Source organism: Artibeus jamaicensis, unplaced genomic scaffold (genome assembly GCF_021234435.1).
Source record: "Artibeus jamaicensis isolate MK-2021 breed Jamaican fruit bat unplaced genomic scaffold, CSHL_Jam_final scaffold_286, whole genome shotgun sequence".
Taxonomy (NCBI): Eukaryota; Metazoa; Chordata; class Mammalia; order Chiroptera; family Phyllostomidae; genus Artibeus; species Artibeus jamaicensis.
Window position 1 is genome coordinate 5240899 of NW_026522034.1, and position 277302 is coordinate 5518200.

Below are 277302 nucleotides of genomic sequence, written 5' to 3' on the forward strand. Positions count from 1 at the left end.
TCTCTCGTGCTTGACTTAATCTCGTGTTGTTTTGTAAATTTGGTGTGGCCTAACTGTACAGTGTTTATAAAGTTTATAGTAGTGTACAGTAATGTCTTAGGCCTTCAGTCACTTACTGTTCTCTCACTGACTCTCCAAGCAACTTCCAGTGCCGCGACATCCATTCATGGTAAGTGCCCTTTATAGTGTATCCTTTCTTATTTTTGAAAACATTGTTCATTCATTCATTCATTCATTCATTCTTAGAGAGTGGAGAAGGAGAAAGAGAGGGAAACATCAGTGTGTGAGATACATCCATCGGTTGCCTCTCGCAAGCCCCCAACCAGGGACCAGGCCTGCAACCCAGGCATGTGCCCTGACTGGGAATCAAACCGGTGACCTTTTCGTTCACAGTGTAAGAAATGTGCTTACCCCGTCCACAAACAAAGGATTCAGAGGCTTGGAGTACAGCGAAAGCGAGCCATTTATTTACGTAATCTTGCGAGAACAAGTGTCCTGACAGCAGGCACACGTGGGTGGTGCAAAGCAGATGGTCTTATCCCTAATGTAATTGGCCCCTCCCCATTTCTCCATTGGCTGAATACTCTGGATTTACAATCTGGCGCGATTTCCTTTAATTCTAATTGGTTCTCTTTGCGGTTTTGAATTTAGTTATCTTCCGGGAAGATTCCACCAGACCTCAGGATTGAGTCACTTTAACTTGGAGTTTCTCACAACAGGCCACTGCTCAATCCACTGAGCCACACCAGCCAGGGCCCCTTTTTTATTTTTTATATCATATTTTTACTGCACCTTTCCTGTATTTAGATATGCTTAGATATACAAATACCATTGTGTTATAATTACCTACAGCATTCAGTAGAATAACATACTGAACAGGCTTGTAACCTAAGAGCAATAAGCTGTATCAGTGATTTTCAACCAGTGTGCCACATGGAGTTTTAAGACATGCAGTACCTGACTGTTTAGTCAGGGGGCATTGACCTCTTTTCCCTTAGATTGATTGCCAAATTAAAAAACAACAACAATCAATACGATAGCTGTCCTGTGTGCTGAATCAAAATCATACCTATTTTTTCATAAGGTTGGCAGAAAAAAAATTTGGGGGGTACACCACAGAATTTTAGTAATTAGTTTAAGTGAGCCATAAGATGAAACATGTTAAAAATCACTACACTGTACCACATAGCACAGGTGTGTGGTAGGCTGTACCATTCAGGTTTGTGTTAAGTATGTGCTTTCATATTCACACAATGACAAATTCATATAATGATGCATTTCTCAGAACAATCCTCCTCATTAAAGGGTGCATAACTGTATTTCAATTCTTCCTCCTGGGAGTCCCCAGCCCCCAAACCCAGAGCATTCTCACCTTAGGTAAATAACCTCCTTGTTTCTTGGTTGTCATATCCACCTGAGGTACTCACCTCATCAGCCTTCCATTCTTGTTTGTGCCAGAGTCTGCAAACCTGCTGCTGGCGGGCTGCATTTCAGCACAGTCTCCTTTTGATTGGGAGTATTTTTAATGTGGATGAAAAGGGGGTTCTAGGAAAAGTAACCTCATGGGGTGATCTGATCATAAACTGCTACCTGGGCAGGTCATGAAGGGTAGTCACACATCAGGCACAAAATGCTTTTAGTGAAAGGTTTGGCTTTGCCTTAAGCAAGCCCTGTGCATTGTTTCTGTGCATTGTTTCTGGGCACATACATCAACACACCTTTGAAACGCCACTGTTCAGGAGAGAGCACATAATCTTGTTAACTGTACTGTAATTCAATCCCCGCCTTGCTTTCTCCCACCTTTATGTAATCTTCCTACTGCCCTCAATTCCAAATGCATAAAAAAGAAACTGCCAACTCTCATTCTGAGAATTTTCTCAGTCTGTCGAGATGTTGCTTCTAGTTGTATTCTGTTTAGCTCAAGTAATTTTTATAAAAATTTTCTACAAGTTTGGGCATTCTTACAATGGACAAAAGTCACATTTCACAAGAAAGCCAGAAACCCAGCCTCAGGATAAATGAAGAACCAATAATGGGCCTTTCTCCAAGGCAGTATGGAGGAATGGGCAGTCCTTCAAGGCAGTATAATAGACCTAAAAACTATATAGGCATTTCTTCACCTTTTTGCCAGTCCTCACTTCCCAGCATACTTCACACATTATACATTACTTATCTGGCCTCTGGTGTGGTGAATTACACGCTAGGTCTTTCCACTGGATGATCGTGAATATGTGTGAGCTTTGGCATCAAACATGAGTTCTGAATTTGACTACTGCATGACGTGAGCCAGTCATTTTGTGAGCATGATTCGTTTCAGCAACTATGTGATGGATGAAACATAACAGGATCCCTCTACCTGAAGGACCAACCTTCGAGAGTAGCAACATTAAATAGTAATGTAAGCAAAGTTTATGAAGAAACAGTTCACGAAGAAATACAAGTGGTTGTTAAACATATGAAAATATAACTTTGCAAAGAAGAAAACATGCAAATTAGCGTTTCCAAGGAATACTTTCGACCTCAAATACTGACAAAGAACAAAAATTTTCACTGGCACAGTTCTGAGGAAACACCCATTCTTCATCCGTGGTTAGTGAAAATGTGAGTCGGTACACCCTCCACTGGGTGCAGTTTGGCAGTAACTACTGAAAATAAAAACACACATAAACTTTAACTCAATTAGTGCAATTCTAGGAATTTATTCTACAGGTATAAATGTGGGAAATGACTTTACAAAGTTATTCAGTGCAGCATTGTTTGTAATAACCAACACTTAAAAACAACCTAAGTACTCAATAATTGAGGTTAAATAATGATCATAAGCCCATAGTATATGGTACATGAAAAAGAAAAAGGCAACTATTTACATATTGATACAGAAGAATTGTCAATACATAACAACAGATAAAAATAAAGAGCAGAAAAATGTATGCAGTATCTGTGTTAACCAAACAGAAGGAAAAATAAAGAGGAATATTATGTACATAATTGCTTGTATACTTAGAAAATATCTCTGGAAGGATATTCAAAGCCAAACGTGGTTACTTGTAAGGAGAGCGGGGCAATAGAGGGACAGGGAAGGAAGAGACTTTGTACTTTGTGTGCAGCCTGAACTTTGTACTATATGGATGTACCATACGGAACAACATAAATATATACTTACAATTGTGGTGAGTGCTAGGGAGAAATAATAGAATAATGGGAGCATATAATAGGGAGATCCAATCTAGGCTTGTTTGGACAGGGAAATTTCCCTCGGTGCTTAAAATGAGATGCTTAAAATGACACTTAAAGAAGAAAGCATTAGCTTGGGGAACAGGGATGAGGAAGTGAGCAGGATGGGGAAGAATTCTAAGGCAAAGGAAGAGCTTGTGAAAGGTACTGAGGATAGAAAATCTGACCAATTTGCAGCACAGAAATACCAGTGTAGCTGGAAAGAAGTTATCGAGGAAAGTGCTGGTTGCAATAGGCGGAGAGGTAGGGGGACTGGTCGTGCACATCCACAGAGGCCACGTGAGCAATTTTCTTCTAAGGACATTGGGAAGGGACTAAGTGTTTCAAGCAAGGAATAACATGTTCAGAATAAACACTGAAGGAGTTAGTGTTAGATAAGGAGAGAATGAGCTGGGGTGGGGACAAGAATCGACCATCTAGGGGAAACTTAAAGGTACTGCAAACAAATGAGCTGAGCAAGCAGTTCCTTGGACTAAAGTGATGGGAAAAGAAAAAGTGAATGGATTCTCGAAAAATTTAGGAGGCAAAATAAGCCTCCTATGGTGAAGCTTTGGATATGGGAGAATGAGGTTAAGGGAGATAGATATCACAAAAAATTACTAGATTTCTAACTTTAAAAACAGTTAAATGAATAGTACAGTCAATGACTGAAATGGGGAGCCCTAGGGAAGAAGGTGTTGTTTGTTGGTGGGAAAGCTTATGAGCATGCTTCCCAATATATAAAATCTCCCTGAAAGAAGTCCTGTGAGGAGTAAATGACATTATTTACACCTGCGTTATTAAATAAAAGCTATTGCTATTATTATTAATCATGTTTGAAAATCTCTCCTTTGACCCCAGATTTCAAGGGCCTTTTTCATAAGAAAGTATGCTGGTTTCTCAAACTACAATAGGTAATTAGAAAAATCCCCTCAAAAAAAAACATAACATCTTCACAGAAAAATCCCAGAATCACATAGACAATGTTTCTTGTGTGACACCATGAGTCTTCATTTCCCTTTGAAATCCTTGCTTATCAGGATCATTCAAGTCATACAGCTGGGTAAGGCATTCCAAATAATAGGGTATTTATCTTTCCCCCCCATGGTAGGAGCTGAGAAAACATGAGAAAAATTAGGCACTAGTAACTTTTTAACACCCTCAACATATATAAAGAAGTTTTCATTGAGATTCTACAATTTTAAATATTTTTCAATGTCATTCCTACTGTGCTCATGTCTACAGCCAGCTCTGTTCTGATCAACCTGCCAGGCAACTCTCCAGCCCCGTCCGCCTCTTTGTGGTGACCAGCCCCTCCCCACCCCCAAAGCCCAAACCACCAACTCCTCGGGAAACAGCTTAAAAATAATATGAAGCTTTAGGGGCCTTCATGAAACACGTAAAACACGCCCATTTCCAATACTATAGCTATAGTCAACAGTGAATGTGGGCAAACACATATCTACTGCATTGTTTGTGAGAAAAGAAAAAAACTGGAAACAACCCAAATGTTCATCACCAGGGATTGTTTAAATAAACCAAATTGACTTCCAAATTGACTCAGGACTTCCATCCTGTAGTCCATTTTGTAGTCTTTAAAAAACTTTTTAAATTTTTATATGTTTTTTGAGGGGGAGGATGGAGGAAGAGAGAGAGAGAGAGAGAGAGAGAGAGAAACATTAACTACCATCTCACACATCCATGCATTTATGCATGTGCCCTGACCGGGGGTCGAACCTACAACCTTATGTTGGGACAATGCTCCAACTGAGCAACCTAGCCAGGGCTAAAAAAGGCTTTCTTTTCAAGGTGATGAAGGTTGTATGAGAAAAGTAAAGTATAGAAAATATAATATCCTTATATCTGTGTTAAAAAAATTAAGAGGAAGACACAAATAAGCAAAATCTCTAAAAAATTAAAAACACAAAAAATTAGAAGGAACATAGTCACGTTTTACAAATAAAATTTTGAGAAGAAATTGCAGGAAACTGGTAATGATGTTTGTCACTATAAAGTAGAAAGAATAAGGTGACTTACTTTTCACAGGTTAATATACTATCAAATTTAACTTTGTATTATCCTTGTATTTGTAATTTAAAAAACTAATAAAATACATAAATGAAATGATTTTTAAACTCTCATTCTGAGAATTCATTTCTGATCTGGATATAGAAAAGAACACTCACAAACAAAGGAAAGGACAGATTAGCTAGAAAACAAAAAATATTTTTAACTCGTTAGAAAGCTGAGGTCATAAGGAAATCTGATGGAACCATCTCCAGAAGTGCTAAGTAGCCCTTCATAGGATAAAAGATACTGACGGCTGTTCCAAGTTCTAGCTGAAAGAGGAATCCAATATAGGGGAATAAAGAGAAATCAGTTGAAATTTAACAAAATTTTAACAGTCTTATCGAGGCTGGCATGACATTATAATCTAGAGGACCCTAATTCACAGAAAAGCCAGTACCTACCCACCAATCTTACCTTTAGGATTGTAATCAAATAAATGCAGTGAGGTAATAAATCAAAAGTGGAAGGAGGATGGGTCATAGAAGAAGAGTTGAGACAGATCACCCCTGCCTGTGAGGTGAGTAGAACCTCTCTGAAGGGCAAGATACTCGTTCAAAATCAGGGGTCAAGGCAGGATGCTGAGTAATCCATCAGAAGTACTCTTGAAGGCTACGAATGGAGCAGGAGGGTGGAGAGACCCATCCCCCAGGCACTGTGGGCATTCATCCTCAAAAGACTAAGGGTAGGGCACACATGAGAACTGCGATACCTCCGCACTCCTCCACACCACTCACAAAAAGACAACCGCTCCCCACAAAAACAAGACAAAACAAACCTTGGGAGCTAGGTTGTAAAGTAGAGAGAGATCTCCCACATTTCCCAAAGCTGATGGCTTGGCTAAGAAGCAAAGTCATTACTCGGACATCAAGCCAATGCCCCAAACCCAGGCCCTAGTGAAGAGAAAATTCTGATTCTGCCTTCAAAATATCTGAAGCTAGTGGTTAACTGAACCACACTAAAGCTGCAGTAGGGCCCGCATACAGGTCCAATATACATACAGCACATTGACTGAGCCACTACTCAAGTATCTGAAAGAAAAATGGGCATGCCCCATTTTAAAGGTAATATTTACATCAGCCAGTCTCTCCTGCTTTTTTAAAATATAAAATGTCCAGTATACAATCAGATATACAAGACACGTGCAAAAGCAAGAAAATGAGATCCATGGTCACAGAGGAAGGGTTCAATAGAAGCAGAACTTGAGATTCCCCAGATAGTGATTGAATTTTCAGTCAGGATTGTTAAAATAACTTTGCTAAAAAATCTTGTGGAAAATGTGGACAACATGCAGAAAGAAATGGGACATCTTAGCAGAAGCATAGTAACTATACAAACATAATGAAATGTCAGAATGAAAAATACAATATCAGAAATAAATAATTCATTAGATGGATTTAACAGAAACGCATCAGGGAACTTGAGCACAGCTAAATGGCAAGTATCCAAATTGAAAATAAAAAGAGAAAAGAATGGGAGAAAATTATCTGAGATCTGTAGGATAATATCAAATGACCTAATATATGTGCGGTTAAAGTCCCAAAAGGAGAGGGGACAGAGTATGGAACAAAGAAATACTTGAAGAGATAATGACCAGGAAACACCCAATATTAATGAAAGACATCAACATAGATCCCAAAGGTTCAGTAAACTCCACACAAATTAAAACATACCTACACATATCATAGCCAATCAGCTGGAGACCAAAGGTAAATCAACTGCATTACAGACAAGTAAACCAATAAAAATAATGAATTCCTTTTTCACCAGAAACAAACAAGACCTGAGAACAAATAAATGGCTTCTTTAAAGCACTAGAAGAAATAAAAGGTCAACATAAACTTCTATACCCAACTAAAATACACCTCAAAAATAAAAGTAAAATACATTCTCTGACAGGGTACAGCTAAAAATTTTACCTCTGAAAAAACTGCAATAGAAGAAATGCTAAAAGAATTTCTTTGGAGTTGAATTTATACCAGATGAAACCTTAGATTTGCTGAAAAAATATGAAGAACAATAATAATGAAGTATTGTGGGGAACAGAATAGAGAGTCTGGAAATAACTACACACACATATGATCCATTGATTTTCAACCAAGCCGCTAGTCAGTCTACTGGACGAAGGAAACTTTTTAAACAAATGTTGCTGAAACAACTGGATATTCATGTTCAAATAAAATAAACCTCATTCTGTACACAAAAATTAATTTGAGATGTATCATATACCTAAAACTCTAAACCATATATATCAAACCTAAAAGCACTGAGATAAATCATAGGCCATCTATGACCCATAGTCATAAAATTTCAATCCACAACATTTCTAGAAGAAAATATGTCCTTTGTGACCTTGGGGTCGTAAAACCATAAAAGAAAAAATTGATAAGGTGGATTTTATCAAAATAAAAATTCCTGTTTATCCAAAAATCCTCATGAAAAAAGCAAATGGAGAAAATAAAGTGAACAGAGGTCCTGGCTAGGTAGCTCGTTGGCCAGAGTGGTGTCCCAGTCTGCGGGGGTTGCCCATCAACCTCCCAGTCCCTGGCTGGGTTGCATGCAGGGGCCAGCCAATAGACGTGTGGATGAGTGGAACAATAAACCGATGTTTCTAAAAATCTATTTTAAATAATTTTCAAAAGTAAACTACAGTCTAACAAAAAAGAAATCACAGTATGTATATTTGTCAAAGGACTCATATCCAGAAGTCACAGAATAACCACAATAAAAAAGACAATCCAATTTTTCAATGGGAAAAGATGTGAAAGACACTTCAGGAAAGGAATACAAACATAAAATAAGCATATGAAAAGTACTCGACATCACTAATCATCAGGGAAATGTAATTAAAATCACAGTGTTTATTTAACCTACCAAAATGACTAATATAAAAGGCACGGACAACAGCAGCAAATGCTGACAAGAACATGGAAAAACTGGAACTCTCATACCTCATTGGTGAGAGTACGAAATGGTAAACCACTTCAGAGAACGGAAAGGCAGTTGCTTAGAAAGTTAAATGCACACTTACCCTATTGACCCTATGACTCAGTAATTTTCTGCTCTTAGGTAACCAAGAGAAATGAAAATATGTCTCCACAAAACAAGAACAAAAAAATCTTGTAAGAATTTTATAGCAGTCTTAAGTCACAATCGCCCCAAACTGGAAGAAACCTAAAAGTCTATCCATAGGGGAATGTCTAGGCAAATTGTAGTATATTTATAAAATGATCTGCTACTCAGCAATTAAGAATTTACCAATACATAAAGAGTGGATGTCTTTAAAGCATTATATGAAAGAAGCCAGACATGAAGGACTACTTATTATATGATTCCATTTATGTGAAGTCCAAAAGCAGACAAAATAGATCTTTAATAATAAAAATCAGGAAATGATCATTGGAGTAGGGAAGGGAGCAGGAATAATTTGAAACATGCACGAGAACTTGGTTTGTGATGATACTGTTTTACATCTTCTTTTGGGCAGTTATCAACAGTGTGTATACAATTATCAAAACATCTTGATTTCTATAATCAACTTTAAAATGAGCGGAGCGCTTCTATTTCAGGAGCATCTTTCCCCAAGCCTATACTGATCTTTTCTCAGTGGGACCTTTGGGCTCTAATCTTGTCAGGGTTAGGACCTCGACTGTGGAACTTATCTTAAAAAGCACACAATTCCCGCTGAACACACAATTCAGTGTCCCGCTGAAACAGTTTAGAAATCTGTGAAGCAACTTTATTTCCATTGCTTAGTGAGCAACATGTTTGACCATGTGTAAGGCACTGACTTGTACTAATGTTGAACTTAACATGAAAAAACAAAACTTACTTCATTGCAAACTAGTCAAAATAATGGAGTATATATTCATTCTTCACAGGTATGTAGCACACTGTAACTTTTCATTCTCTGGTACTTACTGCTATGACCTTTATAATACTCCAAACCAGTCAGAGGATTTTGAGATACAAAAATCATTTCTTATGCATGCAGGCATCTTTTCCAAAGAGAAGGGTGGGGGAGGGTCTTACCTCCTTTGTTAGCAAACACTTTAGTATTTGCCCTAGTTATGCAGAAATGGACCACAACTCAGGATCATACGGTAGGAATTTATTAAGCAAACAATTTTGTTCATACCAGGAGGACCAGCAATTAGGTTATAAATGAGAGCAGGTGCAAGAACTTACAATTTTAGAGCATTCCATTAGAATGTCTACTGCCCAAATAGGCCCACAAGCGGTGCTCCATAATGCTGGTTATCATTTTATGCTGCACTCCCTCTGAGAAAATGATGTGACCTGCAGAGGTGGGAATGCACAGAGGGAGTCTCCTTCCAAGAGGAAGCTGGGAAATTCAATCCTGCTGTGTATGTTTGTTCGCTCCTCAGGAATCCCAGCTTGGCCAGTTGATTCCAGAGAGCCAGCTTCTCACTGCACAAGCCTGATTCCCAATGACAAGAAACAGCCATTTAATGTGCACAGAAGTGGCTTTGGGACACTGCTTTGTTATTATGCATACAGAAACCAATTTTAGCCATGAAAAGAAAATCTAAAATCTGTACAAGCAAGTTTTCAGAACTTCCTGGAGAACTAATATAGAGAATAATTTTCCATTTCTATAACCATCTTCCAAATTCCCACCATGAGTGCTCCATGGCAAAAGGCAGGCAGCTTGAAAAGTGAAGACCAAACTTTTACACAGATGTAGTCAGTGAGGAGGGATGCACAGGTGCCAAATAAAAGAACAAGTCAGGAACTGTTACTTTGTGCATAACATGAAGTCAAGTCATTAGGTCAAAATAGGCAGGACTGACCTTCTGAAGAGGCTTGGAAATGTGGGACTTGCTTAACTCTCATTAAAATGCTAGGGTAGCTCTCAAATGTGAAGGAGAAAAGGCATAAGTTGGGTCCTTCTTAGTACACCATGAGGTCAACAAGAGACCTGTTTTGAACAGCTAAGAGCCAAAAATAAAAATTGGTCATTGAGTTCTAAGGCAATCTAAGGCTTAGGTCCCTCTAAGAATCTCTGTAACTTTAGCAGGTACTGTTGGAAAGGCTGTTTCAAAATCAGCACAGTGCCAGGAAAAGAATATAGCCTCATGGTCAAAATGTGCCTCCAGCTCTGCCTGACATTAACTAGCTGGGTGACCTTGGTCAATCCATGGGTCTTGATGTAGAACCAGGGTTGTTAAGGGCTTCCAGACAAACCAAAGGGTCCTCTTCATTGCTGTACCTCCAGTGTCTAGAACAGTGCCTGGCACTTGTGAGTGTTGACTGAAGGAACCTAGGTTTGAATCTTCATTCTGTCACTTACAAAAGGAGGACCTCAGGAACTTTTATGAAATGAAGATGGTAACTGCCTCATGAGATTGCTTTAAAAAGATGGACATGAAGCATTAAGACTAAGTTAGCTCATAATTATTATATAGTATTCCTTACATTTATCTCCTTTCAGGACATTTCAGTTTTGTTGAAGACACCTTTTGTGGTGTGCAGCCAGCAAACCGTGGTGTCCACAAGATCTGACTACCAACCCACAGGCGTAAGCCCCCAAGAGCCACATTTCTACCAATGGGCTGGTCCCATGACTCTGTTTGGTTCTGTCTACATGTGTCTGGAACAGTTAACATGTAACACCTAGAGTTATGGGGTAGCTACAGGAAGAGCAAAGCTGTTAGGACGATGTGGATGTACTGATAGGAAACAATACCAAAGCAGGAGTTGAAAATGGCTTTCTAGTTCCTGGATCCAATCTCATTCTGCCTTTGAGAGTCTGTGAGAGCATTCTGTATCCTTATTTTTTGCTCGTTAGTACTGTATGCTTATTATTTATAAGGCTTTGTTTTCCTATTTTCTCTGATCCTCACAATATTCCTATAAAAGATGATATAGCATAAGAATGAACACAAGAAATCATACAAGCATGACCCTGCCATATATTTTCCTGTTAACTTTTGAGTTAATGAACCTGTTTTCTCATAAATTAGGGGAGAAACGCCTTTGTTTTAGGCCTGCTTAGAAGACACAGATAATTAAAGTAGGGCATCTAACAAAAAGTACTCAACAAATTATAGCTCCTATTACTACCCCATTTTACAAAGGAAAACTGTGGCTGAGAAATATTGATATCCTTTCCACTACACCACACTGGGAACAGAAACAGGAACATTCATTGTCTTAACACAGAAGATCATTGAAAGAAACAGTGGTAAACTTGTGACTTGTTAATGCTCTGAACTTTGATTAAGTGGAATTGTGCACTGACTTGATGCAAATACTTAATGACAGCTTTGCTCATAACCTTTCAAGTACCTTGGCTCAGACTACACTAAGTTACTTTCCCAGATCTCTCTCCCCCCTTGGGCAGAAAATATATTACCACTTCATGTGTACATTCTATCCTGCTTGTCAGTTTTACATTTCTTCTGGTTTTTGTGAATAATTTTCTCCAAGGTGGACCATGTATTGGGCATGTCACACTAGCTCCTTAGGAGGCACCATTCCACAAAGCCCACGCAGCAGGGGCCTACGATGTGACCTTTCCTGAGCTTGTGAATTTGTCATTGTCTTATTATCCCTTATGTCCTAGAAATGTGCACCTGTAACTCTTTGGAACTACAGAAGTGTCTAGGTCAATGGCCTCAACCGTGTCTGCAGGTCTCAAACTGCATTGTACAATCATCAGGGATGCAGGCGGGGATAGGGCTGTAAAAAATTAACGCCCGGGACACAAGCCAAAGCAAGTAAGTCATAATCCCTATGGGGTGGGACTCAGGCATTAGTTTGTTTTCTCTTGAAGCCTCTCAGTGATTCTAATGTGTGTCAGATGGACAGTGGCACAAAACTGCAAGCCAAGACTGATTGCTAGCATTTCAAACTTGAAAAAATTCACCCAAGTGTTATTTCACAGGCTCCTCTCAGGGCCCACTTGGCTGAGGATAGTCTATCAAAATATTTACCTGGCTCTTGTAGACATCTGGGTTTGAGACTTCTGAATTCCTGTGGTAATGAAGTTATGCTTTTGATATCGTTATAGCTGCTAGATATCACTGCTTGGTTAATTTATTTACTAATTGGCCCCCACTCTAAAAATGACTCTAAAATGCATCTCTATGGTTTAATCATATTCTGAAAACTGCTTTTCAAAAAAATCTATTATTTTTCCCCAGCCTAAATGCTATTAACTACTAGAAAGACCAACAGCTGTCTTGAAAATTGGATTTAATTACACAAAAAAGCAGTAACGTGAAGCTCAGTTGCCTCACTGTTTACTCCTACAGTAGGAACAGTTGCATTATGTCCAGTTGAGCACTCCCAAATTAGCTATTTCATCTTGGGTGATTAAGTGGAAAAATAAATTCCCTAAAATAAATCAGAAACACACAAACTTTATCCCCAAGGACCTGAAAAAAAAAAAAACAAAAAACCTGAAGGGCCCATACTTTTTCCTGTGGCTGAAGGAGCCAAGATTTCCCCAAAATGCTCACTACTTCTGTTCTTAAAGTCCCACAGGAGAAATGCTGAGAACAAATGGATTTCAGCTGTTCTGTGTTTCACTAGTTACAAAATAATCCTGTAACAAGTTGCAAACGATTATTCAAAATTCTTTACATTGGATATTTATTTGAACAAATAACTAGACCAACAACTGCAAATTTCTTGGCCACTATTTATCAAATCAATCGATGCTGAACAATTTCCTCTCAACTATCACATGTGACAGTTTTCTAATGAGCATTCTTCCAATTGGCAAAATGGGAAGGGCTATATTCATCTTGCATGCCTAGTTTCTTTTGACTAGGCAAAACAGAGCCACATCAGTTGCAAACTCTGAACCAAATTAAAGATCAGAGATAGTATATAGCATTCCTCTAACATTAGCAGCAATAGGCATATGTATACATATATGTAGTCTTTGATGTAGTTTAATAGTACAACACCATAGCAAAGAACCACCTTCCCTGGTACTGAATGCTAGGCCATTCTGAGACCAGATTACGAAAATATGATACAAAGAGGTAGTACAATGTTGATTGAATCCCAGACAGAATAAATTGTGAAATCTTGGGCAAGTTACTTAACCTCATTAAGCCTTATTTTCTTCTTTTGTAAAAAAGAGCAATTCCTATCCCACTTGCTTAAGCTGGTAATATAAGATAAAGTGCTTTGAAGATAAAAGTGATAAGTGAACTCATAATTATAGATCCAAATAAGACCAAATTAAGTTGTCCTAAAATCTGGACTTGGCTAGAATATCATAACAAAAATCTCCAACCCGAGACCTTGTTTAAGAAAATTCTCTCCATTCCCTTTAGGAGGTATCAGCTTATAAGAGTGAATAAATCTAAGTAATCAGAATTTAAGTTGAGAATGACTTAAAATATTTTATCTTTAAAAAATTGACAAAGATCTACTAAGCATCTAATATGTATCACTGTTGCAACACGAACAGCAAATTAAATTCAATGGTCAAGTCAGAGAAATTGGAAAGCTTTCAGAAAATGCTCTGAAGGCTACATTGACCAAGTTAATGATTAACTGTTGGGGATGGTCTCATTCACGGTTCCCCGCAAAGAAACTGAACCAAATCTTAACATCTTATATTAAGTAGGAACAGTGAATAAGGCACATAATACAGGTGATTGTTAGGTCACCAGTTATGTTTTTTTAACTATAAAAATAAACATAGGTAACTAATGGAATAACAAAATAAAAGTTTATTTTATTAGAATTAGGAATGTTCTTTCCCTCTGGGCAACCTGAACAGTCCAGTTACAATGAAAATCTAAGAACAGTTATTTCCACAGCACAGGGCGCTCTATGCACAAAATTACAGGGTTAGGAGCATTTAATAAATTTACCAATCTGATTGTCTCACCAACCCACCCCCTCCCACCCCCAAGTGCTCTATACCCAGGATTTGCAACTAAAAGAATTTGTTACATCAAGTTCTTTTCTGTCTTGTACTAAATTTCAGTTCCTAATTACGGCTGAATCACATTGTACACTGCAGATTCAACCATTTCAAATCAAGTCAGTCAGTTTTGGATCTGTTATATATGTGTTTATGTATACACATGTGTATTTAATTATTTATTTAAACACACATAAAACACATACAATCTGGGTCGCAGCAAATTACACAGAATTTAGTCTGATAATATTATATGCTACTCAGTTTACCACTGTGGTTTGTGTCCTGAGCTTTGGATCAAAATTTTACTATAAATCATTTAAAGTCCATCTACTGCTCAATGAATTGTTCAAATGAAGCATGCACTTTTCAAAAGACAATGTAACTGCCCTCAAGAAGACAGGGAGACCCTGGTGCTTACCACGAATAGAGCCCTCTTGATAGACTTAGGTAAGTGAAATGGGGAAGCTGTCATTCAATATGGCTTGCCTGTATCTCAGCTGGGGGTCACTGAAGCTACTAACAATGAAAGCATTGAGCTCAGGGAATACTGTCAAATATGGAGATAGTTGTTAAAAGATTGGAATTAAAAACGGTCAGTTCACCTTGATTCACACAAGTTAGGGAACGCACCCACAACTGCAATACCCTCAGATAATATGCTGAGGCAAACTAGAAAGCATCTCTAAAAAGCACTGCTCCTCCACGGGTAGGGGCTGATACTCTGAAGCGCACACACTGTATTTGGATACTTGTTACAGGGGAGTGCGTAATGACACAAACCTAGATACTGCAGTTAACTGGTTAAAATTTTCTTAAAAACACCACACATACACAAAACATTCTGATTAAGGGAGCCACATATATCTTGATAGCAACTCTGGCTGCTTTTCAAAGTTACCAGGGAAAGGAACTTATTCAAGCTTTCTTCAAAAAAAAAAAAAAAATCCTTAGTTTGATAAATGCCTTTTAAGATTGATACAGTCATTTAAAATAAAGTTAAATGGATGTCAGGGGAGAGGAGGACATGGAAGAAGCAGACGTTGAGTTCTGATCTGCACCTGAGGTGACAAGGGGGAAAGGATTAAAGGTACAGGTGAAGTTGATCCTAAAGCGACAAGAGGTTTAAGGAAGCAGCATAATATACTCAGGAAACATTCACTAATTTTTGATGGGGAAAAGAACAGTTGCAAGTACATCTCATGTAACAACCTTTTCTAAAAGGAAAAGTGGGTTGATTCAGGAAAGCCTAACTTAGGCAAAAGGCCAGAGGAAAGTGAACCTACTTCCCAATGGAGTAATACGATGTACACTGCAAGAGCAGGCAAAGCCGCCTCAGAACAGGTAAACCCTCCCTAGGCGCAAGACAGTAAAAGGAAGACAAAGAGGTCCTCAACCCAAACTGGTATTTAATAGTAAGACCTCTTAATCTGGTTGCCGATTCACCCTGCACTCCTGTATAAAACTGACAGATTGAGGGATGCTGACCTGTTGAAAAATACCACAGCCAGAATGGCCTAAACAGGTATATAATTAATAAAACCACCACCATCCTTTACTTTTAACATAGCTCTTAGTAGAAATTTCATAAAAATGGACATCACAGCTAAAATGCATCATTAATTTTCCTATCTGTTGACAATGAAAAGAAGCAAAGTCAGTGATTTCTGTGCACTAGATGGGAATATCATGTTCTAGGGATGTCTGTCTTCAAACTGAACCCACAGCAACACACAAGCAATTTTAATATCTGCCATATTAAATTCACAATCTGAAACTAAGTGAATGGTTATTTATTTATATTTATATTTAAAGCAAAAACATTCTATTTGATACCCTAATGTAAAGAAAGGGTGAGAGAAGAGCCATAACCAAAATCTTAAAAGGCTCAAAGCAGCAATTAAAGGAAAAAAAACGAAATGTTTCCTCTGGATGGATAGGGAGCACAGGAAAGCCTTCACCTGTGCATGACATGTGCACACAAAGGCTTGAGTAAGATACATGAGGCCATGAAGGGGAATGAAGCGGGGACTAGGTTACTCTTGCACTGTGGCAACTAAGCTCCCTGTTGCAATCCTTAACCAGGCCATAGTGTTGTTGGGGCTTGAACTCCCTTGCCCTGATCAAGCACTGGGCATGAGGCCCATGGCCAGCAACAGACATGTAAAAACCAGAGGGCAAAGTAATCTCAGGAAAGGGAAATCAAAGAGTTCTTATGTCTTCCAGAGGTACTAAACCAACAGTTTTTTTTTTAATCCCAACCTTCAACCGTGGAAAGTTAAAGAAAACGGAAAGAAAATGCACAGCAAATAGACATAATGTTGAAGATTTTTAAAGAATAAATATTTTCTGTAATTAAACATTATGCAAACACGTGCCACGCTTGCTTTGTCCATGCATATGCGCTATATACAATTTTGAAAAATACTGTGTTGTCCTCTTGTTTTAAAAGTCATATACAAAGTTTTTTTTTTTTTTTTTGTTTAATTCTTGCTGCCTACCCACTTCCCGCCCCAAGAATTTTCTTTACAAGGAACTAAACATCATTCACTCATGACCTTGGGGTGTGAGAGAGAGACTCAATCTCTGCGTGTGGGTGTATGCGTGAGTAGAGGAAGGGGAAGAGGTCCTTTACCAAAGTACAACGAAATGGCTGGTTTGGGCATGAAAAGCAGTGTCAAAGACCTGTTTTAGATTTTAACTGTACTACACTCAGGAAAAAGAAAAGAAAAGAAGTCAGCTTTGAGAATGAAGCTACGTTACAAGTTAAAGTTGGAGGGCTTTTAGTGTGTCTGTCACACTTTGGCGGCCTAGAATACTGTTGTACAATGGTTTATCTACCTTTTTTTTTATTACAATATAATTTACTTAAACTTTCTGTTAACAAAACAGAATTCTGGTACTACAGACCAGCAGTATCAGAATGGGCTTAGTGCCTCCTTGTTTGTGTTTGTTTTAATTGCATGAGCACTCTAGATGGTAAAATTTTCAGAGTTCATTTTATGCAGGGTCATTTTCAGTCCTCAATGTACTCCCACAGATCTTTTTCATAGCCTTCATGAACATGCTGTAACAAAACCCTTCGTCGACTCTCACAGTATCTGTAATCAAAGAAAAAAAAGAAAATGTCAGCCTCCAATTAAAAAAAAATCATTTACTTATTTTTAGGGCACCCCTACATTAAGATTTGGAACTAAGCACCTGTTTTTAATAACACATTTGCAAATAACACATTTGCAGGTCTACTATTTCTAATTTTTTTAAAATATTTTATTTATTTTTCAAGAGAGAGGAAGGGAAGGAGAAAGAGTGGGAGAGAAATATCAATGTATGGTTGCCTCTCATGCGTCCCCTGCTGGGAAGTGGCCTGCAACCCAGGCATGTGCCCTGACTGGGAATGGAACTGCGATACTCTGGTTCACAGGCCCGCGCTCAATCCACTGAGCTACGTCAGCCAGGGCTACTATTTCTAATTTTAAAAAGGTGTTCTTTAAAAGCCATGATTCCCAGGTTTGGGCAATTTTAGAGTAATAAAATGTTAGAAATTCCTAAAGGCCTTAGAAATTACTTGATTCAATCCTGTCATTATTGTACCATAAGTAAACAGTTTCAGGAAAAAATAATTCCCAGGGTTATTTATTCACATTCATAAAATCTTTGTTAACTGTGAAATTACCATAAACACAATGTAGCTGGCTAAGGGATGTAAAAATATTACTCAGGACTAACTCTCCAAGATTTCCAAATTCCCAAAGGTTTCTACCACTATTAAAAAGATTAGTATTAGTATTTCCCAGGAAACAACTTTGGAGGAAAGATCTCCATGCTGAGAAAGCAAACATTTTGCATTCTTAGCTTAAGAAGTAGCGTATCTTGCTGGTGTATCATCTCTCCACACCATGCCCCTTTCCTTTCTTGGAGAATGAATAAAAACTTTATTCTCTACACTTCTCTTTGTGATTCTTTCACATCTCACGTCACCAACCACCCTAACATTTTGGTGACCTGTAAGGGGACATTTTCTATTTCTCCCTCTCCTCCAGCCTCCTGAGACTTGAGACTAGGGGGGAGCAGTGGGGAGCAGAAGCTCAACCTGAGCTAACCCCCAACCCTGTCTCTGTGAGGTTCAGAGAGAGGATTCTAATCATTCTCCATCTCTCCAGACTCTGCAGACAGCCTCCTCCTCATCCATCTTCACGGCCAGTGAATGATGTAAGAAAACTTGTTTTCTCCCTAGGACAATTTGTAAATTATACCCTCATAAGCAATACTGAAACATTTACATTTTTTTCCCTACCGAATCCCTCCAGAATTACTGAAAAGCAAGAACAGAACCACTCCCTAGAGCCAAAGGCACAATATAACACTGGAACAAACTGCAGCCTCATGATACAATGACCCCAACAGCCAGTTCCCTACTCCTTTTTAATCCAATTATAATCCAATAAAAACTCCAAGTTCCCACCCCTCAATGTTGGAGTATCTCTCCACACCACGCCCCTCACCTTTCTTGGAGAGTGAATAAAAACTTTTTTTTCTACCAAAGAAAAAAAGTAGTAGTAGTATATCTTGAAATACCATCTATCTTTAGGGTAAAGTAAATCTCTCCTGGGGGGGAAGGGGGAGACCTAGTAAAAACTCTACAATAAGCCTGAGTAGTTCACTCGTCAATAGCCATGACTGCAGGACCCCCTGGCTGTGTCCAGCATGCTAATCTCAGCCAGCATCCTAACAGCCACCTGCCCTTTTTAGGCTTTTGCAGGGCAACAGGTAAACAGCTAAGGTTGAAAGGAAGAAGCTGGCGGGATACATAGCAGATTTCCTCTGCTATGTTTAAATAGCAGTATCCTATCTGCAAATTGTAGCCCAAAGGACAGAAGTAATCTATGAGAAGCATAGCAGCAGCTCAGTTACTGGATATACTAAACCCAAGTTTCACTATTACCTGACTTCACCACTAAGGCATACCAGACTACAATGGCAGAATCTTTTGCTCAAAAATTATTTAAAAAAAAAAAAAAAAAAAAACAACTCACCTGTACTTATCTTGTACTTTCTGCTTTATATCCTGTAGAGAATCTTGGGAAATATCTCGTTCAAGGTAGCCCGAAAGTACCTCTGTGGCATTCTCTAGATCTGCTTGGTTATTCTGCAAGAGGAGGAAGATACATAGTAAATTTTGGCTTCAAAAGAAAGCTGAAAGATAAAACATCTTAGCTGCTTCCTTGCCTAGACTGCTTTCAACAGATTCCATAATTTCCACAGGTTGTTTTCACTATATCTGTAAAGCTATTGTTTTTGCCTCTAACCACTTGTTCTCTTTTCAAGGACAATTTGTTAAATGTTAAAAAAACTGAAGATTCACTGATTACCTCTGAAAGAATATCAAGGACAATTTGAAAGGACTTAAAATTAAAAGTCTTTAGGAATCTTTTAGTTCTGAGAACTGCTATTTGCTAAAACTAAAAGGGAAACTTGAGAAATAAACTGAAATCCATTTTTTCTTACATCAGGATGCACCTACTTCTTAAAAGAGAACACTGGATGGGAGATTAAAATTTTATCTTTTACTACTAAGGGCTAGTTCTGTACGTTTACCCATCTAAATTCCCACATGCTGGTCAGTATTACTGTCTAGTCATCTGTTGACGTTAATGTTTCATGCCTCAATTTTAAATGAACATATCTACTTGAAAACCTTTACTGCTTAATGCCCACTTTAGCCATTACATAACCACCATATTAACTTCTAACATCTTATGTCAGTTTACCTTAAAAAAGGCTTTTATTAAGATTATTAAGAACTGTAATGTGCCAGGTGCTATATGTATGAGCAATATACATGGACTGGCTCACTCAAACTTCATAATGTCCGAGAAAAGTATTATCTCCATTTTAAAACAGATATAGAAGAGGTTAAGTAATTTGCTCCAAGTCAACAGAGCTAACAAGTGATGAAATCAAGATACAAATTCAGGGCTGCCTGCAGAGAACCTGCACACTCAATCACTAGCTGTCTAATACGTATCAATTTGAATGTAGTTTAGGACAAGAAATTTAAATTTATTTTCCCAATAAATACTGTATTTCCAATCCACATTTTCTGAGCAGATAGGAACCTTTAAAACAATGTATCTTCTCTATGAAAGACCAAGAACTCCTATGGCACAAGGTGGGCCTTTTCCCACTCAGTACTATTCCTACCTCAAAGATAATGGACTGGTTATTCTTTTTGAGGTAGAAAGCGAAGACATAAGTGTACATGAGTGTGGCACGACACTGGCAGAGGACATCAACTGCTTTCTTCAGGAACTGCACCTCAATCCAGGACATGTTGTGCTGTTGCATCTCCTCCATTTTCTGCTTCACCTGAGCATACAGTTTGTGCTCAAAGCGCAGACTTTGCATGTGGTTCATGTAACGGTTACAGTAGAACAGGTACCTCTGCAGGGCTGCCCTAGATCGCTGTCCATTAAGAAAAATTAAGGTTACATAATTATGACAAATGTATTATATATATGAACAAAGCTGATACCATGTTTGCTGATGAAACGGTACAGGAATTTGGCTAAAATCATGAATAAACAGATATCTACTGCTAGCTTTATTATTTAACACTGCTTTGAATGTCCCATAGCTATACTTTCCAAAATGGCAGCCACTATAATCATGTGGCTATTTAAAATAAAAAATTCTGACTTCCAGCCAAGATGGAGGCATAGGTAGACACACTGTGCCTCCTCGAACAACCAAAATAAGGACCATAATTCAGAAACAGGCGCCCGCTCGTCCGCAGGGCACCGCGCTGCCCGCGCTCCCGCTAGCTGGCACTCAGGCCGGCGTCCCTGCGCCACCCGGACCGGATCCGGGGCAAAGGAGCAGGGCGCCGGCAGGGGGCGCCTCACCCCGGCGCCTCCAGAGCGTCCCGGGCCCGCCTCCTGGACGCCCCCGCTCGATAGAAGCCTCTCCCCATCCCGCCCCTCCTTCCCTGCCCCACCCCAACCCCAGGATGAGCGGCCCGACGGCGCTGTGAGACTCCGGCTGAGTGTCCGCCAGCACCTGGGCGTTGAAACCCAAGAGGTGCTATGTTGCTTCAAGTGCCCCTTGGCCCTTGATCATGAAAATTCATCCACGTGGGATTACAAGGGTTTAAAGTAAGAATCTGCTACTTTTGGACTTCCGCCAAGATGGAGAAGTAGGTGGAGGGTCCACCTCGCCTCTGTGCACAACCAAATCTAAGAACAACTATTTTTAACAGCAGTCACAACCAAGCCACACGGAAAATCGACAATACGGAGTCCAAAGGACAACTAGATACTCGGCTGGACCGGTACGAGGAGCGAGGCCAGAAGCAGAGCAGGTTAGCAAGAAAAAATTCCCGGGGCGTGGGGCGCGCAGGCAACCGAGGGCTGATCGCCAGCGAGCTGGCTGCCGGAGCGCACAGGGAATAGGCGCGGTGGGTCGCTCAGTCGCGCGCATTTACGTGCGGAGAAACCAGTGAGAAGGGAAACCCGTGCGGTGCAGCAGGCTCGCAAAATTAGGATCGGATAAGCAAGCCCGAGGCGTTTGAGTGACTGGATGCGCTGGGCTAGCGGAGAGGAACGCCATTGCTCCCTCTCTGACCCCGCCCCCACACACAGCGTCACAAACCAGCGACCTGGGTCGCCCCGTCCTGGTAAACAACTAAGGCTTCGCTCCGCTCACTAAACAGCACGAATAAACCAAAAATGGCTCTAGAACAACTCAGAGCCCCAGAACCGATAGACCTAAGTGATGAAGAAATAGCCAGTCTTTCAGATGCACAGTTCAAAACACTGGTTATAAAGATCCTTACAGAACTGGTGGATTTTAGTCACAAATTAGAGAAACATATGGAAGCTAAATTAATTGAAATGAATGCTGATACAAAAGATACCAATAGTGATGGAAAGAAAATTGGGACTCAAATCAAGGGAGAGGACCAGACAGAAGAAAAAGATGATCAAGCAGAAAGGAATGAAGAAATAAGAATTCAGAAAAATGAGGAGAGGCTTGGGAAACTCCAGGACATCTTTAAACGTTCCAACATCCGAATTATAGGGGTACCAGAAGGGGGAAAGGCACAACCACCAGTTGAAACATTATTTGAACAAATAATAAAGGAGAATTTCCCCAAGATGGCAAAGGAAATAGACTTCCGAGAGATCCAGGAAGCTCGGAGAGTCCCGAGGAAGTTGGACCCGGGAAGGAACACACCAAGGCACATCATAATTACATTAGCCAAGATTAAAATGAAGGAGAGAATCCTAGAAGCAGCAAGAGCTAAGGGGACAGTCACCTACAAAGGAGTTCCCATCAGACTGTCAGCTGATTTCTCAAAGAGACCTTACAGGCAAGAAGGGGCTGGAAAGAGGTATTCCAAGTCATGAAAACCAAAGATCTACAACCAAGATTGCTCTACCCAGCAAAACTTTCATTTAGAATGGAAGGTCAGATAAAGTGCTTCTCAGATAAGACCAAATTCAAGGAGTTCATCATCACCAAGCCCTTATTATATGAAATGTTAAAGGGACTTACCTAAGAAAAAGAAGATAAAAAAGATGAACAGTGAAAGGACAGCAAACTCACAGTTATTAAGAACCACACCTAAAACAAAAGCAAACTAAGAGGATAGCTAGATCAGGAGCAGAACCATAGAAATGAAGACCACAGGGAGGGTTAGCAACAGGGGAGTGGGAGGAGGGGAAGGGGGGAGAAGGTACAGAAAATAAGTAGTATAGACAGTAGATAGAAAATAGATAGGGGGGAGGGGTAAGAATAGTAGGGGGAAATACAGAATCTAAAGAATTTGAGACACATGTTCATGAACTAAAGGGGGAAATGGTGGGGGAGGGTTATGCAGGGTGGAGGGGAAGGGAGGGGGGAATAGAGCAAATGTAATGGCATAATCAATTAAAAAAAAAAAAAACAGAAACAAAGTAACAACCAAAACTGAAAGAAAATTAAACTCCATGGAAGTCCAACAACCAAGGAGTTAAAATAGACACATTCATCCAGACCAGTAGGCCCGGCACAGTCTGGCAGTTGAGCAGAGAGGGGTCTCCGCACAGGAAGTGGTGACACCAGGCACGCAAGGAGGTACCGAGCAGACCCTGGGCACACAGGTGGCAGCTGGCAGACGCTGGCAGACCCTAGGCATGGGGTGGCAATGGGTAGACCCAGCAAGGCAGCAATGGAGAAGTGGGGCACCATGTGCAAGGTGGCTGGCTGACCGTGCAGCAGTCCCACATTCGCACATAGATAACTGGGGAGAGAGACAGAACGCACAACCCAGGGTCCTAGCGCCTGGAAATAAAGCCTCGAAACACCAATTGGAAACACTTGTGGGGGTTGAGGCACAGGGAGAGACTCCCAACCTCACAGAAAAGTTCACTGGAGAAACCCACAGGGTCCTAGAATGCACACAAGTCCACACACAAGGGAATCAGCATCAGAAAGGCCCAATTTGCTTGGGGGAAGGGGCGGAAGAGACTGAGATGCAACAGAGAGCGGAGCAAAGCACCATTTGTTTTCCCTCTCTGACCCCGCCCCCACATACAGCATCACAAACCAGCGACTTGGGTTGCCCCACCCTGGTGAACAACAAAGGCTCTGCCCCTCATACTTAAGGGGTGTGAACAGATCAAAGCATTATGGCTCAAGCAGAAAAAAAGCTCAAAGCCCCAGAGCCAATACTTCTAAGCAACAAAGAGATAGCCAACCTATCAGATGCACAGTTCAAAACACTGGTGATCAGGATGCTCACAGAACTGTTTGATTTTAGTCACAAATCAGATGAACAAATGAAGGCTAAACTAAGTGAAATGAAGGGAAATGCACAGGGAACCAATAGTGATGGAAAGGAAACTGGGACTCAAATCAATGGAGTGGACCAGAAGGAAGAAACAACCAAACAGAAAAGGATGAAGAAACAAGAATTCAAAAAAATTAGGAGAGGCTTAGGAACCTCCAGGACATCTTGAAATGTTACAACATCCGAATTATAGGGGTACCAGAAGGGGAAGAGGAACAGCAACAAGTGGAAAACTTATTTGAACAAATAGTGAAGGAGAACTTCCCCACTTTGGCAAAGAAAATACACTTCCAGGAAGCTCAGAGAGTCCCAAAGAAGATGAACCCAAGAAGGAACACACCAAGGCACATCATAATTATATTACCCAAGATTAAAGTGAAGGAGAGAATCCTTGAAGCAGCAAGAGATAAGGGGACAGTTACCTACAAAGGAGTTCCCATCAGACTGTCAGCTGATTTCTCAAAAGAGACCTTCCAGGCAAGAAGGGGCTGGAAAGAAGTATTCCAAGTCATGAAAGGCAAGGACCTACATCCAAGATTGCTCTATCTAGTAAAGCTTTCATTTAGAATGGAAGGGCACATAAAGTGCTTCTCAGATAATGTCAAGTTCAAGGAGTTCATCATCACTAAGCCCTTATTTTATGAAATCTTAAAGGGACTTATCTAAGAAAAAGAAGATAAAAAACTTGTATACTAAAATGACAGTAAACTCACAATTACTAACAACCACACCCAAAATAAAAACAAACTAAGGAAACAACTAGAACAGAAACAGAACCACAGAAATGGAGATCACATGGAGGGTTAGCAACAGGGAAGTGGGAAAAGGAAGGGGGGAGGTAAGGTACAGAGAATAAGTAGCATAGATGGCAGGTAGAAAATAGACAGGGAGAGGGCAAGAATAGTATGGGCAATGTAAAAACTAAAGAACTTAAGACACATGGACATGAACTAAAGGAGGGGAATGAAGGAGGGGAATGAAGGAGGGGAATGGGACAACTGTAATAACAATCAATAAAATATATTAAAAAATACAAAAAAAAAAAAAAAAAAGGAAACCTGCTTTTTGTCTTGGTGGAGCACACTTTCAGTTTCCACCCGAGGCTCTGCCTCCTGGGTTTGCAAACTGTTCAGCGGAATAAAGTCTCTTAGTTGAATAACAAATAAATAAATAAAATAAAATAGAAAATTCAGTTACTCAGTACTCAATAACTGTATGTAGTCAGCAGGTACCAAACTGGATGGTGGTAATAAAGCACATTCCATCATTACAGAAAGTTCTATTGGATATCACTGTTCTACAGTATGCAATAAAGTATTAAATAGGTAAGAAGCACCAGTATTTTGAAGCAGAAAATAGAAACGCAACCCAGGTATCATGTAACTCCTGATATACTGTGGAACCATTTCACCAGCTAAGAGTTTTGTGGCCCTTCCATATCCTTCCCACCTCAACCTCCCACCAAATGAGTCTCAACTTAGGTATCTAGAATTAACTATCAGTTTCAGGAAATATCCCAGGAAATACTGGGATATAACAGCCTATTAAATGACACCAGAAGCTGCGATTAGCAAAATGTAAAATATAGAAAATCTTATATGACAAAATAATTTAGTTTCCTCAATAAATAAACGGCAAGGAGAGAAAAAAAGAAAGGAAGAAAAGGAAGGACTTAAAGATTAGAGGAGACTCAAGAGATATCAATCAAACCCATTTTGTGGACTTGGGTGAATCCTGATTTAAAGCAATTATTTAAAAAAAATTTGAGTAAGTAGGTTGAACACTAGAGAGTCGATGACATTAAGAAAGTACTGACTTCAAAAAATATATATAATAAAATAATGTGTTACAATATATAATAAATACATACACAAACACAATGTTGGTACTGCAGTTATATTTAAGAAAATTCAAGATACATGAAGCATTACCAAAGAAATATTATATTATGATATCTGGTCTAGATTCGTTTTACATTATTTATCACACTGAAAAATAATTTACATAGATCTTTCCTATTATACTGTAAATCTCCAGGGGAGCCAGACTTTTTAAAAGTAATCTTGTTATGTTTACTTAATATATGGAAAATGACTAATAAATGCTTGTTAAATGCCGCCACTATGAAAGGGTTTCTTTCCATACACGTTTTTCTTTTACTATCACCTTTTCTTCTTCTCATGTCTTAAAGCCAACATACAGCACAAACACTACTAGGCCCTGTGGTTGGTCTCTCGGTTAGAAATACTAACTCTGAACCACAGAAATAGCCGATCATATGATCCAGTATCATACAACATTGGAACATCTTTAAAAACCTAGACAAGCCATGTTACTTCGAGAGTCAGGTAGATATCAAAACCAATGCTTATACACTGGAAAATTATGCCAATTATATCTACTTACTATTAAACATATTAATATTATATATTAATCTAAAAATTACTACAATCATATTATATATACATATACATATACATATACATGAGGAAAATAATCTGCTTGGAATTTTATTCTGTCCCCAAAGCACTAATATTTTCAAGCCTATCATATTCCCAAGATGAAATAGAAAACCTAAATTACCATATTAAAATGTATAATATTAGAGGACTTTATTTGATATGACCAACAATTTGAAACAGCTTCTTATTAAAAGCCTCTAAAAGTCAGTATGAAAGAAAACCCCATACCATCACTGCCATATGACTAACTTAAATCAAAAACCAGATTCTGGATTGAGAAATGCAATCAGTGACCAAAAAAACACTCCGGAAAACAAACAACCTGTCTGCTTAGAACAGGGGTAGGTGAACTCTAGCCTGCAAGCTAAATCCAGCTGCTGCCTGTTTTTGTAAAGTCAAGTCTGTGTTCCCAACATAATTTAAGTTTTTTACACAAAGAACTCTATATTCTCTAAGTTTTTCCTATACTATTCTTATTGAAACTTGAGAATAATAAGTGGCTTAAGTAATGAACTCTGTGTCCTTAACTTTTGCTTTCCTGAATCACAATACAATTACTGAAAGGTAATAAACTATTCATATACTTGCAAAAGAAAACAAAAAGCCAGCCACACATAGCAGTCTACCAAGAACAATTTTATTTTAGGAAACAACATCTGTCAAATTAATCTGAACTTGAGTTTCACTGGTTTTATAGTTCTCTTGGTTTGATTGTATAGTTGTATAAAAGCATAAGGTTTATAGCTGGTTTATGTTTGAACATATTTAAATAAATTATAATGAATATAATCTAAATCAACACTGGAATTTGTGGGGCTTTTTTCCCTTTAAAGGGACTACAAATATTGTTAAAGTCTTGAAACACCCCTCATCATTTATAAATACAAAATATAATTTCCCAATCTTAAAAAAAAAGACAGAGAACTTTCACTTCTAACAACGACATTGTAGGTTATGTACATTCTTCTGTATTTATGGTATTTTTAATTAATAAATTTCAAGGGGATGTTTAAAAAGTGAAACAAGAAGAAACAGATCATGATTTGGATTACATCTGGCAAAGAAAACCATTTGGAAATATTTTTGGGACAACTGGCAAATTTCAATATGGAATGGATAACATATAAGGAATTTCAAGAGTCTACAAAAATGATAGAAATCACTGGCTGAAAGGCACTCAAAATGTTGAATCTAAATCTAGTACTTGAATCCCTTCTGTAATAGTGGTTGTGTTCCCCATCCGGTGATAGGAAATTTCCTACCCCCCTCGAGTAGCCTATAATCAAGCGTTTAAGAGGTTCTTGATGAACAATGAGGTTAAAAATAATAATACAGAATTTAAAATAAGTGAGACTGAATAAAAATAGCAGTGGAGTTACTTAATAATTACTGTTCTCTAGTCTCCTTGCTGAGAAGAGAAAATCTTGACATAACTTCTGAAACCTGGAACTGTGTTATATGTCTAGATTAGTTAAAATAAAACAAATAAACCTATAAATAGGAATATTCCTGATACGCATTTCAGAAGAGATTCTCTTGTTAAATGTACAGATACCCAGTATTTACTAGAGTATATTTCCACAAATCTTTCAAAATTGAAAACTCCTGCTAACTTATTCCCTAATAAACACACAAAGCATATCCTGTTCAACTGTTACCCCAAAATAAATGCACTCACCTCCTGTGCATCTCTTGCCGCCTTTGCATCATCCTCATTATAGCGGTTACAGTTGTACCTTAAAGTAAAGTAAGAGGATTCCATAAAGCCATAAATCAGTGAAAAGAGAACCAATCATAGAATGTTAGCCTGGATTTAGAGATAATCTAGAACCAATATTCTGCTTTGTACAGATAAAATGAAGTTAAAATAAGCAGGGTTCTATCAGTATAATGATAGTTTACCATACTGAAAGGCACTCAGTGTTGTTAAACCTAATCCACACCTAGTGCTCGCATCCTCTCTGTAAGAGAGTATCAGTCCTCTATTCAGCAATAGGGAATTTCCCACTTTCTAACTTAGTCCATTCCAAATCAGTTCACCTATACTCATTAGAAAACACTGTCATTCTAGAACTTCCATTTACTGACTATAGTTTGAACTTCTAATTCAACTTTTGAAGAAAGAGATCATCTGATGTCCTAGGTTGACTGTTATTTAAGGTCAACTATTCCCAATTTTCCCACAGTTACTCACCTTCTTATCTTTTCTTTTATAAACCAATGAATCAATGATTGATGGACTATTATATAATATTGGGTTTGCCAAAAAGTCCATTTAGTGTTTTCCATAAAATGAAAGACATATTTCTCATTTTCACCAATAACTATATTGATTTGGATATTGTGAGTATGTCAGCTATCTCCCGTGTGGTATATTGTTGGTGTCAATTAATGTCTTGATTTGATCACTATCAACTTCAACTGATCTACCCTACTACAGAGCATTGTCCGGCAAGAAATCTCTAGTATGCAGCTTCGCAAACTACTTTCTACATGTTCAATTAGTCACAGCACCCTCTCCACACACTGAACAAGTTTTTTTTTGCGTTTCAGTTGTGTTTTCACCTTTTTTGAAATAATAAAGCATAATAAGCCAAAAATGTTGCTTATTTTCTTCCATCTTCAATACCAAAATGGCTACACAAAAATTTACCAATTTTGTTAAGTTTTTAAAAAATGTACACTGATCTGACAGCTGTTACAACATAGTCTAACAAAACTGTTTTAAATGAAGTTAAAGACAAACTAAGTGCTACTAGAGCCATCTTATAAAAAAACCCAACAAACTTTTTGGTCAACCCAACAGATGCTATGCTACGTGCTCTACACACTACTTTAGTTTACAAGAGTCACTCAAAACTGAGCGATATACTAAGTGAGGAGCTGGGAGAAACCTGCCCGGAGAAGTCAGTTCAGAGTGGAGATGAATGAGACTGGCACTTCCCGTCCTCACTCTCTACTTCTTCTTTTATGGTAGCCTAATTATGGAAGCAGCTGGTATTTACTGAGTACTTACTATACATACTCACTTACTGACTTCTTTAAGTATACTATCACATTTAATCTCCTCAACCATCTTATGAAATGTGTATTATTATTATCCTCATTGAGCAGATGAAGAACTAGGTTTCGAGGTTAAAAAACTAGGGTTTCAGAGCTGGGGATTAAACTCATGCTTATCTCCCAAATGAAGTCCCTGCTCTTACTTAACCAGTGAGCACACTGTTCACAAGCTGATGTCTCCAGAATCTCTTAACAGTGATCTTTGTAAAACTAACAAGGAATTTCAAATTTAAATCCTGTTAAACTGGACCATTGTTTCAGCTTGTCAAGTTCTTTAGGATTTTAATGATCTACATAGTCAGTATTTCTCTTTGATATTACTTACAATGTATGTAAGATTCTTATATTAGGTCAAGAACAGCATCAATAAAACTGACCAGAAAAGCAGTATACAGTGTTTATGGGGTGGGACAGGGAATAAAAGATAAAGACAAAGCCTTTAAGCAAACCAATAAAGCATCCAATACTGTTAGTAAGACACAAATTCATTATCTGTATGTACTCCAATAAATTATTCAATTAATCGAAAATATACCTCCCCCCTCTGTATTCACAACCTAGGTCATAAATGTCTTAGTCCACATTGAAATACCTTGCTGAGATCTGTAAAACATTCCCTAATCCATCTTCCTAACATCATCACTGGACTCTAGGATTTCATATAAGAGAAAAATTAAGCTATGTGGATCATATATAGTTTGTGGAATCACAAAATTTAGAAATATATTTTGTCTGTTTCCAGTCGTTGATGCCTCTTTACTTTCAAAAAATTACTCAGAAATAATCAACAATGACTTACTAATCTCATCTTCAAGCTTTTAAAAAAACCCAGACTACAATTCTTCCAGGTCAGGAGATTAATTTAATTTCCCCCAAACTTGGGTTATAATCCTCTTTTACCAAGTTACTCTACTCAGTTTAACCCAAAGATGACCCCTCCTTGTCCTCTACTGGTCAAATATTAACAACTCTTCTTATCTGATAATTCTTAAAATATTTCCTTTTGATTTTTTTTTTTTAGATATTTATAAGCCTCAAATCATTCTGGCCTTTACTCTGCTAACATTTAAATCAAGACTTTTAAAGAAGAAAAGCAAATAGGACTCATCTGTACTTCTAATTCAGGTGACTGATAGTGTTACTTGGAATGCTATTTTGAAGATTCTGGGGCATTTTCAGATTTAAATAAGAAGCAGATTCAAGTCACAGGCAACATTTCTGACATCCCTGATCTAGGCCACTGTTCATTCTTTTGTATCTACCATTTGTTTTGTATCCTTTTCAGTTTTCAATATAGCTCCTTTAAGATTTAAGTTGTGATCACAGATTACCTTACACACAAAAATCTAACTCTTCTGCATTCCCTCCCCCCTTCACGTGGCTTGTTTAAATATAGTAGAGTGAATTTAGTTTCTGGGAACACTCTAATACTGCAGTTTGCCTTCGTAAAATCTAGAGGATCTGTCCAGCTAAAACCCAAAACACCCTTTCTTGGATCTGACAGTGGCAAAATCACTTTCTTTACTTCCAACTAGTTTTTACCTGTCTCAGAATTAATTTTAGACAAGTAATCCCTCATATTATTCCTCTAGCTAATGAAACTAATGAAAGTTCCAACAAAACAAAAAGGGAAGACTAGCCACTTTTTAAGTTCAGATCTTCCTTATCTTGTTTTGAACCTGCAATTTACTAACCTCCTACCCACTCTCTACAAAGCAGCCACAATTATGGGACAATGTATATAAAGTATAAACAAAAACAACCTTCTTGTCATCTAAGTAACAGATCTAATCATGTCACTCACTTAAAATCCTTCTGATAATGTCCAAACTACTGTAGGTCTCAGTCTATGTTCTCTGTTTCTATTCCCCACAACTTAGGAGGGCCCACAAACTCAAAGGCCAATAGGGCACAGGCAAGTAACTCAAATCAGTAAAACAGGCCATTTGCAGATAATAACACACAGAAATATTATCACCTTTACTAAGAGATGTGCTAGCTCTGATTTTCCTCAAAATTCAAGGCATCATCAGTCTAATTTGCATTTTCCCTAATGGATAAGAAATACGCATTGAGCACAGGTATATATTTTACTAAATGGGATTAGTACCATCATGACATATGCAAATGCCATTAAGTTTCAGTCTTTGGGGGAACATAACTAGAAAGGAAAGGTTAGTAATCAATTCCAGGTGATTGCTGCCAAGAAAAAATGCAGGTCTGTTCCTATGTTTCAAAGGGAAACTAAAAATCTGGACTGCACTGGGTAATTTTCCAATTATCAAAATTTGGGACAAATTTTTGTCAAATGATGGAGAGGGTAAGTAAAACACAACTGCATGCTGGGTTTTGTCTACTGCCTAGAGAGACATATTAGACAATGCAACTCTTCTCTGAATAAGTCATATACATTCACATCATTCTACCTTTGTTCATGCTGCTCCTTTTGCCCTGTATGTTTTTCCCAACACTTTTTCAACCAGTGAACTCTTAGTCCTCGTCTGTGAAATATTCCCAAGTAATCCCTCTCTATCGATATCTTGCATATATACATCTAACACTAATCACACAGTACTTATTTAGCAAGCTCCCAAGATAAAAGGTGATTTCCATGAGACAGAAACCTTACTCAAAATATGCGGCACATTATCACATACTTTTGTGAACATATTCTTCCCTTCATTTCCATTTCCCCAACCTACCAGGCAGATCCATGTGGTTCCCAAGGGCCAAGACACACCCAGCAAAACTCTGCTTTACAGTTCTGGTTACGACAGACCATGTGATTACAACCGCCATCCTTCTCAATTGTGACATGGCATTTGGGACATTCCTATGAAGAGAAACTATAAAGTTGGTGTCAATGCTACACTAGATTGTATTACTACCACTGAGGAGAAGCCAATTCTCGATTTGGTTTATTTTAAAATACCACATTCACTGTCATTAATACATATAAAGCACTTAGAACAGTGTCAAGTTCTTAATAAGTACTACCAAAAATGAGCCACTGTCATTACTACTGGCTTTTGAAATGTACAATTTAAGGATTTTTTTTTTTAGTAGGGCTGGGGGACAAGAATACTTTTAAGTACTTTTAGCCATGCATATAGTAATAATACTTTACTCATGAAGGTAAAATATCTTGTTCATGTAAATATAATAATTGAAGTCATCTAAAAATGATTAATGGTTACTTCCTATATTTCACACTGTTCTCAGTGTTTTAGATGCATTAATTTATAATCTTTATAGTACACCTATTCCTATTTCCACTTTTCAGATGAATAAACTAAGGGAGAGGAAATTTAGAAAAATTAGTCCACAGTCACAAAGGTAGCAAAGGGTAGAGTAGGGATTCAAATCCAAGCAATTTGGCCTCAAGATTCAGGAAAGTGAGACTGGTAAATTCTTTTTGTGGATTCTGAGTTTCCCAAATTCCTTCTGCCAAATTCCTTCTTCCTTTTTATTTACATATTTTTATTTATAGAATTTAGAGGGAGAGACAAAGGAAGATGGGGTGGGAAGAGCGAGAAACATCAATTTGTTGTTCCACTTATTTATGCTATTCATTGGTTGATTCTTGTATGCGCACCATAACTGAGGGTGGGCCACCTTGGTGTGTCCAATGCAAGTGCACTGTCCCGATACACTGTATCAGGACAACGCTCTAACCAACTAAGTTACCTGACCAGGCCTAAATACCTTTGTTTTAAATTCTTCTCATTGTGGTTCATGTGCACCTGTGCTACAGAGAACAGGATTCCCCACTCTCCCATCTGTATCATTTTCTTGGTTACTAGTGAGGCAAAGTTACTACACTGCAGGCCAATTGTTTTTCTCTTTTGAAAAACCTCAAAAAAATCAAACTTACTCATTATTTTTAATAAAATGATGAGATAGAAAGCTTGTTTTTGCTGTATCTGTGTTTGATGTCTGTAACCACCACAAGGGAGAAGTAGTACCCATTATATTATTTGCACAAATAAGCCTACACTACAATGCCCATAAACCACAGTAATTTTAAATAGGTCAATATGGTGATTTTTAAAAGTTATCTATCTATCTATCTATCTATCTATCTATCTATCTATCTATCTATCTATCTATCTATCTATCGAAGGGAAGGAGAGAGGGAGAGAAATATCAGTGTATGGTTGCCTCTCATGTGTCCCCTGCTGGGAACTGGCCTGCAACCCAGGCACGTACCCTGGCTGGGAATCGAACTGTGATCTTTTGGTTTGTAGGCCTGTGCTCAATCCACTGAGCTACACAAGCCAGGGCCTAATATGGTGATTTTAATTATACATTTTAAATCAAAATTTTTTTAAGTGACATGCATAAGAAATTTTACCTTTTCTCAAAGAAGTGAGTTCCAGACCTAAAATATCTGTTTTACTCTACACTTCTTGATAATTAACCGAATAGTATTAAGCTCTCAATAAGTTAGGATACCATCAATAATCTGCAAATCGGTTTAAGGAACTAATAACAATAATGAACAAAAAGTTTCTGAAACCACTCAAGAGAAAAAGTCTTCAGTCTCACCTTAAAACTAACAAATAGACAACTTTTTTATTAAAAATTGCCATTTTCCTCAATAATCTACTTTCTAGACAAAGTCAAACATTTTAAGATTGTATTCCCTATTTTAAACATCTTTGAGGTTTAGAGTAGCTGTGATTTCTCTAGATGCATAAAGAGAATGAGAGTTTAATCAAACTACTTTGTGAAAACAGAGCTGCCCTATTCTAAATACTAGTTTTACAAAACATATTTAAGATTCTGGTGGAGAAATCTTCAATTTTCAAAAAAGGCCAGGCTAGGAATTTTTCTCAAACAAAAGTAAACATACTTCCTGACATTACAGCAAGGTTTTTATGAGTGACATGACTATGTTTATCATATCATGATGGATTTAGAGAGCACAAAAATATTTCAACCATATATTCCTCAAAACTGTGGGCATTGTACTATGTGGTAAGACTCACTGTTTCCCTGCTAATGCTTTCTGAAAAACAGAAATAAATACGTATTTTTTAATTTTGAGGGGTAGAGGAGGGTACTGACAGTGTAAAATCGTGTGTTAGTCTTCATCATTCAAGAACTCCACATTCTTTCTGTCTTGTGATTGAGTGATGGAACAGCACAAAGCTATAACTAACACTGGTCAAACAATTCTATTATTTAAAAAGAATAAATAAAGCATCATCTTCACACATGAAGAACTAAAAACGAATGGCCCAATAGTAACCCTATCATTCATCACCCAAGTCACTTCTTATTTGGATGGGATAGAAGATTGAATTGAATAAAAAACTGGATATTTGTACAATTATCTATTAAGAAACTGAGTGATATATACTGGGATTCTAACGCTTGTCATTACTCAGTGATAGACAAGGGTGTTTAAGACTGCTTTCATCAGGAGAATTTTATCTAATGTTAAAGAAGTGGTTCAGGACTGTAAAGAAACTGAATTTTAAAACTCATATTTTAAGTAATGCCATTCAAAAATACAACAAAAACCAAAGTATACCCATATTACCCCCAAACTTCTATTTCTCAGAACCAAATCTCTTAACAAATCATATTATATAAGTTTAGCATGCTAAAGACGTTACATGATAAAAAAAAATTACTCATTTACTCTGATTGATTGAATGGTGCCCTAAAATCTCTTAAAAGTTAAATGCAGAAATGCTAATTAGCCCAATAAAACCAAGCTAGGTGGAGCAAACCAACACTTGTATACTAAAGGCAGCCAAGGACAATACAGGCATTATAGCAAACATCAGGGTAGAAAAATTATCAGCCTTGTCTTCTAGAGAAAAGTAATGCTTTCCAATAAAAGAAAATTTCTTAAGTACAGCAACGTGCATATTACAGTATACTACTCTGTAAAACAAACTCAAATGCTAAACTAAAGAGAAATTATTAATAGGCGATCATTCTAGATAAAAATGAAAGCACACCTTACTTAACCAGGTAAATTTACTACTTTTGCTAATGTTGATGTATCTGTCCTTATCAGCTCTCATTACCACAGTTTATCAAAGAAAAACACCAACCTTTGTGTTGGCTGCAATCCAATTAGAGGTTTCACTGTCATCGTCACACTTTTTAATCCATTTCTTCAACCACTGTTTGGGAAAAAAAAACCCACAACTGTTAGGGTATAACAAAAGATTTAAGAAATAAGAAAAGCAAATTACTTCAATATGTAAATTCACTCAAGCTTAAATAGAAAAGCCAAACGACAAGATTATCACTAGATTTACTTCCTTTCAAATCAAGGAAATCCTGCAGGCCCCCTGTCCAGTACATACAAAAATCAACCAAAGGAGGACTTTCTCTGGCTGAAGTGAGTGGAGAATCTACCACCTGACTAGAATTCCAGCTCCAAGCTATGTCATTGTCCTTAGACCATTACAAAGCCTACTGAGCAAGGTGCCTTAACCGTGATGATCCTGATAGTATCAGGAGCTGACTTATTCCTAAGGAATGTTCTCTAAATACTGGCAATGATCATCTGAAATAAAAAAGATAAAATAAAATCTTTTATCTACTAAAGGAAAAGTAACAAAATTGTGGGCTGTAATTTTCAGTCACCAAGTCTTAGAAGTGCTCTTCATTATTCAAAAATGAAAATGTCAGACAAACTTACCTTACATTTAACTGGATCATGCCAATTTTCTCCACAGTTGAAGCTGTTAAGTGACATAAGAGTGAAAAAGAATTCAGTCCTGCCTACTATGAAGTATGCAAACAAACATTTATAGTTCCTCAGTGTTATCACCAGTGTCTAGTGGCTGGTAAATACAAAGACAGAAACCATGTCTATTTTATTCTACAGTGAATTATTTAGAATTTAGTATTATGATCAGTGTGCAATGGGTGTGTGTATGTGTGTGTGTGAATGAAAAATGACTATAAGCATGAAGATATGCTTAGATGACAATTTCATAACAAATGATTATCTAAACAGTTATAAAACTAGTTAGATCTGTATTTTTTCTGATAGTTTTAAGATTGTTCCTTAATATAACCACTCTCTAATTAAAGCATAGCTGAAACCATTAGCTGAAGCATTGCTTGTCACTAATTTGAACTTAAATTTCAATCATGCTTCATTAGAATATATTAAATATTTAATTTACACTCTAAATAAAGAGTAAAAGTCTAACTTTGTAGGGTCCTATATGATTCAGTACTAATGTGCAGTCAGCAATGCATGGGAAACAAAACAGGCCACGTCTTTGCATGATCCAAATGAATCTCAGTCTAGTAGAGATAAACTATATCGAACAAGGTCTGCAACAAAAGTGTGACTAAATATTTTCTAAGAACATAGTAATTGCTAATGCCTTTCTGTTTTCTAGGCAAATGGTATATTTATTTGTGAAAAACGTATAAATTAAGGATAAACACAAATTTCATGAAAAAGTAACCAAGGAATGGCTAATAAATTAGCTAATCAAGTAATCTAGGAATGCCAAAAATCCTTTACAAATGAGAGTAACAAAGTGCTATTAATTTAAATAAATTCAGGATAATGGTTACTTCTGAAAAAGATGGTAAAGAATGGGATGGAGAAGGAAACCAAGGGGTTTCAATCATGTCTGTCATGTTTTATTGCTTAATAAAAACTAACACCTGGCTGGTATAGCTCAGTGGATTGAGCACGGGCCTGCGAACCAAAAGATCACAGTTTGATTCCCAGTCAGGGCACGTGCCTGGGTTGCAGGCCAGTTCCTAGCAGGGGCTAGTTCTCAGTAGGGGACACATGACAGGCAACCATACATTGATATTTCTCTTCCTCTCTCTTTCCCTTCCCTTCTAAAGATAAATAAATAAAAATAATTTTAAAAACTAACAAAATGCTGATTTTGATTAAGCTGGGTTGCAGCTGAGTAAGCACTCATTTCTGTTATTCCTATACTTCGGTTTGTATTCAAAATATTTCATAGTAAAAATATATTTGAAAATAGATATGGGATCAGAATTCACTCCCTAACTACCTGGTAAATTTTGAAACAATAATGTATATTTAATAATTACCAAAACAGTATATATTTTACACATATTTAATGTCTGTGGGTTTACCTGCTTTTTTTGAAAATATTTAACATTAATGATGTATAATCCTAATTGACATGTAAGTCTAATATTAATGATGTGTAAGGCTTGACTGGCTTCTTGTTCCTAACAGATCCACAAAGGAATGGAAGATCATTTTAGCTCCCTAATATGTGATATTACTGGGAATTCCCTGGTAAGTTGCATTTAGAATTCAGAGGCTGAAGAATATGTAACAGAACTCCAAGAACTCATGTTATCAAGAAAGCTGGGGCCAGAGAGCCAAATCTAAATCAACCATATACTGTCTTTCCAAATTTACCTGTACAATTTTTTCCTAGAAGGAGGATTAAATTTGTCAGAGCAAAGGAAATTTTTAAGAACTCTAACTGTGCATTTTATTCCTAAGAGATAACTAACTTGAAAACAGAGCAAGAGCCATAAAGGAACCAAACAGAATTTGACAAAATGAGCAATCAGAGGAATTAAGATCTGTAAGTTTGCTCCCAATTAAGCTGTACTGCAGCACACGAGAAAATGTGATTATAACTGCACTTTTTCCCATAAAAAATATGTTACTTCAAGGTTAAAAAAAAAACAGGAAAGTTATTTTAGACGTGACTTTTAAATCTACTTCTTACTTAAAAGAAATACAGTTTTAATCATTATTTACCTGAGGTAAAATTTTTTTCTATTTTACTACTAAGAATAAATTTAAAAGCTGTGTGCATGATTCCAATGTAAGAAATTACTTGCTTACCAAAACTGGCGCCCACATTTGCAGCGAACAGGTTTAGCATCAGGATATTGTACTTTAACGACATGGTGGCAGTCTGGGGCAGGACACCACTTTAATAGTCGATTGCACTGAAACACAAGTTAGTAAATAAAAAACGACAGTAAATTGAATCACAATGCAAGATTTCCTAGCGCACCAAGTAATTATTTGTACTACTTCCCTAGTATAAGGGGCACAGGGGGATCAGTGACATAAGCATATAAAAACCTGCCACCAATACTTACTCTTCTACAGCAATGCTTATGGGTGCACTGCTTTGCTAAGATTATATAGGTCCCTTGAAAGGCTGGTTTTATAAAACACAAAGTCTGTCCAGAACGTATCCAGCCATGTACTATGAAAAAGAGATGTTCATTGAAAATATGAGAATCATTGTACACAAGACAATGACACATGAGTCTCCTTCCAAGTAGGCAGCTTGGGACCTCACACAGTTCTCCCAGTCACCGTCAGCTGCCCTGTTGTATTTTCCTGAATCTCATCAATGGTCTGAAATCTCTTTCCTTTCAAAGGTGGTTTTAGTTTAGGGAAAAGCCAGAAGCCACAGGGCACCAAATATGGGCTGGAGGGGGGCTGAGTCACCTGGATGATTTGATGCTTCGCCAAAAACTCTACATGAGACGGGATGCCATTAGTGGGCACATTTTTTGTGATGAAGCTGCCAATCACCAGTTGCTCACAGCTGCGGCCTCCTGAACCATCCTAATAGTTTTTGAGGAGGACTGTTCAAGCATAATGAAAAATTTGTAGAACAGATTCCTTATTCTACTCTCTCAGTCATTTTGAATGTGATGGCCACACGGTACACATGCTCACCCAATGGGGTCTACCACCCCCACTGACTAGTACAGTGAAGTCATCATTGTTCACTCATGCACATTCCAATCCACTCTCAACTGCCAGGTTTCATCGATGTTGTGCAAACCATTCTCATTATATTAACAATGGCTGGGCTTGTTCTGGACAGACCTAATACACGAAGTATCACTGAGAAATTTGAAATAGGACTTTTGTAACATTGCTATAAAATAAAACATGGCAAAACACTCTGCACCAGAAGTTTACTGACCATTAAAAAAAAAAAAAGAATATTCCTAAAATGCTATTCTCTACAAGATCTGACTGATAATCTAATCACCAACAGAAATAAAAATTACTAGAAAATAGTTTAACTCTAGAAAGAGTTAAAATACCTAGTTACACTGATGCTCCTAAACAGTGGCTGGCAAACTTCTTCCATGAAGAGCCAGGAAGTAAAGACTTTTGGCTTTGTGAGCCATAGTGGCTTCTCTAGTAACTACTCAACTCTGCCACTGTAGCACAAAAGTGATAGAGAACAAATGAGTACATTTAAGTATATCATTATTTTAGAAAAACAGGCATGCTATACTTGACAGACCTCTGTTCTAATAAAAGAAGGACATTCAATAAAAAACACATAACCAAAGCATTCTTTACTAACAAAGCTTACTGGTAATGGAAGCTAAAACAAGAAGAGATATATAGCAGAGTTGGAGTACCAAACATGATTAAACATGACATCAATAATACTTAGCTAAAATTTTCTTCTACAGATCAAGAGGTATAAAGGAAGAACACTATAAAAATAATTTTACTATCAAAGCTCAAGATGTAGCCCCGGCTGGTGTGGCTCAGTTAGAGCATAATTCCATATACCAAAAGGATGCGGGTTCAATTCCCAGTGAGGGCAGCACATGGGAAGACTGGCATCTCTCTCTGTGTCTCTGGCTCCCCACCCCACACCTCCTTCCCTCTCTGAAAACAATGAAAAGATGTCTTCAGGTGAAGATAAAACAAAAACAAAAACATACCCTCAAGATTTATAAAGAGACACCTAACTTACTGGTTTGTCACATTCCTTTGAGAAAAAAGGTGTTTTGGTGTGCTTCATAAATAAAGTCCATAACCCATGTGATGACAAAGGTGTCTCTTACTGTCCAGAGTATTTATGTAAAAAACTAATGTTTATTAATAAACATAATTTCTTTTATTTAAAAAGAAAAAGTTAAGAGAAATCACTTACCTCTACGAAGCTATTTGTTATTAAATGCTGATATTTTAATTTAACTTTTGAATCTGTGATTAGGCGCCTGAAAAGAAGAATAAAAATAGTTTATTAGGAAGTTTCAGCCCAAAGTATTTTCCATATTTATAAAATAAAACTTCAATGCAATGGCTATAAAACTGCCTTAAATTGAAAATACTAAAATGCACATAGACTATAAAAAAATGTTAACAGTAGTAATCCAAACAGTAATTCCAAAGTTACTGTAGTTTCACTTTGGGAGATGCTTCCACATTTCTTATATTCTAAATATTCTATTTTTTCCCAGATTGTATTATAATCTTGCGATTTACCAAGAACTGCCAAATTTAGGACTCTTCCAGAATTCTTTTGATCCTTGACATCTTGCCTTGAAACTATAATTCTCTGCCATCGTCTCTCAGGCTCCCTCCCAAAAATCAGTGTGTGAAATGTGAAATAAGAGATATTGACAGAAATGGTAAAAAATGAATCTAGGCTTTATTATAAATAGTTTTAAGGTCCTTCTTCAGATTTTTTTTTTGTTAATTTACCACAAATATTTACTGGCTGCAACCTGGCTTCTCTTGTCCACCTAGAAAACTCTATAATTCACAACAATTTCTAGAAAACACAGGAACCTATGAAAGTGAAGAACACTGAAGCTTAAGTTTCATTAGTTTTAATGGTAAAAACTATTGTGTGTGTTATAAGGAAATGTGTTATAAGCAGAAAAAGATGAAGCACTAACAAAGCCATTAAGAACTGTAAATCAAACAAGTATATAGCTCAACCTCATTAAAACCTTTTAAATGGACAAATGTTTGTAAAATACTGCGTCATCTAATTTCCAAGCTTGTTATCCCCCTGCTCTGCCACCCTGTCCTGTGCCAGTTTCAGTGTACACCTGTCACGTCTGTGTTTTTTCAAAACAGTAAGCACCATCCTTCCTCAGAGGAAATCTGCTAGGAAAGGAAATGGAAGAATATGATGATGGGAGGACCACCTAGATTTGAATACTGGCTTCAAAATTTACTAGCAATGAACTGAGGGTAAGTTCTTTGACCTCTACATTTTTCAGTTCACTAATCTGTCATACAGATAGCAAAAATAGACTTGTGAGACTAGAACAGTGCCTGGCAAATAGTAAGCACTCAATAAGTATTAAATGCTGCTATTTTTTTTTCTTCAAGGAGGCCTTTTCTGGCAATTCCTTATCCCCACTGTAGATATAGAACCACCCTCAGTTCTCATGGCACCTTATACAACTCTCCTTTATAGGGTTTGTCATAATTTTCATTAGATTGTTACTGTACAATAATGTGTTTAATATTGCCCTTCCTGCTCCCCTGTCCCCAACTAAACAGTGAGTTCCATGAAAAGATCCCTTGTGTCCTGGCACAGTGCTGGACCTGTAGAAAGCGTTCAATAAATATTTTTAAGTGACTAAACGTTCACATTTCACAGATGTTGAAACTGAGGTCCAAATACATTTGGTGATCCTCAAAAAGTTAAACACAGAATCACCCTACGATCTAGCAAGTCCATTTCTAGTACATATATCCAAGAGAATTTTAAAAGGGTGGTCAATGAAAAGCTTGCACACAGATGTTCATATAATAATATGAATGTTTCCACAAAAAGTGAAAATAACCCAAATATCCAAGAACTGATGAGTGGAAAAAATATGAAATATCCCTATAATGAAATATTATTTAGCCATAAAAAGAAATAAAGCATTGATACATGCTACAACATGAACCCTGAAAACATATTGATAGGTGATAGAAGCCAGAAACAAAAAATCACATTAAATACCTCATTTAAATACAATGCCAAGAATAAACAAATCTGTACAGACAGAAAATAGGTAAGTGGTTGTAAGGGCCTTGGGGAGGAGGGACTGGGGAAGGACTAATGGATATGGAATTTCTTTCTTTCCTTCTTTCTTTTTAAAGATTGTATTTATGGAACTTCTTTTGGGGATGGCAAAAATGTTCTGCAATTACACAGTGGTGATGGCTGCATGTTATGAATGTACTAAAAGCTGCTGAACTGTATACTTTAAACAGTTAAATGTGAACTATACATTAATTTTTAAAAAGTTAAGGAAAGAATTCCTCGGCGTGGCTGGCTGGGGCCAGGCTAGCTTGGGTGCCAGAAGCTGGCAGTGGCGGGCATCTGCTGAGCAACAGGAGCCTAAAGAAAGAGGAAGCAGCAGCAGCAGCAGCGGAGAGAACGCGGGGAAAAGGCCAGGAGTAAGGAAGGGTCTCCAAAGCCCGCGTCCTTCTACGGAGCGCTGGGTGGGCATGACCGGTGGGCAAGGTTTCAATGTAGCCGCCAAGATGGAGACGTAGATGGAGGATCCACCTCGCCTCTGTGCACAACCAAATCTAAGAACAACTATTTTTAACAGCAGTCACAACCAAGCCACACGGAAAATCGACAATACGGAGTCCAAAGGACAACTAGATACTCGGCTGGACCAGTACGAGGAGCGAGGCCAGCAGCGGAGCAGGTTAGCAAGAAAAAATTCCCGGGGCGGTGCGCGGGGCGCGCAGGCAACCGAGGGCACTGATCGCCAGCCAGCTGGCTGCCGGAGCGCACAGGCAAGAGGCGCGGCGATCGGTCGGTCGGTCGCGCGCATTTACGTGGGGAGAAGCCAGTGAGAAGGGAAGCCAGCGCGGGGCAGCAGGCTCGCGCAATTCCGATCGGATAAACCCCAGGCGTGCGGAGTGACTGGAAACGCTGGGCTAGCGGAGAGGAACGCCATTGCTCCCTCTCTGACCCCGCCCCCACACACAGCGTCACAAACCAGCGACCTGGGTCCCCCCGTCCTGGTAAACAACTAAGGCTTCACTCCGCTCACTTAACAGCGCGAACAGACCAAAAATGGCTCTAGGACAACTCAGAGCCCCAGAACCGATAGACCTAAGTGATGAAGAAATAGCCAGTCTTTCAGATGCACAGTTCAAAACACTGGTTATAAGGATCCTTACAGAACTGGTTGACTTTAGCCACAAATTAGAGAAACATATGGAAGCTAAATTAATTGAAATGAATGGGGATACAAAAGATTCCAATAGTAATGGAAAGAAAATTGGGACTCAAATCAAGGGAGAGAACCAGAAGGAAGAAAAAAATGGTCAAACAGAAAGGAATGAAGAAATAAGAATTCAGAAAAATGAGGAGAAGATTAGGAACCTCCAGGACATCTTTAAACGTTCCAACATCCGAATTATAGGGGTACCAGAAGGGGGAAAGGCACAACCACCAGTTGAAAAATTATTTGAACAAATAATAAAGGAGAATTTCCCCAAGATGGCAAAGGAAATAGACTTCCGAGAAATCCAGGAAGCTCAGAGAGTCCCAAAGAAGTTGGACTCAAGAAGGAACACACCAAGGCACATCATAATTACATTAGCCAAGATTAAAATGAAGGAGAGAATCTTAGAAGCAGCAAGAGCTAAGGGGACAGTCACCTACAAAGGAGTTCCCATCAGACTGTCAGCTGATTTCTCAAAAGAGACCTTACAGGCAAGAAGGGGCTGGAAAGAGGTATTCCAAGTCATGAAAACCAAAGATCTACAACCAAGATTGCTCTACCCAGCAAAACTTTCATTTAGAATGGAAGGACAGATAAAGTGCTTCTCAGATAAGACCAAATTCAAGGAGTTCATCATCACCAAGCCCTTATTATAGGAAATGTTAAAGGGACTTACCTAAGAAAAAGAAGATAAAAAAAGATGAACAGTGAAAGGACAGCAAACTCACAGTTATTAAGAACCACACCTAAAACAAAAGCAAACTAAGAGGATAGCTAGATCAGGAGCAGAACCATAGAAATGAAGATCTCAGGGAGGGTTAGCAATAGGGGAGTGGGAGGAGGGGAAGGGGGGGAGAAGGTACAGAAAATAAGTAGCATAGACAGTAGATAGAAAATACATAGGGGGAGGGTAAGAATAGTAGGGGGAAATACAGAATCTAAAGAAATTGAGACACATGTTCATGAACTAAAGGGGGAAATGGTGGGGGAGGGGTATGCAGGGTGGAGGGGAAGGGAGGGGGGAATAGAGCAAATGTAATGGCATAATCAATAAAAAAATAAAAATTAAAAAAAAAAATAAAATAAAAAATAAAAAAATAAAAAGTTAAGGAAAGAACCAGACTCACGGTCAAATGCTTTGATTTCCAAACAGGTCTTATACTTCTATTACTCATTAACACTTTTCTGATGTGATGAGCCCTAATGATTTCTTACAGCTGACTCTAGCCTAGGCATCTGTCTAAGCCTTGCTTTGCCCATCAGGACTGGTGAGAATAAGTCAGCTATAGGTCTATGGCCAAGGTTATTCTGTGGCCATTCAAAAAAGGGCAAATGTCACCCTGGCCATGTTAATAAGCTAATTCTCGACAAAGACCTGTTGCCATCACTATGTTGAAAGTAGTTATTGTACCAACTCTCAGAGGGAAGGCAGCTCTTTATAAAGATGGACAAAATAACTTCTACTGAATGTCTACTATATATTGAGTTCAGGGTCACATGCATTTAACCAACCTTGTATTTAGAGATAATTCTCCATGTTTACAACTGAGATAACTGGAGAGCTAGAATTTGAAACCAAGTGATTTTTTAAAAAAAGGATTTTTAAATTTTTATTGAATGTATTGGGGTGACATTGGTTAATAAAATTATACAGGTTTCAAGCATACAATACTATAATACACCATCTGTATGTTGTATTCCGTATTCACTACCCCAAGTCAAGTGTCAAGGATTTACTTCTTAGAATGCGAGGTACTAAACCATGTTTTCTCTGCTCGTGTGGCACCTTGAATAAATCAACATTATGCTTTAATTTAGGAGTAATAATAAAATATCTCTATTTTATAAGTTTTCCCTCAACATACCAATTGTAATCAAGCATAAAGAAGGAAATAAAAATCACCTGTAACTCTTATCACCCAAGAGGAATAACAATACTCAACATTTTTATGAATCTGGACTTTTCTCTCTTTTTTGTAAATGTATGGTATTTAAACCTTTGCTCAAATTTCTGATCATTAAAAATGAATACAGCCTCTTGCCTCATTGCATCTGAGAGAGCAAGATGAGTCACCAGCAGCTCTACTGGAGCCATCTGAGAAAATTCAGCCAGGGTTCTTGCTACATCTACTGAAACCGGTAAGGTGTAATCTGGAAATACAGCCTCAATGTGTGCTGCCAGTTATTTCCAACAGTACACCAAGGATACAAGCTTCATTAAGTTCAACTAAGTAAACTTCCTTGAATGAGTCATTCAAGACATCTACCTTGCCACAGAAATAATGCTAGGTCTTTGTACATTAAAAAAACAAACTGTAATTAAATTTACTACCATCTGAATTCATCTAATCATAATAAAGGTCAAAATGATCTCACAGTCATGTCTTTCTCTGATACCCCATTACCTAACTCTGACTCTACCTACCATCATCATCTCTAACCATGACTCATAACAGTCTCAGTCTTCCTGCTTCATTACCCATGGTATCCTTTTAACACCAGCCACCAGAGAAACTCTCTCTGACCAAGTTACTCCTCTGCTCAAAATCCTCTCATGGCTCTATCTTGGAATAAAAGCCAAAAACCTAAAAAGGCCTATAAGGCCCTACACTACTTCATGTATCCTTCCCATACCCTCATCTGCCTCCCTTCAATCTATAAGTTTACATTTACAGTTTGAAAACATTTTTAAAGTTTAAACTAGTAATTATCGGTAATTTACTGTCTACTATGTATCTCATTAACCACTAAAACTGAATAATTTCATTTTTCACTTCAATAACACTAGAAAATTATTTCAATATACACCTGAGCTCTGATGCCTTAAGCATGTATTTTAAGACAGTATTCTACAGCTTCTGTGCTAAATTTCCTACCTAGAATACTAAAGTAGTGCTTTTCTCTTTCAACGCAGAGAGAGGATTGGGCATTCAATTTACTCCACTATGAGACTCAGAACTCTAAAGTCATGTTGTTGAAGCATTCTCCACAAAATCTCAATGGACTGCCTTAAAAATACAACCTTGAAGGAAGCAAAAATTTCTTAAGTAGCAATACTCATAAATGGAGAAAACTGATAAATTAGATGCCATTTTTAAAAAGATTTCATTTATTTTAGACAGAGGGGAAGGGAGAGAGAAAGAGAAGGAGAGAAACATTAATGTGTGGTTGCCTCCTGTGTACCCCCTACCAGGGACCTGGCCCGCAACCCAGGCAGGTACCCTGACACAGAATTGAACCACTGACCCTTTGGTTCACAGGCTTGCACTCAATCCACTGAGCCATACCAGCCAGGCAATTAGATGCCATTTAAATGAAAACTTTTATATATCAAAAAACTTTGAGAAAAGGGAAGCCACACATTGGGAAAAACGGTTGTGATACATATACCTAACAAAAGACTCATTATCAGAATATTTAAAGAATTCTTACAAAGTACAAAGTTCACAAAATTTTAAGAATGGGCAAATGTCCTGAATGCTCATTCTTAAAAAGGAATGCACTTCATAAAAAAGAATACTCAAAATGCTAATGGAAAGGTGTTTGACATAATTATCCATCAGGGAACTGCAAACTAAAACCACAATGAGATATTCCTACACATTCATCAGAATGGCTAAAATAAAAAAGAAAGTGATACAGGAGTGAACAAGGACTAGAGAAAGCAGTCACACATAACTAGAAGTGAAGGCACAATTACTTTGGAAAGCCATGTGGCTGTATCTAATAAATCTAAAAATCTTACTTATATGAGTATACACATAAAAGAAATCAGTGCATATCTATCTAAAGACACATATAGGAATATTCTTTGTAGCTTTTGCACAGTAGCCAAAAACAAATTTTAAAACTTCAAATGTCTATTATCAGGAAAATGAAATAGCTATAGTAACAACCACAAAATATAAACCTATAAATATACAGAGATATTTGGCAACATGCACATATCTCACTCAAGGCATTAATTAACTAACTGAAGCAGATACTCATTAAAAAAAAGAGTACATGCTACATGATTCCATTTAAATGAGATTCAAGAACCAGCAAAACTAACTGACAGTGACAGAGGTCAGGATAGGTAGCAGATAGTTAGGTAGATTTTTTTAATACTGAAAGTTTAATCTGGGTGGTTAGTAAAACATACATGCAAAGTAAAAAATCAATAAATAGGAAATTAAGCCTATTATAATTAAATAAAAATGTTGTTTCTCTATTGTAAAAGATGAGTTGCTCTACTACACTGTGATTAACACACATATTGAAGTTTAGGTTTGTTTCTTGCCTCAGATGGTTGGTACAGACCACAGGACTTCACTAAAGGTCTAAGCCAGGAGTGTCAAACTCATTTTCATGGGGGGGGGGGCGCCACATCAGGCTTGAGTTTGCCTTCAAAGGGCTGAAATAATTTTAGTATAAATGTAACTACTCCTTAACTGTTAAGGAGTTGAAATTACATTCAGCCCTTTGAAGGCAACTGTGAGGTGATGGGACCCCTGGTGAAACATTTTCATGAGTTTGATACCCCTGATCTAGAAAGCTTCACAACCCTATTCATGATTTTTAAGATACCAACAGAATGTTAAGATACCAACAAATAAACATCTGACTTGGATGTTTGGAATACCCTTCTTGGAGCAGCACAGACTTAACCTCTTTTTAGATACATTCAACTAGTTGATTTTATGAAATATTTAGTTATACTATGAAAGTACTAGCCTATTCTGTGAATAGGTCTATTGACAAAACATAAAAGAAACTTCTTTTTCTTTTGAAAAATAATATATTGAGTTGGCAAAAAAGTCCATTTATTATCTGTTACTAAGGAATAAAAAGGCAAATCCACTGACACACTAATCTTAAGGTTTTAAGTCTAAGAAGCACTGAGAGTGAACGAAGACTTTCAGTGGTATTTCCAAGGTTAGAGCCACACATCCTAAATGAAAATAAACAACGAATTCAGTCAACATAAATAGTGTACCTGGGGTTACATAGCTTATAGCCTAAGAGGGAATACAGACAAGAATATGGGAAATCAAAGAAATATACGGTAAGGAAAATATGGGGGAGCTAAGGAGCACATAGTATGTCTGCCCAAACCAAAATGAAAATCTAAATTTAGGCCTGAAGAATGACTACGAAGATGAGTAGGTTAAGATAACTTAAAACAGAGAGTATTGCATGTAAGAAAGTCAGGAGACAGTAGAGAAAAAGTAAACAAATTCAAACAACACCAAATACAAATGAAATGCAAAGTACTTTCAATCAACCATGTTCTACATGGCTAGAAGAGAGAACATGAGAAAATGTGAGGCAAAAGATGAAGCTGCACAGGTGAGTAATATAAAACCATGGAAGTCATTTCTGGGAGGTGATTCAAGTGGGTATAAGGAAATCAATTAGAGGTCACTTGAAGATTCCCACATAAAACATGATATGACCTGAATCAAATTAATGGCAGAAGGAACAAGAAATGATGGGTTTAAGGGTAATTAGGATGTGGAATTAACAGAATTTGGTGCAAGAATGACTGGGAAATGCAAGAAACGATGAAATCAGGGATATCATCAAGGTTTCCTATTTAGGCAAGTCTCAAAACCCAGTGGTTCCGTGGAGAGTAGTATCTCAGTGATTTGTGTGTTATCTCACAAAGCAAAAGGCACCAGTTCAATTTCCAGTCACATGCCTGGGTTGCAGGCCAGGTCCCCAGATTGGGGTATGTGAAAGGCAAATGATCAAAGTTTCTCTTGCGTTGATGTTTTTCTCTCCCTCTTTTCCTAAAAATAAATAAAATCTTAAACAAAAAAAACTATAAAAAACAAAAAACAAAACAATGGTGCCATTCTGAGACCGAAAAGCAAGAAAAATGATTTTGGTGGTGGTGGAAGTAATAGGAGGATTAGTCAAATAAAGCCGGAGGAATAAACAAAGATGCCTGAATGGCAGAGAGATATTTGGATCCCAAGCTCAAGAGAGGTGATCTAAACATATAAATATGTGAATTTCCAGGGTATGCTTAGGAATTGTGTATACAATGAGAAGAAACAGTGGGCTGAACAGAACCCCGAAGAACAGTATTTTAGGAAGAGGTAGAAAAAGGTGATTTTGCAAAGATCTTCTCCAATAGACTAGACCTGGAGTTGGCCTACAGTGGTGGGTTTACAGGTAGGTGGCTGGGATGAAGACGATTTTATTGGAAATGAGTAGATTATAGAAATTAAAGGCTATGACAGTGATTCTCCAACTTAAGTATGCATCAGAAACACACAGGACAGAGTACTGGGCTCCATCCCAGATTTTCTGATTCAGTTAAGTTTGGAGTTAGGCCTGAAAAATGTAGATTCTTTCTTCTTCTTTTTTTTTTTAATGAGGTCAGTGGGTGGGGGCAGGGTAGAGAGAGAGAAGTATAGTCAATGGAGAATAACACACAAGAGAGATACAGATGCAATCCGGAAATAACTTGTGCCTCCTATTCCCTGCTTGCAGGAACAGGTGGACACCAAGGAAAGAGGGCAGGGTTGCCTTAAAAGGAGAAAGAACGAACACCTGGGGAAACTTCAGATGAACAAGGCCCAGAATCATGAAGGGGACCCATGATTCGGGTACTGGCCTGCTCACCAAGCACTCCTGTTTGCAGGATTCTTGGTCTCCTGGGTGTGACACAAATTGAGTGAGAGAAGGAGAAGAATCCCCTGGATCATTGGCAGGTCAGTGTGAGGGTTCATCTGTCCAGGTCCCTTGGGGTGGAGGTGGGAGTGTGGATAACACCAAAGCTCATCTTAGGGTCCCACAGCAGCCTTACCCCAGAGAATGTGCATTCTTAACAAGTTCCTAGGCGATGCTGATGCTGTTGGTCACAGAACTCTACTTTGAGAACTAGCAGGCCCTTGTACTACAAAGTGATGTAGATTAGAAAATCTCCTCAGACTTCAGAAATCCCACCTCCTTTGAGGTACTGAGCAAAAATTAATTTGGTTGAATCAACTAATCAATATTTAACATGCAGAATCTATCATAAATACTTACATAACTGTGTTGTCATCCACTAAGATATCACAACCATGAGCAGGACACGAAATAGTCTGAAAAAGATTGAAATTTAAACTGTCTTCATTCAACAAATATTTACTGAATGCTTACCATTGCCAGGCACTTTGCTAGGTTATGAGATACCTCAACATTTACAGGATCTTAATTGTCCCCTTTCTATTAAAGGAAATGTATGTGCATGAATGTGTTTTATCACCATAAAGTAACAACTACTGACCTAAATTGATTTTTCAATATAAAACTTGAAAAGCAAAAGATCTGACAAAATTGCTCAACAAGTTTAGCCTGATATACACAAATGTTAATGTCCACTGAGAAAAAAAGTATCTGAACTGGACTCTTTAACTGGAATGTCAAATTATAAATAGGAAAAAAGCCTCAATTTTCTTTTAGTTGTTTAAATCTAGAAAAAAGTTCTCACTCAATTCATAATGCAGAATGCTTCACCTGTTTACATTTGTACAAGAGTCAAAACACTGTAGGAAATGCAACAAAAATTAAAATTTGAAAAATGGCATCTTTACCTGTCCCATGCCTTCCTCCATTATCTTGGTAGTTAAATATTCACTCCAACACTGCATACAAAACTTATGTCCACATTCAAGGCCAGTGAAATACTGCAACAAAAATAATATATTGACTTTTAAAAGATATTATCAGAAAAATCACTGTATTACATAGTGACTTAAAATATTAGGTCACATTTCTCACAGTGGCTGAAATGTCTGATTTGACAAGACTAGACAGGCTCCTAAATGAACTTCTATGTGCTAAGTCTAAACAAGCATATACACTGAACACAAAACAATGAGAAATGTATCTATAGTACATATTTATAAATTAAATTTTTTGAAAGACAGGTAAGTTTGTATTCAATATAATATGCCATGCATCAATAAACATGTGAAAAGATGCTCAATATCCTTAGCAACTAGCGAAATGAAAAGCAAAACCACAATGAGGCACCTGTTCATACCTACTGGGACAGGTACAATAAAAAAGACAGATAATAACAAGTGTTAATAAGCATGTGGAGAAATTGGAACCCTCATACACTGTGGTGGGAATGTAAAATGGTGCAGGAACTTTGGAAAACACTTGTGCAGTTTCTCAAATTGAACACAGAGTTACCACACGACCGAGCATTTCCACTCCTAAATCATAACCAAGAGAAACATGTCCATACAAAAACCTAAACACAAATGTTCATAGCAACAAAATATGGAACATCTATATAATGGAATGCTATTCAGTCATAAAAAGAAATAAAGTACTGATGAATACTATATAACACAAATAGACCTTGAAAATATTACAGTAAGTCAGAGAGGCCAGGCACAAAGACCACATATTGTTTGATCTCATTTATATGAAGGGTACAGAATGAGTAAATTCATAGAAAAAAAAAAGATTAGTGGTTGCCTAGGACTGAGAGGTGGGGAGAAAAAGGGAAGTGACTATAAAAGAATACATGTTTTTTTCTGGGGGTTATGAAATGTTCTAAAATTAACTGTGGCAATGGCTACACAACAGTGACTATACTTTAAATAGGGAAATTGTATGATGTGTGAATTATCTCAATAAAGCTGTTATAAAAAAACATGCCACCCTCACCACTGTGGCTTGGTTGCAGCATCATCCCCTACACTGTAAAGTTGTGGGTTCAATCCCAGCTGCAGGCCTATAGAAGCAACCAACTGATGTTTCTTCCCCATCCCACCTTCCTCTCCCTCTAAAATTAATGAAAAAATGTCCTCAGGTGAGGACAAAAATAAGCAAATAAAATACCAAATAAATATACAACAATAAATAATGCAGCTGCGTGACATGCAGCTAACTTAGAAAATAAATAAAATATTATAGAAACCAAAGGGTTTATTCAGATAAGCTAAGAAAAATAATAACATTTGGTCTAATATTATGATTTTAAATATTATTATTTGAAGGATGGCTAAATAAAGCACACTATATTTTGTAATGGGATATGAAACAAGTACTTTAGTACTAGGGTCTAGAGGACAATATTTTTAAAAGATAATTAATGGTCACCATATTTTAAGAATATTGTATGATATTTACTACTAAATCATTTAAAAATAAGTAATACAGGCTCATGGTTAAAAAAATTATTTAAGAGTATAAGTTTATTTTGAAAAATAAGTCTCCCTTATCCCATTCTTGTCCTCCTTCTCTACCCAGAAGTAATCACTATTTCCAATACTTTACATCATCTTCCAGAGATGTTCTAATGCCTACAGGTATACACAGTAAAGTACCACACTCTATTCCACATCTTAGTTTTTTTTTTAATTATTATTTAATAGATCTAATGGAGAGTTAAACTATTTTCTGCCTACTACACTAATGCATTGGTAAATATATACATCTTTTAAATCATATGACTCTATGTTAGCACAAATTTGTACAAATAAAATAAAAGGTATACACTTACAATTTGATAGATTATTACCAGGCTTCATTCAAAGAGGTTGTAGCAATTTTTAAGACAACTTGTAGCAATGTTTAAGACAACTTGGTTTCTCCCGCACATCAACAAAGTATACTAGTGCCTCCTTAATCTTTGCCAATGGAACAGATAAAAATGAATCAACTTCATTAAACTTTAATTTAGTTATGATAAAGTTTAAACATTTGAAAAGAGATTTAAAGTTATTTTTTTCTGTGCCCTCTCTTTAGCTATTTTGTCCATTTTTCTATGAGGTTTTTCTTAATGATTTGGTGGGGATTTTTACTGATTGAGAAAACTGACCATTTATAAGCATGGAAAAGTTGTTTTCTTCCAGTTTCAATTCTGAATATTCATATTTTCTTGCCATGCAAAAACTCTTTATTTTGTAGCAAAATGTATTTGTTTTAAAATTTATGGCTTCTAAATTAATTAACTGTGATATCAGGAGTCAAGTAGAAATCTAAGTTTCCACCCTAGATATCTATTGAATTATTCCTATACACCACTCACTGAATAATCCATGTGATCTGAAATGTCTTCTCTATAATACACTAAATTCTTTCTATTAAATAATGCATATTTAACTCTGTACTTTCCACTGCACTATCTACTCTTGCATTTGGTAAGGCTAATTTTCCCCCATCCCCATCAATCTCTCTTCCTTTCCAATATTTTACTATTATTACATCTTTCCAAATTTTCAAGTCATCCTTTTATTTCCCATAGTATTTAGTTTTCTTCATATGGAGTTTTCACATTTCTTGCCATGTTTATTTCTAGCTTTTATTCTTTCTGTGGCTCTTATAAGTGGTATTTTTTATTCCATTCCATTTTTTAACCCTTTGTCCAATTTATTTGTTGACAATCTCCATCACACATTTTCTAATTAGCTATTATTTGAACTATGATTATGAAATTTTCTGATGTTGCTTATATTAGATGCAAATAATCAGAATATGAAATTCTGTATTATACAGCACATCAACTACATAAAAAATGCCTGGAAGCAACTGTGGAAGAAAATGTACACAAGTCCTGAGACTGGTTTTATAGACTGAAGGAAATGAAAAGTATTTAACATGTTTAAAATACAGTGCTATTCAGACTGACAATGATCTAACTCATTCAAAAACCAAGTGAAGGCAGTTCTTTTGGTCATTTGTTTTCGTGCTGCCACAGTGTCCTGGCTGATGCTCCCCCAAGAAAATAAACAAAAGTCCCCCCCTGCCCTCCACCCCTCAAAAAGAGGCAAACACCAGGTTCTTATTAGATCATGCTCCAAAGTCATCTTCTGGTTTCTAGCCATGATGATAGCAAGGTTACGTTGGTGAATTTGAAATCACTGATGATCACGGAGCTGGGAAAACTGCTGTGAACCTCATGGGCAGGCTCAACAAGTGTCTAGTGATCAGCTCCTGATTTGATGTGTAACTCGAAGATTTAGAAAAACAGCAGAACAAACTGCTCCCATCTAGTCAGTGTGGTTTCATTGTACTGAGAACCTCAGCAGACATCATGGATCATGAAGAAGCGAGAAAAAAACACACAGGAGAGAAAATTCTGGGATTCTTTTTCTAGAGATGTAATACGTGCATGTAAATAAAATACTTCAATGGATAAAAAAAACAAGTGAAGGTATATACTTGGGAAATCAATGTTCTCATCTATACAAAAAAGATCTGGGAAATAAAAGAATATATTCTTATTACTCTCCATCAGTGAAGGAGATCTAGCACTAACTTGTTAGCAGATCAGATGAAAAGTATTTGATTTTCAAGACTATAATGAGAAAGGGTATTCTGTAAAGGACAAAATAAGTAGGGTAATATTATTAACAAATTTAAAATGTTTTATTCACAATTTTAAAACATACACATTCTCATGTGCTTTATTCTCTTTTTCAAATAAGAATTCTTAAGACTTTGTGAGATTAAAGGTCACAGTGTTTACTAAGTGATAACTACAAAGTGATAACTACAGGCAGTATTTCTACCTTTGGGACTTCATACCAGGGCCCATATAAGATCAAAAGATACAAAGAAAGCTTTTTATTCTTTAAAGACATCGTTCCAAAACTTTTCTAGTTACATAGGTAAGACTAAGATAAATATGAAAAATAAATCACATACACACATCTAAAGGTAAAACAAAAGCTAAATTGTGGTATAAAGATATATTCATTGTGCTCAAGAGTTATATCATTATCATGGGTATATCTGAGTATCCTCCTGTCTGTCTCATTACTCTTTCCCTCCTAACCCTTTGACACACTAGTCCCTTACTAATTTATCCTTACTTACGTAATTCCCTGGGCCTTTCTGTAACTCTGGGGATCAATAATTTTTTTTTTAAATTTTATTTAGTTACTTTTCAAGTACATTTTTTTTCTCTTCCCCCCCCCCGCCCGGTCTCCCCCCTCCCTCCCATTCCCCCCCCCCAGTCCTCATCTCTGTGTCTTTCATACTTGTTCCTCAAAATCCCTCCCCCTTTTTCCCCTTAAGTTCCCTTCCCTCTCCCCTCTGGTCGCTGCCCACTTGTTCTCTATGTCAGCGTCTTTGTTTTTATTCTGTTTGCTTGTTTGTTTTATTCTTTAGCTTCCTGTCAAAGGTGAGATCATATGGTATTTGTCCTTCAATGCCTGGCCTATTTAGGGGATCAATAATTTTTTTAAATCAACCTTATCTCTGTTTATTTCTTAAATAAATATTTCCAAGAATACAGTAAAAATATATGAATATATGAAATATTGCCTACCACAAAAATGAATGGTCCTGAAGAAAAAGAACTAAAGAACAATACACACTCTTAAAGGTTTCATTTATCTCCATCATTTCATACACAGCAACTAATATCAAACCACCTTAAGAACATTAAGAATTATTTTCCTAAAGTTGAGGCCGTTTTCTTTCTGAAAACAGAGCAAATAATCGGAATATTAGTTCCTTCTTCTATAAAATGGAATGAGTTCAAAGGAAGATAGGGTTGGACTTAGATCACATGTTTTCAGTGTACTCAGGAGAAAAAGAACCAGAAGTGCTCAGGTGGGGGGGGTGGAGGGTAGGTTACCCTCACAATCTTCAACTTTGCCTTTATCTAACAAATCTTATTTTTAGAAAAAGAATGAGATACTGTAATCCAAGTTATCTATTGAATATATTTTCTAGTAGAATGAGGGATTAGTACAGCTAGATTTTACTGAATTGATTTATTATAAAGTTGCCATGCAGGGTGGGGGAGTTGGGGTGGGAAGAGAGAATCCATCAACTTCATAGGTGCTCCACAGTCTCAGGTAATTGTTTTGACTACCCAAGAGAGTTACCTCCAAAGTGTTATATATAAATCAAGCTATCAGAAGCATTTAGTTTTGTCACATGTTTTTATGTGATGAAGTCACATAAAATTGCTTTCTAGACAGATAAATGGGAAGACATACATTAATAAAATGCAAGTATTGGTGTTTGAACACAGTAGTGGAAATGGAAACATGAAGAGCTATACAAGAAAAGAAATTGCCCACCCAATTAATAAAGCTTGGAAGAAGAATCTCAGGTGACATTTCATTCTAAAATTGAAGAGGTTAAAATTATCCTTCTATAGTAGTCTAAAAACTATGAGAAAAGAAGCCCTAGTTTTACCATGATTATTATATTTTTATAATGCTAGCAGCTTCCATAACTCTTTAACTTACTTTCCAACCATGTTGCTATTGGCTTTCTTGTCCTGCCACTTAATAGCCAAACTTTCTTTAAAAGAATAACTTGCTATATTTACCACCTCTACTTCCTTTCCAACCTTCAAGTCAATGACCCTTCAGTCAATGCGGTATGGTTTTACATCTTACCACATTACTAAAAATAACTTCCCAAACTCATCAGTAAGTTTCATGTTAATTTCAAATTTACTTTTTAGTTATTTCACTGAAGCGTTTAGCACTGTTTACTATTCTTGGAAGTATATTCTCTTCCTGGCTTCTGTATTGCTTGCTGCCTTTTCCTAACTACCAGAGGCATTGGTGGTATAGTGATGAACGTGACTGCCTTCCTAACTACCACAACTTCAGAGCTTAGTTCAAATGTCATCCCTTTGTGAAGTCTTCTGTGATCCAAAATGAGATCAGGGGGCTCTCTCCAACTTGTTCCCACAGTAGCATGCCTTATTAAAGCGCTTATCATTCTTTCTAATATAGCGTTTTACTTATCTGCCCAACTAAACTTTATATCATCTGAAACAGGCATAACTGTATCCTCCACTGCGTTTATACACTAGAATAGATCGGTAGGTAGGTAGGTAGGAAGGAAGGCAGGCTGAGTTCTCAGTTATCGGTTACAAGTGGAGGTGAAATTTACATTGCAAATCTCCAGCCATGATTTTCAGTTGTAATTGTCTGACAGTGTTAGACAATACCAAAGGCACCAAGAAAGTTAAAATGGATATTTATAAGCACATACCTTCAATACTCACATTCCATTAAAGATTTAAACTAAGGAGAAACTGGCTATAATAGAGTAAAAGGACAAATGCCAAGGAGTAAGGAAACTTTGTATAACCTGGGACAAATTATTTGAGTGTGTTACTCCACAGACACTTTTAAACTTTAAACAGTATATAAATGTCAACTGGCAAAGAGAATCTGTTAAAGAAGGATGATAAAATGGTCAAAACATAAATTTAATATATTTTTAATAGTAGTGCTAAGTGCTTTTAATATTCAAGGTAGGGTTGTGATTTAAGAAAAGGGAATACATATTCCTTAAAGGGAAAAGAATATCTTATTCAACTCATTTGAAAGATAAAACTGAACCTCAATGAGACTAAACAACTTTCTACTCAAAGTCAAATACCTACTGTCAGAACTATGGTCAAAATTTTGAACTTGGAAATTCAATTCAGCACTTTATCAACGAAATTATTTTAACACATGAGTTCTCAATTTTCTAAAAGTTCTCAATTAATTTTCTTTTAAAACCTCTTTTCTAAACATTTGTAAAGAAAACAAAACAAAACACTGGTTCCCTACAAATGAGCCTCCTCATAAACATATAAAACTCTATACAATATTAGAAATGCTTCTCTATTAAAGCAGAGAATATAAACAAAATAGTTATAATTATTGTAGAATTAAGTGATTTTTTAGATATCTTCAAAAACCTTAACAGGTAAATTCCAAGTAACTAAATATATCTTTGCCACAATCCTATTTTCCCAAGGTTATTAATAAAGTACAACCTTCATAGGAAGATTATGTTTATTTAAGCTTAAAACTACTATATGCTCTAAAGTCAATCATCTAAATTCAACAGATTTTAAGCATATTTTTACTTAGGAGAAACATCAATTACTTAGTCCTAATATGGCTCCAACTCTGTCACCCCTTGCTTTATTTAAGAGCCTCCATTAGAATGGATCTGCATAAGTGAAAATCTTTTGTTATGAAAGCTCCTTAGTGAAATAGCATTAGAGACATTTTATATGTGTTCTGGATATATATTTTATTTTATTTACTTTGTTTATTTTTTTACTGACTGATTTGAGAGAGAGTGAGAGAGGCAGTGAAGGAGGGAAAGAGGGAGGGAGAAGGAGAGCGAGAAACATCTATTCGTTATTTCATTTATTTATGCATTCATTGGTTGATTCTTGTATGTGCTCTGAGGATCAAACCTGCAACCTTGGGCATATCTGGTCTGGAAGATGCTCTAACCGACTGAGCTACTCGACCAAGGCTGGATATATATTTTTTTAAAAATTTAGTTTTAAATCTGTTTTAATTTGGATGAAAAATAATTCTTACTGCCTATCTATTACACAATTCTTCCATGGTAGTAAAATAAATTCAGAAAAGATTCAGATGTACAATGATAACTTAAATAAATTGCTGCTTTAAAAAACAAAGGGAGAGATGGGGGCTAAAACTCCTATTCTTCCTCTTTCTTTCCTCATCCCTAATGTATTAATAGGTTACTGCTTGATACAATCCCAGACTCCCATATCCTTCTTTGTTTAAGTTATAAAAGCTGATTTACCCTCTGAAATACAGTCAGTGCTAGCCTTAAACTACCAGATACTCACCGAGTTAGGGTAGTTCAAGTAGCAGATCTGACAAGGCATATCCTGTGCTGATGACCTTGTATTCATCTGGCGTGTTCGAGACTTTTTACTTGGATTAATTACATGACACTCAGCAAAGAGCTTCTCCAGGTTTCCATCAAAGTACCTGCATTATTTAAACAGAAAGGATGAGAGCCCAGCAATAGCACACTGTTAGAGCTCTCCAAAAACCTGATTTTCTACAGGGAAAACCAATGAACTAAATTAAAGTAAACCAAGATTATAATCTTTTCTGCTCAGAGGAAATGAGCTATGTGGCTACTGTAGCAAATGGAGGAATGTAAGTATGAAAGCAGATTGAGTTTTTGTTGCTATTTGGTATTTCTTTGCATTTATCCTGGGAAGTTAAGCTATTAGTATTTTAACAATACTACAACTAAAACTTAAGCATGAATGTTGTACTATCTTTAGTGATACCTTACAAGAAGTAATGCTATTTTATTTTAAAAGGCTAGGATATATTTTTTACAAATCATTTTATTAATAATCTTAATTATACCAACTTAAATATATTTGCAAGTAAAACACCAAGCACAGCTTCCCCAACAAATTTAAAAAATGAAATTTTTTACAGGACTGTCATTTTATAAAAGACTTGCTTTCTAAATACTTATTGAAATGCTTTTTAACCTACTAGAAAAGGGGAGAAAATAAGTATATCTTAAAATGTTTCTCTATCAAATAATCTATATATCAGCTTTTCATAAAACACATATCTAAATGTACAGAGGTAGTTCACTATTTAAGATATCAAGAAGCATGACACGCCAAGTACTACCTACAGTTTCAAGTAAACTACAGCTGACTGGACAGAAGATAGTGATAAATACTTAGCACAATATGTCCCATTAAATCAGCCAGGACGTGGTCTCTGTTCTCCTTAGTATTTTAATATTCTAAAGGGAATGCAACAGGATAAAAAACAACCACCACCACCTTTCAATCTGTAAATGAATATAACCAACAAAACTATTAACATGGAATCTGGTCATATTTTTTAACTTGTAAAAATTAGGTTTCAATAACTACAATGTTTCTTACAAACAGAAAGTTCTGAGGTTTAAAAAAAAAATCAATGCTCAAGAGATTTCCAATACTTTTAATAAAGATCTTGTTCAGGGTTTGTGTCAAAACACTTACTATGTCTCCAGAAAAGAAATCATTCAAATGGGAACACTCCTAAGACTAATACATATATATTTTTTTTAATTTTATTTATTTATCTTTAGAGGGGAAGGGAAGGAGAGAGGGAGAAAAATATCAATGTATGGTTGTCTCTCATGCATCCCCTGCTGGGAACTGGCCTGTAACCCAGGCATGTGCCCTGAATGGGAAGTGAACTGCAATCCTTGGGTTCCGCAGGCCGGCTCAATCCACTGAGCTACACCAGCCAGGGTTCTAATACATATCTTTTTATAAATACATACTTTGACTACAGTATGTTTCAATAAAATGATCAAGTTATCAATCAAGATGTCAACATTATAAAAGGGGCACTCATATATAGTTAAAGTTGTTTCTGATGATTCAACTAATCAAAGTATACAGAGCAGCACTGACTGGTGTGGCATAGTCCTGCAAAGCGAAAGATCACTAATTCAATTCCCAGTCCGGGCACATGTCTGAGTTGCAGGTTCAATCCCTGGTTAGGGAAAGGCAACCAATTGATGTCCCTCACACCCATGTTTCTCTTCCTCTCTTTCTCCCTCCCTTCCCCTCTCTCTAAAAACAAATAATCTTAAAAAAAAAAAAAAAGGAACAGAATGTCAATGCTTTCCTACAAATTTCATCTCTGAGAAAGCCTAAGATGCTTCATTTTATTTAAATAGATAGCATATGAAGCTAACACTAAATATAAATATGTAAACAAATTAAACACCTTAAAGAAAAATACTCATGCTCACAAGTCAAGACAAACTTCTGTCATGTCAAAACTTGACTATACAAAATCAGTGGCTCTTAATAATTTAGTAAAAATTCTAGACAGCAATCCATGCATACATAGCAAAATAGACACGTGCCCAGAATTTTGTAAAAAACAATGCTGTCTTCTAGATTTATAACTTACTTTCTTTACTAAACAATATTAATGGGCATCTTTGTTAATGAACACTGGTCCACATTGTTTTTCATTGTTGCATAATATTTTATGGTAATATACTACGTACTTTAATTCCATGTACTATAATTTACTTAAACATTATACTGAGGGACATTCAGCTGTTCCACATATAAACAACCCAAGATTAGAATCTTGGCCCATCTAATGGGGGAAAACACATATAGACTTAACTTGCATTTCTTTATTAGTGAGGCTGAACATACTTTTTTTGGTGAAGATCATACTAGTATTTTAGGAGTTCAGTATGTAAAATAGGAAGAGTAACCCTTTGTCTTATAGTTTGCTTTCATCCCTGTCTACTAGACAGTTTCTAACCTGTCTACTTTTTTAAAGGTGCTTAATTGGCACATAACTTTTATATAGATAAATTATCTTGTGACCCATTATGATTTCTGAGTTTTATATCAAGCTTTAAAAGATTTCTAAACCCAAAGATTATAAAATTTTATCCATGGTTTAGGCCTTTCCTTTGTTTCTATTAAAACTACTGGTTCATATGGAAATTTCTTTTGTGTAGTAAGGAGCAAAGCAAGGATTATATTTCATTTTAATCTAAACAGCTAACAATTTTACTCAAACGTGTTTCTTCTACCTGTAGTTCTCAGCTTAAACTTCACATAAATCTTCTTTGACAGTGCTTCCTAACCCCCCAACCCCCAATTAGGTAAGGTTCCCTAGTGTTACATTTTCTTGGTACTTTGTACTTCTGCCAACGCATTACTAACTCTGCGGTCACTATTTATTCTAAGCTTTCTCTGCTAGAATGTAAACCTCATAGGAGCTATTTTATTATTGTTATAGTCATAGGTCTAGGAGAATATTATATAAGCATTCAATTTCTTTTTAGAAAGTAATAAGAGTAACTTCTTAAAGATATGATAGCAATAAATCTGAATTCCTTTGTTTTAGACATATTTCTTAAAGACAGTATACATTGGAGTTTACAACTTTTTGATCCATTCTAGAAGCTACCAAAGAATTTTCTAATACTGTCCTGATAAACAGAATGGGGAGTTTGAAATCCACTCATATTACTAGGCATAGCAGGCCTACAAATCTTTTTTATTAGAGTAAGTACCATTTTTACAAGAAATATAACATTTAAAAATTTTTTTGTTTTGCTTTTATTTTTACTACATGATCTGTCCATCAATGACTCTGTAATAGTTATATGGAAGATAATGAAACCTAATGTATTTTTATGAAACATAATACAATCAATACTTAAACCTATTTCTTGGTTTGTCAACTTTAAATAATACACTGATTGTCCTTGTAGTAAATGACCATACAGTTAACCCTAGAGTTTTGAATGAAAACTACCTGGACCTTTTCCCAGTTGATTATAATTTTATATAATTTTTTCACTAATTACATTACTGATTATCTTAATTAGACACAATTCGAACGTTTAAATGTACTGAAACACTCACTTTGCCCAACCCCCTACCCCCACCACCATGTCCTCCCATCAATATTCTCTGTGTTCACAGCATCCATTTTCTTGTGGTACCTGCTGTTACTGAAGTTTGCGGTCAAAATAATTTCCATCTATAATTCAAATCCTTTTTCAACTGGCACATATATAGGTTTCTTTCTTCATTCTTGAAGTTTTTAGTAGTTTCATAGGGCCTATCTTAGCATTTAGCTTTCTCTTTTGAAATGCCATTCAGATCTTAATTGCTTCAAGATCCTTTAGTTATTAAGACTGTATCCTGTTTGACTTATACCCAACGAAGTCTTTGTTAATTTGTCCTATGCGTCTCCCATCTGCTAATTCTTTGTCCTTTTCCTGTCTTACATGTCTGTTTTTCGTATTATCTGTTCTATTTCTTGATGGTGCCAATGTGGTTTTAGGTTCTGTGAGATTATTTCTTGTTCCTTCAATCTTTTTTTTTTAAGTTCTGTGAACTTAAAAAAAGTGAACTTTCTTTTTGACAGTCCTGTGTTATCAGTTCATCTTTAATCCCTCATCTCTACTGTCTCTGTTTAATTTCCTTAAGAGAACAAGAAGCACCCCCTCCTCAATTATGATAGTGTTATTAAGGACTACTACTACGCTCAAGAACACGAGTGGATTCTTAACTTTCCATACATTGTTTACCTTGTCACTATTTGAAGTTCTTTCAGTTTGCTGGCTTTTATGTATAACCTTGCTTCTGAAAAACAGGCCAAAATGAAGAGACTGGACTGATTCAGTGTGAAACACTACAGTTTAAGTATCTTGTCTAAAGAGCTAACACACTTTTTTCTCTGCTTCACTGACTTTGGTATACAGCAGCAAAACATATACTGGGACATTGCTTCCCTCATTTCCTGCAACCCTTGCCCATTCTTCTGAGAAAACCATATTGATGAAAATAAAAAATAACACTTTTTTCCTTCAATCCAGTTATTAATCAGTGGGGCATGGGCACCATTAGAATTTCCTCACCCTAGTTCTCAGATGGCCTACATATCACAGCAGAGATTATAAATACTCTTTTCTAAGATTCTTTCTGTTCAGTTAGCATGTTTACAGAGATATAGTTAAACAAACTAGCACTTAATCAGCGAACTCTGAAGATTATCTAGAACTTAACTTTTCATTTTTTGACTGCTAGACAGATATATACCAAATAATATACATTAAATTTCAAGGCATGAACAGTTAGTTACAGTCTAGAAACTATGTTTGTGGGGAGGGAAAAGTGGTTGAAATGATACATCACTGGCTAGTATTTCTTTTTTTTTTTTAATTCTGAATGATTGTAGAATCCCTGTTTGCATGGAAATCAAAAGTTACTTTTGCCATGAGGAAAAAAAATTTTTTTAGAGGGAGTACAGGGAGGGAGAGAGAGAAACATCAATTGGTTGTCTCTCACACAAGCCCCAAATGGGGACTGGGCCACAACCCCAGGCATGTGCCCTGATTGCCAATGGAATCAGTGACCTTTGCTTTGTAGTAGTAGAATGCCCAACCAACTGAGCCACATTGTTCAGGGCAGGAATTTATCTTAAAGGCACTAGGCCTTCATCCTTCATAGAAAGACCACTGTTGAAGTACTTATTTTCACAACAGAATCATAAAGCAAAAATGTTAAGCTAATTTAAAGTTATATGGTGGGCTTTTCTCCGGGGTATTCTTCAGAATCAGAGTTCAATTCTCCTTATAGGTCTTTAACACTCCCATTATATATTTATAACAAGTCAATAGTCTATTGCTCTAAGTCTGACAGGGAGCAAAACCACACATATAAATAAAAAAATTTAAGAATACCTTACATACTATAGATAGATAGATATCACAGTGTATAAACATGCAGATATACATACTTTTACTTCTAAATGACCGAATAATTTTTATTTCAGTATTTTCATGTGGCACTTTATGGGTACCAGACTTCAATTTCAAAAGATAACAAAACAGTAACAATTATTCTATACCTTAATTATCCTTTTGACAAAGCACTAAAAGATAAAAGAGGTCTGTGACACCAACATCTATTCCGGGAACTGCCATTTCAAATATCCTTTGGCCCCATTAACCTGCTTCTAATGATGTATTTTTTTCCACTTTTGGAAAAGATATTATTTAAGGGAAATGTCAGAGGAGCAAAGGAACAGATTAAGTGATTTAAACCATATGACTGAATGAATGAGAGTTTCCATCATATCGATTAGAACAAAATAACAGATATGGTTTGAAAACGACCATCTGAAAATATAGCAAAAAATAGAACGGTGGAAAGACACACAAGGATTTTCCCCAGTCTTTACATATAAACATTAGTTTCACAGTTTAATCCTCATTTTATAGAAAGAAATTAGTAGACATAGTATATAGATGGCAGTATAAGCAAGTTATTAAGAAATAGTAAGCAGCTCTTTCTGTTGTGGAGAAAGACTGAAACTCAGGGTTTGAAACACTATTTTTCACTTATAATCCTTGTAAAACTGTTAGACTCTAAAAAATAAATAAATAAATAAATGCATTACTCTGATAAAAATTTAACAAGGGCTCCTGAAGTAGAATGTAAATTTTCATAAAAATTACAAGATTCACTAAATCCTTTGTCATTTTTTAAAGCAATTCTTTCAAAAGAAGGACTAAAACTATTATTTAGGATGATCAGCACACACATAAACTACAGAATTCCACAGAACTAAAAATAAGGACTTAGGAATGGAAAATATTTTTTCTTATTTTTCCCCTAAGAAAGATTGTTGGCCTTCCTTAAAAAAAATTTAATGAGAACTTATACAAGGCTACTAAAACTTGCTTTTAAAAGTTTTGGGTTTTTCTCAAAATGGACCAAAGACTTAAAACTCCTGGAAGAAAGTATAGGTAGTAAAACTTCTGACATTTCTCTTAACAGTATTTTTTTTGATATCTCCTCCAGCAATGAGAACAAAAGAATAAATTAATGGCACTACATTAAATTAAAAAGATGCTAAACAGCAAAGGAAACCATCAACAACAACAAAAAAAAGATGACCAACTGACGGGAGATGGTATTTGCCAATGATATATTTGGTAAAGGTTAATATCCAAAATTTATTAAAAACTCACACGTACAACACCCCCACACACAAATAATCAAATTAAAAAATGGGCAGAGAACAATTCTCCAAAGAAGACATACGGATGGCAAATAAACAGATGAAAAGTTGCTCAAAGTAACTAATTACCAGAGAAATGCAAATTAATACAATGACATACCATCTCACACCTATCAAAATGGCTATCATCAGTAAATCCATAAACAAGTATCAGAGGATGTGGAGAAAAGGAAAGCCTTGTGCACTGTTGGTGAGAATGCAGACTGGTGCAGCCACCGTGAAGAACAGTATGGAGGGTCCTCAGAAAATTAAAAATGGAACAGCCTTTTGATTCAGTGATTCTACTTCTGGGTATACAATATAGCTGAAGAAACGTAAAACACTAACTTAAATGAGTATATATGCCCCTAAGTTCAGTGTAAGTTTACTTACAATAGCCAAGATATGGAAGCAACCAAAGTGCCCATCAATGGACCAGTGAATAAAAAAGCTGTGGTATGTCTACAGAATGAATTATTACTCGGTCATAAAAAAGAATAAAATCTTACTATTTGCTCCAGCATGAATGGACCTAGACGGTATTAAGCTAAGTAAAGTAAGTCAGTCAGAGAAAGACAAATACCATATAATTTCACTTATATGCAGAACCTAAAGAACAATATAAACAAACAAAAATGAAACAGACTCATAGATATAGAAAACAAGACTGACTGTTGCCAGAGAGGAGCTGGTTGGTGGACTGGGTGAAAAAGGTAAAGGGATTGATAAGTACAGACTGCTAATTACAAAATAGACATGGGGATGTTTTAGTATAGGGAATATAGTCAATAATGTTGTAGTAACTATGTATGGTTCCAGGTGGGTACTTCAAATACTGAGGGAATAACTTTTGTAAAGTATGTGACTGTCTAACCACTATGGTGTACACCTGAAACTAACAGTAAATATAAACTTTAATTGAAAAATAAAAAAGTTAAATTTGACTTTTACAGAGATGAAAATAGTGAAATATCAATAATTTATTGTGGTTCATCATGGTTCAACCAAAAATAAATTAACACTCATCTTTTGACTGCAGGCCTGCAAACTAAAGGGTTGCTGGTTCAATTCCTAGTCAGGGCACATGCCTGGGTTGAGGGCCAGGTCCCCAGTAAGGGGCACGTGAGAGGCAACCACACACTGATGTTTCTCTCCCTCTTTTTCTCTTCCCTTCTCTCTAAAAAGAAATAAAACCTTTAAAAAAAATCCCCTGAGCTTCTAAAGCAAGAGACTTAGACAAAGAAGTTATTAAATAATAGTACTTTCAAGTTGCAGTACAAAAATCTTACAGCATAATTTAAGAAACCTTCTGCCATTTGTTCCTTCATTCTTTATCCTTTTTCGTTCTGAGCCATGATGAAGGCGAATGTATAAAGAAACTAACCACAGTGAAACAGAAGTATGATGATAACTCCTTCTAGGTCTAAATTAATAGAATTATACCATCTCCCATCTCCCATGCCCATTTAGTACAGAAAATTTTAAAAAACAGTCATCCCTCACTATCTGTGTGTTGGGGGGGGGGGGGGGGGATTGAGTCCAGGACCTTCCATGGATATCAAAATCCCCAGACACTCGAGTCCCTCATATAAAATGGTGTATTTGCACACAACCTACACACATCCTCTTGTATACTTTAAATCCTTTATAATACCTAATACAATGTAAATGCAATTGAAAGAGTTGTTATACTGTATTGTTTAGTGGGTAATGACAAGAAAAATAGTCACTACATATGTAGCCATCTTAGGTCTAACTACACAGCACACATAAGCAACATAACATGTTTCTTCTAAATATTTTCAACCCACATATGGTTGAATCATGGATACAAAGCTCACGAACCCATAGGGCCAGCGGTACACATACTGTTCTTTCGTCTCTCTCGAGAACAGTATATTGAACTCCCATACACTTATCTACAATCCAGCTTTTACCGTGATCAACATTTTGCTAATCAAAAGGTTGTTTTGAAGAGTAAGATTTTACTTCATATGAACTTTCAATGTAAACCTAAAACTATGCTAGACATTTTAAGAAAAAGGTAATGACTATTTCCTTCATAACAAAGAAGAAACTCCGTACTAGAGTCTCCAGAAGACACAAACACTGGTTCCATAAGTGTTTCAGCCACACTTACAGACAAATGTGTTAGGTAGCTGCCCATGTTCTATGGCTTGATTATGATTACCTCATTTTACTGAATTCTAACCTGAAGTCCCTGGAACTTCAACAAGTGTATAGTGTCTAAAACTTGTAACCTATTTACAACTGTTTATCCTCCTGCCCCCCAGAGAAACTCCAAAGCTTTTACTTCCGCCAGAGACTATAACCCCCAAAATAACAAGAACAAATATTATTTTTTACTTCAAAGAAAATTAAGAGAGTGGCTTCTATACCCTCTAAGTATGCGCATGCAAAGGAAGTCTACACCTTCTGCTCTGCTCAGTGGTATTTTTCCCACAGATGAGTAGCACACTTAGTAAATAAAATGATACAAACTACTTGTTTGTTGGATTCACCTAACAGTGGATGTGACCCAAAGAGAAAAATAGTTTCTTCAAGTTCATGAGTGGAAGCATCCTTTTATTCTTCTAATAATGATGTTTCAATATATTTAATGGATTTCCTCACATTGCAAAGGCTCAGAGCCTTAAAGTATATTTAATCTAGCTATGCTAAAATTAAGAATAAGCAATCAAAATATAAGGCAGTTTATAATTAAAACCCATCTTTACATAGTTCCCTCACAAAGTAATGGAATATGTGGAAAACATGCTAATTAGTGGCAATATTAATTGCTTTCAAGGAAAGAGAGGGATAACTACTTGCAATATGATATGCTAAGCATGCAGCACATGGGAGGAAAATGCTAGGGAAATAATAGAAAATGCAACTAACTTCAGTAAGTCAAAATGACAACAGCAAATGTGATAAGAATTCAGAGACTAAAGAGATCCAGAGGGTGTCACACAAGCTGAGTCACACAAGCTGAATATGAGGTACAGAATTGTACATAATGTCTGTGAGCACAACCCCAGAATGAAATATTATTATACTCTTTGAATCTGAGGAAGAGATACTACTCTTGAAGAGACTGGGGGATGAACAGCCAAGGGCATCCCAAAAGAGTGTAAAAGAATATGTTACAGACATACAAAAATGGAGTAAAAGTATGTAAGGATTTCAAAAGTTAGATAGTATACTTCTGATATGGTAGATTACTTCTACCAATATTTACTACCAAAGGTAGTAAATATTGACAAAGGTAGTAAATATTGATAAAATGAATTGACATGATCAAAGTTAAGTTTAGGAGAGATGTGATACTAGAGCCTAGCAAACAGCAAAGAAACTGTCTTGGCAAAATGTTATGATCTACTTGCAAGATACCAAAGTTACTACTAATCCTACATGTCAAAACATAAGCTGAACCTTACATTTTAAGGTTGTTCCTTTTCCTGTGTCTGTGTAGTCTGAAATTATTTTTATTGTGAAATAACACAATCCTAGAAAAGTTCATAAACATAAATGAGCAGCTTATATATTATTATTAAGCAAACACATGTGTATAATCATAATCCAGGGCAAGAACACTGCTAGTATATCCTTTTACAGTAAGAAGTTACTCTTTCCCCAAGAGATAATCACCACCATATTTTTATTTACAGTTTCACCACCTAAATATGCATCCTTAAGCAATAAAGCTTAGTTTTGCTTTTTTATGAATTTCATACTAGAGAACCATATATTATGGTTTTTAATCTTTTAGTATGATGGTTTTTAAGATTCACCTATGTTACCACTTATAGCTCTAGTTAATGTGTTTTTTGGGGGGGTGCTGAATAGATATTACATAAATATACCATAATTATCTATCTGTAGATATTTTGGTTATTAGTAGGTTGGAGTTATTATGAATAATGCTGCTGTGAACACACTTATGGTATATGACTCTTTCGAGTTAGATAAGCCTATTTCTTTCTGTTGGGTACATAGGCATGTAAATGTTGAGACAGAAAAAAAGATTTTTATATTTCTTTCTAACATCATGTATTTAAAAACCTACAGACTCCTTTGAATTTTCTATGTATACAATTCATAACATCAGAGAATATTTACTGATTAGCATCTCCCTTGTAACACCTGTACTTTATTTTTCCTTTTTGGCATACTAATGACTAAGATCAACTTTGCTATAATGTTGAACAGAAGTGAATATGTTCATGTCCTGAGCTCCATATAAAAGGGAAATCTTCAACATTTCAGCATAAGCTGTAATATCTCCTACAGATATTTTTCAGATTAGATTACAAAGTTCTGTTTTGTGCCTCCTTTGTTAATGGTTTCTTTTTAAAATCATGAATGGCCACTGATTTTTAGTAACTTACTTTCCTATGAATCTACTGAAATGTTTTTTCATTAATTTGTTTAAGTGATGAACAATACTGAACTGTTTCAGGTTAAATCAACTGAACATTCTGGTGATAAGTCTAAGTTGGCCACGCTGGGTTATTATCCTTTCTTTGCATCACTGAATTCAACCTGCCAGTATTTTAGGTTTTTCTTCATTTGTATCTATGTAATTTTTATTTGGGTTTTGGTATCCAGGTTATAATAAGCTTCACACAAGTGGGGGATACTCTTTTACTATTTTCTAAAAGAATATTAGGATTAGAGACTATAAGGCTGGGGTTATTATCTCATTAAATGTTGGTAGAACTTTCCAATAAACTAATCTGGGCATTTAACACTTTTTTTTAGGTGTATTTTATTGATTATGCTATTACAGTTGTCCCATTTTTTCTCCCCTTTATTGTCCTCTATACTGCACACCCCCTCCCACTGGCATCCCCCATTTTAGTTCATGTCCAGGGACAGTACACTTAAGTTCTTTGGCTTCTCCATTTCCCACACTATTCTTAACCTACTGCTGCCTATTTTGTACCTACTATTTATGCTCCTTATTCCCTGTACCTTTTCTCCCATTCCCCACCCAGCACCACCTCACCCACTGATAATCCTTCATGTGATCTCCATTTCTGTGGTCTGTTCCTATTACAGTTGTTTGCTTAGTTTTGGGCTTTTTTTTTTTTTTTTTTTTTTTTTTAGGTTTAGCTGCTGATAGTTGAGTTGACTGTCCTTTTACTGTCCATAGTTCTGATCATCTTCTTTTTCTTAGATAAGTCCCTTTATAACATTTCATGTAATAAGGACTTGGTGATGATGAACTCCTTTAATTTGACCTTACCTGGGTAGCACTTTATCTGCCCTTCCATTCTAAATGATAGCTTTGCTGTACAGAGTAATCTAGGTTGTAGGTCCTTGCCTTTCATGACTTTGAATACTTCTTTCCAGCCTCTTCTTGACTGCAAGATTTCTTTTGAGAAATCAGCTGATAGTCTGATGGGAACTCCTTTGTAGATAACTGTCTCCTTTTCTCTAGATGCTTCTCCTTATTTATAATCCTAGGTAATGTAATTATGATGTGTCTCTCCTTGGGTCCAACTTCTTTGGGACTCACTGAGTTTCCTGGACTTGCTCGAAGTCTTTTTCCTTTGCCAGATTGGGAAAATTCTCCTTTATTATGTTTTCAATTTCTTGCTCTTCCTTTTCTCCTTCTGCCCACTCCCAACCCATGATTTGGATGTTCAAACATTTAAAGTTGTCCTAAAGTTGAGGAGGTTCCTAAGCTTCTCCTCACTTTTATGAATTCTTGTTTCTTTATTCTGTTCTGGTTGATTTTTTATTTCTTCCTTCTGCTCCAAATCATTGATGTGAGTCCTGGTTTCCTTCCCTTTACTGTTGGTTCCCTTTATATTTTGCTTTATTTCACTTTGCATAGCCTTCACTTTTTACTCAATTTGGTGACCATACTCAAGCATTTCTATGAGCACCTGATTATCAGTGTTTTGAACTGTGCATCTGATAGGTTGTCTATCTCTTCATCACTTAGTTCTATTTTTTTGGAGTTCATTATGACCACATTTATCTCGTAGTGTTTCTTATGTATCAAGGGGCAGAGCCTTAGGTATTCACCAGGGTGGGGCAGCCCACGTCACTGATTTGTGATGCTGTGAGATCTGAGAGGAAACAGTGCCACTTACTTGGCTCTTGGCTGGCTTTCAGTCACTTCTCCTACTATCCACAAGCAAACTGGGCCTTTCTGGTGCTGATTCCCAGGTGGGTGGGTTTAGTACATTCTATTACCCTCTGGGTCTCTCCAACGAACTCTCCTGTGGTGCTGGGGGTTTCTCCCACTGCCACAACCTCCATACATTATTACAGCTACAGGTCTTGAGGCTTTATTTCCCATGCTGGAGCCCTGGGTTGCATGGTATCACTCTCCTGTTGTGCTGGTTTATCCGCACACAAATGTGGGATTGCCCAGTCCACCAGCCTCTACCCTCGCTGTGTGTCCTCTCTGCCAGGCTGCCCATCTTCGCCCCTACTACCAGTCTGGATGAATGTTTCTTCTTTAACTTCTTGGTTGTCAGATTTCCACACAGTTAGATTTTCTGGCAATCTGGTTATTTATTGTTTTTAAACTTGTTGTCCTTCTTTTGATTGTTCAAGGAGGAAAAAAGTGTATCTATGCCTCCATCTTGACTGGAAGTCAACTTTTTTTTAAATAGGAAAATTTCACCTTATAGTTACAGGCCCATACAGATTTTTCTATTTCTATATCAATTTTCATAAATTGCAAGTTTCTAAGAATTTATCTATTTCATTTAAAACTTCAAATTTTGACAGTTATCCACAATACCTCCTAAGTTTTTAAAAAATATCTGCAGGATTCAAAATGACCCACCCCATCCCTGATCCTAGTTATTTGTGCTTTCCTTCTACTCTCACCCATACGTCAATGTTATCAGTATAAAAATTTTTTTTGGCTTCTTGATGGCCCCCTCTACTGTATACTTATTTTTTAAATTTTATTAAACTCTGCTCTACTATCTCTTCTTGTATTTTCTCGGCATTTATTTTGTAGCTCTTTTTCTATCTTGACACATCTACCTCATTACTTGAGACTCTAAGGTGAACTCTTAGTTCATTACTTTCCATATATATTCATTTAAGGTTATAAACTCTCTTATTAAGCACAACTTATTCTGCCCTTAACATTCGCCCTGCTCTCCCAATAACACCCCAATACTTGCTTAAATAATTCCGAACACTTGAAACATCAATTAACACTGTTAGCATGTACCATAAAGCCATTTATATTAATTAAAAGATAGCACTGTTTGTGAATGCATTTCCACAAACACAGTACTCTAGCTTTGTGTTTATTTTCCCTCAACCTATTGAGGTACAATCTATACTATAGAGGTATACTATACTCTATAGTATAGAGTATGAGAGGCAATCTATACTATATGAGGTACTAACTATAAGGTGAAATTTTGCTATTTAAAAAAAAGTTGACTTCCAGTCAAGATGGAGGCATAGATACACTTTTTTCCTCCTTGAACAATCAAAAGAAGGACAACAAGTTTAAAAACAATAAATAACCAGATTGCCAGAAAATCTAACTGTGTGGAAATCTGACAACCAAGAAGTTAAAGAAGAAACATTCATCCAGCTATCACGTCCACTGTTGCTGTTGAGGAATCAGCCATTCTCTATTTTTTTAATATACATTATTATATATACGCATATACTTTCACTCTGAAAGTAATCTCTTGTATCCTACTGACTTTAAGGTTTTCTCTATATCTTTATTTTTGCTCGTTTTTATACTTTTACTATGATTAGAAATGTAGAGTTCTTGTGGAAAATTTTCTTCCTAAGTTAAAATTTCAATCTTGTTGGACTACCGAGTTGTCACTACTTGAAAGATGCATTCAGACTTCATACATGTCAAAATGTGAAAAACCACAGCTTAAGATCAACAAAATCATATTTATTATAATGCAAGGGTACTGTTTGGCTTCTTGAATTTGTGGTACATTTGTCTTTTATCAATCTGGAAAATTATCAGCCATTATATTCTTCAAATGTTGCCTCTGCCTCATTCTCTCCTAAGATGCAATGAAATCTTCTTGTTGGGTCCTCTTTATTTTTTAACTTCTGTGTATTTTCTACCTTTTAGTATACGTACTTAATTCGGAATGGCGTTTGCTCTTCTAATATACTAAACCTCTCTTAGCTGTCCAATATGCTGTAAAACTAATTCACCGATTGTGCTTATTTTGTTAAGTTATAAAAATTGTTCCCCTCCCCAAATCTATATAACAGCTCATACTTTCTAGTTTCCCGCTGATGGCATATCCATTTTAGACTATGTCTGGTAATTCTAATAGCCAGACTCTCAAGTTATTATGTTTTAATTAGAAACTAATTTGAGGCCTTAATGTTCTGTAGAAAAGATATGCATTTGCTTCCGTTAAGTGCCTAGATACATTAAAGTGTGTGACCATCTTAATCCAAGTTCAAGGCTTGAGGTTTTCTGGGCCACCTATCTTCAGTCTTTAGAAGAGCTAACTGGTTTACCTAATTCTCATTCTTGGTGGGCACAAGATTCCAACTTTTCTTCTCACTAACCAAAAGGTCTACCCCCCCCTCAAAAAAAAATCACCAGTTAGTCTCTTCTGGATAAGCATATACTTCCAGGGCAAAGCAGAGTAGAATGCCTGGCTCATTACTTTAGATTTCCAGATTCTCTCAGGCCTTAATCCCCTAATTCCTGTTTTACTAATTCTTTCATGTCTTGATTGTTAAAAACATGTTTCAATATTCCATCTGTTTAGTGCATGGAATGGTCCAAATTATGAGAAGCTTCCCCAGAGTCTCCTGTATTTTCTCTTTGTTAAATTTCTAACTTCGCATCTCTCCCATCTACACTCTGCCCTTAATTAGTTATCATCATCCTAAATCAGGCCAACATTTTTTTAAAACCTGGATTATTAAGATACTTTTTCAATTAGTCTTCCTGCTTCCACTCAGCTCATATTGTTACTAGACTTTCCTCCTCCAATCATTATTGTTCTTACATCATATTTCTCCACAAAGCAACCTTCAATGGCTTTCCACTTAACAAGAACCAAGTCCAAATTCATATGCTTAGAATTCAAGGTCTTCCATACTTCCATTCAAGGTCTTCCAACAACTATACTGTAGAAGAATAAGTGATGAGTGCCATCACAAAAGCCAACTTTATGTCAATCAAATTTACGTGCACATCTAAGAAGTTAATCTGTGAAACAATATATTACTACCGTGGTAAGAAAAGCTCCATACTAGCAAAACAACACACAAGTACTAACTCCAGAACCTATTCATTAAATGGGTATTAATGCTTCAGAATTAAAAATGAAAGCTGTTTGCAAACATAGTCTGGGAAAGATTGAAATCAAGCTTCAACATTCTTTGATTACACCTGTCTATTAAAAGTAGTGAGTCACTGACCAACTATATTTCTCTGTACCTCTAACATGCTGGTTAAGTCATTAACATCACCTTATATATTATCAACTGAGTTTTAAAAATTTATTGAAATAGGCCCATACAAAAAGAAATCTGACTTGTAATAGAGAAGACACTGACTTTTTACTTGTTCCCAACATGAACAGCCAAAATGGGGGGGGGGGGGGGAGGGGTGGGGGTCGAGTTTATCTCTAACTCTTGCCAAGCCAAAATCTAATTTATAATCATGTTATGTGATTTCAATAAAAGTTCTATTATAGAAAAGATAACATAGAAATGGCTGAACATAATAAAAGTGGTGAAACTGCAAATCAAATAGTACATAATAAGATGCAAAGGAGTGAGTATAACTTTGAGAAATAAGAGAAGCCATATTAGAAGTAATCTTAAATTGGGGTTTGAAGAATAATTAGGAAAAAGAACCTTAATAAAGAAGGTATGACAGGCATAGGCCAATGATAGTACAATTCCAAAGGTACTTCCTACATCAATAGAAAAGAAGCCCTGTATCAATCAGACAAAGGAAACATTTCCAAAGTTGAGGTGACACAAAAATGAATCTGGTGATCACCTTAAAGTTTTCTACTACTAAAGTGTAATATGGGAACAGAAATAAAGATATAAAGATAAAATGATAGAAAGGCAGCCCTGGCCAGTGTGACTCAGTGGATTGAGCACCAGCCTGTGAACCAAAGGGTTGCCAGTTAGATTCCCAGTCAGGGCACACGTTTCAGTTGTAGGCCAGGTTGCCAGTGAGAGGCAACCACACATTGATGTTCTCTCCCTCTTTCTCCTCACTTCCCGTCTGCCTAAAAGCAAATAAATAAAATCTTCACCCCCCCAAAAAATGCTAGAAAGACAGAGTTAGATTTTTTTGAGTCTTATAAAAAAAGGGAAGAGAAGAAGGGACAACTCACTTTCCCTGTTGGAAGGATTCATGCCTAGCAGCAGCAGCGGGGTGACCAACAATTTATGAAAAGCATAGTACTTAAAGAAGGTTCAGTGAGGAATCACTCTACCCAAGTGGTAAGGAGGTATTCAATTTTCAGAGGCTGAAATAGAATTATTAGTCCTGGTGTCATGTGCATAATGGCAGCAGCAACAGTGCTTCCACTAAAATAGTTTGACACTGTGATTTTGGCATTTTGCTAGCTGCACAGTATACACGGCGGATTCTCCAGTTTAAAGTCCTTTTCACTCAACCCTATAAAATTAGTCTACAACTAAAAATCCTCCCATCCAAGTACTAACCAGGCCTGACCTGGTTTGCTTAGCTTCCGAGATCAGATGAGATTGGGCGTGTTCAGGGTGGTATGGCCATAGACTACAAATACTGACTGATATACCAGGAAAGAAAAGGGTTCAAGATATGACAGGTGAAATAATCATATTTCATCTGTCTGGTGTTAAACAGCACTGGCTGGTGTGGCTCAGTGGATTCAGTGCCGGCCTGAGAACCAAAGGGTCATCAGTTCAATTCCCAGTCAGGGCACATGCATCAGTTGCAAGCCAGATCCCCAGGAGGGAGCGTGAAAGAGGCAAACCACACATTAATATTTCTTTCCCTTTCTTTCTCCCTCCCTTCCTCTCTCTCTAAAAGTAAATAAATAAAATTTTATTTAAAAAAATAATAGAAACATCCCACAAAAATTATGATAGGATCAAAACTCAAATGTAAAGGTTGGCCATAAAATGTGGACCAGATATAGTCATTGCTGCAGTTCTAATTTTCTGATTTGTTCTGTTTTGCTTAATCTGAAGGAGCATGGGAAGAATCTAATAAGTGGAGAAAATTCTACTTAATTTGTAAACCTGAAGAGAAATTAATCTACAGAGTAAAAAAAGCGTAAGGCTGGGTAAGAATGAAAACAGCAAAAGCGTGGCAAGCTGCTTATAAGACATGAGACCAAAAAGTTCAAATGGTCCCTTCTCCACCAGTCCCTCATCTCCCTACCTCCCCCCAAATTTATTTTTAAAAACAACAAATCAATTATATTTAGGATCACAATGACCATGTAAACTGTGTGGACTAGAAGTTTGGGGGCACATAAAAGAGATTATTGGCAGGAATTTATTTACCCCTCTATTATCCTCACCGGACCAGGAACAACTCCCTCCAGGGGAGGGCCAATGGCTCCCTAGTGTGTAAATTAAAATACCATATATTGATATGCCTGACATATGGAAATTAACAAAAAAAAAGTAGAGGGGACAAAATCTAAAATACTTCACAATTCTGATGAGATAAGATTTATATTTTAAGTACATCAAAATAAATAGAAGCGATACTTGAATACATCCTGTATTACCAAGTTGGAAGAAGACTTTTTTTCTTTGCATGCTACGTAACAGAACTTATTGACCAAACTGTCTACTTTTTGTTGTGACTCCTAGTACTTAAGAATTTACAAATTTCTATACTTCATTTTATTTTTATACATTATCCTTCATTTCTATACTCAAGAATTGGGATATGTACAGTGTCGCTGAAACTTAAGCCTCCTTTCTTCTTTAAAAAAAAATCCTCACCCAAGGACATATTGATTGATTTTAGGGGGTAGAGAGGGGACATGGACCAGGTGCCTCCCATACACATGTCAAACGGGGATGGAACCTGAAACATAGACATGCACCCTGACTGTGATCAAACCTGCAGCCTTTTGCTTCATGGCACTATATTCCAATCAACTGAGCCACCGGCCAGGGCAAGCAAGCCCCCTTTTATTCCATGTTTCTTTTCATTTGCCAAGGGTATTTAATGGGGGCTGGGGAAGGATCAACAGGGAGGGCATGTGCATTGGTATTTTCCCATAGTTCTCACTTTAATAGTTTACTGGTTGACTGACTCCCTCAGGTACCCTACGTAGATGATTATACTATCCATATAAAATTTCTCCTCCTTTTTTATTTTAATGGGCATGCCTCTAATGTTTCAACATTAAGTATAATTTTGCTGTGGATTATAGTTGATACATTTACTCGGTTGAGAAATTTCCTTCTTGGCTTACTAAAAAATTTTTTTTTTCTAAATCATGGATAATGCAGAATATATTAAATGCATTACTGACACTTACTTTGATTGATTACCTTTTGGTCTCTCATGAATTAATGTGTTAAAGTAGTAAATGCTCTAGGTAAGTTTTACCCCCAATGGTGACCTCTTCTTCCATTCTTAGGAGAAATCCTACTAGGTTTTCAATTCAATTAAATATTGGGAAGGAAAAAGTGTGTTTAGTTTTTTTCCTGTAAAATAAGACACATTTTTTTCCTATTTGCCAATAAGTTTATTGATCTGGATATTTCAGAATGTTGGCTTTCTCTCATTGTCGGCTTCTAGTGGGTAGAGGCCCGGGGGGCTGCTATACATCTTCCAATGCATAACACAGCCTGACAGGAAAGAATTGTTTGGTCAAAATGTCAACAATACCAAGAAATATCGCAAACCACTTTTGAGAAGGTCGACCAGTGACACCACCAATTCTTTTTTGCATTTCAGTTACATTTTTAACTTTCATAACATAATAAAGCATAATACGCTGAAAATATTGCGTATCTCCTATCTTCAATATTAAAAGAGCTGAAAATTTACCAATTTAAGTTTTCTCACTGCATGCTGACATCTGTCATAATACAACCTAAGAAAATGATTTTTAAAATTTTATTTTATTGGTTATGCTATTACAGTAGTCCCAATTTTTCTCCCTTTGCTCCTGTCTACTCACCAATCCCCCACTTCCTCAGGCAATCCCCCCACTACTGTTCATGTCCGTGGGTCATACATATAGGTTCCTTAGCTACTCCACTTCCTATACTGTACTATACCTCCACATGGCTATTCTGAAACTACCAGTGTGTACTTGTTACTTCTTTCACCTCTTCACCCCACCCCCCTACACCCTCTCCCATGTGACAACCATCAAAACACTCTGTATCCATGATTTTGTCTCTGTTCTTGTTTGTTTTCTTTGTTTTTTAGATGCAATTACTGATGTGTATTTTTGCCATTCTATTGTTCATAGTTTTTTTTTTTAAAGATTTTATTCATTTATCTTTAGAGGGGAAAGAAAGGAAAAAGGGAGAGAAATATCAACGTATGGTTGCCTCTCACGTGTCCCACCGCTGGGAACTGGCCTACAACCCAGGCATGTGCCCTGACTGGGAATCGAACTGCGATCCCTTAGTTCGCAGGCCCATGTGTTGTTCATAGTTTTGATGTTCTATTTTTTAAATAATGAAGTCCCTTTAGAATTTCATATAATAATATTTGGTGATGATGAACTCTTTAGCTTTTTCTTGTCTGGGAAACTTTTTATCTGCCCTTTGACTCTAGCTGGGTAGGACAATCTTGGCTGTAGGTCCCTGCTTTTCATGACTTTAAATATTTCTTGCCAATTCCTTCTCGCTGGCACAGTTTCTTTGGAGAAATCAGCTGACAGTCTTATGAGAACTCCTATAAGTAACTAACTGCTTTTCTCTTGCTGCTTTTAAGATTCTTGCTTTATCATTAACCTTTGACATTTTAATCATTACGAATCTTGGAGTGGGCCTATTTCCATCCATATTGTTTGGGACTCTGTGCTTCCTATATTTGCATGTCTGTTTCTTCACCAAATTAGGGAAGTTCATAATTTTTTTAAGAAGATTTTTAATTTCTTGCTCTTTCTCTTCTCCTTCTGGTACCCTATGATGCAAATGCTGAATTGCTTAAAGTTGTCCCAGAAGCTCCTTACAATTTCCTCTTTTTTGGATTCATTTTCCTTCTTCTTGCTCTGATTTGGTTTTTTTGTTCCCTTGTATTACAAATCATTGATATGATTCTCATCTTTATCCACTATACTACGATTTCCCTGTAAATTGTTCTTTATTTCAATTACTGTATCCTCCATTTCTGACTGGATCTTTTCTATGCTGTTGAAGTCCTCACTAAGTTCTTCGAGCATCCTATAACCACTGTTTTGAACTCTACATCAAATAGATTGCTTATCACCATTTGTTTAGCTCTTTTTTAGGAGTTTTGATCTATTCTCTTATTTGGGCCCATTTTTCTTTGTCTTCTCATTTTTGAATCCTCTCTGTGTTTGTTTCTGTGTATGAGGTAGACCTGCTATGGCTCCCCATCTTGGTAATGTGACCTAATGTAGTAGGTGTCCTGCAGGGTCCAGTGGCACAGCCTCCCCTTATCACCTATGCCGAGTACTCGAGGTGTACACCCTTCTCTTGTAGTTGAGGCTTGACTGCTGTTGGCAGGTCAATGGGAGGAATTTACCCAGGCCAGTTAGCTGGAAGTGTGACCACTGACCACAAACCTCCACCTGCCATGGAGGATCAGCTGTGCAGGGATAATGTGTTAGTGCTCCAACACAGTCTGTAGTTGTTCACTGGGTGCACAGGGTCTGCATTTTCCTGGGTGGTGCAGGCCAAGGGCAGCCCTGACCTGTGTTTTCCCAGGGCCAACCTGCTTGAGCTATAAAGCAATCTGAGATGGTTGCTATGTATGCTGGGCTTTAGACTGCCAAACAAAACCAAGCTGTGAATCCACGCTGGCTGCTGCTCATGCTGGGCCCAAGTCCAATTAGCAAGTCCATGCGTGGGTTCTTTAGAAGAACTGCTTGGGATTCCAGAAGTTTCTTCCATTGACCCAATCCCTGCTGGTTTTTGCAGTCAGAAGTAATGGCAGCGTATCCTCCTGTCATTGGAAACCACGGCTGAGAGGCCTGGTGTAGGGCTCAGACTCTTCACTTCCGAGATATCCCTCCTGAATTTTTAGCTACCACACGTGGATGTGGAACTAGCCTTTTCTACATCTCCACACATCGTACCAGTCTGGATGGATATGGTTTCTTTAATTCTGTGGTTGTCACACTTGCATTCAACTTGAATTCTGATGGTTCTGAGTGATGGTTGTTTTACATTTTCATTGTAATTTTTATATGGTTGTGTGAGGAGGTGAGCCATGTTTACCTGTGCTACCACCTGTATCAAAATTCCCCCAAACAAAATTGTTTTGAATTAAGTTAAAGTCAATTAAGGAGCACCAGCCAAGATGGAGGTGTAGGTAGAAACCCTTCCCTTCCTTGCACAACCCCCCAAAAGGACAACAACCAATCTGAAATCAATAAACTCTAAGTGCCAGAAAATCAGACTTCGTGGAACTCCTACAACCAAGAAAGTAAAGAAAAAGTCAAGCAGAACCACCAGACCAGTAAAAACCCATGGTGGGCAGCAGACTGCAGGGGAGTGGCCAGCTGAAGGTGAAACTGACACTCAAAGTTGACTGTGGACTGCTGCAGTGGGAGAAACTCCCAGTCTCACACTCTCATCGAAAAGTGGGCTAGAGCTGAGCAGGCGAGCTGCTGTGTTTCCTCTCTGGCCCCTCCCCCACAGGCAGCACCACAGCACAGCAGAGAGGGTTGGTTGCACTTCCCTGGAGAATACCTAAGGCCCTTCCCCCTTGCAACTTAACAGGTACACCAAGACAAAGAACTATGGCCCAAGTGAAAGAAAGAACAGAGCAAAACTTCAGAAAGAGAACTAAGCAGTGAGGAGATAGCCAACCTAGCTGATGGAGAATTTAAAGCCCTGGTAATCAAAATGCTCACAGAACTGATTGAACTAGGTCAAAAAATGGGAAAAAAAAAACCAAAAAACAAAACAAATGAAAGATACCTAAAGTGAAATAAAGCAAAATATTCAGGGAACCAATAGTGACAGGAAGGAAACCAGGACTAACACCAACGATTTGGAACAAAAGAGAAAAGTAATCATCCAACAATGACAGAATGAAGAAACAAGAAATCAAGTGAAGAGAGACTTACAAACATCTGGAACAGCCTAAAACATTCCAATATGCAAAGTATAGGGATGCCAGAAAGAGAAGAACAGCAGCAAGAAACTGAAAACTTGTTTGAACAAATAAAGAAAACTTCCCCAATCTGGTGAAGGAAACAGACTTCCAGGAAGTCCAGGTAGCCCAGAGAGTCCCAAAGAAGTTGGACCCAAAGAGGAACACACTAAGGCACATCATCATTAAGTTAGCCGAGATTAAAGATAAAGAGAGAATCTTAAAAGATGCAAGAGGAAAGGGGACAGTTACCCTCAAAGGAGTTCCCATAAGGCTATCACGGCTGATTTCTCCAAAGAAACCCCAAGAAGGGGCTGGAAAGAAGTATTTGAAGTCATGAAAGAAAGGCAAGGACTTCAAAGTGATGAAAAGCAAAGACCTACAACTAAGATTACTCTATGGAACAAAGCTTTCATTCAGAAGGAAGAGCAGATAAAGTGCTTCCCAGATAAGGTCAAGTTAAAGGAGTTAATCATCACCAAGTCCTTATTATATGAAACATTAAAGGGACTTATTTAAGAAAAAGATAAAAAATACAAAGAGTAAAATGACAACAAACTCACAACTATTAACAAATGTACCTAAAAGAAAAGAAAAACTACAAAAACAAAACGAAGCAAACAACCAGAAAAGGAATAGAATCAGAGAAATGGACATCGCATAGAGGGACAGTGGGGAGGGGGAAGGGAGGAGTAGGGTGGGAAAGGTAGAGGGAAGAAGAAGCATAATTACTAGGCATAAATTAGATGGGGAGAGATAGAAATGGTTATAGGAAACAGAGAACGCAAAGAACTTTTATGTGTAACTCATGGACATGAACTAAGGCAGGGAATGCTGGAGGGGTGCGGGGTGCAGGTCAGATGGGGGATAAAGAAGGAAAAATTTGGAAAACAGTAATAGCATAATCAATAAAAAATATTTTAAAAAAGTTAAAGTCAAATAAGCATTACTAGAGACATTGTACATTAAACACTAAGTGAACTTTTTGGCTAACACAATATTATTTTATGAATTCAATAGCCAAATTCATAACAACAATAATTTTCTTATGCTTTAATCTTTGTCAAATCTTGTAAACAAAGCTATTTAATTCACTAACATATATATTGTTATTTCTTTTTTTTAAATTAATTTATTTCTTTTAAATTGACTATGCTGTTACAGTTGTTCTATTCCCCCCTTCCTTCCCCTCCACCCTACCCCCCCATCCCCACCATTACCCCCCTTTAGTTTATGACCATGTGTCTCAGGTCCTTTAGATTCTGTATTTCCCATGCTATTCTTGCCCCCCCCCCATCTATTTTCTATCTACTGTCTATGCTACTTATTTTCTGTACCTTCTCCCCCCATCTCCTCCTCCCACTCCCCTGTTGCTAACGCTCCTTGAGATCTTCATTTCTATGTTTCCACTCCTGATCTAGCTGTCCTTTTAGTTTGCTTTCGTTTTAGGTGTGGTTGTTAATAACTGTGAGTTTGTTGTCCTTTCACTGTTCATGTTTCTTTAACTTCTTTTTCTTAGATAAGTCCCTTTAACATTTCATATAATAAGGGCTTGGTGATGATGAACTCCTTGAATTTGATCTTATCTGAGAAGCACCTTATCTGTCCTTCCATTCTACATGAAAGTTTTGCTGGATAGAGCAATCTTGGTTGTAGGTCTTTGGATTTCATGACTTGGAATACCTCATTCCAGCCCCTTCTTGCCTGTAAGGTCTCTTTTGAGAAATCTGCTGACAGTCTGATGGGGACTCCTTTGTAGGTGACTGTCCCCTTAGCTCTTGCTGCTTCTAGGATTCTCTCCTTCATTTTAATTTTGGCTAATGTAATGATGATGTGCCTTGGTGTGTTCCTTCTTGGGTCCAACTTTTTTGGTACTCTCTGAGCTTTCTGGATTTCCTGGAAGTCTATTTCCTTTGCCAGATTGGGGAAATTTTCCTTTATTATTTGTTCAAATAAGTTTTCCACTGGTGGCTGTGCCTTTCCCCCTTCTGGTACCCCTATAATTCGGATGTTGGAGCGTTTAAAGATGTCCTGGAGGTTCCTAAGACTCTCCTCATTTCTTTGAATTCTTGCTTCCTGACTCTTTTCTGTTTGGCCATTATTTGCTTTCTTCTGGTCCACTCCATTGATTTGAGTCCCAGTTTCCTTTTCATTGCTATTGGTTTCCTGTGCAATTCCATTCATTTCAATTAGTTTCGCCTTCATATGTTTCTCTAATTTGTGGCTATAATCAACCAGTTCTGTGAGGATCCTGATGAGCAGTGTTTTAAACTGTGCGTCTGAGAGTTTTACTATTTCTTCATTGCTTAGATCTATGGGCTCAGGGACTTTGAGAATTTGCGACATTTTTGGTCTGTTCTGGCCCTTTAAGTGTGAGAAGAGGCGCCTTGGACTCCCAGGTCGCTGGGTTGTGACACTGTATGTGGGGGCGTGGTCAGAGCGGGGAAATGGCGGCGCCCTCCACTGCTGCCTGTCGCGGGGACACCAGGCCCCGGTCCAACTGCCCACTCCCTCGCCTGTCCGCTCGCGCACAAACAGGCGACCACAGTCAACACGCAGCACCGCTTCCCCGCTGTCTCCTCTGCAGTCGCTCACCTGGTGGCCTGCTCGGTCACTCACTAGGTCCAACCCTGCGTCTGGATTCGCGTGTCTGGATTCCGCACCTGAGTCCGCCCAACCGAGTCCTCCTGTGCAACCCCTCACCAGCCACTGGTCTCGCACCCTACCGGTCAGGCTGAAGAATTTGTTGTTAACGGACTTCCGAAAAGTTCAATTTTCCGTGTTCTGGTTGCGTTTTCTGTTGCTAATATTTAGTTGTCCCTAAACTTGGTTGTATGAGAAGGCACGGCACATCCACCTATACCTCCATCTTGGCGGAAGTAGATATTGTTATTTCTATATTCTGAAATAACTTTCAATACAACTGGCAGTCCCTTGAAGGTTTATTAGACAGAACCTGCCCGTAAAATCACCTAGTAATTTTGGGGGAAGACAGTTATGTACTTTTTAGTGTATTTACTACATTTTTCCATGGTTATTTTCTACTTCTTGGGGGAGCAGGGGTGGAGGGTTTAGATAAATTAATTTTTAAAAAGATTTTACATATTCATTATTTTAAAAGCTTTTACTTATTTTTAGACAGCAGGGAAAGAAAGGAGGAAGAAGGAAAGAAACATCAATGTGCAGTTGCCTTCTGCGTGTCCCACACTGGGGACCTGGCCCCCAACCCAGGCATGTGCCCTGACTGGAAATTGAACCAGTGACCCTTTGGTCCACAGGCTGGGGCTCAATCCACTGAGCCATACCAGCCAGAGCTATTAATTTATTTTTAGAGAGAGAGGGAGGGAGGCAGAAAGGGCAAGAGAGAAACATCAGTGCGTGAGAGACATATCTATTGATTCCCTCCGGCACACCCCCAACTGGGGATCTGGCCCAAAACAAAGGTAGGTGCCTCAACTGTGAACCGAACCAACGATCTTTTGGTTTGCAGGCGGGCACTCAATCCACTAAGCCACACCAGCCAGGGTAGTAATTTACAACTTCAAGCTTTGAAGTATATTGGTAAAAGTGATACACAGTATTCATTTACAACTTTGAAGTATTTTTCCCACCCATAGTTACGCATTATCCCCAATATTGTTTATTTGTGCTTTTTTCCCATCTCATTTGCCAACAGTTTACTTCCTGTTTTTCAAAATAAAATTAACCTTTTTAAAGAACAGTTTTAAGTTCACAGTAAAATAGCAGAAAGTAGAGGGTTCCCATATACCCCTGGCTTTCACATGCACACAACCTTCTCCATAGCCACATCATCCAATAGGGTGGTTCATCTGATTCAATCAATGAACCTATCTTGATACATCATTCCCACCTAAAGGCCATCATTTACATTAGGGTTCACTTTTGGTACTGTACATTGTATGGCATTAGACAAATGCATTGTGACACTTTTCTACCATAACAATTTTATACAGGATATTTTCACTGACTGAGCCACACAAACCAGGGCTGTATATTTTCTTTGGTGAGACATCTATTCAGATATTTCACCATTTTAAGAATTGAACTACTTTCCTATTATTGAGTTTTATGATTTCTGTACATATTCATCAAATGTCTTGTTCAAGTATTTTATCCCAGTCTCTGTAACTTATTTTCTCATTCCCTTGTTAATTCCTTTTTAATATCTATTTTAAAGAGCTATCTTTTGGTTTTATTTAGTTATGTTCTCAGTTCCATTAATATTGCTTTATCACAAGTACCTACCTACATTGCTCCATTTGGGTTTATTTTGCATTTTTGTAACTTCCTGTTTCAAAGGCTTAGTTTGTTTCCTACTTTTTTTTATAAGGACACTAACACTAAATTTCCCTGTACTTCTTAGCCACATTCCTATTGTAGGCACTCTCATTATTTAGCTCTAATTATTTCAGTAATTTCATTTTTGGTTTATAAAAATTTTGGAAATGTGAAAATACAACTCATATAAACTTTTCTTAAAATTTAGTACAGCCTAGGATTTGACCAATTTGAAAATAATACCAGTACATAATTTAAATTTTCTGTTTGTTTATTCATAAACAGTCTAAAAGAAGACAGTGTAAGAACAGTTGTATGCCAAGAGGGATAAGAGAGGGCTAGCACCCAGAAAACAAGGGTAAAGTTATTAAAATAAAGTTGGATACTGTAGAAATGAAAAATTTAAGAAGGCTAAATAGCCAAATGGATGCGGGAAAAAAAGCAAGTTAGTAATAAAAATAATTCAGCCAAAGTTTTAAAATTTCATCTGTAAAATGGTGCATTTGTATCAGAATAAAATTTTGGATAAGTTAAAAAAAGTGAGTAAATTAAAGGTAAACCACAGTAGAAAAACAAAGGTGACAAGTGAAAAGAAGTAATCTGAAAAAAAAAGAACAAGTGACATCAGAGGGATGGCAGCATGAGAGATCCCTTTGGTGTCTTCCTATTGATCTTTCAACAATCTGGACAGCTGTAATTCAACAAAGGATTCCCTGCTCAATACACAAACACATTTGAGAGATCTGTATACATTGAAACATCCACAGGTGACCATGTTTTAGCGAACTAGGGAGGCGAGTAGTAAGTAGAGCTCAAAGGAGTCAGGTCACAACCCTGCAGCCTGGAGCAGAGTAATCCAGTTGTAGATGGCACTCCCTTTGGCTGGAGGGAGTAAATAGATTTACAGAGCATTCTTACAGGAGTAGGTAGTAAGAACTGCGGCTGAGCACAGTGATCTAGGCTGGGATGAAACACAGAGTTATGGCCATGGCTGTCTGCTAATCAAGCATTCCAGACACAAAAATAAAGCTATAGAGCCTGGCCACCTTCTCTTAACCTCCCAGACCTCACCTCCTCTCACCTTTCTGTCAGGTCACAGAACACATTACCTGCAAACCTGAGAACTCGTACTACAGAAACCAGGGAAAGGTTGCCACTGCTGGAAGTGCAGAGCAACAAAAAAGATGGGTGGGTTCCTACAGCTCATTCCACCTCCACATAACAGCATTTGGCTGCAGATGATAGCATCAGGATGTCACAAATTTGGAGCACCACTGCTCTCCTCATTTCTCAGCAGGGTTGGTCCCCTGAAATACAAGCAACCAGTTCATAAGAGAAGTGCCCATCTCCCCAGGGAACACAGTCCATTTTCCACCACCCCATGGAGAGCTAAAAAGCCAGAGAACTATAAGAGAGCTAAAAACACTTGTGATTCAGCACCACCTCCTGGAAAACAGCAGAAAGACTTCTTATTAATCTACTAGAGAAGTGCCACTCATACATAAATGCCCATACAAAATAGCAATCCATGAAATACCATGAATTTAACTACAGTAATAAGGCAGTTTAGAAGGAAATGAAAAATCTCCAGAAATAAACTTAAAGACATAGAAATATATAATGGAATTGAAAGAATTAAACACTGTAGTTCTGGAAAAAAAAAAATGCATGAAAACACACATAGGCAGTTTAATGAACCCAGAAACCAAAATCAACAAACAAAACAAGTGCTTTACCAAAAAGATTAAAACTTTAAAAAAGAAACAAATAAAAATTTGGGAGACAAAGAACTGAATAAAAGAGATCAAGAATGAAGGCCTGACCAGATGGAGGAAAGATTTAGTGGTATTGAATACAGAAATCTAGAAATGACTGAGGGAAGAGAGACTTGAGCATTAAAAAAAGAAAGAAAGGAAAGAAGGACAGGACAGGACAGGACAGGACAGGACAGGACAGGACAGGAAAGGAAAGGAAAGGAAAGGAAAGGAAAGGAAAGGAAAGGAAAGGAAAGGAAAGGAAAGGAAAGGAAAGGAAAGGAAAGGAAAGGAAAGGAATTCCGTGAGAACTGACTCCATCAGAAAGAGAAATATAAGAATAATAGGCATGCCAGAAGAAGAAAATGACCGAGAGGGAATGGAGAGCTTGTTCAAACAAATAGTTGACTAGAACTTCCCAACCCTATGCAAAGAGCTAAATCCTCAAATCCAATAAGCAAACGGAACACCTAATCATGTCTGAAAAGGCTTTCTCCAAGGCACATTGCAGTACAACTGTTAAAAAATAAATGAAAAAGAAAGATTCTCAAGGCATCAAGTTAAAAGAAAGTAACCTATGATGGCAAGAACATTACGTTATTGTTAAGGCTTCTCAGCAGAAACTCTTATAAACTAGGAGACAAAGGAACCAAATATTCAAACTACTGAAGAGGGAAATTACCAGCCAAGAATAATATAGCCAGCAAAGCTATCCTTGTGACATGAAGGAGAAATAAAGGTTTTCCCAGGCATACATAAGCTGAGAAAACTTATCACTAGAAGATCTTCACTTCAGTAACTACTCAAGACCTTCACTTCAGTAACTACTCAAGGGGAGTAATTTTACCTAAAACAAAGAACAAATGGTCACAAAATATGAATAAAATCACCAACAGATTTATAGCATAAATAGGGATAATTTGTTACAATAAAAACATGAAAGAACAGGTAAAAGTTTGAATTTGCAAAGGAGGATGGAGATCAGATGCAGTCAAAAGAAAAAGAACTACTGTTTATATATAAAACTTTGCTTTTTATAAACCTAATGGTAACCACACACACACCCCAAAACTAAGACACGTAACTCAAAAAAAAAAAAAAAAAAAAGAGGAAGAAAGTATGGAGTATCACTGAACAAAAATAACAGAAAGAAGACTAAAGGAAAAGAAGACTAAAGGAAGGCTACCAGAAAACAAAAGATAAAATGACTAGAGAAAATCCACATACCATATTTTGCTTTGTATAATACATACATTTTGCCCAAATTTTTAAGGTAAAATTAAGGATGCACATTATACACAAGTAGTGCAAAAATTTAGGTGTGTAATATACACAGCAAAATACAGTGCATCAATAATTACCCTAAATGTAAATGGACTAAATAGCAGATTGGATCAAAAATACTCGCTCATAGGCTGCCTTCAGGAGACATGTGTAGTTACAAAGACATAATTAATTTACAAAACTCCACTACATTTGTATGTACTAAGATGAAATTTCAGAACAAAACAAAACAAAACACAATTCCTCAATTCCTTTCGCAACTGTAACCAAAAGAATAAAATACCTAGGAATAAACTTAACACAGGATGTGAAGGATCTATTGACTGAAAACTACAAAGCATTATTAAAAGAGAGTGAAAAAGACACAATAAAATAGGGAAATCCATGTTCATGAACTGGAAGAATCAAAGTAATTAAATTATCCATATTAGCAAAAGCAATATGCAGATTTAATGCAATTCCCATCAAAATCCCAGTGATATTTTTGTAAAGCACCAGAGCAAAAAATGATCAGATTTGTGTGGAATCACAAAATACCTCAGCCAAAGCAATCCTAAAAACAAAACAAAACAAAAAACAAACAAACAAAAGAACAAACAACAGGACTAGAGGTTTCTAACTAACAGACTTCAAATTATACTACAAAATGATGATAATCAAAACAGCATGGTATTGGCAGAAAAACAGACACATAGTCCAACAGAACAGAATTGAGAGCCCAGAAATAAAATCACATGTATACAGGCAAATAATTTTTGACAAAGGAGCCAATAACAGACTGGAGAAAAGAAAGCTTCTTCAATAAATGGTACTGGAAGAACTGCAAATCCACATGTGACACAATGAAATTAACTACAGTTTGTCCTTATGTACAAAAATTAATTCAAAATGCATCAAAGACCTAAATATTAGAGGAGAAACAATAAATAACATAGAAGAAAACAAAGGTACTGAAGTTATAGACCTTGGTCTTTGAGAAAATTTTATGAATCTGACCCCAAGGGCAAAGGAAATAAAACAAAAATAAATGAAGGGAAGGGACTACATCAAACTAAAAACCTTCAGGTTAGCAAAAGAAACCACCAGCAAAACAAAAAGTCAACCACTGACTGGGAGAACATATTTGCAAACAGCTATGACAAGGCATTAATATCCAAACTATACACAACTCAACACACCAAACAAACAAACAAAAATCTAGTTAACAAACTGGCAGAGGCTAAAAGCTCTACATTCAAATACCATTACAGTGAAGATTGACTTGGAAACAAATTTGGGGGCTAGAAAGTGGAAGCTACACTAATCTGCTCCTAGGACCAATCTGGAATTATAACTAAATTGAAGAGAAATCACACTAACTGAACACTAGCTGGAGAGAAGAAGCCTTATAAGCAAGGACAGACAGTGGAAACCATATCACCACCACAAGACTGGTAGGTAGTATGGAGGAGGCGTGAGAGGGCTGCCTGGGCTCCCACAGGCAGAAGCTGAAGCAGCAGCCTGTGGGTAACCCCTGAGAAGTGTGGGATCCTAAGCCCAAGCTGGCCTCCCCACTTACAGCACCAGAGCCAGAAAGGAATACAGTTAATGTCCAACTGTGAACAGCAGCAGGGTTTCTGTCTGCCAGGGAGAAACAGCTGGAGAAACAGAGAGCCCCTTCAAGGGCCAATGCATAAAATTGAGTTTACAGTCACTTACCCTGGGCACCATCAGAGGGAGGGCAGAGTGAACTAGATGCTTGAGGAAAGTCTGGGGCTGGTGGCTCTAGGGAGAGAACAGAAGGGAACAGCTGCCAGTATCCCAGTCCTGAGTCATTCCCCATAATGCAGAAGCCATCTTTCTCAGGCAAAGCATTCCTCTCCATGCCGACATCAGCCTGAGGGGAACTAATAACCTCACCTGCAACAATTACTCTGCAGCACACTGTAGTGCTTAAACCAGGCTGTTGATTACTGTTTGAGGAGATATCAGAGATTAATCTTACAACTAAGGTAGAAAATACAAAGACACCACCAAAATGGGAAACAAAGACACAAATCCCAAATGAAAGAACAAGAGAATTCTCCTTAAGAACTAGATGAAATGGAGACAAGCAATTTATCAGACAGAATTTAGAGTAATGAGGATAAGGATATACACGAGTACGAAAAAAAGAGAGAAACCATAAAAAAAGGATCAGTCAGAAATAAAGAATCCAATACTTGAAATAAGTAATATACTGGAAGAAATAAAGAGTAGGTTAGATGAAGCAGAGGATCAAATCAGTAATTTGGAAGACAAGGTAGGAAAAAAAACACCCAAGCAGAACAGCAAAAAGAAAAAAATAATTTTTAACAACGAGAAGAGCTTAAGAAATGTTTTGGACAACATGATGAATACCAATACCTACATCATGGGAATACCAGAAGGAGATGTCAGTAAGCCACTTCTTCTTGTTGAATGGGTCAACAATGACATCAAGAACCTATGTGAAAAAACAATCACCAAAAACTTCCCTAATCTGGTGAAGGAAAAAGACGCGCAAGTCCAGGAAGCTCAGAGAGTCCCAATCAAGTTGGACCCAAAGAGGCCTACACCCGGACAAGTCATAATTAAAATGACAAGGCTTAAAGACAAAGAGAGAAAAGCTGGTAGTTATATACAAGGGAGCACAATTAGACTGTCATCTGACTGCTCAATGAAAACACAACAGAGGCTAGAATGCAGTGACATGAAATATTCAAGGACCTATAACCAAAGCTATTTTACCCAGCAAGGCTATCATTTAAAATTGAAGGAGAAATAAGGAGCTTCCCAGACGGAAGCAAGAAGGAAGGAGGAGGAGAAAAAGAAGGAGAAGGACAAGAAAAAGAACATGGGGGAAGAGGAGAAAAAGAAAAAGGAGAAGGAAGAGGAAAGAAGGAAGGAAGGAAGGAGAAAAAACCCAAAGGAAAACAGTCTAACAATAAAAACGGCATTACATTAATATCTATCAACAATCACCTTAAATGTAAATGGCTTAAATGTTCCAACCAAAACACAGAGAGTACTTGAATGAATAAGCAAATAAGATCCATATATATGATGCCTCCATGAGACTCATCTCTCATCTAAAGATACACATAGACTAAAAGTAAATGGATGGAAAAGTTATTTCATGCAAACAAAAAGGAAAAAAGCTGGGGCAGCGATACTTATATCAAACAAAATAGACTAAAACCAAAACTATAAGAGAATAAGTAAGGTACTACATTAGATTAAGCAAACAGTCAAACAAGAGGATATAACCTCAGTAAACATTTATGCATCCAACACAGGAGCACCTAAATATATGAAGCAAATCTTGATGGACATAAAGGCAGAGATGGAAACACAGTTATAGTAAGGGACTTTAACATCCAACTGACTTCAATGCATAGATCTTCCAGCCAGAAAATCAACAAGGAAACAGTGGCCTCAAACACATTCGATCAAGAGCATTCCATTCCAAAGCAGCAGCATATGTATACTTTTCAAGTGCACATTGAACATTTTCTGGGATAGACCACATGGCAGGACACAAAACAAGTCTCAATAAATTTAATAAGAGTGAAATCCTATCAAGTATCTCCTCTGACTACAATGCTATGAAACTAGAAATTAATCACAAGAACACTGGAAAACGTGCTAAGACAGGGAAACTAAACAATGTGATATTAAACAAAGAATGGGTTAACAACAAGATCAAGGAAGAAATCAAAAGATACCTTGAAAATGAGGATACAACAATCCAAAATCTGTGGGACAATGGGAAACCATTCAAAATAGAAAAATTCATAAGCATTAAAGACCTATAAACAATCTAACATCACACTTATAAGAACCTGAAAAAGAACAACAAAGCCCAAAGTGAGTACAAGGAAGGAAATAATAAAGATCAAAGCAGAAATAAACAAACTAGAGTCTAAAAAGAATTATACAAAAGTTCAATGAATCCAAGAGCTGGTTTTTCGAAAAGATAAACAACATGCACGAAACGTTAACCATATACAACAAGTTAAAAAGAGAAAGGACCCAAATGATTAAAATAAAAAAAAACAAGAGGAAAAACAACAACAAACACCAAAGTATAAGAGTTGTAAGAAAATATTATCAACAACTATATGCCAACAAACTGGACAACCTGGATAAAATGGATGAACTCCCAGAAACATACAACTTTCCAAAACTAAATCAGGAAGAATCAGAGAATCTGAAGAGACAGATCACACGTAGTGAAAGTGAAGCAGTAATGGAAAAAACTGCCAACAAACAAAAGGACCAGACAGCTTCACAGATGAATTTTACCAAACATTCTGAGAAGAACTAACTAACACCTTTCCTCAAACTATTTCATAAAATTCAAGACAAGGGAAGACTCTCAAACACATTTTAGGAGAGTGGCACTATCCTAATTCGAAAACCAGTTAAAGACACTATAAAAACAGAAAATTATAGGCCAATTTCCCTGATGAACATAGATGCTAAAATCCTCCACAAAATATTAGCAAACTAAATATACCATTGTATCAAAAAGATCACATATCATGATCAAGTGAGATTTATTCTGGGAACACAAGGTTGGTACAACATTTGCAAATCAATAAATGGGATTCACCATATAAACAAAATGAAGGATATAAACCACACAATCATATCAAGAGATGCAGAAAAAGTTTTTGATAAAATCCAGCACTGACTTATAAGAAAAACTCTCAGGTGGGAATAAAGGGAACATACCTAAACACAATAAAAGCCACATATGACAAATCCAGTGCCAGGATCGTACTTAATGAGTGAAAACTGCAAGTGTTCCCCTTAAGATCAGAACAAGAAAGGGATGTAATGTTCACTTTTACCTCTCCTATTCAACATAGTACTGGAAGTTCTAGCCACAGCATTCAGACAAAAAGAAGAAATAAAAGGCATCCAAATTTGAAAGGAAGAAGTAAAACTGTCATTAATTACATATGACATGACATTGTACATAAAGTACCCCAAAGATTCCACCAAGAAACTACTAGAACTGTTAAATGAATTCTGCAAAGAAACATGACACAAAATATTCAGAAATCAGTTGCATTTTTATATGCCAATAATGAACCAATAGAAAAGGAAATTAAGAAAACACTCCCATTCACAATAGCTTAAAAAAAAAACAAGGAAAAAAACTAATCAATGATATAAAAGATCTGTACTCAGAAAATCATAAAACACCAAAAAAAGAAACAAGAAGATACAAATAAGTGGAAGCACATACTGTATTCATGGATAGGACAAATTAACATCATTAAAATATCCATATTACCCAAAGCAATCTCTAGATTCAGTGCAATTCCTATCAAGATTCCAAGGATGTGTTTGCAGACTCAGACAAATATTTGAAAAATTTATAAGGAACTACAAAAGGCCCCGCATGGCAACAGTATTCCTGAGAGAGAAGAACAAAGCTGAAGGAATCATGTTGCCTAATATCAAACTATACTATAAGGCCATAGTAATCAAAACAGCATGGTACTGGAATAAAAACACATATAGATCAACGGAAAAGAATAGAGGACCCAGAAACAAATCCACATCTTTACAGTCAATACTGGACAGAGGAAGAAAGCACATATGATGGTCAAAAGATAGTTTATTCAATAAATGGTGTTGGGAAAACTGGACAGGTATATGTAAAAAATGAAACTAGACCACCTTCTTACACCACACACAAGCTCAAAATGGATGAGAAAGTTAAATGTTAGACCCCAAACCATAAAAACTGTACAAGAAAATAGGCAGCAAAATATCAGACGTATCTCATAGCAATATTTTATTAGGTATAGCTCCCCAGGCAAGGGAAACAAATGAAAAAATAAAGAAATGGTACTTCATCAAAGTAAAAAGTTTTTCTACAGCAAAGGAAATCATCAACGAAATAAAAACAAAACCCACAGATTGGGAAACTGTATTTGCCAATACATCTGATAAGAGGTTAATATCCAAAATTTATAAAGTACTTACAAAACTCAACACCAAAAAACCAAACAGCCAAATTTAAAAAATGGGCAAAGGACATGAATAGACATTTCTCATTAGGGGAAGTGTCCAGGCATGTGGATCTGCCTTTTAACCCAGTGATCCCACTTCTGGGAATATATCCAAAGGAACCCCAAACACTTAGTTTGAAAGAACATAAGCGCCCCTACATTCCTTGCAGCATTACTTAAAATTGCCAAAATATGAAAACAGTCTTAAGCATTTCTCAGTAGATGAGTGTATAAAACTATGGGGCATTTACATAATGTAATACTCGGCCGAAAAAAAGAAGAAAATTCTACCCTTTGCATCAGCATAGATGAACCTGGAGAATATTATACTAAGTGAAATCAGCTGGTCAGAGAAAGACAAATACTATCTGATTTCCCTCATGTGTGGAATCTAATGAATAAACTGAACTAACAAGGAAAGTGGGGACAGACTCACACATGTAGAGGAGGATGACAGCTGGTGAGGGGATGTGTAGCAGTAAGGAGAGGTAAGGAAAGGGAGGGTTGAGTAAAAAGGAGAAAGGACTCATGCACAAGGACAACAGTGTGGTAATTGCTGGGGGAAGGCGAGTATGAGGGGACTAAATGGTAATGGGAAAAAATACAATAAAGATTAAATTAAAACAAACAAACAAACAAACAAAAAAACATTGGCAAAGGACCTGAACAGACACTTCCCCCAAGAATACATATAAATGGCAAAAAAATATGTGAAAAATGCTCAACTCCACTGGCTATTGTAGAAATGCAATTCAAAACTACACTGAGATACCACCTCACACCTGTCCAGAATGGTTATCAACAACAAGACAGGTAATAACAAGTGTTGGAGAGGTTGTCAAGAAAAAGAACCTTCACTGGTGGAAATGTAAACTGCTACAGCTATTATAGAAATCAGTATGGTAGTTCCTCAAAAAATGATGAATAGAGTTACTATATGACACAGCAATCCCTCTTCTAGGTATGTACCCCAAAACTTGAAAACATTTGCAAAAGATATACCCTTATTTTCATTGCAGCATTATTCACAGTGGCAAGCATGGAGACAACCAAATTTCCCTTTGATAGATGACTAGATAAAGAAGATGTGGCATATATATACAATGGACTATTATTCCACCATAAGAAAAGATAAAGTACTGTCATGTGTGGTAACTTGGATGGAACTTCAGAATATTATGCTAAACAAAATAAGTCAATCTGAAAAAGCTAACCACCATATGGTTTCACTCCTATGTGGGGTTTAAAACTGAAACTCATAGACACGTGGACAGGGACAAAGCCGGGAGGGAAGAGAATTGTAAAGGGTAAAGGTGGCCAAATCCATGGCAATGGAAGATGATTCGACTTTGGGTGGTGGGCCAATGCAACATACAGATCATGTTTCATAGGCATGTATACTTTAAACCTATATAATATTATTAACCAATATAACGCAATAAATTTGCTTCAAAAATAAAAAGCCATTAGAAGACTTAGAAAAGAGATCTAGAAGTTTCAACATGTGAATAATGGTAATTTCTGAAAGCATTAAGAGAACGGAGAGAAAGTACAGTAATACTGAAGAAATAACAGCTAAGAATTTTGCCAAACCAAAAACATGGGTCCACAGATTTAAAGGGCCCAAAGGTGATGTCTTCAAAACTCATCCCCACTAACTAAAATTATTAAGGGTTTCTCATAGCACATGCATAATTATCACATACAAAATTTGATTTAAATCACTAAAAATATACTCTAGAGGATAAAAGGTTAATTTGGAGAGAAAAGAGTGAGATTCAAGAAACACATCAGAAAAAAGTAAAAACATATTGAATAAAAATGTTTAATATCAAATGAAAAATTCAAGTACCTATTTACCAAGATCAGAGGAGAAAAAACAATAGGACAGAGAAGTATTCCTTGCACAATGTTTTTCTTGTGCAAGGCACAGATATAAATACTGAATTATACCTTGTTGCAAATTATAATTTTAAGTATACACATACAAATCTTAAGGGTGGCCACTAAAAACACGAAAATAAAATATATAACTTTAAAATTATTGGGTGGAAAAGAAAGAGAAAATTACCAAGAGAGGAAGAAATTTTGATGAAGGCAATAAAATAACCAAAGAAATGATATGGTAAATATAAAGCACAACTTACAATGTCAGTAGTTCAACCTAAGCATATTAGTAATCATAAAATTTGGCAGTGATGATATAACATAGGACATAATGTGAAACTCATTAAATGAGATAAAAACAGTGCATATTGATTTTTAAAACAGTACATAAAAGATTTATAGATAACCAATAACATAGGTTTAGAATATATATGACAAAAATTCAAATTAACAAGGAGAAACTGAAAAGTTCACACACTCAGAAGTTTCCCAGAAGCAACCTACTTTTTAATTTATACTTACCACACTTAATCACAAAATTTATTTGAAATGTCTTTAAAGAAATATTGGGTTGGCCAAAAAGTCCATTTAGTGTTTTCTGTAAAATAAAAGACACATTTTTCATTTTCACCAATAACTTTATTGATTTGGATATTTTGAGTATGTTGGCTGTCTCCCACATGGTATAATGTTGATTGTTCTCACTTAGTGTCTAGATTTAATTGCTATCAACTTCAACTGGTCTGCCCGACCTGGAGTATCATCCAGCAAGAAATCTCCCCCATTGAGGATTCGTAAACCACTTTTGACACGTTCAGTCACAACACCTGCTCCATACCCTGCACAAATCTTTTTTTAAATTTCAGCTGCGTTTACACCCTCCTTGAAATAACAAAGCATAATACACTAAAAATTGTCTTCCATCTTCAATATTAAAATGGCTAACCAAAAATTCACCAATTTTGAGAAATTTTTTTTAAATGCAGGCTTATATGACAGCTGTCACAATAAAATCTAACGGAATTGTTTTGAATTAAGTTAAAGACAATTGAACCATCTTATGGAAAAAAACAAATGAGCTTTTTGGCCAACCCAATGCATTAATAAGAAACAAATTGTAAATACATCTAAGTTCACTAGAAAGGTATCAGATATAAACAATGAAAATTCCTTTTCATAACAGAGGTACCATAAAATAAATGTTACCAATTTAAGAAATATTACTGGCTTCAAAAAAGGTGAGATCCATGAAGGAAAGGAACAAACAAATCACACTCGTCAAGGAGCATTTTGTACTTCATGAAATCATGGGAAAGATGTATAGTATGTGATTGAGGACATAAGCTTTGGAGTCCAACACACCTGGATGAGTGATACCTCATTTGTTACAAAACTGAGGTAAATGTATTAAGTTCTAAGTCTTAGTTTCCACATCAATTAAATGGGTATAATTGTTTCTAGCACCCTAAATCTATCAAGATGATAAAATAAAATAATACCTGGCACAGAGGGCTCAAAATTGATAGGTAGTGTCACTATTAAATTATATTGGGGTGCAAGGTGTGAGAAATGGGGTAATATTCTTGGTATTATCTAATTAATATGTGTTTTACAAGTGCTTTTAAAATCAAATGGGAAATGTTTTTCATTTATTTTCCACAATTTGGGTTCTCAGTTCTCAAAAACTAGCTGCATTTTTTTTATTAAAATAAGGATTGCTTATTTTATACTGAGAGAGTAAGGCTGGGAGAATACATGTTGTTACCCTACATCACCTTAACAAGTGCTCCAAATTTCCAATCTATTGAAGAGAAAAAGATTAAAAATGCCATCATTATTGTCATTCTCCGGTCCCAGTAATTTCTTCCCTTTTTGAACTAGAAACATTTTCTAAAGAAAATACTTTAAAAATCTCCAATGGAATATAATCTTGCAGTGAAACCACAGAAGCAGCTCACATAGCTATATCCTGGTGTCCCGAGTACCCTAAGCAACTCCTTTATTTTCTAGCTTTTACTGAATAAACAAATGTCTTTAACATAGCTAAAAAGGTTTACAGACAAAAAAATTTTAAGTAATTAAAAAGATCTTACTCATATGGTCCAAAGCTATAAAGCATTTTTGAAAATGTACTTTTAGTTCCCAGTACTCAAAAGGATATATATGTAGAAGACACTTAGGCAGAAACCCCGATCTCACCTCCAAAATGAAATAAGAACATTGAGCCAGAGTTCCCTTAATACGAAATTTATTGCAATATTTACAGATGGGGAATGTAAGAAATTAAAGCAAAACTACTGCACATTGGTTTCTTCACATACAGGTATAAAAACCAACTCCTTACTTGCTGCTTGTAAATTCTGTTCAACAGGCTTTTCGTGTTACTTTTAAATACAAGCTGACATGATATTTTCTTACCTTTCCATTAGCTTCTCTTTATCCCAATTGAAGTGGCTAAGGAGTATTCTTGTGATAGTTGCTGGATTCTAAAAAAAAAGGGGGAAAAAGTCACTTTAAGGTAACAGCACTTCATTGACATTTAGTGAATTTTTAGGTTGAATTTGCAATATCCCACCCAAATCTTCTTTCCTCTAAGACATTTCTTTCTCCCTCTAAAAAAATACAAAATTTTAATTATAATAAGATCAAGACTATTTAAAAATACTAAGCCACATCAATAAGGCAAGTCTTTATAGGATTCTAACACAAAAATTCAAAATAAGCCAAAAAGGCATTAAATGAAAAATTACTGTGCTAAATGAAGCAATAATTTAAATGAACCTTTTTATCATTTTAATATCTGCCAATCAGCACACTATTAATCAATAAAATTTCTAACACCTTATGTATTGACTAGTTCAAATAATCCCAAAACATTTTCAAGTCAGAAGGTCCTTCAAAGACACTTAGTGAAAAATGACAAAAAAAATCTGTTCCACATAATAACCTATTGAATATAATTTTAAATTTGTTTCTCATTTCTAGAAGGCAAATGCCATGAAATAAACACTTACTGCCCTATCATTCAATGCTGTCACAAATGTTTCCATTTCCCATAAATTAGTGATGTTAGTATCTGGGTACCGAATTTTAACTTAAAATGCAACGGCTCCCTCCTAAAAGATGAGATAAGCCCGACTGGTTCAAAGATACTAGAGCTAGTTGCAATATCAGACTCTGCTTATTTGTATTTCACATATAATTTTATTACATCAAATAGCATTTCAAAACAGATCTTTGTACATAAAACTACTTTTATTTCACCATAGTCAGGCTACAGTATTATAGTTAACTACTGAATTAGTTAAAAAGTAGTCCTCTATAAAAATGATGTCATAAAAGATCTCTCCCTCTTCTTCTCAACAATACCATCTATACAGGAAAATACATGCATATTCATACCTCACAAAAACCAAAGATGCAGACATGGTAACACTCATCCACCCACCACTTCAGGCACATTTTACATTTATAGTCCATCTAAGTACTCCTTACTTCTAGGACCCAGACTTCCCGAAGAATCCTCCTTTAGCCCTGGTTGGCTGGTTCAGTTGATTGGATTGTAATCCTTTACACCAAAAGGTTGTGGGTTTGATTCCTGGTCAGGGAATATGCCTCGTTTGTGCATTTGATTCCCACTCAGGGTGTGTATGGGAGGCAACCAATCCATGTCTATCTGTCTGTCTGTCAGTCTCTCTCTTTCCCCCACCCTCTCAAAATCAATAAACATAACCTCAGGGGAGGATTTGAAAAAAAATCCTCCTTTAACACAGCATGCCAGATGGACATCACCAATCTGTAAGAGTTCTTTAATATGTGAAAAGATGTATTAACTGATCCTCAATTATGTGTTCATTTGTATAGACTATATAGACATTGTCATGCACCCAACTTTTTCTTAGAAATGTGATCCGACAGTTTATTTTTAAAAAGAAAACCTCTCAAGAGTTTGGTAACAGATTTCCACAACAGGATTGGCCTACTATTTAAATAAAGTTACTTTAGATTCATTCATATGTAAAATAAGGGCAATAATCCTATCAATTGGCAGAACTAAGTCCAGTAGTATTCACTGGAATTGTGTGACTAATTTTATGGCATCCAATACATTATATTCTGTGCTACTAGACAGAGTGACTGGGGGAAAAATGTTTCGGGAATTAAGTCTCAACTTACAAAGAGAAATATGGGAAGAGGAAGGCAAATGCCTTCTCTGACTTTATGTTGCTGGTGCCTTTCTTGTTTGAGTTCCAGTCATCAAAAATTGATCCCATCCACGTGGAAATTATTATGGAAAGTTCTATTAAAACAGATTCCTAGGATCCACCCCCATATATTTATTTATTAGGTTTGAAGCAGGGCCTCTCCAGTACCAAAGGAATTCATAAAATCAGATCAGTGTTCTTTTTTCCTATTTTTAGCTCATCCTTAAAAAATACGTTTGCTTAATAATGTACATACTATATTGGAGGTACATGCTCAAAAGTTTTCCCAACAGAATGTTACTGAAAAAAATTTTCTAAACCACAGTGGCATGAAAATGACAAAATATATTCTGTCAGGGCTCTAAGTTATGGAGCAGGGAATATTTTGCAATACTAACCAAATATATTTGGGTCACTATTCCAGTGCAGCTGGTCATTTATGTGCATTACATATATGAAAAGATTATGGGAGAATAATGTTTATTGTGCATCTACTATATGCTAGGCCCTGCACAAGCTACTTTATGTTGGAGCCCAAGAGGCCTGTGAGGGGTCGAGGATAGGGTCTAGTACTGCGCAATAAACTTGCCTTATGCCAGCAGAGCATCTGGTCCTCTCCTTTATTTCAGTCCCTCGCTCAGCCTCACGACCACCCTTGCCGCAGCGGGCTGCGGCAACTTTATACACCTCATTTAATTCTCAAAATACTCAGTAAGGTATACTGACCTTCCATTTTAAAATATGAGAAAATTATGACTAGGTTTCAAAACGTTATAAAAATCTCCCAATGTCATTCAACTAATTAAGTGAAATAGTTGTGAAATCTAGCCTAGGGCACTCTGGATCTAATATTCCCTTTAATTATTCCATGTAGTAGAACCTAAAGGAATATTAAATATCTCATTTAACCACTAGTCAAATGTTAAAAATCCTTTACATCCTCCACCAAAGGGTAATTCAGGGCAGGATGAAAAGGAAATGGCAGAATGCTAAGAGGCACAAGGAAACTTCTGAGAGACTGAAAATGTTCTATTTTTTGAATGTGATGATTGATTAGATTAGGAAAAACATTTATCAAAATGCAAACTATACACTTAAAATGCATACATTCGGTCATATAAAAATTATACATCAATAATGTTGACTTATTTAAAAAACTAAACAACTTGACTTCTGATGCTGGCCAAGTGTCTCTCTCGTCCACTGATAGTAACTAAAACTCTAGACAAAATACAACTAACAAAGTACTCTGAAAATTAAATAACAGCAAGCAGATTAGGGAGAGAACTGAAGAACAACCAATAAGGTGGCAATGAGTATCCTGGGGTTTTTTTCTTCTCCTTTATTTCCTGGCTTTGATCCAAGGGTTGGTTAAACAGGGAAAATGTAGTAGGTATGACTGGCAAAAACTAAGAGCAATGTATCTTTTTGGCCAGAGGACTAAGGCAAAAAGTTCCTGGAGGAGAGTTGTTTGGTTTTTTTCCTTTCTCTTCTCTGGTCTCTCTCTGCCAGCCCCAGCCATGAAACTACACTGCTGCAGAGTGACCACTGAAAACCACAAGAGAAAAAACACTGCTCACAATAATCAGGAAGAGCATACCTGTTGTGAAAAGAAGAATGTGAAGAAGTCCCCTATTCTTTTTTTCCTTGCCTCTTCACCTAAAGATATGACCATAGGCAGGAAACTAAAACAGAGAGAACTCCATACTTCTGGTTCTAAGAATGAAGAAAAGGACCTCTTGGAGCCAGAGAGTGCAGGGAAATCACTGAGAGAGAGAAAGAGAGCTGGAGAAGTAGAGACCTAATTCTGCATGTGAACCTAGTTCTGGGCTCACTTATAAACTGTGCATGAGTCAAACACAGCCAAAGAAGTACAAGAGAGGCTTTCAGTTACAGAACTGTAATATAAATCACTGCCCATGTCCTAGACAGCCTAAATGGGAATGGAAGGGGCAAAATCAACATAGCAAAGTCTTTGAAAACTGAACAGATAAAGGAACCACTGCCTCTGTAAAGTGAGAAATAACATGAACTTAGAACCTCACAGGGTTGGCTTGTTTACTAAAACAATAAAAAGTCCTCACCATTCTCAAAAGGATTTTAACAGGACGGAGAATCTTACAACACAATATTCAAAATGTCCAAGACAGAATCCAAAATTATCAGACACAGCAAGAACTAAAACTCCAACCAATTCTCAAGGGAGAAGACAATAAATGTTGACCCCTAGATGACCCAGATGTTAGAATTATCAAAGGTTTTAAAAGCAATTATTAAAAACATGATCGATTAGGTAAGAGTGAAAACCTTAAAAATAAATTTTAAAATTTCTTAGGGAAGAAAAAATATATAAAAAACAGAAATTTTAGAACTAAAAATCATATAAGTTCACTGGATGGGCTCAACAGCAAAAAGGAGTCTACAGAAATTATCCAACCCTAACAACAGAAATTATTTATTCAAAGAACAGTTTCTCAGGGTCTTGCCAGCAGAGAATTCTGCTGCAAGTGCAAGTACAGTTCAGGAATGAAGACAAAGATATTCCCAGACAAAAGAGAACTAGGAGAGCTCACTGCCAGCAGACCTGCTCTAAGGAAATACTAAAAGAAGTTCTTTAGGTAGAAAAGAAAGGATACCAGAGGGAAACTTGGATCTTCAGGACAGGAAAAACAACAGCAGAAGAGTTAAACAGGTAAATATTATATACTATTCCTCTGAAGTTCTTGAAAACATACATAAAACTGCTGACACCAAAAATTATAACATGTCATGGTGGGGAAGGGGTTAAATGTGTATAGCTGTAACACATATGACACATACAAAGGGACTGAGAGAAAAATCATCTATATAGTTGTAAGTATAGAAATGCTAAACAGTAACTTGGAGTGGCAAAATATTAACTTTAAGTAGAATATGAAGTATTTTATTATAATTCCTAGAGCAATCACTAAAAAGACCAAAAGATACAGCTTAAAAAGCCAATATGTGAAGTGAACTATTTAAAATATTTCAATCCAAAAGAAGGAAAGGAGAAACAGAAATAATTAGAAGTTCTAAATCCAGCTACATCAATAATTAAACTAAAATGTAAATAGTAAAAAAATTTTAAAAGACGTACTGATATAAATATTGAATTATATTGTACACCTGAAATTTGTCAATTACACCTCATGTAAAAAAAAAAAAAGGAAATACTGCTGAATAAAATACAGAGACAGTTTAGTGTTTTTCAAAATGGCAAAACTATGTTGCCCACAACAAACCATTTTACGATGTAATAATATGTAGATTTAAAAAGTCAATTCAGGCCCTGGCTGGTGTAGCTCAGTGGATTGAGCTCGGGCCTGTGAATCAGACAATCGCGGTTGGATTCCCAGTCAGGGCACATGGCTGGGCTGCAGGCCAGTTCCCTGCAGGCCAGTTCCCAGCAGGGGATGTGCAAAGGGCAACCATACATTGATATTTCTTTCCCTTTCTCCTTCCCTTCCTCTCTAAAGATAAATAAATAAATTTAAACTTAAAAAAATAATAAATAAATAAAAGGTCAATTCACCAAGAAAATATAATCTTAAATGTATGCACCAACAAAAAAGCCTAATAAACAAACCAGTAACTGACAGAAATGGAAGAAAAATAGACAAACCCATAATTATGCTTGGAGATTTCAACACTACTTCTTAGTAATCCAATGATCAAGCAGACAGACTATTTGAAAATTAAATCATCTTCTAATAACCCAAGAAGATCAAGGAGGAAGTCTTGAAGGGAATTACAAAACATCTTGAACTGCGGAAAATAATACAACATATCAAAATTTGGGGAATGTAGCTATTATTGTTTGGGGGGGGAATTTATTGCATTAAATGGTTATGTTTTAAAAAGTTACAAATGCTTTTTCAAAGGGGCAAGCAAAAACTGCAACAAGCAGAAGAAAAAAAAAGAGAAGTCAATGAAACTGGAAACAGAAAAACAAGAGAAAAACCAAAAGCCAGTGCTGAAATCAATAGAACTCTAGCAAAGAGTAATCAAGATAAAAAAGAAAAACACAAATGGCCAATATCATAAATTAAAGGAAAAAGTTATCAGTACAGATCCTATAGACATTGAAAGGATAAGCCCTGTATGGCTCAGTGAATTGAGCGCTGGCCTGTGGGCCAGCAAATCAAAAGGTAGCTGGTTTAATTGCTGGTCTTCTGCACACGTGAACACTGCACATGCCTGAGTTGCAGGCCAGGTTCCTGACTGAGGGCCTGTGAGAGGCAACCAATAGATGTATCTCTGGTACACTGCACATGGATGTTTCCCTGACTCTCTTTGTCCTTCCCTTCCCCTCTCTAAAACAAATAAACAAACAAACAAACAAATAAATAATAAAAGAACACTACAAACAACTTTTTGTTCATTAATTCACAACTTAGATAAAACAGACCAATTTCCTTAAGAGATACTATTAAAATTCCTTGAAGAGGAAACAGACAACACAAATATTTCTATATCTGTATAACAAACCAAATGTGTAGTTAAATCTTTTCACAAAGAAAACTCAAGACTCAAATGGTATCAGTCATGGTAAAGTCATTTAATGAACCAAAATATCAATTCTACAAAAATCTCCATGGGGGAGGGGATATAGAAGGGAACACTTCCCAATTACTATTTTCAAACCTGCATCAACCCTCATCAACCCTGCATCAGTGGACTGAGCGCCAGCCTACAAATCGAAAGGTCACTGGCTCAATTCCCAATCAGGGCAAAAGATCTGAAACAAGACAGGGATGTCCACTTTCACTCCTCCTGTTCGACAGAGTAAAAGAAGTCCTTGCCACAGTAATCAGACAAAAAAGGAACAAAGGGCATTCAAATTTGAAAGGAAGAAGTAAACCTATATTTGCAGATCACATGACATTATACATAAAGAACCTCAAAGATTCCACCAAGAAACTACTAGAACTGATAAATGAATTCAGTAAAGTAGCAGAACATAAAATTAATATTCAGAAATCAGTTGCATTTTTATATGCCAATAATGCACTAACAGAAAGGGAAATCAAGAAAATAATCCTATTCATGATAGCTTCAAAAAGAGCAAAATAACTAGGAACAAAACAAATCAATGATGTAAAAGACCAGTACTCAGAAAATTATAAGACACTGAAGAAAGAAACTGAACAAGATACAAATAAGTGGAAGCACATACTATGTTCAAGGTTAGGATGAATTAACATCATTAAAATGTTCCCACTACTGAAAGCAATTTATAGATTCCAATGATGTATTTCACAGAACTAGAACAAACATTTCGAAAATTTATATGGAACCACAAAAAGCCCTGCAAGCAACAGAGATCCTGAAAGAGAAGAACAAAGTTGGAAGAATCATGCTACCTAATATCAAACTATACTATAATGTTATAGTAATCAAAATGACCTAATACTGGCATAAAAAAACAGACACACAGATCAGTGGAATAGCATAGAGAGCCCGGAAACAAACCAACACCTTTATAAGTAATATTGGACAGAGAAAACTGACACATACAATGGGCTAAGGATAGTTTATTCCATAAACAATGTTAGGAAAATAGGACAGATACGTGCATAAAAATGAAACTACACCACCTTCTTACACCACACACAACAAAAGATTCAAAATGGATCAGAGACTTCACAGCAGAAGACACAGACAGCAAAATATCGAACAGTGCTTGTAGAAATTTTTTATAGGATGTATCTCCCCAGGCAAAAGAAAAAATAAACAAATGGGACTTCATCAAACTAAAAGGCTTTTGTACAGCAAAGGATATCCTTGACAAAAGAAGCAAACAACCCACAGAAAGGGAGAACATATGCACCCATACACCTGATAAGTGATTAATATCCAAAATTTATAAAGTACTTACAAAACTCAACATCAATAACACAAAAAAACCCAACTAAAAAACAGGCAAAGGATATGAATAGGGTCTTCTCTGAAGAGGACATACAGAAGACCAACAGACTTATGAAAAGATGTTCAGTGTCACTAATCATCAGAAATGCAAATTAAAACCACAATGAGATACCACCTTAATGGTCAGAATGGCCATCATCAATAAGTCCACGAACAGCAGGTGCAGGCAAGGAGGTGGAGAAAGGGGAACCCTTTTGCACTGTTGGTGGGAATGCAGATTGGTACAGCCACTGTGGAAAGCAGTATGGAGTTACTTCCAAAAATTAAAAATGGACCTGCCTTTTGGCCCAGCGATCCCACTTCTGGGACTATATCTGAAAGAACCCAAAACACTAATTCAGAAGAACACAAAAATCCCTATGTTCACTTCAGTGTTATTTACAATCACCAAGATATGGAAGCAGCCCACATATCCATTGTAGATAAGTAAATAAAACAACTCTGGGGCATTTACGCAATGGAATTCTACTCTGCTGCAAAAAAAAGAAAATTTTACCCTTTGCAACAGTATGGAAGAACCTGGAGAACATTATACTAAATAAAGTAAGAAAAAGACAAATACCATATGATTTCACTTATATGTGGAATCTAATGAACAAACTGAACAAGCAAAATAGAGATAGACTCACAGATGGAGAACAGATGACAGCTAGTTAAGGGTCATGGGAGGTTAGGGGATGGAGGTAATGAGCAAAAAAGACCTGGCTGATGTGCTTCAGTGCACTGAGTGCTGGCATGTGAGTGAAGGGGTCGCTGATTAGATTTCCAGTCAGGGCACATGCTGGGGTTGCAGGCCAGGTTCCAGGCAGGGGGCACAAAAGAGGCAACCACACACTGATGTTTCTCTCCTTCTCTTTCTCCCTTCCTTCTCCTCTCTAAAAATAAATAATATATATATATTTTTTTAAAGTAAAAATGGTATAGGAAACAGAGGACTCAAAGAACTTATATGTACCACCCATGGACATGAACTAAGGGGGGGGGATGCTGGAGGGCTGGGGGGGCAGGGTGTAGGGGGAATAAGGGGGGAAAGTTGGGAAAACTGTAATAGCATTATCAATAAAAAGTTCTTAAAAAAAAAAAAAAAGAAAAAGGGCTCATGGACATAAGACAACATGGTGGTGATTCCTGGGGGGAGGTTTGTATAAAGGGAACTAAATGGTAATGGAAAAAATATAGTAAAAAATTATAGATTTTTTAAAAAGTGTGCCTGAATATGCCAAATGTCCCAGCTGAGACAATTGGCATATTAACGCCCTATCCTTTGATCAAGTAGTTCTTAACTTTGATAGCATGTTAAAATCATCTGCAGAAACTTTTAAAAAACGTCTGCAGGGTATACTCCAAGTCGTATCAGAATACAGGAGAGAGGGATTTTTTTAAAACTCCAATTAACATAAAGAGAAAAGCCTCCAAAGCCTAGCTTTTTATTCATATCAGAATTTGACCTGAAATAGAATTAAATAAGTTACAGACTCCATCTAAAAAGTGTTTAACGATTTTCCTGCATAAGAATGGACTCGACTTCTGGCCAAGATGGAAGCATAGGTAGACATACTGTGCCTCCTCACACAACCAAAAGAACCACCAGAAATGACAGAAAACTGAACTGTATGGAAGTCTGACAACCAAGGAGTAAAAGAGACACATTCATCCAGACCGGTAGGAGGGGTGGAGTTGGGCAGCCAGGGCAGAGAGGACTCTAGGCAAGGCAGCAGCTGGTGGACGCAGTAAGGCAGTAGATTGTGGAATGGGGAGTGCATGGCTGCAGCTGGCCCGCAAGGCAGCCACTGGTGGACCGGGTGCCCCACATTTGTGTGCAGATAAACCAGGCAAAAAAATGGGGGAGCAGGACAGATGGCACAACCCAGAGTCCTAGTGCTGGGAACTAAAGTCCTAAACCTGTGGCTGAAAACACCTGTGAGGGTTGAAGCAGCAACAGGAGAAACTCCCAGCCTCACAGGAGAGTCTGTTGGAGAGACCCACAGGGTCCTAGAATGTACAAAAACCCACCCACACGGGAATCAGAACCAGAAGGACCCACATTGCTTGTGGGAAGCAGGGGAAGTGACTGAAATCCGGCAGAGAGCAGAGCAAGCACCATTGTTCCCTCTCGGACCCCCACCCCACAAAGAGCATCACAACCAACTAACTGACTAGGTTGCCCTTTCCTAGTGAACACCTAAGGCTCTGCCCGTCACTGCATAACATGTGCGCTGAGACCCGCCCCCCCCAAAAAGGCCCAAATAAAAGAACAGATCAAAGCTCCAGAAAAAATACAACTAAGCTACAGAGATAGCCAGCCTATCAGATGCACAGTACAAAACACTGGTAATCAGGATGATCACAGAATTGGTTGAATTTGGTCGCAAATTGGATGAAAAAATGAAGGTTATGCTAAGTGAAATGCCCTATTTCTATAAATACTTAAATTCATACAAATGGCTAAAAAATAAAAAATATTTATTCTCCTTAAAAACCGAAAATATCCAGGGATAAAGGTGTAGGGAAGTGGCCCATAACATGTAAGATAGTTGGTATCTTTGATAAAAATGTTTGTGAGAAACCTGGCAGAACTAATTAAAATTTAAAATGCACATGACTTAAACCCAGAGATTCTACTTCTAAGAATCTACCCAACAAAAATATGCAAGTCTAGGTTGGTAAGAATAAGAAATTGTACACACAAATTACATGGAAATACAATTAAGCAAAATCATACATTATCCCAGGACTAGACTGCCTATAAATTATGCTATACTCATAGCTTAGTACAATATAGGCACATCACTTTATTGAGCTTTACAGATACAGCATTTGTTACAAAATTGAAGGTTTGTAGCAAGCCTGTGTCGAGCCAGTCAATTGGTGCCATTTTCCCAATAGTGTTCATTCACTTTGTGTCTCTATGTCACATTTTGGTAATTCTTAACAATATTTCAAACTTTTAAATTATAACAATTTGTTCAGGTGAACTGTGACCAGTGATCTTTGAAATAACTACTGTAATTAAGATGAAAGAACTGTTCCCAAATAAGATGGTAAAGTTTAATAAATGTGTGTGTTCTGACTGCTCCACCAATAGGCCTTTTTCCCCTCTGCCCCTCCTTCCCAGGTTTTCTTCCTCTCCCTACCACTGGATACTCAACAATTTTAAAATTAGGCCACCCCTGGTCAGGTGGCTCAGTTGGTTGGAGTGTCATCCTGAGTACAAAATGTTGCAGGTTGGATGCCCAGTTGGGCTGCATGTGGGAGGCAACCAATCCAAGTTTCTCTCTCACATTATTTTTTTCCTCTCTCCCTCTCTTTACAAAAAGCAATTAAAAAACAAAACATATCCTCGAGAGAGGATTAAAGAAAACAAAAACCAAACAATCTCCTATACAACTGCATCAAAAAATTTAAAAAATAAAAATTAGGCCAATTAATAACTCTGCAATTACCTCTAAAGTATTCAAGTGAAAGAGTCACTGGTCTTTCATTTAAATCAAAGCTAGAAATAATAAAGTTTAGTGAGGAAGACATGTCAAAATCCGAGACAGGCCAAATCTAGGACTTGTGCTAAACAGCCAAGTTACAAAAGCAAAAGTTCTTAAAAAAAATTAAAAGTGCTACTAAAGTTTTAGTGATCTAGATAGATGCTACAGCATTCCCTTAAGCCAAAGCTGTATCCAGAAAAGGCCGTAACTCGCATCAATTCTATGAAGGCTGAGAGAGGTGAGGACTTTGCAGAAAAAAAGTTGGAAACAGCAGACACTGTTCGTGAAGTTTAAGAAAAACAAAACCACCTCCATAACATAAAGTGCTATGTGAAGTAAAAAGTGATGTACAAGCTGCAGCAAGTTATCCAGAAAACCTAGCTCAGAAAATTAATGATGGTGGCTAACAGATTTTCAATGTAAACAGAACAGCCTTATATTAGAAGATTCTATCTACAGTTTCCTAGCTATAAAGGAGAGGTCAATGCCTCGCTTCAAGGCTTCAGAGGATAGGTTGACTCTTGTTAGGGACTAATGCAGCTCATGAAGTCAGTGTTCATTCACCATTCCAAAAAATCTTAGGGCCCTTCATTGTACTAAATCTACTCTACCTGTGCTCTATAAATGGAATAACAAAGTTGGATAAGAGCATAATATGGTTTATTGAATATTTTAAGCGCACTATGGAGACCTACTGCTCAGAAAATAAAGATTCCTTTCGAAATATTACTGCTTGATGACAGTGCACCTGGTCACTCAAGAGCTCTGATGGAGATGTACAATGAGATTTATGTTATTGTTTTCATGCTTGCTAACACATCTACTCTGAAGCCATGGATAAAGAAGTAATTTTGACTTTCACGTCTTATTATTTGTAAGTAATACATTTTGTAAGGCTATAGCTGTCATAGACAGTGACTGCTCGGTAAATCTAGCAAAGTAAATTAAAAGCCTTCTAGAAATGGCTGGCTGGTGTGGCTCAATGGACTGAGCGCCGAATTGCAAAGCAAAGGGTCACCAGTTCAATTCCCAGCCAGGGCACATACCTGGGTTGCAGGACAGTTCCCCTTCAGGGGGGTGTGTGAGAGGCAACCACACAATAGTGTTTCTCTTCCTCTCTTTTGCTTTCCCTTCCCCTTTCTCTAAAAATAAATAAGTAAAATCTTTTTTAAAAAGTCCTTCTGGAAAGGATTCACCATGCTAAGAACATTCACGTTTCACAGAAAAAGGTCAAAATATCAACATTAGCAATAGTTTGGAAGAAGATAATTCCAGCCCTCATAAATGACTTTGAGGAGTTCAAGACTTCAGTGGATGAAGTACCACATTTTAGGACTATAAGATGTACCCATGTTTTAGAGGAGGAAAATAGGAAGAAAAAAATTTTTGAAGTAAAACATGTGGTAAAATATTTAATAACCTGTGACCCCGCTCTACCACCCCCCGCCAAAATGAGCCAGGTAAGCTACTTTCAGACTGTAAGACACATCCCCTTTCCTCCCAAATTTGGGGTGTACATCTTATAGTCCGAAAAATACAGTAACTATAGATGTGGTAGAAATAGCAAGAAAATGAAAACTACAAATGGAGCCTGAAGATATGACTGAATTGCTGCAATTTTATGATAAAACTAACGGATAAGAAGTTGCTCAGCCACCCAACTTCAACAACTACCACCCTGACCAGACAGCAGCCATCAACACTGAGGCAAGAACCACCACCAGCAAAGATTATAACTCAATCAGGGCTTAGATAGTGACTAGCATTTTTTAGCAACAAATACTTTTTAATTTCTTATTGTTATTTTTCCATTACCATTTATCTTCCTTATACCCTTTTCTACAGTCACCAAACAACACTGTTTTCCACAACTAAGTCCTTTTTTCTTTTTGCTAGATCCCCCTACCCACTAACTACGCCCTATAATAATAGCTGCCGATTTACTATGAGTCTGTCTCTGTTTTGCTTGTAAGTTCAGCTTGTTCATTAGATTCCACATATGAGTGAAAACATATGGTATTTGTTTTTCTCTGATTGGCTTATTTCACTTAGCATAGTGTTTTTCCAGGTCCATGCCTACTGCTGTAAAGGATAAAATTTTCTGTTCTTTTTTTATGGGCAACTAGTATTCCATTGTATAAATGTCCCATAGTTGTTTTACCCACTCATCTACAAAGAGACACTTTGGCTGCTTTCAAACAATCCAATTAAAAAATGGGCAAAAGATATAAATAAGACACTTCTCTGAAGAGGACATATAGATGGCTAACAGACATACGAAAACATGCTCAATGTCACTAATCATCAGAGAAATGAACATTAAAACCACAATGAGATAACTACCTCACACAGATCAGCATGGCTATCATCAATAAATTTTTAAAAACCACAAAAACAAAAAAGTAAGTGCTAGCGAGGATGTGGAGAAAGGGGAACCTTTTGTACTGTTGGTGGGAATGCAGACTGGTACAGCCACTGTGGAAAGCAGTGTGGCAATACCTCAAAAAATTAAAAATGGGCCTACCTTTGGACCCAGTGATTCACCTCTGGGAATATATCTGAAGAAACTCAAAACACTGATTCAAAATAACATAAGTACCCCTATGTTCATTGCAGTGTTATTTACAAAGTATTTTTATTTTTATTTTTTGCGGCAACATATTTTTTTAAGTAAGGTATGTACTTTGTGTTTTTTTTTTAGACACATGCTATTACATACTTAATGGACTACAGCACAGTATGAAAGGTAACTGAAAAATAGCAGGATTCGTTTATAAAAAATTTTACATTCTTACATGTTTAAACTTCGGTCACATTCAAAGTACTCTTCATCTGATGCAATATACCTATCGAGATATTTTTTCCTAGTGCTCAAAACAATTTTCAAGCTCACTGACTTTGATGCCTTTTAGTGTTTTACTGTTTTTTGTTTCATCTCTTCCACATTGGCAAAATGCTTCCCTTTGAAGACTTTATTCATCCAGGGAAACCAAAAAACAGTCGCTTAGGGAGAGATCTGGTGATTAGGTGTTTTACCCCTTAGGGGTCATGCCATTTTTGGTCAAAAACTGCTGAATACTCAGCTCACAGTGTGGACAGGTACACTCAAATCACCAATTGCAAAATGAGAAAATGTGTTGGAAGAGTCTTCAAAAAAAAAATCACTTAAGCGAAATGCAGCCTCTCACAACAATGCCAGCTGGTACACTGATACAGATGGGTTCCAAGAAAACTCACCTAGCAAGGGAAGCCTAAATCTTGCACTACAAGGAACCCAGAAGATAATTAAAGATTTTTTTGGAGGGGGGTTCCACTGCATATAAATATAACTTTTATATGCTCCAGAAAAACAAAAATTCATTTGACTTGCTTTATTGCAATATTCACTGTGGTGGTCTATAACAGAAGAGTATCTGAGGTGCCCTATGTTATGCAGTAATTAAAAAATGAAGAAGAAAATTGATCTATATGCACTACCATGGAAATATATACATGATACGACTTAGTTAAGAAAAAAAAAAAGCAACCTATCAAGCAGTGTACAGTATTCCACTTATGTGTCAAATATTTTTAGAAGTAAAATATCTATGATATATAGAATGTGCAAAAAAAATTTTTAGAAGGATGTAGAACTTGTTGAGAATTATCCCTAGGGACTGGATTGGGTGTAGGATAAAAACACATTTCTTTTTTTCTATATAATATATGAATAAAAATTTAAAACATTACTTCTATAATAATTTACTATAAACAGTATAGGCCTTACTAATCAAAGTATGGTCCATAAAATCACAATCGAGTGAATTTGTTACAAATGAAAAATCCTAGGTCCCTGCACAAATCCTTCTGCCATCAAGTTCCAGAGGTGATCTGTATCCACATTCAAGTTTGAGTGAGAAGCACAGGCTACATGAAATGGCATTCTGAATTAGTTACACTACCTGTAAAGTGTTTCATTTCCAAATTCTCAGATTTTTAAAAAACTATATTTTGATTATGCTATTACAGTTGTCCCAACTTTTCTACCTTTGCCCACCTCCACCCAGTCCTCCTACTCCCTCAGGCAATCCCCACACCACTGTCCATGACTCTCATGTATGTAAGTGTTCCTTAGCTACACTATTTCCTGTGCTGTACTTTAGACCCCCATGACTATTCTGTAACTATGTATTTGTACTTCTTCTCTTTTTTAAATTTTATTTACTTATTTTTAGAGAAAGGGGAAGGGAGAGAGAAAGAGAGGGAAGAAAACATCAATGTACGGTTGTCTCTTGTACCCCTCACCCCCTGCCCCCACCACCAGGGGACCTGGCCTGCAACCCAGGCATGTGCCCTGACTGGGAATCAAACTGACAACCCTTTGGTTCACAGGCCAGCACTCAGTCCATTGAGCCACACCAGCCGGGCCCCCTATTTGTACTTCTTAATCCCTTCACCTTCTTCGCCCATCCCCTAACCCCACCTCCCATTAAAACATTCTCTATAATTCTGTTTCTGTTCTGCTTATTTGTTTCATTTTTTAGATTAAATTGTTGATAGAGGTGTAGTTTTACTGCCATTTTATTGTTCATTTTTTTTCCTGTCTTCTTAAAAAAGGCCCTTTAACATTTCATATAATGGTTTGGTGGTCATGAACTCCTTTAGTTTTTTCTTGTCAAGGAAGCTCTTTACCTTTCCTTTAATTCTAAATGAGAGCTTTGCTGGGTACAGTAATGTTAGCTATATGGCTTGCTCTTCATCACTTTGAATATTTCTTGCCAATCCTGTTTGGCCTGCAAAGTTTCCTTTGAGAAGTCAGCTCTCAGTCTTAAGGGGGCACCCTTGTAGGCAACTAACTGCTTTCCAGTTGCTCTTTTAAGAGTCTCTCTCTGTCTTTAACCTTCAGCATTTTAATTATGCTGTGTCTTGGTGTGGACCTCTCTGACCTATTGTTTGGGACTCTCTGAGCTTCCTGGACTTGTACGTCTTTTTTCCTTCACCAAATTAGGGAATTTTTCTTTCACTATTTCATCAAATAACTTTTCAATTCTTTGCTATTTCTTCTCTTCTCTTTCTGGCACCCCTATGGTTCAAATGTTGATGTTTGAAATTGTCCCAGATTCTCTATACACCATCCTCATTGCTTTTATTCTTCTTTTTTCTTGCTGTTCTGATCAAATGTTTTTTTCTTCCTTATGTTCCAGATCATTGATTCGATTCTTGGTTTCATCCACTCACAGTTGATTCCATTTACGTTTTTCTTTATTTCACTTACTGTAACCTTCATTTCTGCCTGGGTCTTTTTTTATGTGTTGAAGTACCCAATGAGTTTCTTGAAGATTTTAATAACCTATGTTTTCAACTCTGTAGCTGGTAAGATTGTTTATCTCCATTTCACATAGTTCTTTTTCTAGAGTTTTGTTCTGTTCTTTCATTTGGGCCATGTTTCTTTGTCTCGTTTTGATACCCTCTCTGTGCTTATTTCTATGAATTGGGTAGAGCTTCTTTGTCTCCCTCTCTTAGTAGTATGCCCTAATGTTAAAAGTGCACCCGTAAGTTGGATGGAAAGGAGCCTTAAGCAATCACCAGGGTGGAATAACCATAGAACCAGGGTGATGAAGTCTTAGATATGGTGCTACTGCTCTAGGCTTTGTGTGTGGGTAGACTCAGAAAAGGAACAATCATCACTGTATGGCCTCTAAAGTTTTATCCAGGAAGCTGTCCCTAGCACTCACCCTGATGTCAGACATTTCACTTTCTTCCTATATGCAACTGATGCACTTCCAGCTGCTGCCCAGTGGTGGTGCTCCAAAGGAGTGAGTCTGAGTAAGTTTTATATCCGTTGAGGGCCCTTTAAGAAGAGATGCCTGAGAAGTTGCAGTTTCTCTAACCACCCCAACCCCACTGGTTTTTACAGACAGAAGTTATGGGGGCTTATCTTCTTGGCACTGGAACCCTGGGCTGGATTGGATGGTCTGGTGTGGTGCTGGAATCCCTCACTCCTGAGATATCCCTCCCAATGTCTATCCACCAAATGTGGGTTTGGGGCTGGCCCATTCTGCATCTCCATGTCTCCATCCTTTCTAACCATCAGAATGAATGTGACTTCTTTAATTCCTTGGTTGCTGGCCTTCCATACAGCTCAATCTCCTGATGGTTCTGGGTGATAGTTGTCTTGTAGTCTAGTTGCAATTTTTGCTGTGGTTTGGCTAGGACGTGAGTCGTGTTTACCAGCTCCTCCATCACCTGATCTTTAAATCCTTTATTGTGCCCGCAAAAAGAACCAAGCCTCCCAAAACATTTCTGTGCAGTGACTCGGATTGTACCCTTTGTCTCCAGCCATTTGGAACAGAGAGAGTACAACCCCACCAGCAATGCTGCCTTTCTCACCTTCAGGGTAAAAGAGATGAAGGAGGGGTATTCAAACATGCTAGGCCTGTGTTTGGAGGCTGAAAATAAAGATAAAATCTAAAATGAGTGCTCAGGTTTCACACAAGATTCAAACACCTAAGAGGCATTTCCGTTCTCTGGTCCAAGTTCTTGGGTGTCCCTATATGACTGGGGGCCTTGCATGGGTGTCTGGGGTCAATCCCTAAAACATGCAGGGTCCTCATAGGGGTGTAATGTAAATCCAGCTTGCCTGGGGACATGTAAAATAAGGGGTTGTCACCCTGCACTCTGATCCACCCTGGCTGTCTATATCAGCTAGACATGGAGAACATGGGAATGACCAAAGGGGTAACAGCCTTTAGGAGCCCCACTCACAAGCAGTACACTTGGACCCACTACACAAATTCTTCAGTCTTTTCTGCCTCTAAACATGCCCAAGAGAGAAATCAGTTTAAATCAGGTTTAGTTCTTAAGAGGAGAAGGCAAGTATTTAACCTTCTTCAGAGATTTCCAGCCTTTCAAGCTTCTTTCTTTTAACTATGCCATTTTGTTTAAATCTACCACACTCGTAACACTTTGACCTTCCTTTTCTGGATACTCTATTTACATCTCTACCACCCCTGTGTCTATCCCACTACAAAGTAATTGCTGTGTTTGTTTTTATGCTGGGTGCTCTTTTTGATCACTATTGCCTAGCAGAGGATAATGCTAATACCAGCAGACCGGGAGGTGGAGGAACAAAGGGCTTGCATGAGCCCATTAGCCCTCTATAATTTCCTACCCCTGGCCAAGCCTTTTTTGGGCACCCCAAGCAGCACTGGAACTACCAAGACTTTTTTCAACCCCCCAAAATACAGAAAATGGGTGGGATAGGCTTGCCACTGTCTTGTGAGTTAGGGGAGTCTTGCTACTTACTACCAAGCCTCCCAGGGCAACTCCCCTCAGCCCAGCACTCAGTGTTTCTGGGATGCCAGAACTAGCAGAGCACTGGACTCCCTAATCTTACAATGTTTTTCCCTATTCTAGATGGGGAATTAAGAGCCCATTCCCACTGGCACCCCCCTGAGATACATCCTTTGTAATTGGTCATAGTTTGATCCTCAAAATTTAAACAAAAGATGACTGATCTTTTGTAACATAGCCTGGTCCCAATACCAACTAGGGGACAGGGAGGTTTGGCTCCTTAATGAGACCCTAAACTATAACATAATCCTACAACTCAGCCTCTTTTGTAAACATCTTGGAAAATGGTCAGCGATTCCTTATGCATAAGCATTTCTGTTTGAGGGGCTGTGGAGATTTATGTTAAAAAGTATAGAAGCAGCCCTACTAATGGAGTGCTTACTGATCCCCAAATGCTCACTGAACCAATCCCAGTCCCAGAGGCTCCAGAGAAGGCACTTTTGCTGCCTTCTTCACTATCCCCGTACCTGGAATCACCAGCACAACCTATGGCCCCTGCTTCTCCTGACTAAAACTGCTCTAACAACTGAGCTCTTGCCCCAAAAGAAATGGCAGGAGAATTCAGCCCCCAAGTAATACAACAAACCCTTCTTCCTTGTTGAGCTCAAGCAAATCAAAATTGACTGTGGGAACTATTTGGACAACCCAGACAAACACACAGATACTTTCCAGCACCTTACTTTAGCATATGAACTACTTTTGAAAGATGTGACGGTAATTCTGGGACAAATTATGTCAAACATTGAGCAGGAAAAGTAATTAAAGAGGGCAGAAAATCTGCTGACAATTTACATCAGTCTGACAACAAATACCCTACAGGAGAAACAGCAGTCCCACCCATGGACCCTGAGTGAGATTACTATGAGTAGCAATTCCCAAAAGTGGGAAAAGAACCGCTTCTTACTCTGTATTAAGGCAGGACTCAAGGCAGACTGCCAAAAGGTCATTAATTGTTCTAAGGTGTCTGCCATTAGCCAAGGCCTGGATGAAAATCCTATTACTACCTCCCTGCATAAGCTGAGGGAAGCTCTCATTAAAAATACTAATGTAGATCTAGTCTTACAAGGGACAAGTAATATTAAAGTATAAATTTTTAACCCAATTTATGCTTCTGAGATTAGGAGAAAGGTTACGAGAGCTTCTCAAAGAACCTGGGATGAAATGCTGACCACAATGCAGTCTTTTACAAGTGCGACCAGGAAAGGGAGGCGAGGGCTCAGAAGGAGAAATGGAAGGAGACTAGCATGACCAAGTTTTTGTGGCACTTGTGGGACATTAACAGTCACATCCTGTAGGCCCTGCATAGTTTGCTCCAAAAGACACTATTTGTCACATGTGCTGAAAGGCAGGCCACTGGGCAAAGGAGTATCCTAACAAACCTCCTCAAATACCCTGCTACAAAATGCAGGACTGCAGGCCATTGGGCAACCCTCTGTCCTTTCAGCCAAAGGGCCCCTGGGCTTGAGGCTGTGAATGCCTTGCAGATGGGAACTCAGGACTGAAGCTACCCTCTCCGCAGTCAGCCCCACCTCAAGAAGTCACCATTACCCGACTGGAGCCTAAAGGATGCATGGATGTGCCAGGTAGGACAATAACCTTTTTACTCGATAATGGGGCCACCTCCTCTGTCCTTATAGCCGTCTCCAGACCCCTTTTCTCCCAGACTTACACTGTCCTGGGTTTAGCAGGAAAGCCAACACTAAGAATTTCACTTTTCCTTGGGCTGTCTCTGGGATGGATATTATTTCATTCATTCTTTTTTTTGCTCAACTCCTCTCCTTGGCAAGGATCTTCTCCAATTGTTAGGAACCAAAATAGTTCCTGTCCTAATACCACCCCTCCAAATGTTAGTTATGCAAACTGAAGACCATCTGAAATACTCTCATCCCTACATTAGAGTCAAAATAACCCAGCTGTCTGGGACACCAGCGTTTCTGGCTGGGCTAAAAACACTACCCCAGTTCTCATTAGTCTTAAAGATCCCTCAAAATCTCCCCACCAGAAGAAGTACCCCCCACAAGGCCTGAGGCAAGGGCTGGGCTTCAGCCTATAATTTCTAGGTTCCTTTTTCATGGGCTTCTTAAACCCACTAGTTTCCCCCTGTAACACCCTTGTATTAGCAGTCAGGAAAAAGGGTAACTCCTATAGATAGACTTGTCCAAGATTTAAGCTTATTAATGAAGCAATAATTCCTCTACACCCTGTTACCCCCCATCCATATACCCGTTTGGGAACAATTCCTGTGGATTCTACATAATTTACTGTGTTAGATCTAAAGGATGTGTTCTTTTGCATCCCACTGCACATAGAGTCCTAATTTCCTTTTCTCTTTGAATGGACATTCTCTGAAGGGCGATCTCAACAACTAACTTGGATTGTCCTACCACAGGGATTCAGAGACAGCCTCCATCTATTAGGTCAGGCCCTGGCTAAGGACTTTACTTACAGCTAAAAGATGGGGCACTGCTTCAGTATGTAGATGATTTACTTAACTGGTCCCCTAATCAGAAACTGTCTTCCATACTATTCAGATATTAAATTTCTTGGTTGCATGGGGGCATAAGGTTTCCTAGTCTAAGCCTCAGCTAGTCAAACAAGAACTACATTATTGGGCTTGGTCCTTACTGCTGGGAAACAGGGCCTTTCCCCAGGCAGAGTCCAGGCTATCACTCAGCTCCCAGAAACCAGCACCTGAAAACAACTGAGGGTCTTTCTTGACCTAAATGGGTAGAGCTAGAGCAGAATCTGGATATCTAATCATGGCCTCACTACACAAGTCCTTCAAGATAGCCTCAAAAACTGGGAAGACTGCCCCCTTTAAAACAGGGGCAAAATCAACAAAAAGCTTTCCATTAACTTAAGACTCTAGTCACTCAGGCCCCACACAGCCTTAGGACTCTCCTCAACCTGGCCTACATATAAGAGGCTAGACATCACAGCCAGCAGGTGGCCATCCAGTTTTTAAGCTAAAAGGCTTCTTTTATTTTTTTTATATATTTTATTATGTCATTACAGTTGTCCCATTTCCCCCCTCATTCCTTCAACCGTACACCCTCCCTCCCCACCTCCCCCCTTTAGTTTATGTCCATATGTTACAACTTCTTTACATTTCCCACGCTATTCTTGTCCTCCACCCTATTTTCTACCTACCATCTATGCTACTTTGTACCTTCTCCCCCTTCTCCTCCTCCTCCTCCCACTCCCCTGTTGCTAACCCTCCTTGTGATCTCCATTTCTGTGGTTCTGCTCCTGATCTAGGTGTCTGCTTAGTTTGCTTTTGTTTTAGGTGTGGTTCTTAATAACTGTAAGTTTGCTGTCTTTTTACTGTTCATATTGTTCATATTTTTTTCTTTTTCTTAGATAAGTCCCTTTTATATTTCATATAATAAGGGCTGGGTGACGATGAACTCCTTGAACTTGACCTTATCTGAGAAGCGTTTTATCTGCCCTTCCATTCTAAATGAAAGCTTTGCTGGATAGAGCAATCTTGGATGTAGGTTCTTGCTTTTCATGACTTGAAATATTTCTTTCCAGACCCTTCTTGCCTGGAAGGTCTCTTTTGAGAAATCAGTCTGATGGGAACTCCTTTGTAGGTGACTGTCCCCTTACCTCTTGCTGCTTCTAGGATTCTCTCCTTCATTTTAATCTTGGCTAATGTAATGATGATGTGCCCTGGTATGGTCCTCCTTGGGTCCAACTTCTTTGGGACTCTATGAGCTTCCTGGATTTCCTGAAAGTCTATTTACTTTGCCAGATTAGGGAAGTTCTCCTTTATTATTTGTTCAAATCAGTTTTCCACTTGTTGCTCTTCCTCTTCCCCTTCTGGTACCCTATAATTTGGATATTGGAATGTTTAAGAATTCCTGGAGGTTCCTAAGCCTCTCTTCATTTTTTTTGAATTCTTATTTCTCCATTCTTTCCTGGTTGAATGTTTCTTTCTTCCTTCTGGTCCACTCTATCGATTTTAGTCCCAGTTTTGTTTCCATCACTATTGGTTTCCTATGCATTTTGCTTCATTTCACTTAGTGTAGCCTTCATTTGTTCCTCTAATTTGCGACTAAAATCAACCAATTCTGTGAGCATCCTGATCATCAGTGTCTTGAACTGTACATCTGATAGGTTGGTTCTCTTGGTTGCTTAGAAGTATTGGCTCTGGGACTTTGAGCTGTTCTGCTTGAGCCATAATGTTTTGATCAGGTCACACATGCTACATATGAGGGGCAAAGCCTTAGATGTTCACTAGTGTGGGGCAACCCAGTTGCTGGGTTGTGACGCTGTATGTGGGGGCAGGGTGAGAGAGGGAACAATGGGGCTTGCTCTGCTTTCTGCCAGATTTCAGTCACTTTCCCCATTCCCCACCAGCAAATTGGGCCCCTTCTGGTGCTGATTCCCGGGTGGGTGGGCTTGTGTACGTTCTAGGACCCTGTGGGCCTCTCCAACGAATTCTCCCATGAGGCTGGGAGCCTCTCCTGGCACCTCAACCCCCACAAGTGTTTTCAATTGGTGCTTTTAGGCTTTATTTCTAGGCACTGGGGGCCCTGGGTTGCACACTCAGTCTCACTGCTCGTTCCTTTACCTGGTTTATTTGTGTGTGAATGTGTGACCGCAGTCAGCCAGCCGCCTTGCGCCCTCACTGGCTCTGCCCATTGCCACCCCACACCTGGGATCTGCTAACCGCAGCCTGCGTGCCTAGGTCCTTCCCACCGCTTTTTCCTGCCACTCCGCCCCTCTTACTGGTCTGGATGAATGGTTTGTTGTTGCCGCATACAGTTCAATTTTCTATCTGTTTTGGTTGTGTTTTTGTTTCTAAATCTTTGTTGTCCTTAAACTTGGTTGTGTGAGAAGATATACAGTGTTTCCACCTACGCCTCCACCTTGGCCAGAAGTTTAAAAAGGTTTCTTTTAAAAGAAGCCTTTAAACTGACTCTTGGGGCTCCAATGGAGGCATATACTAGTCATTGTATATGCATCCTACAGCATTCCTACAACTTTTCTGATAACCAACTGGTTTTCTGATAACCAACTTTCACTCTACCAGATCCTACTTTTAGAAAACCATGATGTTACTATTTCTGTGGGACCTTATATCCCGCCACCCTCCTTCCAATTTAGTGAGGAACTTGTGATTCATTCCATTCCTGCTCTGAATTTCTATGCATCTCCTCTAACCCTCACCCTAATCTCTCTGACCGGCCTAGAAACAATCCAGATGTTATTTGGTTCTTCACAGATGGCAGCTGTTTTGTCCTAGAGGGAAAGGGAAAGGCAGGGTACGCAGTAGTTTTGCTCCACCAGACGGAATAGGGATGAGCACTACCTACCAATTCCTTGGCTCCATTACTAGAATCAATGGCTCTTAATCCATGCACTTACACTAACAGAGGGGGGGAAAAGGCAAATATTTTTACAGATTCTAAATATGCTTTTCTAGTCCTACATGCTCACAGAGCAATCTGGAAGAAAAGGGGCTTCTTCACCACCAGAAACAGCCTTATCAAATACAGGCCCCAAATCTTAAGACCTCCTCAAGGCTCTTCAGAGGTCTCAGCAAATAGCAGTCATTCATTATAAGAGACATCAAAAGGGGATTCTAAGGTTGCCAAGGTTAACCACCCAGAAAACAATGCTGCCAGACAAGCAGCCCTTTAGGATATACAAACTCCCAATAGCCCAGTTACTGCAGGAGCTCTCGTCCTTGAGGCATCCCTACCCACTCCATCCTTTACTCCTTTCAGGATGGCTTAGCAGAACAATTTCAATTCTCCCGCAAAATATGCAATGAAAAATCATAATCCTTCCACAAAACTGACTCACTTGGGAAGCAAATCTATAACTGCCCTTATTAAACAGGGTATTTCAGGGAAAGGGGCCATCCAAGACCAAGGACACCAAGGACACCATCGATCAAGTAGTGTCCTCCTGTCCCACCTGCCTTCTTAATAACCCCAGGAAGCAATTAATCTATCACCAGCTCAGCCTCCCCAATGTAAGGGATCCTACCCAGGGGTCGCTACCCAGGGGTCGAAATGGATTTCACCCAAATGCCCCCTAGACAAAGACACAAATACCTATTAGTCTTTGTAGACACCTTTACCAGATAAGGTGGACAGATACCCTTTCCAACCTGAAATCAGAGGGCCCAACCCTGGCTGGTATAGCTCAGTGGACTGAGCGTGGGCTGCGAACCAACGTGTCATGGGTATGATTTCCAGGCAGGGCAATGTGAGAGGCAACCACAAACTGATGTTTCTCTCCCTCCCTGTCCCCCTCTCTAAAAATAAATAAATAAAATCTCAAAACAAACAAACCAACCCACAAAGGGCCCGGGAAGTAGCTAAAAAGCTTCTACATGAAATTATTCCTAGATTTGGGGTTACCCTGTTCACTTCAGAGTGGTAAAAGGGTAGTCTTTATTTCCACCACAGGCCAAACAATCTCCAAGGCCCTGGGAATACACTATAAACTTTTCTGTCTTAACTGGAAAGAAGCCTTGCTAATTGCTTTGCTCCAGACCAGGGTGGTCCCCAAAGCCTGCTTGACAGTCAGTTCCTTTGAGCCACTGTATGGCCAACCTTTTCTATATTCAAAACTCCTGTGAGACATTTCTTCTTGTTAGGTACTTCCTCCCTAGCAGCCTATGAAAAAACAGAGGCTGTTTCAGGTCATCCTTAGGGAATTTGGCCTACACCAAAAAAACAGAGTCAGGATGCAAATGTCCCTCTCTAGCCCCCAGGGGCGCATGTTTTAATAAAAGTTGGAATAATGGTTCCCCTAGTTCTCATCTACAAACCTTGTGGAACGGACCCCTCTCTGTTCTCATGTCTTCTCCAACAGCCATCAAGGTCCCTGGCATCTCCAGCTGGACAAGCCACTTTAGAGTCATCCATGGAAGAAATTAACTAAACTTTCAGAATTTTCAGAACTTTAAAAACAGCAGCACAATGCAACCTACTCCTTCCTGTGAAATGGTGAAGGACCTCAAATTCCTTTTTTGGAGAAATACTTGAGTCTGGTAAATAGCCTACCACTTACACCTTTTAGAATACACTAGGTCTCTGCCTGAAAACTGCCTATGAATTAACCAATCACACTGCCCAATTTTCAAAATTAAATTTTTGTTGGCTTTGACTTTCTACCCATAGTTGGCACCATGTTCAGCCATTAGCTCCAGAACAGTGGGGAAATGTGTCTGTGACCCTAGATAAAAAGACTCTACATTCCAGCCCATAGGGTACCATACCTACTCAAAACTTTGCTGAACTGTTGCCTAAGACTTCCTCCACTAGCATTCAACACTCCCTTAGAGGGCCTCTATTCCCTCACGTAATAATAAACCATCTTCAGCTCAGCTATCCCCCTTCTGCATTATTAGTAACACTCCAAGCGGCACATCTGTAGGAAGGCTTGCTAATAGCCACTGCCACCAGAATTTTCTAACCCCAAATCATTACTTGTGGAAGTTTCCTCACTGCAATACCCTGTATTTCTGGAGAAATTCCTAATCTGGAGGACAAAACAAATTTCATACATACCTGTTTTCAAAGGCCAACTATTCCTACCCGGCCTCTAAACAAAAGCTTACCAAAAACAGCTTACTTTCAAGGTCCTATCAAGTTAATGAATTCCTCCCACAAGAAAGGGAATACAGTATCACTCTGTACTGCAGCTCTCAAGTTGCCATACATTTTGGACTAAAGAGGTGCTTTATCTTAACTGAATTAAAGAAGATCCCACAATCACACAACAGACCCTCTGCTGCAGCCTCACTATTGGTACAAGGTACTAAATACCCAAAAACTAAACAACTAGTCTATGGAAAGATATCTCTCAGTAGAAAGTCAGCCACTTAAACTTACAGATACTGCTTTGGTGGCAGAAATAGACAGGACTCTACTGGATTTGTGGATCCCAGGTATAGTGGACCCTCCCCCCCTCTGCAATGGAAAGGAATCTGTATATTCTTCCTGACATCTCCATAGCAGGGAAAAATGCCACCCTCCCATTCCCAACAAGGACATCTTTTCACAAGGACCAGTTCTCTTGTTCCTCTAATATCACTCATTGTTATTCTCTCTGCCATGGCAACAGCAGTAGTGGGTGCTTCTTTAGGAATCCACCAATGCCTATCACACAAAACAGCTGAATCATTATCTAGAAAGGGGAAAATACTTGCAATGGTCCAAGAACAACTGGGCTCATTAGCTGGTGTTGCCCTCCAAAACTGAAGGACAGCAGACCTCATTACATGCCTACACCTTAAGAAAGTTTTGCTTTTATGTTAACAAATCACTACAAGCCCAGCAAAATATCTGAAGCATCCTTGAATCCACGTCTAGCATCAAAACTTCAACCTCTGCCCTGGCTGGTATGGCTCATTGGATTGGGTGTCAGCCTGCTAACAAGAAGTTGCTGGTTTGATTCCTAGCCAGGGCACATGCTGATGTTGTGGGCCAGATCCCCAAAAAGAGGTGTCTAAGAGACAACCATACATTGATGTTTCTCTCCCTCTCTTTCTCTCTCCCTTCCCCTCTAAAAACAAATAAATAAAATAAAATCTTACAAAACACAACAAAAAACTTCAGCCTCTTTCTGGAATTCAAATTCACAGTTCATGTCTTTACTTCTTTCCTTTGCAGCCCCATTACCAGTTCTATTAGCATAATTATTACTATTACACCAATGATAATCAACTATTAGACCAATGATAATCAACTAACTAAATTTATCTGTTCTAGAATAGAGGCTATAAAGCTACAAATGATCATCATGAACAACTATGTCTCCAGGAACCCCAGCCTCCAGGCCCCTATCATGGGCCGATGGATGGACACTTTCCTCCGCCTCCTCCTCCAACAGATGGAACCCAAAGAAGTCTGAATGTCCCTTTACAGGAGGAAGTAGCCACAGCAGTAGTTGCTCCAAAGTCCCCAGAGATTTGGGTTCCTAATGCTTGAGGAGGCAAAATGTTAGGTAGAAGTCAGAAAATGTAGGACAAGGAGGGGGGATGTGAGAGGGTCCATAGTGCTTAGAGTAAAATCTCATAGATAACTGATTAAGTGCCTCCTGCCACATATGTTTTTAAAACAGAGGACAAGAGGTGGTCTGGAGCAAGACAAGGATTGAGTTAACAGACCTCCAGCCATACCTATGCTTAGAAGTATGAACCACATTTTCTCGCCAAATTGACATCTAACTCCCTTACTCTACCTTGCAAATTATGTGTGTGAGTCCTCAGGACAAACAGACCAAGCACCTATGCTGCCACTCTTACCCTCCTCAGCTAGGCCTGTTCTCTCCCCTGAGAACACATTACTAATAAACTCTGCCTGTGTGCTCACCAGCTTCTTGATCTTTAATTCTTTACTGCATCAGTGAGAAGAGCCAAAGCCTCCCACAACATATCATTTCTAACTGGTTCCTTTTTTATGGTTTCTATGTCCTTTTTTAATGCTGTTAAAGTTTTCACTTAGGTTCACTGAGCATCCTTATAACCACAGTTTGAACTCTGCATCTAATAGCTTGCTTATCTCCATTTTGTTTAGTTCTTTTTCTGGAGTTTTTCCCACTTGGCCCATGTTTCTTCTGTCTCCTCATTTTGGCAGCCTCTCTGTGTTTGTCTCTGTGTATTAGGTAGAGCTGCTTTGACTCCATGTCTTGGTAGTGTGGTCTAACATAGTAGGTGTCCTGTAAGGTCCAGTGGCACAGCCTCCCCTATCACCCAAGCTGGGAACTCAAGGTGTGCCAACTGTGTGAGCTGTGGACACCCTCCTGTTGTAGTTAAGCCTCGAATGATGTTCAGACATCTAAGCTCAGCCACCACCTGTGTTCTGTCTGGGGTCAATCAGCATAAACTATAAAGTGATCTGCAGGTGGCTGCTACTTGTACTGGGCTTGGAGGTGAACCAAGCTGTGAACCAAGACCAGCTGCTGCTATTGCCAGGCCTGGAGCCACTTAACAATAGGCAAATGGCACACTGAGGCCAGATACTGCTTGTTTGAGAGAATTTAGGAAAATCTAGCATGAGCCAAGAAAAGCCATTTGTATGGAAAAGCCACTGGAAACAACTTGGATGGGTGTGAGTGCTGGGTGGGGTAGGGCCCCAGGGGATTACCAGAGTAGGGCAAACAATGTGAACCCGGATGATGGAGTCCCAGATATGACGCCAACCCGCCGGCTTTATAGGGAAAGGGCTCAGAAAAGGAACAGTGGCCTCTACCAGCACTTTTGTCTGGGAGAAAGTGCCTTCCAGCTCTCACCCTGATGATGGACAATTAAGTTCTTTCCCATATATCTCTGCTGACTTTCAATCTGCTGCCCCTGTGGTGCTGGAGCTTAGAGAAAGTGAGTCTAAGTAAGTCTGTGCATGGGGCCTTTAAGAGGATCTGCAAGAGAATCCAGCAGTTTTTATCTTCCACAGCCTCAATTACTGCTGGTTTTTACAGCCATAAGTTATAGTGACTTCTCTTCCTGGCACTGGATCCCTGGGCTGGGAAGATCTGTTGTGGGGCTGGGGTCCTTAGCTTCTTAGATATTCCTCCCTACCCCAACTTTTATCTACCACACATGGGTGTGAGACCAGCCTGTTCTGTGCCTACCAGTCTTCATGTGGTTTCTTCTTTAACTCCATAGTTGTAGCACTTCCATCAGCTCTATTTCTGATGGTTGTTCTATAGCTTAGTTGTAATTCTGATGTGGTTGTGTGAGATGTGAGCCATGTTTATGCTGCCATCTTGATTGCAACTCTCCTCAAATTTAATACTTCATGTCCTTTTAAGAAATTATATGTAACTCAGGTATAACTTTTATTCCCTCTAAAAGTATATAAATATGTCGAGAGCTTTATACTAATGGTTACTAAAGGCTGCAATATAATTAATGCTTGGTCAATGACATACAGTAGAACAAATTCTTAATGCAGCTAAAGTTCATACAGTACCATGTGCAAAATGGAAGAGTAGTATCTTGTCACCAAAAGATGCTCTTGACTTTGATCAAGATTTGGTACAGGTGATAGAAACCACTACCTAGATAAAAAGTCATAATTAATGAAAGGAATTAGGTGCTTAACTGTTAGAAGGACTGAGGAGTAGGACTATACAGCTATGTCTACAAGAAATGACACCACAATACTATGAGACCAAATTATAAGGAGCTCTCCCCACTTAAGTCACCAATGGAAGCAGTAAATTCAAGAAGAAGAAAAAAAAAAAAAAAACAGAATATAACTGTGATCTAAGGATAAAAAAGCTGGAATCAGGAAGTCACTACTGCCACTGCCGTGAAGCTGGGTGATGTACACAACAGAAAACTCTAGCTGCTGCGTTTGCCTTTATCTGTCTCCCCTTGATAAAACAGAAAGATGAAGAATGGACAGACAATGCAATGCTACAAGTCTGCTACTGCAGGAAAATCTTACATCTTCACAACCCAGTAAAAAGCGGTAAGGGCAGAAAAGGGAAGAAAGAAATATCTCCTTTCAAACCACACACACATGCCAGCTACTATTTAACATCCAAAACTCTTAAATGCAAATAGTTTGAGAAGTTATATTTTTCACTTTCTAGCCCATCAGTACAGAGAGGTGCTTAAGTGGGCTGAGGAAGATAATCACAGAAATTCCATATAGTTTAAAAGCCATATGCCTTCCAGTTTTGAATATTTACTCCTAAGCTACCCTTAGGAGAACAAAGGTAAAAAAGAAAGAAAAAGCACTGAGGGTAATGTTCTTGAGAGATGTTCCCACTGAAGATCCTTCCTGGAAGATTCAGCAAAAATTTCACACTTATACTCACTATACTTGAAGATTATTTAAAACATGTATTAACTATGATGTACCAAAACTTGTTAAAGAATACACCTGGCTTCACTGTTCTTCACTTGCCCTTGTACATGTATTTTCTGAAGGAAATTACTTCTATGTCATCTCAGACTTGGAGTGTCAAAGACTTCACCTCTAGCAAATATCAAGTGTTTAACAGAATCTAATAAAATAAATTAAATGTTTCCATAAATGGAAAGGATGCTATCACTGTGCACAATCATTTGATTTAGCCAAGTGCAAACCAATGGGGGCAGGTGATAGAAGGGACATATTTATATAAACGGTAGAAACAATAAGTAAGGTAAAACCTCTATTTTACATCAGAAAAACAAAGTCAAGACTTTAAACAGCACTACATGCTTTAGTATCTACTAGATCAAAAGCCAAGCTATCTCCAACAAATATAACCCTCGTTTTAAATCATTTACCATTACACAAGGCCCTGGTTCAGGCAAAATTCTCTCCTGTCTATTCCTTGAAGGGGGGAGGGGCAATCCTATAGATAAAAAGGTAAGAAATAAAAGGGTAAGGGCAAGGACCAACTTCAGTTCCAATGTACCTTGGCATAATGGAGCTAAACTACAAATGAAGAGTCTACTAATAAATATATAGGATCATCTCATGCCATTTGTAGTAGTTCAGAACTACGACAGGTAATTACGGTTATTTATCTGTCTCAGATAGCTATTCACTTTCTCACCTCTTGAGTTCCAATTGTCAAGCCCAAAGTATTAGCATTCTATACAGATACAATGGCACATGCTAAAAAATTCCACCAATCACACAACATTTGGGTGGCTTCAATGTATTGCCATTTCACTTAACCACCAGCTACCTCCAACCACCTACAGATGGCATACAAAAATCAGTTCTCTAAAGTGAACTGCATACCATTAAGAAGTCTTATATGTAGTGAACTACCTCTTCCTCTGAAGGCACTTAGGAAAAAAAAAGATATATATACATTCTCAACTACTTCTTAATAATAAATTTTAGCAACAATTAAACTAAGTAGCACTCTTTCAAACTGTTTCTTTTTAACTAATACCTGTACCTTCCCATCATAGCAAATCAAAATGCCTATCAGTGTGTGGTAGGATTTCTGATTAGCAATTCACTGACTATTATCTCCATGGATGTTTATACAGTACACAAAATTTTGAATCTCGGACAGTGAGATTATTTGAAAAGCATAGCGCTTATTTAAAAAGACTGTCAAGGTTTTAAGTAAATTTGCATCTTACTAGCTATTTTTCTAAGAAAAACCCTATAAGAAAACTATTGTAAATTATTTAAAGCTCAAAATTTATTCATAAATCCAAATTATCTTGAAACAGACACAAATATACTCCTGTACCAATTAAAGAAAGTTTTACAACCAAGCTGTAACAGGCTGTGTACATCTCCAGTACATTCACTTGTCAATTATTCTTAAAATACACAGCTCAGTGATTAAGAGTCATGAAAAAGGAACATGTGACATACACAACTGGAATCTACCTTCATGAAAGCTTTTAATGAAGTCCTGGGCTAAGAACACTTCTACATATATTTGACGAGGGAACTGAACCACTGTTTTAATGTTTTTAATTTAATGTGTGTACATAAGTTTAAGAAATTAATAATAACCTGCAAATTTAACAATCTTCTTTGCCCCATCTCCGTCAGTCACTTCTAATTTCAAATTTTTTGAGGCAAACATTTTAAATGCTTTTAACTGTTTCTGTGGTATTTATTTTTATCATAAATATTTATGCTCAGATAATGATTATCTTTCCACTTGGGATATTATCTATCACCTTCCTAATGTGAAAGTGAAAATGTAATACTACTACATGCTCCTCCCCCAATCTTTCTTGTATAATTTTATTACCACTTTTATTTAAGCCACTATCCTCAGTTTTTCACACTCAACCAACAAGAATTCCAGAAACACAAGGAAACAAAAAAAAACTACCAACACAGTATTAAGAGTTAATTTCCCAAGTTTTAAAATGGCACAAGTTTTTCAGCTTAAAGGATCTATTCAGGGCCCAAGAATAATAAGAAAATTATCACACATCTCTCCAGAATACCAAGGATAAACAGAAAATGCTAAAACTTAAAAAGAGAACCAGAGGGGTATTAGATTTAGTAACAATGTGTACAAAAGTCAAAATCTTTCACACACATTTCATTCTTGAGTTTCCCAGCTAGCCAATCTAGCAATGAAATGTAAAGGCAATGTGCAATATCCTAAGAAAAGTTATATGGGAGAGCATATGTGCTTTCGAATTCTGGCCAAGATGGAGGTATAGGCAAATAAATACCCTTTGCCTCAATACAACCAAAAGACAACAACAAATTTAAAAACAAAAAATAACTAGAAATGCCAGAAAATCAAACTGTATGGAAGTCTGACAACCAGGAATAAAAAAGAAACATTCATGCACACTGGTAGGAGAGGTAGAGATGGGCATCCGTGGCAGGGTAAAGAGGACGCGCAGCATAGGATGGCTGGAGGACAACCAGTCTCACATTTGCTTGTGGATAAACTGGGAGGAACAACAGGGGAGCGAGACAGGCTGAGCAACACAGGGTTCCAGCCCAGGAAACTAAAGCCTTCAAACCTTAGGCTGTAAAAACCTATGCAGGTTTCAGCGGTGGAAGAAACTCCCTGCCTATGGGAGAGCTCACTGGAGAAACCCGCAGGGTCCTAGAATGCACACAAGCCCACCTGCCCAGGAACCAGCACCAGAAGGGACCAATTTGCTTATGGGTAGTAGGGAAAGTGTCTGAAAGCCTGCCAAGGGCTGAGCAAGAGGCACTGTTCTTTCTCCTACCGTTCCCCCACATTCAAAGCCACAACACAGAAGTGGATTGCCCCAGCGTGGCAAAAACCTAAGGCTCTGCCCCTTAATACATTAACAGGTGCATCAATGCAAAAAAAAAAAATACATACATACGTATACATACATACATATACGTACATATATATATATATCCCAAATAAAAAAATAGGTCAAAGCTCCAAAAATAGAACTAAGCAATGCAGAAATAGCCAACCTATCAGATGCACAGTTCAAAACACTGGTAATCAGGATGCTCACAGAACTAGTTGAATATGATCACAAATTAGAGGAAAAAATGAAGGCTATGAAAAGTGAAATAAAGGAAAATGCACGGGGAACTCAAAATCAACAATTTGGAGTAGGAGGAAGAAATAAACATTCAACCAGAAAAGAATGAAGAAACAAGAACGCGAAAAATGAGGAGAGGCTTAGGAACCTCTGAGACAACTTTATAAATGTTCCAATATCCAAATCATAGAAGTACCAGAAGGAGAAGAGGAAGAGCAAGAAATCGAAAACTTATTTGAAAAAATAATGAAGGAGAACTTCTCTAATCTGGCAAAGGAAACAGACTGCCAGGAAGTCCAAGAAGTTCAGAATCCCAAAGAAGTTGGACCCAAAGAAGCACACACCAAGGCACATCATAACTACATTACCCAAGATTAAAAATAAAGAGAGAATCTTCAGCAAGAGAAAGGAGACAGGTTACCTACAAAGGAGTTCCCCATAAGACTATCACCTGATTTCTCAAAAGAACCCCCGCAGGCAAGAAGAGGCTGGAAAGAAGTATTAGAAATCATGAAAGGCAAGGGCCTACATCCAAGATTACTTTAACTAGCAAAGCTAGCATTTAGAATGGAAGGGCAGATAAAGTCCTTCCCACATATAATCAAAATAAAGGAGTTCACCATCACCAAGCCCTTATCATATGGAATGTTAAAGGGATTTACCTAAGAAGATGATCAAAACTATGAATAGTAAAACAACAACAAACTCATAACTATCAACAACTAAAAAACAAAAACTAAGCAAACAACTACAACAGGAACAGAATCACAGAAAGGGAGATCACATGGAGGGTTATTTAGCAAGGAGCAGGCAGGGCAGGGGGAAATGAGAAAAAGGTACTGGGAATAAGCAGTATAAATGGTAGGTACAAATTACACAGGGGGAGGTTAAAATAGCATGGGAAATGGAGAAGCCAAAGAACTTATATGTATGGCCCATGGACATGAAGTAAAGGGGCAGGGGTTGGGGGAATGCTGGCAGAAGGGAGGACGCAAGTTAGAGGGATATAAAGAAGAGAAAAAAAATAGGACAACTGTAATATAGCATAATCAATAAAATATATCTTTTAAAATGTTATATGGGACTTAAGGATATAGTCTAGCAACATGAGATTAAATGAAAACAAAGAGAGAGACATACCTAAGAAACAGGTTCTGACCCGGTAGTAATGGTTGGTAGCCGGCTATACAAGAAACTTTGTGGGAAGAGCTTCTGATTAGAGAAGAGCAGGAAAGAGGGCTCCAGGGGAATAAACACACTATTCTTAGGAAGGCCCAGAGCTTTTCACATTAGGCCCACTAGAAAAGATACTAGTAATCTTAATGTAGTACTTAAGACTGTCAATGAATGACATTATAACCCTAAACACAAACATTATTCAATGTCACTTAAAACAGAGCTGGCATAAAGTTGGAATCTCAGGTGATTTTTTTAAAAAGTAGATGAAAGCAATATATATAATCATTTTAAGACATAATAGCTCTTTTCATTTGTTACCAACCACATGAATGTATTACTCTTAAAAAAAAGTAACAGACTGCAGAAAGGAGCTACAATAACCATTATACATTAAGAATTCATTAAGAAAAGGTACAAAGGGCCCTGGCTGGTGTGGCTCAGTGGATTTGAGTACCCGCCTGCAAACGAAAATGTCACAGGTTCGATTGGGCTTAAGTTGCCAGCAAGGTCAACTCAAGGTATTTGAGAGGTAACAACACATTGATGTTGCTTTCCCTCTCTTTCTCCCTCCTTCCCCTCTCTCTAAAAATAAGTAAAAAAAAAAAAAAGTACACTTAAAAAAAAAATTGTTTGATTTATTTAAATATTTTTTTTAATTTACAAAAGGATTAAAAAGGAAATTCAGAGAAATGTTAACCAAATAATATTTTCTTTTTCAGACTAATGAAAAACTTAAGTTTCATAATAGTATCAGCAAGGGTGTAGAGAAAAATTATAATTCAAACACTGCTGATGTAAAGATAAACTCAAAAATCCTTTTTGAAAACATCAAGTCTTATTTATAAAAAACTGTGTCTCTACCCAAAACCTAGCACAAGCCCACTTCCAAGATTAAGTTAGGTCAAGTAAGGGAAGGGAAAGGAGACACCATATAGAATGAACAAAATGCCTAACAATAGGGAAAATGATAAAAACTGTGGCTGCATAAGAAAATACTGTACAATTGTTCAATCAACAGTACACTGTTTAAGGAAAAAATAACAACTTGCAGAATAAAGTGGAATTGGAGAAGGAAAAGGCACAAATATAACCCTTTTTTCTTCTAAAATAATTAATTTCAGTTGTATATTATTTATTGACATGAGAAAGCATTCTTGAAAAAAAATCAAATCTTAGCAATGATCTACTTAAACAGTTCCCATATTAACCAATTTCATAAAGATATCACCAACATGCAATTTAAAAAGGAGAAACTGAAAAATACAAGTTATTTTGAAATGTCAATAGTGGCAGAGTCAGGATTAGAAAAATGCATGTCTAAAATTCAGAACTACTGTGCTTTACATTGAGTTGGAGGGCTAGATCTGACAATTTTGAATAAATTACAGATTCATGACATTTACTCATTTTGACACTGTCACACTATGAAAGGTTAAAATTTAGACTATGAAATACCTAAAATACATTTGGAGGAAGGTGCTAAATATAAAAGAGGAAAGTAAAAAATGTTAACCAAAGATTTTCCAGACAAAAGAGGGGTGAAGGGGCTATTTAATCTTAAAATGCACCAAAACATCTTGTTTTAACACTGCTGAATCACAATACCTCTACTACAAAACACCATGAAACTTCACTTTAAAATGCTTCCACATTCAAGAGACAGCAGACTAGATCACCCCAACATAGTAAGTATATAGTGATTATTAAAGTGTTAACTACTAACATCAGCCTTTTCAGCCAGAATTTAGACTGTGGATACTTAAAATCTTAGGTTTTACACTCATTTGGAAAACCCAGCCATCTTCAATGAAAACCAAATACAAACTTCCTGCCTTTTCAATCGGAAAGTCTTGAAAAGCACAGTACTAATTTATTTAGACAAATGTAGCTCCTTCCTTTTGAAAGCCTAACAGCACAGAAAATGAAACAAATATCTGTATTATTTGGCTATCCTTATAATCCCTCACTTTACAACCAATACTAGAGTAATATAAATAAGCAGCCTACCAGTTCATACCTTATATAAAGGCCTTCCATTACAATTTCTTCAAAAACCTGCATTGTAGTGCCTAAACTCTTACAACCTGCCTTAGGATTCTACATAAAATGCTGTTGCTCTCATTCTAACGTGGTAGAAAGAAAACAGAAAGGAAAGAAGCCAGGAATTGCTATTATAATTGCTATCACTTACCAAGTAAATGGATACAAGTATCTAAGTAAATGGTACCAATAATTTAAATAGAAATCTTTAAGCTTCCTTATAGAAAGGTAAAGAACCACCTTAAAATTTTAGAGTATATGCATCAAAATATTTCAGAATATTTCAGAATTGGATATATAAAAATATTAATATAATATACACCGCACACTGATGTTTCCCTCTTTCTCCTTCCCTTCCCCTCCATCTAAAAATAAATAAAATCTTTAAAAAATTTTAAATGTAGTATACATACATAAAATAATAAAACCGTGCCCTTTATAATTACATATCAGAACAGACTTTCCACAAAGATTTACATGATACACAATGTAATCTTAAATAATTAAGTACTTGCTGCCAATATATGCACGTGCATATGTGTTTAATGGTTCTTTAGTGACTTGTCTTTGGAATGATTCTGTCCTACCTTTGCTGCTGCAGCCCGCCTGTCCTTTGCATCACTGAATTCATACTTCTGGAAGTACCCAATATGCACTGTAACAGACAGATGGACAGATCAATGGGCCACAGCGGCAAAGGCCAGACAGACAGATTTGATAAAAATTAAAATCAAGGTATATATGGGGGAGGGGGAAATCAGAAGTAAACATATGTACCTATATTCTATAGTAAATTACCTGAACTTCACATCTGCAACATTCCCACATATATACACACCCAAATAAACTATTCTTGATTTCCGTACTATTCCCTTCTTTCAAATAGAAATAGTACCACTGCAACAAAGAAAATCAGTATTTTTAATATCATCAACAGTTACAGATATAGCAGCCACGCCACAGAATTTCTGCAAATAGATGTTGTTTGCAGAAATTTCTTCTTATACAAGAAACTGTCACATCCAAAGAATTTCCATGCCAAAAATTAAAATGGCAATTATTACATGAGGAAATTTTCTACTGTATTGTCAAGGTCTATGTGATTAGAGTACACTTGAAATCACTAAATAAAAATCGTATTTCAGCATTTACCATTCTATACTTTTCTATGCAAAAATGGTTACTAGCACCACATCTAGATAACTTTGGAGTCTTAAAAGAATATATTATAATGCCATTTAGGCCAATTTGCCAAGATCTAGTAAAGTCCTGTTAGCTCAAATCCTCAATAAATATTCGAGTAGCTTCTAAAAGTTATTTTTTTTAAAGCACCCAAATATCTCAAATTACTGGTTTGGCTTAAGCTTCATCAAAGGCATACACTCATGGGAAAGCCATTTTAATTTAATCAAATATTTTATTTTGCATGTGTCTAAATATAGATCCATGCATTCTTACTTAAGACTGAGGGAAAATGTTTCCTCTTTGGTTTCCAGGGGGTCTACAATTTATTGTAACTCCTCAAAAACATGAGAAGGTAATAAGACATGATAATCAAATGTCATGCATGATCCTTGACTGAATTCTAGACTGAAAGAAGAAAAGCTCTAAAATATACAGGGTCCAGCTCAAATAATGTCCCTTTTTTATTACAAAACCATAAGCATATAATTCTGTAACACACCAATATCACACACGAGCATACCATATGACATTTTAGATGAAATGTTCAAATTAAAACTATAAATTATCACATCTATATTATTATCCTACCAACCACACTAAGTGAGCCTTACTTCTGCTAGATCCTGTAATAAGGGCAAAACTGGGGAAGAAATTTGAATGTGTTAAGTATATTAGATTTTTTGTTCCCTACAACTTGGTCAGACATAATTTATATATTGAATTGTGATACACAGTTGTGTCAACCATTAATTTTAGAACATTTTATCACCCAAAAAGAAATCCCAAACCTATCAGCAGCCACTCCCTATAATCTCTTTACCCAATCAACCCAGCCTCTGACGACCGCTGATCTATTTTTTGTCTCTATTGATTTGCCTACTCTGGATCCTTCATATAAATGGTATCACAGAGTATGAGACCTACTGCGACAGCTAATTTCATTGTTTAGTTTTACTTATCACGAAAGGCCAACAAGCTGAGAGCCTGCCATGGGCATCATATAGGTCTGTTTTACTGAGGGAATGAAAAAGAGGAACTTTTAGTCCAGGAACTTAGTTAAATGAAGGCTGCTTAAAACTTCAACTACACGATTATAACATTTATTTTGAATATGAGGAAAAATAATTTATTAAAATTAAAAAAACTAATCCCGGGCTGGTGTAGCTCAGTGGATTGAGAACAAGCCTGGGAAGCAAAGGGTTGCTGGATCAATTCCCAGTCAGGGCACATGCCTGGGTTGCAGGCCTAGTCCCCTGTTGGGGGCATGCAAAAGGCAACCACACTTTGATGTTTCTCTCCCCTATCCTCTCTCTAAAAGTAAATAAATAATGTTTAAAAAATTAAAAACTGATACAAAGACACAGAACTGATAAAAGGCGAAGCTGAAACTGAACTTAGTTCTATATAATGCCAAAGACTTAACCACTAAGCTATTGTTGTCTCCTAATACAATCATTTACCAGTTCTCACTGATTCTACAACCTAAAATCTAGAACACCACTCCCTCCTTTCCATTCCAGACTTGCTAACCTTATCATATACTGGTTTGGCCAGAAAATCTGTTTAGTTTTTCCCATAAAGTAAAAGACACATTGTTCATTTTTGCCAATAACTTTACTGATTTGTATACGTTGAGTGTGCCGCTTTCTCGCTTTCTCCTGCCATTGGCTTCGAGTAAGTAGAAGCCAGGGGTCCTGCTAAACATTTTCCAATGCGTAAGACAGCCCCACAGCAAAGTATTATTTGACCAGAATGTCAATAGTACCAAGAAACTTTGGAAACGACTTATGACACATCCAATCAGTCACAGCACCTTCTCCATACACTGCACAAACCTTTTTTCCCCATTTCAGTTGTGTTTTTACCTTTCTTGAAATAATAAAGAATATATCTTCTTCCCTCTTCAACATTAAAATGGCTGCACAAAAATTCAATTTTGATGAGTTTTTTAAAAAACTCATGCTGATATGACAGCTGCCATTATACAATCTAACAAAATTGTTTCAAATGAAATTAAAGACAACTAAGCACTACTAGAGCAATCATACTAAAAAAAAACAACTTTTTAGCCAACTCAATATTAATAATATTAATATCAAAATAAGTTACTGGCCTGACTAGTGTGGCTCAATGGGTTGGGCATCAGCCTACAAACCAAAAGGTTGCCAGTTTGATTCCTGGTCAGGGCACATGCCTGGGTTGCAGGCCAGGTCCTCAGTTGAGGGGCATGCGAGATGGAACCAATAGCTATATCTCTCCCTCTTTCTCCCCGCCTTCCTCTCTTTCTAAAAATAAGTAAATAAAATATAACTAAATAAATAAATCCTGCCCGTGTCTGCAATGAGAGTATAAACAAACATACTTCGGCTTCTCTGCCACTTCTTTAACTGAACAGGGTAAACATGTGCCGCTGTAGTGTCAGTCCTTATGTAACTTCACTTTACACAGGTCTAGATCCAAAATGCCAGTACATAACAATCTCCCTAACTGACAATCCATAAGTAAAGCAGAAACTTTATTCTGGATTCTACACTGAGAAATGTTAGCCTGGATATAGTTTAATGCATTGCTAGTCTCCAAAATGTTAAATAGGTCTAAAGACACAGAAAGGCTATCATGGAGAAGGGTTAATACCAGCAAGTTCAAGTAAAAAGCTACAGACAGGCAGTAACATGGAAGAACTCAGAATCAGTATGAGAGCTGTTTAATATGAAACACACACATTTCTATAAGCAGCAGTGGGGGGTTTAACTCACTGAAGTTTTAAGAACAGGCTTATGGACCACTTAACAGGGAGGTAGTAGTTGGTTAGCTGTTGGCCAGGATACCTTTTAAGATCCCTCTCATTCACATTAACCTGACTTTATGTGAACTGAAAATTGAGATAACTCCGAATTAAACAAAGATTAGACAAGTTTACTGTCATGCTTAATTCTTTTAGCTAATATTTTACTTTCATTTCTAAGGGTGACTAGAGGATTTTGTGAATTCTGAAGTCCTATCTTCGCCCCTTTGGCTTTACAGCTGGATAGAGTATAAAAATATAAATCAAGCTTCATGCACTCATATATTCCAAGAATCCAGCTATAACTATCAACTATTATAATACTAATAATATTCAAAGGAATATATGTTAAATAATAATAATCTCAGGCCCACTCTAAATTTTTGCTTCATAAAAACTGAAGCAATGAACGATAGTTAAAAGCTAAAGACATTTCCTTACATTTGAGTTTAAATGATGAGTATCAACAATAAGCTCCTCTGAGAATTTCATTAAAGGATGATTTTTCTCATTATTTAGCAAAATAAGTGAGCCATTCTCCCTTTAAACATATAAAGCATTTGTTACCTAGCACCTCCACAACAATTTCACAAGGCTATTCTTCTAGAATCTCTTAATGCATCTGTGTCAGAAGAATGCTGGGGTCTGTGGACCACTGATGTCAGTTATCATTTCATACATAAATCATGAAAAAATTTTACATAATATACATACAAATTATAACATAGGTCAAGTGGCAGAATTATTTTATGTTAAAATGTTGTGCTTTTTAAATTTTTAAAAGACTTTATTTATTTTAAGGAGAGGGAAAGGCAGAGAGAAAGAGAGGGAGAGAAGCATCAAAGCTAGAGATAAACAATGATCGTTGCCTCTCACATATGCCCTAACTCGGACCATGCCAGAACCCGGGCATGTGCCTGACCAACAGGAATTGCACTGGGGAACCTTTCACTCTCAGGAATGATGTCCAACTAACTGAGCCACGCTGGCCAAGGCAAAACTTTATTTTTAAATGCTTGCATTGGAGTAGAGGATAGTAAATGTCGTAATAGAAATTTTGGCTTAAAATCTTCTTGTGGTTGATATATATATATATATAATATATATATATATATATTATATACACACACACACACACACACACACATAGGCTCAAAAGTATAAGTATGGCCTGTATTAGACTTCTGACTCTATTCCACTCTTGTTATTTATTTGAATTCATAGGTCATAGCAATGAAGTCACAAGTCAAAGCATATTGACTCAGTCTGCAGAAGTCAATCTCCTAGGGCACAGAGCTGGATGGAAAAAGGTAGCGTGGATCTGAAGAGACAAACAAAAAATATCCAGCACAAAAACAGTAACATTCACATATGGTTTATTTATATTTAATGATATAAAATACTGAATTATAACTCCAGCTATGAAAATCTGAGCAAGTCACTTAATTCTTCTTAGTCTCAATTTCCTCATCCATAAAATAGTAAAAATGCCATCTACTTCAGAGAATAGTTGTGATGACTAACATTTCTTTAAATAATTGATTAAAACCCCTGGCTGGTGTTGCTCAGTAGACTGAGTGCTGGCATGCAGGCTGGCAAATGGAAAGGCAGCTGGCTTGACTACCCGCCAGGGCGCATGCCTACCTGGGTTGCAGACCAGGCCCCCAGTTGAGGGCATGTGAGAGGCAACAGATTGATGTTTCTCTTACACATCAATGTTTCTCTCTTCTTTCTCCCTCCATCCTCTCTCTCTAAAAGTAAATAAAATCTTAAAAAAATACTAACTGATTAAGAACAAAACACGAAATATGTATTAGAGAATGAAAGAAGTTAATCCAGTGAAGTCAACAGGGGGAATGTGAACAATTCACAAATAATAAAAACAGGGATGGTATCAAGATTTATTTCCATCAATAATAACATCAATAAGAAAATTCGCTCATATTTAATTTTGACTATTCAAAGTCTGTTTATCAGCTATGTTCCAAGAACTGTCCTGGTCAATGGGAATACCAAAATTAATACACTGATCCTACCCTTAAGGATTTCAGAGCCTATTTAGTGGAAGAATAAGAGATAAGAATTTTTTAAAATAAAAGTATGTATAAAATTTTGAGACTCACTCCTAGGAAAGAATCCAAAGAAGAAATGATGTTTAAGGTGGATCTTGCAGTAAAAATAAGTTTACCAGTAGAAAGGCACTGAAGCAAAGGAAAAAAGCCTACAGAAGCACAGAGGAAAAATTCTACAGGTTAAAACATCATTAATTTGCTATGCCAGGCTGAGTGTGCAGAAATGTCAGACAAGGCAGACAGGACTTATCATGGTAAGGTAGCTTTCCAAATCGGCATCCTCTTGTTGCCTAGTTATCGGGACACCTAAGCTCCTTGTAAGCACCACTTCCTATCCCATTCCCACCCAATGCTTATCAAGAATGGTAAACTTTCTCAAGCATAAATTTAAATCAAGCATAAACATTTCTTTACATTGTCACAAAGTGAACAGGATGATCATTCTGTAAGGAAAAAAAAAGATATTCTGCATTCCCTGAAAAATCTGTCATGGCTATACTACACTACTCACAAGGCTCCACTTTTCATGTTCTTTTGATTTTTCAGATTTCACCAATGAGAGCCTTCTAATAATTTCTAATAGCTTCTAACAAGACTACTTATCCATGCAAAGGTTACATTTTTCTTCTTTCCTAAATACCAACTAGGCGCCATAAAGGGCAGGGCTTTCCTTAAACAAGCAGCAAAGAGGGACCAACATACAACAAAAGTGAAACAACACTTCAAAAGGCAGACTAGTAGGTGCAGAACTTCTGAGTAATGACAACACATACACTACCACTTTTAAAACCAGGCCAGGACAAATCCAGAAACAGGAAAATACTGAGATCAGGCTATACCTGAATAAAACTAGACATAATGAGTCCTGAGTTATGGCCTTTATAATCAAGTATTTACTTACATGCCTGCTCCTCCTACAATAGGAGCCCTGGAAAGGAATGTTCTCCACTCATCTCTATACTCCTATTGCCAAGCACATGTACCAAGGGTGGCATATAGCTATAAAGACTGAGTACAGATTTGGCACAACATGGTAATAGGAAGATGTACAGTCATTTTAGGAATAGAAAATTCAACAGGACCAAGTTTAAGATGGACAGTGACATTAGATCAGATGGAAATGAGGCTTTGGTCTTTTAGCTTATCTTGAAGGCATTTACACTATTTTTTGTCATGCCATGAATTTTACTGGAAAGCAATTTGAAAATCATCAAGTCAAAACACTTTCTTCTGCAAGGGCAGATTCAAACTAGATATTGATTTACTAAGGTCACACATTTGGTATTATAGATGAGACTAGACTCTAGTCCTAAACTGTAATGTACAAGAGTTTTGTGAAATTTATCAAATGTGGATTAAATAGACAAAGTGACTGTTATATACCTCAGAGCTTTACAAATACTGCTGTGCTATACATATGGAAGAAAAATTTTTAAATTTTATTTTATTTTTCAAAAGAGGGGAAGAGACAGAAAAAGAGAGGGAGAGAAACATCAATTGGTTGCCTCTCACACACCCCTACCAGATACCTGACTAGCAATCAAGGCATTCAGGTGCCCTGACTAAGAATTAAACGAGCTACCTTTCAATTTGCAGGCCAGCACTCAATCTACTGAGCCACACCAGCCAGGGCCCTATGAAAGAAATTTCTAAATACTGATTTTGATAAACCTACTGTCGTATGTAAAAGGAAGCTGACCTACACTCACTTTAGAGGACTTAATGAGTAATAAGTCCTCCATTATGCTCACTAAGCATAACATCATTTTTAAAAATCTCATACCTCCGGAACGAAAATCTAGACTTATAGCTATATCCCTGCATCCTACCCTTCTTTTCACATGGTGTCTGTAGTAGCAGGCCTCCAGATGGTCCCAAGTAGTCCTTGGCTTCTGATATTTGTGTAAGCCCCTCTCACAGTGAACAGGGCCGAGCTGTGTCACCAATAGGACACTGCAGGAATCACAAAGCATGACTTCCAAACTCTAGGTCATAAAAAACATTATTATATCTGTCATGCTTTTTTTAAAAAAAATTTTATTGTAATGTTTCCATTTCTATTTAACTGGCCAGGCAAAAAGTTGCCGGCTCAATTCCTGGTCAAGGCACCCATTCCTGGGTGGCAACCGACTGATGTTTCCCTCCATCACTTTAAAAATAAACAATAAATAATTTTTTTTTAAGTCCTCAACATTGAATATAAACTGTAATTGAAAAATAAAATTTAAATTAAAAAAATAAAACCCTTTCTAGGAGAAATCTATCATTATCCAGAGTCTCTAAAAATATTTTAAACACAATGTATGGCATGCAATAAAAAGTATGCCAAATGACAGGAACATATAACTGAGAAGAGAAAAAATATGAAGGCACTAAGATAATTTGAATATTGGAGTTTGCTGACAAAACTTTTAAGAATAAATGGTTAATGTGCTGGAGAAAATAGAGCAAAAGATAGAAAACATAAAAAGATATCAAAGTATCAGCATCTATAAAAAAATTACATGGACACTCAATAATGAAATACACTATATCTGAAATTAAAACTAAGGTATTCAACAGCAGATCAGACACAGAAGACAGATTTGGAAACCCATGGGATAAATCAATAGAAATTACACATAATGAAGCACATAGAAGATGGAAGACATACAAAAGAGCATGGACTAACATGGAACAGATTAACACGGAATATAAAAAGCCCTAATAGATGTATAACTAGAGTTTCAGAAGAAATGGGGATAAAGAAATGGGGGCAGAACTGAGAGCTTCCAAAATTGATAAAACACACCATTCCCACATATTCACAAAAGGATCTGAAAACTCAAAATAAGACAAACAGAAAGAACACCATGACTAGGCATAATAATAGTTTTCTATCAATCTTTCAAAGACAAAGTAAAAAATCTCATAAGCACTGTTAAAGACTCACTAGTTTCTTCCCATCACAGCAATGGAAGCCAGTAAACAATGTAATCTTTAAAGTGCTGGGGGAAAAAAACAACTACAACTAACTAAAATCAAAATATTCTTCAAAAATGGGAGGGAAAAATACTTACACAAAAAATGTCTACTAAGTGCCTACTACGTGCCAGGTACTGTTCTGGGAGAACAGCAATGAATAAAACAAGGCCTCTGCTCTCATGGAGCTTTCATCTTAATGTAATAAGTCTGAATATAAACAAAATAATAAATGGCATATGTCAGGTGGTATCTCTGTTGCTCCTCCTCAAAAAAAAAAAATAAATAAGCATCCCTGTTATTTCCAATCATCTTTCCCCAACTAGTCATACGTTATGATTTTACTTCTGATTTCGTACTTCTGATTTTATTTTTAAGTATATTCCTGTCAAGACCATCTATACCATTAAACATTGCTTATACATAACTTTCTGATTAATAATCAGTAATACCTCTTAATTTGTAGTTTATAACTTACTGCAAATGTATAGTAAACTCATATAGTGTAAATGGTTTAGAATATCAGAGCAGCAATCTCAACCTATTTGGTCTCAGAACCCCAGCCCCCTTTAAAAAAAAAGATTTTATTTGTTTATTTTTAGAGAGAGGGGAAGGGAGGGAGAAAGAGTGAGATAAACATCAATCAGTTGCCTCTCCTGTGCCCCCAACAAGGGGCCTGGCTGGCAACCAAGGTATGTTTCCTGACCTGACACTGAACTGAAGCCTTTTTGGTTTGCAGGATGACAACCAACCCACTGAGCCACAACAGTCACGGCTCAGAACCCCTTTTTATACTTTAAAAATTATTGAGTATGGCAAAAAGTTTTGTTTATATGAGTTATAACTATTAAAATTTATCATTAGATATTAAAACTGAAATATTTAAATATATTTATCCAGTCATTAAAATTAAGAGTAATAAATCCCATTATATGCCAAAACCAAAATACTTTTATGAAAATAAATGTTCCAAAGCAAAAATTTGTGAGAAGAGTGTTTTATTTCACATAACTGAAAGTCTTTGATATCTAGCTAACTAGAAAACAGCAGTATTCTCATATCTGCTTCTGTATTCAATCTCTTGGATATGTTGTTTTGTTTGAAGGATAAAGAGAATGTGGCCTCACAAAGATATGTATTTGGAAAAAGGAGGAACACTTTCATAGCCTTTTCAGTTAATTATCGACCAAAATGCAAAAAGGGGTAGTTCCTTAAAAGCTAGCTGCAAGGTAGTCTGAGACCATACCAAAAACCTCTTATTCTCCCCACCCCCACTTTCCCAAATTTGTTAAAGAAAAAGCAATAATGGTAAACCTCTAGAACATAGTCAATTTTCTGGGATTCTTTCCTTGGAAATGTGACTTTTGATTCCAAACACATGCCAGAGCATACATAACATGGTTCCCAATCGTACAAAGATGAGAGGCTGAAATCCTAAAATATTTTTCTTTCGGCATTCCCCAGTCTGTGGCTTCTGTCTTTGGATCAGCAACAATTGCCTGAACCATTACTACAGCTTCATTAATTTTTGTCTGCAGTTCTCTGAGCTCTTCTATACACAGCAACTGAAGTATTTGAGCAGCTTCATTAAGAACTGAATCTCCTACTTCCCACTAAGATGAGGAGTGGTAGGCATGCTCCGCATCCTCACACAACCAAAAGGTTCACAACTAACCTCAAAAACAGAATGCAATCAGAACTGCCAGAAAATGTAAATGCATGAAAGTCAGACAACCAAGGATTTAAAGACATACTCATCCCGATGGGTCTGAGCACCAGAGTTGAGGAACCGGGTAGAGAGGACGCAGTGTGGTATTGGGCCAGCAAGACAGGCAATCTCACATTCATGTGGGGTGGATAAAACCTGGGAAGAACACTTGGGGAGCCAGCCATCCCACACTCAGGTGAGACTGCAGAACCCAGGGTTTCATAACCAAAAAAATAAACCCTCATAACTTCTGGCTGTAAAAACTAGTGGGGGTTGGGGTGATAGAAGGAACTGGTGGTCTCTCATGATGGTCTATTAAAAGGACCCACAGCACTCTAAAATGTACAAAAATCCACCCATTCTGGGATTCAGCACCAGGGCAGCAACTAGAAATGTGCAAGTCACATACAGGAAGTGGGGGAAATGACTGGAAACCAGGTAGAGCAGAGCAAGCAACATGGTTCCCTCTCCAACCTCTCCCCCACTTACAGCACCACAAAGCCAGCGAATGGGTTGCCCTCCACCCCCAATACCTAAGGCTCTGCCCCTTACAACTTACAGGTACACCAAACCAGAGTAAAAGCAGCTCTACCTAATACATAGATACAAACATAGGGAGCCTGACAAATTGAGAAGACAAAGAAATATGGCCCAAAAGAAAGGACGGATCAAAACTCCAGAAAAAGAACTAAACAAAATAGAGATAACCCCCTTATCAGATGCAGAGTTCAAAACACTTGTGATAAGGATGCTTAGAAATCTCATTGAGTATAGCAAACACTTAAGAGAAGAACTGAAGGCTACACTAAGGGAAATAAAGAAAAATCCACAGGGAACCAACAGTGAAGGGAAGGAAGCCAGCACTCAAATCAATGAATCAATGATTCGGAACATAAAGAAGAAATAAACAGTCAACCAGTACAGAATGAAAAAAACAAGAATTCAAAAAAAATGAGAGAATAAGATGACTCTGGGACTTTTCCAAATATGACAACATCCGAATCATAGACATGCCAGAAGAAGAGGAAGAGCAAGAAATTGAAAACTTATTTGAAAAACTAATTAAAGGAAACTTCCCTAATTTGGTGAAGGAAACAGACATGCAAGTCCAGGAAGTATAGACAGTCCCCAACCAGATGGATGCTAAGAGGCCCACTCCAAGACACATCATAATTAAAATGTCAAAGGTTAAAGATAAAGAGAAAATCTTAAAAGCGGCAAGAGAAAAGCAGAGTTATCTACAAAGGAGTTCCCATAAGACTGCCAGCTGATTTCTCAAAAGAAACTTTGCAGGCTAGAAGGGACTGGCAAGAAGTACTCAAAGTAATGAAAAGCGAAGACCTACATCCCAGATTACTCTATCCAGTAAAGCAATCATTTAGAATCAAAGGACAGATAAAGTGCTTCCCAGATAAGGTAAAGTTAAAGGAGTTCATCATCACCAAGACCTTAATATATGAAATGTTAGGGATTTACCTAAGAAAAAGAAGATAAAAACTATGAACAGTAAAATGACAACAAATTCACAACCATCAACAACTGAATCTAAAAATTAAAAAAGAAATTAAAAAACATACTAAACAAACAACTAGAGCAGGAACAGAATCAAAGAAATGGAGATCACATGGGAGAGTTATCAGCACGGAGGGGTAAGGGGGACAATGGGGGAAAAGGTACAGGGAATAAGTAACATAAATGGTAGGTACAAGATAGACACGGGAGGTTAAGAATAATACAGGAAATGGAGAAGCCAAAGAAGTTACATGTGCAACCCATGGACCTGAACTAAATAAAGGGGAGGATTGATGGAGGGAAGGGGAGTACCAGACAGAGGGGGACAAAAGGCAGAAAAAAAATTGGGACAACTGTAAATGGCATAATCAATAAATATACTTAAAAAAAAAAAAAAAGAAGTGAATCTCCTGTGTCAAAAACCAAGAATATGTTCATCTAAAGCAACAGGCTTTAGTTTTGATTTGCTCGTTTGATTTGCTTTAGTAAATGCATATGTCAGGCACTCCTGGACCAAAATTCAAATTGCTTTAAGCATTACCAGGTAATAATGATGACACTGAATCTGAAGGTTAACCAAAACTCTTACACCAGCCTTAAAAAAAAATCAAGATTATTTACACCCAAATTGATCAATGTCTCTGCATTTTTAGCAGCAGTAATAGCATCTTTTGTGTAATAAGGTACCAAGTCCTTATAGACTTACAGCTAAATCAAGAAGCCAATCAATTGTTTCATGTGGATCTTGAATCTTGAAAAAACATACATTTCAAAGAACTTGGGTCAGTCACTGCTATGGGTGTTTTTCTTAAATTACATCTTCAAGCTTGTAATGTCTAATTTTCTGGTCTTCAAGCCAAGTAACAAAATTTCTAAACTGTTTGATCTTTGCAGTTGAAACCAGCAGGGTTTAGGGCTGTCAGCCTGTCCAGACTTCCCACTCTGGTCCCTCCAGGTTTGTCCAGGAGAGGTGAGGCAAGGAGGTACAAGGGGAAAAGCACTGGTAACAGCTTATATTCTTGTTATACTAAAATCCAATGTCTTATTTAGAATTTTGAATGGATCATTTATTTATGCATGACTGTGAAATACCACAAGTGGTCATTGGAAAATTGGTCATTTGGAAAATGTTGGTTCATTCTGTCATGTAGATTTTCTAAATGTTGATACAGTTTACCACAATATTTCATCAGAAGTTTTTAAATACTAAAAAGCTGTCAGTCTCACACTGATCTGGATACAAGATTTCTAAAATTCTAGTTTTCGCTTTAAAACTTCAACTACTGAGAGGAGTTTTGCTTGAAATGACAGGCACATTTCATTCATTTGAAGAAACATTTACCATGTGTTTATTTGCCATTCATCTAAATAGTTTGTCAATCATTTTCTCAAGTAAAAGTGGTATTACAACACACAAACAGCTTGTTCAGGTCACAAATCAAACAAATGTCTTTGAAATCACCACTGTATTTTACAACAGTGCTCCATGCATACCTCCAATTTTGCCACATAAGCTATTAAGATGTGCACTTAACAGATAGATGTAAACCTAGTAAGTTTTAGCTTCATCCAGGGCAGTAAGTACAACTAGTACTTATTACTGTGCAGCAGTAAATACAATTAATTCTGGGATAGTCTGGGGTCACTGATTTGATCTGTGCTAAAACTCCTGTGGCTTTATCACCCATTGCTTCTCTACCACCAGTACAAATGTCAGCACATTTTAAAAGGAAAATAATTGCTTAGTATTATCATAAAACAGGTTTTCTTTCATGGACCATACTTTGCAAACTACTGTATTAAAGTGACTCAACTGTCTTCAACATCGCTGGTGGTTTATATAAAATATGAGACAACTATATGCAAATAATAGTTTATAAAAGAGTCACCATTTGCTTGGAGGCCTTAAAAAAGCTTGTCCTCTTGGAATTTAAAACACTTTTTCTTGCCATCTTTTTATACTATTACAGCAACATTATTTAGAAATCATAAGATAACTTAGTAGTGCAAGAACATCATGTCTACCTCACTTTTGTGTACAGGTAAGGAAACCAAGACAGCAAGCATTTACTAGATGACTAACTCCAACAAGTATTTACTGAATTTCTACATCAGAAGACTGTGTCAGTGTGCTGCATGCTATGAAGGACACTCATTTCCACCCCTCACAATTCTCACATCTAGCTAGCCAGAAACACTTAGGTAGTAGAATAAACTACATTACAACCTCATGTAAGCTACATCAAACTTCATTTGAAGTGCTATGCAAACCTAGACAAGGGAGCATTGGAAAGGTAGAGGAGAGGGACCCAGAAAATCTGAGCAGGGTCCTAATAGGAGTACATAAGGCAGTTAGGAAGAGAAAAAATATCACAAGGAACCAGCTTGAACAAAAATAGGAAAATATAAAGGTGTATTGTATTGTAGTATTACACAATTAGATGTAGTGCAATGGAGGTAGTAGGAGAATCAGGAACAAGAGCAGATGAGATTGAAAAAATTAGCTGAAATCAAGATGGGGAAGTTGTGAATGCCCTACTAAGGAATCTAGACTAGACTCATAATAGTAGGATGGGGGGTAGGGGGGAGCAATGAAGTCTTTTTAGCAGGAAAATTACTACTATATTTGTATTTGGTAGTATGACTGGAAGCTAGAGGCAAGAAGGCAAAATCTCTCATGGCAGAGATTAGGATTACAGTAGTTAGTAGAAAGGTAAGGGACAACAAACAAGTATTTCAGAGGTAATTTAATCAGAGCTAACTGAACGTGGGAAATTCAGGGAGAAAAAAAGAAGACGATTTTAAATTTCAAGAATGGTTAACTGGTAAGTTAATCAAAGGTAGAAAAACCTTTAGGAGAGAAGGCAGTAAATTTGGGTTTCAAATGGGTTTCAGAGAAGAAGTGCCTGTCCAAATGTCTCAAATTTCAATGTGTCCACATTGCAGGCTTTTACTTACAAGTACCTGCTAAGACTCAGAAAATACTTAACAGTCTCTGGATTACTTAACCCTTAAAAAAAATGTACTACTGTGATTAAGAGAGTGTATTATCAAAAAATTGGAGTCAATTAATACTTGAATTATAATGATTTCAAAGGAGACAGCAAAGCAAGCTTGAGGAGAAGTGACTGGGATTATAGCTATGCTTAGCATTATCTAAATAAATGTCTTAGTACTACAGAAATGTTACCTAATACTTCATTAGCTGCTCTGCTTTCTGCCAAAATGTACTACTGTCAGGTCAATTGTGACACTTCTTTCAAATGGAACACAGCAAACAAACAAAAAAAAAATGCTACTGAACATAGTTTACATTTTTATTAAAAAGTTACATGAGAAAACTCCTGGCACAGTAGTTGGCATTTCTCGTTTATGTTGTTACAACCTTAAGGCCTTAATACCAGCATTCTCATTAAAAAAAAAAAAAGTAGAGCTCTAAAAAGTTAATCTGCCAGAACTGCTGCTAGCTCAGTAAGAATTTTGTAAACTGCTTGCTGAGGTACCAAACTACCAATGAGGCATCTACTGTGCACCAAGATACATCAAGAAATGAGACTTTATACCCAAGATCAAGCCAGATGACCACTGGGTGAATGAGAATTTGGGAAGAAAGCAAAATTTTAGGAAGAAATTTAAGTTGTATATGACTGTAGAAACATACTGACTAAAAAAGTGCTGTTCTTTTGGAAATTGAAAATTCAGGCCCTGGCTGGTGTGGCTCAGTGAATTGAGCACTGGCCCAGGAACCAAAGGGTCGCTGGTTTGATTCCCAGTCAGGGCACGTGCCTAGGTTGTGGGCCAGGTCCCCAGATGGGGGCACAGTATAGGCAACCACACACTGATGTTTCTCTCCCTCTCTTTCTCCCTCCCTTCCCCTCTATCTAAAAATAAATAAAATATTAAAAATAAAAAAGTCAACATCGGCCCACATTTTAATTAGCTAGGGCAGTTCTGTTTTGCTTTGTTTTGAATACTGTTTGGCTTTTAAAAATACTAAAAGCAAGGACTTATGGGCCCCAAGGATCCTGTCTGTCATCCTGGGTTAAAAGTCTGATCATTCTTTCACCTAATAACAAATGATCATCAACTGTCAGCCTAAATAAATTTTCCTCCTTCTATTTATATCATTTAATGGGAATGATTAAGCTATTTATAAACTTACATAGTAACAGTGTCAAGATCAAAGGTTGACCTGTACACAAGGTCTGTCCAGAAGGAATCCATCTACGTAATAAGAAAAATAGAGACGTTGATTGACAAGAATACAAGAAAAACACTACACAGGACAATGACGCCTCAGTCCCCTTTAAAGGAGGCACTTTGGGACCTCACACAGTTCTCCCAATCGCCATCAGATGTCCCATCATATATTCCTGAATATCATGGCTGGTCTGAAATCTCTTCCCTTTCAAAGGTGATTTTAGTTTTGGGAAAAGAAGGAAGTCACAGGGTACCAAATTTGGACTATAGGGGGACTGAATCACCTGGGTGATTTGCTGTTTTATTAAAACACTCTGACCAAGCAAAAGCATGGTGCACGAGCAGTCACGCTGTCGTGATGAAGCTGCTGATCACTAGTTGCCCATAGCTGTGTCCTTCTGAATCATCTGAATTGTTTCCACAGAAGAAATGTTTAAGCTTAATGCAAAATCTAATGCAGATTCATTGCTCTACTCCCTATTTTGAATGTGATGGCCACACAGTACACACTCACTCAGTGGTGTCTACTGCCCCCACTGACTAGTACAGTGAAGTCATCATGTGCATCCATACATGTGCATTCCAGTCCACTTCCCTTGGCTTCCGGGTTACATCTATGTCAGGCAAACCCAAACTCATCTTGTTATATTAACAATGGCTACACTTTTTCCAGACAGACTTTTTATATATTGTCATGGTCTTAGCAAAATTGTGGACTGTGATATGTTGCCCAGTAGAAGAAAAACAGTATGTATCTACTGTTAAATAAAGTAGGCAACATGCATAATTTTAAGTTCAATGTCATAAAAGAAATGAAGACAGACTAACTGTAGGAAGAAAAGTTTTTCCTTCAAGCTTCTAAAGCAATAGTTATATATTTTTAAGTGGTTTTTTTTTCATCCAAAGGGCTACCCTAGGAACAATGCATGAGTAAACACGAAAGCAAATTTTAATTCCATTTTTTAAAAAATCAAGTGTTAAGTATTAGAATGAGCCATATCATAAAACAGCTCAGTCATTTATTTGTACTTAAGCAGACAGTGGAATATTACACAGAGAATTCTTTAGGGACATCAAGCAGTAACAGAGGCTCTCAATCCTGGATATGCATTAAAATAATCCAGGGAAGGGAACTGTTTAATGACAATCCATCCCTATTCCCAAGTCCCAAGACCCATTTTTAGTCTGTGATGGGGCCTGAGTGCCTGTCTTTTAAAAATCATCAGGTAAAGAAATCTTAATAAGATAAGCAGATTGCATCAATGTCAACATATTAGTTTTAATATTATGCTATAGTTTTGCGAGATGTTACTGCTGCAGTAAAAGGTATGTGGGATCCCTCTGTATTACTTTTTGTAAGCGCATGTGAATCTATAATTATTTCAAAATGAAAAGTGTAATAAAAAAAAATCCCCAGATGATTCTGCTATGTAGCTGAAGTTAAACAAACAAACAAACAAACAAACAAACAAAAAAAAAAAACCAGTGGACTGGAGAATCTCAAATTCCACTCAGATCTAAGACACTGCAAATGATTCTTTTAGTCTTAGTCACTGAAAGGTAATTTGGAATGCTTATCATTTTAAGGTATAACAATGCTCTGCAAAGCCAAATACAAATATTTAAGGTTAATCCAAACTTTAAAAAAAACCCCAAAACTACTATGCCCTCTTATTGGTATATAAAGTGAACAGATAAACATTATACATAGTTGTCATTCCTCTTTTGATTGAGCCAGATATAGATAGACAGATAGACAGACAGATAGATAGATAATAGGAGCCTCTAAGACCTCACTCTTACATATAATCCGATCCTCTTGTTTATGGCCTGGATTTAGTTACTCACTTAAAACAAGTAGCAAAGTGGCGAAGTGATGGGATGTCACTTCTGACTGAAGATATAAAAAGACTAGTCTCCACCTTGGGGTTCTGCCCCACACACTTTGCTCAGGAGGGAAGAAGCTACTGTGTTGTAAGCTGTACTTTATGGAGAGCCCACATGGCCAGGAACTTATATCTCTGGCCAACACCAGCCCATGAAAATCCAAGACCTGCCAACAGACACATAAATGACCTTGGAAGGGGATCCTCTCCCAATCAAGCCTCGAGACCTGCAATCCTGCTTGACACTTTGGTTGCAGTCTTATAAGAATAGACACTGAGGGGTAGAAGGGGAGATGTAAGAGTATTTAAGGGGAATAAATGGTAATGGAAAAAAATGCAGTAAAAAAAAACCTAATTTTTTTTAAAAAAGGGAAGACATACTCAGCCAAGCTGAATCCAGAATGTAGACCCATAGAAAACTCTTAAGATAATAAATGTTGTTTTTAAGACATTAAGTTTTGGGGTAATATAGGGCTAAAGAGCAGTAGTGGTAAAACCCCCCAAAAAAGAAATCTACTGTGATGACTTGTGCCTGCCTACCTTACTTCATGCTATTAAACTTTCAAGCTTCTACTCTACAACACTATTGTCATCAATTTACAAACTCTTCCACTTTGGCTGACTTCACGTTCCTAATTCTCATTTCATTCAATTTCTCAGTATGCCTTCCTATTCCTCTTTTCTATCCATCCAAATCCTAGCAATCTTCCAGATTTGAATACCTGTTACTATTCACTTAACACTTGACTAAACTACTTAACTGACCAAACAACTTAGATAGTCTAATTCAGAGATCATGAACTCCTTCAAAAGAAGTCTTCTCAGTCTCTTCAACATTTAGTACAGTACCGAGTAGCCTTTACGGTATCCAAGACCTTATATCCCTTCCAGTGTATTAAATAAAGAAGCTCAACTATTTCAGTTTAAAAAAACCAAAAATCAAAAACAAACAAAAAAACCCCAAGCAACGGGGAAGGGTGGAAAGAAAACCAAGTGCTCCAACCTAAAATGTGAATTGTCACTAGCTTGGTTTGCATATTTAAAAGAACTGAGTAAAGAATACTATTTGAAGGATAGCCTAGTAGCGTTGTCCAGGCTCTTGAAATTTTCCTTCCATCAGCTGCTTAAACAACTTGTCTACCACCATTAACTCATCTCTGTAGTAATTTGCAACTCGTTACAACAAGGAGAAACACCGCTGTTAAATTTCAACTATATTTTTGCAGAAAAGAACACCATACAGACTTTTTGGCCAACTCAATACATCAGTGTATTGAGAAATGCTAAGCAGTACTTTAACTTGCATTAGCATCACTGCTTGTTAAAAGACTGCTGGACCCTACCCCTAAGCAGCTTCTTATTCAACAATAACTAATGTAATTTAAAGCTTCTAGCTCAAAGAGATCAGTTAGGAAAAGATGAACTCGTTCAAGAGGGGTAAACCATACCCAACACCCTATGACTTTCAAACCACACACCACACCCACTCTCATACACTTTCTCCCCTTCCTTTCCCTCTCTTACCCCACACACTCCACCCAAACAAGTTAGCTAATTTAAGTTCATTTGATGTGCATACTAGAGTTCAACTTTTTGGAAATAATGGGCATCTCCAATTAAGGATGTTAAATAAAACATTAATGTAAAAAAAGATCAATCTAGTAGTTCAACTCTCTGGTTTTAACTTCCCAGATTTAAAAGAAAAAAAAAGCAAAAACAAAAACAAAACTAGATACGTAACAGGTGTGACCTGACCAAAAACTTATGGCTCAAACAGAAGAACAAATCAAAGCCCCAGAGCCCATACTTTTAAGCGACCAAGAGATAGGCAACCTATCAGATCCACAGTTCAAAACACTGGTGATCAGGATGCTCTCAGAACTGGTTGATTTAGGTTGCAAATTAGATGAAAAAATGAAGGGTACACTAAGTGAAATGAAGCAAAATGCACAGGGAACCAATAGTGATAGAAACAAAACTGGGACTAAAATCAATGGAGTGGACCAAAAGGAAGAAAGAAACATCCAACCAGAAAAGAATGAAGAAATAAGAATTTTAAAAAATGAGAAGAGGCTTAGGAACCTCCAGGACATCTTTAAACGTTCCAACATCCGAATTATAGGGGTACCAGAAGGGGAAGAGGAACAGCCACCAGTGGAAAACTTATTTGAACCAATAATAAGGGAACTTCCCCAATCTGGCAAAGGAAATAGACTTCCAGGAAGTCCAGGAAGCTCAGAGGGTCCCAAAGAAGTTGGACCCAAGAAGGAACATACTAAGGCACATCATAATTACATTATCCAAGATTAAAATGAAGGACAGAATCCTGGAAGCAGCAGGAGGTAAGGGGACAGTCACCTACAAAGGAGTTCCCATCAGACTGTCAGCTGATTTCTCAAAAGACCTTCCAGGCAAGAAGGGGCTGGAAAGAAGTATTCCTAGTCATGAAATCCAAAGACCTACATCCAAGATTACTCTATCCAGCAAAGCTTTTATTTAGAACGGAAGGGCAGATAAAACGCTTCTCAGATAAGGTCAAGTTCAAGGAGTTCATCATCATCAAGCCCTTATTATATGAAATGTTAAAGGGACTTATCTAAGAAAAAGAAGATAAAAAATATGAACAGTAAAAAGACAGCAAACTCACAGTTACTAACAACCACACCTAAAACAAAAGCAAACAAAGGGGACACCTAAAATAGGAGCGGAGCCACAGAAATGGAGATCGCATGGAAGGTTAGCAACAAGGGAGGGGGAGAGAAGGAACGGAGTATAAGTAGCATAGCTGGTGGGGAAAAAATAGAGAGGGGCAGGGCAAGAGTAGTGTGGGAATTGTAGAAGCTAAAGAACTTAAGACACATGGACATGAACTAAAGGGAGGAATGTGGGTGGGAGGGAGTGTGAAGGGTGGAGGGGAATGAAGGGGGGGAGGGAACAACTATAATGGCATAATCAGTAAAATACATTATTTTTAAAAAGCTAAAAAAAAACCCTAAATTAACTTGCCATTTAGAAGAAAAGCCAGGGCTAGAACTGACTCCCAGTCTGTGCAAAATACTCTACAGTATCTCTCAATTTACACTTGAAACTTCACCTTAGAAGTTCTTTAAATTAAATTTTTTAATTAAATAAAAGGGGTTAAATATCAAGAACCAACAGAAAATTCTCCCACCAAGCATTAGGTTATTACTGTGGTTTTTTCAAAACAAGTTATTTAGCATAATAAATCTTGGAATAGCACCTCTCTATACCTCCTCTCTGACCACTCACATTTGAACAGCCCCATGCCCCTCTACCTCAGTATATACACTCTTTAAATGTGGCATTTCTAAGGGTTACTCTACTACTGCCCTTCTCACTCTACTCATTCCGAGAGTCAAAATCACGACAGTGCATGAACGGTGACTATTCTAGTAGTTTACAACTGTCACTGAAGTTAATAAAAATATATGTATGTTCAGGCTCCAAGACAGACTTAACTAATGAATAACAATCTCTGGCAATAGGGCCCAAGGACCTCTACATGTTCCTGAGGCAAAAACTATAACATGGTAATTGGAACACAAGCACAACCAACATTTGCTGAACACTGTTGTGAAAACAGGACATGCCAGAATTGTGTAGTCTTTAATAAACTATCTAGCTAATTAGAAAATTACACTTAAAAAATCCTTACTTTTTAATATTATCAATACTAGTTAGTTAATATAGTTGAGTACATTAAGGGCTTTAAGCATTTCTCTACCACTGGTTCATGTTAAAGATAGAAGAAAATCCCTGATCTTTTCTGAAAAGTTCAAAAGGTAAGGTACCATATTTTGTTGTGTATAGTAAATTCCCGTGTATAATGAGTGCCCACATTTTTGCCCAAACTTTCATGAAAAACCACTTTCGTTTTAATGTTTAAATTCAATTTCTTATTACATTTAGATACATTTTGTATTATAAAGAAATCTTGCCCTGGCTGGTGTAGCTCAGTGGATTGAGCACAGGCCTGCGAACCAGAGGACTGTGGTTCGATTCCCAGTCAGGGCACATGCCTGGGTTGCAGGCCAGTTTTCAGCAGGGGACACATGAGAGGCAACCATACATTGATATTTCTCTCCCTCTCTCCTTCCCTCCCCTTCTGAAGATACATAAAATCTTTTTTAGAAAACCTTAGCATTTATTTTTCAACATATTATGGTACAAGAAATTTCATATAACAAATAATTACAAAACACAAGAACAGGTATAACATGCATCCTCATTTTTCCCTCAAAAATTTGGGCAAAAAAGTGTGCATTACACACAACAAAATACGGGAGGTAGCCACAAAGAATTTAAATAAAACAAGACCAAATTAAACTGTAACAAGAGTTACAGAAAGCCAAAAAACCAAGTTTGCTAAAAGAAAGTGTTGACTTATTTCACTGAAGACTAGAACTAACCAGCAGATATAAACAAATAAAAGTATTTGTTGTTGCCCAGAACTACTCCCCCAGGAAAAGTAATCAAATTCCCAAGGGACGATCAACTTGGCAATCTTTTTTACATTTCAATCTTTTTCTCCCAAAAGTGTATTTTCAAATTCACTAATAAGATACCTAATTTCATATGGAAACGTATGCACCACAGGGGTGGGGGGAGGAGCAAGGCATTTAAATTTTTTACAACTAACAGCAAGCTAAGCTGAACTATTTGATAAACTTAAAACTTATTCTCACATTAAAGCAACATTAGTTTTTTTTAAACTAAAAAACTTAAACTGATATTTAAGGACTCTATGAATATAAAGTCTTATAAATCAATAAAAGATAAATATCCCAAAAGGGGGTAAAGTGAGCAAATGCAAAGAGTAATTTATAAAAGACACACCAATGCCCAATACACTTGTTCAAAGTTCAACCTCATCAGTTCTACTTTAGAAAAGTAAGAATGATCATTTTATCCCAAACAAGCACCAACTGATTTGAAGGAAGGAGCAGTGGGGTAACTACCATAACCTTTTCTGAAAGCAATAAGGTACTGTTTCGAATGCCTTGAAAATAAGCAAATCCTTTGACTCAGCAATTTAATTTATCCTAAGAAAACATTCAAAGATTTATCTATGAGGATATTCCCAATGAGGTTTATAAAAGCCAGAAAGTAAACAGAAAGTCAATAATAACAGACAGTTTAGATCTGTGATCACATAAGCACTTGAAAAATATTTACTGACAGGAAAGAGCTGAGATGCCTTCTGCTTTTTTCCTACTGAAAACATAAACAGGACAGTATCATTCTGTTATTAGAAAATATGTATACCTTACTTGGAGTTTCTGGAAAGAGCCACAATTACAAATTTTGGTGTGTCTCTCTGGGTGGCAGCTTATTTTGACTCTTTTTTCTCCTTGCCCAGTTTTTTTCTTAGAATGTGCATATATAACCTGTGTAACTTTTAAAGTTTAAATCTATTAACATAAATAACCTATAACATAACCACAGCATAGTTTACATCTAGTAAGTATACCATCTGGAGAAAAGATGGTCTGGGATAAAAATCCTATCCTTTGATTTACTGATATTTCTAAACACGAACTTTCAGCAAGGGATAAATATTTTATATTTAGGAGCTCTACTTAAAAGCATCCTTAACATAAAGTAGACTAGAAAGAAGTTGTTTTCAAAAACTCAAGCATGGAAACATGGTAAAAGTAGGACACCTAAAAAATCAAGTGTTTTGTAGGTCTTTTTAGTTCGGTTGTTTGCTCTCTCTCCTCTAAAATAATCAAGAATGAATGATGTGGAGTGCATTTCCTATATGTCTGTTTCAGAAGTAGCATAAAGAACCTGTAAGGTCTGACCTCAGTGATTAAGACACACCTAAGAGCTGAGAAAACTAGATGAGATTTAACTATGTGAAAAGAAATCATAAGTTAGTCTTGACTTCTTTTAAGCTAACTGAAATGCCAATAACCTAGATAAAAAGTTTGAAAACATCAGATTTTACACAGTTGTAAAAAATTTAGAGTATTTAATGTTTTACTGTGAATTCCTTTGATAAAGAGTCCTCAAAAAATTTTCTTAATTAATGGTCTAGTAAGTCAACTGTCATATTTTGGGGATTAAATAAAGAATAAAACTTATCCTTCTTCTACAACCCTTCAGTTTCCTCCTTACACCACATTATTTGTATAAAAGTTTGAGATTTCCACTCTTTAGTAATAGCACCAGATATCAGATTTCTTTTACCAGTACTCAAAACACTGCTTTCAAATGGGCCTAAATAGATGGTTTAATTTTCAAAAAAAAGTACTGCTTACTAGACAATACTGTAAAAATCTGTTAATCATGCAAACTCAACAAGTAGGCAGTGACATACTGCTAATTTGCCAATGGATATTAGCCAATCAATTTTAAGGGAAAAAATGTAATGACTGACACACAAGAAAGCACAGTAACTTACTATATATAGTCTCCTTCCATGAAACTTGTGTTGTCTGAAAGTTGCACTAAATCAAGACTTCCTTCTTATTCTTCAATCGTATACCTGACCCCTCATAACTATTTTCAAGTGGAAATTTCTTATTTCCTAAATCTCAAAGATGCAAAATCTGACCAAGAAGGTTAAATAAAATGTGGTTATCTATTTAAACCAAGCTTAACATACTGACCACGAAATAAAATTTACCAGAAACGAGAGTCAGGAAGCAAAAAGTCTTTACTTTCTAAATCACAATAAAGTCCTGTCCAATGTCAAACAATAACACTGCGTTTTAGCTGAGAGTCTGGGTATGCAATTTGCAATAACGCTTCCAATAGCTTCAAGTAAGTTATAAGCTACTACTGGGGAAAGCAGCAGTTAGGCCCCAAACAACAAAGACGTTAAAAAAAAAAAAAGGCAAACAGAAGCCTCACCATCGGAAAAGAAGGGCCACCAGCACCTCTTCCGAGAAATAGTTCCCTTCCCCCACCTTTAAGTAGGCACTTAAGACTGCCAAGCAGATCCATTTCTTTATTAACTGATGCCCGCTTGGGGCAACCGTACACCAAGCTGCTCTTAGGCCTTCTCTAACCCCTTCCAAAAGTGCTCAAGTGAGACTGAAGGCCCGGGGATTCCTCTTCTCCTCCACCATCCTTCTCCGCCCCGCCCCTGTGGTCGCTTCTGGTGCCAGAGGAACACCGGACCCAGAGACAGCCAGGAATTGCCAGCCCGAGAAGTCCCAGGCGGCCAGAGGCCTCCGCCATAGCAGGACCTGGAAAGCACCGCCCCCAGCGCACCTCCCTACACCCGGCTGGCTAACCGGCGAATGTCTGCTTTCGACACTCTCTGTCCCCAGCAGAGGCAGGGAGAAGACAAGGGCGGAGCGGGTTGGGCTGCGCACCAGGCCCAGGCCTGCCCCTCGGGGCCGCGCGGGCCCCTAGACTCTGCTCCCTGGTCAAGCCCGGTGAAGCCAAACGCGGCGGCCACCCTCACCTGGATGACCTCGTTGACCTCCCGGATACATTCCACCATGTGTTGCAGTATCTGCTCGGCCGTGAGCACCTCGTAGCGGTAATCCTCCTCCTGCTCGTGACCCGGCCCGCCACCGCCACCACCACCACCGCTGCCGCCGCCGGGTCCCAAGGCGCTGCCACCGCCGCCGCCCGTCACCCCGCACAGCAGTCCGTCTCGCTCCCCGCCGACGCCCAGCCCGGGCTCTACCAGCTCCACCTCGCCCAGATCCAGGTTATCATCGTCCGGCTCGTCCTCGTCCTCCTCCTCCTCCTCAGCGCCGCTGTCCTCCTCGCTGCACTCTTCGTCCTCGTCGAACTCGTAGTTATAGCCCTCGTCCGAGTCCATGGCGCGACGCGCGGGAGCCCAGCGGACGCGGGTCCTGAGGTGGGGAGAGGGCGGGGACGCCCAGGCTCCGGGTCTCGCTCCGGCTCCGGCTAATGTCCGGACGCAGGCCTGGCTCCGGCCCCGCGGGCCGCGGCTCCTCCCCAAGCGCGGCGGTTGGCAGTTGCCGGCTGGAGGCGGCGGCGGGCGCGGGGGGGGGGGACGCGGAGGAGGGAGGGAGCAAGGGGGCCGCTCGGCTCCCGCCTCAGTCAGACGGGGTTCCACTCCGGCCTCCGAGAGAAAAGAGTCCCCAGCGCCACCTCCACGGGCCGCTGCTACCGCTACTGAGCCAACAAAGGGGCAAGCGTCACAGCGTCGCGCTGCGTAACGCGTCACTATTCTTGGCGTCACCGCGCCCCGCCCCGGCGCCCCTGCGTGGAGTGCGGGGAGACCCCACGGCTCTGCCTGAGACTGGGAGCGCGCCACAGCTAGACTGGTCTCGGTTCCGGCTGTAGTCGCTACGAAGGCGGAGACTGTTAGACCCTGTTCTTGAGGAAGCGGTGACTTCCCCGTCACTGCGAGAGGGCCTTGTCCCCCCAACTCCGCCCCGGACCGCCCAGGGGGTGATTTTGCCACAGGTCTTAGAGATCCGCACCCCTCCCACGAGCGGATGGGAAGCGGCCTTCTAGTCCACCCAGGAGTTATTCTGGGAAGATCTTGGATGTTGAGCCAAAATTCCTGTTCAGGCTACTAAATGGAAGTCTGTTTTATGCAGAACCTCTAAACGTGTGACAGATGAACCTCATCTTAAGTAATTTGTTTCTGTACACTGCCACAAACGAACAGTGGTTTTCAAGTCGCCTATAGCGACGTCATTTTAAAGAAGCTTTTCTTGAGCTCTGCTCAGCAAGCACCCAATTCACGGGGCTCTGTATAAGGGTTTTACCTATTATTTCTCATATTCATGAAGCCACAGTATCCAATCTCCTTAGAAAAGGAACTCAACCAAAACGAGAGAACTCTTCCCCTATTAGCCTCTGCGTGGGTCCCCCCCCCTTTTTTTCTTTGAGTTTTTAAATAATCAGATTTCCTAAACAGAATTTGCACATTAAAGCTTTTAACATCAGTGCTGGTACTGTAGGTTTGGTTCTTGGATTCTGTTTCCACTTACTAACTGTGTTGTTGCCACAACTGGGGCAAGCTAAGGACACTAGCAACTCTTCTCTCCACCTCATCCCCATTGCTAGATACCTACAGGAAAAAAAAATCAGTAGCACCCAGCGGTACCCTAAACTCCTTTGCCCTATCTTTTTTTTTCCCATCATACCCCTACTTTGAATTAACCCTACCATTCATATCCTCCCCTTTGGGACTAGAACAGCTGACCACTACTGCAGAAATCTGTATAACAACATGCATTCTATTACTAAGTTCAAGTGACCAAGCACAAGCAAATCCTCAATACCAGCCCACAATCCTGTTAAACTTTTCTGAATTGTTTCTTCCACCTTAGGCAACTCTTTCAAACCTTCACCAGTTTTCTCCCCCCACCCAACCTTGCTTTTCTAAATCCTCTCAAAGTAGACAGTCACAGAGAATTTTTAAGTCATAAGGACCAATGTAACCGAAGCATGCTAAGCAAAGACAAGATTGTTAAGGGTTATAGTGAGAGAAGGCAAATCAAGGCAGGGGGTCATCAGGGTCTTGTAGACCATCTTAAGTTTTACATCATTGCAGTGTGAAGCATTGAAGTGTTTTAAGCAGAATAATAAAATAATATGATCTGTGTTTTTTAAACATAACCGTGGCTGCTTTATGGAATATGGACTATGAAAGCAGAGACCAATAACAACACTATCTCAGTAGTCCAGGTGAATAACGATAATAGCTTGGGCTAGGGTTGTGATAATAGCGATGATGATAAGTGGTCAGATTCAGGTATAATTTGAGAGTAGAGCCAATAGATTTGCTGATGGCTCGACTGTGGGGTTGTTAGAAGAATCACGAATGACTTCTAGATTTGGGGCTCAAACAAGTGAGTGAATGGTGGTTCCATTTACTAAAACATGTTATATTTGAGATGGTTTTTGGACACCGAGGTAGAAGTGTTGAATAGGCAGTTCTATGTACTAATGTACAAGAGAAGTTAGAATTGAAGATAGAATTTCACCAGGGTTTATGTCAACAATGTTGAGAAGTAGCATAGGCTAAAGGTTAAAGCTTAGGCTCTGAAGAAAACATTTGAATTTGCCTCTGCTCTTCCAGTTGCTGTCTGTAACTTTGAGCAAATTATTGAACCTCACTTTGGAGGCTTATAATTTCTATTCTCATATGATTCTTTGTGAGAAATAAGTGAAATAATGTATCTAAAGCACTTGCCACAGTGCTTGGCACATAGTTAACTGCCAAAAAACCCTAGAACTTTTAAAAAGTGTCATATATCACCTTGCATATTGTGGGGAACACTATAGCCAAGTGGATTTATAACCTTTTAATTGTTTTTATTTTAATTATGTATGTATGTATGTACAAGGCCTGTGTTATCCCCATTATCTAGGTAAGAAAATGGATTTGCTTTCTTCTCAGAAAAATGTTCCATCATCTCATGACTTTTTTTTTTTGTCAATGACATGGGAGATATTATAGTGCTCCTGAATTTTGGGGTCTCCTATTCATGCACAAACCTCCATAACCAGATTTTTTCAGCAACACTCATTCCATTGATACTTTAGAAATTATCTTAGAAACAGGTTAGGTTATAGTGCTATTTAAGGAAACCTGTATAACAACTTCTCTCTGACCCCAACTTCTCTCTATTGGCCTAGGACTGACCCACATACAATGTTTTTCCAAATGACTTGACTATAAAGATCCTGACTGTGTTATTGTTTTCTCAGCTATGGTGATTACTGGGTACAAGTACAGTAGTCTGTAAACAACAACAGACTACAGTCCTTGAAAAACAGAATAAACAAGTTAATATTTCCTTGGTGCCAAAAGAATCATTGTTGGTAATTAGTTACTTCCATTGTGCCCCATATCCTAATAAGGTAAAAAATATTAGTATATGTTAATTAAATATCTGCTCATGGAGTAAAACTCCATAAATATTTATATGCTCACCAAATGGTTATGAACAAAATTCCAACAGGAAGAATATGAAAGTGCTTTTCAGATAAATAGAAATTAAAATAGCACTGGAATTTTTCTAAGGTGAGATAATAGAATTGTAAGCTATGGAAAAGCCTCTAGCAATGACAGGGTTCAGAGTGACCAACCATCTCAGGTGGCACAGAACAGGGATTTCCAGGGATGTGGAATTCAGTGCTAAAACTGGGAAGTTCACAGGCACACTGGAACGGCTGGTCACCATACAGGGTGCCCCCTCCAAAATTCTTCTATGAGGTAATTAACACACTGTATCCAAAACTATGTGGAAAGAAATTGCTTTTTTGTCACTTTGTGTATAAATTTGTTTTAATGCAGCCTTTTTTGTGTGTTTGTTTTTAAATGTTTCCATTGTTTTTACGAGGCATAAAATAAGAAAATTTAATTTTAGTTTTAATGTAATTTTAATTTGAAGTTAAATTTTAGCAGAAGTACAGAGAGATACTAATAAGCTAATTGAGTATTTTGCATTTCTTTAAAAATATGTGTGTGTGCTTCAAATGTTGCAAATAACAATTGTTACACCATTGTTGAGAAGCAGATCTTATCACACCAGCTCTATGCAGTAAATAATAAAGCTTAGAGAAACTGAGGTTTTATATCTCATTACAAGTCTGATAGGAAAAGAAAGAAGTCTGATAGAGATAGGATAACTAAAAATAGAACCCAAGATTCCCGACTGAAGCCCTTTCTCTAAATCTTTCTTGTAGAATACAGGCCCTGTAAGACTTTACTACTGAACTTGAGATTCCAAGTAATTATTTATATTATGTGGTAAATTAATGTTGGGACTAGAAGTAGAGTACATGCCCTCAATTAGTCAAAGGTACAAAACTTATTGTGTCTATTTTCCATAAATTGCAAGACACATTTGGCCTAAAAGTGCCCTTTTGCCCCAAGCAAAAACTAGCAAATGATCACCTCCCCAAAAATGACCATGTGTTTGTTCTAACAACTCAGCCACTTGAAGAAAAAAAAAAGTTTTTTTTAAAAACAAACATCTGCAAAACAAATACTTCTCTGTATTTCACAGTATCGCTAGTTTATCCTATTGCCTTATGGATGTATTTGAATGAGGGGGCAAAAAGTGAGCAAACTTATTACTAAGTCTCTCCTCCACGCCAAAGGAGGTGCATGGACATTTAATTTACTTCTTAGGATCTTATGAAGTTGGAATTCTTAACCTCATTTTATAGATGAGGAAAAAAACTCAAAGGTGAGTAGTAATTTGCCAAAGGCCACAACAGGTGGCAGAGCCTTAATAGAAATCTATGTGTTTAGAGTTCAACTCTGCCGTTTTTAGCATACAACTTTAGGAATTATAATAAAATCTTATTCCTATTCTAATATATGCTTTTGTTATTTGTTATAATGGAGTAATTGCTACCCAGCCTACTATTGTCCAGATTGGCAGCATAAATTGCAATATTTTTTTCTTCCTGGAAATAGGTAATAAAATAGAATAATGAATAGATGTCTTATCCTTTATTCACACCATCCTGCTTTATTCTTATAGATACATTCTTAGCATTTTAATGAAAACCTAAAATATATAAGTCACAATTTTTGTTGGTCAACCAATCAATAGTTATTTATTAGTTTCTACTCAGTGCAAAGAACCTTTCTGGGCATCTTGAAAAGGTAGAAAAGAAGAACTCTGGCATCTAATCAATCATTATTTATTTAAGAAGAAGAGACTTAAATAAAAAGGAAAGGTTAGCTCTAAAAATGGTAACTGTGCATTGAAGGCATGTCACGAGTCAAGAAGAGCGGCACACATGGTAGGGGCTGAAAAAGCTTAAAGAAGACAGAAGTCACTAGACTGGGGTATTCTAAGAAGTCATATGCTGGACTTTCTCATACCTCCAAGCCTTCGTGTCAGTCGTTTCTTCTGCCTGACATCCTTCCCAACCTCTCTCTTCCTCTCAAATAATCTGTATGCTTCAAGACTTTCTTTTTTTCAAGCCATTCCAAACCTGGCACTTGATACCTAGAAAATGAGTTATTCCCGTATGTCCCATTCCTAACCAACTCCCAAGATTTGGTAATGTTGGAATGAATTAATATAAACCTAAAGATGTAAACCAATAGACATTTATTCACTTCTTTCCTCAAAGTGTGTTGAATTTTGCCAACAGTAGATCAATATTGGTGTTCTTACCTGTTAATTCTTCTAGGTCTCCATGAAACTTGAAGGTTGTGAGGAGAAGGACGAAGGGTTCTGATGTGCATGCCTTCCATGCACCCCTTACCTCTAGGATTTCTGTAGGGTTTCTATAGGAAAAATGCCCATCTCACCTCTCACATCCTCAGTGGTGCCTCGGCTTTTAATACTTCATGGCAAGAGTGCATTGATGTTGGAATTCAACGGATCGGACACAACTTTTATGGTCCAGACTGGTTATGAATGAGAAAAGGCCTGCAGTACAGAGGAAAGAAGAAGTGCCTTAAGGACCCGAAGGTAGAGTAACTACGGCAACCAAGAAACAGCAGTACCTGACGGGTCTACCTAGCCCCAAAGTTTTCAGAAATGAAAAGGCTTTTCACTTTCAAATTTTTCTTTTTTCCTTTGTGTCTCTCTTGGGTATTTTATTCCACTTGTTTTGTGTGAAACAACACCATGATGTAAAAGGCATAGTCACCTCTTCCAGCTCCAGGAACCAGATGCCACTCCTTACAGTTATTTTGCAATATAGCAAGAACTGGTTTTTCCATTGTGTCTCTCCTACTGTACCTTCAGAGATATCACCAGTAAAGTAATAATGAAGGAGTTGTGATACATGACATCTTGCCCGGAATTTTTTATGAGCTGCTTCACATTTGGCTTTTATGTAAAGATACTTTAACATATTGGATGTGTGGTTTGACACACTCAAATGCTAAAGCGCTGAACGGAGTTCTCATTTTAAAGAGTTTTAAAGGTCAATAAAATAATTAAAGTCATTATATTGTGGCTAAATGGCATTAAAAGGGAATAGTACCAAAGGGTTATACCATATTGATTAGTTTTTTAAAAATCAAGCATAGCCAGGTTTATGCCGCCATATTTTTATGTGTGTGTGAATCATAAACTGTATTATGAGCTATGAGCCTTTGTTTTCTTCTCAGTGAGTGAATGTGGGAGGTTGCAGTTCAGGCAGAGGTGTGCAAAAGTGAATATTCTTACCCGGCTAATTTTGAGAGGTAGTACGGCATGCTAGCACCACCGGTTCCAGAGCTAAAAGCCCCACTTATTAAATACAATATTATATGAATTTAAGCAAGTTATGTAACCTCTTAAGACCATATTTGCCATCTAAAAAATAAAGAATAATAACAGGATTTTCCTTATTGCATTGTAACAATTAATTGGCTTCATGTAAAGGACTCATTACATTATTACTATTAGACACAGAAAATGTACAATATTTAGACTTAGCCCTGAGAATGTACAAAGATGATTATTCAGTCACCTTTAAAGCAGTGGCCTTTGAAGAATGCAGAGCATTATTTATTTGTCAAATTGTTGATAATGTTGCTGAGCTCTTCTTGTATGCCTGATTTTTTTACTGGTTAATTCAATAAGCCAATTATTTACCGAAAGTATGTCAGGCATTGTGCTAGATGTTGAGAATGAGAAGAAAAATAAAAAACATTTCATCTCTCAAGAGGTTCAGAGACTGATGAGGGAAACAGCCATGTAAACCATTAATTATATTATAATATGATAAGTACTATAATGAAGTATGATATGAATGTGAGGGGAGAAGAAAGATAGGCATCTCCACGTGGGAGGCAGACAAGGGTGTCATGGAAGGCTTCCTGGGGGAGGGGTGGCCTAAGCTGAGTATTGGAGGAAAAACAAATGATGTTCTGGAAAGAGGGAGTATGTATATGTGTAGAAGTATGAAAGGATATGGCATATTTGAACCATGACCTGTTTGGAGGATTGCCAGCAAGTCAACATGCATGAAGTTTAGGGTGTATATAAGACTATTATAAATGCCCTTGTCCCTTCTCTGTGCCTTTCCCATAATCCTTTCCCTCTCTGGTTCTTTTTTATATTCTCTTCCCCTCCTCCTCGGCTAAAGTTTCCATAGCTTTCAAATAGTAGAACTAGAAATCAAAGCCATGATTCATCCCTCTGTCTCCAGAGTCTATGCTTCTGCTATGCTACTTTGAAGATTTTTCACTTTTTAATTAAAGTTTGTCATTATTTTCCTAGAATTTTTGTGAGAGAGATGATATCGTGTTGCTTGCTTTACCAAACTAATTTTGATTATTGCATTTGGTTTATATGGGACAATACAATAGGTGCAAGGAGGGGAAGATGTGTTCTACCTTAATTCAATTGAACATACATTTACTGAATGCAAATGGAATTGGACGTAAACCATTGTACTGGGTATTACTGAAAATACAAAACAAGTTACATTTCCTATCCTTAGGAAGCTTATAATTTGATATAGGAAATAATACTTACAGGAAAAAAGTTAATGCAAAACAGCTCATCTAACAGCTGTCTGTTAGGTTTCACACTAGGGTAGTGGTTCTCAACTTTTTTTTTCATTATTGGCCTCTAAGGAACATTTTTAGAGCTTTTATTCCTAGCCATTTCCCACCCCCCTCATGAAAATTTATTGCCATAGATATACTGCATATATATTTATGTATTATATGTAGATTTGTGTTTTATACATAAAAAAGAGAATATACTTTTTCTCACACACACCCCCAAGAAAGAATTCTTGTCCCTCCAGGGGCAATAATACCCATGTTGAAAATGTTTACACTAAGCTAGGCTATCACTTTCAAAATCTAAGATTGGCAATCAAATTCTAGTTTCAGAATTTTGGTAAGTATGTACCAAGGACTAAGTACGATTTAAAAACTAAATTTCCTGGGTTAAAAAAAATGACATTAGGTGAAAAAGTAAAATAATTGTGTATATTCATAACTGTGTGGCTGAGCTTAGGGCTGCCACACTGTGTAACTCTGGGGGAGTATAGTCACAGTATAGCCTGTAATGGGAAGGGGAGAATGGAAAATAATTTGAAACTATAACCATGTTGTGGATGAAAGAGAAACTCAAGTTCATAAATTATTTCACCTTCAGCCCACTCTAATCATCTTAAACTTTTCCCAATATTCTTATTCTGTACAGAATTATTTGTTTGTCCTCTGCAATATGTAATTAATTATCTGTGAATGCATGCCTTATTCACTCACATATTAATTTATTTAAAGGCCAGAAGTATATACCAACCAGAAAATTCACAGGGTATGTACATTCATTTTAGTCCTCAGTCTAGAGCTAAGATTACTAGTGCTATGCTAATGTTTACTCCATATAAACATTCCTTACAAATCAGTTTCTCAAAGCTAAAGAATTCTCCCCAGGACAAAAATTCTCCTGGCCTATACACCAGGGAATTGAAGGAAGTCTCCAGCCAACCCCCTATGAGGAGCTAAATCTTTAGCAAGGAACTGAAAGCCTTGGTTCAAAAGCCTAGAGGAGCTAAGTCTTGCCAACAACCATGTGAGCAAGCATGAAGTAACTCTTCCAGCAGTCAACTGCTCAGATGAGATTGCAGCCCCAGCTAACACCTCGTTTGCATCCTTGTGAAAAAACTTGAGATACAGAGGACACAGCTAAACCACGCCCAGATTCTGACCTACAGATCCTCTGAGATAATGTTTGTTGTTTTTATTTTTTTTTTTTAAGATTTTTGTTTATTTATGTTTAGAGAGAGGGAAAGGGAGGGAAAAAGAAAACATCAATGTGCAGTTGCCTCTCTCATGCCCTCTACTGGGCACCTGGTCTGAAACCCAGGCATGTGCCCTGACTGAGAATCAAACTGGTGACGCGTTGGTTCACAGGTCAGTGCTCAATCCACTGAGCCACACCAGACAGGGCTACTTTTTAAAATTGAACTCTCTTTCACTTTAACAAAAATAAGTTCCTTTAAGTGCACATTAACATAGACTGAGATACAAATGTTCAATAAATGACCAAAAAAGGTCAACTCTATTTCCGTAATTGAAATGGAAATTAATAAGATTCCATTTTTACCTGTCTAAATGGTAGGGATTTTATACAATGCTAATACTAATTTTGATGGGGAAGAAGCAGGGACAGAAGGACAAATTGTAGGAGTACAAACTGGTACAGCTTTTCGAGAGGGCAGTTTGTAAGTAAGAAAAATCTTAAAATGAGCATACCCAGTGATTCAAAATTAATTCTAACTAGTAACTTAACCTAAGGAAATCTGCACCAAGATCTAGCTGCAACATGTTCAAGGAATGAGTTGGTTAAACAAATTATAATATAAAAATAAAATAAACTATGCTACCACTTAAAATCATATTATAGAAACATATGAATAAGTCTGGAAAGATGGTCATGATATGTGGTGTAATGGGAAAAAAGAGGCCGTTACAAAGCAGTGTTAGAGGGTGGTCTTATGGAGTATGTATGCATCTGTATGAACGAGTTAAGGGGATTTTAAAAACTTTACTAAGTTTTAATTTACATATCATAAGATATACACATTTAAAGTATACAATTCAATGATTTTAAATAAGCTTACAGAGTTGTGCAATTGCCGTATTTCAGTTACAGGGATTTTTTTCTCATTTACCTATATTTTCTTGTACATCTGTGGTAGGTGTGTATAACTGGTAATTTTTAAAGTTAGATCCATTTTTTTACTACTGACTTGTTTAAAAAAAAAAAAAGAGGCAAAATCCGAAGTGGCAAAATAATTATGTCAGCTGAAACATATTTCCAAAGAACAAAAGAGTTAGCAAGAGTGTACATGTTAATTCTCACAGAAGGATTGAAGACTCACAGAGACTGACAGACCTGCTTTTGGTCTGTATGTGTGCCTATTTGCAAAAGGGGTTTCCTCTTCTACCTCCACCTGCCCTCCTTTTCTCTGACTGTGTTGATCCTCTCGACATATTTCAGCTTAAAAAAATACGGGATTTTAGTTCGGGAGCCATTTAAATTTCTAATTCAACTTTAATTCTGAAAAGTAAGTGAAATTAGCCTTGATAAACATAAGGACAATGAGTTCAAGAAATAAATGTAAACATCGAATCAGAAAAAGTAATGGAATGGATTGTTTTTTGAAAGATCAACTCGTAACAAACAGTTGTTATAGCTATGGAAACCATAGGGTCTGTACCAGGTAAATACTGAATTGTTGGGCGAAACCACAATTTTCCACCTTTAAACATTTTATGCCATCATTGAGAAATCAGGCCTAAAAATGACCTAAAATAAAGATGAGATTTGAAGTTTTCTAAAGTTTTATCCTACCCAAACACATTTTGCTTTACAGAAATAGAAGTAGAACATACACCTCTGTTTCACTGTTAACATGTAAGCTAGTGCTGGAATAAATATGAACATATTTGAGAGGAGGGTGAAATGCCAAAGCCCTTCCATGTCAGAAAAAAAATCCAAAGTTACATTTTTCACGCAGTGGGGTCACAGAATATTGTGAAATGAGATACCAGTTTTCTCTACTTCAATCTTTTTATTTTAGGAGTGAAAACATTAGAAAGATTATGTTTTGCCCTGGTAGTTTTATTAGCTAGGTAGAGTCAAAATGCTTAAATCAAATCTTTCATTCTCTTCTTAATCGCCTCCTTTTTTTCTTTTAATCCTTGCTCATATTGGAGGCAATAAAATAGCCTTTTGGAACCGAAGTGTTTGGTTTCTAATCCTGAATTGCCACCTAACTAGTTATGTAATTTTGAGTAAGTCAGTTATTAATCTTTCTGGTTCTTAGGGGAAGAACTAACAAAATTTACTTCTTCGCAGTTTGTAATGGTTGAGATATTAATATGCAAACTGCTTAATACAATGCCTGGCACATAGTAAGCATTTGATAAGCAGTGTAAATAAAGTTTTGAAGTAGTAACATGATAGGCAGGAATGTGACTAAAAAATTATGCACCAAGGGGTCAAAGAAGTTGAATTTGCATGTGGAAGCTGGAAAGAGAGAAAGGGAGCATGGGGTGACCATGGTGGAATTGGTAGCCTTAGAGTGTTAGTAGTAGTAAGTTTCAAAATCCATATTCCCTGAGCCAAGGTGAGAAGGAGAGGGACAGCCATCTTTCTATACTTGTCTGCCCAGGACAACAAATAAAAGAGCTGAAACCTGAAGTGTAGCTAGAAATAGCAAGGGATTAAGAAGTTGTGAAATAAGCCAGATAGTGAAAGAAAAATACCATACTAGCTCTCACCTTAAGTGGAACCTAATCAACAAAACAAACAGGCAAACAGCAGACAATGAAATTAACAATCTGACAGTAGGGGAGGTGGGAAGGGATAATGGGGGGAAAGAGGGAAGGGTTTTCAGGAACAACTATAAAGGACACACAGACAAAACCAAGGGGGCGTGGAATCAGTGGAGGAAGGTGGGGATGGCTCATGTGGTGGGTGGGGGAGGGTGGGGGGAAATGCAGACAACTGTACTTGAACAACAATAAAATTAAAAAAACAATTTTAATTACAAAAAGAGAAGATGTGTTTGGCTTCCTTGGGAAAACCTAGGTAGATGAGAGACTGACCAGTGCACAGAAGGAAAGAAGGAAATTTATAGGAATATTTGTCTTACTTAACAAAATAAGTGGAGAACTAAAAAATACTCTTAACACAAATATTCCTATAAAATTATTTTAAAACACAATTCTTCATACACTTAAAAGTCTGGCCTAGCCCTGGCTGGTGTGTCTTAGTGGGTTGAGTGCTGGCCTGTGAACCAACAAGTCTCTGGTTCGATTCCCCATTGGGGCACATGCCTGGGTTTCTGGCCAGGTTCCCAGTTGGGGGCATGTGAGAGGCAACCAACCAATTGATGTTTCTCTTCTTCTCCCTCCCTTCCCCTCTCTCTGAAAATAAATAAAATCTTTAAAAAAGAGGCTGGCCTAAGTATGATGTGGTTTATAATGCCCTATTAAACAGTTGAAGACCAGAGTGTTTGGTTCTGGACTCAGAGCCGCAAGTTTCTGTGGGTAGCTGCAGGCATCCCTGTTCACCATTGGTGAATAAAGAGGCCTTTGTCTAAGTGTTTATGGCATTTTGTCACTTTTTTCAAATTTTTCCAAAGTTAGCATAACCGTGACAGCACTTCCTAAGAGTTCTATGGACCCCTTCTTCTGAGATGACTGTGTTTCATATGCATAATCTCTCTTAAGCAGAAGAGACTATTGGAAATTAGAATTTTTATGCTATGCTCTTGGTCCCTCAGAATATCCAAACAGAGTTGACTGGATTTAGAGCTGGAAGGGAGTTTAGAAGTTCGTCATTTTACAAAAGGAAAAACTGAGACTCAAGAAGTAAACTGGTTTGCCCAGGGCACAGTGTTTACATTAGTATATACTTAGCAACAGGTAGTCGATCTGCATAGAAGATTCATTTATTTAGCACTTGCTATGCAAGGACTGAAAGGTGAGGCCTTTGATGTACAAAGAAACTTCCAGGAAGTAGGAGGAAACACTTTTTGAGAAGGAAACAGTTTTTAATCAGCCATTCAAGTGTTGTTAAAAGCTCTCTTGGGATGTAGGTAAGATACTTACACTATAAAACAGAGGCATATTATAACACTACGTTGCATATAGTAAACGTCATGTGGATTCAAGGCCTGTACGTTATAGGTCTTTGCTACTCAATCTGTGGTCCATGGAACAGCAACAAAGGAAAACACCTGGGAGCTGTTAAAATGGCAGAACTTCTAATATTCAAAATTTATAAAGAAATACAACTTGACACAAAAATGCCTCAAACAATCCAATTAAAAAATAAGCAGAGGACCTGAATAGATATTTTTCCCAAGAAGACATATAAAAAGATGCCCAATGCCACCAGTCATCAGAAAAATGCATATTAAACCCCAATGAGATACTACTGACAACTGGCGGAATGGCTATCCTGAATAAATCAACAAAAAAAATAGAATAATTCAGACAGAAAAAGAGAAATACCTATGAAGTTGCTTATATGTAGACTATAAAGAACAATGTCAACAAACAAACAAAAAAGGAATAGACTCACAGAGAACAAACTGACAGTTGCCAGAGGGAAGGGAGGTTTGGGAGACTCGGGTGAAAATGGAGAAGTGATTACGAAGAACAAATTGGTAGTTACAAAATAGTCACAGGGATATAAAGCACAGTATAGGGAATATGGTCAATAATATTGTAATAACCATATGTGGTGCCAGGTGGGTACTAGATTTATTGGGAGATCGCTTTGTAAATTATATAAATGTCTAACCACTATGCTGTACTCATGAAACTAATAAATAAGATTGAATGTTAACTATAACTGAAAAATAAAAAGTAAAGTAAGAATCCTATATACTTACACACAAAAAAATGCAAAACCTCATATCCCCAGAATCTACTGAATCAGGATTTTTCATTTTAATAAAGTGATGAAGGGTGGCATTTAGAAATTTGACCTAAGGGTGTGCAGTAAGAATAAGGGAAAACAGAGTCTGAAGTAAGAACATAGGTTTGATTGTTTACCACTTCTCCTTCCCTTTTAATTGAAAACTTTTATGCATATATAATTCACTTTATATTATATCATTTATTTTAATCTTTAATTGTTTACATATAGAGAACTTATACATGTACAATTCTTTATACCTTGACAGTTTTTCTTAAATTCTCTCAATAATTTGATTCCTTTTTTTTAAAGTATATTTTACTGATTATACTGTTACATTTGTCCCATTTTTTTCTCCCTTTAATTTCCCTCTGCCATGCACTGCTCATCCCACCAGCATTACCCCACCCACCTTAGTTCATATCCATGGGTTGTATAGGTAATTTCCTTAGCTCCTGCACTTTCTATACTATTCTTAACCTCCCCCTGTCTATTTTGTACCTACTATTTATGCTGCTTATTTCCTATACGATTTCCCTGTTCATCCCTCTCTCCTCCCCATGGATAACGCTCCCTGTGATCTACATTTCTGTGGTTTTGTTCCTGTTCTAGTTGTTTGCTTAGTTTGTCTGTGTTTTTATTTTTGTTTTAAGTTCAGTTGTTGGTAGCTGTGAATCTGTTGTCATTTTACTGTTCACAGTTTTGATCTTCTTTTTCTTAGACAAGTCCCTTTAACATTTCACATAATAAGGGCTTGGTGATTATGAATTCCTTTAACTTGACCTTCTCTGGGAAGCACTTATCTGCCTTTCTATGCTAAATGATAGCTATACTGGATAGAATCATCTTGGGTTTATGTCCTTGCCTTTAATACCTTGGAATACTTCTTTCCAGCCCCTTCTTGCCAGTAAGGTTTCTTTTGAGAAATCAGCTGATAGTCTTATGGGAACTCCATTGAAGGTAACTGTGTCTTTTTCTCTTCCTGCTTTAAAATTCTCTCCTTATCTTTAATCTTGAGTAACTTAATTATGATGTGCCTTGGTGTGTGCTTCCTTGGGTCCAACTTCTTTGGGATTCTCTGAGCTTCCTGGACTTCCTGGCAGTCTATTTCCTTTGTCAGATTAGGAAAGTTCTCCTTCATTATTTTTTCAAATAAGTTTTCAATCTCTTGCCCTTCCTCTTCTCCTTCCGGCACCCCTATGATATGGGTGCCAGAGCATTTAAAGTTGTCCCAGAGGTCCTTAAGCCTCTCCTCAATTTTGTTGCCACTTCTGGCCAAGATGGAGGCATGCCTCCTCGCACAACCAAAACAAGGACCACGACAATTTAAAAACAAAAACAACAAGAACTGACAGAAAATCAAACTGTATGGAAGTCTGAAAAACAAGGAGTTAAAGAAGACACACTCATCCAGACCAGTAGGAGGGGAGGAGATGGCGTGTGGGGAGGACTCACAGCAAAGCTGCGATGGGACAAGCAAGGCAGTGGCTGGCAGCGGCACAAATGTGGGACCCAGCGCCAAATGGTGGAGTGGAGCACACAAGGCTGAGCTGGCTGGCAAGACTATGGTGGTGACTGGTGGAGTAGGCAGTCCCACATTTGTGCACAGGTAAACTGGGAGGAACAACTGGGGGCGAGACAGAAAGAGCAACCCAGAGCTCCATCGCAGGGAAATCAAGCCTCAAACCACTGATTAGAAACACTTGTGGAGGTTGAGGAAGCAGAGGGAGAAACTCCCAGCCTCACATGAAAGTCCACTGGAGGGACCCACAGGGTCCTAGAATGTACACAAGCCCACCCACCCAGGAACCAGCACCAGAAGGGCCCAATTTGCTGTGGGAAGCAGGGGAAGTGACTGCAAGCTGGCAGAGAGCAGAGCAAGCAACATTGTGCCTTCTAGGACCACCGCCTCTGTTGAGGTCCAAAACAGATGTTGAAAAGGGACAATCCCGAACGAGCCCTGGATAAAGTTAGGCTGACCAGGAACAGGGAAATTTTTACTTCCTAAAAGGGCTAACCGCCAACTACACAAAGAGCCTTTTGAATTTCCCTAATAAGCCAATGGCAATCAGCTGTTTAGAGCTAGCCAATAGCTAACAGCCACATCCCTAATAAGCCAATGGCAATCAGCTGTATAGAGCTAGCCAATAGCTAACAGCCACATCTGCTTCTGTTCAAAGCTTGCTTGCATACCCCTATATAAGGACATAGCTGTAAGCACCGGGTGCGGTTCTCATCTGCAGCTCTCCTGAGCATAGTGTCCTCGGACACTCAGAGAGCTCGCCCCTGCGCAGGTAAAACTTGGCCAATAAAGTAACATCTTGAAAATTCTGAAAGTCTCTGAACCTCTGTTTCTCGTGATGGCGAATGCAACACCTCATATACAGCATTACAACCCAGTGATGTAGCTTACCTCGCCCTGGTGAACACCTAAGGCACAGCCCTTCACTATGTAATAGGTACATCAAGACCAAAAAAAAAAATGGCCCAAATGAAAGAACAGATCAAAGCTCCAGAAAAAATATAACTAAGCGACAAAGAGATAGCCAACCTATCAGATGCACAGTTCAAAACACTGGTAATCAGGAAGCTCACAGAATAATTTGAATTTGGTCATTCTTAAATTAAAAAATGAGAGCTACACTAAGTGAAATAAAGGAAAATGTATAGGAAGTCAGTAGTGATGAGAAGGAAACTGGGACTTAAATCAATGGATTGGACCAGAAGGAAGAAAGAAACATCCAATCAGAAAATAATGAAGAAATAAGAATTCAAAAAAAAATGAGGAGAGGCTTAGGAACCTCCAGGACATCTTTAAATGTTCCGACATCTGAATTATAGGGGTACCAGAAGGAGATGAGTAAAAGCAACAAGTGGAAAAAATATTTGAACAAATAATAAAGGAGAACTTCCCCAATCTGGCAATAGAAATAGATTTTCAGGAAGTCCAGGAAGCTCTCAGAGTCCCAAAGAAGTTGGACCCAAGGAGGAACACACCAAGGCACATCATCATTACATTAGCCAAGATTAAAATGAAGGAGAGAATCCTGGAAGCAGCAAGAGAAAAGGAGACAATTACCTTCAAAGGAGTTCCCATCAGACTGTCAGCTGATTTCTCAAAAAAGACCTTACAGGCAAGAAGGAGCTGGAAAGAAGTATTCCAAGTTATGAAAGGCAGGGACCTACATCCAAGATTGTTCTATCCAGCAAAGCTTTTGTTTAGAATGGAAGGGCAGAAAAAGTGCTTCTCAGATAAGGTCAAATTAAAGGAGTTCATCATCACCCAGCCCTTTTATATGAAATGTTAAAGTAACGTATCTAAAAAAAAAGAAGATAAAAAATATGAACAGTAAAATGACAGCAAACTCGCAATTATTAACAACCACACCTAAAACAAAAACAAAACAAAACTAAGCAAACAACTAGAACAGGAGCAGAACCACAGAAATGGAGATCACATGGAGGGTTATCAACAGGCAATTGGGAGGGGGAGAGCGGGAGAAAAGGTACAGAGAATAAGTAGCATAGATGGTAGGTGGAAAATAGAGGGAGGGTAAGAACATATAGGAAATGTAGAAGCCAAAGAACTCATATGTATGACCCATGGACATGAACTAAAGGGGGGAATGTGGGTGGGAAGGGGTGTGCAGGGTGGAGGGGCATGAAGGAGGGAAATGGGACAACTGTAATAGCATAATAGATAAAATATATTATAAATAAATAAATAAATATATTGTAGTCCTCTTGGTTGTATGAGGAGGGAAAATGTATCTACCTATGCCTCCATATTGGCGGAAAGTCCTGATGTATTTTGGAGATCAAAGCCTTGTCCAAGTTATCATTAGCAAATATTTTTTCCAGTATAGTTGGTTGCCTTTTCATTTTGCTGATGTTTTCTTTAGCTGTGCAGAAAGTTTTTATTTTGATGAAGTAGCATTTGTATATTCTTTCCTTTATGTTCCTTGCTCTAGGGTATATATTGGTGAAAATATTGCTGTGCAGAATATCTGAAATTTTCCTGCCTTTGTTCTCTTCTCTGGCTTTTATGGTGTCATGACAAATATTTAACTTTTTAATCTACTTTGAATTTATTTTTGTGTATGGTATAAGTTGGTTATTGAGTTTCATTTTTTTTTTTTTTTGCATATAGCTGTCCAGATGTCCCAACATCATTTGTTGAAGAGGCTACTTTTACTCCATTTTATGCTTCTGTCCACTTTGTCAAATATTAATTGACCATAGAGACTTGGGTTTATTTCTGGGCTCTCTGTTCCATTGGTCTATGTGTCTGTTCTTATGACAGTACCATGCTGTTTTGATTACAGTGGCCTTGTTATAGTTTGATGTCAGGTGATCCCTCCTACTTTGTTTGTCTTTCTCAAAATTGCTGCAGTTATTCAGGGTCATTTATGGTTCCATATAAATTTTTGAAGTGTTTGTTCTATATCTGTGAAATATGTAATTGGTATTTTAATAGAGATTGCATTGAATCTATAAATTGCTTTGGGTAATATGACATTTTGATGATGTTAATTGTTTCAATCCATGAACATGGTATATGCTTCCATTTATTTGTGTTTTCCTTAATTTCTTTCTTCAGTGTTGTGTATTTTTCTGAGTATAGTTCTTGTACCTCCTTGGTAAGGTTTATTCCTAGGTATTTTATTTTTCTTGTTGCTATAGCAAATAGGATTTTTTCCTGGTCTGATTCTGATATTTCATTGTTGGTATATAAAAATGCCTTCAGTTTCTGAATATTGACTTTGAATCTGGCTGTTTTGCCAAATTCACTTATTAGGTCAAGTAGTTCTTTCAAATTCATGGATATCAAAAGCATACTATTTAACAATGAATGGGTTGATAATGAGATGAAAGAAGAAATCAAAAGTCTCTGGAAACAAATGAAAATGAACTCACAAAAGTCCAAAACCTAAGGGACACAGTGAAGTCAGTCCCAGGAGGGAAGCTCATAGCAATACAGGCCTACCTAAAAAAAGATAGAAACATTTCAAATAAATGACCTAACACTACCTCTACCAGAAATGGAGGAATAACAACAAACACAGCCCAGAGAGAGTTGAAGGAAGGAAATAACGAAGATTAGAGCAGAATTAAATGACATAGAGAGTAAAAAAAAATTCAAAAGATCAATAAATCCAGAAACTTGTTCTTTGAAAAGATAAAATTGTCAAGCCTTTAACCAGACTCATCAAGATAAAAAGAGGACCCAAATAAATAAAATCAGAAATGAAAGAGGAGAAATTACAGCTGATACCACAGAAGTACAAAGTATTGGAAGAAATTACTACAAACAACTATATGTCAAGACATTTGAAAACCTGAGTGAAATGGACAAATTTCTAGAAAATTATAATCTTCCAAAACTGAATGAATAATAATAAGAAAGCCTGAGCTGACTAATAACATCTAGTGTAATTGAAGAAGTAATTTAAAAAAACCCAGTACACAAAAGCCCTGGACCAGATGGTTTCACAGGAGAATTTTACAAAACATTAAGGAAGAGCTAACCCCTATCCTTCTCAGACTATTTCAAAAAATCTAAGAAGCGGGAGGACTTCCAAACCCTTTTTATGAGGCCAGCATCATCCTAATCCCAAAACCAGATAAAGACACAGCAAAGAAAGGAAACTACAGGCCAATGTTGCTGATAAACATAGATGCTAAAATCCTCAACAAAATATCAACAAACTCCATCCAGCAATACATTAAAAAGATCATACACCATAATCAAGTGGGTTTCATTCCAGGGATGCAAGGATGGCACAATATTTGCAAGTCAATAAATGTTATACATCATATAAACAAAAGGAAAGAAAAAATCACATGATCATATCAATAGATTAGTAAAAAGCATTTGATAAGGTACATCACCCATTTATGATAAAAACACTCAGCAAAGTGGGATTAGAGGGAGCATACCTCAACATAATGAAGGCCATATACAGGAAACCTACAGCCAGTATCATACTCAATGGGCAAAAACTAAAAGCTTTCCTACTAAGATCAGAAACAAAACAAGAATGTCTGCTTTCACATCTATTCAGCATAGTATTGGAAGTCCTAGCCACAGGTATCAGACAAGAAAAAGAAATAAAAGGCATCCAAACTGTAAAGGAGGAAGTAAAACTATCATTGTTGCAGATGACATGATAGTGTACATAGAAAACCCTGTAGACTCCACCAAAAAACTACTCAACCTAATAAGTTAATTTGATTTCTATGTCCTTTTAAATTCTTACTATCTCTTTGTTTAACTTCTCACTGGGACCTGGCTGCTGTGGCTCAGTTGGTTGGAGCATCATCCTGTGCACTGGAAGTTGTGGGGTTGATTTCTGGTCAGGGCACGCACCTACATTTCAGGTTCTATCTCCTGTTGGGGCGTGTACCAGAGGCAACTGATTGATGTCTCTCTCTCACATAGATGTTTCTCTCTCTCTCTTCCTCCCCCTCCCTCCCTCTCTTTCTTTCTCTAAAATCAATAAGCATGTCCTTGGGTGAGGATTAAAAAATAGTTGTCACTGAGATAATCTATTCTTCCCCCTATGCTCTGTGAGCATTCTTATGACCCTTTTTTAAAACTTCGTACCTGGTATTTTGGTTGCTTCCATTTCATTTAACTATTTTTCTAGGGATGCCACTTGTTCTTTCATTTGAGGCACATCTCTTTGTCTCAGTGTATTAAGTAGATTTTATGACTCCCAAACTTGTTATGATGGCTTTATGATGTTGGGCTCAGTGGCGCAATATTCCAGATCACATGAGCTCAGTGCTCCAGGAATGTTTCTTGTGGGTTATGTGCACATTCCTATTGTTGTTGAATCTTGAGTTCAGTTGGCCCTTTCATGGGTGGAGTTAACCCTTCAGGCTGGCTGACTGTAATGATAAACCTTAATCACTGTGTGTGAACTGCTGTGCAGGGGCTTCTCCCAGATGTGGAATTGTTCCCAGCAGGGTCTTGTGCCTGCCAGACTCCCCCACTGGGTGTGCCACTTGTGTGGCTAGTTGGGTCGAGTTCTCATGGTCTGAAGCCCACAACTCATTGTGTTGTTTCTGGGTCCACTTGGGTGGGATTTAGGTACAGGTCAATATCTGACGTTGTGTGTAACTGGCCTTGGGCTAGCTGTCTGAAGCTACTGCACATTCACTGTTTGTGAGTGCATCTACTGGCCCTATGTATATGTGGCAGAGGCCAGACTGTGTACAAGGGTCAGCTTCCTCCAGCTTAAAGCTGAGGTAGATTTGTTGAAGGACTGAGGCTCCCTGAGGTCCATCTGTAACTGTCAGCTACTCTGCCTCCCCCTGAGTTTCCTGGTCTTCCTCCAGAGCCTCCTGAAGAAAGACTGTAGAGTGGACCCATGCTGACCACACACACAGACCCTTCCACAGTTCACAAGCTCAGTAGGGCTGGTGATCTGGGTCTGGAGAACAGGGTGCCCAAGTAGTGGGTGCCCTACTTGGGGCCCATGGTGTCAGGTCCTCAGTGAGAAGAAAGTGGCTTCTACTCCAAAGACATACCACTTAGGCTCTGTCCACGTCTCCAACTCTAGCTCCTCCAGGAGGAGCATGCTGCAGGTTTTGATTGGGTATAGCCAGCTGTCCCTTCTGCAGGAGCTAGCTCAGAGGGGCAGAGCCACTGGGACTCTGGGGGACAGCTCTAAAGAGTCTCTCATTGGGGTAGTGCCAGCCAAACCCACAGGAGGAGGCCAACCACTTCATCTCAATCCCAGACAATAACCTCCAAGGGAGACACTCCAAATGTGCCAGTTCTGAGCAGCATCCCCTTCCTCCACAGAACTGAGCTCAGCAGGTGAGGGCTACTAGGACTTGGTAGGGCAGATCCATTATAGTCTCTTACTAGCAGTGGTACCAGAAAGCTTGTAGGAGGAGAACACTTCTTCCCCTTCCTGGGCAAAGCTTCCAACATCAACTGAAGTTTGCATAGCTGAACAGCTCTCTAACCCCCCACCCCGTGGGACAGAGCTCAGCAGGGTGGGGCCCGCAGGTGTCAGAAAGGCAGGCCAAATGATTCTCCTGTTGGGGACATAGTGCAGACTGAGTTTGCAAGGGGGTTAGGAATAGGCCCTGATCCTGTGATATAGCTACACAAACCAGCTCTTACCTGTCTGATTCCTGGACAAAAGCCTTCCCAGGAAACATGCTCCAAAGGTCCCAGCTCTGCATGTCACTCGATCCCCCTGTGGGACTGAACTCAGCAGGGTGGGGCTAGAGGGAGTGGGAGGTCAGGCCAAGTGATTCAACAGGTGGGGGTGCCAGATGTGCGTTTGAGGTGGAGAAGAATGGTCCCCTTTTCAAAGCTACACAGTTCAATCACTATCTGAGTCTCTGTCAAGAGTTTCTCCAGAAAAAGAGTTCCCCAAATGTCCCCACTGGATGCAGCAGCCAACAGATCCCTCTGCAGGGCCTGAGCATGGCAGACTGGTGTCACCAGTAGTTGGAAGACTGGTCTGTGCACTCCCCAAAGGTCCAATCTGGGTCTTTAGCAGACTTCCTTCTCTCCCAGATGTTCTGAATCCACACTAATTTTCACCACCAGAAGCTACATGGCCTCTTCTTCCCATCTCTGTTGATCTGGGTTGGGGATTCCTCTGTGGGGTTGAGAGCTCATGCTCCTGGCGCGGGGGTGGGGGGAGGAGTTTTGCAGCAACTTTCAAATATACAAAACAGTATTAACTATAGTTACCATGCTTTACATTATATCCTCCAGACTTATTTATTTTTATAACTGGAAGTTTATACCTTTTGATTACCTTCACCCATTTCTCCCACCTCCTATCCTCTGGCAACCATCAATCAGTAAGCTGGGTTTTAAAAAAATTCTACATATGTGAGATCATTCAGTATTTGTCTCTCTGTGTCTGATTTATTTTACTTAGCTTTCAAGGTACATTCAAGTTGCCAAAAGTGCCATAACTTTCTTTTTTAGACTTGAATAATATTTTATCCTACCTTTTTAAATACAGTCATTCATCATTGGATAATTATGTTGTTTCCATGTTTTAGATATTGTAAATAGTGCTGCAATAAATGTGGGGGTGTAATGACATCTTTAAAGAGTTAAAAGATAAAACTATCAACCAAGAATTCTATGTCCAGCAAAATAATCCTTCAACAGTTAAAGTGAAATAAACGTATTCCCAGATAGATAAAAACTGAGAGAATACATTACCAGTAGGCCACCAATACAAAAAAATACTAAAAGAAATTCTTTAGGCTGAGGAGACATATCACCAAGTGATAACTCAGATCTATATGGATAAATGAATATAACTAGAAGTTGACATGGTTAATATAATTTAAAACTTATAGTCATTAAATTACACTATTAGGAAAATGAACAGGTAAACCACAAATTGGAAGAAAAGATTTGCAAAACATAAATGACAAAAGACTTGTATCCAAAATACATAAAGATGCCAGAGAGGGGGTTTGGAGACTGGGCAAAAAATGTGTAGTGATTAAGATGTACAAATTGGCAATTACAAATAGTCAAAGGGCTATAAAATACAGCATAGGGAATATAGTCAATAATATTGTTATAACCACGTATGGTGCCAGGTGACTACTGGAAATAGCAGGGGTGGGGACACTTTGCAAAGTATATAATTGACAGACAAAAAAATTGAAAGAACCCAAAACACATAAACAACTCCTGCAACTAATAATAAAAATAAACAACATCATTTGAAAAACTAACAAGAATTAATGACACTTTACTTAGTAAGATATACAGATGGCTGTGAAAAAAGTACTTTTAAACCAGTTAACATGAGGGAAATACAAATTAAAATAACACTGCAACACTATGTTATGCCTACTAGAATGGCTAAATTGTAAAGTATTGAAAACTAATGTTGGCGAAGATGTGGAGCAACTAAAACTCTAAATGTTGCTGGTGAGAGTGTAAAATGGTACAACTTTGGAGATCAATTGGCGATTTCTTTTAGAACTAAACATACATGTATACCCCATGACTTGTAGTTCTTCTTTTGGGTATTTACCCAAGAGAATTGTAAACTTAGGTACAGAAAAGCACTTTTTCAAGAATGTTCATTGCAGCTTCATTCATAATATACAAAACTGGAAACAACCCAAGGTTCATCAGTAGGAAAATGGTTAAAGAACCTGTGGTATATTCACATAAGTGAATAACTACTCAGCAATAAAAAAGAAACCAACTACTATACATATTGCATGAATGACTTTGATAGATATTATGTTTAGTGAAAAATACTGGACATGAGACAGTATATATTTCCATTTACATAAATTTCTAGAACAGGAAAAATTTGATCTTGATGTTCCTCTACCCCAACCTTCAAAAGTCTTCTTCTTTACATGAACTGGCTCTTCCTACTAGTATGTCTCATCATACACTACATTACTCTGTGAATAATGCTCTCCACATATACTTATGGACTTTATTTTAGTCTCAGAAATGTCCTAAATGCTGTTTTTAAGATGCTTTTTCTTCTCATGGTCAAACTCTACCCTTCAAGTCTTGGATTCAATATTATTTTCTCAGTGAAGATTTTCTTGATACTCTAATTTAGCCTAGATTAAGTAATCTCTCAGTTATATAGTTACAATATTCTATAGTTTTCTTTATTAGCTTTTAAAAAATAATTAAGTATTTATTTGTTGTATAATATACCTCTTCTACTAAGTTATAAGCTTCAGAGAACAAGATATGTATTTGTCTAGTTTATCTGCCATATTGTAGCCAATCAATAAATATTTCTTAAATGAATGAGGGAAAGAGAAATGAAGTCAAAGGAAGATAAACTGGAACTAAGTTCTCAGTGGTGAACCTAATGTGGACATCATATGTAGATGGGTGGAGTTCTCTCCTTGTTCCAAGGACGAGGCAGGCTCCCTTCTTGCAGGAAATAGCAAAGCTTCCCTCGATTTTCCTGGCAGAATTTTTTCAGGGGTTATTGAGGTAGTAGGCAGGATCATATTCTTTTGGCTTCTTTTCTTCCCACTACCATTGATGGAAACTGAATTTAGGCCCCAAATGGCATCAAAACTTTCATTCTACACTTTTTTCATTTTAGGATATTAGGACTTATCACCAGATTGGGGGGGGAAGGAACATTTGGGACCAGATCTTGTACAATGTGATAGAAAATAAATTAATCTTTATGTATAGAGTGGTTGCAGGTAGAATGTCAATCCCTATGTAGCAGTATTCTAGTTTCAACCTAGGTAGATGGTGTCTATTTGTCAAGAGAAAAACTATATAGCATCTTGGTGTCTATTCATCAAGAGAAGAACTATGTAGCATCTTTAACTTAGATTGCTCTTCTGCGTGAGTGATAGTTAGTCCCTTGGATCACTAGTAGGTGTTCTACAGACCTTCTTAGGTCCAGTAACAGATGATGTTAGTACACCGCCTATATCCCTTGGGCATAACAATTTAGTGTTTTCTGGCAGACTTCCAATAACCAACCTCTGCTCCTCTGCCTAACTTCTCTCCTAAGCTGGCTTAGCTATTCTTTGATATTACCACTGAGTTGTGAATAGCTTTCAACTAGCTCCTACCCCTGTGTATGGGAAGTACAACACTAAAGCATGAGTTTTATACTGTTTTCTTTGCAGGCTTAAGCTCCCATTGACCATAGTGATAGCTTGCTTTAAAATACACCCTTTATTGACTGCCTTCTTTCCCTTTTCTCACTTCCTTTCTCTCTCCTCATTCCCACTTTATATGTAGCCTAACATCCTGAGATAGATACCAAAGTATGAAATGGAAGAAGTATTGATGCCAGTTAGAACATCAGCTCCTCTTGACAATCCATTCACATCTTCCAGGTGACCTACTTACACTTGAATCTTTGTCTAAGATTGACTTCTGGAAGAATTCAAACTAACACAGGTGGCAGACTAGGCAGAATCTACTGTAATCTCCAAACTGCAATGGGTCACAATCTCGACACATTTGAGGAAGATGACAAACTTCCAAGAAAAATGTTATGATGGATCCTCAAGACACGTCCATTAATGGATATATATATGTGTATATATACACACAGATACATATAAACATATATGATCATATATATATAACATATGAACCCATGATGCAAAAGAAGGTCATCCCAGTAGGAGGCAGCAAGCATGTGGCCATTCTGGCAATGTGTTCCATTGTCCAATATAAATAATGAGACAATGGCTACCTAAGTCATTCAAGACCACAAAAGTTATTCATATTTTCTTTTGATTATTCATATTTTCTTATTTATTTATTTTTTAAATCTATTGATTATGCCATTACAGTTTTTCTATTCCCCCTTCATTCCCCTCCACCCTGCACCCCCCACCCCCACCATTCCCCCCCCTTTAGTTTATGACCATGTGTCTCAAGTTCTTTAGATTCTGTATTTCCCATACTATTCTTGCCCCCCCATCTATTTTCTACCTACCGTCTATGCTACTTATTTTCTGTACCTTCTCCCCCTTCTCCCCCTCCCATCCCCCTGTTGCTAACCCTCCATGAGATCTTCATTTCTATGTTTCAACTAGTTTGCTTTTGTTTTAGGTGTGGTTGTTAATAACTGTGAGTTTGCTGTCCTTTCACTGTTCATCTTTTTTTATCTTCTTTTTCTTAGATAAGTCCCTTTAACATTTCATATAATAAGGCCTTGATGATGATGAACTCCTTGAACTTGACCTTATCTGAGAAGCACTTTATCTGCCCTTCCATTCTAAATGAAAGCTTTGCTGGATAGAGCAATCTTGGATGTAGGTCCTTGCCTTTCATGACTTGGAATACCTCTTTCCAGCCCCTTCTTGCCTGTAAGGTCTCTTTTGAGAAATCTGCTGACAGTCTGATGGGGACTCCTTTGTAGGTGACTGTCCCCTTAGCTCTTGCTGCTTCTAGGATTCTCTCCTTCATTTTAATTTTGGCTAATATAATTATGATGTGCCTTGGTGTGTTCCTTCTTGGGTCCAACTTCTTTGGTACTCTCTGGGCTTCCTGGATTTTCTGGAAGTCTATTTCCTTTGCCAGATTGGGGAAATTCTCCCTTATTATTTGTTCAAATAAGTTTTCCACTGGTGGCTGTGCCTTTCCCCCTTCTGGTACCCCTATAATTCAGATGTTGGAGCATTTAAAGATGTCCTGGAGGTTCCTAAGACTCTCCTCATTTCTTTGAATTCTTGATTCTTGACTCTTTTCTGGTTGGCCATTATTTGCTTCCTTCTGGTCCACTCCATTGATTTGAGTCCCAGTTTCCTTTTCATTGCTATTGGTGTCCTGTGCAATTCCATTCATTTCAATTAGTTTCGCCTTCATATATTTGTCTAATTTGTCAGTATAATCAACCAGTTCTGTGAGGATCCTGATGACCAGTGTTTTAAACTGTGCGTCTGAGAGTTTTGCTATTTCTTCATCGCTTAGATCTATGGGCTCTGGGGCTTTGAGATCTTCTTGCAACATTTTTGATCTGTTCATGCCCTTTAAGTGTGAGAAGCGGCGCCTTGGACTCCCAGGTCACTGGGTTGTGACACTGTATGTGGGGGCGTGGTCAGAGTGGGGAAATGGTGACCCCCTCTGCTGTTTCTCACAGCTGGGTGAGGATCAGCACCATAGGTGGTTCACCTGGGCCAGGCCACTCAGAGTCGCTGGGTTATGACGCTGTATGTGGAGGTGGGGTCAGAGCAGGGAAATGGCGGCGCTCTCTGCTGCCGCTTGCCACGGGGACCCGCCCAGCCCCGGTCCAACCGCCCACTCCCTTGCCTGTCCACCCCCGCACAAATGCGCGACCACAGTCAACACGCAGCACCGCTCTCCCGCTGTCTCCCCCGCAGTCGCTCGCCTGGTGGCTCGCTCGGGCGCTCACTAGGTCCAACCCTGCGCCTGGATTCCGCGCATCTGGATTCCGCGCCTGAGTTCGTCTGACCGAGTTTTCCTGTGCAACCCCGCTTCACCAGCCACTGGTTTCGCCCCTTACCGGTCAGGCTGAAGAATTTGTTGTTTACGGACTTCCGAAAAGTTCAATTTTCCGTGTTCTGGCTATGTTTTCTATTGCTAGTATTTAGTTGTCTCTAAACTTGGTTGTGTGAGAAGGCACGGCACATCCACCTATGCCTCCATCTTGGTGGAAGTCCTCGTTTTTTTTTAAAAGAATCAGAGTTTAGGTTATTGTTTGAGTCTAAAGACTTTTTCAGATTTACTAATGTTTAATTTAAAAAATTTCTTTCTTTTTCAGGTTCATTAGTTAAATGCATAATCATTTATTTTAAACTATTTTTATTTTGTTTTAAATAAATTTGCCTATGGTTTTTTCTTTTTTAAATATTTTTTATTGATTATGCTATTAGTTTTCCCAATTTTCCCCCTCTATGCCCCCTCCACTTTGCCCTCCTCAACATCCCCCCGACCTTAGTTCACATCCATAGGTTGTACATATAAGTTCTTTGAGTCCTGTTTCCCATGACATTTTTTAATCTCTCCCTGTCTATTTTATGCCTACTAACCATGCTTCTTCTTCCCTGTACCTTTCCCCCCCATTCCTCCCTTTCCCCTCCCCACTGAAATCTGTCTGTGTGATGTTCATTTCTCTGATTCTGTTCCTGTTTTGGTTATTTGCTTAGTTTTTGTTTTTGTTGTTTTTCTTCTCTTTTGGGCTCATTCATTAATAGCTGTGAGTTTGTTTTTATTTTATCATTCATATTTTTTTATCTTCTTTTTCTTAGATAAGTCCTTTTAACATTTCATATAATAAGGGCTTGGTGATGATGAACTCCTTGAACTTGACCTTATGTGGGAAGCACTTTATCTGCCCTTCTGTTTTAAATGAAAGCTTTGCTGGATAGAATAATCTTGTATATAGGTACTTGCCTTTCATGACTTGGAATACTTCTTTCCAGCCCTTTCTTGCCTGCAGGGCTTCTTTTGAGAAATCAGCTGATAACCTTATGGGCACTCCTTTGTAGGTGACTGTCTCCTTTCCTCTTGCTTCTTTTAAGATTCTCTCTTTATCTTTAATTTTGGGTAACTTAATGATGATGTGTCTTGGTTTGTTCCTCTTTGGGTCCAACTTCTTTGGGACTCTCTAGGTGTCCTGGACTTCCTGAAAGTCTATTTCCTTCACCAGATTGGGGAAATTTTCCTTCATTATTTATTCAAATAAGTTTTCAATTTCTTGTGCTTCCTCTTCTCCTTCTGGGGCACCTATAATTTGGATATTGGAATATTTCAGGTTGTCCCACAGGTTTTTAAGAGTCTTCTTCACTTTTTTGAAGTCTTGTTTCTTCATTTTGTTCTGGATAGATATTTATTTTTTCTTTTTGTTCTAAATCATTGATTTTAGTCCTGTTTTCCTTCCTGTCACTGTTGGTTTCCTGAACATTTTGCTTTATTTCGCTTTAGGTATCCTTCATTTGTTTTTTCATTTTTTGACCAGACTCAATCAGCTCTGTGAGCATTTTGATTACCAGAGCTTTAAATTCTCCATCAGATAGGTTGGCGATCTGCTCCTCGCTTAGTTCTCTTTCTGAGGCTTTTCTCTGTTCTTTCGTTTGGGCCATATTTCTTTGTCTTGACACATCTGTTAAATTGTAGGCAGGCAGGCCCTTAGGTATTCCCCTGGGGAAGGGCAACCCTATCTGAGGTGCTATGACACTGCCTGTGGGGGAGGGGCCAGAGAGGGAACAGTGGAGCTCATCTGCTCCTCTCTAGTGCACTTTTCCATGAACTCTTGTGTGAGACTGGGAGTTTCTCCCGCTGCCACAATTGCCTGTAACCCACAGCCACCTCTGAATCCCCTTAAGTCAGCCCCTCCCACACAGTGAAGGATCTGGGCAGCCAGCCCCGCCTCCCAGCAAGCCCCACCCCCAAGGTTCGCTGGGTCTCGAGGTTTTTCTGAGTCACCTGTTGGCCTCTTGCCTTACCAGTCTGGTTGTTCTGATCGATTTTTTCTTTAATTCCTTTGTTGTCAGAGTTCAATGCAGTTTGATTTTCTGCTGTTTTTGGTTGTTTATTGATTTCAGATTGGCTGTTATCCTCCTTTTGGTTGGGTGAGAAAGCCAAGTGTCTCTACCTATGCCTTCATCTTGGCCTGAACTCCTGTATCTCGCCTGTGGGTTTTGATTGTAGCAATTCTTTCATTGTTGTCCACTTCTAGATATTTATTTCCACTATGAGTTTCTTTTTCAACTTAAAAAAGTACATTTATTGATTTAGAGTGAGAGAAAGGAGGAGAGTGAGGGAAACATTGATGTGAGCAAGAAACATTGATTGGTTGCCTCCCCATATTTGTCTCAGTCCAAGATGAACCCACAACCTAGGTATGTGCCCTGATCAGGAGTCAAACAGCCTAACTTTTGGTGTAGGGACAATGCTCCAACCAACTGAGCCACACCAGCCAAGGCTTTATTGAGATTTTCTGTTTACCCATGAATATTAGGGAGCATTTTTAACCTCAAGAGTAAAAAAAAGTTTTATAGATTCTTTACTTTTTATTGAATTCTACTTTAATTTCCTTGTGTCAGAAAACATGAGTTGATTGGTAGTCTGAAATTTATTGGAACTTTCTTTAGACATAGTATTTGATCATTTTAAAAATTTTTTGCAAATACTGTAGATGTATCTGAATATAAAACATTTTCTCATTTTGTTGTGTGTACTATCTAGATTTTACCCTATCTAATGCTTTTTAATCTCAATGACCATATGAGGTCTGTCCAGAAAGTATCCAGCCATGTAATATGAAAAATAGAGACAATTATTGAAGAAGATACAAGATACAAGATTATTGTACATAGGTTAATGACACTTCAGTCCCCTTCAAAGTAGGCACCTTGGGACCTCACACAGTTCTCCCAATTGCCATCGGCTGTCCTGTTGTATTTTTCTGAATCTCATCCACAGTCTGAAATCTCTTCCCTTTGAAAGGTGATTTTAGTTTTGGGGAAAAACAGAAGTTGTAGGACACCAAATCTGGGCTACAGTGGGGCTGAGTCACCTGGGCTGACTCACCAAATCTGGGCTATAGTGGGACTGGATGATTTCATGTTTTGTCAAAAAACTCTGCACCAAACCTGATGCATTGGTTTTTTTTTTTTTTTTAAGATTTTATTTATTTATCTTTAGAGGAGAAGGGAAGGAGAGAGGGAGAGAAACATCAATGTATGGTTGCGTTTGTGCGTCCCCTGCTGGAAACTGGCCTGCAGGGAACCTGCCTGCAACCTCGGCATGTGCCCTGACTGGGAATCGAACCGTGATTATCTGGTTCGCAGGCCCGCGCTCAATCCACTGAGCTACACCAGCCAGGGCTGATGCATTGGTTTTGATGCAGTGGTTTTGTTGTTGTGATGAAGCTGCCAATCACCAGTTGCCCATAGCCGTGGGCTTCTGAATCACCTGAATAGTTTCCATGAAAGAATGTTCAAGCTTAATGCAAAATTTGATGCAGATTCATTGCTCTACTCTCTCAGTCTTGAATGTGACAACCACCCCAGTACACATGCTCACTCAATGGCACTACCACTTCCAATGACTAGTACAATGAAGTCATCTTTGTTCACATGTGCACATTCCAGTCTACTCTTCTTAGTTGCTGGGTTACATCAATGTCACACAAACTGTTCTTGTTATATTAACAATTGCTGGGCTTTTTCCAAAGACCTCATATATGTATAAATATATATGTATATGTGTGTGTGTGTGTATATATTTATTTATTTATTTATTTATTTATTTATATATAATTGTTGTTAGAGTACAGTTCTCCATTTTCACCCCATCATGCTACCCCATGCCTCCCATTCCCACCCCCCCAAACCTACCCCCTTTGGCTTTGTCCATGTGTCCTTTATACATGTTCTTTGATGGCCCTTCCCCTATTTTCCCTCTCCCCCCTCCTCTCTAGTTACCATCAGTTTTTCTTTATTTTGATGTCTCTGGTTATATTTTGCTCAATTGTTGATTTTGTTGATTAGGTTCCACTAGGCGAGATCATATGGTATTTGTCTTTCACTGCCTGGCTTATTTACCTCACATAATGTTCTCCAGTAGTTCCATCCATGCTGTCACATAAGGTAGGAGCTCCTTCTTTCTTTCTGTTGCATAGCATTCCATTTTGTAAATGTACCACTCAGTTTTTTGATCCACTCATTTACTGATGGGCACTTAGGTTGCTTCCAGCACTTACATATTGTAAATTGAACTGCTATGAAAACTGGGGTGCATATGTTCTTTTGAATTGGCTTTTCAGAATTCTTAAGGTATAATCCCAGCAGTGGAATTGCTGGAGACCTCATATATTTTGAAATATATTTTTTTAATTTTTAAATTACAGTTGACATATGATATTCTATTAGTTTCAAGAGTACAACATAGTAATTAGACATTTATATAGCTTATGATCACCCCAATAAGTCTAGTGTCTGTCTGACACCATACATACCTATTACAATATTACTGACTATATTTCCTATGACAAGGGCTATATATTTTTATTTCTGTGATTTCTACTTGGTCTTTTTTATTTAGTTCTGATCTTGTTGTATTTCTATATTTGTTTCATAGTTTTTGGTCTTTTTTTGTAATCCATAGTTCCATCATAGCTACTTGTGTGTCCTAAGAATACTTGAAGTCTTTATCAATTTATCCTAAAAATCTGAAAGAAATTTATATTCTGATTGTTGAAATTGAGTTTTTTTGTGAAAAATATTTTTTACATGTTTGGTGTTCCTATTTGCAGGCACAACATTTTTGTTGTTGTTGCCCTTTTTGTTTCTTTCTCTCCCTCTATGCTTACTCCATCAGTAGTTTGGGGGTTTTCTTACTTAGGCCAAAGGCCCTAGTTTAGGGTCAGGTCTCATAATATGGTATTTTAGGTTTCCTGTTTTGTTATGCTATCAGGAAAGATCACAGTCTAGTTAATGAATCAATGGGCTGCTTGGTCAAACAAGGTTGTATTTGTCTCCTTTTACCTCTTTGGGTCTGTGGCTCCAAATAAGTTACAGCCCCAGTCAGTGTTTGGCAGTAGTTTGTGTTCGTTTTTTTCCATAGGTCCCTAGTTTGACCTAGTTTGACCTAGAGCTGAGCTAGAGCTATGAGCCTGGCTTTAGTCCATGCCGGTGACTAGATGCACTGATAGTCCTTTTTACTGCACAGTTGTCTTCCTGTTTACCTCTGCTTACCTTTTAACTTAGAGCCCATTAGGTCTATGGCTTAACTTGAATTAATAGCCTTGTGTTTTCTTATGTTTCTGGTCAGTGAAACTGCTTGTCTTGTTTTGACCTGAATTAATATAATCTCTCTCCCTATTCCTTCCTCTGTCATGCAATATGTTTGGAGCAGAGGGGATGTATTAAAGGGTCATTTACTGAGCTATCTTATTGAAAATCCACTTAGGGTTTTAAAGTAATTCTCTACAAGCAAAGAAAGAAAGAAAGAAGAAAATAGAGCATTCAGTTTATAAAGGAGCAATGAAAGGTTGTCTCTGCTTATAAGATCGGATCATTCTCTGCTAGCAAAGCAGAAATGTAGTTATAATTACTGCTTATTCTCCCCTAGTAGCCAGGGTCTTTAGCACTACTTTCTTATTATCTAGCATCTTCCACTTTCAGACCTGCTTCCTTCTCTTCACTTCACTTAAAATTTCCATTCCCTGGAGAGTAATCAGTACCCAGCTCTTTGTCAATTTAGCCATATAATGAAGTATTTGAGCTGAATTATAAATAAAGTTTGTGTGCTCATTGAGTCCTTAATTTGTCAACCTGTGGGATATACTTTGTGTGTGAGTGGTGATGGGAGGAAGAAGAGTTAGACTTGACTGCATGTCTATTCTCACAACAAGACAATGACCCAGAAACAGACTCAAGAGCCTCTGAAATGAGGCCAGTTAGAATGAGGAGGCAGCAGTTATTCTGACCTAAGTTCACCTGCTACAAGGAGAAGCCAACATGGGGAAAAGGGTTTTCTAAAGCAAAATCAAAACAAGGTGCGTGCATATACATGTATTTGTATGTGTGTCTCTATGTGTGGGTACGCACATGCATGTGCTGCTGAACTCCTTCCCTTCAAAATGAACGCAGAAGTACTCATCAACTGGGCTTCCAGTTACCACCTGGAAGTGTGGGAATTATGATCAGGGACCGGGATTATAAGAACTACGTAATTGCTCCATTTCTATTTTGTCTTCTACAAAAGTTACTGGTGATTCTCTATTTAACAAAAAAGACCCTAGGGCTTAACTTTAAGAACAGCAAGGGGAGAAGCTGGGCACTGTAGTCCATTCAATTGTCAGGCTTGGGAAGGAGAAGAATGGACCTCAATCAACAGAATAGTAGTGCCAGTTACTAAAGAACAAAATGAATGTCAAGAACCTTCTGCATGGAATCTGGTCAGGGTTTCAAAGGGTTATTTAACCATTAAAAGTTCTGTATGATTGTTAGAACCCTCCCCTTGCCCCCACTTACTTAATCTTACAGAATATATAAAACATGGTAAAAATCCTTCAATTTTGTCCATATATGTACTTAGGCTGAGGAAAGACCTTCATCCTCATTGGAACCAGTGAAACATTTGATGCCTAAGGAATTAAAAGACCCACACACAGGCTTGTCAAGGATCTGATGGAGGCTGTGGCTCTCTTTACAGAAATGTGTAAACATGAGTTTTATATAGAATTTCAGAGAGTTTGTGGATGTCTGGTTAAGGTATTTCCCAGTCTAAGAAGAAGCAAATGAATTTACAAAATATGCCGTAAGGGTTTCAAATTACCAATTCTCATAGGAAATGGGACCTCATGGATTTCCCAGAATCCCCCCAGCACCTTTGGGTGATAGGCATTATTTCTATCAGTGTTCACCCCATCACTGGTAATGATCTCTTATTCAGATTCAACAATATTGTCCAAGTACCTCCCTCCAGATTGTACCCACAGACACACGTAATAAATTTTTCAAACAGAATTAGATGACATTTTTCTCCATGGACCTTTTTGGTGCATGAGCTCCCTGATGCCAGAAGAGATTTCTGATCCACATACCACATCTATTGCTAATTTCTTTCATTCATGACCCTAGAAACACTGATGTTTTCTTACAGAATTTTTTCATAAGTGAGATTTCATTACTTTTTCATGATTATCGTACATATTTTAGATCCAACACACACCAAGGACACTTCATCAGCTTTAATGCTGTCTCCTTCAACAATATGGACATGATATCAGAAGAGTGTTTTAAAAGAATCTGCACAATCATTTCCAACTCAGTTAGCTTCTCCCCCATCTTTAAGACAGACAGTAGTTGAATTTTCTTATCACCATCACATTTCTGTATTTGGTAGATCTGCATTTGGTAGTTTTTCCTCTCCATCACTTGAAGATTCCATCTCAGACCTTGTCCCTTCATTTTCAGCAGATGATAGTGTAGTCACTGGACCAATTCCTAGCCTTGACTTCTCTGTGGGAATCACAGTGACATTTTGATCAAGGGGAGGAGATCTGAAAGTTAAGTAATTGAGGAAGGAGATGATCCCTAGGAGAAGAGAAAAATTTGAGGTGTTTCTTTTTTTAAAATTTATTTATGTATTTTTATTTTAATTGTTGTTCAAGTACAGTTTTCTGTCTTTTACTCCCATCCCAGCCCACCCCTCCCAGTCCTCCCCACCTCCCTCTCATTTCCACTCCCCCCACTCCAGGTTTTTGTCCATGTGTCCTCTGTACTTGTTCCTGTAAACCCTTCCTCTTTTCCCCTGAAATTCCCTCCCCTCTCCCCTCCGGTCACTGTCAGCCTGTTCTCTAGTTCAGTCTTTTGGCTTTTAAAATTCTTACTTATCCTTTAAATACTCAGTTCAAAAGGCCTCTTTTCAGTGAAGCCAACCCATCTCTCCCCGAGCAGTTACTTTCTTTACCCTTGTGTGCTCCTATTTCATTATAGTATTTCTCACATGGTTAGGACAAAGCTTGAACTGCCTGGGTTCAAATCACAGATCCGCTACTTTCTATGTGGTCTTAAGCAAGTCACTCAACCTGTCTATGGGTCAATTAGTGGCACAAAAGATTACTAATTCTGAGTTTTCTGTTTCATACCATAATGCCTCTCAATGTATAAATGCTCTAAACAGGAACAGTCAGTACTTATATTTCTCCTAGATTCTACCTCTATTTCAAGAAGTGCTCTCCCCTTCCATCCTTCTAGGATAGGCAGGACTCACCAGAAGACATGTATAAGAAGTCACTCCACCAATTAAGATAATAGGCCCAGAGGAGATCTGACTCCATGGCATCCCTGGTGTGCCAGTGAACCTGTGCCAGAAATAGGATGAGGCAGAAGAGCAAGCAGATGGCTAGGACCAGAAGAAAAGATGTCACAACCCATCAGTGTCTTTAGTCTGTCATGACTACCACCCCCACCTCTTCTGCTTCCAGATGCCATATATAAGGCAGGATCAAATTTAGAAATTCACCAAGGTAGGGAAGAAATGGGGGCTTATACCTTTCCCTTAACAAAGGTGACCTAAAATGTATTTTATACAATAAGACAGGATAGGTACCCAACAACTTGATGTCATATTGGAAGAGAAAAGGGGTAAAAAAAGAATATGAAAGCCCCACAGAGAAAGTTTGTTCCCTTGACAATTTTACCCCAGCAATACCCTGAGAGTCTGCATTTGTACCTGAGATGAAGCTGAGCATGGATACCTTCAGATCCAAGTTGGTGATCATGCTTCCTCTTCTAGGGAGGCAAGAGCTTAAGAGCCAGCCAAGACCAATTAGTATGGTGAGGACAGAGATTAAGAAGAAGGCCCTGGAATATTGGAGATAATCTGTCAAAGAGAAGGAGAAAGAAAAGCCTTGGTTAGTCCAGTGGGGAACCTCTCTCAAGAGAACCAGATAGAGTCTCTGAAAAGGGAGTGAGGACTAAGGAGATGAAGATGAGCTTGCTATGTGGCATCCAGAGAAACAATAGAGATCTTTCTTCTCAGCTCTTTATTGATACTTGGCATTTCTTTACTATGAAGAAGGCAAAGCCATCCTTGCAAAACTAAAGATGATAGACAAATAGTTCTGGTTATGTTAACACATTAACTTAGATGTAAAATAGCTAATAAGAGGTATGAGTTTAACATTATAACACAGATTAAATTTTTTTCTTGTTCCTAATTCTAATTCTAAAAGTAAAAAATGTTCAAAATAAGGGTTGGAAAGACTACAAAACTACCAAAAAGAAAGAAGACAATGAGCCATAATCCCACTTCCCAGAGATAACCTTTGGTAGTATTTTATTTCTTTCTAGTATTTTCTATCCTCTATGCATAGTAGATATAATACTCCATATCATGTGATTTTTTACTTTATATTATATGATAACAATTTTCCCAGATCACACTGTAAATATCATTTTAACGGCTACAAAATAGCATGTTATATTTTGTTTCATGAATAAACCATTGTTAGAGTTTGTTTCTCTTTTTTCTCTTTCAAATGTATCTGATATGTATAAGCCTCGTCATCCTGTGACTACAAAATGAAGTCACTTTTACTTTAACTCCTATTTTGTAATAATTTCATACCCTCAATTTACTGGATTGCAGGGATTTAAAACCCCCCAAATATCTCCCATTCTTTTGAAATTTCCTTAAGGTCCTATCTCCTGTTTGTTTAAAGAGACGTCTGCTAAAGTTCTTTTGCTCCAAAGCCCTTACCCAAGTTCTATACACTCCTCTCCCCACTCCTCTTGGCTCCAGATCACTGGTCTCTTTGGTTCTGCCATTCACTTCAAATGGGATGTTGGTGAGAGAGAAGGAGGAGCATGCTAAACCTCACTTCTTTGTTACCATATCCCTGATATGGAACAGATCCTTCCTGGCTTCTCAAAAAATATTTTAAGAAACACAGCCTAACCTTTTCATCCTAGGCCTGGAAGAATAGCTCCAACAAAAAGTATGGTAAGAAGAAGGACTGTTCTGCCATCAGTGAGGTTGTGATCAGAGAATGCACCATCAACATTCACAAGTATAACCATGGAGTGAGTTCCAGGAAGCATGCCCTCTGGGCACTCAGATCTGGAAATTTGCCATGAAGAAAATGGGAACTCCAGATGTGCACTTTGACATCAGCCAGGCTCAACAAAGCTATCTGGGCCAAAGGAATAAAGAATGTCCCATACTGTTTCTGGGTGTGGTTGTCTAGAAAATGTAGTGAGAATGAAGATACACCAAACAAGCTCTATACATTGGTTACCTACATACCTGTCACCACTTTAAAAAAACTTACAAACAGTTAATGTGATAAAAACTAACTTCTGGTTTTTGAATAAAGTTATAAAACTGCAAAAAAATAGAAGCTAACTTACAATTGTAAGATGATATAGCTTTCCTGAGATACCACAGACTCAGAGATTTCTTCAATATCCTTTGCAGGGTGCCTCCTTGTCTAGCTTCTTTCCAGTCTCAGTGGAGCAGGAGCCAGTTAATCTCCACCACAGAAAGTCCTCTAAGCACTTCTATGCCTAAGAATCACAATCTAGCTTCCAAGTAACCCAGAGACACAAAATTATGTATGCGAGATTATCCCACTCTAAGACCAGCATCTAAAATTTCATTTACTTTTTTAGAATTTACCAGTTACTAACACCATCAATAATAATGTCCATAAAAAGAAACTATACCCCAAGTCACAGATGTGAGTTGCTCTTCAATTTAGCTACATTTAAACATAATAACCCAAGAGTAGCACATTTTCTAAAAACTGGGTCACACAGAATTAGCAGTATATGTAGCCAGTCAGAACCACCAGTCTAGACTAATCTGCATGAAGCTCAGTGACAGGCATCCTTTGAAGTATTTAGCACACAATCTCCCATGGGCCTTAGTAGCCCGTGTTTATAGACTGGGAGCCTTACCAATAGCCCCCTTGAGTACAGCTAATTGAACTAAGGAAGGGATCTGACCCAGGTTGGATGGATTTGATTCTTCTGTTTAGAAATTTGGATTTGGGAATGATTAATGCTAATTTCCTCTTTTGCTATCTTGAACCAAGAATATATAAAGCTAGACTAGGATATTACTTTTGGGGCACTTACACACCAATAAATAGGAAAAACTGAGCTATAAAGGTAAAACAAAGCATAAACAAAATTGGGTGACACAGCAACTCTAGAGACACTGAGTGACTGGTGGGCTTGATCCAGTCTCCTCTAGAATCCCCTAATTCCAATTCCCAGCAAACTTTCTGACTTGGGAGTCTATGAGATTCTTCTGAATCCTTACAAATATGTTTGCTCTTTAGCTTATGCTAGTTCAAATTAGTTCTGATATTTAAAACATAAAGCACACGGTATAAGATATTCAGTTGAACTCCGGTATAAAATATGTTACAGTCCAGCTTTATTCTACCTTGAGGGGAAGACTGTGCTTTCATGCTTTGTTACAATTTTCTATGTCATAGCTCCTCATCTCTGAAAAGTAAATAAACATGTGAAAAGATGCTCAGGATCATTAGCCATCAGAGAGATGCAAATTAAAACCACAATGAGATACCACTTTACACCAGTAGGCCATCATAAACAAATCAACAAACAAAAAGTACTGATCAGGTTGTGGAGAAAAGGGAACTTTAATACACTGTTCATGTGCAGACTGGTGCAGCCAATATGGAAAACAGTGTGGAATTTCCTCAGAAAACTAAAAATGGAACTGTCTTTTTACCCTACTGGGATTATACCCTAAGAATTCTGAAAGACCATTTCAAAAGAACCTATGCAATCCAATGTTCATAGCAGCACAATTTACAATAGCCAAGTGCTGGAAGCAACCTAAGTGCCCATCAGTAAATGAGTGGATCAAAAAACTATGGTATATTGTCCTGGCTCATGTGGCTTAGTGGATTGAGTGCCAGTCAGTGAACGAAAGGATCACTGGTTCAATTCCCAGTCAGGGCGCAGGCCTGGGTTGCACACCAGGTCCCTGGTAGGGGGTACACAAGAGGCAACCACACACTGATGTTTCTCTCTCTCTCTTTCTCCCTCCCTTCCCCTATAAAAATAAATAAATAACATCTTTTAAAAAACTGCAGTATATTTACACAATGGAATACTACACAACAGAAAGAAAAAAGGAACTCCTACCCTTCATGACAGCATGGATAGAACTGGAGAGCATTATTCTACGTGAAATAATCCAGGCAGTGAAAGACAAATACCATATGATCTCACCTATAAGTGAAACCTAATCAACAAAACAAACAAATGAGCAACACAGAATCAGAGGCATGGAAACAACAAACTGAGAGTGACCAGAAGGGAGTGGCGAGGGGGATGACAGGAGAAAGAAGGGGAAGGGGCAAGCCAAGGAACGTGAGTAGAGGACTCATGGGTATGGACAATGAGGGGAAGAATTGAATGTGGGAGTATTGGGTGTGAGGCATGGAAGGGCAATGGGGAAAAAGGCAGGACAACTGTAAATGAACACCAATTAAAAAAAAAGAGTCTAATCAAATTTACAATGACCTTACAGTGAAGGATTCTGGTGTTCTGATATAAGTCAGGGTTAGCCCCAGTCCAAAGGAAGTTATATCTCTAGCAGGTCATTGTGCAAAATTTTAAAAATCACAAAAATATTTCTGTTAAAATATGTGAACAATGAACTCAAAATTGGTAAAACAGAAAATGGCAAGTATTGGGCTGCTTTCCATATTGGTCTTTTAATAACAATAGGAGTGGAGGGAGTGGTGGAGTACAAATGGAGACAACTGTACTTGAACAATAAAAATAATATAAATAAATAAAAATTTAAAAAGAACAAAAAACCAATAATATGAAAAATATAATTATATGCCAATTTTGTTCTTGTACCCAGACATAAAAAGTAACTAAGTTTAAAAAAGATTCAATGCAATTCCTATCAAGATTTCACAACATATTTCAGAGAACTAGAAAAATATTCCAAAAGTTTATATGGAACCACAGAAAACACTAAATAGCAACAGTGATCCTGAGGGAAAAAAAATTGGTAGACTCATGCTACATAATGCCAAACTATACTATAAAGCCACAATTAGCAAAACAGCATGGTACTGACATGAAAACACACATAGGTCAGTGGAATAGAATAGAGAGCCAAGAAATAAAACCACAGATTTCTGGCTAATTAATATTTGACAAAGGATGCAAAAACATACAATGGCTAAAGACAGTTTATTCAATAATATGATATTGAAAAATTGAACAGATATGGACAGAAATATGAAACTAGATCACCCTTTTATGCCACACATAAGAAAAATTCAAAATGGATTAAAGAATTAAGTGTTACTCTTGAAACCATAAAAAATCTTGTAACAAAACTTAGGCAGTAAAATCTTTGACATTGGTTGTAGTAATATTTTTTCTCCCTTCCTTAAGCAAGGGAAACAAAAGAAAAAAATAAACAACTGGAGCACATCACCTAAAAAGGTTTTGCAAGGTCAAACAGAGCATCAAAAATGAAAATGTACACATTCACTGATACATCTGATAAGGTGTATAATATACAAATTTATTAAAACTTATAAAACTCGAACCAAAACCAAACAATTCAATTTAAAAATGTAGAAAGGACCTGAAACACACTATCCAAAGAGGACGAATATATGGCCAATAGGCATTTGAAAAGATGCTCAATGTCAAACCATCAGCAAAATGCCCATTAAATCCACAATGAGATATCATATGACACCCCTCAGAATGGGATCATCAATAAATCAATAAGCAACATGTGCTGGTGAGGATGTGGAGAAAGGGGAACTCTTCTGGAATGTAGATTGGTGCAGCCACTTTAAAATCTCTTTAAAAAGGTTCTATTTTATTTATTCTTAGAGAGAGGGGAAGGGAGGGAGAAAGAGAGGGGGAGAAACATCAATGTATGGTTGCTTCTCACACCACGTGGCCCTCACTAGGGACCTGGCCCACAACCCAGGCATGTGCCCTGGCTGGGAATTAAACTGGCAACCCTTTGGTTCACAGCCTGCACTCAATCCACTGAGCTACAGCAGCCAGGGCTGGTGCAGCCACTTTAGAAAACAGTATGGATTTACCTAAAAAAATTAAAAACAGAACTCCCTTTTGACTCAGCAATTCTGTTCTGGGGGTTTATCCAAAGAAACCTGAAACACTAATTCAAAAGAATATAGGCACCCCTATGTTCACTGCTGTGTTATTTACAATAGCCAGATTTGGAAGCAGGCTTAGTGTCCATCAGTAGAATGGAATACTATTTGGCTGTAAAAAAGAAAAAGAAAAGAAAAGAAAATTTTGTCATTTGTGACAGCCTGGATGGGCCTGGAGAATATTATGCTAGGTAAAATAAACCAGTGACAGAGAGAGATAAATATCATATGATTTCATTGATATGTGAAATCAAATGAAGAAACTTAACTAACAAGCAAAAGAGAGACAAAATCATAGAGAGCAGGCTGACAGTTCTAGGTAGGGGATGCATTGCAGTGTGGTGGGATCAAACAAACAAATCAAGAACTCACAGACCTGGAGAACAACGTAGTGTTTGTGGGGGGAGTGTGTCGGGGGAGGTGGAAGAGGGTAAGGGGGATAAATGGTAATGGAAAAAATACAATGAATGAATGACAGTTTTCACAAAGCTTAGCCAGCAAAATTTCAAAATCTTAGAAATTCTTCCTGTCAAGATGGTGGCATAGGTAAACATGGCTCACTTCCTCATGAAACCACATCAAAATGACAACTAAAATATAGAACATCCATCACTCAGAACTGTCAGAAATTTAGTTGAATAGAAGTCTGACAACTATGAATTAAAGAAACCACATCCATCCAGACTGGTAGGAGGGCCAGAGATGTGGAACAAGATGATCCCACAACCGTGTATGGTAGATGAAAATTCAGGAGGGATATCTCAGGAGTGAAGAGTCCCAGCCCCACACCAGGCCCTCAGGCCTGGATTGCACGCCAGGAAAATAAGTCCCCATAACTTCAGGCTGCAAAAATCAGTGGGGACTGAGTCAATGGAAAACACTTTTGCAGTCACTGGCAGTTCACCTCAAAGAACCCATAAACAGACTTTCTCAGACTTATGCCCTCTAAGCTCCAGGACCAGGGTAGCAGCTTGAAAGGCACCAGTGGCATACAGGAAAGAACTGAAGTGATTGGCAGGCATCAAGGTGAGAGCTGAGGGACAGCTTTATCCCAGACAGAAAGATAGACAGAGGCCATTGTCTCTTTTCTGAACCCTCCCATCATAGAGCCACAGAGATGCCAGGCAGGTGCCATATTTGAGACTTCATCAACCTGGCTAACACTGTTCACCTACTCTGAAGATCTCTAGAGACTCTGGCCCACCCAACCTATGAGTCCACCCAAACTGCTTTTCCTTATTAACGTCTGGACTTGACTCAGGCTTCACAACTTTCTGAATCACCTCAAACAAGCAACAACAAGCCTTAGTGAGCCTCTACCCCCCATACTTCTTCCTAAGTGGCTGCAGTAACAGCAGCCAGCCTAGAAGCACAGCTTGCCTTTGTCTGGGAATCTCCAAGCCCAGCACAAGTAGAAGCCATCTCAGATAGCTTTATAGCTCAAGCAGGGTGACCCTGGGCAGAGCACAGGCAGAGACTGACCTTGGCCTGCACCACCTGGCATACCCCAGAGCCTGCGCATGCAGTGAACAGCTACAGACCACATTAGAGCACCATCACCATCCCCCTACACAACTGATCCTCCATGCAGGGTGACAGTTGGTAGTCAGTGGCCACAGCCAGTCCTTGCAACTGACTGCGGAGTTTTCCTTGTAAAGAACTTCCCCAATCTGGCAAAGGAAATAGACTTCCAGGAAGTCCAGGTAGCTCAAAGAGTCCCAAAGAAGTTGGACCCAAGGAGGAACACACCAAGGCACATCATCATTATATTACCCAAGATTAAAATGAAGGAGAGAATCCTAGAAGCAGCAAGAGATAAGGGGACAGTTACCTACAAAGGAGCTCCCATCAGACTGTCAGCTGATTTCTCAAAAGAGACCTTCCAGGCAAGAAGGGGCTGGAAAGAAGTATTCCAAGTCATAAAAGGCAAGAACCTACATCCAAGATTGCTCTATCCAGCAAAGCTTTCATTTAGAATGGAAGGACAGATAAAGTGCTTCCCAGATAAGGTCAAGTTAAAGGAGTTCATCACACTAAGTCTTATTATATGAAATGTTAAAGGGACTTATCTAAGAAAAAGAAGATAAAAAACATGTACAGTAAAATCACAGCAAACTTGCAATTATTAACAACCACACCTAAACAAAAACAAAAACAAACTAAGCAAACAACTAGAACAGGAACAGAAACACAGAAATGGAGATCACATGGAGGATTATCAACAGGGAAGTGGGAGGAGGAGAGAGGGGGAAAAGGTACAGAGAATAAGTAGCATAGACGGTAGGTAGAAAATAGATGGGGGGAGGTTAAGAATAGTATGGGAAATGTAGATGCTAAAGAACTTATATGTATGACATATGGACATGAACTAAAGAAGGGGAATGTGGGTGGAGGGGCGTAAAGGAGGGGCAATGGGACAACTATAATAGCATAATTGATAAAATATATTTTTTTAAAAGAGAGAAAAGCAGTTTGGTACCTACAGGGGAGTTCCCATAAGACTGTCAGCTGATTTCTCAAAAGAAATTTTGCAGGCTAGAAGGGATTGACAAGATACCCCTTCAGAATCATGACAAGCAGGGACAAAGTCATGACTATTCAAAGTCATGAAAAGCAGGGACCTACAGCCAAGACTGGTCTTCCTGGCAAAGATATTTAGAACCTAAGGGCAGATAAAGAGCTCCCCAGCCAAAAAAAAAAAAAGCTAAATGAGTTCACCATCACCAAATCATTATTATATGAAATGTTAAAGGGATTTATTAAAGAAAAGAAGATCAAAACTATGAACAATAAAATGGCAATAAAAAACATATCTATCAACAATTGAATCTAAAAAACAAACTAAGCAAACAAGAACAGAGACAGAATCATGGATACAGAGAAAAATTTGATGGTTTCCAGACAGGTGGGCATGTGGGGAAATTGGTGAAGAGGTGAGGGGATTAAGAAGTACAAACAGGACACCTGGCTGGTGTAGCTCAGTGGATTGAGCGCATGCTGCGAATCAAAGGGTCGCCAGTTCCATTCCCAGTGAGGGCACATGCCCAGGTTGCAGGCGAAGTCCCCAGTGAGGGCCATGTGAGATGAAACCACACAGTGATGTTTCTCTCCCTCTCTTTCTCCCTCCCTTCCCCTCTCTCTAAAAATAAATTTAAAAAAAAAAGAAGTACAAATAGGTCCTTACAGAATAGCCATGCTAATGTAAAGTACAATACAGGAAATGGAGTAGCCAAAGAACTTATACACATGACCCATGGACATTAACAATTGTGGGCTACTCCCTCAACTGCCTGAGGGATTAGGGGTGCTGGGTGAAGAAGGGCAGAGAGGGAAAAATTGGGACAACTGTAATAGCATAATCAATAAAATATAATTTAAAAAAATCTTAGAACCTAAGTTACAAAAGATCGTATTTGTACACGAGAGTAAGAAATGTGGTCCAGGGAGAGGAGTGCCCCAGATAGACAGAACATTCCTGTGGGTCACCTGTATCCAAACATTTCTGAAGCTTTCCTTAATGATACATTGTGATGTGGACTTAGGTTGAAGGAGTAGCAAGGCAAGCCTCCCAGTGTTCTGAAGACAATGGATCTAATACCCTGGGAAGAGAGGTGATGTCACTTTTAATTTGGAGAGAGAGAAGTCCAAATCACTTGAAAAACTTGGTAAGGTCCTTGCTGGTGTTCTCAGGATCATCCCAGTCAGTGATTCTGCACTTCAAAGTACCATCAGGTAGGATATAAAAGCTACCAAGCCTGGAAGAGACACTAATCAACCTAAAAGCAGTAGTGTATTTCAATTGGCAGTTTGTGACTGATGGGCAGTATCTTCTTCTACTGTTGTGAAAGTAAAGCTTGCCTGGGAGGTTTTGGAAAGTGGGAGAGGCAAGGCTATAAAGCCACCAGCTCTTGTGAACAAACAGGCTCGGTTAACAGTATACATTCGAGCTATCAACCCCCTGAAAGGAAGCAGTGGGAAAGCCAAGATGACATTAGAAGAAAGAATCAGAGGAGAGAAGCCAGCACCTGCGACTCAGCAGTTCCAAAGAGATTTGGTGGCAGGCTCCCTCACCGCACCCTGTGTTCTTCAGCAAAGGGTAGACAGGCAGAGTTTCAGTAAGATCTAGCCCTTTTTAAACTGTGAAGGAGCTAGACTTAGTAGTGGATGGATGTGGGGTGTGAATGTTAATTATGAGGATGAAGGTGGTACTATTGGAGACAAAGCAGGGGATTAGCCTATTTATTTAGGCAAATCTAACCTGCACACTGCTGCTATTGTGTCTTCATTCCAGGTTCACAGGCCGAGACAAAACTTCCTCAGCGGAAGTGCACACAGGAGGTGGTCTAGAAAAGATCCTGGATGGAGACATAGCACCCTGTAGAGGAAGCTGTAAAATCTTGACAGAATAAAGCTTCTCCAACAACCTGGTGGTATTTAATGTATAGTGGTTCCTGGGGCCCTGGCCTGTGGCGCCCAGTGCCTTTACTAAAACAGCTACGTTATCTTCCCTACCCTCTGCAGAACAGTTAAAGTTACTCTCTGCGGCAATGCAGTCTTGACATTCTGATCTCACCTACAATCCAAGGGAATTAACAGAGGAGTCTATTCCACACTTCAGACCAAATACTAAATGTGAAGGATGGTGTCCTTCTGCATCCCATCAGCAATGGCTGCAGCAGAGTCTAACAGGCATCAAAGTTCTTGAATTTGGGTAATCATGGATTTAGGTAATAATAATGTATTGTCACAGACTGATGAAGCCTTGGCATATGAATTATATTTTGGGAATTCCTTATGAGAGCTGTATTACAGACTGAACCTAGAATTAGGACTAGTTAACACTGGAAATAGTGGGGTGGGACTTGTAGTTCTGTATATAGAGGACTTAGTTGACTTTCTCTAAACCACAGGTAGCAAACACACAGCCCTCCACCTCGTTTTATCTGGTCCGGCACCTTGTTTCTACCTGACTGCAGCACTGAGGTGTTGCTTAACTGTTAGAGAATAGTTACATTTATACAGTTGTGAAATAACATTTGGCCCTTTGAAGGCAACTGCGAGGCTGATGTGGCCACCCCCCCCCCACTCCCCTGGTGAAAATGAATTTGACACCCCTGCTCTATACCATCAACATTTGGCTTCAGGTGAATTCAAGGCTCTAAAAATAAACTATTTGCTATTTTGAATGACAAAATATCAAGATTCTGACTCATTAAAAATTTAAACAATAATCTCAAATCCTGAGTTTTAGCCTGGGAACAGTTGCACATTTGAATACTAGTCACATTGCTTCACAGTAGCAGCTTGTAAATGACAAAAGAGTTCTTCCCCAGAGAGTAAAGAGAATATCAGCTCATTGTTTGGGAAAAGAAACATCCTGAGATAGAAGAGAGAGGGGCACACTGAGGACACCAAAGATAGGATGCTACAGTCACAATAGCCATCCACTAGTGGGAAGATCCACTCTGAACTTAGAGACGTGAGGGCCAAACGATCTTGGAGGAAGAAAGATGAAGGACAGTATGGCAGGAAGCTCTGAAACTGTGGGACCCGTGGCATTAAACTTAGTGGCACTCACAGGGTGGCTTGGGTGTGTGGCTCCAGCACAGCTCATGGTTGCATGAGATCCAGAGTCCTGAGTAGAGCTGAAGGCCATTCTTGATCACCAGGAACTGTACCCAGTTCAGTGGGCACACGCAGATCAGCATCAGGAGGCTAAAACCACAGAGGCTGCCACAGAACATTCGGATGTAGGTGTGTGTCTGATCCACATGCTGCTGCCGCCTCTGGGGTGGCATCGAGGCACTCGGATGTTTGTTGGTGGGGAGGGTAGGCTACAAGGATGAGGGAAATATTGCCTACCCAAAAAGGTAAGCCTTGATCCCCAGGGTCACCTACTCTTCTCTACCTTGAGTGTCCCCATGTGTGTTTGATTTGTGGATATCTACCCCATCCCTTCTATAAAAAACAAAAGGGTAATCTTTTCTCTGTTTTTAGGATGCTCTACCTAGGTCCACCTTTAAGCAAGTCCTCTTCCTTCCATCTGACCTGTAATTAGGTACCTCCTCACCCTTTGGTATTTCCGGTTTCCCTTAAGTTTGGGAACCTCAGGACTGTAGAAGGTCAAGACTAATTGTTCCCTCCTCTCCATCTTGGCAGCCAGTTTACTTTCTAACTGTCACGGAATTTGTGTCAGCACCTCCTGACAAATGCTGGCAGAATCAAAAGGGGTCGGAATCCACAGTCCATATCCCACCCACCCTTCCCTGACTCCTTCCAACTACTTTATTAAATAAATCCGCAAGTATTTTGTCAGCAGTTGCTGCATCTCAGGCTTTGTGTTAGGTCCTAGGACGTAAAGAAGAATCAGGCAGTTTTCTTTTTTTCAATAATTTTTAAAATTGTTGTTTAAGTACAGATGTCTCCATTTCCTCTCAAGACACAGTTTTCTAATAGCAAATAAAAAAGTGTAACTCACACATCTCTAGGACTCAGCTTGTGGTTATAATTAAGATTATACATATGGGTTTAATATGCTGACATGCTCATATACTAGCGGTCCAGAATCCATGCTCTTGTCCAGCTCCAAGAGGAAAGTCCCAGGTGTATGACAGAAGGCTCATGAACTAGTTTGTCAGCCACAATTCTTCACGGAGCTTCCACCCTTTTCTTCCCCTTGCTCTGGTTCCCTCTCTTTAATGCCCTCTGTTCATGAAGTCATTTAAGGGTGCTACCCACCCTGCCACTGCTACTGCTGATAGGGCCCACTGTGAAAAGGCCAGGATTCCTATCCCAGGGGCTACCAGCCAATGTGCTGAAAGCTGCCATCAAGATGCTGCAGCCGTGTGGATTCTATGTGGAAGGGAGGAGAATGACCTTCCCTGGGTCCATAGTCAGCATGACATGTGGCCCAGAGTACCGCAAAATATCCTTTTCAAACAACTCAGAGTTGGTCCTAACTCCTTTCCCTACAGGAGCTCAAAATCACTCCAAGATGCTGAATGGATGGCACCCTGTTCTACAGTATAGACACTGATTCAAATAAATACCCACTTGGATCACCAGCTCATATTTTCCACAAACAGATCAACTTTGATTCCTAAGTTGGGGCTGAATCAGAATGCCCTTTCACACTGTGCTAGCATACCCTTATCCCTGCCCTCCCCTGGTGGTGGGAACTACTGGCAGTAGCCTATATTATGTCTATGCTTTGGTACATAGTCCTGCTCCTGCAAAACTGGTATTTGACTTTCTGTCTCTTATACTTAGCCTAGTGCCTGGAAGAAATAGTGTTCGATGTTGAATGAATGAGTCAACAATACATTTATATGTAAAGTACAAAGGTTAATGCCGAGTACAGAATGGTTAATATTGTCAGAAGAAAGTTGTGGAAAGTTTACTGGGTGGAGTGCTGTACTAGCTGGATTTTAAAGGAATTTGCCAGTTAAACAAAGTAGAAGGACTTCTGAAGCAAAGAGAATAGTAGGTCTTGGCAGGAATCCACGTACAGCATGTAGTTCTGAGGGCAAAAGAAGCAGTGTGGTTCTACTAAGCACAAAAATCAAAGGTAAGTGTTGAAGGTTGCTGATACAGTCAAGGACTAGACCACAAAGAGTCTTTTATGCCATGCTATGTGATTACACGGATGTTCCCCCCCCCCCAAAAAAAAAAGAGAATGATCTTCTGGAGGGCAGACCTCTTGCAGTACAGGTTTCCCCTACTAGGTGAGTGTTCTAGGAACCCATCTTTATCAGTGTACATGCTGGTGTTGTTCTGAGAGGCTGCGTTCAGCTTCAGTGAATTTTTTTGGAAGACTCTTTCGATGTGTTTCCCCATTTCATGATGGGTGATTTACAAGCGCACCTGCCCACAGAGTGTTCTGAAGCTTTTGACCAAGAACAGTAGGACCCCCTTGCCCCACCCTCCCTATTCACCCAATCTCACCTTGATGAAAAAAGTTTCCCTGGATGAAAAAAGTCCTCAAAGGGAAACATTTTTGCTGATGGGGAAGAGGTGAAATAAAAAAAAGGCAGAAGCACTAAAACCATCAAAATTAATGGGTTCAAAACTGTGTTGAGCATTGGAAAAAACATCTCAATAGGTGCATTGCATCAAATCGAGAGTATTTTAAAGATGACTGAAGCTCAAACATGTAAGAATAAATGCAAATTTTATAAGTAAATTCTGAGGTTTGGGGGGTCCTCCCATATATTGTGATATCCCAAATCTTGGAATACTCTAGCCTTACTGACATGATTATAGGAAAGACTTTTCCACCTACAGCCAACTGGTTTGTACACCATAACTATTAGATACACATGTTGGCTAGAGAGCTAGATATAAAGTTTGCATTAAGAGGCCTGTATTTTAATCCTGGCTCTAATATTTACTTAGTCCCAACACTTACTGTCTAGGTTCCTTTGAGAAATTTCCTTAATCTCACTGGCCTTTGGTTTCTTCATTCCTAAAACCGGGATAACAATCATTCCTATCTCATAGAAGTTTTGTGAAGATTAAATGAGATAATACACATAAAGCTCTTTACACAGTGCCTTAGGTACTCAATCAACTCTATTCTTGATGGATATTGATATTATTGATAAGTATATTATCTGTGTCAAACAATTATTAGTGCTCAGTAAACACTATTCTTACTTTTAAAACTTTCTTTGCAAGTTTGCTCAAGCCTGGCTTTGGCACAGACTATGCTGAGGCAGATGAAACACTGAAGTTAATGGAAAAAATGTCAACCCTTAGCCCTTCACTAGTAACAATAAACAAGTACATTACCAAAGAGATGATTTTGACATCAGGGGGGCGGGTAATGGGTATTTTATAAATAGTATCTGCTTTGGTAAATGATGCAGCTCTCTAGCTATTAAAGGAACAGGTCAGGCACCATTCAACTCCTAGACCTACTTCAGGCCTACCAAGGCAGGAAGAATCTTTGGCCACTGGAAATCTGCTAGGACCTTTGATGCATATGACAAAACAAGCATTTCTTTATACCTGGTGGTTGTGTATATTGCCATTTTCCCATTTTCAAAAGCAATTTTGGGTCCCTGGCTTGTGTGGAAGCATTGCCCCTGAGCCTGTGGGCAAGCACAGTGGACCCTGGAACCCATGGGGTCAGCTGGAGCATGGCCAAGAACAGACTCACAGCCACCAGCAGACCCAGAGCCATGAGGACTGACCCAACATTACCTGGATCTGCTGCTGAAAGACTGTGGGGACTATTTATGTTCCCTGCTGCTTCTGGTGGAAGACTATGCTCCCTGCTGCTTCTGGAAGAATCCCAGAGCTATGCTTCTGCCCTGAGGCCATTCAATGTGGATCATGTCCTAGGCAGGTTAAGGACTCACTTGGGTCTTTGAGAAAACAACTCGAGACAGGGACTTCTGGCCAAGATTGAGGTATAGGTAGACATACTGTGCCTCCTTGCACAACCAAAAGAAAGAAAACAACAACAAATTTAAACAAAAAACAACCAGAGCTGACAAAAAAATCAAACTGTATGTGAGTCCAACAACCAAGGAGTTAAAGAATAAACATTCATTCAGATTGGTAAAAGGGGAAGAGATGGGCAGCTGGGCAGAGAGGACTTGTGGCAAGGCAGTGGCTGGCAGACAGGGCAGTCCCACATTTGTGTGCGTAGAAACAACTGGGGAGTGAGACAGACCATGCAACCCAGAGTTTCAGCATGGGGGAATAAAACCTCAAACCTCTGACTAAAAAAAAAACCTGTGGGGGTTGAGGCAGCAGCAGGAGAAACTCCCAGCCTCACAGTAGAGTTCATTGGAGAGACCAACAGGGTCCCAGAATGTACACAAATCCACCCAACCAGGAGTCAGCAGCGGAAGGGCCCAATTTGCTTGTGGGAAGCAGGGGAAGTGATTGAAATCCTGCAGAGAGTGGAGCAAGTAGCATTATTCCCTCTTGGACCCTTTCCCCACATACAGTGTCACAACACAGCAAAATGGGTGGCCCCACTCTGGTGAACACCTAAGGCTCTACCCCTTACTACATAATAGGTATGTCAAGACCAAAAAAAAAAAAAAAAGGCCCAAATGAAAGAACAGATCCGAGCTCCAGAAAAAATACAACTAAGTGATGAAGAGATAGCCAACCTATCAGATGCAGAGTTCAAAACAGTAGTATTCGGGTTGCTCACAGAAATGGTTGGATATGGTCACAAATTAGAGGGGAAAAAATGAAGGCTATGCTAAGTGAAATAAAGGAAAATGTACAGGGAACCAATAGTAATGAGAAGGAAACCAAGACTCAAATCAACAGTGTGGACCAGCAGGAAGAAAGAAACATTCAACCAGAACAAAATGAAGAAACGAATTCAGAACAATGAGGAGAGGCTTAGGAACCTCCAGGACATCTTTAAATGTTCCAACATCCAAATTATAGGGGTGCCAGAAGGGGAAGAGGAAGAGCCACCAGTGGAAAACTTATTTGAACAAATAATAAGGGAGAATTTCCCCAATCTGGCAAAGGAAATAGACTTCCAGGAAATCCAGGAAGCTCAGAGAGTCCCAAAGAAGTTGGACCCAAGGAGGAACACACCAAGGCACATCATAATTACATTACCCAAGATTAAAATGAAGGAGAGAATTCTAGAAGCAGCAAGAGATAAGGGGACAGTCACCTACAAAGGAGTTCCCATCAGACTGTCAGCTGATTGCTCAAAAGAGACCTTCCAGGCAAGAAGGGGCTGGAAAGAAGTATTCCAAGTCATGAAAGGCAAGGACCTCCATCCAAGATTGCTCTACCCAGCAAAGCTTTCATTTAGAATGGAAGGACAGATAAAGTGCTTCTCGGATAAGGTCAAGTTAAAGGAGTTCATCACCACCAAGCCCTTATTATATGAAATGTTAAAGGGACTTACCTAAGAAAAAGAAGATAAAAAAGATGAACAGTGAAAGGACAGCAAACTTACAGTTATTAACAACCACACCTAAAACAAAAGCAAACTAAGAGGATAACTAGATCAGGAGCAGAACCATAGAAATGGAGATCACATGGAGGGTTAGCAACAGGGGAGTGGGAGGAGGAGAAGGGGGGAGAAGGTACAGAGAATAAGCACATAGACGGTAGGTAGAAAATAGATAGGGGGGAGGGCAAGAATAGTAGGGGAGATATAGAATCTAAAGAACTTGAAACACGTGGTCATAAACTAAAGGAGGGAATGGTGGGGGAGTGGTGCGCAGGGTGGAGGGGAATGAAGGGCGGAATATAACAACTGTAATGGCATAATCAATAAAATATATTTTGAAAAAATAAAAAACCCTAAATACTGATAAATAATAAACATAAAATAAAATAAAATAAAATAAAATAAAATAAAAATAAATAAACTGATAAGATAAAATATCATCCTTTTGGAAACACAGGTGTCTGCAGCATGATCATCCAGGTGGCTTAGCTGGTTCCTGCTCCCAGTCTGACTTCAGGCATCTCTATCGGGAGTCTGTGTGCACCAGCTGGGCATCACCCTTTCCTCCTCTCTGCCTGTGCCCCATCCTTCTGGCCATGGGCTGCTGGTGTCCTTGTGCCCAGAACCATGCAGTGTCAGCTTCCTGAGCCACCACTACTTCCTGTGCCAGGAGGGACCTGAGGCTTGTTGCCTGGCCCCGTGGCTTCAGCCTGAGTTTCTCCCCTTCAACCGTTTAAAAATCCAGGTTCCAAACTTCCCAGAGCTGCAGAAGCATCCCATTTCCCAGCCACCCAGGCTATGGGGGCAGGTCTGCATCTCCTCCTGATTTCTGAGGAGGGCTTTTCCTTTCATCCATCATGCTTGTCGGTCAGCCAGTTCAGTGTCTCTACCCAGGGTGGGCTTCCTGGGCTTTGCTAGCTCAGTTGCCAGGGCAACACAACGCTAGGATGCTGGTTTCTTCACCCTTTACCCTAGGGTATGGAAATCTTCCTCCCCCAGCCCTGCCGCCTCTGGCATTTTTCCTAGCTCTTCCTTCTACTACAACACAGGATCTGCTATGTCACCTTGAGGTCCCTACCTTCCGTCCAAGGATCTTGTCAGATCCCTCTGTAAAAATCATTTTGCAATATATACAAGGATCATATGCAAGGATCAAATCATTCCATTTTACACCTGAGACTAATACAATAATAGTATATGACAATTATATAACTCAGAAAAAATTTTAAAGGTTTTTACTTTTTGGAATTTATGAATATTTGTCTCTTTGGCAGTTTTTTTCAATGTCCCAGGGGCATTTTAAAAAATGTACAAGAGCTGTGTAGCTCAGTGGTTAGGCACAGGCCTATGCACCAAAATGTCACTGGTTTAATTACTAGTCAGGGCACATGCCTGGGTTGCAGGCCAGGTCCCCACTTTTGGGCAGGCCAGAGGCAACTGACTGATGTTTCTACTGCACATCGATGTATAAGATATAAAGTTTTAAATCTATTTGTGTAGGATATAAGATTCTTAATCTATTATATTTAAATTATTAATGATGTTATACAAGATGTTCTTGTTCTTATTTTTTTTGTACTTGATATTCTCAGAAAAATGTTGATTTTACACTATGATTGTAATTTTGTATTTTTCCTTACATTTCTTCTGATTTTTGTTTTATATACATTTGTTTCTTGGCTTTTAGATGGATAATAGTTTATGATCTCTAGCTTCTTTGTGAATTGCACCTTTTATCATTTGAAATATTCACCTTTGTTCCACTTAGTTTTTTTTGCCTCAGGTTCTGGCAGATATTAGTAAATGCTTCTCTTGCTCTATTTTTGTTTGCATCCTCCTGGTATATCTTTGATATACCATTCTTTTATTGCCATTGTTTGGTATTACTTTAAATGTCTTTGTCTTTTAATGGGGGAATTGAACTTATTTACATTAGTGTGATACTTAGATAGATTGGGCTTGTTCCTGTCCTAATCTTTGTATTTTCTGTTAATTACATGTTCTAGTTGCTTTCTTCCCTTGCTATTTTGCCAGAATGATCCAGTTTTCTCTGGTCCGTTTTTTTTAATAATGATGCAAAAGTCATGTATTCTATTTCTGACTTGTGAGAGATTATCAATTGTATTAGTTGTGTGTTTTTAAAAAATAATTTCAATGCATCAATAGTAGCAATGAAAGGATAATACAAGTGTTGGAGGAAAGTAATAAAATGGACATTTTCACACATTATTGTTGTGAATGTAAATTTTCATCCCATGTTTTCAAGTGTTAAGCTGAGGGATGAGGAAAGTAGCTCTGATCACACAGCTTAAGTGAGGATAAAAATGGAGCTGTGTTCAACCTCATCCAAGCTGCAAAACTAACGGATGAAACTTCAAGGCACCAATGGTGAAAAGGGATAAAAATAGATGCTCTCATAACCAATACCCTCTATAATGGTCACTGTAGTTTTATTTAAAACTGAGAAAATGTGGAAGCAACCTAAATGAATTATTATGGAATTGGTAAAATAAATGGTGGAATATCCATACTGTTGCAAGTCTCTGGGTAAGCGTGGGCAAGTTATTTAACCTCTCAATTTCAATTTCCTTACCTATAAAATGGAAATAATAAGAGCACCTACATCCATCATGAAGTTATAGTAAGGCTTAAATAAATTAACACATGTTGAGTTTTTCTAATAGTGCCTGGCACACGATAAGTGCACCGTAAATGTCAGCTGCTATTATTATTATCATTATTATTATTATTATTTTTTTTTTAAAACAATATTATGAGGATAGTGAGAAGGAGAACAGAAGAAAGGTGGTCAAAAGGCACAAACTTCCAGTTATAAGGTAAGTACTAGAGATATAACGTTATAGCATGGTGACTAGTTAACATTGATGTGTGATGTATATGAAAATCATTAAAAGAGTAAATCCTAATAATTATCAACAGAAAGAAAAATATATTTGCATATATTTTTGTGTCTATATGAAATGATGGGTGTTACCTAAACTTATTGTGGTAATCACTGCATGCTCTCTGTAAGCCAAATCAGTATGAATCATTTTGCTGTACAACCTAAATGTATACAGTGCTGTAAGTGAATTGTATCTCTACAAAACTGGGGAAAAATGGAATATTAGTTATTTTACATATTTATTGTTAACTGAAAAATTTACAGAATAGTGGTTATGCTCTAATTTTGCTGTTAAAAATGGAAGAGGTACCATGATTCCCAGAGGATAAGTTGGGACACATTTGTTTCTCTCCCTCTCTCCTTCTCCCCTTCCCCTCTAAAGATAAATAAAAAAAAAATTATGGAAGTGTTTATATACTGAAAGTAGCCACACACAGAAATGAACATACATACAATGTCATATATATATATATATATACACACACACACACAAAAAAAAAAAAAAAAAACAAAAATATGTGCCAACACGCCAACATTCATATCTTTCTGGTTTTTATGTGTCCCTGGGCACTAGAAAAAAACTCAAAGGTGGGAAGTAATGCCAAGGAAGGTGTAAACATCAGGAAGGATTGTAGCCACATCTCCTTGTAAACCCAGCAGATCAGGGGCTTGGGTCATGAAGGCAGAAAATAAATTATTCTGGAAAACATAGTTGTAATTCCTATACAGCCAAATTTATGAACTGAGAGTCATACCTTCTACACACAAAGTTGTACTGTTTGAATTTTTAAAATGAAACCTATGTTGCTTTTATAATAAAGAAATGGTTGTCATTGCCTCCCCACATGTTCACTTCCAAGTGAATCTGTAACTGGACAAAAATGGAGGCTCAGCTGCCTATCACAACAAAAGCCAAACTCATGAGGCAGGTGCTGGCATAAAAGAAAGAGGTTTTTATTCAGGTGTTTGCCCTAGATGTTGTACATGTTCTAAATTTAAAGGGTGTGTTCCTAAAACAGAAACTTGGCAGGGTCTCCTGTAAACTATTTCCAAAGGACTTGATTTAAGCCCACTTCAGTGTACTATACCCTCATCCAGAGCGAAGCAATAGGGAGTGCCTGGTGCATTTCAAATGCATTTCCTGGCATATTTTCTCCAGGATCTTCTTTATCGTGTGGTTCATTTTCTCAGTTTTCACCATAGACTGGGGGCTCCAAGATGCATGTAGTCTCCACTGAATCTGTAGTGTCTCTCCCATCTCCTGGGAGATTTCTGAATGATGGTCCCTTGTCACTTTGAATACTCTAAGGCAGTCCAACTAGCAGTGCAGCTAAGGCAATCTGGTTTGGTAGACTCACTGCCTCTAGCAATTGTAAAATCTCTTTTGCATGTTTGATGTCCTTCTTCCCAGAGGTTAAGAGCCCTTCTCTTTTTCTTTCCATATTGCCCATGGGCATGGGCTACCATGAAGGCATATTTAGTAATCAGTGTAGATGTTAACATTCTTTCCTCGGGATAATTCTAAGGCTCCGACATCTGTGCTGAGGTTTCTATGGCAGGGACTTGGTATTCCACTACCTTGTCTGGGGAGACTACTGCATACCCTGCTTGTTGTTGACCATTCTCCATGAAGCTGCTCCCATCTGTATATAATTACCAGTCAGGTTCTGTCAGCAGCTGGTCCAATAGATCCTGTCTGCTGGTTCAACACATCTGCTTAATGATTTCCAAGAAATCATGCTAGAGGTCTGAGCCTTCCTGAGTCCAGGAGTAGGGTGGTCAGGTTTAAGGTAGTGATGATTTGCAAAGCAACATTTGGGCTGTCTAATAAAATGGCTTGATTTTTCCCCGTGCATCCTGCCATCGGCCAAAACCTTCCTCTCCAACATTTCTTGGTGAGGGTTTCTATTCTTTCTATTTTTCCTTTTGAGTTTCAAGCAGTCCTTTTTCCAGTGGCCCTCCTCCTTGTAATAGGCACATGGTTGTCACCTAGTGGGTTTTTCCTCCAAGGGAATTGTCTGTTCTGGATACGGATGCTCCCTGGCCAAATTGGGTGCCCAGATCTTTGAAGGAAAGAGCATTCCTTCATCATACAGGGGTGGGCCTGTCACCTCTCTGGGCCCTCTTTCAGCAAGGGTGGTGATGGGGGAATTCTTCCTACTGCTTATCCTGCATTTCCTGGTTCAGGGCATTAAAGAGACTCATTTCCTCATTTTCCTTTTTTTCCTGTCTTACTATCAGGGAGGGGTTTTTGAAGCCATTTCCATTCTTGCCATCATTAGCTTGTTCCCTTTCTTTTCCAAATCTTTATTATGTAAAGACATAAACAACTGAACATAATGAATTTCATCCCAGTTCTCTGACCACTGACAAAAACAGTTACAATTATATGCTGGTGTAGTAATTTAGGGAATCATTTAGGGGCCATTTTCCTCCACAGTCTAAAGTATATATAGGCCAAGCAGTGTTACACTAGAAAACCAGTTCCTTCTTAGACATTGGATGATAGCTGTACTTGGGTCAATCTGCTAAAATTAGGTCCAGTAACTCCCTCCAGTAGTTGAAACAGAACGACCCCTGATGGCTTAAAAGTACAAACTTAAAACCATAACCATAAGAAGACCCCAAAGTGGGAAGATAGAAACAAAACTTGAATCAACAATTTCATTATTCTAAACAAGCTCTCACAAGCAAGTCTTGGCGTCTCATCTCCTGCCAGCTGGTACTGCATGGTCCTGACCAAACCCAAATGGCACAAAGTCCAAGTGGTACAAAGCCTAACTGGCAGGGTGACCTGCCAACTGGTACCACAAATGGTCCTAAGTGGACCCAAATGGCACAAAGCCCAAGTGACACAAATCCAAAGTGGCTGGGTTAGAGGATCCCTGGTGTGCACACTGGTCCAACTTACTCAGTATTGGAGTCCATCTTTTCCCTGGACCCATTTTCTTTCACCATCCAGGAATTTCAGGTGGCTGATGCCTTGAGCAGGAGTGCAGAAAAATCCCCTGAGAAATGCTCCTGGTAGTCGCCGGAAAATCCCCACAGTACCACTCTCAGGCTTGGCCTGCCACAGGTAGTTGGGACTTGATCCCAGGGCCTCCAGCACTTACCAAGGTCCCCGCCAGAGTCCCCAGACTGTAACCAAACAAAAACAGAGGTTCAGTTGTCTGTCGCCACAAAAGCCAAATTCATGACTCAGATGCTGGTGCAAGGGAAAGAGGCATTATTCAGATACTGTGTGGTCTGGGAGAATGGTGAGCTTCTGTCTCAAAGCCTGTCTCCTCAGCAAGAAGACAAAACCTAGTCCAGAGTTCCTGTTCCAATTTAAGGTTGCTGCTATGTGGTCATAGTCCCTATCCAGCTTGCTTAGCTTGTTCTCAGCTCCTGTTAATTTCAGGCTCCCTTGTAGACCCTGCATGTGGAGCCTGCATAGCTATGCACCATTTGGCTGCTAGGACCATAAGGTCTTGTACTCCTAGGAGAGTATGTGAACCCACAGGACAGTGAATCACCAGGTGGGCAAGAGAGCAAGAGAGGTTCCTTCCTGGAGGTCATGGGCTACATGGCCCATGCAGAGACCAGGCAAGTGCCCCTTGCCAGTGCAGGTCATAAGAAAGTGAGTCATGAGCAAGAGTGAGCCTCTTTGTTCCTCTGTGATTATATTAGCTTGGGTGTGGTACAGGCTGGGTGCTTTCCCAGGGTGACCAATCGACTTCCCAAACTTTTGCATGCTTCAGGTGGGTCCACCTCCCAACCAATCCCTCCTTTCTTTAGGCTAGACGGACAGGCCTCTTTGGTCCGGAACCTTCCCATGTGCCATTTTGATTTCTATGGTGCCTTAGGCCTGCCTTCCCCTGGTCCTACCCGCAATCTGGCACCAAAAGATATAGGGAGGGTTTTTCCTATCCAATTACCCATTGATATGTCTAGCTTTCCGTGTGTCCAGTGTAAGAACCTCCCACTGCTGCCATCTTTGCCAATGGGGAAGAATCCTCAGCACTCTGGACAGTCTACTGGTAATAAATCTATACCCTCACTAGCACCCGTTCCATCTCTTCTTAGCTGGGTACTCATATTCTCTCTCTGGAGAATTCAAAACTGGAATACTGAAGGAATACATTAGGAAGAGCAAGAGAATGATGCAGACACAGGGGTGTCACCCCTTAGGGATGACAGAATGGCCCTAGGGGACCAAGAGGTAACCCTTGATTCCTAGTAGATATTCCAGACCATTTGACCCTCACTATGATTAGCTTCTTATGTCTAGATGCTGATGAGGATGATAAATTCACCACTGTTGACCTAGTGGGGGTGCTCTTCCTAGTAACTAAAAGATCTCTGGTGAGAATATCAAGTGTTTAACCTTTTGTGCCTAGAACATAAAGAATTTTTTTAATTTCTGAAGTATTCTTATATTACATATCATCACTCATAGTATTGGGAAAGATCACTTTTGCCCTTGTCTCCAGGGTTAGAGTTCTAATTACCCATAATTACCTACATGTTCACTTGTTGGCTCCTAACAATTCTTTATCCCTCTACTGGCTTTTTGCCACTATCTAGCTAATATGGACTCAGGGAAGGTTAACAGATTTCAATATTTTTAAAAGCAAACTTTCCTTAGGAAGATAAGTCAGCTACTGTCAAGGGAGAAAAGCATTGGCCAAACACAATGACTTTTAGATTATTTGCATCATTGCTTCTTTTTAGTTCTAAAGTGAATTGTAAGTTGCTCATACACATTTAAATCCAATGATCATTCATTTCTAGAATATGACAGTAGACTAAGAACAGGATTTAGGCACAATGAGCTCCATGATCAAACTGCATCAATTTCAAGGAGACAAGACAACTTCAGGTATTCCCAGAGGCACAATCCAGTGAAGTAGGGAGAGCCCCAATCAGAAAGGCTGCACATACGTGGTCTATTTCCAGCCATACCTCTCTCTGAGTATGGTCACACTTGGTTGAATAACTTCAATATAAACATTTATTAGTGTACCCACTGCATGCAAAGCATTGACCTATGTGCAGCAAGGAATGAATTTAGTCATTTGACAAGCATTTTCTGAGCACCCACTGTGTACTTGGCACTTCGTTCAGTGCTGGAGGTATTACTATGAATAATATGCTATTCCTGCTTTTGAGGAACAGTATTTCACTTCCCTGGTCCTCAGTACTCTTAAGTGAGAGAAGTGAACTAGATAATTTCTAAGATCACATCTAGGTCTACACCTTTATAATTCTTAAAAATTTCCCGTAGATCTTTGTACTCCTTTTTGGTGGGAAGAGGTGTCTTGTTATTGTTTTAGTTCAAAAAGAAGTTTACAGTGGAGGATTAAATAAAGTTTTCAAACATACATTACAAACACATATGGCATATGTTGATTGGCATTCAGAAGCACAATGCTTCTTCCTACATTTTTGTTAAAAGTTAATTCTTTCTATATGGAATTTTTACGGATGCATGGTCTTTATTCAAGATAGTATGAAGCCAGAAGTAGAATCATAAACCCATTGAATTCTGACCAACTGCCTAATTGGCAATAACCCTGCCAGGTTTCTATGGGAGAAACATGCTGAGGACACTTCATGTCAAGTAGCACTACAGCTGGGGCCTTTACCTAGATCACTACTGAACAGTCTATACAGATGAGCCAGGCATCAGCACCCTGGCAAAGACAGGGACTCCTTCTGTCTTGACTACACCCTGCTCCAGGCTCAGGGGATTTTCTGCGACAACCACATGGGAAACAGATTTTAAGAGGGATAGTGAATCCTAAATGAAGAAAAGGAATCCAAGAGAAAGATCCAAAAGTTGTTCCCAACAGAAGTAAGGCATTTTATCTGGTGCTTTTAGCACCAAGACGTCCACCTGTAGCATCAGTGAAATTGGACATTCTGGAAACGTGTATCACAGTAATGTGGTACTAATTTTTTCTGAAGCCAAATGTTAACAGATGGCCAAATGACAGACAACTTGAAGGGATTTGTTCTCTAGAGTGCCTGGAGGCTGTAGCCTGGATCTCACTCAAGGAAGGAAAATAATTATGGAGGACTCAGGCAGGAGGAGAATGGGAGTAAAGTAAGGAATGAGTGATCTTTCAGGGCCAACTGGGGAGTTCCACTGGCTAATAACGTCGGTTTGAATAAGTCCTTTCTGTAAGGGACTTACAGGCTCAGGTTAAGATTTCATTGACATCCCACCTCCCCTAAGAGGTTTCAGGTTATTTCTGTGGATTTGGCCAGGATGAACATCTGTAACAACTGAGGCTATAGGCACTAAGGCCTAAGGATCTAGAGCCAGGATAATCTAGTCCAGAGCAGCCACCAGGATTCTTGAAGCATGATGTAGTTTAAGCAAAAGGAGCCCCTATTTAAAGGGCCTTAAATACAATATCACTGTCTTAACTATAGAAATTTTCTTTTTTGATCTAAAAATCTTAAAATAGTCTAATTCTGGATAGGATTTCTGATTTTTTCCATAAGTTTATCTGATTTAGTTGTAATCTTAAAGTGGGCAAGAGCCTGAATTATATGGCTTCTATGGTAGAGGGGATACTAACATTATTTCTGTCAGTATTTCTCTTCAAACACTATTGTTTCTAGACAAGCAGAATTGCTCCAGATTCTTCAGAGATCTCTTGCAAGGTTCATTTGCCATTTCATTCTATTCATTTCAAAAGATTCATTAAGTGCCTGAGTGACAGACACTGTTTTAGAAGGTGGATTGCAAAGTGACCAAGTTGGAATTTTCAACTTCTGATTTGTAGTCCTTCTCCATGGACTGCTCTTTTCTTCCACACATTGATATTCTGACTGTCTTTAAAACTGTAATACAAGTGCTTCCTCATCCATGCTTTTGTTCAACAAGCATTTGTTAAACTTGTTTACAGGGTGGTAAAATATAATCTTAGACCTTCAGGTGGGTGGTGGGAGTTGAAGTGGGAAGTGGGAAAGGCATTCCAGGGAGAAGGGAGTATGGTAGAAGTGTCATGATTATCTCCTCTTGCTATCCCATAAGCTCCATGCTCAGTATGCCATCTTCTTTCGCAGCTGTGTGCTTTGCCCATGATCCCTCTCCCTGAGTGGTTAACTCATGCTTTGGGAGTTAGCTGAAAAAATCACCTCCTTTGTGAAAGGCACTTGGTTGGGTGTCTTTCACAAACCAAACTTACCCAGGCAAATTTGTCTTTCACAAACCAAAGACTTACCCAGGCAAAACCAACCATTTCCTCTTCTCGCATCTACAGTGATGACTGTTTTATGAATCAAAAATCTGGACACATTACCTGATGGTGAATTACTTTTCTGATATGTAAACTAATTTATTAGAAGCTATAGGTATGGAAATTAATTCATGTTTTATTCATTTAATAAGATGTCTTTAATCAAAGGAAAAATAGAGAAAATAGCCAACTACTATATTACCTGTCATTATTTTTGTTATTTGTCTACTCTCAAAATTGATGGTAATATTGTATAGAATTCATATTTTTTACCATTTTATTTAACTTTTCAGTTAGTTTACTTTCAGCATCACATTGTTAAATAACTATTTAATTTTAAAATTTGCTACTATCACTATGCTAGTCTCTGAACATTAGGATTATGATAACTTTGAAACTTTTAATGGTTATTCATTATTTTTCTGATTACCTTATATACTAGTCAGAGACAGAATAATTAGAATAGTATGTTTGGAATAGTCTCCCATCAAAAACTTCTAAGAATTTTCATTAGTAATTACAATTTATTTATTTGGGTCCAGCTCATTCATTTTGTGACTTATGTAAATTACTTTTCTTCCCTGGTGTTGGGAACCACTCTGCCTGGTTTCAGAAATTGTAACTACCCCCATGGCTAAGTGAGCAACCTCCAGAATTCGAGCCACAGGAGACAAAAGCTTGTCTCTCCTAGGAAATGCTGCCTCAGTTTACTCCCCCTCTCCCCAAATATTGGTGATGGGTAAGACTCCTCACAGTGAGGGGCAACCTAAGTCAGACTCAATCACTTGGGAGGCCATCATGGAAGGACTGGGGGGGGCTGCGACAAAGAGGGAGCAATGGACTCTCGCCCCCCAGCTATGTGACATAGCCTGAGTCCCCATGTCCTCTGGGAGAAGCGCTTCCTGGCTCTAATCCACTTAAGCCTGAAAACATGATGGAGAGGGGTGCAGCTCCTTGCCTTGCTAGAGCGGTATCAGGGTAAATCTGGCATAAGAAAGAATTCCTAAAAATCCTGTAAAACCTGCTTTGCTAGGAGTGCTTTCATTCATATGTTAAGGGTCCGAGCAGGAAATGAGTATGTCTTCCAAAGTTTCTGCATACCCCCTTCCCTGATAGACACTGACTCAGACTAACCCCTCAGATTTCTTTGAAATGTTATCTACTGTTTGATCCTTGCTGCCCTGTATTACAACCCAATAAAAGTCCCTAGAGGAAGGGGCTCCTGGTCTCTTTCCTCTGAGAAACTGGCCACCTCTCCTCCCCAAGTAGATCACATCTTGGTAGTATTTACTTCCATCTGTGGTGGACGAGAGGACTTGAGGGCAAAGTCACTCCCACACCCTGGTACAAGTTAAGTATCACATGAAGGGCTGCCTTGGCACATGCTCCATCCTGAGACCATACTTAGACCTGCTGCTCTAATCTTTGAACATGCACCAAACCCTCCAAGAACTTACTGGTCTTGTGGAACAGAAGACTGGTTATTAACTTGGCTCTGCTGACAATGATTCTGGGGTCCTCTCCCTTGGTACCCTGGGTAATGTATCTCCTGATTAGTGAGTGGAGTAACCAGAAACTTATTAGTGCTGATGAAAATTTAGGTTTAAGCAATGTAGGAAATATGCAATCTGAGGATCCAAAACTGTGATTAAGATTGAATTCCCACCTTTTTTTTGGCTACAAGCTCCATCCTACAAGCTAGTATAGTCAACCTTCTAAGAGAAATCTGATGAATACTAGAAAGTTACAGAAGTGAGAAATGATATTTATCTGAGTTTCTGTTGAGTGATTATACACACACACACTAAATTAGGTAGCCAAAACCTAAATACAGAGTGGGGCAAAAGTAGTTTTATGATTGTGAGTATGGAAAACAGAGTTTATTCTTTTATTATTATTTACTAATTATTGTATTATTTTCCATATGAGCAACTGTCCACCTACTTTTGCCCCACCCTGTATAAATTACCACGATTTTAAGAGCTCTTTATTTAAAATTTTTTATTTTCTTGATCTTCACACTTATTCAAATTCTAAAATGAAATTTTATGATTTAAAAAAGTATATACTAGCCAAATAATTTGTATCTCCTTTTGCAGTCAGGCATTCAACTACTCTTTGATAATACAGTGGTGAGCAAGGGAGACAGGGTCCCTGACTGGAGTATCTGTGGCATTCTCATTGATTAGCCCTCAAGCCTCTCTTGTATTAACTAACCCCTGTATTTCTGGATACCCACTATTTTCTGGATCTATAGCTCTCTTCCTTTCCCATTGCTTCAGTTGGAGTTCTCATTATATTCCATGTCCAATAAAAAGGTGTGTGTGTTGGGGGTTACTGGTTTCTTATTCATTTAACTATTCAACATGAGATTTCTAAAATGCATACATTTGAGGTGATTTCTCAATTGCACACCAAGTCCTGACCTTGGACTTCTTCGTAAGCTTCTGCAGGACCAGGCCTCTGTCTTATGCCTGGGCATTCTCCATCTTGCACTCAAAGTTCAACCACCGTCCTACTAAGTAGTAACATTCAGTACATACCCCAGTTTGAGAAACTGGGGCCAGGAATTTGGGGGCAGTAACTAGATCATCAACCATCAAGAGCTCTGATTCCATACCAGAGGCAGGAATTAGGACAACTGAAGTTTACTCTGAAAGCGTACTTCCTTCTTTAAGTCCCCACTCCCCACACACACAACCCATAAGTAGATCACATTCTTAAGCTCTCGTGATCCCCTCTCTAGAAAGACATTCATAGAACTTAATACCAGCTCTACAGCATTTTATCAGTAGTTTCATTATTTTTAATTTTTTTAAAATTTATTGATCTGAGAGAGACTTTTTGTTCCACTTATTTATGCATCCATTGGTTGATTGTTTTATGGGCCCTCACAACCCACAACCTTGGCCTGTGGGAAAGACCGCTCTAACCAACTGAGCTAAGGCCAGGGATTTTTTTTTTTTCAAGTTTAAAGTAAAGGAGAGTTTGTTAGTGAAGCAATGGGACACAGAGCAGAGACCTGTGGTTTTAATTCTCTTTCCTGCTTCTGAAATTCCTGACAAACTCATTCCTTCCTGAAGATTCAGCCAAGAAGTCTCCAGTCTGGGGTCTCCTCTTTCCCACTCCCCCCGTGGCCCTTCTAAAGTCTCGGGGCGCTCACAGTTCTGCGCTGGGAGGCACGGCATCTACGCTGTACACTAGCGACTGCGCCACCGGGCTCTCCAGTCGTCCGCACCAAGGCCACCCAGGGTGGCCAGCACCCTCGGCGCCACACCACAGGAGCGCCAGCGTCACTCCAGGAGAAGAGGCAGACGGTCTGTGCTCCGTGATCACGGGGAAGAGCTGTCACGTGACCTCCGGTTGTCACGCGGGCGCCGCTCACCTGACCAGGGGGTCACGTGGCCGGGCCCGCTGGGGCAGGGGAGACCGGAGGGCCATGGCGGGCTCCAGGCTCTGGTTTTTGCTGCTGCTGGCGGCAGCGTTCGCTGGGCCGGCCGCGACCTTGTGGCCTTGGCCCCAGTACATCCAGACCTCCGACTCTCACTACACCATCTTCCCGCACAGCTTCCAATTCAAGTACGACTTCAGGTCGGCCGCGCAGTCGGGCTGTTCCGTCCTCGACGAGGCCTTCCAGCGCTACCGTGACCTGCTCTTCGGTTCCGAGTCTTGGCCCCGGCCTGCCGCCACAGGTGAGCCGGGCGTGCCCCCCCGGGCGTGCCCCGCCTCGTTGCTGGCGCTGAGACTGCTGGTCTGGGGGACAACGCCCGTCCCCCAAGACTTCCTGAGACTCCGTTCTTTGAGATCTCGCCCTGCCCGCTGATCACCACTCTCTAGCTTCCACTTCGTCTTGCTCTTCCCCAGGTTTAGTCCCTTAACTTCATTCACATCCTGACTTCTGGGGCCAGGATTTATCTGGAATCCTGCCCTGGGCTGTTATTTCACCCAAAGTGCCTGCTATCAGACTACAGTTCAAGCAAGATACCAAGTTTCTGAACATAACTGTGCCGGTAGACATAAGGTGTTCAAGTGTCACGGGGTCCTAGTGAAGCTGTGACCAGGGCTGGGTAGAGGAGGCCGGAGCTGACATCCAAAATTTATATGACAGAATGTGACAAATGTAGTGACCTACGTAAAATTATATGGAAATGTCTGACACGTAACATATTCAGTAAATGTTTAAACTGTAAGAGAAATCATAGAACACTTCCGTAGGGAAATGAGTTTTGAGCAGCCACCTTTAGTGAGGCGGTGAATATAATGGGCCAGAACTGAAAGGAGGGTATTCCAGGAAAGGCAAAAGGCTTGATCAGGGGCACAAAGGATTATGATTGAACTCAAAAGTGCTGGCCTGGTGTGCGTGTGAGGAGGGCAGCTGCTGGGAGTGGGGAGGGATGATGTGTGGGGAGGGTGAAGTGTGGATTGGGTGAAACGTCAGGAGTGCTTTGGATATTCGTTTCATCTAAATTAGCAGGAATTAGTAATTTTCAAGGCAGCTGCTGAAAATTGTTTGAGGATTATTAGTTCAAAGTACATTGTTGGGTTCAGTCAGCAATTGCAAAGGAATGAAGATTTGTTGTTCCACTCATGGATGTAAAATTTAGAGTTTTCTCAAAAACCCCCTGGAATCTTGTTCTCTGGTTATGACATGTAGGTGTTTATGGTTGGGCCATATGGTAACATCATTTCGAATGGTGGTTCAACTGTGCTTAATTACTTCAGAAATGTACTCATTTGATATATAGTATTAAAAGCATTTAATTAAACAGATGGCAATCAGAGAGTGACAGAGAGTCTCAGCATCAAGGTAGTTCCTAACTGGTAAAAGGCATTAGTCTGGGAGGATAAAAGGCCTGCCATTGTGTGTGTGGTAGGTCACATATTTCTCCAACTCTTCATGACAAATAATAGAATGCCTTACACAGGATTGGCGCTCAGCATATGTTTATTTTGATACAGAACTGTTAAGGCTTGTGCCAAAAAAAATTTGCCATGTAAATTGATCTGCCATGTACTTGGTATGTGCTTATCCCTGGGCTGGGCACTCCAGACGTTACAAGAAAAGTAGACGTAGGCCCAAGCTTTGCAGTCCGAGTGGGGAAATAATGAAGCACAAGGACACATGCATTAGAAACGTCTCAAGAGATAGAAAATTAGAATGCATGCCCCTACCTGGGGGCCTGGTCTGCAACCCTGGCATGTGCCCTGACGGGGAGTCAAACTGGCAACCTTTCAGTTTGGAGGATGACACCCAGCCCACTGAGCCACATCAGTCAGGGGAGCCTCCCCTTCTTTTGTAAAGCTTTGGAATGGAAACAAGGGACATAGCTTACCAGGAACACCAGATGGAAATTTAAAATTCTGTCTTGTTCCACCTTATCCTTGTGGCAACTAATTACTAGGATCTCACATTAGTGGCTGATTTTTTGACTGAGGCCACAGTTGTAATTTGAGGCAGATTCAGAGTGCTAAGCTGATGTTCCTTTTATTTGTTGGAGTGCCAGCCTGTTTTCCATACCGGATGTTTTCACACAGTAGTGGAGCCTTCAGGCTTCTGTAAGAAGCTCCTGAAAAGCCCTCTGGGAAGCTGCTATTATGATATTGTTATCCCATAAAGTACCTAGGCCCTGGGCTCCTCCAACCAAGCGGAAAACTGACATCAGGAAAAGAGAAGTAGAAAATGGGAAGGAATGCATATGTTGAATATTTATCACTTGCTGTATGTTATGCCCTTTGATCTTCATAACAGCTCTGTGAGGCAGGTGTTATCATCATCTTTCAGAACTGAGACTCTCAGAGACTAAGTAACATGTTCAGGGTTACACAGCTGGTGGGGGTGGAGCAGAAATTCAAGTCAGTCTCTGTCTGCAAAGATTGTTCTCTTTTCACTGTGCAATTTTGGGGGTAATCTACACATAAGTGTCTTCATCAAGCATTATACTAATTAGTGACTTGGAAAAACTACTGGCCTCTGGTAGAATTAAGCCTTGATTAAGTTACTTCAGTTAGTAACTTCTAACATCTGATTGCTTAGTCAGTAGCACTCAGGTTATGAATATTTTGTTACCTGGCCTATCGGTATCAGATTCCAGTAGTATTTCTGGCTGGTTTTCTTCCTTAGTACAAGTAGGATTTCAAGCAACTATAGCTGGTCAGTAGCTCTGGTCCAAAGAATATTAATTTAACTGCCCCCATCCCTGAAGAATTTACAGTCTCTGGAAATGGGAATACAGACATACAGTCAAGTGTGATTTTTGCTGATAATTGAAGTCCAAGGTGCTTGGGGAGCACCTGGCCCAAGTGTGTGTGGGTATGTAGTTGCATTTTGAGAGGCTTCCATAACAGCTGGCTAATCAGATATGAAAGTAGGAGTTGATAGGGGTGGAGGTATTAATCCACATAGAAAGAACTGCACATGAGAAAGGTCTTCAGGAAAGAAGCCTTCAGGCAACTTTCAGGGAACTCAAGGTCAGTGTGGTTGAAGCACACAGCTCCAGGAAGGATCAGCAATGTCAGAAGCTGGAGAAACAATAGACCCAAACCATCTGAGATGACTCCAGATTTCTGATGTAGCAATTTGAATGTATTCTGCTGCTCTTCATAAAGATAGGGAACACAGAAGGAAGGGAAGGGAAGGGAAGGGAAGGAGGATGGAGTGAAAAGAGGAACAGAGAGAACGAGATTGGACCTGCTGAGAAGGAGGTGAGTAGTATCCCGCGAACAGCAGTATGGTACTGAAGCTTGCGAGAATGAGTTGAAACACTTCCAGAGGACAAGAAGCTCCAAGAGGTGACCGTGGAGGGTGTTGAGGAGGAAGAAGATGTTGCTGGATAACTGCTAAGGCAGAACATGCATTAGTTCTTCCTTCTGAGTATTGAAATCATCTAGGATGATAGCCAGCCTTGGAATGGAGAGGAAGACTGGGGACCAGGATCCAAATTCTTGGGTAAACAAAGAAGCGACCAGGAAGTTAAAGAGTGTTGTGATAAAGAGAGGTTCAAGATTCTACAGCCAGGTGACATGAGCCAGGAAGAGAGGTTTTTTTTTTCACTTGATGCTAGAGGGCCTGACAGCAGCCCCAGATCCCAACCTGAGGATACGAGAAGGAGCTGCCTTTCAAAAAGGCTTATAGAAGAGGTAGCATTTCTGGGGAGAGCCAGCTTCAGATAAGGAGGAAGTAGAACAGACTGGGGATTTTGGTGATGAAATAACCATGGAACAAGATTCCAAAGGGTTTGTGGGGGTGGGAGACGTGTATGCAGTACAGATGGTTTATGGAGGGGAGCAAACAACACTGACAGGAATGGGAGTGTAGGTCCAGAAATGAGCCAGGCCAATTAATTATATATTGGGCAGAGTGAGAAAAGATTATAGAAATATGACATGGTAGATTTCCCTGACTGTAAGATTGCCAAGAAAATAAATTCCAGAGATAAGCAAGAGTTTGGGTATACATGGTAATTCAACATGTGATAAAGGAAGCAGTCCCAATCAAAAGTGAAAAGATAGAACAGGTAGATTAGTCAGTAAGTGAGTAGGGATGGCTTATTATCCATTTGGGAAAATTTTTAAATTAAATCTTTACCTCATATCAATCACAAAGGTAAACTACAGTTGGATTAAAGATCTAAAGATAAAAGATACATCATAACAATATTAGAAGGAAATAAAGGAAGAAACCAGCAGATTTCAATGGCATCAAAGCAAACCAAAATAACACAGAAGGTTAAAAAATAAAGAGCAAATTCAGGCAAATATTTGTAGTCTTAAAATTAAGACAAGTTTAAAATGTAGAAAGATCTCTACAAATCAATGAAAGAAAATTAACAAAAAGATACAAAGAATATGGCCAATAAATGCAAAGCAGTACTCAAATTCATTCATTATTAAAGAAATACAAATTTTAAAATGATGTATTTCTTTATCTCGAGCTGACACTGATAAAAAAAGAATTGAGACGGTCTAGTTTGGAAGGATGTGAAGAGATGGGCCCATGTATGTTGATAAATCAACACAGTAACTTGGTAAGAGTAATTGGGTAGTGTCAAAACCAAAAAATTTCATATCTTTGGCTTAACATTTTTACCTCTAAGAATTTTTCTACAGAAATCTCGCAACTGCTTAAAAAAAAAGGATACACATGACAATTTACTAGACATTGTTTATAATATCAAAAAACTTAGAAGTATTCCCAAAATGTCAACAAAGAGGAAGAAGGTAGGACTTTAACTCTTTAAAGTATATGTCAAGGGCCAAGATGGAGGTGTAGGTAGACACACTGTGCCTCCTCACACAACCAAAATTAAGGACAACAAAAATTTAGAAACAAAAAAAACAACTGACAGAAAATTGATCTGTACAGAAGACCGACAACCATTCATCCAGACTGGTAAGGGGCAGAGTCAGCAGCAGTGTGAGGAGAGGGGTCGCAGCAGGAAAAAGTGGTGGCTGGCAGACCCCAGGTGCGGGGAAGCAACAAGCAGACCTAGTGAGGCGTGCGAGGCAGCTAGCTGACCATAGGCACACATTTGCGTGCAGATAAACCAGAAAAAAATGTACAGTGAGACAAATTGTGCAATCCAGGGCCCCAAAGCCAGGAAATAAAGCCTAAAAGCACCAATTGAAAACACATGTGGGGGTTGAGGTGCTGGGAGAGACTCACAGCCTCATAGGAGAGTTCGTTGGAAGAACCCACAGAGTGCTAGAATGTACACAAGCCCACACACCCAGGAACTAGCACCAGAAAGGCCCAATTTGCTTGTGGGAAGCGGCAGAGGGGACTGAAATCTGAGAGAGAGCAGAGCAAGAGCCATTGTAACCTCTCTGACCCTGCCCCCACATAGTGTCACAACCAGCAACTGGGTTGCCCCGCCCTGGTGAACACCTAAGGCCTTGTCCCTCATAAGTAACAGGCAGACCTGACCAAAAAAAAAAAAAAAAACAACCAAAATGGTTCAAACGGAAGAACAGATCAAAGCCCCAGAGCCAATACTTTTAAGCAACCAAGAGATAGACAACCTATCAGATGCACAATTCAAAGCACTGGTGATCAGGATGCTCACAGAATTGGTTGATTTTGGTCGCAAATTAGATGAAAAAATGAAGGCTACACTAAGTGAAATGAAGGAAAATGCACAGGGAACTAATAGTGATGGGAAGAAAACTGGGACTCAAATCAATGGAGTGGACCAGAGGGAAGAAAGCAACATTCAACTAGAAAAGAATGAAGAAACAATAATTCAGAAAAATGAGGAGAGACTTAGGAACCTTCAGGACATCTTTAAACGTTCCAACATCCAAATTATACCAGAAGGGGAAGAGGAAGAGCAACAAGTGGAAAAGTTATTTGAGCAAATAATAAAGGAGAACTTCCCCAATTTGGCAAAAGCAATAGATTTCCAGGAAGTTCAGGAAGCTCAGAGAGTCCCAAAAAAGTTGGACACAAGAAGGAACACACCAAGGCACGGCATCATTACATTAGCCAAGATTAAAATGAAGGAGAGAATTCTAGAAGCAGCAAGAGATAAGGAGACAGTTACCTACAAAAGAGTTCCCATCAGACTGTCAGCTGATTTCTCAAAAGAGACCTTCCAGGCAAGAAGGGGCTGAAAATCAGTATTTCAAATCATGAAAGGCAAGGACCTACATCTAAGATTACTCTATCCAGCAAAGCTTTCATTTAGAATGGAAGGGCAGATAAAGTGCTTCTCAGATAAGGTCAAGTTAAAGGAGTTCATCATCACTAAGACCTTATTATATGAAATGTTGAAGGGACTTATCTAAGAAAAAGAAGATAAAAAATACAAACAGTGAGAGGACAGCAAACTCACAGTTATTAACAACCACACCTAAAATAAAAGCAAACAACTAGAACAGAAACAGAACCACAGAAATGGAGATCACATGGAGGGATAGCAACAGGAGTGGGAGGAAGAGAGAGGGGGAAAAGATACAGAAAATAAGATGGTAGGTAGAAAAGAGACGGGGGCGGCAAGAATAGTATGGGAAATGTAGAAGCTGAAGAACTTGTGACACATGGACATGAACTAAAGGGGGGGAGTGTGGATGGGAGGGGGTATGCAGGGTATAGGGGAATGAAGGGGGGAAATGGGACAACTAATAGTATAATCAATAAAATATATTTCAAAAAAGTATTTCTCAAAAATGGGATTCTATTCAGTACATACAAACAATGTAGATTTATATATACTGACTTAAAAGATCTGCAGATTATTTTGGTAAATGGGAAAAAAGTTGCAAACTAATGCGTTAGGATCTCATTTCTGTTTTAAAAATTAATAAGCAATGTTTTTTATAAAAAATTGAAAGGCTGCAAAATGTTAACCAAGGTTAAGATAACCAAGGTTATCTCTTGGGATCTCTAATTATAGAGACATGTTTTCTTTTTAGTGGGCTTACAAACAGAGAGGAAGAGAGTAAATCGAGTTTTAAAAGTAGGGGGAAAAAGACTTCAACATTTACAAAACATGGAAGGAGGAACATCCAGGATTCATCTGTGGGCTGGATCTAATGCACTTCTGAATGAATGGGTATTAGACGTCTCTGGAGGATAAAAAATCCTGGGGCTCATGGGAGGAGGCACCATGGTCCCCACTGAATTCAGCAGCACAACAGAGGGGTTCCAGGGTCAGGGCAGCTCTTGCCCTGATCAGCCTTTTGTTTTACTGTGATAAGCAGTTGGCAGAGTGGCTTTGCCCCTTCCCCTAAGCGTATCAGTGTACTTTGCATTAACTGCTTCCCAGGCTTTAGAGTACCTCATCCCCTCTTGTTATGATAGCCTGGCAAGCACCAAGTCCTCAGGATTCAAGGTTCCTGCCCAGAGGTCCCCTCCAAGGTTAAGCCTGCTTCCCTTTTTGGAGATAGTGATAATATCTACTGTAGCCCTTATCGCGCTGCTTTGTAATTGTTGTTTGTATTTGTCTCTCCTACTAGACTGTGAGCTCCTCAAGGGCAGGGACCAGGGCTTGTTTTTCTATTTTACTGCTCCAGCACCTAGCACAGTTCCTGATGCACAGTAAGTGCTGAATATATTTTGGTTGGAATGAAGAAATGAGTGGGAAATGAATGATTTCAAGGGTTTTTATTGGGCTGAGTATGGGGAAAGGAAACCTATGTGTTATGTATATAAAGGTAGGGAGGGGAGGGGAACAAAGTGGGTGTGGAGACCCAACAGCATTGGCACTAGCCTAGGAGAGTGCCAGGACATACGGGGCAGGGTAGACCTGAAAGAGGGGGAAGATGCCAAAGGTTGGGTTGAATTTCCTAGTTTCCGCTTCAGAAACCAAACCAAATGCTACTTTATAACCAATATGAATGTGTTTCCTCCATGCTGCTAAGGTTCTGTGAATTAAATACATTGATATGACAGAAATGTTTTGATTGTGGGAGGAGCAGGGCTGGTAGAAGAAGAGGCTATTGTGCACTGAGGTGAGGCAGTTTCCAAGTATCCTAATACAGGAGTGAGTAGTCCCTTCCAGAGAAGGGGAAAGTCCTAAATCTTTAGATTTATGGACCCTTGGGTCTTCAGAGCAGTGCCTAAAAAGGTACTTTCTGTATGCCTGGGTATCTTATCAACCCTCACCCCAATCCCAGAAATACTAGGTTTGGGTATATAAAACATTAACTGTTTCTGTTTGCCATTTATGCCTATCATGCAGTACAATCATTATGCATACATAGCATTAAATATGCATTTGTAAAATTCTAGTAGCATCATTCGTTATTTTCAGCAAATATTTATCAAATGGCTACTGTTGTCAGGCACTGGGAATACAAAGCTACTGAGATTGGTCCCTGCTGTTGAGGAACTCGGAGCCTCAGTGAGGAGATAGCAAACAGTGTATATTAAGATAAATGTTATGGAAAATGTACGTATATGTTGCTTCATAATCACACAGCAATGTCTCTTAGGAAAGGGTTGGGGCATAACAGCAAAGCTTTATAAAAGGAAAACCAGAGCTGTGTCTTAATCAGGTGAGATGTGGAAGCAACGAAAAGTTTGTTTCAATTGGGGGAAGCGTTATGTGCAAAGAAAAGTATGAAGAAAATGTAGAATTTTCAGGGTTCTATAAAGAGTTTATTGTGCTATTGTGAGAGTTGCTACACAGGAGCAGAGAAAGACAAAGTTGAAGCTCCTGGAACCACTCAGTGGGTTCTGGACTTTATCCTGAAAGCTGTGGGGAGCCATGGAGGACACTGAGCGGAGATTGTCATAATATGATTTTCATATTAAAAGATCACAAAGAATAGTTGATTGAAATGGGGTATGTGAGGGGGGACCCCAAAAATGGAATTTACTTATTAAAAATTGTATGTTTATTCTTACTTGCGTAAATGTCAGTTATCTTCAAAGTACTCTCCATTTGATACAGTAGACCTGTTGAGATTTTTTTTTTCCCACTGCTCAAAGCATTTTTGAACTTGTTGATTTGGTGCCTTTTAGTGCTTCTGCCTCTAACCATCACCTCTTCACACTTGTGCCACATCAGCAAAATGATTCCCTTTGAGGACTTTTTCATCTGGGGAAACAAAAATAAAAGTCATTTGGGGTGATAGGGAGGGTGGGGCAGGGGGAGCATGCTGATTTTGGTCAAAAACATCATAAATCAGCCATCATGAAATAGGCAAACAAGATGAAAGAGTCTTCAAAAAAATTCACTGAAGCTGAACACGGCCTCTCACGACAATGCCAGCTGGTGCACTGATACAGAGGGTTCCTACAACACTCACCTAGCAGTGGAAGCCTGTACAGCAAGGGGCCTGCCATCCAGAAGATAATTTTGGGGATTTAGGGTGTGTCTCCTAGTATAAAGAGGCAGGAAGAGACCAACTGGGAGATATTTTTACAGTCATCTAGGTGACAGTATATGAGAGGTTGAATTAAGGATTGACCAATGGAATGGGGAAGATGGTGATGTTAAGAGAAAATTGGGATTTGTAGTTATAAGACTCAATTTTTAAAAAGACTTAATTGGCTCTTTTTTAACTGTTGTAATATCAGTGCTTAGCACAGTGATTGACACATAGTAGACAGTAAATATTGAATGAGTTAATTTGTGATTTATTAAGACGGGTGGGGGGAAAAGATTTATAGTTTGGATAAATCAGTGGATGGTGCTGTTATCACACAGAGAAACAGTCAGCCGGAAAAGGAATGAAGAGTTGGTTCAGTTTTATATTTAGGCTTTGCGCTGCTTTTGAGACAGTTGAGCAGAGGTATATGAGTTTAGACCTCCAAAAGTGATGGCATGCAAGGTTGGGTTGGAGAATCATCAGCCTATGTGAGAGTGGATGGCACTGTCCAGGGAGAGCATAAGTGAGGGAAAAAAGTTAGTTTGAGACTCTGGGGAACACCAGGACATAGGGGTTGGTGAAGGAAAAGAAGAATGAGGAAGCATATTCAAGGAGTTAGAGGAAAAACCGAGACAGCAGTATTCCCTCAGCCAAAGGAGTTAAGATCTGGGGTGTCTGACGGTGCTAAGAGTTCTCAGGAGTGAGTGTTCACTAGAATATTAGTTCTATGACAGCAGGGTTTTTTCTCTGTTTTGATCACTGCTGTATCCCCCTCACTTAGAACAATCTAGCACATAGCAAGTGCTCAGTAAATAACTGGTGAATGAATGAATGAATTGAAAAAGGTCTGTTGGATTTAGTCACAGAACCACAGGACCTTAGTTAAGGCATTTTCAGAGGAGCAATGAAAGAGTGCCCAATTATAGTAAACTGAGGAGTGGATAAGAAGACAGGAAATGGCTACAAAGATAGGATTTAGAATAGCCATCTCCATTTAGGATAGCTATCATGTACTAAGCACTTTACATGCATTAATTCTTAATCTTACCAACAGCCCAGTAAGTAGGTACTACCACGATCCCCATTTTACAGATGAGGAAACTGTAACTCAGAGAGGGAAAATTGTATGCCCAGGATTTCACAGCTAGAACCAAGTGTTAAAACCAAGACTTTAGTCCAGATCTGTCTAACTTTGTCAACACCTAACTGATCAAGCTACATTTCCTGCAGAGTTTCTTTGTAAAGGGCAGGTGAGAGTGACTGAGGAAACAGAGTTTAGACTTGCAAATATTTTAAAGCTGAAGGGAAAGAATCATCAGAGAGATTTCTGGTCAAGATGGTGACATAGGTAAACACAGTTTACCTCCTTACACAACCACATCAAATTTACAAATAAAATATAGAACAACCATCACTCAGAACCATCAGAAATCAAGTTGAATGGAAGTCTGATAACTGAATTAAGAACCCCGCCGCAGTACGTTGAGAAGGCAACCATACATTATTTCTCCCTCTCTCCTTCCCTTCCCCTCTAAAATAAATAAAAAAATCTTAAAAAAAAAAAAAAAAAAGAAACCACATCCATCTGGACTGGTCAAGGAGACAGAGATGCAGAATGGGCGGGACCCACATCCACATGTGGTGGATAAAAATTTCGGAGGGATATCTCAGGAGTGAGGAGTTCCAGCCCTACACCAGGCCCCCCTCCCATCCCAGGGTGCCATGTTGGAAAGATAAGTCCTCATAACTTCTGGATGCAAAAACCAGTTGGGATTGAGTTAGGGGAAAAAACTTCTGGAGTCCCAAGAAGATCCTCTAAAAGAACCCACAAACAGACTTACTCAGACTTACTCCCTCTGAGCTCCAGTGCTGGTATAGCAGCTTGAAAGGCACCAGTGGCATATAGGGAGGAACTGAAATGTCTGGCATCAAGGCAAGAGCTGAGGGACAGCTTTCTCCCAGACAGAAAGGTGGGTAGAGGCCATTGTCCGTTTTCTGAACCCTCTACCTACAGAGCCACAGAGCCAACAGTCAGGTACCATATCTGAGACTCCAACAACTTGGCTAATACTGCCACACCCTGGAGATTCCCTAAGACTTTGTCCCGACCCACCCAAACTGTTAACTGTGACTCTTCCATATGAATACTGACTGGTCTTGGCTCATGCTTCACAAATTTCTAAATCCTATCAAACAAGCAACAGTGGCCCCAGGTCCAGCATTAGCAGCAGCCAGCTTAGATTCACAGCTTGGCTTCACCTGGCAATCTCCAAGCCCATCTCATATTGGGCTTTCCATCTCATACTGCTCTATCACTGATGTAAGGTGGCCCCTGGGCAGAACACAGGTTGGGGCTGGCCTTGGCCTGTACCACCCAGGGGAGCCCAGAGCATGTGCACCCAGTGGACAGCTACAGACAACATCAGAGCACCCCCACCGTGCCTCTGCACAGCTGTTCCTCCATGGAAGGCACAGGTTGGTTGTCTGTATTCACAGCCAGTCCTTGTAGCTGACTGGCCTGGGGAAATATCTTCTGTTCACCTGCCAACAGCAATCAAGGCTCAACTACAAGAGGAAGGTGTACTCAGCCCACATGCAGGACTCACCTTGAGCACCCATCTTGAGTGGTAGGGGAGGCTGTACCACTGGATTCTACAGGACACCTACTCCATTAGACCATGCTACCAGGACAGAGTCATAGCAGCTCTACCTAATACAAACAAACGAACAAACACAGGGAAGCTGCCAAAATGAGGAGACAAAGGAACATGGCCTAAATGGAAGAACAGATCAAAACTCCAGAAAAATAGCTAAATGAAATAGAGGTAAGTAATGTATCAGATGCAGAGTTCAAAACACTGGCTATAAAAATGCTCAAGGAACTTAGTGGGGACCTCAACAGCACAAAAAAGATCCAGTCAGAGTGATACACCTAACTGAAATAAACAACAATTTACAGAGAAACAACAGTAGAGTTGTTGAAACCGAGAATCAAACCAGTGATTCGGAACATAAGGAAGCAAAAAAACAACCAGTCAAAACAACAAGAAGAAAAAAGAATCCAGAAAAATGAGGACAGTGTAAGCAGCCTCTTTAACAACTTCAAACTTTTGCATCATAGTGGGGCTAGAAGAGGAAGGGAACAGCAAGAAGTTGGAAATCTATTTGAAAAATAGTGAAAGGAAACTTCCCTAATTTGGTGAAGGAAATAGACATACAAGTCCAGGAAGCACAGAGTCCAAAACAAGGTGCACTGAAAGAAGCCCACTCTAAGACACATCATAATTAAAATGCCCAAGGTTAAAGATAAAGAGAGAATCTTAAAAAGCAGCAAGAGAAAAGCAGTTTAGTACCTACAGGGGACTTCCCATAAGACTTCCAGCTTATATCTCAAAAGAAACTTTGCAGGCTAGAAGGGACTGGCAAGAAATATTCAAAGTCATGGAAAGCAGAGACCTACAGCCATAATGATCTACCTGGCAAAGCTATCATGTAGAATCAGAGGGCAGATAAAGAGCTTCCTAGACATGAAAAAGCTAAAGGAGTTCATCATCACCAAACCATTTAATACAAAATGTTAAAGGCACTTATTTAAGAAAAAGAAGATCAAAACTATAAACAATAAAATAGAAATAAGTACATACCAGCAATTGAATCTAAAAAACAAACTAAGACAGAATCATGGATATGAAGAGCGTTTTGAATGGTTGCCAGATGAGAGGGTGGTATATAGGGAGAATGGGTGAAGAGGTGAGAGTATTAAGAAGTACAAATAGGTAGTTACAGAATAGCCATTGGGGTGTAAAGTACAAAATAGGAAATGGAGTAGCCAAAGAACTTATACACATACCCATGTAAATGCAGTGGGGGGGGATTGCCTGAGGGAGTAGGGGGTGCTGTGTGGAGGTTGGAAAAGGGGGGAAAACTGGGACAACTGTATTAGCATAATCAATTAAATATAATTTAAAAAATAATCACCAGAAAAAAAATAAATCGAAGACTTTGGAAGAAGAGGAAACGACTTATACAAGAGGGAGCCTGAGTAGAGACCCAGAGCATAGATGAAAGGAAACCCTTTCCACCGAAGTAGGAGGAGGAGAAGATGAAGACCAGGAGTATGTTGCAGATATTTTTGTCAGGGAAGAGTGGGTAAGGTAGGGGTAGGTGAGAGTTCTGATTGTCCGCTGGGAGTAAGGGAGGTGGCAGTCAAGCTATAGACTTGAAGAAAGTGGTATTTTGTTAACAGCAAATGGCACCATATGTTGGACCTCTGTCCTTGAGTTTCGGGCCAAGAGAATTCAAAGGCAAGACTCAAATGCAAGAAAAAGTTTATTGAGAAAGTCAAAGATGTACAAGAAGTAAGCCAGCTGGGCTGCATGGTTTCAGGAAACAAGTTACAGAGACAAAAGAAGGGCTCTTGGAACTTTGGAGAAAGAAACCAAAGTTCTGCACCTTGATGAAAGAAAGGAGGAGGAAAGGCTCAGGTGTCCTAGAGAGAGAGGAGGAAGGGGGGTGGAGAGAGAGAGACGCTGGGTTCTAGTCTGAGGGGCTTTATTGTATTTTAATTTAATTTTAACTTTAATTATTTAACACCCTTATCCCCTCTCCCCCTTGCAAGCACCACAGTGTTGTCTGGGTCCATGAGTCCTTTTTCCTGTTTGCTTGATCCTTCCACCCCCTAACCTCCCCTCTGTATAGCTGTTATCGTGCTTTCTATCTATGAATCTATCTCTATTTAGCTTGTTCAGAGAAAGACAAATACTATATGATTTCACTTACATGTGGAATCTAATGAACAAGCTGAAGGATTTTAAAGATGAGAATTTTAGGGGATGTCTCAGGGGAGGATCTCAACAGAATATTCATCACTTTTTCCAGGTGTGTCCTGTTAGGGTCTTAGTCTCCACTGATTGGTTGGCACCAGGGAAGGGGGTCAGGTCAGCCATGGTGTTGCCCTGCCCGGCCTGTCTGCTTTTCTGGGCCTAGAGCTGAAACACAACTGAGGCCTATAATTTCTAGCTTGACCAAACTTCTATCTCTGTAGACCTGAAGCTTTGTTCCTAAGAGTATTTGATGTGGGTCAGAACCTCATTATCCTAAGGTCTAGTGGTTGAGCAAAGGCTTATATGGGAATTTATGGGGCTGTTCTCTGGCCCCCTTGTTTTTTTTATAATGGGGTCTACCACATGACTAGTGACATGCCAGGGGAGGGTCCAAAAGGTATGACCAGCAATATGAAGGATCGGGGGTCCGAACCACATGAACAGCGCTGTGCTAGGGGAGGAAATGTCACCCTGAGGGTATAGTTTCACCCCACAATTGTCTATTGCTGGGAACCCTGGTTTTCTGCCCTGGTGACCTTCTGTACCTGGCCTAACATTCCTACTCTGCTCCTGCCTATCTAACTGCCTATCCTATCAGTGTAAGTGTGAAATAGCTGTTGCAGAGAATAGAAAACACAGCAGTAGCCCAGACAGATTTTCAGGGCTGCCTCAAGGGCCCAGCCACGATGAGAGACCATGATTTTATCAGTGACCCAGTCTAGCTGATAGATGATTTATAGGGTCAAGAGTTTTGTCCAGTGGTTGCAGCGGAAGATTAAAGAGATAGGTTGTTGAGAGCACTGGCTAGAAACTGAGGTGACAGCCCACCACGTCTAGGGCAGGAGGGAAGGAAGTGGCGGGAGGATTGACAACGGAGGAGTTGGAAGGGTCTAGGGCCAGCGTCTGGAGATGGTTCACCACCAGCACATTGGGGATAGAAGGGTCTCAAGAATTCCATGTCCAGCGCCCTGTCCGTGGTGAATAAAGAAATTATTATGTTTAAAAAGGAGACACAGGGAAGAAAACTAACAGTGGCTATCTCTTCAGAGAGGGGACAAAAGAGGGGTACCAAAGATAATTTATTGTTTTGTTGTGAACACTGTACTGTTTGAATTTTTCAACCTTTTAAATTAAAAAGAAACATAACAAACTTTTCAGTGAACCCTAAAAGAGCAAGTTCACATGAGAGCAGGGGGATGAGGGAGCGCGGAGGTGAGGAGGCAGCGCACGTCATCTGGTCCCACCCTTCCATTGTTTTCGTGGGAGGAAATGGGAGCCTGAGGCTGGCTCAGCTTGGCACCAGCAGAACCAGAACTAGAACCATCCTTTCCTGATTCCCCAGCTCAATGCTCTGTTTTCCGGGCTGCTTCCTGAGCACTAAAGGCTTCAGAATTTCCTGCTGTCCTCCCCACCCCACCCCTCCAGTGGACTGTGAATGAGCCTACGAGATTGCTGGCTGGTGGGTTGCTTCCTGTCCTGTGCTGCCCACACCTCGATGCTTTTCTATGTAGCGTGTGTGGGTGTGTGCAGAGGTGGCTGGCCTGTCCCCTGCCTATTTCCTGCTCTGTTCAGAGTAGCAAGTTGGAGGTGGAAAACTACAATGATACTCTTTACATTCTTTGAAGTGACCAGTGTCCTTCCATTTTGCTAGCTCTCACATCACCACCTCCCCCCAGTTTTTCTCCTCAGCTTGTTGAAGCAACAGCCCAAACCCAGATGAGTCACTGAGAACACTTAGGACAGGGATTTTTTTACCATGAGATTGGTGGCAGGGGTGAAGGGATGAGGCCTTGAGTTAGGAGCATTGTTCTAGGGGGGGAAATCCATTCATTTTCATTAGACCTTCAAAGGAATTCCCCTAAAAGACTGTGGATTAGAGAGCAGAGTGCAGGTGTGTTTCAGAAAAATAAGATGTAACAGCAACAACAACAACAATTAGTTGTCTTCTTCTATTTAATAATTAAGATAAACCTGGTATTTGCGCAGCCTCTCTTGTTATCCAGACAGTGACTATGGCAGTTGCATACAGATTAGCTGTGATTTCTCCCCAGTTTGGTAGACTGAGGTTCAGAGGATTAACACTAAACTCAGGACTTTCGCCCTCTTTTGGCTGGCTGCCTGGGTGAATACACAGACGACTCTTCATACAGTGAAACAGGTTCTGCGATACGCGACAGAGTAGGGACAAGGAGGTAGAGGTGAAGGCATAGTGTGACTAGGGGAATTCTTTTACAGTTTTCTTCACCCACCTTCCAGTTAAGCCCTCCTTGGTTTTCATTGTAGGGACGGCTTGGGGAGCTTGGGGTGACCCTAGAGGTTCTGCTTTGGAAGAGGTCCCTGCAAGCCTGATTGTCCTGTGTTTACAGGGATGAGTTTTTAGGGTTTAGAATGCAGTTGTGAAGTGACCTGGCCCAGAGGAGCCTCAAATTCCCTTTTCCCTGCATGGTTTAGGTGGGTATTAGAGTGAGGACACAGGCTATTTACTGAGAGGAGAAGCAGTGGACCCTTACTGTTCCTGCTCAGCAGACCTGAGAGCTGCAGTGCTGCCAGGCAGTCATGTTCAGGAGGGGTGAGCATTCTTCCTTGAGATGGTTCAAGGCTCTTGGGTTCTTTCTGCCTGGAGATGGATAACGTTCGGGATTCTAGCGTGGTTCTGAATTCTCTCTCCCTGCCTTCTGCCACACCATTCTGTCCCTGACTTAGTACTCTTGTAGGAAGTCATGGATGTTGTGCCCACAGGAATGCGTGCCAGAAAGAATAGAGAGAAGGAAATCACTGAGGTTCAGGCTTGGGACAGTACAATCACAACTACCCTGAAGGTCACGGAGAAGAACCAGCAGAAGGGTGGGAAGAGATAGCGTTGATATTTTGGTGCTTTTTTTTCTAGCATATATTGGGCTCTATAAAACTATATTAACTCTGGCTGGTGTGGCTCAGTGGATTGAGCACCGGCTTGCTAACCAAAGGGTTGCTGGTTCAATTCCCAGTCAGGATACATGATGGGGTTGTGGGCCAGGTCTGCAGTTGTGGGCACGTGGGACACAACCAATTGATGTGTCTCTCACATGTTGATGTTTCTCTCCCTCTTTCCCTCTCCCCATCTCTCTCAAAATAAATAAGTAATTTTTTTAAAAGACTATATCAGATAGTATGTTGGCTCAGATTGTTGGCTTTCCACTGTTGGGAGAATTCTACCTTGGACAGAGGACCTGTCTGGGGACAGGAGGGAAGGATGCAGGATGGGGTGATGATCATATGTCTTTGCTGAGACACCAGCTGGATCATCCGAGGCCTCCTGTGCATAGCAGATTATCTGTCCTCCTCTTCATCTGCTCACGTTAGCTCTGGCCTTTTACAAGGTTGGAAAGCCTCATGCGGAGCCCTGAAGAGCAGTGCTATGTCGAGTGCTAGTCTGCAGTGAGGTGAGAAGTGTATGCACCAGAATGTAAAACTGTTCCCTTCCCTAAGACCTCACTAGGAAAAAAAATGTCAGAACTACACAATGTTTTATTCTGACATAATTGATTTACATTCTTGCATCATATAAGCTTCTTGTCTGGTGACAAACCAGTAAGTCACTTTACAAATCTGCAGCTAATTCGCAGGCCACACTTTGAGTAGCAATGCTCTGGAATTGCCTGTAGTTTCAAAACAGCTGCTGAGGTCTTGGAGTTATGTGCTTGGACTGTACCAAGACAGAAATAATAAAAGTCTCAGTTACGAGGGGCTGGTGCCAGATCATTGGTGCATGGTCAAGGCTGGTGACTGGGGAGAGGAGGGAACACAACTGAAATGAAGAAGTTGAACAGATGACTAGGTGGCACATGTGCCAAGGGTACATGCCTGTCCTCCCTTCCTTCTTGCCACAGGCACATAAGCTGAAGGGACTAGAGCTGGGGACCCTCCCGTAGGGCTTTGGTTTTGCCTGTTGCCTCTGGTGACCGGTCAGCCACACTAAGTTTACACCGTCTTGCAGGAAAACACCATACATTGGAGATGCATTCGTTGGTTGTCCTCGTGGTCACTCCTGGATGTGAGCAGCTTCCTTCTTTGGAGTCCCTGGAGAACTGTAAGTGTCACTCTGTCCCCATTCTAGAAGAGCAAGTACTTGTCTGGACCTATAGCTCTGGTGGCCTGGCCTAAGCTGCTGGTGCTAGGCCTACAGCCCTCTGTAACTGCGGGGACCAAGGGCCACCAAGTGCCAGGAGCCACAGAAGGTGAGTTTTTCCTATGGGCTCTAACCAGTGTCCGCAAACTGACTAGGGACTGACACACTGGCTGTTCAGTGAGTCCCACAGACACCTGCCTTCTGGACTGAGCATAATTCTGTTGCCATTTTAGGAATGTGAATACACTTGGCTGATTTTCTCTAAGAGATCCTACACAGGGAAGAGGAGTTTTTGGCCATTTGAACTGAGATGAGGTCAAGTCCAGTGACTGCCTCCTGTCTTCCCTGATCAGCATTTGGGGACTTTTCACTCTCCAAAGTGAAATTCAATTCTTGACTTCTTCCTCACATTCCTGGAAAGGGTAGCTGAGGCCTGGGGACAGAGGGAAAGGGGGGTGGTTACAAAGGCTTTGGGAACGTTGGAACCTGGACTCACCCTCCAAGCATCGCTATTCCCTTTGCCACTAGGAGACTTCATACTTTCCACTAGCGGCTGTTGGGAGCTCATACTTGGAGGAAAAACTGACCCACAAGATGAGTAGTGGTTTACGGAGGATTCTGCTCCAGCATGATCCTCATCATGCGTCACCTCCTAGGGCCTGCAGGGTCCCTAGGTGACCGCCCTCCTGCTCTGGCCCCAGGCCTGCACTGATCCGGGGATGTGTCTTCTATGAAAGAAAAACAAATGTGATCTTGCTGTTGTTTTTTAATCTAAGGATTTTTACAGAATATGGGGTCTGCACTCTGAGAGTAGAAATCCTTAACCGCATGGAGTCATTTCTGTCATTGCAGATACCCTGACCATAAACAATGAGCAGAGTTTCCTCCTGTCTGAGACTGTCTGGGGAGCTCTCCGAGGTAATGAGGGGGGGCTGAGGGCTGAGGGCTGGTGCTGGGAGAGTGACCAAGGGATGGTGCCAGATGGCCAGAGTCGGTGGGGTGGGGGACGTGACCGAAGGCTCAGCGAATACTCGCATTGGAGGGATTTTCTTTGTGGGGAGCAAGTAGAATGTTTCCCCATGCCCCTGAAGGGGTGTTCTCCTCACAGCTTTCCTAGAGGTGGACAGGTTTCACCTGTGCACCTGAGCAGGCGCTCTGGGGCAGCAGTGGGAGACCCTGCAGGCTGCCACTCTGGGGCCGGCGGGGACAGGGAGCTGGGGGGAGGGGCGACTCTGCCACACACACTGCCTGTTTAGTGCTCACTAAAGAGACACAGTTGTCCAGGTTCTTTAAAGAGGAAAACTGTATCAAAAAAATAACATAAATGTCAACAAAAAAAGAGGTAAATAGTAATAAAACATGTAGGATTATACTATTTGGGGAGAAAATTGGGGCTTTCTTAGCTAACAGGTGACAGGCCCATGCCCTTCCTCTTAGTTTACTGAAAGGGAATGTGGTCCCTAGATACAGATTTAGCCACGTACCTCTACTACCTTTGGTAAAACATCCGCTAGTACAGGATGAGGGACGTTCCCAGAGTTCCACACCTTGGTTTGGTTTGTCTTCATTCCCTTGCCCCTCCTCTCCCCTCCTCTATGTTTTGGAGAAATAGCATTTCTGCCTTCTTGTATCCTTTGTGCAAGTGCTAATGATCAGTTGGGTTGGGTGAGATAAAATCTGGGACTCCGGAATGCCAGCTGTCAGAGTCAGAGTGGGGAAAAACCAAAACTCTCCTGGCAGTTTACCTCAAATTGGGTGCTGAGTGACCATGGAGTCTTTGATTTTGAGAATCCGAGGCTTTGGGATTCCTTTGTGGGGCTTCTGCTAGGTTTTCAGAGGTGAGGCTCCAGAACGTACAATGCTCTGGACCCCACGTGCCTGCCTTGGACCTAGTCGGGATCTAGGAGTCTGTGCCCTACGGACTGGGACAGTCCTGGGCAGCAGCTGCCTGCTCCACTGCAGATCCACATGATTGGGTTTCTTCTCAAAATCTGAAGAGAAAAAGGGGGTGACTCTTTGTCTTCTAGTCCACTTGTTGACCCAGGCACCTTGGAAACTCAGGCTTATGATCTCTTTTTCACAGTTCAGTCTGGGGGAAGTTCTGGGCAGCACACTGGGGATTCTTCTCAGCTCCCTCAGCTCCAATGAGTATTATCCTTAAAAAGCCTAAACTCCTTGCAGGCTGTCTGTCCCAGCATCTGTCCTTACAAGCACACATCTTCTTAATGTTCTTGTGTGTTCAGGCCTTTGGAAACATGGGTTAGAGGTGTGTGGGTTTTGAGGGTTAATGTGTTCCTAGAAGGGATGCTAAAAACCCCTTACACTGATATCTTCCAAAATAAAATAGAGTAAAAATTGATACCAGCTTCCTAACGTCCTCTGTCATAGTGTCTCGACCCATCAAGCCTGCGTTACACCCACTTCCACTGGGTACCCAGGCATTGTCCTCTGTCACACTGGGCACCTCCCAGATGGGTGCATCTTTCCTACCTCCTACGTCTTTATTCTGCCTCTCTTCTCTCCTGCAGGTCTGGAGACTTTTAGTCAGCTTGTTTGGAGATCTCCTGAGGGCACGGTGAGTGTGGGACCTCAATGGACAGCTCCTTTTAAATCTCGGGTTTGCTTCCAGTGTCCAGAGTGATGGAAATATCTTATTTTGCTTTCAGACCAAGTCCTAGTGGCTTGAGATGGCCTCAACGATAGTATATAGGCAGACATGGGTGGAGACTGGTCTGGTACACTTGGCCTGTTTGGAATCACTGTGATTTAGTTCCTGAGTCATTATTCATTAATGCCCTTGAGACCACACTTCTTTGAAGAAAACACCATCTTACCAGTCAGTGAAAATGCAGACTCTGTAGGCTGAGTGGCATGTGGGGTGGCTGTATTTGGTAGCCTGGGACAGATGCTGTCTGGTTGGGTTCCTGCTTGTGGGCCCTGGAGTAGAGGTTTGACAGGGCGTTTGGGGAGATGGTTTCCCTGCCAAACAGTCACAGAGCGGCTTTTCAGGGGTCTCAGAAGACTTTTTACCTCCCCCTCCCCCACGGTAATTTCTCTTTGAATTCTAACAAGTTTAATGTTTGGTCCCCACAGTTCTTCATCAACGAGACGGAGATTGAGGACTTTCCCCGCTTCCCTCACCGGGGGTTGTTGTTGGACACATCTCGGCATTACCTCCCACTGACCACCATCTTGGACACTCTGGTACCCGGTCCTTAAAGACTTGTTTGGGGTAACGGGGCAAGGGATATCCCAGGTGCCGTAGTCCTAAAGAGTTACAGAGAGAATATAAGTAACTTTATGAGCTCCTAGGAAAAATGGAAAGGATAATCCACTCAGAAAAAAATATCAAGAGTGACTTACAGTTTAAATCCACTCCACTGGCAACTATGGACCAATGTCCAGGCTGTCTCCAAGGATGTAGAAGGTGGTTCTAGGTTTTGGCATCTTTAACCAGTGGAGCTAACTTTAGCATAGTCAGGACAAGGTTGTAGGGAGATGTTCCAAAGCCTTAACTGGTCTCATTCCTGACTAGCTTGATTGAGTCTGATGGGCAATCTTGTGTGTCTGATCCAACTTGAGTGTCCGCCTTTTCCTTCACTCTGGTAGAACCAAAGGAGTGGGGACATCCATCAGTCATAGCTTCTGAGATTTATGGGTTATGGGGCTACTAAATTCATAACAGACCTCACAATTTGGATAAATACTAGTCAGACTACCCAAAACAAATGGCAGGAGGAAGTGTTAGTTTTCAGGGCATTTGGGGGCTTTTGGAAGACTCTAGAGCACCGTATAGCTGTGACTCCGGTGTGGCTGCAGCTCATCTCATAGAGGACACACTGCTTTGTCGTCAGCCACCTTTGGTATGCCTTGGGGAGGGACATGCTGATGAGAAGGTTTGATAGAACCTAGGCACTGACAGGATGCTGGGGCAGCTTGAAAGTCTGCCTGGATTCCCAGGCTTCAGGCTGTACAGGAAAGTCCGTGATGAGTTTACAGTGTGTACTCTGACTTACAGGATGTCATGGCCTACAATAAATTCAATGTGTTCCACTGGCATCTGGTTGATGACCCTTCCTTCCCATATGAAAGTTTCACTTTTCCAGAGCTCGCCAGAGAGGTATGTCTTGATTTCACCTTGACCAAGCTTATAGGATGGTGTTTGAGCCTAGCTGTGGCGCTGCTGGAGAGCAGGGCGCCAGCTGTCCTCCTATCCAGCCAGTTTTAGGGACAAACTGGCTCAGAAAGGGAACGGTATTTGGAGTTAGGAGACCTGGGTTGAAAGGTCACAGGAGATCATCTTTCCTGGTCTCATTTACTTTTTATTTGTTTGTTTATTTCCTGTCAGGTGGGTATAATACCTCCTTTGTTCATCTCACTGGCATTGTGACAGGGAGACAAAACCATAGATATGATAGCTTATAGGAAATGTGAATAAGTCCCATAAACATAGCCCCTGATACCCTGATACCAAAATCTACCAAAGGACTGTGGGTAGATTTTTTGATATCCAGGGAGTCTTGGAGGCATTTTTAGTATTTTCTAATCTGCTAGCCTTCAGGAAATGAGATCCTTAAGGGTGTGTGTGTGCACGCCTTTCAGGGGTCCTACAACCCTGCCACCCACATCTACACAGCGCAGGATGTGAAGACAGTGATTGAATATGCACGGCTTCGGGGTATCCGTGTGTTGGCAGAATTTGACACTCCTGGCCACACTCTGTCCTGGGGAAGAGGTAAGAGTAATGCCAGGGGTTGGAGGAAATCTACTGCTCCTCCTCTCCTTAGGGCTTTAGGACATTAGCACTCGGGTGTGGCATGCCCTGCCCTCCGTCACTGGAAGAATGTTTTCCACCAACCTCTTCCACCTGGGAATTTAGATAGGCAGAACTTATTTGGGCAAAGGAGGCCACTTCTTACTATTGAAATATGGACAAATTCTCCTCAGAGGTCCTTGTCTTTTTTTTCTTCTGTTAAAATTATATTTTATTGGTTATACAGTTGTCCCAATTTTTTCTCCCCGCTCTGCCCCACTCCATCCAGCACCCCCTACTCCCCCAGGCGGTTCCCACACCATTGTTCATATCCATGGGTCATGCTTAATGTTGCCCCTGCAGGTTGTCACACCCCTGAGGGAAAGATTTTGCCAGTTTGCTGAACTGGCTCTGCCTTTCTGTCCAAAGGCAGTAGGAGAGCAGCCTTTGGGAGTGTGGGTGACCCCTGCTGGAAGCAGCCTGTCAAGGCAAGAGTGTGTGTGCTGGCAGTTGTCTGGCTACAAACTCACCCTTGATTGTGGCTATATTTGTATGTCTTTGTGGGTTTTTTTTCATCTTTAGAGGGGAAGGGAAGGAGAAAGGGAGAGAAATATCAATGTGTGGTTGCGCCTCGTGCGTCCCCTGCTGGGAACTGGCCCACAACCCAGGCATATGCCCTGACTGGGAATCGAACCGCGGTTGTTTGTTCAGCAGGCTCGCGCTCAATCCTCTGAGCCACACCTGCCAGGGCATGTTTTTTTAAGAATTTATTTATTTATTTATTTGAGCGGAAGCAAAGGAGAAAGAGAGGGAGAGAAATACTTATGTGCAAAACAAACATGGATCAGTTGCCTCCCACATGCCCCCATCCCGGGGCCTGGCCCCCAGCCCAGGCATGTGCCCTGATTGGGAATTGAACCAGCGATCTTTCAGTTCTTAGGATGATGCCCAACCCACTGGGCCACACCAGTCAGGGCTATTTGTATCTTTTTGACTGACTAAACATTCATGATTACCGGTGCCTTTGAGTCCCTGAGTGCTTCTACGTGTGTGAGCATGACGTTTATGAATGTGATTGTGTTCGGACAGGGCTGTCAACCTCACTTTCCCCGGGGGCCACATCAGCCTCCAGGTTGCCCTTCTAAGGGCTGAAATAATTTTAGGACTGTATAAATGTAACTACTCCTTAACAGTGAAGGAGTTGAAATTACACTGGGCCCTTTGAAGGCAACCATGAGGCTGAGGTGGCCCCCAGTGAAAATGAGTTTGATACCCCTGTCTTAGGGTGACTTTATGTCCTTATGTATATGACTGTCCATGGGGGTCTATGTATTTGTGATACTTGTGTGGGTTCTCTACTGGCCTAGGTGTCTCTGGATTATTGACTCCTTGTTACTCTGGGTCTCAACCCTCTGGCACCTTTGGACCAGTGAATCCCATTCTCAACAGTACCTATGAGTTCATGAACACATTTTTCTTGGAGGTCAGTTCTGTCTTCCCGGATTTTTATCTTCACCTTGGAGGAGATGAGGTTAACTTCGCCTGCTGGTATGAGCCCTTTGATCTTCCCACCCTGGCCTCATGAACTGCTTGCTCAGAATAGAGCTTGGCCCCTGACAGGCCCCCTGTCTCGGGTGTTTCTCAGGGACTGACCCGGATACAGCATTCTGTCTCCGTGCAGACGGCTCAGGACTTGGGCCTTTCCTCTCCAGCTATAGAGAGGTCCTGCCTGATTTCGGCAAGGCTGTGAATGTGAAACCCCCCTTCCTCTTAAGGAGATTTCCCATAAATATCCTTGAGATATTTGTGGGAAAACCAGCTCTAGGCACAGAATTGTCTTGTTAAAATCCAGGAGAGGGAAGAATAATCTATGCTTTTGAAGGTTTAAAACAGCCTAATGAAGAGTCAAGACACAGAGGAACTTGAGACTGATAGACGGCAATGTCTGGTTAGTGTTAAACTGTGAGTCCCAAATCCTCAGGTCTACTGAGCTCAAAAGAGGTTGAGGGGCTTCTTTGAGAAATGGGCACTAGAACTGGATCTGGGAAAGTAGTTTGGCTTTTTCAAGACATAGAAGAGGGGAAGCACATTCCAGGAGAAAATGGGATCAGAATTTGGACTTGTGGGGTGAGGGAGTGGCCGCAACACTTGTACCCAACTGAACAGAGAGTAAATATTAAGGGAAAGACAGAATATGCCTAGGGTGGGGCCTAGAATGTGCCAGAGCCCCAGGTCTCAAGACCTTGGAGCCACATGTCATCACCCAGAGAGATCAATGTGTGTTCCCTCTGAGAATTGGAACTTGAAGCTCTTCAGGTCCAGGCTCAGACTTCCCCAGCCTATGTCAGTGGCCCCTTTATAGTTTGTTCGTCCACACCTTCCATATTTGTGGATCTGAGATCCTCAGCTGATTGTTATTTCAGGTGAAAAGGGAAGTTGTAAGAAGCCAGGTGACTAATCCCCAAACTTTGGGCTTTTAGAATGTCGAAAGAACTCATCTGTGTTTTCTCTTGGGATTTAGGAGGTCCAACCCAGACATCCAGGCCTTTATGAAGAAGAAAGGCTTCGGTAATGACTTCAAACAGCTGGAGTCCTTCTACATCCAGACGTGAGGAAGGAAGGAGGGTGGGCAGGGTCCCTTGGGCCACCTCCTGTGGGGGACCATACTGCTTGACCACTCTCTGAGCCCCTTAAAAAATCCCTTGTCCTCTATTTTCAGGTTTGGAGTGGTCAGTTCCAAATGGGGGAAGACACTGCTTAATCAGGAGCGGGCCCCTAGCTAGGCTCAACCCCTAGAGCACTGGCACCGACAGCCCGCAGCCTGAGCTGAGCAGGTGCTCTCTTTACTCTCCAGGCTGCTCGACATCGTCTCTGCCTATGGCAAGGGCTACGTGGTGTGGCAGGAGGTGTTTGATAATAAAGTAAAGGTGAGCCAGAGGCCGAGAGAGAAGGAGCCACCTTCAGTGCCTCCCTCTGGGCTCCCAGCCCCTACCTGCCTCTGCACAGACTGATCCTCCCGATTTGGATTAGGCTCTGATGTTCAGAGCACTTGCAGCTGTCTCTCCTTTCCCCATTAGGAAGGTCGCAGAGGTCTGGGTGTGGGTTTTGGAGCCTCTGTCTGTCTTCCCTCACTACAGATTGATCGAGTTCTTTCTGCTGCTAAGTTACTTGGGATTCCTGAACCTGGCATAGCGGGTTGGGTATTCTTTTCTGAGTCATAGACTAGGGTCTTGCAGGTCTACGAAAGCAAGGTTTTCTTCTTCATTGCTGATCAGTAAGATCCCAGCCTCCTGCCACACGCAGGGCTCTGCAGGAACCTTGTCCCATCCTCAGAAACATCTGGAGACTTTTGACATGGTAGCTTCTGATGAGTCTCCCTGGCCCCACTGCTTGTCTCCCTTACCTACAGCCAGCATTACCGTCTCAGTGTGGAGAAAAACCGGTGAAACAGCAGGGAGCTCTCCTGCAGCCTGTGGAACCCTTGACCTCCACTCTGGGCTAGTAGCTCCATGGTCAGGGGCTGCTGGAGAGCGGAAGGGTCCACATCCCCTGGCCTGGTGGTATGCATAAGAATGTGGCCCAGGAATCTCCTCGGCTATGTGTCATTGTACCATTTGACCTTTGTGACAGGTTCGACCAGACACAATCATCCAGGTGTGGCGAGTAGAGGTACCAGTAAGCTATCTGAAGGAGCTAGCACTGATCACCCAGGCCGGTTTCCGGGCCCTGCTCTCTGCCCCCTGGTACCTGAACCGAATAACCTATGGTCCTGACTGGGAGGACTTTTACATGGTGGATCCCCTGTCATTTGAAGGTAAAAGCAGGGCACTCTCCTTGCTGACCAGAGAAGGCTGGGCTGGGGCACAGTGGGGAGGTGGAGGGTCTGGGCTGGTGTATCAGGGTGGGAGATGAAACAGTCTGAGGAGAAAGTGGCAGCGGGGAAACCCTTTCTGTCACTGTGGTTCTCCCATAGGTAGCCCTGAGCAGAAGGCTCTGGTGATTGGTGGAGAGGCCTGTATGTGGGGAGAGTATGTGGACAGCACAAACCTGGTCCCCAGGCTCTGGTAAGGGTTTTCTGGGGACATTGACGGTTGGGTCTGTGGGCATGCGGTCTCCCTTATAGACTAGTCCCTTCCTTTGAGGCCTCAGAGAAAAGGGGCGTTGCAGTGATCCTTCTGCTGTATGTGAGACCCACCGCTCACCTGGCTTGCATTTCTGCTTCTCCAACAACCTGTTAGGTTATGTAGGGTAGAGGCAGAGTGATGAGGCCTGAGAGACCAGGTGACTTGCTCAAGGTCCAACCCGGAGACCACGATTCTTGTAGTGAGACTTCCCTGGGTTCTCTCCTCAGCAGCCTCACCGAGCCTGAGGGGTGTGGAGTTGACATTTTCACCCCCACCACTGCCACCAGCCAGTAAGAATTCAGGATGTCTTGAAGACTTACTATGGTTTCCACATCTGTGGGAGAGAAGAGTGGGATCACTATCCACATTTAACAAAATCCGAGCTGAGCTTTGAGATCCCTGGGAGCCCTTCAGCCAGCCTGTTGCTCTGAACAAGGTGTTGGTCACATCCCTTGGCCCTGAGCCTAAACAAGAGCCAGTAGCCTGTGGGTGTCCCACCCCTTTGCAGAGAATCCAGGGTCCAACTGGTGCACGCCCTCTTTCCTCCAGGCCCAGAGCAGGGGCTGTTGCGGAGAGGCTGTGGAGCAACAAGGTGGTGACTGACCCAGACTTTGCCTTTAAACGTTTGGCACGCTTCCGCTGTGAGCTGCTGAGGTAAGCAGGCTGCGGGGCCTCGCCAAGGAGGTGGGAAGGTCAGGGGATTGGCACTCCTTACTGGTGGGGAAAGAATGCTCAGTGATAGCTAACACTTACAGAGGCCCGCCATGCAGTAAGCCCTGTGATGAGCCCTTTACAGGCATTATTTTGTTGAACCTTAACCACAGCCCCATACACTATTAGATATAGTTTTATCCCCCTTTTAGAGAGAGGCATTTGAGGCACAGAGAAATGAAGTAACTTGCTGAAAGTCACTTAGAGGCAGGGTTTGAACAAGGCCAACTTTATGCTCAGCCATGCTTTTATGGGCTCTCACAACTATATACGATGGCACTTTCCTGATTGATTCATCAACTGGGTCTGAGGACCTGGAGGATACAGTGTGGTACAGAGCAGAGCCCCAGGCTGAGAGCCAAGCACCGTGGGATTCCCTTGCATCTCTAAGCACATTGCTCATTTGGATAATGAAGGAGGCACGCCTAGAGGTGAGGCTGAGACCTAAGGACAGGTTTTCATGCTCAGGGGGATTGGCAGCACCTAAGTCCCTCATGGTGGTGCCACACTCATGACATTGTAGAGTCTTTGTGGCAGGGGATGGGGGGCTTACTGGGCCGAGAATACAGGGTACCCTTCAGGCATCTCCCTCTTTTCTAAAGGAACTGAGTATCTGGGACTAGGGTACAGAGACAGGCAGGTTAGAAATAGGGAGGTGCTCCCCAAAGTTCCTGGGTGTTCCTGTATGAGAATTTTACATGGAGCACGTGTTCAGCGTGCGAGATTCTTGCCAACTCTTGGCCCCACACCTAGTGAGAATCTCTGGAAGTGAGTTCTGAGCAGATTGGTGTACAGGGACAGTTTGCCACCTGCTGAAATGGGGGGAGAAAGGGAAAACTGTTGGTTGTGGTGAAGGTGTTACTAGGGCCTAAGTCTGACCCCCATCTGAGTGGCGCTTCTTGCCCTGTTCCCACACATTTTCTTGCAGGCGAGGTGTCCAGGCCCAGCCCATCAGTGTAGGCTACTGTGAGCAGGAGTTTGAACGGACCTGACCGAGCAGTGCTGGGCACCGAGGAGGGCGCTGGGCACCGAGGAGGGCGCTGGCCCTGGAAGAGTGGTGGTGGGGCTGGGCTCCCACCGCATCCCAGCTGGGGGTTGGAGCCCTTGCCCACGCGCCACTGTGCCTGAGAGAAGGGGACTGCTGCTGGTGTCCAATAAAGAGTGATGTGGCATATTTCTACAATGACCATGGATTACCTGGGTTAAAAAAAAAGTGAGTGACCCTGGGGTAGGGGAGCTGCCAGGACTGGCCTTCTGCTCTGAGAGAGGTGAGGCTCAGTGTCAGCCCCTGGAGGCATCTTGTAAACTGAGGGCTGAGAGGCCTCTGTGCTGTCCTGTCCCTTCCACTCTCACACATGGTCCAGATGCATACTCCCCACTGGTAGTCACTTCCCTCCAAGTGGGGAGGTCACTTAGACCTCCCAGGCTTCTATATATGGAGGAATATATAGGGACTCAAGGAAGTCCTAGGCAGGGACAAGAGCTCCAGACCTAGCCTCGTCTGGAACACCCACTCCCCCGTGCATGTTCACATTTCCTCCCCAAAGAAGAGCTTTCCTTCTGCTTTGGGTTTCTTGTTACTTCAGTTTCATGCAACCATTATTTAAATGTTATAGGATACATATGATCTTGGCACTGTGATGGGTGTTGAGTGTGAAGGACTTGGCCCCAAGAGGCCCTGGTCAGCTTCCCAAAAAGCCGGCAACTTCCATCTTCCCACCCATGTTCAGCCCAGTGACATTACTTCAGAGAATCGATGGCACAGCGAAGACCATGGGAAGAAAGCCCTGGGTCTAGGAGGTGGGTGCGTGGCCCTGGAAGAGAGCCTTTGCAGGAGCGACTGTTTTTTTTCCCTAGGAGGAAGTGGCTCGTGGTGGACCCAGGCTGCCCCCTGGTGGTTTCATGTTCAGAGGTGTCAGTGCAGCCCATGCTCATTCAATCGTGGGCAGCATCTGTTTACATGAGGGTTTCTTTCACCATTATTTAGGTTCTTTTTCCTGGTCCTGAGATGGAAAGACAATGGAGAGGTTCTTGGGCATTTCTTTCATAAAGTTTCCAGGCTTGTGGACTCAGAAACTTGCAGAAGGCAGGCCTGAGAAAGGATCTAAGTAAAATTTGGCCTGTAAACAGCATCCTTCAGTCCCTCTCCTTTGAGGACCTGGCTGGCGTAACTCTTTTGAGGACCTAGCTGGAGGGACACCCAGCCCTGCCTTCTTGCACTGTTTCTGTGAGGACCGTCTGGGCACATTCTACCTACGTAGCCCTTTTGAGGACGGGGTTTCCACACAGCCCAGAGGAACCACGCCCAGGGCTCTGGCCTAGAGAGACACCACCTGTACCCACCAAAGGAGCCCCTTACCTCCATCACCCGGAGAATCTGTGGGATCGTCCCAGGCAAGGGCCCTGCAGGAGTGCTGCTGTACCTCGGTTTGCCCCTGCGTCCTTCTTGATCATAACTGTCGCATTACTGTTGTTTGGGGTGATGGTAAATGAAAAGATCAGCCATGAAGTCATGTCAAGTCAATGAAGCAACCAGCCATAAAATCGTTTGTGTTGAAGTAGGCTCTATGATTTCTTATTCCTGTTGTAAATATTTTGCTTAATGTTATTATTTTTATAATTAAAAAACACTCACTGTGGCCCAATCAAGCACTTCAGTGATGGGATGTGCTGTTTCCAGCCTTCACCTCTACTCCCATGAGCCCAAAGATCATCAGAGCTTGAACTGCTGACCTCAGCAGCAGCCCATTCTGCCCCAGTGCTTCCCCACCTCAGCTCCCTTCCCCTGGACTGTGGATTTCGTGCCCCGCCCTGCCCACAGCCACACTGCACCAGGCTGCCTGTGTTCTCTGGGCACCACCAGGGGGCGGAGAAGTACCCAGACTCGTTTCCTCCTTCCAGTAATAGGGCACAGTCTGCGCTGCTCTCCTGTACATCTCCCGAGGATGCAAAGCAGACCTAGTGGGAATAAAAGTAAAGGCATAAATGGAGGCCAGGAGGACATTCAGCCCTCCTCCTTGGTAGGAGTTGAGGCCATGTGCTGGTACCCTTTCCTTCTTGGAATCTGGCGTTTTCAGCTGCATCTCAGTGGACTGGCACAGGGACGGGTGGCAGAGGACTTAGGTACAGGCGCTCCACGACACTCGAGTGGGGTCAGCGAGGGAGTGATGGGAGCCAAGGGATACTGGGAAAGGGCAGAGAGAAGATGATGTGGCGTACACTCACGTATACGAGTGTAGATGTGCACGCCTGCTGACAACATTATCAGCACTCTGAAGTTTAGATTTTTATGCTTTTTGTCAGTGTCATCTGTAAGATTAGGCCATAACAATTGTGTGCCTAAAGAATACAACTTCTTTTTCCACTAAGAAAGAAAAGTAAGAATTGGGCGCTTTGTCTGTTAAAATCATTCTGTATTTTTTCCTTTATAAATAAATAAACTCTGAAGGTTTAAAAATTAATATCTTTTTATATAAGCTGCTAATATATGTATAACAAAAGTCTATATTAACTCATTTCAATAAAATGTTTATTTGTTTAGTTTTTTCATTAGTTTTATCTCTATATATAAATTTTCAGTCCCCACAATTGTTTTTCAAAATCCTTTCTGAAGCAAATGTGTATGTATGTGAGCATGTGGGTTCCTGCACTTTGTCACTATACCTACCTTATTTTGACGGTAATTATTGTACTCTAACCACATCCATGTTATGTCTTCCCTACCACAGTATGTTTTATTAATTTATTTTTTATTGTTAGTTACAGTTCTCATTTTTCCCCATCACTCGCCCCCTCCCTACCCTTCCCCATCATCCACATTCAATCCTCCCCTCCTCCCCTATCGTTGTCTTTGTCCATAGGTCCTTTATACGTGTTCCTTGATTCTTCCCCTTCTTTCCCACATTGTCCCCTTCCCCCTTCCCCTCTGGTCAGTCAGTTTGTTCTTTATTTCCATGTCTCTGTTTCTATTTTGCTTGTATGTTTGTTTTGCTGATTAGGTTCCACTTATAGGTGAGATCATATGGTATTTGTCTTCTACTGCCTGGCACTTAGCATAATGCTCTCCAGTTCCATCCATGCTGTCACTAATGGTAGGAGTTCTTTCATTCTGCTGTGTAGTATTCCATTGTATAAATGTACCACAGTTTTTTTATTCATTCATTTACTGATGGGTATTTAGGCTGTTTCCAGCACTTGGCTATTGTAAATAATGCTGCTGTGAACATTGGGGTGCATAGGTTCTTCCGAGTATGTTTATTTTTTAATCACTTCACATATTTCAAACATAAAAATGTAGCAAATGTCAAACACAGTATAACCACCACCAACTTTATCACATCTTAATAGTCATGTTTCCTTCAGAATTTTTAGATGAAATATTATTTATATCCCTAGTTCCAGTCCCTTCCCAAAATAACCACTTCCGAGAATTCATTTCCTCCGGATATCTGATACTTAGCTGTGATTTTTCTTCATTGTTAATAATTCTTTATGGCTTACTTTATAGCAAATTAGAAAGAGATGTCTTGGGAGCCACTCAAAAAAGGTATGTGAGAGGAGACAGACCAGCTGGCAGGCAGATGTAGGCAGGGAAGTGGGTGCATCCGTGCAGTGCTGGCGTGCTGCTGAACACGAGGAGAAGCGTAGTGGGGGTATCTGTAATCTGCGAAAGAATTCAAACCTGCAAATTCAGAGAAAACTGTGGATATCTATCTAGACTCACATAAGTCAGAAATTTGAACAAAGATACTTGTGGAGATACATCCAGCAGAACAAAAGCACTTTGACGTTTTTATGTGCTCACTGTTTCAGGCACTAATGTTAACTTCTTTAAACCTCTTCCCAACCAGGTAGGTATCAGCATTTTCTTCATTTGCTAAAATGACTTGTTCATGGTTACACAGCTAGGCTGAGTCAGGACTTGTATTTAAGGAATATGGATCCAAGCTTGCCTAGTTAATTCTACCCTACACAGCACGGAGCTGTCGGCCGCTGCCCAACGCTGCACGCAGGCATGCTATGAAGCTGGGTTCTGAGCTACATTTGTGTTTTGAGTCCATTACCTACCAAACCACTTCTTTGTGGATGGCTCTTTCTCTCAGCGTAGAGATGGACACAATTTCCCCTGTCTTTACATAGATTAAACACTCTCCGTCCTGCTTTTTCTCAGTCAAGTTGCCTGAAACAACTGCAAGTTTATCTCCTCATCCAGTACTTATGAAAGTGCCCACTGAGGCCAACAATAATTGATGTGTTGTCAAATCAAGGGATATTTCTCAATAAGAGTGTAAAACACTACTTGGCCTTTCCTTGTATTTTGAGATTTTGATCACTCCTCCCAGAGTTTCTTCCTACATCTTTCATGCTTCTCAACCTGCATCACAACTCCTGTAGCAAACTACCATCCAACAGCCAATCATTATGAAGGGTTTATTTTCTTTCCTCTTCTATGTGTTTTTCTCAGTGATCTCATTTGCACTCAATCTGCAGAATGTAAGTCATGCCCACTCTATGTGAATAACTCTTAGATCCATTTACACCTCTCATCTGCACTGCCACTGTCTTTGTATACACCTAGCACGTTTCTTCTGAACCTACAATAGGATCCTGGTACACATGCCTCGAGTCTTCGAGAGTTATCTTTCTAAAACTGCAAGTCAGATATGTCCATTTCCTACTTTTCATTTTTCAAAATTGCCCTACTGTCCAATGCCCTGGTATTCTAGTCTTCTCCAAGATGGTATGTCTTTTGAGCCTCCAGTCACCATTTCATGACACTTTATCTGTATTAGACAAGACTTTGGTAGTTGCAAGGAAACAACCCCAGCCAAAAAGATAACATTGCCTTGTGTGAAGGCATGCTTCATCTAATAGGGGTCAACAAGTACATGATCCTAGGAACAAACCCAATAGAAAACATACAAGAACTTCATACAGAAAACTATTAAATTTTTGAAAGATACAAGAAGAACCAGATGTAAATATGCAATGTTCATGAGTAGCAAGACTCAATATTATAAGGATTTTTTAAACAATCTGTAGATTCAGTGTGATTCCAATTAAAATGTAAATTTTATTTTTTTACTCTTTTTTTTAATCCTCACCCAAGAATAAGTTTATTGATTTTTAGAGAGAGGAAGAGAGGGAGAAATCCCAATGTGGGAGAGAAATACTAATCAATTGCCTCTCAAATGTGCCGTGTTGGGAATTGAACCTGTACCTGATATGTGTACCCTGACTGGGGCTGGAACCTGCAACATTTTGGTGTAAAGGATGATGCTCCAACCAACCAAGCCCACCTGGCCAGAGCTATTTTTTTTAATTCCCAATCTAACAAACAATAGTTTGTTCAATATAGTATCAACGATGTATTTGGTTACGGATAAGTGAAATAAATGACAGCAATGTTATAAAAGATGTGAGGAAAGAGTTGGAAATACTCTGTTATAAGGCTCTTTTACTGCTCATGAAGTATAGTGTTATTTGAAAGTGGACTTGAATTAGCTGTAAATGTATTTTATAAACCTTATGGAAAGCCCTGAAAACTAAAAAAAGTGTAAATGATATATTAAGAAAGGGGAAAAATAGAGTCATATAAAATGTTCAAGGAGAATTCTGGTCAAGATGGTAGTGAAGGTAAACATGGTACTCGCCTCCTCCTGCAACTACATCCAAATTACAACTAAACTACAGAATAACCACCATTAAGAACTCCCTAAAATCTGGCTGAATGGAAATCTTACAACTAGGGATTTAAAGAAGAAGCTACATTGAGAATGATAGAAGGGGCAAAGATGTGGAAGAGGATCACTCCACACCCATGTGTGGCAGATACAAATTGGAGGGTATCTCAGCTGTGGAGATTCCACCTAAAGAGTGAGGGGTCCCAGCCCCACACTGGAAATCCCAGCCTAGGGTTACAGTGCCAGAAAGAGAAGTCCCATAACTTGTCTGTAAAAACCAGCAGGGATTGAGGCTGAGGGAGACCAGCAGCTGGAGTGACAGGCAGTTCCTCTTAAAAGACATGTACAGGCTTACTTAGACTTGGTCTCTCTTAGCTCTAGTGCTGGGGCAGCAGCTTAAAAGGCACCAGAGACACACAAGGAGAACTAAATTGTCTGACATAGGGCAAGAGCTTGGGGGGCAGCTTTCAGAACTGCTGGCAGAGGCCATTAATCCTTTTCTGAGCTATTCCCCCCCTCCCCCCCCACTACACAGAGCCAGCAGGCAAGCACCATATCCGATACGCCATCAGTCTGGGTCACATTGTTTTCCCCACCCTGGTGATTCCTTGAGTCTTGGACCCACCCAACTTTCAAGCCCACCCAAGCTATTTCCAGTGGCTTTTCCATACATACATATAATCTGTCCTGGCTCATCCTTCAGATTTTCCTAGCATCTCTCGAACAAGCAGCATCTGGTTTCAGCATACCCCATGCCTCTCACAAATTGGCCCCTGGCTAGGCAGCAGCAGCAGCAAGCCTTAATTCATAGCTTGGCCTCATATGGGTACCTTTAAATTCAACACAAATAGCAGTTACCCGTAGATTGCTTTGCATCTTGTGCTGGGGAGCCCCAGGCAGAACACACATGGCACCTGACCTTGGCCTGCATGTCCTGGGGAGGCCCCAGAGTCAGTGCCCATGGTGGACAGCTTCAGACCATGCTGAAGTACCATTACCTAACTACCTCCACAAACTACACACTCAAGGGTCAGACTTAGTGGGCACCAGAGCCCTGTTGTAAATTCTGCTTTGTGAGGTACACTCCTGCACTGTTAATCCTCCTGGGTGGCTGGCGTTTGCAGCAAGTCTTTGCAGCAGATTGGCCTGGGGTAAATACTTCCCATTTATGTGCCAAGAGCAATCAAGAAAACAACTATAAAGGGAGAGTGTACTCAACCCACATGGTGGGCAGACCTGTACTCAACCCATACGGGGGGTACAACTTGGGCCATCAGAGAGGCAGTGCCATTGGGCCCTATAGGACACCTACTACATAAGGCGCATTACCAAGCCCAGGAAATGTAGCAGATCTAACTAATAATAGGAACAAATGAAGGGAGGCTGCCAAAATGAGGAGACAAAGAAACATGTTATAAATGAAAGAGCAGAACAAAACTCCAGAAAAAGAACTAAACAAAAAGGAGATAAGCAATCTGCTAGATGAAGCATTCAAAACACTAATTATAAGGATGCTCAATGAACTTAGTGTGAACTTCAACAGCATAAAAAAGGACCAGTCAAAAATAAAAGGTGCATTAACTAAAATGAAAAATAATTTACAGGAAATCTACAGTAGAGTATAAGAAGATAAGAATCAAATCAGTGATTTGGAAATAAGGAATCAAAAAATGTTTTATTTTTATCATTTTATCATAAAATTTTATCATTTTATTAAAACAATAAAAAAACAAAAAAATAGGATAATGTAAGGAACCCCTGCAGTAACTTCATGTGTTCTAACATTTGCATCATGGAGGTGCCAGAAAAAGAAAAGAGAGCAAAAAATTGAAAATTATTTGGGAAAAAAAAAACCTTCCCTAATCTGGTGAAGGAAATAGACATAGAATTCCAGGAAATGGCCCTGACTGGCGTAGCTTAGTGGATTGAGTGCGGGCCTGCGAACCACATGATCACGGTTCGATTCCCAGTTGGGGCACAAGCCTGGGTTGCAGGCCAGTCCCCAGCAGGGGACTCACGAGAGGCAACCATACATTGATATTTCTCTCTCTCTCCTTCCCTTCCCCTCTAAAGATAAATAAAATCTTTAAAAAAATAAGAATTCCAGGAAAGGCAGAGTCCCAAATAAGATGAACCCAAAGGGGCCCACACAAAGGCACATCATAATTAAAATGCACCAGTTTACAGACAAAAAGGGACTCTTAAAAGCAGCAAGAGAAAATCAAGTCATTACATACAAGGGAATTTCTGTAAGACTGTCAGCTGATTTCTCAGCAGAAACTTTACAGGCCAGAAAAGATTGGCAATAAATATTGAAAGTGATGAAAAGCAACAATGTACAAATAAGATAACTCTACCTGGAAATGCTATCATTTAGATTCACGGGACAGATAAAGAGCTTCCCAGACGAGAATTAGCAAAAGGTATTCATCACCCCCATACCAGTAGTATATGAAATATCAAAGGGTCTTCTTTAAGAAGAAGAAAACAAAAATAAATAAATAAATAAATTGGCAGTAAATATATGTCTATGAACAATTTAATCTAAAAAACAAACTTTCAGCCAAGATGGACACATAGGTAAAAACTGTTCACTTCTTCACACAACCAAAAGGAGCATAACAACCAATGCAAAAACAATAAACAACCAGAAGTGCCAGAAAATCAAATTGCATGAAACTCTAACAACCATGGAATTAAAGAAACAGTCAACCAGACCAACCAGAGCACCCAGACCAACTAGACTGGTAGGAGAGAGACAGGCAGATGGGCAAACGTAGAGAAACTGGGGCAAGGGGGCAGACTGTGCGGGCAGGTCTGACTGAATGGGAAACTGAGACTCACAGCCGACTGTGGACTATGGCAGGGGTTTCCATGGTGGGTGAAAACCCCAGTCTCACACAAGTTTATTGGAAAGTGGGGGTAGAGGCCAGCAAGTGAGCTGCATTGTTCCCTCTCTGACCCCTCTTCTGCAGACAGCACCACAATGCAACAAAGAGGATTGCCCTGCCCTGGCAAATACCTAAGGCCCTGTCCCCTTACAATTTAACAGGTGCTCTGAGACAAGGAAATATGGCCCAAATGAAAGAACAGAGCAAAACTCCAGAGAAAGAGCTAAGCAATGAGGAGATAGCCAACCTACCTGATGTGGAATTCAAAACACTGATAATCAAGATACTCAAGAAACTGATTGAGAGACTTTCGCCAAGATGGAGGCATAGGTGGAAGCACTGCACCTCCTCCCACAACCAAGTTTAAAAACAACAAAGTTTTAGCAACAAAAACACAGCCAAAAACATAGAAAATTGAACTTCACGGAAGTCTGACAACAACGAACCCTTCAGCCAAACTGGTAAGAGGGGCAGAGCCAGCAGCAGAGCGGGGTCGGGCAGGAAAGATCCACCAGACAAACCCAGGCTAGCGACCTGGGCACGCGACCCAAGCACAATAGCAGCTGTAGGCGGATCCCAGGTGTGGAGAAGTGGGTGGACCCACTGAGGGCACAAGGCGGTGGACTCACTGAGGGCTGACCACAGTCACACATTTGTGTGCAGATAAACCAGTGAAGGAGGGAACGGTGAGACAGACCGTACAGGCCCCAGTGGCAGGAAGCGGCAGAGGGGACCGCCATTGTCCCTCTCTGACCCCACCCCCACATACAGCATCACAAACCAGCAACCTGGGTAGCCCTGCCCTGGTGAACAGCTAAGCTCTGCTCCTCATACCTAACAGGCACAAACAGATCAAAACATGGCTCAAGAAGAACTTAGAGTCCCAGAGCTGATAAATCTAAGCAATGAAGAAATAGCCAAACTTTCAGATGCACAGTTCAAAACACTGGTGATCAGGATGCTCACAGAACTGGCTGACTTTAGTCACAAATTAGAGGAACATATGAAGGCTAAACTAATTGAAATGAATGGAAATGCACAGGAAACCAATAGTAATGGAAAGAAAACTGGGGCTCAAATCAAAGGAGTGGACCAGAAGAGGAAAAAAATGACCAAACAAAAAGAATGTAGAAACAAGAATTTAAAAAAATGAGGAGAGGCTTAGGAACCTCCAGGACATCTTTAAATGCTCCAACATCAGAATTATAGGGGTGCCAGAAGGGGAAGAGGAACAGCCACCAGTGGAAAACTTATTTGAACAAATAATAAGGGAGAATTTCCCCAATCTGGCAAAGGAAATAGACTTTCAGGAAATCCAGGAAGCTCAGAGAGTCCCAAAGAAGTTGGACCCAAGAAGGAACACACCAAGGCACATCATCATTATATTAGCCAAGATTAAAATGAAGAAGAGAATCCTAGACGAAGCAAGAGGTAAGGGGACAGTCACCTACAAAGGAGTTCCCATCAGACTGTCAGCTGACTTCTCAAAAGAGACCTTACAGGCAAGAAGGGGCTGGAAAGAAGTATTCCAAGTCATGAAATCCAAAGACCTACAACCAAGATTGCTCTATCCAGCAAAGCTTTCATTTAGAATGGAAGGGCAGATAAAATGCTTCTCAGATAAGATCAAATTCAAGGAGTTCATCATCACCAAGCCCTTATTATATGAAATGTTAAAGGGACTTACCTAAGAAAAAGAAGTTAAAAAAAGATGAACAGTGAAAGGACAGCAAACTTACAGTTATTAACAACCACACCTAAAACAAAAGCAAACTAAGAGGATAGCTAGATCAGGAGCAGAACCATAGAAATGAAGATCACATGGAGGGTTAGCAACAGGGGAGTGGGAGGAGGAGAAGGGGGGAGAAGGTACAGAGAATAAGCACATAGACGGTAGGTAGAAAATAGATAGGGGGGAGGGCAAGAATAGTAGGGGAGATATAGAATCTAAAGAACTTGAGACACGTGGTAATAAACTGAAGGGGGAGCGGTGGAGGGGAATGAAGGGGGAGAATAGAACAACTGCAATGGCATAATCAATAAAATATATATTTTTAAAAACTGATTGAGCTTGGTCAAAAATGAAAGAACAAATGAAGGCTACCCAAAGTGAAATAAAGCAAAATATTCAGGGAACCAACAGTGACAGGAAGGAAACCAGGACTCACATCAATGATCTGAAGTAAAAGAAAGACATAAAATTAAATATTTAAGAATAATAAATATGTACAAGGTGTATATGAGGAAAAGTACAAAATTCTGATGAAGAAATCAAAGAATCTAAATACGTCAAGAGATATTACATGTTTGTGAATAGAAAGATTCAGTATTACCAGTTCTACTCAATGCAATCCATAGATTCAATGCAATCCCAGTTGAAATCTCAGCAAGTTATTTTATGAGTATGAACAAATTGATTCTAAAGTTTATATGTAAAGGCAAGAAACTAAGAGTAGCCAATACAGTGTTAAAAAAGAAGAACAAAGTTTAAAGACTGACAATATCCGATTTACAAACTTACTATAAAGCCACTATAATCAAAATGATGCAATGAAAATTTTGGTTTTCTAAGCCCTGGCTGGTGTAGCTCAGTGGATTGAGCACAGGCCTGCAAAACCAAAATTTTGGTTTTCTAGATAAATTGACTTTCTAAAATATTTAAATTATTAAATATAGTTTTTCTAATACTTATATTTTCAACTCTCATTAGACATGTGCCATACATAATGTAAATATATTTGATAATACCACTAATTTTTTCCATAATTTAAACTATATTTACTAATAATTCCACTTAATAAACATTAAAAAATTAAAGTATTTAAAAAACCACTATAATCAAGAAAATTTAGTATTTGGTGAAAGGATAGACAAATAGGTCAATGAAACAAAGTAGAGAACCCAGAAATAGACCAATACAATTGATCTTTACCAAAGAACAAAGACAATTCAATGGAGAAAGCATATTCTATTAAACAAATAGTGCTGAAACAACTGGACACACGCATAAAAAGTGAACATCCAAAATCAATTAATATAACACAGTGTATCAATAAAGATGAAGGACAAAACCCACATTCTTATCTAAATATTCACAAAGAAAACATTTAACAAATAGAAAACCAATTCATAATAAAAATTCTCAAGAATGTAGGGATACAAAGGAATTTTCACAACCTAATAAAGGGTATCTACAAAAATAATCTCCAGTTGATATCATATTTTTAAATATATTTCATTGATTATGCAATTATAGTTGTCCAATTTTCCCCCTTTCCCTCCCCTCCACCCTGCACACCCTGTCCCACCCACATTCCCCCCCTTTAGTTCATGTCCATGTGTCATACTTATAGGTTTTTGGCCTCTACATTTCCCATACTATTCTTATCCTCCTCTTATCCATTTTCTATCTGCCATCTATGCTACTTATTCTCTGTACATTTCCCCACTCTCTCTTCCTCCAATTGCCCTGTTGCTAATCCTCCATGTGATCTCTATTTCTGTGGTTCTGTTCCTGTTCTAGTTGTTTGCTTAGTTTGTTTTGTTTTTGTTTTAGGTGTGGTTGTTAATATCTGTGAGTTTGCTGTCATTTTACTATAAATGTTTTTTGTCTTCTTTTTCTTAGATAAGTCCCTTTAACATTTCATATAATAAGGGCTTGGTGGTGATGAACTCCTTGAACTTTACCTTATCTGAGAAGCACTTTATCTGCCCTTCCATTCTAAATGAAAGCTTTGCTGGATAGAGCAATCTTGGATGCAGGTCCTTGCCTTTCATGACTTGGAATACTTCTTTCCAGTTCCTTCTTGCCTGTAAGGTCTCTTGAGAAATCAACTGACAGTCTGATGGGAACTCCTTGTAGGTAACTGTCTCCTTTTTCTCTTGCTGCTTTTAAGATTCTCTCCTTATCTTTCATTTGGCTAATATAATTATGATGTGCCTTGGTGTGTTCCTCCTTGGGTCCAATTTCTTCGGGACTGTCTGAGCTTCCTGGATTTTCTGGAAATCTATTTCCTTTGCCAGATTGGGGAAGTTATCCTTTATTATTTGCTCAAATAACTTTTCCACTTGTTGCTCTTCCTCTTTCCCTTCTGGTATCCCTATAATTCAGATATTGAAACATTTAAAGATGTCGTGGAGGTCTCTAAGCCTCTCCTCATTTTTTTGAATTCTTTTTTTTTCCCATTCTTTTCTGATTGGATGTTTCTTTCTTCCTTCTGGTCCACTCCATTGATTTGAGCCCCAGTTTTCTTCCCATCACTATTGGTTCCCTATACATTTTTCTTTATTTCACTTAGCATAGCCTTCATTTTTTCATCTAATTTGTGACAAAATTCAACCAATTCTATGAGCATCTGATTACCAGTGTTTGAACTGTGCATCTGATAGATTGGCTATCTCTTCGTTGCTTAGTTGTACTTGTTCTGAAGCTTTGATCTGTTCTTTCTTTGGGCCATTTTTTTTTTGTCTCAGCACACCTGTTACACAGTGAGGGGCAAAGCCTTAGGTGTTCACTAGTTTGGGGCAGTAGCTGGGTTGTGACGCTGTTTGTGGGGGCGGGGTCAAAGAGGGAATAATCGTGCTTGCTCTACTCTCTGCCAGATTTCAGTCACTTCCCCCATTTCCTGAAAGCAAATTGGGCCCTTATGGTGCTGATTCTCATGTAGGTGGGTTTGTGTGTGTCCTGGGACCCTGTGGGTCTTTCCAACAAACTCCTGTGAAGGTAGGAGTTTTTCTCAGCACCTTGACCCCCACAGGTGTTTTCAATCAGTGGTTTTGAGGCTTTATTTTTCCACACTGGAATCCTGGGTTGCCTGGTCTGTCTTGCTCCCCAGTTTCACCTGGTTTATCTGTGCGCAAATGTGGAACCAGATGTGTTGTGCTCCTCTACAATCTGCTGCCTTGCTGGGTCTACTAGCCACCCTGCCATGAGCCCTCTTTGTCCCGGCTCCCGACTCTGCCCCTCCTACCAGTCTGGATGAATGTTTCTACTTTAACCCCTTGGTTTTCAGACTTCCATACGGTTCAATTTTCTGTCTGTACTTGTTGGTTTTGGTTTTTAAATTGTTTTTGTCCTTATTTTGGTTGTGTGAGGAGGCACAGTGTGTCTACCTATGCCTCCATCTTGGCCAGAAGTCCAGTTGATATCATATTTAATGGTGAAAGACTAAACGTTTTTCCCTAATATTGGAAACAAGGAGTTCCGTCCTCACCTCTCTTATTCAATACAGTACTGGAGGAGAATAAGTTCCAGATTTCTAGGTTTGATGAATTTAACCTTGGTATTACTTAATGAAGATATATGTTAAAAATATTTATGTAATAATTAATGATATGACATATAACAGAAACAAGTAAAAGTGCCTAAGGTAGGCACTCAATATAAATGATCATTATAAGATGAAATTGTGAAGATAATTTTATGTTGAAAGGGAAAATTCTCAATAAAGATATAACTTATATAAATGATAAAACATCATAACTTATGCATATATGACAAAATAGAGACATACAGTTTTCAGGAGAGTTGTTGGAAGAATGTAACCCACCTCTCTTACAATGATACCGCATGTAAAGAATGTAGAATGTAGAGGATATGCAAATTATAACTAAATCAATATATATCTGTAAAACATTACATCCTAGAATGTTTTATCAGGTTGACAAACTAAACACAGCTTTGCTCTTCTGTCCCAAATCATAGAACTACTATTCCATATATTCTGTAACAGGAGATTGATGAAGTAGATTTTTAAATTATGAGTAATTTTCTATGACAGAATTAAATAGGTCAGGATTAAATATGAACCCTCAACACCAAAAACATTATTACAATAGGAAAGAATGGCTTCAAGATGTATCTTGAAGAGTAAATACAAGGTGGGACAAAAGTAGGTTTACAGTTGTTCATGTGGAAAATACAATAAATGGTAAGTATTGACACAAGAATAAATTGTATTACACATACTAACACTGTAAACCTAATTTTTTCTCCACCTGGTGTATCTATAGGGTAAAATCAGCATAGTATCATATATACCAGTAAAATCAGACTAGCTGCAAGTAGTTGCTTCAGAGAACCCTTCCCTAACTTGTACCAAGCAGTAAGTAGTAAAAGACACAATAGATAGATGTAGAAATTGATCAAACAAAAAAATGTAACAGAGTGAATCAATAACACAGTAAAATGGCTGTTTAGAAAATCCAATCTTTTTAGGACTTCTGGTCAAGATGTGGGTATAGGAAAACATGACTTGGCTCCTCGCACAACCACATCAAGATTACAACTAAACTATAGCACAACCATCACTCAGAACTGTCAGAAATCTAGTTGAATAGAAGTCTGATAAGTACAGAATTAAAGAAACCACATCCATCCAGACTGGTAGGAGGGGTGAAGATGCAGAGATGCAGAACAACCTGGTCCCACACTCATGAGTGATAGATAAAAATTGGGGGGGAATTCTCAGGAGTGAGGACTCCCAGCCCAGGATTCCAGTGCCAGGAAGATAAGTCCCCATAACTTCTGGCTGCAAAAACTAGCAGGGATTAAGTCAGTGGAAGAAACCCCTAGAGTCCCAAGCCACTGCCATTAAAGAGCTCACAAACAAACTTACCCAAACTCACTTGCTCTGAGCACCAGCACAGCACAGGGTACAGCAGATTGAAAGCCTCCAGTGGCATATGGGAAGGACCTTAAGTATCTGGCATCAGGGAAAGAGCTGGGGTACAGCTTTCTCCCAGACAGAGCTAAAGGCAGAGGCCACTGTTCTTTTTATGAGCCCTTCCCCTACAGACTCACAGAGCTGGAAGTTGGTGCCATATCTGAGACTCCATCAACCTGACACTGCTTGCCTTACCTGGTGATTCCCTGAGGTTCCACTGCACCCACTTACAGGCTCACCCAAGCTGTTAACAGTGGCTTTTCAATATAAGTGACTTGTCTTGGCTCATGATTCAGATCTTTCTCAATCCCCTCAAACAGCAGCAACTGGCTTCAGCAAGCACCCATACCTCTTGCTAAGTAACCCATGGCCTTGCACTAGCAGCAGCTGGGCTCAGTTCACAGCCTAGCCTACTTGGGCACCTCCAAACCCAGCACAGTAGCAGTCATTTGCAAATCACTTTATAGCTTATACCAAGTAGCCCTATACAAAACACAGGTGAAGGCTGACCTTGACCTGTACCACCCAGGAAACCCCAGAGCCCACACACCCAGTGGACAGCTACAGACTATGTTAGAGCACCACCAACCAATTACCTCCACAAGCAATATGCTCAAGGAGCAGACTAAGCAGGTTACATATTCCTGCTGAAGTAAGTCATGGTGTGTGGAGTGGGCCCCTGCACAGCTGATCCTCCATGGAGGGCAGATGTTGCTGCTAAGTGGTCACAGCCAATCCTTGCAGCTGAATGACCTGGGTAAATCCCTCCAATTGACCTTCCAACAGCAATCAAGGATCAACTACAACAGGAGGGTGTACTCAGCCCACACAAATGGCACATGTTGAGTACACAGCTTGGGTAATAAGGGAGGCTCTGCCACTGGCCCCTACAGGACACCTACTATATAAGGCCATGCTTCCCAGACAGTGAGTCACAGCAGCTCTACCTAATACATAAAAAACCACCACAGTGAGGCTGCCAAAATGAGGAGACAAAATATGGCTCAAATTAAAGAACAGATTAAAACTCCAGAAAAAGAGCTAGAGGAAATGGAGATAAGCAATGTCAGATACAGAGTTCAAAACACTGGTTATAAGGATGCTCAGAGAACTTATGCTCAATAGCATAAAAAAGATCCAGTCAGAAATGAAAGATACACTAACTGAAATTAAGAACAATTTACAGGGAAACAACAGTACAGTGGATGAAGCCAAGAATCAAATCAATGATTTGGAACACAAGGAAAAAATATCAGCTAACCAGAACAACAATAAGATAAAAGAATCCAAAAAATAATGAGTATAGTATAAAGAGCCCTGGGACAACTTCAAGCATTCCAACATTTGCATCATACGGGTCCCAGAAGGAGAAGAGGAAGAGCAAGAAATAAAAAATTTTATTTGAAAAAATAATGAAAGAAAACTTCCTTAATTTGGTGAAGGAAACAAACATGCAAGTACAGGAAGCACAGAGAATCCCAAACAAGATGGATGCTAAGAGGCCCAAAGACACATAATAATTAAAAAGCCAAAGATTAAAGATAAAGTAAGAATCTTAAATCTCTTTCTGGAAAGAGAAAAGCAGTTAGTTACCTACAGGGGAGTTCCCATAAGACTTCCAGCTAATAGAAATCAGTTTCAAAAGAAACTTTGCAGACTGGAAGGGATTGGCAAGAAAGATTCAAAGGCATGAAAAGCAGGGACCTACACCCAAGATTGCTCTACCCAGCAAAGGTGTCATTTAGATTCAAAGGACAGATAAAGAGATTCCCAGACAAGAAAAATCTAAAGGAGTTAATCATCACCAACCCATTATTATATGAAATATTAAAGGAACTTATTTAAGAAAAAGATCAAAACTATGACAACACAATGGCAATGAATACATATCCATCAACAATTGAATCTAAAAACAAACTAAGCAAACAAGGACAGAATTGTGGATACAGTGAGCATTTTGATGGTTGCCAAATGGAAGAGAGGTGTGTGGGAATGAGTAAAGAGGTGAGGGGATTAAGAAGTTATAGAATAATCATGGAGATTTAAAAAGTACAGTATAGGAAATGAAGTAGCCAAAGAATTTACATGCATAATCCATGATGAACATAAATAAAGTTGTGATGATTGCATGAGGGAGTGAGAATTGCTGGGTGGAGGGGGACAAAAGGGGGTATCGGGACAAGTGTAATAGCATAATCAACAAAATATAATTTAAGAAGAAAAGAATATCCAATCTTTAGTCAGCCATGATCAAGAAAAAGAAAGAAGAAAAAATTATAAATGAAAAATAAAATTTAGCTACAGCAACTGAAGTGGTAAAAAATTGGGAGAAATGTTAGGCGAAATATTGTGATAATACATTTAATGATGCAATACATTAGTTTTTAAAGAAATATATTAGTTACCAAAACTGGCTCAATGATAAGTATGACAATATTTGTGTGATAACAAATATTTGTGTGGAAGAAATGCATCAAACCTTCAAGGAAAGATTCACAAACTTTCAAAAATAGAATTTTACAGTACATCTAGGACTTCCAGTGTAGACACACTGCCTTATTGCACAACCACAAGAAGGAACACAACTAACTTAAAAACAAAAAACACCCACAACTGTATGGAAGTCCAACAACCAAGGATTCAAAGCTATATTCAGCCACACATGTAGGAGGGGAGTCAGGGCTAAGAGGACTCAGTGTGGCAACTCCCAGCCAGAAGCAGAGAGACAGAGAGGCATTGAGCCTGTGAGGTGGCAGCAGCCATTAGAATGGGCAGCCCCCACTTTCAGATATGGTGGGTAAAAGTCAGAGAGACACTTTGTTAGTGAGTGAGCCCAGTCCCAGGCCAGACTGTGCAGCCCAGGGCTCCAACACCAGAAAAAGAAAGCCTCATAACTTCTGGTTAAACCCAGTGGGGGTTGGGGCGGAGGGAGAAACTGCCAGTTTCTCAAGAGAGCTGGGACCATTAGCAAACCCACCCACCTTGGGAACCACAACCAGGGCAGCAGCTGAAGGGGCACCAGTTGCACACAGGAAGTGGATGAAGTGACTGGAAATGGGGTAAGGGCCAGGCAGCTTACAGAAGTCAGCCAGTAGCGGCATTGTCCCTTCTTCGACCTCTCCCCAGCACACAAAGTCATGGTTGCCCTGCCCTGGCAAATACCCAAGGCTCCATCCCATATGACTTAACAGGCACACTAAAATGGAATCAAAGTGGCTCTACCAAAAACCCAGACACATGGAGGCTGCCAAAATCAAGAGGCAAAGAAAAATGGCCCAAATGAAGGAACAGAACAAAACCTCAGAAAAAGAACTAAGTGAGGTACACAACCTATCATTATGTAGAGTTCAAAACACTGGTGGTCAGTATGCTCAAAGATTTCATCAAATGAAGCAAAAGCATAGGGGAAGAAATGAAGGCTCTACTAAGGGAAATAAAGAAAAATTCACAGGAAACCAACAGTGAAGGCAAGGAAGCTGAGATTCAAATGAATGATTTAGAAGATAAGGGACAAATTAACATTCAACCAGAACAAAATGAAGAAATAAGAATTCAAAAAAAACAAAAAGAGTTTAAGAAGACTCATGGATGTTGCCATGTTTGCCATCTCCAAACATGGCAACATCCGAATCATAGGGATGCCAGAAGGAGAAGAGAAAGAGCAAGAAATTGAAAATTTATTTGAAAAAATAATGAAAGTAAACTTCCCTAATTTGGCAAAGGAAATAGACATAAAAGTCCAGGAAGCACAGAGAGAGTCCAAAACACGTTGGATCCAAAGAGGTCCACACCAAAATACGTCATAATTAAAATGCCAAAGTTTAGTGATAAGGAGAGAATCTTAAAAGCAACAAGAGAAAGGCAGAGAGTTACCTACAAAGGAGTTCCCATAAGACTATCAGCTGATTTGTTAAAAGAAACTTTGCAGGCTAGAAGGGACTGGAAAAAATGTTGACAGTGATGAAAAGCAAGGACCTGCAACCTAGATTACTCTATCCAGCAAAGCTATCAATTAGAATTGAAAGATAAATAAAGTGCTTCCCAGACAAGGTAAAGCTAAAAAAGTTCATCATCACCAAGCCGTATTATATGAAATGTTAAAGGGACTTATTTAAGAAAAAGAAGAAGATTAAAACTCTGAATATTAAAATGACAACAAACTCACAACTACCAACAGCTGAATCTAAAAATCGATAACAAAAACAAACTAAGCAAACAACTAGAACAGGAACAGAATCATAGATATGGAGATCATTTGGAGGGTTATCAGCTGGGAGGGCAAAGGGGGAGAATGGGGGAGAAGGTATACCTATTTAGAAGCATAATTGGGTAAGTACAGAATAGACAAGAGGCTGTTAAGAATAGTATTGG

General features: G+C 39.2%; 3 protein-coding genes and 2 pseudogenes across 4 annotated transcripts; 2 read left to right on the forward strand and 3 right to left on the reverse strand.

The window, feature by feature from the left end:
* Window positions 1-13979: 13979 nt before the first annotated feature.
* ARIH1 (ariadne RBR E3 ubiquitin protein ligase 1) lies at window positions 13980-162951 on the reverse strand. The gene is made up of 14 exons (XM_053656845.1): window positions 162240-162951; window positions 99786-99853; window positions 59103-59247; window positions 51091-51183; window positions 50543-50598; window positions 40474-40540; window positions 38391-38497; window positions 36219-36261; window positions 35623-35694; window positions 32254-32384; window positions 28167-28224; window positions 20399-20659; window positions 19231-19343; window positions 13980-17295 (listed from the first exon to the last, which is right to left on the reverse strand). Exons 1-14 carry the CDS (start codon window positions 162603-162605, stop codon window positions 17211-17213), a joined length of 1665 nt encoding a protein of 554 aa, XP_053512820.1. The 5' UTR covers window positions 162606-162951; the 3' UTR covers window positions 13980-17210.
* Window positions 45558-45750, forward strand: LOC119050115 (40S ribosomal protein S29-like; annotated as a pseudogene).
* LOC119043321 (RNA transcription, translation and transport factor protein-like) lies at window positions 145889-162010 on the reverse strand (annotated as a pseudogene).
* Window positions 162952-197309: 34358 nt separating the features above from the next.
* On the reverse strand, window positions 197310-210109 carry TMEM202 (transmembrane protein 202). 2 transcript variants are annotated; one of them, XM_037137278.1, is made up of 4 exons: window positions 209860-210109; window positions 198837-198961; window positions 198350-198440; window positions 197310-197670 (listed from the first exon to the last, which is right to left on the reverse strand). In XM_037137278.1, the coding sequence occupies exons 1-4, from the start codon at window positions 210077-210079 to the stop codon at window positions 197459-197461; spliced, it is 648 nt and encodes a 215-aa protein (XP_036993173.1). In that variant the 5' UTR covers window positions 210080-210109; the 3' UTR covers window positions 197310-197458. The 2 variants fall into 2 exon arrangements, with proteins under 2 accessions (XP_036993173.1, XP_053512872.1); XM_053656897.1 differs by having other exon boundaries at window positions 198350-198481; window positions 198812-198961.
* Window positions 210110-228756: 18647 nt separating this feature from the next.
* On the forward strand, window positions 228757-259250 carry HEXA (hexosaminidase subunit alpha). The gene is made up of 14 exons (XM_037137262.2): window positions 228757-229052; window positions 246973-247065; window positions 247957-248022; window positions 249633-249679; window positions 250198-250308; window positions 251123-251224; window positions 251707-251839; window positions 253225-253405; window positions 254379-254465; window positions 254712-254784; window positions 255488-255671; window positions 255831-255921; window positions 256531-256635; window positions 257621-259250. Exons 1-14 carry the CDS (start codon window positions 228800-228802, stop codon window positions 257682-257684), a joined length of 1590 nt encoding a protein of 529 aa, XP_036993157.2. The 5' UTR covers window positions 228757-228799; the 3' UTR covers window positions 257685-259250.
* The last annotated feature ends 18052 nt before the right edge of the window (window positions 259251-277302 follow it).

Bases quoted from the DNA above. Each gene is read 5' to 3' on its own strand.
- ARIH1 (XM_053656845.1), bottom strand. From the start codon at position 162,605: ATGGACTCGGACGAGGGCTATAACTACGAGTTCGACGAGGACGAAGAG. The intron at 99,854-162,239 runs GTGAGGGTGGCC...CTTTTTTTTTAG, and splicing joins AGGTCAACGAGGTCATCCAG to AATCCAGCAACTATCACAAG. The intron at 59,248-99,785 runs GTAAGAAAATAT...TAAATAATGCAG, and splicing joins AAAGAGAAGCTAATGGAAAG to GTACTTTGATGGAAACCTGG.
- TMEM202 (XM_053656897.1), bottom strand. From the start codon at position 210,079: ATGCCACCCCAGAGGCGGCAGCAGCATGTGGATCAGACACACACCTAC. The intron at 198,482-198,811 runs GTACAAATGCAG...TTCTGGTCCTAG, and splicing joins CATGCTCAGCTTCATCTCAG to CCATCTGCTTGCTCTTCTGC. The intron at 197,671-198,349 runs GTGAGTCCTGCC...CTCTTCTCCTAG, and splicing joins CTTCTTATACATGTCTTCTG to GGATCATCTCCTTCCTCAAT.
- HEXA (XM_037137262.2), top strand. From the start codon at position 228,800: ATGGCGGGCTCCAGGCTCTGGTTTTTGCTGCTGCTGGCGGCAGCGTTC. The intron at 247,066-247,956 runs GTAAGTGTCACT...CTGTCATTGCAG, and splicing joins TTTGGAGTCCCTGGAGAACT to ATACCCTGACCATAAACAAT. The intron at 254,785-255,487 runs GTGAGCCAGAGG...CCTTTGTGACAG, and splicing joins TGTTTGATAATAAAGTAAAG to GTTCGACCAGACACAATCAT.